Source organism: Cupressus sempervirens, chromosome 4, assembly GCF_028749045.1.
Source record: "Cupressus sempervirens isolate cs-2001-9-10 chromosome 4, ASM2874904v1, whole genome shotgun sequence".
NCBI classification, from domain to species: Eukaryota; Viridiplantae; Streptophyta; class Pinopsida; order Cupressales; family Cupressaceae; genus Cupressus; species Cupressus sempervirens.
Window position 1 is genome coordinate 139,776,126 of NC_143121.1, and position 249,776 is coordinate 140,025,901.

Consider the following 249,776-nt stretch of genomic DNA (forward strand, 5'->3'; position numbering starts at 1 on the left):
CTAAGAGATAATAGGGGCATGTTACCAATGTGTTGAATATCAAATGAATCAACAAATATGTCTTCAATATCATGCAATACTTTCCTTTATTGTTTCTCTCTTCACATTTCCTCTTGTCTTTTATTTCTTACCAAAATTTCTTGTAAGATGACTATTTTCCCAAACATGAGATTCTTCAAATCCCAATCTAGAAACTCAATGATTTCATCCAAGGTAAAATATTTACCTAGAGAACTTATCTTCTTCTTTTTCCCTTTTCTCTTTTTAGGATTTTTTTTCCTTGACACAGATGAGGCTAGAGTGGGTGTAGGATTTTCACCACTCAGTCTATCTTACACATCAGTGATAGAGAAAACAATAGTAGCACATGGTATTATTTTTGTTTTAGGGTCTTTCACCTATTGTGCATATGTGGGATCTGACATAGCTGGGGATGGAGTGTGAACTTGTACACTAGGCTCTATCTATAAAACATAATTCTTATTTTCATGTGGAGTGTGAACTTGCTCACTAGGCTCTATCTGTAAAACATCATTCTTATTTTCATCTTTCACCTTTTCTTTCAACTTAGTCTCTTTTTTTTCCTCTACTATAGGTCCTAAGACTTATGATCCTTCCTGACCTATAGTAGATTGATCTTCTTTTAGTTAATTACCTTGCTCTATTTGTTCAACTAAATCCTTAGTTGCTTCTTTGTCCTTTGTTAGCTCCTCAACACCTATTAGAGTCCATGTAATAGGCTTTACATCTAGAGCTTGAGTTTATCCTATCTTAGGATAGTCCTTTATTTACTTAGTCATGAGAGTGTTAGGCATGGTTGAACAAATAGGGGATAAATTACCTTATTCATGTGAGCTTGACACACCTGTGTCTTCCTCATCACTCTGTGCATCTTCAATAGTTATAGTATCATTTCCACTCTCTTGTACCTCTTGTCTAATAGCTTCCTCTAGTGTATCAAGGTCATTATATACATTTTTTTTAGTGACTATTGGATTGCCTTACATTTATCATTCTTATTAGTATCTTTAGCAACTATTAGTCCAAAAATGCTTTTCCACAATAATTCACCTTTTTTTTAAACATCTTCAATTTTATGTTGCAACACCATAAATTCTCTTTACTTATGTACAATTATATTCTTATATTTCTCCAAAATAAAACTATCAGTTCAAGCTTGATATTAGCTAATGCTCCTTCCCTTATCTACCTCTCAATCTTTATTACATGTTTTCATTTGGCATCAATTATGTTATACAATTCATTATGAATATTATTTCATATCTCTGTAGGTGTCATTTTGGATTTATACATCATATCTAACATGGCTTCTTCAACCTTTGACTTATCAGCTACACTCAATGTACCATACTTTATGAATTTAGAACCTAATAAACCTATAGAGTTTCTAATGTTGTCATATACCTCATCAATATTTTTAGTCTTTATATGTACAGTTACTTGGCAATGACCTTCTTCATCAAAGTCTATTTCCTTTGCATCTTCTTTTTCATCATCCTTCTAGGTTATCATTTTTCTTCTCCTTGGTTGACCTTTAGTAGTTGTAAATTTTCTCTTTGTTACACTTGTGCCACTAGAAACTTCACTTGGTTTGATAATCCTTGCAACACCCTTTTTCAATGATGGCTTAGCACTAGCTATTTTTTCTACCTTGGTTCTCAGTCTGTGTGGTGCAGGGGGAGAGATGAGCTTAGGTATTACCCTTTTAACAATCTTCTTTACCTTAGGTTCTATGATTATGACTTTCTTGGCCTTCTTTACTAGTGGTGAGACAAGTGCTAAGGCTTTACCCTATTTTTCTACACTTTCTTCCTCTTCATCATCATTATTATCATCACTTTCTTTATCTTCTTGAAGACCTTGTGTGGTTATTAAATGTCCTTCACCTTCATTCTATGTGCCTAGCTTCTCTTCTAGGTCTTTAATCATCTTCTTTCTTTTCTTGTCAATTAAAGCAATCTTAATATCCATTATTATTCTTTCTTTTTCTTCTTCATACTTACCAAAGAGCTTCACCTTTGGATTAATTTATTCAATAAGTAGTGTAGTGATTGTTGCACTCACATCATCAATGTCAATCTCATAACCAAATGGTTTAAGCCTACAAACAATCCTAAACTTAACTGCATGTACATATGTGTCATCAGTATGTGTGTGTGTGTGTGTGTGTGTGTGTGTGTGTGTGTGTGTGTGTGTATTTATTTATTTATTACAGATAAAAAACCACATGCACATGCACACGGATATATATATTCTTTTATTTTATTTATCTTTCTTCCTTTTTTTCTCTTTTAGTTCTGCTTCTTTAATCTTCTCTTTTTATTTAATTTTAAGATTTATTTATTTTATGTTGTTGGTATTTTTATTGCATGATTTTTCTTTTCTTTACTATCTTTTCTCTTTTTTAATCTATGTAGTTTGACTTTTCTCTTTCTTTTGTTGTGTGCCCCCTATCTAAGCCTCTTCTTTTATCTCTTGAGTAAGCTTTGGTCTATATCTTATTTTTCCTAGTCTCTTCCACTCTCCTTCATCTTGATGATGGATAACTATTTGTGATCTGAAACATTGATGATAAAAAAATCTACAAAATTAATTACAGGAAAATTATTTGGCGTAAAAAATTATAATCTGATTCTTTGGATGAAGTAGATGTCAAAAGACATTGTTATTGAATTTTTAGAACTTATTATCATCTACTGTTATTTTTGCCCCACTTTTTACCATATTCAAATTTTGCAAAGTGGAGAGTGAACTAATGTCATGTTATATCAGGTCAGTTCAATAGGTCTTTCTTCTTTAGGCACTAAGTTTCTCCATTAGGTTTTCATCTTTTCCCTTCTCCCGTATCACATTTAGCCTGGGTGGGTATTTCTTGGTTGTCATGAGTCTTAGGGGTAGTTTAGAGCCATCCTCGATGGAGATTCTTGATTTTTGCTACATCTTTTGATTTCCATGTAGCTCATTTGATCTAGAGTTAAAAAAAATTGAATCGGCAAAAAATCAAGTTTCGGCTTCTCCTCGACGGGTTTTCGCACCTCGAAGGAAAATTTTTGCAAAGACTGGCAAATGCTATTTGTAAGCTTCCTTGAAGTAAAGTAAATCATGTTAAGAAAAGATCATTCAAGTGATATCATGATCTCACAATGAGAACCATTTTAAAGCTTGAAAAATGATCGGGATAAGCATCGATGAAAAACCAGAAAAGAGCTTCTCTGTGGCAGACTTCAAAGTCAGTAATCAATTTTCTAAAAAGGTATATGTAAAGGAATTAAGAAAGCCAATGGGCTCCACCCCTCACTTTCGAAGTCAGTTTTGTGTTTTTTGGTGGCTTAAAATAAAGTGAATAAGGCAGAGGAAGTAAAACAATGAGTATTGGCAGAAAAACAAGTTTCTTCTTCTCCATTGTAGGTTTTCGCACCCAGAAGGTAAAACTTCACAGAGATCCATAGCTGCTACTGGTAGGCTGAAACAAGGGTATGTAAGCCACATAAAGGTTAGATCATTCAAATATCATCAAGTTTTAATAGCATAAATTACTCAAAACTCATTAAGATGAGTGGGATAAGCATTGATGAAAAATTCAGAAGTAGCTTCTACTCTGGCAGATTTTGAACCAAGAGTTAAATTTTCGGCAAAGGCCCAAATAGAGAAGTTACTAAGCAGGCCCCATTTTTCACTCACGAAGTCTCTTTTATATTTCCCAAAAGTTTTTAGTAAAGTTCTTAGGGTTGAAAGGTAAAAGCAAAAGCTTAAGGGGAGAATCAAAAATCTGCTTCTCCACTGCGGGTTTTCTACCCTCGAAGGCCATTTTTTTGCATTTTAGAGAAAGTCATTCCTGTAAGCATGGTAAGTATGTGATTTGGTTGTAGATTATTTTGGGCGAGTAAACAGAAGAAAATCAGTGGATTGATTAGGTTTTTGCAAGTAGAATTGACCTAAGCAGATTTTGCCCAAGGAAGTACTCCGTTCGTGTTTTTCTAAAAGATGAATGAAATGGGAAGTAAATCAGTAATTAATGAGAGTTACCATTAAGCCAACGAAAACAATGAAAAGACAAAGATAAATCTATTAGAACCTTTACATCCACCAATCCAATGGATTTACCCTTAATTTCGCTCATGTGGCGTGATTTATGAAATTTGACAGGCAAATCTAAGGTTATTTTATAAAAAGGGAAGTAACAAATTTTCAAACTCCCATTTCACTGTTATATTGTTGTACTAAATAGTGCTTTCAAGTAATTTTTGAGTTACAAAGTTTGCTCCTTGTATCAATTGCAATTTTTTGAACTATTGCTATCATACATCAAATAAAATGGCAACAAGATTCGCAAGTTTTGATGGATTGGGTGGAATTAAGTCAACGTGGTCGACTATCACAGATACTTCACTCTGTTACTATGATATGCAAGATTTTCAAAGGAGACTGAGAGTAGAGCCAATCCATCCCATAATAGAGAAACTTTAGGGAAGTGGATTAGTGGAAGCAGTTGGGTTTCTTGTACCAGTACAAGCCCTAGAGTTGAATTTGGAATGCATCAATCATTACAACCTAGATACAAAGCAAATTCTATTGTCTGATCAAACGGTGTTGATTTCAATTGATCGTCAAGCCATTGTAAATTGCATGTGCATTCTAGAATAGGAGGACTTCTTTGATTTGATGATGAGTGGAGCCATGTCTGAGTACTCTTTGAAGAAGATGGTTTGGAGGAGGGAGATCATGCAATCTTGGTTTCAGAAGCCAGGGGGAGCTACGAGTAAAGTCCCTAGAACTCTTTTTAGCACGGACCTTAAACCATAAATTGTTGACATTTTGGTTCTGTTGCATTGACTCAAAGGTGAGGTAGAAGCTTTTAATTTTGTAGAGCAGTACTTCTTTTTGGTGCAAGTTATTTTCTCAAACACATAGTATATTGACTAGGCATATGAGGTCAGTGAGCATCTTTCTAGGGCTCTCAGTGCAGCCAAGTTTTATAATTCATTTTATATGTCCTCTTTCTTGATATACATGTTGGCTTCTCTTCAATTGTGGTCGGGACTCCCTAGAATTGAGAATTTTCTTGATAATGTAAAAAGTTATGAGTTTTACCCATGCTTGCAATTACAGAATAGTTATGCAGAATACATTTGAGTAAATGATGCATTCACCATGAGGATTTGTAGGGAGCTCCAAGGGTGTCTAGAACAGAGATTCAGTCCAGAAGCGATGGCAACCGTCGATCAATTTGGTAGTTATTTTATTTAATTTTCATCATTTTCTTATTTGCGTCTTGTAGCGTTTGATGGATTCCCACTGAAGCTACCTAGGTATCCAAATGATATGATCGTGCTTGTGGAGATCGTGAGGCAAGTAGTACAAGTGAACATGTTGAGTGCTAGCCTAAAGAAGAAAGGGTATGAATTCCCTATAAAAGTTGGAGCATACAGTTGCGAAACCAGATCAAATGCAAAGAATATACTCAAAGCATTTGAGAGTAAATACAAATTGGAAGAGTATGAAGCAGTAAGGCCCTTGTTTGATCCTAATGGATATGCCATAGATGTGCTCCAAGTTGGAAGCATAATCAAACATGTGACAACCATGGAAGATTATTGGGCAGATTGTAAGAATGAACTGGAGAGTCAAGATCGTGCCTTTGCCAGATTTACAATTGATCAAGTAAAGACATATGGTATAAATTTAGACGTGGAGGGATTGGAAGATGATGGTCAAAATATGTACAGCAATACATATTTGACTAAGTTGAGGAATACTCCCATTAGTTTCGAACCATATGTTGACATAGAAGAAGATTTCAATGTCATGATGGCAAGAATAATCAAAAGGACTGGGAAGTGGGTTGAATGGACAGCTAAGAAAGGCCAGAGTAGGAGTAAAACTACTCAAGCTTCCACAACCCATAGCTACCACAGCTTCCTCTCAGATTGTCATTCCTGGTGCTACTGCCAGAGCTGCTCAAGATATAGCTCAATCTGTAGGCAAAGGTGATCAACCCCCAGAGAGGAATGTTCCAATAACCCCAAATGACAAGCTAAAGCTGAAAAAGAAATGGAGGAATAGCAAGATGGATCTCTCACTCCAGTCTCACCTCCACATGTTGCTCTTCCCCCATCTCCTCAACCTTCTCCAACTCCATCTCTTCATGTTGCCCCTATCTTATCCCCCTATTGTAGCCCTGCTCCATCTGTAAGCGCTCCTATTCTTAAGCTTGTTGGTTCTCCTATTTAGATAGTAGAGATTAGAGATGATAAAAGTAGTAGTAGCGAATCCACTAAGTCTGATGAAGCTGCCAAGAAAGCTCAAGAAGAAGAGAAAGCTCTAGGTTCATCTCAGCTCCTTTCTCAAGATCGAAAGACCCCCTTTTCTGTAGCTATAGCAACAACGACTCCAATAAAGAAGAAAATGTTCAGCATTGAATCACTTAGAATAGCCTCCAAAGTGATTAATATAGAGTCTTGGCTTGAGGATACTTTGGAGAAGAAGAGGAAAAGAAAAGATGAAAATTTCCCTTCAAAGGATGTTGTATCTCAAGTAGTTCACTCAGGATTTTCCTTAGTAAAAACTAAAAAGTAGAAGACCTTGTCAATATTGGGACAAGATCTAGAAACAAGGCACCTAACTATGGAGGTAGCAAAACAAAACAAGGTAGGGAGAATTGAAGATATGACACCAGAGGACTTCACTCTGCACTCAATTGATCTTGGAGAAGCTAGACAGGATACAAAAGTAGGCCTATGGAAATCGAGTAATGAGGTGATAGAAGAGCAACTGGAGGATCTCAAGTCATTGAAGGTCAGAATGAAAGCAGAAATAAAGGAGTTGAAAAGATTCATTCGGCAATTAGTTGTTCCATTGCTAACTATCACTGGTGTACCTGCCACTAAAAATCCTTTAGCAGAAGAGGTACAAGCCTTCATATCACAGCTCCAGAAAGATAGGCATTTTGGTTAGATTGGAAAAGAATGGATTGAGAAGCTCAGTACAGATGGAGCTATTCTGATTGATCAAATTGAGAATGTTATCCTTCAGTTAGAAATTGAGAAGGATAACATCACTTCTAATCACAACACTTTGGCCACAGAAAAGTCAAGGTGTGATGAATGCATTTCTCTCCTAAATATGATCATCCAAATGAAGGCAAAAGAGGTAGTTGAAGCAAAAATTTTGAAGGGAACTGAGCCTCTATTCGAATGGCTTCAAAACATGCAATTCAAGTAGGAGATGATTCAAGAGGTAGAGGAAGGACTCAAAGAAACAAAGGAAAAGGTGAAGAAGATCCAAGACAGAGCATTTGAGCTCATGCAAGGATTACACACTGACTCACAAAGAAGTGGGCAAGGAAAGGCTCCCATTGAGACAGAAGTAATGAAGAATAACTTCTCCACATACTTGAGTAACCTATCTGGAATGACTTCAAGTAGTCAAAATAGAGTGGTAGAGTTGCAGACACTGAGTGGATGCATGCATGTGGCAACTAGAGAGTTAACAAGTCAGTTGGGTGTAGTAAAGGAGTTAGCTCGGGAGCATTCAAAGTGGCTCTTAAGATTCACCAATGTACATGTGCCTAGTCATGAGGAGATGATCCTAATTATAGTGGCTGCCAGAACATATAGGGAAAAAATTGAAAAGGGAAAGAAGTCTAAATGACTTATTTAACACTCCTTTTCTGTTCTTTGATGTAAATGTTGCAATTTTTTGTAAATTTTGAAATTCGACAAACTGGCTTGCCATTTGTCATATTCAGAAGATGAACCAACTAAAATTCCCATTGTAACGGTCATCTCTCAAATCCTATATGTATGAAATTCAATGATTAATCAAAGGTCAGAAAATTTTGGTGTGAAGTAATATCTGTTGCAGAGACAATTGAATGACACTTTGTTTCAATCATTTTTCATTCCAGTAGGTATTGTAATTTGTTAGTATTTCCTTTCTGCATTACAGAGAACTAAGAAAGAACAGAGTTTCTTTTCCCTTGTTTTCTAGAATTCAAATGGATGTGATAAGTATTATTATATTTCATTTGACAAAAGGATTCTGTTAGTTTTCTCGATTTATTAGTTGTAGTTTAGATTTAGATTTCAACTTATCTTAGCCTTGCACAGATAGATTTATGAATTCATAAGAAGTGTGGATACATAAATCTATTTTGATATTGAAAAAATTTCCCTTGCCTAAATTAAGTTCTAGTTAGGCTTAATTTGGTTTGCCTCTCCTACTCTCGAGTTAAGAGCATACCCCGAATTAGATAAGTAGGAACAAACATTATTCATTGAAGATTATTCATACAAGGAGCTATACCTATCAATTCAGAGAAAAACCAATAACCAAAAAATGGATTTTCAACTATTGAGAATAGATATTGTTCATAATTCGGGCATTAAGAGTCATATTCCCATAGAAAATAAAAAGAACAAATCTGTTTACCAATAATTATATAACACAAGTATAATAAATATGTCTAATAATCTAGTATTACATTCAAAGACTAAGACTATTGCAATTTAATATTATTTCCTAAGGGGAAAGATAGAAAGGAAAGAGATTAAATTGGAGTATGTTAGCACAAAAGAGAAGATAGAAAAAAATTTCAAAAAATATTTGGGTAAGTATATTTTTGAGTACTTGTGAAGTGTGCTTGGGGTTATGCCCAAATCTTCTTTAGAGTAAATGATGTAGGATTGCATCATTCTAGTATATTTAGAGTGTATTCTTACATCTAGACCATGTGATGGTGATGCTTCCTTGGGGTGTAGTCACTTTTGGGTAGAGTTACTAAGAACTCTTGAGCATTATTTAATAATGTCTTTTGACACCTAGTGAGATTTTCTAGATTGTATTGGAGATGATATAACTTTGAGAGTTTGCATAATAACACCTTTTTTATTGATGTCAATGGGGGGGAGATATATGTGAAAAAAATTATTTATCCATGGGGGAGATTCAAACTTGAAAAAATCTTAACAACATATATATATATATATATATATATATATATATATATATATATATATATATATATATATCAGGAGAGATATTCTTATGAAGAGAGAAGTATTTATACATTCATGGAGCAACATGAGTGGGTGAGTAAAGGAAGATGAGGAAAAAATATATTTTGGTATTTTTGGAACTTTGATGTTTTTCATCATATGTAGCTACTAATGCCAAAGGGGGAGATTGCTAGTATGAATGTCTTATAGGTATTTGTATTATGCCTTGGGAGATGATTGAGTTATTATGTGTTACATTCATGACTTGGTTTTTCATTGATGTCGACATATCAATTTTATGGATAGTTCTAGCAGAGTAGCAAAGACAATTTTATTCGATGAGATTTCTAGTTATTAATTTGATTTTAGTGGGGCTAGTGGTATGTTTATGGATGTGTATAGATTTTATTTCTATGTTCATGGAAAGAATTATGAATTTTTACGTGAGTTATAGAGGTTTTGTTGAAGACTAGTTGTAGGATAGTTTTCAAGAAACTGTATGATAATGTTTGTATTGTATGTTTTTGGTGAAGTTAAAGCTTGTTCAACAGGCTTGGATCAAGGTTGGCCAAATCCTAACAAGGTTGGAATCTTTTAATAGTGATTCAAATTCTCCTGAAAAGGATTCACATGTGTTGATTTTATTTATTTGACTCCTAATAAGGTCATGTCCTTTCACAAGGAATAGTCATATTAGTACATCATCTTGTGGGCATCATTCCCACCAAGGGTTTCCCTCTGATCAAGGGTTTCTCTAGTTAGCATAGCTTGTGTCACATTTTATAGTTTTAATCTTGTGATTGGTATATATTTTGATTAGATGTTTTATATTTGTTAAAGTTGATAAAATGTATTTAAATAATATAACTAATTCACTTCCCTCCTCTCAATTATATTGGCGGACTTATCATTCTAACATAGTTGTAGGAGAATTATACACAATGGGTGCTAAAAACCCATTAATATTGCACCAACTAACATGTAATATCAAAAGACAGTGCCCATATTCACCTAAATAGGAAACATCAAGAGAAAGAACAAATAAAGAAACAAAATGATACAAGATAGTGAAAAACATTAGATGCTCCTACATCAAACACCTATAGCTGATAAAAACTAATATCCACATTAAGAACTGTGTCTAACATGAGTAAAACCAAAATGATTCAACTCAGAGTGATTAATATAATAACTATCTTCAATTGGTCCATGCTCTGATTTAATAGAGCACTTCATGTAATCCTTTTCTATAGTTCTCTTCCTAATTCTACTATCCAAAATCCTTTCAACCTCATTGATGCAGAGATCAACAACAAAAGGTAAGTGAGTCCACAATCTTCAATTATTTAAGGTGCTTCTACCTTATCCTCTCTTCCTAGAGTCCACAATGAATCCTTTAAACAATCTACCAAATAGTCACAAGGTTCTACACAACCTTCTACACTTCAAGACAAATTTTCAATCAAGTTATTCTATGGATCAACCTTGGATAATGGGCATGCTGGGACTCAAAATCACCTTCCTGATTTGAGTACCATTCTAAAATCAAGCCCTATAAGTGTTTTTTAATGCATTTGTACCTAGCTATCCATTTGAGGCCTAAGATGTGTTTATTGTTTCTAACACCTTGCATTCATTATATCCACTCATACCATGAATATAAATTTCCATTCCAAGTCATTCTATGAAGTTCTATTTTGAGCAATGTCCAAATCTGCATTTTTGCATGTGTCAAACAATGATAGGAGGCCTAGTTTGCAATTGGATATCTTGCACCCAGTTATGTTTCATGACTCACCACTTTGGGATTATTTAGTATCCATATTAGAAAATTTATGTTTCAAATTTAAAGTCATTTTGACATGTTTTGTCTAGGTTTTGAATCCCTCAAAGTCGGTCATTTATTGTTGTCATGCTGATGCAAATTGTTTAGAATTCTGGGAGGCCCTGCTTGACTTGTTATAATTTTAACCTAGTTGACCAAAATGAGAATTTTCCTCTTGAATTTCATTTTATAGGACAAAGACTTTCTATTTTCTAATTTTTAGCTTATGATAAATCCATTTGATCAATTTTTGAATGTGATTCCATTTGCAATTTATAAAGTTTTGCTGGTGTCAAAAGGTGCATATTGGTCGGTACCCCTGTTTGGGATGTCATAACTCTAAATTTGTGAAAGATGAGATTAGATGGATTGTACCATTGCATTCTACTCTAAAAATTATTTAAGTGTACTAGTTTTCAAATCTTGACGAATTCATCAGCACACTTTCCTAGGTCCATTATGTTTGTGAAAACCACCTTTCTACTAGTGTTTCTAGCTCTGCAAATCTAAGTAGCCCACTTTGACCGCTCACTATTTTTTCCCTATTATTAATCATGAGCCCTAATTGCATATTTATACTCTCCTCATGATAGTGAACTAATTCCCCAGTTCTTGTGCCCCAAGTGTCAGTTTGCCCTGTTTTCAAAGCCAAATCCAAATACATTTTGTGGTTTTCTGACATGTTTTCTTGCAAGCAGTTCTGAGAAGGAAAATTTGACAGTCAATATATTTGAATAACGATTCATCATGATACAAGATTCAATAGGGTAATATAACATGGAGTAAAGATTCTACATGTTAGATTATGCAGTTCAGTCAAGAGTTTTGGTCAGTTTTTAAAGCAAGTCAAAGGACCTGCTAGCACAAAATTGACAAGTTGCAAAAAAAGGTTGAAGATCAGTTTAAAATGATGCAACAGTGATTGAATTTTGATCAAATCAATATCAAATGATTAATGGATCAATTTTAGAATTCATATGTTTCAAAACAAAACAAAAAAATTAGTCAGACCCAATTTGGGGGCTGACTAGTTTCAGCATATTGATAAGATTTTTGGTTTTAGTAAAGCGATGTTATAATGGTTCTAAATCATTTAGGGTGCATGACCATAACAAAAAAATGGTGTATAAAAGAGTATACCTAATGATAAGTAGAAGTGTTGGACATACTAAATCTTTCAAGTTTCACATGATGAGGGTTATTTCAAAATGTGGCCAGCTCATCAAAACTATTGTCAAAGAGTCATCCCATGAAGCAAATAGCTGTATTTATTTTTGCCATTAAGGTAAAAATAAATCAAGAAGGTAATCCATATTTTCTTTCATGGTGATTATGACCAAAGATGATGTTATCCATTATTATTTTTTGCACATTATATTAGACAAGTGGATTGTCTTGCTATCATTTTGGAAAGATTTCATCATTTTAACTATGAGAACATCTTATTGACTCTCCATATACTTATTATAAGAATAATGACACTGAAGGAATGCAAAGCATCCACAATGATTGAAAAGGGAGTATGTAGGGCTTCATATGCAAGGAAGAGGTAGAGAATAGTAGGTTGAAGGGTGGTAATGTTGATCATAGAGATCCATAGCTAAAAGGGACACTTAGGAAGGCTTCCCAAGTTAGAGGACATGTTGAGTTGAATGATGTGAGGGACGTAGCGATTTCTTATGCAACTTTCTTAGTGAAAGGTAATTCCAAAGGGCAAATACTAGACTTTATCATGCCACAAAAAGTTCACCAAAGTATGACTCTTCCTATTTTCGATTGCACTTCATGAACCACTACAAGTGTGTAGGAGGTGGTTGAAAAAGAGAAAGTAAGGAGTTATGTGGTGCTGATGAATCCTAGCAATGAGTTGGCAAATAAGTGTAGAATGCATCAGCTCATAGTGCATAAGTATAATCTACATCTTCTTCATGTTTCTTTATTTAAGCTCTTCAGTCCTACAAACACCACTATTTGAAGAGGGTGATTGATCGAGTTCCATGATGAGAGAAAATTTTCCCTCTACACCTAAGTGAGTAGTATCCTAGTGAGGGATGAATGGATTTGCAAGGGAGATAAAAGGGAAGAAACCACAGAGTTTTTTTTTGTTTTCAAAGAGGGAAAAGACTATCCACTAGCCATAAGGTTCTTACTCAAGCAATGGCATGTGAAGGAGAAAGCTTTCCTCAAGTATCCTATTGGTTCAATCCCTTAGCATTGATTAGATGTGATGTGAAAATCTGTAGATAATTCTTGAACTTACGACTCCAACTATGATAGATTTGTGTATGAAATGGAGATGATAGTGTTTGTGATAGGCAAGAAAAATGTAGTGTTTATTCTCTTTTGTTCCACATTGTAGAGGGAGTGTTTCCCAATTGTGTTTAAATATACCACTGCACCATGTTAAAGTATCATAAAGACTAAGGTTTTTGTGAAGCCACATTAGCTTTTTGTGGGGCCCAAGACCATTGACAACTACAATCAGATTTTGAACAAACCTAATGACATGAGCAATGACATTAGTAGTTACATGGCATATGATGATGTGGACCATTGAGATGAACTAGAACATGACATGTGGTACTACTTGGGTGATTAGCAAGGTGACATGTTGCAAGGATGACCCAACATAGCACAGATTCTGAGGTACCAATGTGGTCCAGTATGGCACATGTTGCAAGGGTGCATTCCCACATGTGACGTGGTGAGTATTGACTATGCATGTGGGAATCCACCTAGCCGAAACGTGGCACTGGGTCCTAGGTCAATGATGACATGGAAGGTATAGTTAGAAGGTGATGTGGAGATGATAGGAAAGTTAAGAAGCCAATGAGATATTGACATGTGGCAGTGACGTATGGACTAGCAAGAGGGTGTCGCATGGCACTCGAGTGGAAGGTGATGTGGTAGACATCGACCAATGGTGTGTTGCCATGTGGCACAAAAACTCAAACTTAGTTGACCCAATTGCATAATAGGAGGGAAAATTAAATTCATAAAATAATAATTTTTATTTTTTTCCTCAAATTCACCTGTAAAACTAAAAGGTATATAAGATAAAGTTTCAAATTTAGAAAATTTTAAATTTTTGCATAAGATTTAAAATACAAAATGTAGACTAGAGAATTTTAATTAGAGCCTATTTTTCATTTTTATCCCGTGGGCATTTTTTATAAGTGAGTATAGCACTATTATATATCACTGAAATTGGGAGAGAATGAACTTTCCATTTTTGGAGTTTTTTTTTCACACAAGAAGCCATCAACTTAGAATATACAAGTTTTTGTCCCAGATACTCAATTTGCAACCACATTTAGGTATTGAAGTTTAGATTTCATTTCTAGAAAGGTGATGAACTGAATGTGTGTAAAAGGCAACAAAAATGTAGTTAGGGTCAAGTTTTGTCATCTCCAAGTCAATTAGATGAAGATATTATCAACCTTTCAAATATTTTGGCAATAGAAGGGTTTTTATCATTGAAGATGAGATATTTTGGGTTTATTACATAACAATGATGAAAATCATATTAGATTTGATGGGTAGAAAGATGAGAGATGTTTTACAATAGCAAGGAATGAAGTTCGAAGTGGACACATGTCACTTTCAGATCAAATCTAGGATTTCATTCTTCTCCTATATCTCTCTCTTTCTGATTCATTGTAAGGGTTCCAATTTTGGATAAAATTTCTCACTGTTGTGATACTGTGTTGGTAGTTTTCACTGTGAGACCAGGGCTCCTATTTTGAACATATTTCACTACTGTGATACTACATTCTTCAACATATTTCTCTTGTATGAATAGTATTAGTTAAGCTAATATAGATAGTTCCAATCTATTTTAGTGGTTTTATGAATTATTTTACATGCATCTAAATGTATAGTTTCAAAGAAATGAATACAATGAGCAAGAATTTCCTTAGTTTCATTCTGATTCTCATCTTCTATCTCTATAATCTACAATATTATGTGGTTTAGGGATAGATAACTAAGACCCATTTGCATCTCCTTAAGGTTGTATGTGTGATATATTTTTTTATTGGAACAAAGGGCCAAGTAAATGCTTGATGTATTTGATAGGTTTCTTGGTTATTTGAGAAGGATACTTCATAAGAAAGAGGTCTTTATAAACACCAATGTTTGATTCACAAAGTGATAAGATAGATCTGATATCTTGATGTATGAAATATTTCAATGGTATCATAGATGTATGTGTGTGATTTATGGAATTTCCCAATAGATAAGGAACTGATCAATTACAGGATCAACTTCTTCTTACTGCTACATATTTGGGGTTTTGTTGAAATCAACATTATTAATCAAATGTCCTTCCCTTTAATGTTGAAGGAGATGAAAATAATTTCCCTCACTTATCTTATCAATTTCTTAGGCCATGTTATTAGCTATTCCATGTCTAAGATCTTTGCATAAGTTTTAGAAGATTAAGGGTTTTATCTACTTTGTTTAGATGAAGTCTTTTCTTTGAATATTGGTACCATATAAAGAATCTAATAGGTCCACCTCCCTAGGTTTTATAGAGGCTAAAGTAGAAGAAGGGTCTAGCCTTATAGTTCACCCAGTGTCTAAAAGGTTATATTGAGGATGGGAAGTATCTACCCCTAGACGTGTCTTGTTCTCATCAGGGTAATTTGAAACCGTGATGTTTCAAAACACTAATAAGGCACAAACAAGGAAATGGTCACTATTCTCCTTCTTGAACCTAACCAAAACTTAGAAAATTTCAACAGACCTTCTTGTATCATATTTCCATAGAGGTTTGGCTTCCTCAACTTTTTGTAAGAATTTTCCTTAGGAAAAAATTCACCCAAGACCAAGAAGCACAATAACTAGCACAAAAGACCAATAGAGTATGATCAGAATAACAATATGATATTCAATTCCATGTATAGTACACTAGAGGTGCTAGTATATAAAGGCCTCTATGATGCATCTAGAATGCCTAGGAGTTAGCAACATGATGAGTCTTATAACCAAGCACATGTCCACCAACTGTGGGTTATCCTCCATTAAGCATAGGAGTTAGTGAGAGGATAAGCCTACAAAGGTGTAGCATGTACAATTATGTTGTAGACACCATGTGCTAAAATAATAGTGTGAACAACTGTGTTCTCTACATGATGACTCAGTTGTTTATGCAAAATCTAGGGTTGTAGACACCATGTGCTAAATTGGATTTGCTTACTCTAGTGTTGTCAACATGACAACTCAAATGAGTATGAAAACTCCTAGGTGTCTAACCTAAGAAATAATTAAATAATGCATTTATCCTAAGTAAACTTAAGTAAAGTGTAAATATTAATTATTTACACTAACACGCCCCCCTTAAGTGAAACTTAGGGGAATTCACTAAAGTTCACAAAAGATATGATAATATGTATAATGGGTCCTGACTACTAGGCCATGTTAGGTACCCAAGTACAATGCAATTTTGAAATGCAATGAAATCTCTTTGCAAATGAAGAAAGAGGGAAACCCTCATGGGAAAAACCCTCCCCCAAAAAGAGAGATATGTAAAATATAGAAGAGAAGGATAATGTGACCCCCCTAGTGAAAAATCCCTCACCCCAAAAAGATCTTACAAATGAATATACTTGATGTCCATGAAGGGCTTGGTGAAGATGTTGGCTACCTACTACTCAGTAGGACAATATTGCAGTGCAATGACCTGCTCATGAATCAACTCTCTGATGTAGTGCATATGAACCTCAATATGTTTGGTGCACTGATATTGCACTGGATCTTTCAAGATTTTAATAGCACTTTGGTTATCACAATGGATGATTGTGGGTCTGGGTAGATCAAATCAAAACTCCTTTAGAATTTGTTGTAGCCAAATAACCTCTGTCACTGCACTCACAACTCCTTGATACTCAACCTCAGTCAATGAAAGAGAAATGTTGTTTTGCTTTTACTCTGCCAAAAAATGGAGTTGAAACAAAGATGAAACACATATCTTGATGTAGACTTGCAAGAATCAATGTCCCCTGCATAGTTAGAGTTTGCGTAACCCACTAACTGAAGACCTATACCAGCTACATAGTGTATCTAATGTGTATGTGTACCCTAGATGTAATGTAGGATCTATTTAGATGCCTTCTAATGAAGTTCATGTGGCTCTTGCATGAAACAAGAAACTATGCCAACTACAAATGAGATGTTAGGGCATGTATGTGTCAAGTAGATAAGGCTTCCAACCAACTGTCTATATAAAGTTGCATCAACAAGTGGAGTGGAACACTTTGTGTCTAACTTAACATCTGAAAGCAATGGGGCGGATGCATCCTTGCAATCACTCATGTGAAACCAGGCTAGAAGATCAAGAGCATACTTGGGCTATGATAGTGTTATCCCTGATGAAGACTAATGTATCTCTATACCAAGGAAATAGTGTAGTAGTCCCAATTCTATCATTGAAAACCTATTCTATAAAGTAACCTTAACATTTTTTATGATGGATATAGTACTTCCTATAATGATCAAGTCATCCACATAAAGTATAAGGAGAAAATATGAATCATCTTACTAAAGAATGTAGACATTCGAATCATAATGACATCTAGTGAAGCCTATTGTGGTTCCACAATGCATGCCCCATTCCCTACTAGGAATAGGGACCACCTACTTTTTCTTTTTTTTTCTGAATCCCTGGACTCACAATTCAAGAGCTAGAAAATTCAAAGAATCGAAGGAGTCAGAATTTGAAAAATAAAAATAAAACCAAAAAAATTGAAAATTTGAAAAAACCAAAAAACTTGAAAATTTGAAAAAATGCAAAAAATCAAAAAAATGTCAAAAAAAGAAAAAATTTGAAACTTTGAAAAAAAATACACCACAAAGCATGTCACGTGTGCGCCAGACATGCCAAGCACTATGCATGTGCTTCATAAGCACCGTGTGCATGTCAAATTTGTGTTGCACATGTTTCATTCATGTTGTACATGCCAAATTCACGTCATGTGTGCACTTCATTCACACCATGCACCGCGCTAGACACTCCACTCCTCTATGCACTCGTCTACTTCACGCCACGTGCCAACACTTCACATGTGCACCACACCTCCCATTCACCTCCCACATGTCGCACAACTAGTTTTTAGGGTTTTTGTTCTAGTAGGGTGTGTCCTAATTAAGTATTTTTCAACTCTATAGATTAATATTTTCTTCTTTGTGTAGGTAAAAAAGGTATCCTTAACTTTTCAGGGTCATAACTTTTGACTCGAAGCTCAAAATTTAGAACCGTTTACATTGTTGGAAAGAAGAACTAAAGATCTAATTTTAGTCCCTAAAATAGTGCACCTTTGGTTGCCTAATTTTAGGAACCAATGAAGATTTCAACTTGAAATTTTGAGCAGAAGACCTCCGAAAAAGCCATTTAAAAATGCCTAGAAAAACTTGTGAAAAAATATGAAAATGTTTCAAACATTTGATCATTTGGATCGCTTGGTTTCTTGTTGGGAATGATAGGGCAGTTGGACAGAAGACAAAGGTCGAATATATAAAGGTTGGACACTTATGCAGCTATTAATGACAAGATTCAACATAGGTGCCTTGAGATTTTAGATTGAAGAAGCAGAAGGAATTCAAGTTTATAAAAGTGATTGGCTATAAAGAGGGTATAAACCATCAATTAGGGGCAAAGAATGTACACAAAAAGTGATCTAAAACCCTATTTGAGAAAAACCCAAAAACCATTTTCAAAATTGAGAACTTGAATTTTTTGGCAAATTGAGTTTCCAAGGTGTGTAGGTATGCAACTCTTTAGGTGCACAGGTGCGTAGGTCCACAGCTCTACAATTCAGAGGTGCACAGGTGCGCAGGTCTGCAACTCTGCAATTTAGAGGTGTGCCGACAATTAACTGCTAGTTCCAAAAATAGCACTTTCCATGCATGGGAAATGCATTTTGATAGTAGTTTAACTTTGACACATGCCTAGTGAAGGACCAGCTTCTATTTTTGGCACCTCTAGACACTCCTACTTTGACTGAAGGTTTCCTCCTACTTTCTCTCTCATGCTTTCTCTATTTTTGACATGTAAAGGGCTCATGGATCCAAGTAATGAATAAAATATGGTTGGAGTCCCTCTAAGCACCAGATTAACCATTAGATTGTATATATTTAGTTTTTTTTAATGTTGTAAATGAAGAATATCTCTCACTCTCAACACAAATTGAGGAGATGATTTCTTATAAATACCCCATTGTAAAATCTAACAAGGGCCACCATTTTTATGCAATAAAATTATGCTTTTGGTGCTCGCATTTAGAGTGTAGTGATTCTTGCCTGAATGTGTCATATTTTTGTGAATTTTATTCATGAGATTGTGATTGAGCCAAAGGTTTATTGCATTGTTTCTGGTTGTGCAATCTTTTAGTTTTGGTGTTTGCTATAGATTTACCAATTTCACTGACATCATGAGCTGGAGAAGAGATCATCAAATTGTGCCTACATAGCCTTTTGTCTCGCATGAGTGCACTTTTCGTGGCATTGTGATTTGATGAAAGGTGAAATATCATATGATTGTTAAAGTGTCTCACTAATGATTGCATCAATGGATTCTAGGAAGTGTTTCTCCTTTTTTCATTTGTTTCTTACAAATTTCTTTGAAAGTTTAACTTGCAACATGTTATTTTTTCTAGCTTATGTCCATTTACGATTTCAATTTCATGTTATTTTCTTTTAGTTTCATTATTTTCTTTACTAACCCCTTGTCAAAATAGGAACTCATTTTAGTTGCACTGTTAGATTGCATTCATTGAAAAAACTAGAAAATACAAAAATATTGTTCTTTTGTGTGTTATTTTGAAACAATGAATAGATTTACTTCATTCCAAGATCATAGTAGAACCAACAAAGGCCTCCTCATGAACAATCACATTTATCTTCTACTAAGCAGATTTTGGTACGTCACAAGACAAATACTAAACCTTGGAGTTGATTCTGAAATATTAGCTTTTCAAGAGAGGAATTGTGCAATGGATTCGTGTCATTGACCTCATGTAAAATGACCACCTAACAAAGCCTTTGGAGAGAAGGAAGGAATCCATCTTGGCATACCAAGCTTTGGGAGTTTGTTTAAGTCCATAGATAGACTTCTTTAACTTGCAGACCACAGTAGGATCCTATATGAATCCCTATGGTTCCTCCATATATATCTCCTCATATAGATCAACATTCAAAAAATGCACTCTTCACATCCATCTAATGAACAACCCATCTCTGAGCTACTGTAATAACTATTGTCAAATGAATGGAATTCATCTTTTCCATTGGTGCAAAGGTCTTAGTGTAATCAATGTGAGGTACTTGAGAAAAACCTTTTGCAACAAGGCGAGCCTTATGTTTATCAACACTTACATCCGCTGCAAATTTGGTCTGATAGATCCACTTGTATGAAACCAATGTTCTTCCCTTAAGAAGAGAGACTAAGTCCCATGTATCATTTCTCATAAGAGAGTTACTCTTCCTCCATTTCTCTATCCCATTTTGGAATACCTTATGCTTCTTTAAATGATTGTGTATTTGAAGCAACCACAATATAAGCATGTGGGAGTAAGTTGTGTTGTGGTCTTGTCCTCCTATTATCGAAAGGATTCCCTATGAATGGTCCTACAGAATTCAATGTCTTCTTAGCCCATCTAGGTCTAGAAAAAGATGTAGTAGGAGTATCCTCAACTTCAACTGGTTGATACCTCTATGTAGGTCAAGGATGAACATCTTCCAAGTCACTATTTTCACTATCACTCTCTTCAATGATGGAGGAAGAAGAAGGCGTTGAAGAAGAGACGCTTGGAAAACTTTCTTCAAAATGTGCACTCCTCTCATAGAATATTTCATGTGTCTTTGGATCCATTAACTTGTAGACTTTATGTGACTATGTGTATCCAACAAAAATGAAAGGTTTTCTTTGAGCCTATAATGCCTTATGTTTCTATGGAGGAATTCTTGCCCATGCAGGACAACCAAAGAATTTGAAGTTCTTAATTGTAGGTTTCCTATCGATCCATGCTTCAAAAGGAGTTACTCCATCCAAATCTTTGTGAGGACTTCTATTATGAATATAGTTAGTACAATTCATTACTTTTGCCCAAAAGATTTGATCAAGACACTTTTTTTGTAGCATGCAAGTGGTTTTCTCTTTGAGAGTTCTATTTTTCCTTTCAACAACATTATTTTTCTATGGCATATATGGTAGTGAATGCTAAAGGTAAATACCCTCTTGAGTGCAAAATTCTATTAGTCTTGTGTTTACATGCTCCCCCCCATTGTCTAATATAAGAACTTTGATGAATTTCCCTAATTGCTTTTCCACTTGAGCCTTGAAGCTGAGAAAATTTGCATACACTTCACTCTTGTGAGCCATGAAGAAAACCTAGGTAAAATGAGAGTAGTCATCTATGAAGGTGAGTGTGTAGTGTGACTTGCCAAATGATGGCATAGGAAATGGTCCTGCCACATCACTATGAACCAATTCAAGAACACATTGTGCTCTACAAGACTTCCCCTTTTCAAACAAATTTTCTAGATGTTTTCCAAGTGAGCAACCTGAACAAACACCTTCTAAAAAATAAATTTGAGATAGACCATTGACCATTTTCTTATTGCTAAGCTGTTAAAGATATCTATAGTTGAGATCTCCAAATCTCTCATGCCATAGTTTACTTTCTGCATTCGAATGTAATAACAAGGCTTATGCATTTGATGTAGGCATAAAGGAGGAGAAAGTGTAAAGCCTTTAATCATGATTGACTTTGCCTATTATGATTGTTGAGTCATCCTTAATGTTTTTCACTACCATTGAATCTAGAAGAAATTCCACTTTATTTCCACCTCCATAGTGAGTCATTTGGTACATTGAAATAAGGTTGGAGGACCTAATTTTGACTACCCAGTTCCTGCAAAAAAAATTCTTTGCAGGCCCTACTAGCCAAAAAAAATTCCAAAAAATACAGAAATTTGAAAATAATTGCAGAGAAAATCAATTACAGATTTTAAAATAAAATAAATTGTACATCTAATAGATCATACCAGATTTGTAAATCGGGCCTTCGGGTGTCGATTTGCAAAAAAAAATTCCTCAAAATCAACTATGGCCCAACATAGGCAAATTTATAGTCAATTTTCACCAAATCGATACTCTGTATGTAATGGTGAGGTCCACTTTGGCTCTAGATGCTCCTAATATCTATAGATTCTCCATATCTAAGTTGAGGTGTCCTTAGAGAGATAAAGAAAGATCTGTCTCTAATGGTAATGAAATGATGCCTCTATGCTTCTGATACCATGTAAGAATTTTCCTTAGGGAAAAATTCACCCAAGACCAAGAAGCACAATAACTAGCACAAAAGACCAACATAGTATGATCAAAATAACAATATGATATTCAATTCCATGTATAATACACTATAGGTGGCAGTATATAAAGGCCTCTATGATGCATCTAGAATGCCTAGGAGTTAGCAACATGATAAGTCTTACAACCAAGCACATGGCCACTAGGTGTGGGTTATACTCCATTAAGTATAGGAGTTAGTGAGAGGATAAGCCTACAAAGGTCTAGCATGTACAATTATGTTATAGACACCATGTGCTAAATTGGAGTTGCTTACTCTAGTGTTGTCAACATGACAACTCAAATGAGTACGCAAACTCCTAGGTGTCTAACCTAAGAAATAATAAAATAATGCATTTATCCTAAGTAAACTTAAGTAAATAATAATTATTTAGAGTAACACTTTCACTATGGAAAAATGCACTTAAGAGGCCTAAATCTCCTACTAGTACTTTTACTAATTTTAGGACAGCAACTTAAAATTTTCCCACAAAACTTGGCTAAAAGACTAGGGTTTTAGATACCCTTTTGGAAATTACATCGACCACCCAAATGCCAACTCCTCAACCTATTCCTACACCCCTAAACCCACACAAGCCTCAAAGGCCCAATTGGCCAAACTAGGCATGGAACACTTGGCAAAGAAAAAGAATGATGTCATCTCCAGCTTAATTCAACATTAAATGACCCATCATAAAGTTCTATGGCTTCATTTCAAAAACTTCCCTCAAAATCCTCAAATTATTGGCTAAATACATGCAGATATTTAGCCTAGGGCATGTTCATAAGACCCTTAGATCTCCTAAGAAAAATCTATCATTTAGAAATTTTAAATTACATGCCCTAAGCTTGAAAATCCTAGAAGGCCATGAAAAAACAACCGTGGAGATACAAGTTAGGGACCAAACTCCATTGAAACCCTCAATTGTTGACCCAGTCATAGCAAAAAGGTTATAACTTGCTCTAATATTAACCAATCTGAGTAAAATAAAGTGAAATAGAATCAAGACTCAAATACTTATCAATTCATGCCAATGACTTCAGTTTCCAAATCCATACAATTTTGTACAGATAATAAATGCTTAGAAAAATTATTTATTCCTTATGAAAAACTACTTGAACATACACCACATCACACTTATGACTTCCTTGAGGGTGTTATGACCTAAATATCTAATTCCTAATAGTCCCAATCAAAATTTGAATGGTTAAAATTGTTACATATTAATTTGCAACTTTTTAGCAAAAGTTGTCAGCAATAATTGTTGCAAAAAGCAATTTTTTAAATATTTCTTCCTAGGAATTTACTAATTGGATGTTTGTGACTCTTAAGATCCTAATACAATTTAATGACTCACAAAACACACCATGAGTCATCTTATTAGTCCAAACAAAAAAAAAGCAAGATCCTTAGGACTAGGTGAACTTAGGTTTATATGGATAACTTAAGTTCCTTGACCATACACTAGGATCATCCTTATTACAATAAACATATAAAAAAAAATTATTAAATGAGGTGAATTATCACCCTATGTCTTCTACCATATTCCTCCTTCCACCTTGTTATGTCACCTATCAAGTCACCTAGGTGCCCTACACCATGCTCCTCTAGCCAAAAGAGACTCAAGCCCCTTGAGTGGAATGTCTGATAAGTTGACACTAGTCTTCTCAACATCCTCAGGAATCATCCAAGTTGCTTCTTCCAAAGGCTTGTCCTATCATTTAACTAAGTATTCATGATATGTGTGCATCTTAGTCTTTTTTTTTATTGTCTTTCCTAGAATACACTCAATTCCTGGTGGAACTTGTTTTGGTAAATCTTGAAGAACATCTATAGATGGAGAATTAGTAGAGCTAGAAGTCTTAAAAGAATAAATGTCTGATACATTGAATATAGGTGAAAGACCTATGTCAGGAAGTAAATAAATCTTATATGCATTAGGACCACATTGTTTGAGGATTTGAAATGGACCAATCTTCTTCATGTGTAGTTTAGTATACTTTCCCTTGGGAAGAATTTCTTTCTTAAGATGGATTGTGGCCATATCCCCAACCTTTAAATGAATTTATCTTCTCTTTACATCTATTGCATGCTTTTACTTTTTAGAACTCTATTGCAACCTCTCTCTGACCTATTGGTGGATTTCTCACATAACCTCTCAAAAATCATTTGCAAGGGCACTCCTCTTACCAATGTTTCTAGTGCTCTAAGCTCAAATACACCCCTTGGATGAGAGCCATACACAATTTGAAAAGGACTAAGTCTTGTCCTCTTATTTATAGAGTCATTGTAAGAGAACTATGCATGAGGTAGAATGGTATCCTAGACAACACCATAGTCTTTGGTAAGGAACCTAAGAAGTTTACCCTAAAGATCTATTTATGACCTCATTCTACCCATCTAATTGTTGATGATAGGTAGAAGACATAGCAAGACTAGTGCCAAGTCTTTTCCATAGGGTATGCCAAAATAGGCCTACAAACTTAGGGTCTCTATCTTAAAAAATGGTGAAAGGTAGCCCATGGAGTCTTACAATCTCCTTGAATAATAGGCATACAATACTTGAAGCATCATGTTTTGTTTTACAAGGCAGAAAGTGTACCATTTTGGAGAATTTGTCCACAACCACATATACATTGTCATGGCCAAATTTGGTCCTTGGAAGACCCAAATAAAGTCCATGCTAACTAAGTCCCAAGGCTTGGTAGGTATGGGTAATGGTGTATACAATCCCTAGTTGGAACTTGTTCCCTTGCCCGTCTAATAGATCGAGCAAGTCTCCACAAACTTTCTAACATCTATCTATATTCTAGGGTAGAAATAAAATATCTTACCAACTCCAAAGTTTTGTCAAGGCCAAAGTGACCGGCTAGGCTTCAACAATGCTTTTCTTTGATTATATTTTTCCTCATAGAGCACTTAGGTATACATAATTTACACCCTTTAAATAAGAGACCTTCTTGAATGATATAATTTGAAAAATAAATATGATACCTATCTCCTAATTCCAAACAAACTTGATAAGCTTCATTAAAATCTTCATCATTAGGATGTATTCTTTTAAGGCAAAAATACCAACATTCTCCATTTGCATTTCTTGAATACATAAGTTCCTCCTACTAAAGGCATCATCTACCTTGTTAGATTCCCCATTTTGTATTTTATGGAGAAGGTGAATTCTTGTAGGCACTCCATTCATTTGATCTATCTATAATTTAGTTTCTCCTTCCTATTCAAAAAACTTAAAGCCTAGTTGTTAGTGTAAATAATAAATTCCTTAGGTAGTAAATAATGTCTCTATTTCCTAAGGGATTGAACTATTGCATACATTTCTAGATCATAGGTGGATTATGTTTTCTTTGTTACATTAAATTTCTTACTAAAAAAGGCCATAGGTATGCCTTGTTGGCTCAAGACACCACCAATTGCTCTTTTACTAGCATCACTTTCTATAGTGAAAACCTTGTTAAAATTAGGTAAAATTAGTATAGGTTGTTGTGCTACCCTTGTCTTCAGATATTCAAATGATTTTTTTGCATCCTTAGTCCACTTAAATTGACATTTCTTTCCCCTTTTTATATTATTAATCATGGGTGCACTTATTCCACTAAAATTCTTCACAAATTTCCTATAAAAATGAGTAAGGCCATGGAATCTATTTACCTCACCAATAGATTTTTGAGTAGGCTAGTTCAATATGGCTTCAACCTTAGAGGGATTCATCTTTGCGTTGCCCTTGGAGATGAAAAACCCAAGAAATACAAGCTTTTCCTACAAAAATACATACTTGTCCAAATTGATCTTCAATTGTTCCTTGTGTAGCCTCTTTAGGACCATATCAAGATGTGTTAGATGTTCATCCTTATCCTTGCTAAAAATCAAGATATCATCCAAATAAACAACATTGAAAACATTTATAAAAGGCTTAAGGACTTCATTCATTAACCTTATAAAGTTACTTGGAGCATTGGGCATCACAACCCATTCAAAAAATCCTTCATTGGTCTTGAAAGAAAGTTTTCCACTCATCCCCATCTCGAACTTTTATTTGGTGGTATCCACTCTTCTAGTCAATCTTGGAATAATATCTTGCATTGCCAAAACAAACTATAAGATCCTCCATTCTAGGCATTGGGAACATGTATCTAATGGTTATCGTATTGATAGCTCTAGATTTAGTACATAACCTCCATGTACCTTCCTTCTTAGGAGCTAGTACTACTAGAACAACACAAGGGCTGATACTCTTTCTTATGAAGCCTTTTTCTAATAAACCTTGGATTTTCCTTACAACTTTAGCATTTTGTTCAGAGGTCAGTTTGTAGGCAGCCTTGTTGGGTAATGTGGAGCTAGGAATAAGGTCTTTGTAGTGGCTAATCTCAATCTTAGGTTGTAAGGTATAGGTGCTCTCATCTACAACTATTCCCTTACACTTGTCTAGAAAGTCTACAACTTCTTTTGGGACAAATTTTCTCAAGGTTTATTGTTTTTTTTTCTCCTTCCTAGGCAAGTTCTCCTTAGGCTTCATCACAATAGAAAAACATGGTACTCTATCCTCTTTTAGTCCTTTCAAGAACTAATTTTCACCTACTAATTAATATGATAGTACTAGGTGTACTTCTATCCTTAAGCTCTCCTACCAATGGTGTCATAGTGAAAGTTTCCCCATCCTTGATTAGAATATATACATTAGTCTCCCCCTCATATTGGGAATTTGTATCATTTTTCCAAGGCCTAACTAGAAGGAGATGGAAAGCATCCATGTCTACAATTTCACACATTACCATATCCCTATACTCTCCAATTTAAAACTCAACACAACATTGTTCATTTACTAAGGTTTTTTGTTTCTTACTTAGCCATGAAACTTTATCAAGATTTGGATCTAGGATTCTCTTTAGGCATATTTTATTTACCATCTCCGTAGAGGCTAAATTTTTAGTATAACTTGAATCAACAATCACCTTGCATACTTTTCCTTTCACCTTGTATGTTTTTTTGAAGATGGATTTCCTTTGAGGAGGTTCCTTGTTGATTGGCATCAAGAGTGACCTATTGAACATTAGACTTTCTCCACTTTTTGGGCCTACATGTTTTTAAGAAGATGTAGCAATATGGAATGAAGTTGTGTTTTGGCAATCTTCATCTTGGATTATTTGGTTCCTTCTTTCTCCTTGATTAGCTACACCTATCTTCTCTAGACACTTGAAGGACTAATGCCCAACCTAATTGCAAGAGAAACATCTTCCAATGAATACACTGGTTCCCCTTCCTCCAAATCTTCCTCATGAACTTGGTCTTCTACCTTTGAAGGAACCTCTACTACTATTATCATTTTCTTCCCCTTGACTACTTCTAGCCTCTCCTTGATGTCCTGGGTAGGTAACTCTTTCATTAAATCTTCCTCTTCCCCTAAAAGGTTTTCCTCTTCCTCTATTGTTTTGTTCATCTTTCCTCTTTTTCTTTTCCTCAATCCTGAGGGAAAGTTGATAGCAGTTATGGACTAATTCCACTAACACCAAGGTTAGTTCATCTTTTAATTTATATCTAAGACCATTGATGTACCGTGCAAGCTTTTTCTTTTCATTTTTATAAAGTTTAGACCTTACAGTCAAGGTATGAAATTCTTGGGTATAGGTATTTACATCCATGTCCTTATGCTTCTGATCATGAAACCACTTGTAGAGAATTACTTCATAATCCTCTGGGACAAATTGCTTCATGATTTCTACCATCAATCTCTTCCATGTAGAAATGGGTTGTTTCACTTCTTTGACCCTTTCATTTTGGAGGAAATTCCACCAACTTAAGACTAACCCTTCCAACTTGGATTTTTCCATTCTCACCCTTTGATTTACATGTGTCTCATCAGCTTCAAAATAGTTTTCAAGGACCTCTAACCATTCCATATACTCTTTTGGTTCCAACTTCCCATCAAACATGGGTAAGTTCCCTTTATCTTTCCTTCCTACCCTCTAGAGGGATACTACCATGATCCTTTGATCTTCAAGAATCTCAGGCAAGTCATCTTTATCTTCTACTTCTTCTCCCTCAAACTCCTCATTGTCTCCTTTTCGCACTTGCCCCTTCAACTTTTCAATTTCTCTCCTCATGGCTCTATTCTCCTCTCTAACTGCCCTTCTCTCAACTAGTTTCTTCTTCACTATTTTTTCCCAATTCAATATTGGTTATCCACAAAGGGATATATTCTCCTTCCACCATCTTGCTTTCCCCAACAGATTCTTAGTGGCTCTGGTACCACTTGATGCAGAGAACAACAACAAAAGGTAAGTGAGTCCACAATCTTCAATTCTTTAAGGTGCTTCTACCTTATCCTCTCTTCCTATAGTCCACAATGACTCCTTTGAACAATATACCAAATAGTCACAAGGTTCTACACAACCTTCTACACTTCAAGATAGCTCTTCAATCAAGTCATTCTAAGGATCAACCTTGGATAATGGGCACAAACAAGGAAATGGTCACTATTCTACGCCTTGAATCTAACCAGCACTTGGAAAATTTCAATGGACTTTTAAGGATCAAATTTATAAAAAGTTTGGCTTCCTAACTTTCACTATGCAAAAATGCACTTAAGAGGCCCAAATCTTCTAGTAGTACTTTTACTGGTTTTAGGACAACAACTCAAAATTTTCCCACAGAACTTGGGTAACAAACTAGGATTTCAGATATCCTTTTGGAAATTACTATGCATGGAACACTTGGAAAAGAATAAGAATGGGTACCTATGTCTTGTATTTTGGTTTGTAATGTCTTCTCCAACTTAATTCAACATGAAATGACGCTCTACCAAGTTCTATGGCTTCATTTCGAGTCCTGCCCTCAAAATACTCAAATTACAGTTGAATACATGAAGATATTCAATCTAGGGCACATTCATAGGACCCTTAGATCTCATAATAAAAATATATCATTTATAAATCTTAAATTAAATGTTGTAAGCTTGCAAATCCTAGAAGGCCATGAAAAACCAGTCATGAAGATGCAAGTTAGGGACCAGACTCCATTGAAACCCTTAATTTCAAGGTTTGTTGACCCAGCCATAGAAAAAAGGTTATAACCTGCTTCAAAATTAACCAATAAACATAAAATAAAGTGAAATAGAACTAGTAATTAGAGACCTATCAATTCATGACAATAGATTCAGCCTAGTAATCCGTACAGTTCCTTACAAACAATAAATGCTCAAAAAAGTTGTTTATTCCTTATGAAAAACTACTTGAACATATAGCGCATCACACCTCTAACTTCCTCAATGGTTTTAGTACCTAAATACCTCATTAATAATAGTCCCAACCTAAATTTTAATGGTTAGAACCATTACATAGCAAGTTGCAAGTTTTTAGCAAACGTTGTCAAAAAATTGTCCGCAATAATTGTTGCAAAAAGCAATTTTTCAAATATTGCTTCCTAGGACTTTACTAATTGGATGTTTTCCACTCTTAAGATCCTAATAGGATTTAATGACTAATAGAATACACCAAGATTCATCTTATTAGTATAAACAAGAAAAATGAAAGATCCTTAGGACTAAGTGAACCTAGGTTTATATGGATACATTAAGTTCCTTGATCATATGATAGGACCATCCTTATTACAATAAACATAAACCAACATTATTAAATGAGGTGAATCATCACCATATTTCTTACACCACATGTATCCTTCAACCTTTTTATTTCACCTATCAAGTCACATCAAGTCACTTAGGTTCCCTGCACTACTCATCCATTATCTTCTTAGGTTAACCTTGTTTCATAACTGTGTTAGGAATTGAGGACCTTGTTGGTGCTTGGATGAGTTAAAAAGGATATGTATTCATGACAAGAATTATCATTGATGATGGTATATGTTCTTATCTTCATGACATACACAGATTATATATATTGCAAATTAATTATTAGTTAAGAGAAATTAGTGTTTGATAGAATTATGTATGAGATCTTACATGTGAGCATTATAATGAGTATAGATATCACATATATGTTCACTATTATTTATGTGATGATTTGGTTAAGTTATAGATTATTTTGTGAATAATGGTAGAAAACCAATGTACAAGAGATGATGATAGAGGTAGTTGTAAATATTTTGGTTATATCCTATTGGAAAACAAGAATTAACCCTAGCCAACTTAAAAGGTGATAAAACACATTTTCATGCATGTATGTTCAAAATTGAGAAAAAATTAGATTATTCTAATAAGGTAGATAGTGTGTGACATGTGGTGTATTTTAGTAGTAGTCAACAATGTTGGAAAAGTGTGTGATTCAGCATTGGAAAATGTGATATCTTTGTCATAGTGTGTGGAAAACTTAATGCAATGATTGTACTGATGCTTATGAAATAATTTATGCCTTAGCATGGTCCTATATAATTAATTTTGCATTGGAGAACCTCAAAAATTTCAAGATAAATAATAATTTGTAGAGGTTATAAAGGAAAGTTTTTTTCCATGGTTTGTATGAGTTTTATTGGGATGAATCATATGTCTTGATACATATGATGTGAGACTTAACACTAAATTATTAGAGTATAATAGAGACATTGTAGATTGAATGATGTGGACTTCAAAGGAACTATTTTGGCAAGTAAGTTATAGATCAATCAATTCATATTATTTGGATATGTTATCCTAAAAGTATTATCTTTCACATTTGTTGGAGCACTTAGATAATGGTTCTACTTGTTCTTATTGGCTTTTAATAAGGTCAAAACCTTTTAACAAGGATTAAAGGTCCCCTAAAAAGGATATATCCTTTAATGGGGACAATTGTACTAAATATTCTATATTTGACTCCTAACAAGGCCACTTTCTTTCATAAGGAATTTAAATATTAGTACATTATCTTTTCAGACATACGGGTCTAATTTATACTTGGATATGCTAATGATGTGTTATATGTATGATAGGTTTTTCATTGATGGAAAAATATATGTTTCACTTCATGAAAAATAGGGATTCTATACACTATAGAGGTTTATTGAGTCAATAAAGTTGATACAGAAAGAGTGAAGCTATGCAATCTCAGGATTATGTCCATGGATGAGTGTAGATAATACATCTATGTTCTCTTACATTTTTGCTAATTATTGGATTAATCATAGTTAATTTTTTGAAGAATAGCAGACAAGTATGTCAGAAATAATGTTACTAGTAGTAATTGGTATATTGATTGTATCTTATCTAAAAAGTTTAATTGAGGTTAGCAAGCTTGGATCATAGTTGAAGACATGTTCATGATAGCATATCTCAGAGATTATTCTAGAGAGGTTGTGAAATTAAAATGAGTGATATGTTATATTGGTAGTTAAGTATGTCATGGAAATATCATCTTAATAATTACATTGATGCTTAAGAAGGCGTGTATGCCTTAGTGTAGTCCTATGCAATCATTGTATATTGGGAAAGTCTTAATAGGGTGACATAATTAGATATTTGGATAGGGTATAAAGGAAAGTTATTTTCCTTGGATGTATTTGTGGTGATTGTGTGATTTTTATTATATGGTTATGAACAAAAGATGTGAACTTGATCATAGAAGAGAATAGATAGAGTTGCATATTAGATTTTGACTTCAAACGAACTATATTGGAAATTGAGTTATAGTACTGGTTAGTTCAGCTACTAGATTAATTATCCTAGAGATCTACTCTTCATTTTTTATTGAAACAATTTGGGAAATTGGTTTAGCTATCTTCCTACAAGCCTTTCATAGATCTTGAACTTTCTAATAAGGGTTCTATGTCTCCTACCAGGGATCTATCCTTTAAAAAGGATGGTTGTACTAATTGCCTTGTATTTGACTCCTAATAGAGTTACATCCTTTCACAAGGAAAATTTATATTAGTACACTATAATTTAGGTTTCATTTCTACCAAGGTTTTCCCTCTAATTAAGGGTTTCCTTCATGAACAAATCATTTTGTCACTATGTATGATTTATCTCTTCTTATGAGTCATTGTTCTAGTTTTGTTCTAGTTATTGAAGTTATATTTAATAAGTTGGATATAGGTTTAATTTTCTCACAACTTATTTATCCCTAAGTCCTTTGACCCCCTCCCCCCAATTGTGTAGGAGGAATTTATTTTCTAACATATCATGTGGGTGTCATCCCCATCGAAAATTTCCCTATGATCAAGGATTTCCCTAGTAAATAAATTATTGTACTATGGTGTATGGTTTCTTGTTGTTTTTCATCATTGTTTTAATTATTTGGGACAAAATTTATAAGTTTGTATTTAATTATATATATCCATAATTTATTCACCCCACCCCCTCGAAGTTGTGTGTGGACTTTACTTATTGATAACTACTATCAGAGCTTTAGGTTCTCTTTGATAAGAAATCTTAATATCTTGAGGAGATGTACTATGGATTATAAGAAGCATATTCCTAAATTTGATGGTGATAACTATGACAACTAGAAGAACAAGATGTGAACACATTTGATCTACATGAGAATTGGTTAATAGTTAATTACAAGGGATAATGTTGGTGTCAAGACTAAAATTGGTATGTCTTCATGCACTGATGAGGATAAGAAGATATTCTAGCACAACATGATTGAAAGGGAAGAATTGATAAGTGCCTTATCTAAATCACAATTTATTGAGGTAAAGGAACTTGACCTAGCACATGATATTTGCACTAAATTATAGAAATTATATGAAGCTGATGAATATAAAAGAAAGCAAAGTTATATAGTTGGAAAAATAAATTAGATAATTCTAAAATCCAAGAAGATGAGACTATTAGATCATATTTATATAGGATTACTAAAATTGTAATAGGGGTAAATAGCACAAGAGGAACTATAAAAAAAGATGAGGTTGTTTAGAAAATTCTCATATCTTTAACACCAGCTTATGAGAACAAGGTAAATGCAATTGAATAATGAATTTCTCTTATCAAATATTTTAATAGATAGTAATTGGAAAGCTTGTACAAGATTTTGAAATTATAATATTGAAATATTCTTTGCCTATATAAGGATGAAACAGTACTAACCAAGAGTGAAAGAACCAATAGTAGAACTCTCAGGGAATATAAAAGTCAATGGGTTGAATTTCAAGAAGAAGAAATAAAGATTAATGAACCTTAAGCCTTGATTTCAAAAGGAGATAAAGGAGGTACAATAATCTTCAAAGGTACATGATGTGTAAGGAATGTAAACATTAACTACTTAAGATAAGTTAGAGATTTTACACACACATTCATGTGGACCTAAAAAGACAAAAACATTCTATGATGAGGGATATTTTGTTCTTTTCATTGATAATTTCACTACAATAATGTGAGTTTCTTTCTTGATAGTGAAATATAAGGCATTTGATAAGTTTAAGAGCTTTAAGGAAAATTTTGAGAATGAATTAGGATTAAGGAAAGAAAAATTAAGATTTGATAGAGGTGGCAAATTTACATCTAATAAGTTCAACGAATATTGTGAGAATAATGGAATTTGTAGATAAACTTCAATACCTAAATGGTGTAGGACATGAACATCTCCCATGGAATTATGGGGCATTATTAGCATGTTTTTATGTCATATTATCTTAGAGATTTAGTCATTCCATTTCATATTATTAGGTGTTCAAATTAAGGTCATGTTGACCAATTTCATGTTTTAAGTATTATGAGTCATAGTGAGTAAAAAGTGAGAAAACACCATGAAAAGGAATAAATGAAATATACAATAGTGTTAAGATGCCATAAGATGATGATAAACCTTTTAAGGTGCCTAGGAAAGTATGTTAGAACTTAAAATGCAAAATGTGGAAAAAGTGTAAAAATTGCCAAGAAATATTGTCAGCATTTTCTTTGAAAAATTTTGACAAAGTATAGAAGGTGAACAATCATTCTTATTGTTCAAACTTCTTAGGGAGGTAAAGAGTCATGCTATGCTATAAAGAAATGTAATATCATATCAAGAGAAGATAGAGAGGGAGTTGAAATGTGGAGAAGAGAAATGAATGGATAGTGTTTGGAATTAAATAAGAAATTAGTTATTTGGGAAGTTTTGCAGAATACTAGTATTTGAATTTTAGTCCTCGTATCTCCTTTCATTATTTCATGGCTGTGATGGTCTTTGAGATTCCATATATATGTTTGGTATTAAATAAGAAATCAGTTATTTGGAGAGTTTTGCAGACATACTAGTATTCAAATTTTAGTCCTCATATCTCCTTTCATTATTTCATGGTTGTGATGGACTTTGAGATTCCATATCCTTAGGGAGGTAAAGATTCATGATATGCTATAAAGAAATATAATCTCATATCAAGAGAAGATAGAGAGGGAGTTGAAATGTGGAGAAGAGAAATGAATGGATAGTGTTTGGTATTAATTAAGAAATCAATTATTTGGGAAGTTCTACAAACATACTAGTATTTGAATCCATCACAACCATGAAATAATGAAAGGATATATGAGGACTAAAATTTGAATACCAGTATGTCTGCAGAACTTCCCAAATAACTGATTTCTTATTTAATACCAAACACTATCATTCATTTCTCTTCTACATATTTCAAGTCCTCTATCTTCTCTTGATATGAGATTATATTTCTTTATAGCATATCATGACTCTTTACCTCCCTAAGGAGTTTGAACAATATGAATGATTTTTCACCTTCTATACTTTGTCAAAAAAATTCAAATAAAATGCTAACAACATTTCTTGGAAATTTTTACACACTTTCTCCACATTTTGCATTTTAAGTTCTAACATACTTTCCTAGGAACCTTAAAAGGTCTATCATAATCTTATGACATCTTAACATTATCATATACTCCATTTATGCTTTTGCATGATGTTCTCCCACTTTTTACTCACTATAACTCATAATACTTAAAACATGAAATTGGTCAACATGGCCTTAATTTGAACACCTAATAATATGAAATGAAATGAATAAATCCCTAAGATAATATGACATAAAAATTTACTAATAATGACTCATAATTCCATGGGAGATGGTTAGGTACCTTGCACCACTAAAATACCATTGTAAAATGGAGTGGCAGAGAGAAGAACCATAAGAATTTGTGAGGCATCAAGAGTGATGTTTTGAAGGAAAAGTATCACATGTACATTGGAGATAAGAAGTAAATACCACAATATAGACCATGAATAGAGTTTAGAGTAGAAAATATTATATTGGTTTGGTCATAAACTTGTAGTTAAGTATTTACAAATCTTTGAAAGAAAATATTGTATCAAAATAGATGATGAAATAAGGAATTTAGATCTAAGAAGAGAGGAAGGTATATTTATCAAATGCTCAACTAAGATTAAGGCTTATAGATGTTATAACTTCAAGATTAAAAAAATTGTTGAAAGTGAAAATGTAAGAATTGATGAAAGATTTAAGGTACAAGAGATAATGTTGAGCATGGCTCAAATGATGATATCAATCAAGAAAGTACAAGTTAGAGATCAATTCAAAATTAGAATGCAAAATAGGAGTTATTCTCTGGGGTTGATAATGGCATTCACATTCAACTTGATGAAACTAGAGAAGAATAGAAAACACCAAAGTATGTTTCTAAAATTCATCTTGAAAAATAGTTCATTGGTAGTGGAGTAATGAAAAAAGGAAGAAGAAATAAGATTTGTTTAATTTCACAAATTAAACCTAAGAATATTGATAAAGTGTACAAATATGAATCTTAAATTAATGCTATGAAGGAAGAACTTCAATAGGTTGAAAAGAAAAATACAGTGGAATTAGTCCCTAGATCTAAAGACAAAAAGTGTTATTGGAACGAAGTGGGTATTCAGAAACAAAATGAATGAGCAAGGAGAAGCGGTAAGAAAAAAAAAAGTAAGATTGATATGTAAAGATTAGTCACAACAAGAAGACATTGATTTTAAAGAAAAGTTTGCCCCAGTAGCAAGATTAGAAGTAGTAAGATTGTTTTTGGTAGATGTTTCTAAAGATAATTCTACTATATCAAATGGATGTCAAATAAGATTTCTTGAATGGAGAGAAAAAATTAGTTTACATTGACCAATGTGATGGATTACTATTGATAGAACAAGAAGATATGATAAATAAGTTAATGAAAGCACTTTGTGGATTGAAGCAAACACCTAGAGCTTGGTATGTAAGGTTAGAAAAACACCTTCTAAACTTATAATTTAATAAGTGAATTTCAATTAATAATATGTTCCTAAGAATTAGTTCAGATGGACTACTCATTATTTTGAAGCATTTGTGGATGGCATCATTTTTGGAGGAAATGATAAAGTAACTAATAATATTTTAGATGAAATGAAATGATAATTTGAGGTGTCTATGATAGATGAAATTAAATATTTTTTGGGCTTAAAAATAACTCAAGAAAAAGATGACATTTTTATATCTCAAACCAAGTACCTTAAGGAACTGTTATTTAAGATTTGGTATAAAAAATTATAAACCAGTCAGAACACCTATGGCTATAGGATATAAATTAACTAATAATGATGATTCCCCTAGCACATTTCAAACAAGATATAAATCTATAAGTGGTGTTTTATAGTATTTGACTCTTTCTAGGCCTGATGTAGCTATTGTAGTTAGCATTGTGGAAAGCCGTCAGATAGATCCTAAGGAATCATATTAGAAGAAGTAAAAATAATATTCAGATATTTGAAAAGAACCTTGGAATTTGGTGTGTGATATGAAAGATCAAATGACTTTATTGTTAACTCCTAAAAGTGCATCTAATTACTAAGATACTTAAAACCTAGTAGTTTTGAAGAATATGGAAACAAGCTCAAGCTTGTGCACAAACTACTTGAATGGTTGAACATCCAGGTTATAGGATAGCTCCTAAAAGATATTTTTCCTAATCTAACTAAAACTTATAAAACTGGTGAGAAAAAGGAGAGGAAACTACTAACAATTTAAATTTTCATAAAAAGGTAAGTTGATGCACCAATTTAAATAAGTAAAATTGATATCTCTTTAAAAAACAGTGTGAGAACCTACAACAACCTCAATCAAATAGAATCTTAAATTGGATTGCTATGCAAATAAGTATTTCATAGGGAAACTTTAAAATGAAAAATGTTTAAGGAATCTAATTCACAAATAAGTTTTTCAAAATAAGTTTTATAGCCTATGACCTATGAACAATACGTAACAATCTTAAAGATGTGGTATGAGACATAAATTTCAACGCTTTTAGAAAATAAACATCAATCATAAAAATGTATACATAAAAGACTCCAAGATATATCCCAAATTTATTGTATTATTCTCTCAAATGATCAAAAATATCTTACTCCAATCTAATATAGTCATGGGAAAAAACAAGAACAATGCTCCAACATTATCACATAAGCTCTGTCAAAACTTTAAAAAAAACTAAGTATCAGAAGTTATCATATATCACTTCACCACCCTCAACTTCTCCTCTAAATATGGAAATTAGTGTCAAATAGAAACAAAAATCCCTAAAAATAGGCCCTCTAATTACTTTGAAATGTGTCCATTTATGCCTCAAACTCTTGCTCAACAAAGCCCATATGATGACAAGTCAAGAAGACTCAAAAAATCACCGTAGAATGACTAAAAAGTATCCAACTAAAATAAAAATTCCAAATAGGACTCTTAACTAATGGTGGAAATAAGAAACCATCACTCCTTGTATCAGGAATTCAAAAAAATGATGACTCCTTCTTTCCTCAAATGCAGCTCTGCTCGGTATTGATTACACCCTCAACTATACACATGGCATAATTAAGGTGTCTTATCTTCATTAAAATCTAAGTTATAACTCCCTCCATCAATTAACACCACTAATCTTGCATTTTAAATTTCAATATTACTTATATCAGTACTCTTGGTTACAAAGTAATAGACATGCAAATATAAACTAAGTTTAACTAACATAAAAATACATTACGTTACATGTGATTACGTAATATGTTTGCTTGCTACTTACACTTGGTAAGTTCTATATGAGTCAAATAACTCACTAACCAATGGCACATTATGAGTTGATAGTAAGTTACAAAACACCCTAAAATATTTTTATTGAATTTTATTTTCTTTTGAAGGATCTAGAATAATACAGAGAAATGAACAATTAGCTCCTTAGGGCTTTTTATGAAACATTGATGCCTTGGCCGCCATTTCTTCTACAAGATTTTGATGAATATATCCACATTTTAATAGGTATTGGATCTTTTTTCTCCATGTGAGCTATAATATCATTTTCCATACAATTTAATGATGGTTTTTATAGATCTACTTCATTTTCTTTGAAGGGTTTTGGAATATGCATCATTTGGTAATCCTTTACAGATTCTTGAAGATATTTTTCTACTATTATTTCCCTAGTGACCACATATTTTCTTTATAACACAACCCAAAAATGGGTTTTCCTTCCTTCTCTAAAATTTCTTAAACCTTTCTATCATTTTTTATGTATGTTTGATCTAAAATCTTCCTATAGCAAAGCACATTTGGGCTTTTCATTGAAGGGGTTGATTTATTTGTAGATGTATAAATCTCAAAGTGTAGAGATTTTAACAAAATAAGCTGTGGATTTGAATAAAATTCCTTTATATCTTGACCCCTATTGAATTTTGAAGATGAAACCTCCTTTACTAGTCATTTCATGAGGGTTTTCATGGAGCATTAGTCATAGTTCTCCTTGCATGATGCCCTTTTATTGCTCATTTGATTCAAAAAGCTAGATTGTATTACTTATTTTCCAATTCATTTGTAGAAGGTTCATACCTTTTAAAGTACATTGGATCATATTTGGATCTATGTATTACTTATTTGATATTATTGTAGAAAGATATTGGGTGTATGCATTAAAACCCTCCTATATATTTTTTTCATATTTGATCGATTAAGGTGAATATAATCATTCTTTTTTTGGTGTTCAAATATTCCCTTTTTATCTAGTATTTATTCATTTTTTTCATGCAATGCCAAAAGAAAAATGGGTTTTCATTAGCCATAAGCATTTGTTAACTTAGACATGCTCTAGTAATGTGGCTTCCTTTGACAAATTGGCTGCTCAAAATCCCTCATGTTACCCTCTATTCAAATCTACCTAGTGCTAAATATGCTTGATGTTATTCTTTATTGAAATTTTTTTAACATCATAGTTTCTCTCTATACATACCTATTTTGGATAAATTTCATTTTCATCTTGAAAGTTCATAATTTTCTAAAAATATATCTAGGTTTTGAACAACTTCTCGTGAGTTTTTGCTATATAATCTCCATTACCAAACTCAAGCTTCATTTTTGTTATTTTGAATGAATTACATAATATTTTAATAACCATTTTCTTGCCTTACAACTCTATATTTCAAATACTTATTGAGAAAAACTTACTGTAATCAGCATTGATGACTCTTTTAATAAATTTACTCTATATAGCTTTGCATTATTTTTTTGCATATATGGTTTGTGACAATATACATAAGTTTTTTTTACTTTTTTCATTCTATCACTGAGTTAGAACAGCCCACAAAATTTCTTGTAGTGTATCATTTATTACATTATATGACCATTGTTTCCATATTTATAGCCACTAATATTTATGGTTTTGTTGCTTTTTGAGAATCTGCACTTGCACCTATTGGTTGTACCACTTTCTTCTCCTCCTATTTTATTTTACTCTTTCATCCACATTTAATTTATGAGCATGAAGGGTGTTCCCTTTCATACCAAAAACACACAACAAAAATAGAGAAATGACATATTTTTTACAAGAACACAAAATGGCCTTCTTAATATCTCCACACGTATGGAATAATGAATTTTCAGAAATACAATATGAAAAGTCACATGGGTGATTTCTTTACAATATTCTTCAAAATAGAGCCCCAAATTGCCACCCCAAGATCTACATGAAATGTCCCTTTACTAGTTTTGTATGATATTTCCAACCTCTAATCAGATCTTTAAGATCAAACAACCAATATTTCAAAGATCCACCAATTTCTCAATAAACCCCAAATTGGGTATGCCAGAAATAGTGCCAAAAGCTTCACAACTTCACCTATTATTAATAAATCTGAAAGTAGAAATTTTTACAAAAATTTGAGCAGAATAACAGCCTATAAAATGACATTTCCAGATCTATATAACATTCACAGAATAGCTCCCAAATGGAGGACAAAAACAATGCTCATCGGGCTCCCGAAAATAGCACAAAATAGCCCAGAATCACCACAAAAACTTAATAATCTATCACAGAAGTATAATCATATCCAAATACATATTTTCAGCTCTATTTTAACATTTAAAAGTCTGATATACAGTAGCAACCCAAACTGATATGAAATACTCAACCAGAAACACCAAACTCTTACAAAAAATACACCTGAAAACTCACAAATCTGCATTGTTCAGCACAAAGGCAAACTCTGCATGAGCATGCACATGGAATGGCTTCAAACTCCCATCCTTAGCCTTCCTAGAAACCTACAAACTCCCATTCTTGGGTCTCCCTGGAAACCTGCAAACTCTCGTTCTTGGGTCTCCTTCTCCACAGGTTTGGCAGCCTCTGAAGAATAACAAAGAAATGAGCAAAAATCAAGTTCTGGAATCAGCCCAAAATGCCTCCAAACTCCTTAAAAGATGGTATAACCCTAACTCACATCCAAGAGGGGTTAATAAAACATATTTTAATAATAATTTTCATTTATTAGTCCATTAGCTTCCAAAGATCATCCCCTTTTTTATGAAACTTCACCTTTTTGGGCCTGCCTGCCTTAGAAAAGATTATTATTTTTAATTATTTGAAAAGGGGACATGACAAGTCCTCCCCTCCCAAATATTTCTTGTCCTCAAGCAACAGCTAAATAATAAACCAATCAATCCACCTAGATCCCAAATGTAGTCATGAACTATACTACTACCAATTAACACAGGCTCCTGCAATATCCTTTGCAATATGAACAAGAGGAATCCATAATCAAACTGATAATTACAGCTCAACCAAACTCCAAAATCACCACTACCACAGTCAAAAACCCATGAGACACAAACTCTTAGAACATCAAAACCCAAGTAAAGTGGACAAATCAAACTACCAACACAGTAAATAGCATCAACGCATCCCACTGGCCTATACGGAATGTACAATCTAACTCTGCAACAATGGTGAATGCTCTCGAATGAAACTGTACCAAGTATGGAGAATCCACACACTGTACAGCTCCTGCAGTCAACACAACTCTGCAAATCACCGACCACTATCTCATAACCATAACTCCCATGCACTGCTGATGGTGAAAAGACATTACAAGATAAAGAGTAAGAAATGGAACCCAAACCAAATTTTCCTACCATTAACTCCTCAACACAAGGATCAAATGCTAACTGATGTACATACCTTGCAATAGAATGTTGATAAAAAAAACCAACCTCAGTCAACAACTCACCATGAACAAGTGATACAACCCACTAATCACCAGCTAAGTCAAGAGATGTCATAGCCAAAGGAGTAGAATCAATAAAAACACCCACTGAAGCATCACTCCAAAACTCCTACTCTAAGTCATGTATTATCAAGCTGTCAACTGTAGAACCTATCGCCATGTCGTGCCCATCACAACTCTCATCCCGAGGCATCAAACTATCCCATAACTGATGATAAGCACTAGGAACCAAAGTACATCTCTGTATCATCATCTCATCAACATGGTCATCAAAGGTAAATTGATGAGCATACCTCACAATGTAATGCTAATAGAATGCACCAATCTCAGTCAATGGCTCAGACTGTAATCCAGATGTACTAACTGCAATCGATCACTAACCAAGTTGAAACTGTCTACTACCTCTAAAGACATCGCCAAGGGAGTAGTATTACTAGCAGGAACCATGCCAATTGTTGGCTCACCAATATCACACATGGTCTTTGATACAGCATCTCTAGTCTTTGTGCCATTAGTGCTAGAGGTCACCACCATGTCAGGTATACCACAATAATCTGCTACAACACCCAACTCAACTGAACTTGACTCTAGTGGGGATGAACCCGATATGCCAATGTTAGTATCAAGGATGGATGCATCCCCATCTCCACTATCTTTGACAATCTCAACCATGGACATCCTCAGATCATCAAACACCATAGCTTGTGACTGTACAGAATCTAGTAAAGACTGTAGTTGCTCTAACTCCATGGTCACCTTAGCCAAATGAAATTGTGACTCCTTGAAAGCCAACTGTGTACTCTCAAGAATCTCAGAAGTCACCTCAAGCTACTGAGTAAGCTCACTCACCTCATCTTCCTTGGCCAACAATGCATCATATGATGTACTGCCCCACTCCATAAGATAATCTCTATCGGCTACCAACTGCATATAATCTTGTCTTAGAATCTGGATAGCCTCCCATAAAGAGTGGAACTCTGTCAAGGAAAGATAACTACCTCCCTACTCATCACTAGTAGGAGAACCCCATCCAGAAACGGCTAACAACTGACGAGCAGCATCAAAATGCTGGCAAGCGATAGCAATGTCTCGCTCACTAACTCTCAACTGATTAGACACATTATGGCACTGGCTAGACTGTCTCCTACAAACCTCCTTTGATGCACTGTCTAAAGGAGTATCCTCAAATTTACTAGTCTCTAGATTATTACCATCCATATCCTGTGAATCAATTCCAAAGCTCATATGATCAACATATGGAGTATCAAAAACTGTATCACTGATATCTAACTCCTCTGTACCAAAAGAAACTGCCAAGGAAACTAAGTCTTCAAAACTGCCCACTACATCCTCCTGGATGTCATCAATGCCAATATGATCCTGGGACTCATTGGTACACACTACCAAATATGAAAGATCATCAACACATTCCAGCTAGTATGGTCAACTAGATATATGAACAAAGCCCAACACCGATGTATAAAAACTAATACCAACATCGGACAAGCTACTAGCACAAGAAAAGACAACACCATGCAATCTGCTAATCAAATCCATGATAGCACCCAAACAAACACTGCTACCAAAATGTGTTAAAGATCTCCAGTCAACTGAATCCCAAATGCCAATATAATAATCTCAATTCCATATCTGTAAACTAGAATCAGCTGGTAACTCAAGCAAAATCCTCACTTGAGTAATATGACCAATACCAACTAACTCCACATACCTATCATGATGAGATAATGAAGTCACAATATTGTCTTTGTTCACTTTCAGCTGGCTAGACAAATCGTGTGAAGTACTACCAGCCTTAACCTCATGTGATGAAGCGTCTAACTGTGCCTGGTACTCTTTCTCAAAAAATTCATGAATGCTCAATGTCTACTCATCTCTACCAGGTATCTCACCATCATGCACAACAACATCCTCATAATCATCATTTGAACCCACTATGTTGTAGTCACTACCTATTGTAACTATACCATCCTGAATACCTGTGATATCACCCTTTAACAACCTATATATAATTGTCTCAATTTGAGTAGCAAGTTGACCATTACTATCAATCTACGTAATATCCTTTCTCACTACCTCCTATGGTGGATTAGAATCTGAGACCTCTGCTTGGCTATAAGCTAGTTTCTCAAACTCCCCATGCAAGTTCTTGGTAATTGTGTCATCTGCCCTGTGAGAAAATCTGCCAAATAGAAATCCAGTCAACTTATCCACCTTAGTTGGGTTGGACAACATGTCATTCATTATACGGTGGTGCTCAACCAACTATTTAGACATGTCATGGCTTATTTTCCTAAGTTTATCTCGAATGTCTAAATAACCATCCTTTCTACTGTTTTGACTTTGGATATCAATTGTCCAAGATCGTGTCCTCTGAGACTCTGTACTATACCTGTCCATTTTGAATAAAGTAGAGTGTAACCCCAAAAGCTTATAACTTCTTCAAACACCAAGAACTAACATGCAAATGATTAGAAGTAGCATGCAACCATAGATTTTGACATGCAGCTGATTAGAAGCAACATGCAACCACCAAATTCACCAAGAACTAACATGCAAATTATTAGAAGTAGCATGTAACCATAAATTTTGACATGTAGCTGATTAGAAGCAACATTCAACCATAAATTATGACATGCAAGATCTGGGTAGTTGTCAAAACTGACATGCAAGATCTGGGTAGTTGTCAAAACTGACATGCAAGATCAGGGTAGTTGTCTAAACTGACATGCAAACTTCTACAAACCCTCAGGCTGGCAAGATCATGGCTCTAATACCATTGAAATTTTCCTTTACTAGTTTTTTATGATATTTCCAACCTTTAAACAAATCTTTAAGATCAAACAACCAATATTTCAAAGATACACCAATTTCTCAATAAACCCCAAATCGGGTATGCCAGAAATAGTGCCAAAAGCTTCACAGCTTCACCTATTATTAATAAATCTGAAAGTGGAAATTTTTACAAAAATTTGAGCAGCATAACAGCCTATAAAATGACATTTCCAGATCTGTATAACATGTACACAATAGCTCCCAAATGGAGGACAAAAACAATGCTCATCGGGCTCCCGAAAATAGCACAAAATAGCCTGGAATCACCATAAAAACTTAATAATCTATCACAGAAGTATAATCATATCCAAATACATATTTTCAGCTCTATTTTAACATTTAAGATTCTGATATACAGTAGCAATCCAAACTGATATGAAATACTCAACCGGAAACACCAAACTCTTACAAAAAATACACCCGAAAACTCACAAATCTGCACTGTTCAGCACAAAGGTAAACTCTGCATGAGCATGCACATGGAATGGCTTCAAACTCCCATCCTTAGCCTTCCTAGAAACCTCCAAACTCCCATTCTTGGGTCTCCTTGGAAACCTACAAACTCCCGTTCTTGGGTCTCCTTCTCCACAAGTTTGGCAGCCTCTGAAGAATAACAAAGAAATGAGCAAAAATCAAGTTCTGAAATCAGCCCAAAATGCCTCCAATCTCCTTAAAAGAGGGCATAACCCTAACTCACGTCCAAGAGTGGTTAATAAAACATATTTTAATAATAATTTTCATTTATTAGTCCATTAGCTTCCAAAGATCATCCCCTTTTTCTGAAACTTCACCTTTTTGGGCCTGCCTGCCTTAGAAAAGATTATTATTTTTAATTATTTGAAAAGGGTACATGAAACTACTCTTGACAAAACTATAGGCCTTCCTTATATACACATTTTTTTCCATTTCCTGAGAAGGTTCTACACATCTATTTGTAACCCTTGAGTTTTTTGACCCCCAAATAATTATTATTTTCATATTTATTACATAAGGTTGGCTCACAATAATTAAAAATTATACTTCTAGCTAGCCCAACTTTTGGAGACCATAACTTGCAAATCATAGCTTCAATAGAAACTATAAGAACATTTTAAAAATGGTAGTTTCTAAACTACAATGGTTGATTGCACAAGCATCCACCAACTAAAGTTTGACCTAATTTCAAATCCATTTAAATATTTTTTTCCATAATCATTAATAACCTCTACAAGACATGTCGTATGGAAATAAAACTCCATTGGCAAGATGATATAACTAAGATGAACCTCCACCTATGAAATCATAACATTTTGAGCTTGTATAACCAACTTACTAATCATAATAAGTTTCCATAAATAGTAACTCTACAATAAAATAACCTTTATTAAAAAGATAGAAATAGAAATATTTTTTGGGTGATGCAAGATTTCCCTTATACACAAGATTCTCCTACATTAGACACCTAAGTAATTTGAGAAGTGACCTTATCACATCTCAAGTGTTTAGAGGAAAACCAAAATGGTTAACCTCCTCCTTTTTCATCCATGATGAATCTTCTATACACCTCCCTTTTCCATTTGACCATATATTCTTCATATGTCGTATTCCTTTTGCTTTTGCCAACACAACTGTCCAATGTACCTTCAATCTCCTTTGTATCTTGATTAGTTTTTAGTATACTTCACACACCTCTATGAACTTGCCTTCAAAAACTCTTTCAGATGCTTTTTAAAATCCAAAATGTTAAATACTGGTGGAATATTCAATTCAATGAATAGCTCAACTTCATAGGTATTTCTTCAATTGTGCTTCTTCGATATATTTCATGGTCCAAACTTCTTCATTTTCAAATTTTTTATATACCTATTAGAAATAGCTCCTTCCTCAAATGAACCATGACTTCACCTTTAACTATAAATTCCTTATTCCTCCTTTTCTTATCTTCCTAATCTTTGTGTTATGAATTCATCCCATTAATATTCTTCCTTACCTTTTCATGGATGTTCTTGAAATGTTCTACAAAATCCTCAACACTACTTAACTCTTTGTTATCTAAATTTCACAATTTAGAAGCATTTTTGGGACTACTCTCATATAAAGATTTTTAATGGTAATTTACCAATACTCTTTTTGATAGAATTGTTATATGAAAATTCTACCTATGGTAAAATCAAGTCTCATCATTTTGGCTTATATCTGACCAAACATCTCAGTAGGTTCTCCAAACTCCTATTCACAACCTCATTATGCCCATCACTATGTACATCCAGTTGTGGATGATGTGATTAGCTGAACTTCAAGTATTTAACTATTTCCAAAATATGTACCAGAGATACCCAACAAACATAGTGTCTCAATCTGAAATTATTATTTATGTAGATCATGTAGTCTCACCACTTCTCTCAAAAAAAAAATTACAACATGAACAACATCACTATTCTTTTTGTGGGGAATCAAATGTGTCATCTTTGAAAACCTATCAACCACTACAAAAATTGAATCTTGCCCACATTGAGTTCTTGGCAAGCCAAGAACAAAATCCATGATGATGTCCTCCCAAGGCTTCTCTGCTACAAGTAATGGTTGATGCAACCATGTATTATTCTTCACTCCTTTATCCATCTAACATACTCTTCAAATATACAAAATTCTTGACACCTTTCTATAATTATGGCCATTAATAATTTTCACTAACTAGAGTAATGGTTTTATCTCTGCCACAATGTTCATTCAATCCTCCACTCTACTTCATTTTCACTAGATTCTCCCTCATGGGTCTTTTTGGAATGCACAAATTAATTTCTCTCAATAGCATACCATATTAGATTATAAAATCCAACAACTTTTCTATATCAAGTGTAAGAGGTTATGTACAAGCCTTCCAAGCTTTACCAAAATCAAGATCCTCTAGATACAAACTCTTCAGTTCCTTTAACTGGTCCACTTCAATCTACATCTTTATCAGTAAAATTTGTCTCCTATTAAGAGCATTTGTAATCATGTTATACTTCTCACTTTTATGTTTCAAAATTAATGTGTAACTCTACAAAAGCTTAACCCATTTCAAATGCCTCTAAATCAACTTTCCTTGACTATTCAAATATTTCCAAGTTTGATAATTACTATATAAAATAAAATCCTGAGGAAGAACATAGTGTATCCACTTCTTTAATTTTTTAATCATAGCATAGAATTCTTAATCATAAATAGATATTTTCTTCTAGCATCATTCAAATCATCACTAAAATAGGCAATAGGTCTATCTTCTTGGCTCAAAATAGCTCCTATTGTAGTACCACTAGCATCACACTCTACTTGAAACACCTTATTAAAATATGGAAGTGCTAAAATAGGTTGTTCCAATAACTTTATATTTAAAAAAATTAAAACTCTTATCTTCTCATGTAGTCCACTTAAACTCTTTCATATCCCCTCTCATTATTTTAGTCAAGGATCCATGGACACTATTAAAATTACTGATAACCTTTCTATAAAGGCTATCCAATCCATGAAAATATCTTACCTTAGTAGAACTCCTTGGAGTAGGTCATTTAAGGATAGACTTCACTTTCTTAGGGTCCATTTGAGACCTTCCACTGAAACTACAAATCCTAGGTACACTAGCTCCTTCTTCACAAAACTACACTTCTTCAGATTAGGAAGTAACTTTTATTCCCTCAATTTTTGAAACACTCTATTAATATACATTATATACTCCTCCAATGTCTTAATAAATATCAAAATACCATCTAGGTGAACAATGAAAAACTTACCTACAAATTCCTTTAGCACCTCATTCATGAGTTGCATGAAAGTGTTTTGTGCATTGGTTAGCCAAACAGGCATGACCAACCACTTATATAGTCCTTCCTTTGTCTTGAAGGTACTCTTCCATTCATCTCCTTCTCTGATATGAATATGATGATATCCACTCTTTAGGTTTATCTTTGTGAAATTTATAGCTCCTCTCAAATAATCCATAATATCATCTAGCCTTGGTAATGAAGACTTGTACTTGACTGTGATCTTGTTCATAGACCAAGAATCTATATACATCCTACATTCTTCATCCTTATTTTGTGCTAATATTTTTGGTATAAGACATGGACTCTTACTCTCTCAAATCAACCTCTTGTGTAACAACTCTTCAATTTCTATTGGTGTTATTTTTTATGCTACCTTATTTTAAAAACTAGCTCCTACAATCAACTCCATCTGATGACTAATCTTCCTTACTGGTGAGAATCCATTAGACACATAATCAGATACAATATCCTAAAATTTATTTAACAAACCAACAACTTTTTTAGGTTCATCTTCTACTTCTTCTTTACCTTATTTTGGAATAATATAAAAATACACATTATCATTCCATATATCTTCTAGGAACTTCCTTCCACCAATAAAACATTTTATGGAAGTACTACATACTTTTTCTTCTATGTCCTTCAATAGAAATCACTTATTTCTCACACCATCCTTTGTTAGGGATTAGGTATTCGCACAACCATATTGTACAACATGTATATTAAACTGCTACAACCTACCCAACAACATATGAAATGCATCCATAGGCATGATATCACAAAGTTTCTCATCATGGTAACCCCAGATTTTGAATTTCAATAGGCATTAATTATTGACCATGACCTTGTCATCATCCCACACCCAAATAATCTAGTATGGATGTGGGTTTTTCTGCCTCTTGAGCTTTGACTTCATAACCATCTCTTCTAACACCAAATTTTTAGTTCTTCCATTTTTTATAATCACACCACAAAACTTTTCTTCACATGTGCACCTAGTGAATAATAATATCCTCCTTTGATCAAGGTTCATTCTCACCACTCAGGCGAACTCTTTTATTAACTAGGAATTCTCCTCTTTTAGCATCTTCAAAATTTGATGATTTGGCATCTTCATCTACATGTGTATCTCTATCCTGGCCTTTTTCTCCTATCTATATTTCCTTGGCACTGGGGATATTCAAATGCCCTATGTCATTCTCCACAATGAAAACATTTTCCATAAAAGCCCCCTCTTACATATCCTTGTCATCTTCCTCTTCCTCTTTGATCCCTATTATTATGATCATGTAAGTGATTGAAATTGTTTCCCCTCTAATTATGACTTTTACTTATGGCCTCATCCTTCTTCTTATGATCTTCATTTTAGCCTTCATAAAACCATCCACCAAATCTTCCACCACAACCTCTTCTACTTTGTCTACTTTTGACCTTATTGCTTATCTTTTCCTCTACCCTTAGGCAAAATTGGTATGCCTTTTCAGTACTATTCCTTTGCACCCAACTCAACTCCTCCTGAATACTTGGCCTCAACTATTTAAGTTAATGAGAAACTTTCTCCTTGTAATATTTTGCAGTGCCTATTTGTTAGATAACTAAGAGGGGGGTTAGAGGGGGTGAATCATTTATGTCCAATTATCATATAGTCCCTTCAAAAAAATTCAATACCAACAAGACATCATAAACATTATCAACAATTACTCAGTGTCACCATTCAACTTAACACATAATTTTTTCATTTACTTCTTTTCAAATTGGTAACTCGTTGTTTGTTGCATTATCAAGTAGTAGTAAATTTTCTAGTTATTATTTAGTTATCATTGAGTTTCACTAAACTATAAAACATGTAAAACAACTTGCAACACAAATAACATTTACACATTTGATACCATGATTTCACATGGAAATTCTATGGAGAAAAAATCAGCTGGGACTAGTAACCCAAAAGTTTTCCCTTTTTTGAAGTGAGCTCTAGTAGGATCCAACATTATTAAAGGTTACATACACATTTTTAATGTGGCCTTGTTAGAGGATTTCACCAAAAGATCATCTAGACCTTATCACTCCTTATTTCAAACTAAAGTGTGGCCTAGTTTGAGGCACTTAAAAACACAGCTAATTGATTTTACCATATAGGATTTCAAAGAATTATTAGGTCTGCTCAATTATCTTGATATTTTCTACTACAATGGTTAAATAGTAATAGTATAAATGATCTATTAAGAATAACAATTACCTTTTCTTATTCAGATATATGTTCCATTTTTCTAATCTCTATATGATCTCTCTCCTGGATCTCCTTTCACTCTGTACTTTTGACTTGTCTGATTAACACCTTCTCTTTCTCCTTCAACTTCTTGGTTCACCTAGTTCAAATATCTTCTTTCACTTTCTTTAACTTTTCACTTTAATCTCCTCTCTTGCATTTCATCAACAACTCCAATATAATCATCTACTAACTAGATTCCTTCCATCTTTTGTCACTTAATCACAGTCATCAATCTTAGGTTCATACCACATTTCTAGATTCAAAACTTCATAGAAGAATTTAGACACTCTAAAATAAAACTTGTGTAGAACTTTTTTCACATCCTTATCCTCATTCAATCTCCACCAACAAATCCTTCTTGAATTTTTCTCAATCATTGATCTTGTAAAAAACTTTGAATCATGTCTTAGACTGTCTCAAACTTTCCAAATTTCCATCAAAAGTCAGCCTCAAATTCTAATTCTCCAATATTATTCATCCACTTGTTACTTATTAAACACAATATTTACTCAAGTATTATAGAACTTGACTAATATTTACTTTCTCAGTCAACACAATTTTTCTATTTTTCTTTGCCAATCACTCAAGCAATATTATAGTCACTCAGTGAATGCAATCTCCCATCATTAACCTTGTCACTTAGTTAATCTTGTGTTCTTCAATACTTTGCAACAATACATTATTGTAAAATAATACATTATCTATTGGAAATGTAATAATAGATAGGTACTAAGAGGGGGGGTGAATTAGGAACCACTTAAAAAATTTCACTTAGATTCCTTTTTCCTTTCTTTATTAGATTGTCTAATCTATTTTCAAGCATGAAACATAAAGTGATTTAAAGATATCAATACCATAACACTTTGACAAAATATTTGGTAACCTAGAAACCCTCCAAGGTGAAGGTGAAATTGGGGTGGGGATTACACCCACAATGCTTCACTACTACAGCAATAAAGTTGGCCTATTAGGGCTTACAATTGATCACTTTAAATGATCTATTGTATTAGGAGTATAAAGCACTATTATGTCCATCTTGTGAAAAGGATTTTGCAATACAATTAATTATGTACTCTATTAGGAGATTTTACAAAGGACTACTAGGTCAACCTTGTTAGAGGATTTTACTTGATGCAATTGTTAGGATGTAATTAGCAATGTGGTCCTTTTTTTACAACTTCATTTTCTAATACAGATCTTCTATTGAAGTTTGAAATCACTTGACTATGATAGATCTATCTCTTCTATGCCCTTCTATACTCCTTGGTAGCCACAAGACTTAACTACCAATCAATTAGTTATTCTTTGCATTTCCTTTTCTTCTATTTCATTCCATGTTCCTTTTTCTCTTTCATGCACACATTTTGACAAAACATTACATTTTTCTTATATAACTATTTAATTATTATTTTCATTCCAAGTCAGCTTCAATGGAAATGGTGTCTTTTCAATAATCAAATTACATCTTTAAGTTGACTAATTTTGATGCTTAGGTCAAATTGTGTACTCAAGTGATATGTTGATGCTCGGGTGATGCAGTGTACTTGAGTAATACTCTGGTACTTGGGTAACACTGGATAGTTGGGTAATACTATGCACTCGAGTGACACTTATTTCCTTGTTTGCACTAGATTCTTGATTCATGTTGAGCAATTGGAAAATTTTGCTAGCTCAGTTCATATTGTGATGCTTGTTCCATATGGTGGTACTTCGTTAGCACAAGATCTTCTCAATCTTCTCAGGCTACACTAAAAACATGTTGACTAAAGGAAATCTCATTTGTTGTATTAACTGACCTTCTTGAATAATGATTAAATGTTTTGGAACTAGTTAACAATATGTCTTGCCATAGGCTCAACAATATCCCCCTTTGGAATTAGTGACAAAAACACTTATCATGTGTAGTTTTTTCTTTAATCCAATATTTTCTGTTAAAACTCCCTTTTTCCATATACTTGGATCTACAACTTGGTTTGAGGCTCGGTTACAACTAAATTGAGTTTTGATTTTTTTTCAAAAATATTTTTGTTCAACTGTACATCTATTTTATATATTTCCCCTTTGTTTACTTGCTATGTACACACATATTGTCCTCTATACATTTCCCCCCTTGTTTTTGTTACAAATGCCAAAAAGATGACTTTCCAAGTTTATACCAAAATGATGAAGGAAATCATGATGCACTTTCAAAATTATAGACATTGCTTTATCCCAAAATTCTCACAATACCTTCAATATGTGTAGTTCAATCTAAAGATCTACTTATAACTCCATCAAGTGATCTGCAACTAATAAATTTGTTTCATGAACCAATGTCTTAGCATGCGCAAGTTGTTTCTTCATTACATTCATGTGGAGAAGTGTCATACTCTGAATATCTATTAATGATGCCCTAATCCTAGCTTCATCCCTTAGTAATTTAGCCTATAAATCTGTCAAAAATCTAACCTTCACAAAATGATTAGTGTTGGTACTTAGGTCAAGTGCTAAGTGATTAGAACTTTTCTTCAAGTCCTCATCAATCTTGGCTAGTTGATATTTTATTTCCTTTTTGAAATTTGATATATCACACAATTTTGTGAATAAGGTTATTGTTTTCACAAAATTTTGCACCCTTGCCTAAATTTTTTAGCTAAAGGCAACCTTGTAAGACATGGAAAAAACCTCCAAGTTGTGGGACTTGAAAAATGAGATTGAGTACCCAAAGAAGGTCAATTTCCTTTGCTATCAGGGTGCACCCTAAACTATACTTGGAGAGAAAAAGGGGAGAAAGCATGCATAGAACACTACCCTAATCCATCCTAAGGAGGTGATGCACCAAAATAGAGTACTCAAACAAATCTTTGCCCATGCATGCACACTTGAACTATTATGACATCAAAGGTATACACATTTAGACTTGTTTAAATCCAACAAGCACATGTAGATCAAAAAACCAAAATGAATGACATAAGGAAGAAAAGAGTTCACTTATATATCATTCATAGGTCAAAAGAGATACAATCATGCAAATTGAAAATAGCCACAAAACATTGAAGAAAGGAAAATGGATCTTGTGTAGTCATCAATGGATGAAGGAGATAAGGTAGAATTTCATTAGGTCCAAAGAAAAAGGGGATTTACAGTGAGCTTGCAAAGCAATATCAGAGAAAATAGAGAAGAGTCAACCCTAACAAAGAATTACAACTTTTATTTTATAGTCCAAGCATAACTAAGATATTTTTGACTGAAAGTTACTCCCCAACCACTATCATTAAGTTCTTATAGAACAACCAAGGTGATCCAAACAATAGATCTGATCTGGTATACTTGTAGAGACATGAAAATCATGGAAACCCTAACTGGAGTAACCCTAAAGTGATAGAAATAGTTCTAATCAATGCTAGAATCCCTCAAAATAGACAATCTAGTGGTCAAAGGAATCTTTATGTATTGTTCCTAGTGTAGAAATAACTCTAGAGTATTTGGGATTGATCAGAAAGATCAATTTTTGTGAGAAAACACTTACGTCTCTCATTCCTAGCTTGAAAAATCAGCAAAGTCAATAGGTCAATCCAATCAATCAACCAAGATGAGCCATGTGGACCAACCATGTTATTTCTTTTCACCACCTCGTTAGGTTTCCACAAGTTAGACTACTTCATTATATTACCCTCGCCACCCTCTTTCTCTAGCTAACTTTTATATTCACCATGGTCAGAAAAAACTTAATTGTAACCATCAACGTCTCATCCTTATTGTTTGTGGCTAACTCTCTGTGAACTGTGGGTTATCTATACATGTGGCAAAATGTCACTTCCCCACATTCTCTATCTATTGAGCAATTCCATAATGTGGGAAAGTGGCATCCATCAATCTCCACAAGATCGATGGTCACACAAGATCTATATTATGACCTAGTCCATTCACCAACTTCACCCAATGACATGATACCAAATTGTCAACATGCCCTACCATGTCCATGCTAGTCTGACAAGCTCAACCTTTACGAAACACAAGGGGTAATGACATCATGAAGTCCACATGTCACAATGTCACTTTGTCACTTTCCATAGAAACCATGCAACTTCATAAAGTGACAAAGCAATGGTCATAGTTCCTCTTTCATCTGATGGCCTAGATGAATGAAACCAACCTGTGAACCCCTATCAGCACTATGGCCAATGAGAAATGACCCATATGCCAATACAACCTAACAACCTTTCTATGTGCAGCCCACAATGAGAACAAGCCCCACTTGTCCACATGGAAATCTCTTACTTTCTCCCATTTTTTAAAGTTCATGCATCTTCAGAATGCAAAAAAGTGGCAGCCCTCAATCCTTCTGGATTTGACAGTAGATAAATATGGGCCCACAAAGATATAAAAAAATGTGTAGTCACTTAGGAAAAGATATAACCTAAGGTCATAAAAATATGCTTATCATGCCCTAATGTTTGGATATTCAAATGTATGTGACTGTTAACTATGTTTAAATTCAAATATTTCTATTTTTTTAGAAGGTAAAAATTAGCCAAGAGTTACAACATTATTTACAACCCCTTCTAATGTAGCAATGAGAGTGGACAATTCTACTTGATCAATAGAAATCTGCTTAGCTACATTTTCCAAAAATTTATTCTCAAACTTCATTTCTTCTCTTCATAGATGTTTTTACTAACCATCTATGTCTTTATTAAACTTTTGTATAATATCAATTAATTTCTCTACAATATTGGCTTTATTGTTTACCTCTATTTGCATTGCATCGAAGAATATGTCCTTTCAATGTCTTCAAGAACCTTTCATCTATCTCTTTCTGCCTTGATTTCTTGTTGTTGAGCCATTTTTCTCTAGAGTTCATGCATAATTTCCTTTTGTTCAATAGAGAGATTTTATTGATCCCAATTTGGAATCACAATCTCTTTGTCAAGATCAATTTCTTCTTTTGTCTTTCCTTTTTCTTTGACCTTGGCACTTGGTGAAAGTATGAATTATTTTCCTTTTCCTTCATCCTCCTTTTCCTCACTTAATTGAATCTTGTCTTCTCCTTTGTTTTCTTTGGCAATCATGTTTACATCCTTATTGGTTTCTTGATCAGTTAAGCTTGGCCTAGAGGTAGTTTGAATCTATTGCTCGGTTCCTACTTGGGTGGATATAAAATTGTCCTTTTCCTTCTCTATATTTTGTTCCTTCTATGTACTTGATGAAACAATAGCTATGTTTGGAGAAGTGGGTAGGGAAGTTATTACCTCAACTAGAAAAATCTCAAAGCTAGATTCTACACTTGGTGTTGAATCCTCATCTCCTTTATCATTTACCTCAAAAATAGTTTTCCATATATTTGTTGTGGAATGTACAACTTCTATTTTATTTAACAAAATTTGGAAATATTTTAATCTAGGAATCTGCATGCTTTCATGATTGGTCATAGCCTTCTTGACTTCTTCTTTAGTAAAGTGTGGCATAATATGTAGTGCCTCCCATGTTTTCATTTTGTACCTTGTATATTTTGATTTTGAGAGATACTTTGACACTCATGTCAGATGACATTCAAGATGACTTGATGGTCAGATACTATATTTTGATTACCAGTATCATAGAGGTTAGATACTGTGTTGTTTAGTTTGATCATATCTACATGATGATGTGTATTGATGTGACATGATGCTTTATGATGATATATGGTTATTTGCATTTAGACATATACTTTTTTTATGTTTATATGGTAGACTTATCAGATTTTGGATACTTAGATTTGATGCTATGGTTATTTATTTCATTCTTTCTTTGTGATGCTTTATGTAAAAGTGAGTGATGTAAATGGATTATTTTAGTATAATTAAATAAATGGTTATTTAATAAGATCTAATGAATTATCGCTTCAACTATATTATTATATGCAATTTTACTTGATCGTGTTGTTTAGTGTGCAAGATTTATGTCTTTGGTGGTGGTACATGGAGTTAGTGATTCAGTTTTTCATATTTAACCAATGTCATCCATGTATGTTTGACATATCCTATTTAATTGTTTAAATTAAACCCTCTGGTGACTTAATAAATATGGAATCATTTGAATTATGTGATTCAATCCATGAGTGTGTATGTGCATTTAGAGGTTTGCATTTATCACAAAACTTATTAAGGAAATTATGTGATTTTGGTTTAAGGGAATTTTGGGCTTTATCTTATTTTATTTTATTTCCCGATAGCTTTGTTGTAGTTGAATTCCAATTACTTGGAATAGCCTATTTTCATTTGGGTTGATTTAGGGATTAACTAGGTGACCTAATTAATTACTCTAATCCTCTATTCACTCAAAAAGTGAATAAATATCCAAAAAGGAATTGTATTCCTTGCTTCTCACTTTTGGAAATAGAAATTTGAGAGCAAATTTCCAATTCCTCTTTTGTAGGATTGTGTTTCTATTCTCTATAGGAGCTACAGTCATGGGATCATTGTGAGATTGGTTTCATTGGATCCAGCTCAAGGATACCTTGGATTTTCATGATTTTTGATAACTTTTGTGGGATTTTTATTTTATTGTTTAGATTCTTGTGTTTTCCCTTTTGGTTGTTAGGTAGGGTTCTCCTATTTTTCTATTTAAGCTATGTTTCTTCTTTCATTTTTGGTAGTTGTACATTAAGAGGTTGAGAACTAGTGTTCCCCTTCATTTCTAATTGCTAGCTCTACCTGGTTGGTCGGGTATGAGCACTTCCCTATATTTTGGGATAGGGATTTGAGGTTTTACATTGCTATAATGGGCATTTTTTCATACAAGGTTCAAACCCAATTTTTATTGGATTTGTGTGGCTCATTTACTCAAGGGTAGAATGGGTTTTATTTTTGTTGATTTTTTTCAACATTTGGAGGTTTTCAACTCAATTTGTGTGCCACCCAATTTTCTCAAGTTTTCTTGGCATGGTGTTGGTTGTAAGTGTAGATTATTCATAGGATGTCAATCCAACCACTATTTCATTTTTATGTTGCATTGGTATGCATTATGCATCCATACTCTCGATCTTGTATTCAATTGAGTGTTGTTATTCTTTTATTCTCATCTAGCCCTTGTTTGTTATGATCTCCATGGAGTTGGTGTGCCCACACATGAAAATGTGTGTATGTATTTGTGGATTCTTGTGAGACTTGAACTCCCAAGTAATTTTGGTAGAGTTATATTCATTAGGGTTTGGTTGGGAATATGCATTTCTTATGTACACTCATCATGTGATGAACATTGGTATGTAGGGTAGACAGTGGAGGGGCTTCTCTCACAACCTTAGTGCTCATTTCCAAATTGGTTGGTGTCACGAAGTTTCTAAGTAAGTGATAGCTAAAGAAATAAAGTGGGTAATAAAACTAAGATAATCAAAATGTGATGCATGTATGGTTTATCCAAGGGTGAGTGACTTGTGGTTTGATTCTAAGGACACTAGATGATGGCCGCCAAGGGAGTACCTTGAGAGAGTTTTTATACTAGGTTTAGCTTGGGAGTACCAAGCATATTACTCTCTACTATAGTCCCTACATAGTTGACCCATAGAGTGTCTGACCAAGACTTGCTATAATTCCATGGTCTCATGATCTTGGTTTTAGTCCTCTTTACTATCTAGCATGAATGTTAGCCATGGGCAATTGTTTTATGTGTGTTTATGGTTGGATCATTATCTCCATTAGCATTGCAGGAATGGGCCTATGGGTTCCACATGGTTGGGAGGTGTAGGTACATATACCATTGCTAGGGACCGGTATGTTGATCTCATATTGGTTTTGACAATTGAGTGTCAACACACTTAAGATATTTACTAAGTTCATGTCGAGCTAGTAAGACATGTCAACTATAATATGTGTAGATGCCAAGTTGAAATGAATGCTGACTCACTTATGTGTCGAGTCACTTGAGTGCTGAGAAAATAGACCATGTTGAGTGATTCAAGTGTCAAGTAAGTAGTGATGCCGAGAAATTCAAGTGCCGAGCCAAAAAAAAAACTATAGAATGTATTGAGCATCAGTATTATCAAGTGTTAAGTAACACAGATTAGATCTAGTTGTTTGTAATGGCATAAACAACTATGTAAACCATTTTTATGCTAACTTATGGATAAATCTTGAAGCTTTGAAGATAAGGATGAATCTATTTAAATTCCCTATGCAATCAACCTACAATTAATCAAAAAATTGGAAGGGATTAAGCAGCAAAATGAATGAATCTCAGTTGTAGATTCATACCTAACCCTAAGCCACTAAAGTCTTTATAAGAAAGACAAAGCCTCATAATTCAACATGCATGAGAGCGAAGAGTAGAAGGAAGAGAAGGGGTGAATTGATCAGAAAGAATTCAAGGTGCCTTAGCCAAGTGAAAGAATCACAAAATTGGTCTATAGAATTGAGGATCAAAGACTCCACATTGGAAAATCAAATCAGAAAGGATTAAGAAGGACAAAATAGTGATCTAAAACTAGCAAGTTAAAGTTGTAAGTCATCCGATCAAACATTCTACTGTTACTTTGTAACAATTGTATCAGTAGAGTGAAATCCTTTGGACTAAGATTGACATAGCAATCATTGTAAAATCCTTTAACAAGGTGACATTCCAAGTGAATGTTCTAAAAGTTCTTTAACTAGGCATACTTCTAATAGGGTGAGATTTAATAGTCTCTTGTAAGCCTTTAACAGGGAAGGCCTTTTGAAGGGCAACTCATTTTTTATGGCCAACTTATTGTAACCTTAACAAGTGACACTTTATTGTTGTAGTAGTGAAGAACTGTGGGTGTCATCCCCACCCCAATTTTACCTTCTCATTTGGATGGTTTCTATGTAATCATATCAAGTGTCAAGTGTGTATATGCTTATATGTTTTGATGCATTTGCTTTACATTTCATTTCAGTTTATTACATGCATCTAATGAATGGTATAAGAGTTTTAAGGGCTGAAGTTTGAACTTTTGATTCAACCCCCCCTCCAGAAGTGTATGTTTCCCATTTTTAATTCCAACAATTCATATCAAAGTTGAGTTCTTAGGAGGAGAAGCTTTATATCTTGGAGATCTTGAAATGGAAGTTTACAAGTTTTGAAAGACCATTGAAAACTAGGAGATTGAGATACATCTCATACTACATCAACAAAATGAAGCTAGAGATTCTTTGAAGAGTTCCTCAAAAAGAAGGAAAGAAATTTCTATAGAAAAAAATGACACACAATACAAAGAGATTAACACCTCAAAGTTATTTGCAAATGGTAACTCTAGTGCATTCAATGCAACAATTGTAGATCTAATGGAAAAGAATAGAGCACAAGCTGAAGAGATCATAAATCTCAACTTGGAACAAGAATCACAAGCTATAATGTTGTGTGAGGTGACTGAACAAAACAAGAAAGCTATAGAAGACAAGGTCATGATTGAAGAAGACAAAAGAATTTTGGCAAACAGATTGGAGAAAAATTTAACAGAGCTATCCAGGATCTCAAACATGCCATTGGACACCTTAAGCCAAATAATGAATGCTCATCATGAGTTGAATGTCAAGGACATTGAAATAACCACTTTGAAGCTGCAAAATGAATAGTTGTAGAATGACCTGAAAAGAGAAAAGGAATTTTTTGAAAGTTTCAACAAGCCAAATGAAGCCATCAAGTACTTTGAGAAACTACTAAAATCCCCTATATCTAATAGAGATACATTAGGATTGGGTTACATAAGCACTAAAGAAGGAGAATCATCCAAAGTTGTTAAGGAAAGGAACAATAAAGGTAAGAACTCTAAACCTACTTGTCATCATTGTGGTAAGAAAGGACATACAGCTAATGTTTGCAGGAATAAGAATGCAAGTTAGAATGCTAAGCCAAAGAACATGACTCATTGTCACAAGTACAATAAACAAGGTCATCAGGCACATAAATGCAAAACCAAAACCATGCATGCACCAAAACTTGAAGGACACTGCTACAATTGCCAAAAGTATGGACACAAAGCCTTTGAATGCAGATCCAAGTCCACATGGTCATCAAGCAAGCCAACAAAGGTAAGAAGCTATGAAAACTCCTATAACTAGAATTACAATACAAGATACAGCTATCACTATTGTCAGAATATGGACATGTCCCTAAGAATTGTATAAGAACACACTTAGTGGCAACTACAAGAGATGGTTGAGTCCACCCACATGTTTTCCTTATCATAAGATTGGCCACATTAGCAAGATTTTTCCAACTAGGTCCAAGGCACCAAGTTCTAAATTTGACAAAGGTAAAGGCAAGATAGATGTTGAGCACATCGAGAACAAAATGATCAAGACATGGAAGAAGAAAGATGTTGGAAGTACATCAAATGGAGAAGGGATCACTTCACCCAATGGGTCAAGTGGTCACACTTCATCAAACTAAGAAAAAGGAGGTATGTGGAATCGATATTTAAAATGTTTTACCATACATCAATTCCAAGAAATATTAGTACTAAAAAAGATAGATTAGCATGAATAAATATGCAAGATAATGAGGAAATTCCAAGGTCAAAACTTCAAGTTCTCTCACATTTCTACCAAGTATGAAAGGTCCACTTCAAATGTCAAGTAAATACTAGTGTGTGTTGAGCTCACAGTCAAAGTTAGTTGGAGCCAAGTCAGCAATAGCTGACAAGTGAAATAGAAATCACACTGAAGCTAAGTTTCACTATTGTACACAACTAAGCATTAATTGTAGAGTTTTGAAGGGTATATGGTTGATTTTCACTCTTTTTTTGTCATTACAAACTCAAAGGAAGAATGAGCAGAGAAAAGAAGTGATCTACAAACCAATTTGAAGCATTTGCATAGATCATAGAAAATATCAAGCACTAGTACATCAATTTTAAAGGTATTCTTTATCTATTGAGCTATGCAATTTTATACATGTGAGACCCTAGTTTTACGATATAGTGTCTAGTTCAAAAATTGTGGAGAAAGAAACTTTTGAAGTTCAATTAGTCAACAATGAGGTTAAACAACCAGATTTCAAAGCTATTCTAGAAGTTGCCTATAAAAATGACCCAGTAGGAACGTTATCCATGATCTTGCCTAAGGTTATAATGGTACAAGATGTAAGAAAGTGCTATAACTACAAAGTAGGAGCCATAGGAGACATGGAAATAAGATAGGTGTATGAAAAATTATGTGAAAATGGAGTCCTAAATGAAGAATTCAAGATCATGGAGAGAAAGGGTTTGACCCATGCCCTAGATTTTCCAATGGTTTTTAAGACAAAGTGGATTAAATAGTTTTGATTAGAATACATGATGGATTTCTATGGTTAGAGGGTGGACCCATTAAAATTTCAAAGAGAATTTTCCATAGGGTTACTAGTTATCCAACCCTAGATCAGCCCAAGACAAGAGGCAATAGAGAAAAATATAGGCGCAAAGTGGAACAAGCATGGTATGACCATTGACACCATTATAGACCCTTTGCTTGATTTTGTTGTTAGAGTTATTTCCCACAAATTCTATCAATCAAGCAGGTTAGATAGTGTGCCCTACATAGCAGTGGATGTTGGATATAAGATTATGAAGAAAGATCACACCTATGATCTTGCAGAACAACAACTTCAATAGATAGATGAGAATCTTGGAGCTACTAAAAGGTCAAAGAGTGCTCAATGAAAGTTTGGATCAATACTTGTATGTATATTTTTATATCTACAAAATGAGTTTCCATCTTTTGGAAAAGTAGGATGGAAGACAAATAGGTCAATTGTTGTTCAAATTAATGAATATATTGAGCAAATGGGAGACAATTTTGAGCCAATTATGATAAGCTATTTTGAAGACTTTAAGAAGTCTATGAAGCAAAGGTTAAGGATTCTTGCTTCCCTAGTTGAGCAATATGACAATGACATTTGTTTCCTTGTAGATATTTATTACACTTACATCTAGGCTATAGTACCTAGGATTAGATGGCTAAGGCCCCTAGGCTATGAAATAAATGTTGATGAAGCCTCAACTGCCTTCACTACACTCCTTGCTGAAGAAATTGATAAAAGTGCCAAGATATTTGGCAATTATGATGTTGTAAAGTCAAAGGTTGAGATGGAACTAAAGAAATCCTCTACTTTAAAAAGGAAGGATAAAATGGTAAGGAAACTAAAGGCCAAGTTTGGAGAAGGTGCAAGTGATGAAGAAGAAGAAGATGATGACAAAGATGAAGAGGAAGAAGAGGTGAAAGGTCAAGAACCTTTAGCTTTAACCCAAGGCATGGGTGAAGACCAAGAAAAAGAAGTTGTAGAGGAAGAAGAACCTGAGGAAGCACCAATAGAGCCAGAACCTAAAAAGAGAAAGGCTAAGGCACAACCTATAGCCAAACCTATAGTAAAGAGGGCTACCAAGCCAAGCTAGCTACTCCAAAAACAAGGGCTAGTACAAGGGCCACTACTCAAAAGGCCAAAGAGCAGGAAAAGGAGGAAAAAAAAAAGTAACTAAATAGAAGGGCCCAGTATAGAAGAAAAAAAGGAGAAAGTATGTTACACAACCTGAAACAGATGATGAAAAGATAGAATCAGAAGATACAAGTCAGTTTAGGGTGGTAAGTCATGCACCTAAATTCAATCTTGAGAATATCTATGATAATGTTAAAGATAATGTAGATATGACAAGATTAAAGAACATTAATTTTGGGAAATTTTATAGAGAAGATAAAAATAAGGTAGAAGAGTCAGTGTATGACATGACGTCTAAGTTCAAGAATACTCCACTTTAATTAGACAACATAATGCCCAAGGAGCTATTAACCCTTGTAGAAAAAAAGTGGCGTTATTTCTTAAACCTTGAAAAGAAAATAAGGGAATCAACCCTTGCCCAAGTGATGCCTGACCTAATAAAGGGGCAAATTATCAAGGCAAATAAGAAGTATGGCAGAAAATTTGCACCCAAATTCAGGGCATTTAGCATACTCCAGAACAACATTGAAGATGTTGTAAAGAAATCCACTCAAATGTGGAAATTGATATATGGGTTAACAACTATCAAAGTAAGAGAAGAGGATCCCTTTGAGGAAAGAAATAATGGAGAAGGAGAGGAAGAAAAGGAAGAGGAGACAAAAAAAGAAAAAGATACCAATCTAGAGGAGACACAAAAGAAGAAAGATGAAATGGCCACAGTTGAAATGCAACAAAAAGAATAGAATGTGGAAGACACAAAAATGCCAGTCATGAGCCCTCCACATGATACAAGCACACCTAAAAAAACCATAACAATAAAAAATGTTCTTGATAACTCACCTCAGAACATCAACCCATTAACTGTAGAGGACTTGAAGAAAATCCTTGACCAATCCACACTGCAAGCCAAATTGTGCTAGAATCTTGTATTGGTCAGTGTTGAAGAGCTTCAGAAGGTAGTAGCTAATATAACAAGGGATAAGGTGAATCCACAAGAACCACCTTCTATCATCCCTTCAACTACTAGTGCTCAACCTCTAGTGCAAACATCAGCTAATACATCTGCAAAGGGTAACACTACTATAAAAGTTGACATGGTTGAACAACAAATTGAAGCTTCTCAAGAAGAGAAGGCTCCAAAAGCACAAATAGGATAGATAGAGGTATCTGTACCTAAAATAAAAGCACAAGGAGTAGGTTTGATATTAATGATTTATCAAGACAAAAATGAAGAAAAGGACATACCAAAGGAGAAGGAGCAAGAGGCCATACAAACATTGGTAAATTTACCAACATCTAGCACTACAACAAAAGTCCTTCAGAGACCAAGCATTGATGCAATACCACTTCAAATTTTAGCACTAGGCTCCAACTCATCCAAGGTTGCCAAATTATTTCACTATGGAGATGTAATTTTAGATGAAGAAATAGTGATACCAAAATATGACTATGAAACCATGACACTAGAGAAAATAAGCATAATACAAGAACCTTAGAAAAGAAGAAATAATAGGAAATACTCAAAAAAGAGTACAAATAAAAGAAAGCATTACAAGATATTAAAGACATCATTTTAGATGCATTTAGCTTCCAAACACCTAATGAATCTAAGGAAATATTAGAACAATTATTAGAAATTGTGGAACATGTGAATAATGAAGACCAGGAAGCCAATGTCACACTTATGGAATGGTTTGAAATAAAATTTCAAGGGAAGGTCAATGAGAAAATATTAGGTGATATAGCACTCTCACAAGTTAAATTGGCCACAAAAATTGAGGAAGTGAAGAAGGTACTTGAGAACATATTCTCATTGTACACAAAATTGTGTGATCCCACACTCTTCACATAGGAAATAGGCCAAAAATATTTGAGTCTAGAGAAAAATTTGAAACTATCAGGTATCCAATTACTTAAGAATCTAGCTCAAATTGAGAAGCATTTTCATTCATTGCTTCAAACAAAAAGTCAACTAGTTGTGTTAACAGCAGAAGAGGCTAATATAAGAGCCAAGTTGACTAACATTCAAGCCTCCCTTAGCCCTCATATGGAGATACTCCACAAGGAACTAGGATATGTAGAGACATTGATGAAGAAAGATCCAAATCTTTCAACATTAGATGTTCTAGTTCACCTTGCAGTAGAGATAGCCATCCAAATAAAATCATTAGATGTTTCATTAGATAACTGGGATGTTGCTCTGGAGATTACAATGGAAGTCCACAAGAACTTTTTGGAAAAATACACAATTAGTGTATAGACCCTTTGACATAAGTGTCAAAAAGAGGGAGATAAATATAAAAGGGGAGATAAATATGCAAGGGAGAGATAAACAAAATAGGGAGATAAACCAAAGGGGGAGCAAACAGAAAAAGAGTAGAAACAAAGTATATATCAAATAAAGAGTATCAATATTTTTCAAGCAAAAGAGTATCAGGAAAAGATAAAACTATGGAGAATAGATTTTGGATACAGAACAGGCACATTAACTCAAGGGGAGTTACAAAATTTTGAGGTATATAAGTCTATTACAGAATTTTGAGAAATTTTGAAATTTTATGTATATGTTGAGCTGTGAATGTATTATACTCGAGGAGATTAGATCTGTTATATATAGTTAAGTGTTTTTGACACTCATGTCAAAGAGGGAGATTGTTGATCTCATATTGGTTTCGAAAATTGAGTGTCAATAAAATTAAGATATTTACTAAGTTCATGTCAAGCTAGTAATACATGATGAGTATAATATGTATAGATGTCGAGTTGAAATGAGTGTCAAATCACTTATGTGCCAAGTCACTCAAGTACTGAGTAGATAGACCATGCCGAGTGATTCAAGTGTCAAGTAAGTAGTTGATGTCGATCAATTTAGGTGCTGAGCCAAAATCAAAACTATAGTATGTGTTGAGCATCAATATTATCAAATGTTGAGTAACATAGATTAGATCTAGTTGTTTGTAATGGCACAAACAACAATATAAACCATTTTTATTCTGACTTATGGATAAATCTTGAAGCTTTGAAGATAAGGATGAATCTATTTGGATTCCCTATGCAATCAACATACAACTGATTAGAAAATTAGAAGGGATTAAGTGAAAAAATGAAATAATATCAGCCATATATTCATACCTAACCCTAAGCCACAAAATTCTTTATAAGAAATATGAAGCCCCATAATTTAACATGCATGCGAGCGAAGAGTAGAAGTAAGAGAAGGAGTAAATTGATCAAAAATCATTCAAGGTGACTTAGCAAAGTGAAAGAATCATAGAATCAATTTACAAAATAGAGGATCAAAGACTCAGCATTGGGAAATTAGATCAGAAAGGATTAAGGATAGAATGGTGATCTAAAACCAGCAAGTTAAATTTGTAAGTCATCATATCAAACATTCTACTTTTGCTTTCTAACAACTATATCAGTAAAGTGAAACCCTTTGGACTAAGATTGACTTAACAGTCATTGTAAAATACTTTAACAGGGTGACATTCCAAGTGAATGTTCTAAAATTCCTTTAACTATGCACACTTCTAACAGGGTGTTAAAATCCTTTAACAGGGTGAGATTTAATAGTCTCTTATAAGCCTTTAACAGGGTAGGCCTTTCATAGGGCAGATCATGTTTTATAGTCAACTTATTGTAACCTTAATAGGTGACACTTTATTGCTGCAGTAGTGAAGAATTGTGGGTGTCATCCCCACCCCAGTTTTACCTTCTCTTTTGGAGGGTTTTTGGTTAATCATATCAGGTTTCAAGTGTGTGTATGCTTATATGTTTTGATGCATTTTCTTTACATTTTATTTCAATTTATTACATGCATCTAATGAATGGTGTAAGAGTTTTAAGTGCTAAAGTTTGAACTTCTGATTCACCCCCCCCGCCCCCCCCCCCCCCCCCCCCCTCTCAAAAGTGCATGTTTCCCATTTGTAAGTCCAACACGATATACAGAGACAGTCTAATTCTAGTTGAGACCAATGCTTGATGTTCAATTGGTATATTCGAGTTTTCAAATAATGTTTCCTTGTGAGTTATGCTTTAATTAGAATTCTTGGATATCATGTTTAGATAATGTTAGTTTCATTGATGCATTCCTTTATTATGATGTTTTACCATATGGTCAGATGATGTGATTCACTTTTAGTTGGAGTATCTATGCTTTGTTGGATTAGCATGTTAGATCTTCATGTTTTTATGTTGTTATTGTGTTGTAGTACTAACACCCTCATAAGACAGCTTCGACTATCTAGTTTTTAGTTTGGGATGTTATGCTTGTGGGATAAATAGGGCCCTTGAGGTCTCTTGATGCTATTACAGTTGGGAGGAACCAAGTACAATTTTTAGTTGCTTTGGTACTTAGTTTTTTATGTTTTCTTCATATGTTGTTCAGTTTATGAACCATGTATGTACACTATGATGTTGCTTTTTGCATGTCCCTACATATGTTTTTCTAGATTAGATGGTTAGATGGTTTCTACTTCATGTTGCATGGTTTCTTGTATTTCATGCCTTTGAGTGATGTTTCCTCAACTACAGTGGTTCTAGCACTCCTTGATGTGAAGTTTATTACCTTTTTTACCTTCTAAACATGTTGTCTTTCCTTTTGGTTTTGAACCTAGATGATATTTGTACAACACTAGGTGATGCCAAAAAAGTATCGCACCATAGTAGTGAAAAATATTGTACGACACTTGTAAAGTGTCATCTAGCCATAGTAAGAAGTATCACCTAGCCATAGTAGAAAGTATCACCTGGCTATAGTGAAAAGTATTGCCTAAACAAAAAGTATCATCTAGCTATAGTGAAAAGTATTGCCTCACTATAGTTAAAAGTATCACTTGGTTGTAATAAAGCGTCACCTAGGTTTGTGAGTAAACCTACTCGAGTGATTAGTGAGCACCTTTTGACTTGACTAGAACTTTTTGAGAGGTGATTTGGCTACTCTTTATGGAGTTCTTGAACTCTATAGTTTGATATTTTGAATTTGGGATCTTTCATATTTGAATGTGGTTTGTGACCTCTATAGCATTGTCATTTTGGTTTTAGTGTCACTTGGAGATTCATTGGTTGCCTAAATTGGTTGGTTAAGTCTTTCATTGTGATCTTATGATCAATTGCATGTTGATTTTATTTAATTCCATGCTTGAAAAAAAAATTCTCTTATTGATCCTTGTTCCAAGGATCTTCGAGCAGGGCATTACATAACACTTTTCAATACTTGATCTCTAATGTCTCTTTCAATATTTACAACATTTTCCATTTATGTGTCACTTCATTAAGTAGGGCATCTAGAGCTTGAATTTTTTATTTCTTTATATCATATTTCCATTTGGTCATCTTCTCAACCAAATCATCTTCTATTTGATGCTTCTCCTTCTTGCTTCAAGATTCATATCCCGAAGTATTTGAATCCATCCATGTCACTTCCCTCCCTTATTATTTTCAATTCTTTATCAAAGGATGGTGGGGGATTCTTCTTCCTCATCATCATCATCCTAAAGCTTTATCTTTCTCCTTATCTGTGTAGGCTTGGTAGTGGTGATCACAACAGTAGTTGCCTTCGGAGGTGCAGTCTTCTTCAATAGTGCCTTGATCATTACTTTCCCTTTCTTCTTTGGAGGTTCTTCTTCCTCCTCATTGGACTTGCACATAGAAATATAAACATACCAATAAAGAGCCAAAATTATAACCATTCTTATTTGATTCTCGGATGCTCTCCATGTTCTTGTTTAATTGAATCAGTTGTAACTTGGCTAGGTCATATGATAGATTATTCTTCACAATATTGAATGCCAGGTCAACTACCTCACAGGATATGTTGTTGGGTTTGCTTGAGTTTTAGATTTTATGGGCAATGATATGGATGTAAAACTTGATTTCAATGTTTTTAACATTATTCAATTACATTCCTCTATCATCCCACTCTGCTAAGGTTTTCTTTGCAAGCTCTCCTCAAGCTACGGTTTTGGTAGTTCTTGGTCTATCCAACATAGGGTAACCCTAACTTGATGGATCATTTTCTTTGTGATCTTCACTTGTTTTTCAATCCAAAAAGACATATCATGAACCTTACTCAAAATATGTTTGATCCACTTAATTTGAAAGTTTTATGGCATATGTAGTGCATAAGTCAAACCCCTAACTTCCAAATGGCTATGCTTAGTTTCAATAGTTCATTCTCACACAATACACCAAATGCTTCATTCATCTTGAATGTACCTATTCCTAAATTGTGCAATGGTAAAATGACCTAATATTGTGAATTAATAGTACCTTTGGAGGGATGATCAAGTGAGCTCCCATGGGATCTTTCTCCATAGCTACCATAGTATATATCTTGAACTTGGGTGCATCACAAACCTCACTCTTCACCCATATTTCAAAACCCTTATTTTCCTTTGAATCAAAGATGGATGTCATTTCACTCAATTAATGAAGACTTTCAATGAAAAATCACCTTGCCAAATATTACTCCTTCAAAAACACTATAATTTCTTCTCTAAATTTTCTAGGGGCTCAAAATTGCTCTACTCAAATTGATCTCTTAATTCATGGTGAAAGGAATAAACTCTCAATTTCCCTTTTTTATAATTTTCAAATCTAGGGCCTAAGAAATTCTTTGTAATTGGTAAGTGAGATAACTCAGCAAGAACTATTCATCATGAAGCTCAGTTAGAATTAGTTCCCAACTCGGATTGACTTGGTTATGCTTGATAGTTTGGCTATAACTGAGATTCTTCAACTTGATTGAACTTAGTTTCCTTCACTTGTATTTGTGAATCTTAGTATGTATATTTGGATTATTCTTCCGTGTATGTCTAGAACTAATGTAGGTTGTTCTTTTGATTCATAGTTGCAACCATCTCTTTGTATGCTTAGTTGGAGGTGGTTGCTTCACCTAACTCATTAGTTTGGATGACAATAGTTTCACTATCTTTCCTTGTGTTTTCCTCTAATTTCCTTACCCATTTTTTATTCATCTAAGTTTTGATCTCTTCAACCTTTTTCTTCCCTTTATTTTCTTCACCAAAATTTGTTGTATCTTGGTTCATACAATTTCTTCCCAAATGACCAACCTTTTTTCATACATAACATCTCATATTAGTATATCTTTTCCTAAAGTGATTTCCTACACAAATTTCTCTAATATCACCATATTGTCTACATATATAGCATCTTCTCCATGTTTTTTAGTCCCAACCAATAATTGTTCCTTGTTTGGTTCCATTGTACTGATTATCTAGATTCCACTATCTTGATCTACACTCAAAATATCTGTGACCATACTTCTAACATGTGTAGCAATTTCCTTCAAATTTTGGTCTAGTTCTACATTTATTTTCCTTGCATCCATTCCTATTACAATTATAGAAATATCCATTAAACTTGGGCTTTAGAGTATTACTCCAGAAAACCTTTGATCTATGTCTTATTTTTCCACAATTGTTACATGTAGGATTTATGTTCTTTTGTGTTTCTTGTTTTGATGATTCTCCTTATTTAGTTTCTAAAGTTTCAATAAACCCTAATAGTTCCTTTGTGTCTTTTCTAATTTTTTTATACAATTGATTCACACTTCATTGTGACCTCAAATTTCTTTTATTAAGTTCCTTTTCAATTATTAGATCATTCTTGAGTCTGTCATTCTCTGTTCATAGATTGATAATTTTATGATTTGTATTATTTAGTTGATTTTTCATGTCTACTTGATGTTGTGAAAGCTATTGGATTTCATTCTTTTATTCTAACATTGATGCAACAAAATTTTTATCTTCTTCTTCCATTTCTTTGTCAATTACTGCTTTGTTCTTTTATTCTAGACTTCACATAGCCTGGTCAAGTGACTTTCCCATTCTCTTTTCAATTTTCTTTCTTCTTCTTCTAGAATGGTATTCCTTCCTAGTAGATCTTTTATGGTTGCATATGCTTCTTCTAAACTTATTTCTCTTTAGAGGTCTTCTATTCTTTCTTCTATGTATAGATTTTCATTCATCTACATTTCTAACTATTTTCTTCTTTCCATATAGCGAGTGATTTGTTATTTGAGTTTCTTGATTTGTTCCATAGCCATATGAAGATCTAGTTTTTCATTGTCAATGGATTTTTCTAACTTATACACTTATATTTCCTTAGATCTTTACTCTCAAGCTACTAAGCCTCTACTAGGAGAACCTTCTCTGATACCAATTGTTGGAAATATAATAATAGATAGGCAACTGAGAGGGAGTGAATCAAGAACCACTTAAAAAATTCACTTAGATTGCTTTTGCCTTTCTTTATTAGATTGTCTAATCTATTTTCATTCAAGCAATAAATAAATTAACATCATAACCCTTTGACACAATATTTGGTAATCTAGAAACCCTCCAAGATGAAGGTAAAACTAGAGTGGGGATGACACCCACAATGCTTAACTACTGCAATAATAAAGTTGGCCTATTAGGGCTTACAATTGATCACTTGTGGTGATCTACTTTGTTAGGAGCATAAAGGACTACTAGGTCCACCTTGTGAAAAGGATTTTACAATACAATGAAGTATGTACTCTATTAGGAGATTTTACAAAGGACTATTAGGTCCACCATGTTAGAGGATTTCACCTAATGCAAATGTTAGATGCAATCAACAACGTGATCCTTTGTTTGCAACTTTATTTTTTGGTATAGATCTTCTATTGAAGTTTATAATCACCTAAAAGTGATAGATGTGTCTCTTCTCTACCCTTCTATACTACTTGGTAGCCACAAGACTTAACAACCAATCAATCTTCTATTCTTTGTACTTCCTTGTCTTCCATTATATTCCATCTTCCTTTTTCTTTTTCATACACACATGTTGACAAAAAATTACATCTTTTATATATATATATATCCAATTAATATTTTCATTCTAGGTTATCTTCAAATGAATAGGTACCTTTTCAATAATTAAATTATATCTTCAAGTCAGCAGATGTTGATGCTTAGATCAAACTATGTACTCAAGTGATATGTTGATGCTTGATCAATATAGTGTACTCAAGTAATACTCTAGCACTTGGGTAACACTAGATGCTTGGTTGATACTATGCACTTAGGTGACATTGCTTTTCTTTCCTGGACTGGATGCTCAATTCATGTTGAACACTCGACAAACATTGCTAGCTAGGTTGTAGTATTAATTGATCTTCTTGAATAATGACTAAGTGTTTTGGTACTAATTGAAAATATGTCTTGCCATAGGGTCAACATTATAATTGTTTGGCTCATTCAAGTACCCATTGTATACATTACATATCACTTATGTCATTGTCATACTTTCTTCAAATCCTCTTCATCAATCTAATGATATTATATTCTACTGAGTTAGCATAATGTTTAGCCAACTAATACTTGATATCAATGATAATATAAAAACTAGTATGACTCTCTTACATAAATTCATAGCATTATTAGAAATAACAAGTTCTTCCATATTTCTCCCTTTTAGGTTATGATCTCTTATTGCAGGTGGAGTCTTTAATCTCATCGTCATCTCTATTCAGTATGTTTTCTCCCTCATTTGATATACATCCTTTTCAATGTTTCTCTTCTTCACTCCCCCTTTGATTATCTTTTATTATTCTCATACTTCTCCCTTTTGGGTATATTCTCCCTCTTTGATAGAAATGCCAAAGATCATTATAAATTTCAACATGAAACTTATAAAACCTTTTACTTATATTTGTACCTTTCATTTTTCAATGCATTTAACTTCACAACCTCACAAATTATTCCTAAAGTGTGAACACTTATGAATCAACTCCAAAAAGATATTATAATTTGTCCATGAATTGATGTAGCATGCCTTTTTGTCTAGTGAATTTTGGATTAGAGTAGTACTTGTAGTTTACCTCTTAGATAATTACAAGAATCCTTAGGTAATGGATTAGTAAATATGTCAGAAACTTTTTCCTTATACTTCACATAATCAAGCCTTATTTCTCTTTAACTTTCTCCCTCAAATAATGATATTTGATTGATATGTGTTTTTTTTTTTGCATGCAACACCGGATTCTTTGAAATATTTATGACACTATTGTTATCACAATAAATAGTAATAGGCTCAGTTACCTCTTCTTGGTTTCCTTCCAATAGTTTCTTAATCCATAAAATATTTGAATAATTGACTATAGAAGCAACATATTTAACTTCAACGGTAGATTATAAAATGCAACTTTATTTCTTGCTTATCAATGTAATCAACCTTTCTCTTAAAAATAAAGCTCCGCCACTTATGCTTTTTATGTTATCAATATTACCACTTCAATTAGCATCTATGTGGACTTTAAGATTAAATTCATCCTCTTGTTTATAACATAGGCCATAATCTTCAATTCCTTTAAGATATCTTAATGTCCTTTTCACAGAAGTTGTATGAGTCTCCTTTATGGAGTAGATAAAAACTTTACAAAAATTGCAACATCTAGTGCAATGTCTAGTCTACTATGTACAACATACTATAATTTTCTAATCATGGATTTTTATTGAGTTCATTTACCTCACTAGTAGAGTCTTCTTTTGATTATTTTACTCCAATCACCATAAGGTGTACCAACTGGCTTAGACTCATCCATCCCAAATGTCGTAAAGATTTATTTCACATATTTAGAGTGAGTTACATATATGCCTTTCTTTGGTTGGTAGACTTGTAATCCAATGAAAAAAATTATCTCACCAAACATTGACATCTCAAATTTAGTATTCATTTAATTAGCAACTGTATTACTTAACGTGTTATTTCCTCCAAATATTATGTCATCAACAAATATTTCAGCATTCAAAACCATATCTTTAGAATCATTTTTCAAATATAGGTTACTATTTTCACTTATTCTAGAAAATCCAATCTTGATCAAATAAGAGTGTAATCTTTCATACTATACTCTAGGAGATTACTTGAACCCATACAATACTTTGTTCAACTTGCAAACCATGTTCTTCTTTTTGGGTTCAATGAATCCTTTAGGTTATTCAATATATACTTACTCTTCAAGTATTTCATTCATAAATGAAAATTAAACATCCAATTGATATCCTTTAAATTTCTTGTATGTAGCATAGGCTAGTAGTGTCCTTACTTCTTCCAATCTTGCTATAGGTGCAAAACTTTCACCACAATCAATTCCTTCTTCTTGTGCACATCCTTTGCAAACGAGTCTTGCCTTATTTCTTACCACTTCTCCATTCTCATTCTGCCTATTTCTAAAAAGCCATTTGGTTCCAATCACATATTTATTGAATTAGGTCTCAATATTATAATACCCCTAAATTGGCACATAGGTGTGTTGAACCAATTTCAGTCTATCAATCTTATTTACAGTCCTATTGTACTAGGCAATTTTGATTTTGATAATCTCTACTTGACCTAAGTGTCAAATGAATAAAATTCCTAATTTTTATTAATTTCATAATTTATTTAATTCCTAAATATTAATTAAATTAGCTAAATGAAACCTATTAATTCAATTAATTTAATTATAAGTCCTAGTACTTTCATTAAATTAAATTCACCCCTTTAGCTAATATACATGAGGAATTAAATGTATTTTATTTAATTAAATACCCTCATTCTAATTATTGAATTTAATCATTCAATTAATTAGGCTATTCAATTATGAGGTCATATTTAACCTTTTTAAATCAGATATCTTCTCCAATATTCTCTCTTCAATTTAGAATTGGAAAAATTGACTGGACTAAAACCAAAAAAGAAATTAAATTGGTTAACTCCTTATTCCACCCAAAAGAAATCAATTAACTTCATTGATCTTAATAGTTGATCAAATTTCAGGATTCTATATAAGAAACCTACAATCTCTCATTTTAGGGAATGCACATGAATAGTATCAAATTAATGCCAATTTTATTACTCAATTATCTTGCATTCAAACTTTCTATTGCTCTCATATGTTAGTCATTTACCTTAAAATTCATTCATCTAATTCTTACTTTCAATTGTTCTTAGATTAGTTTCATTTCCATTTAGATTAGATTGCATTTGCATTTCTTTCAAAATCCTTTGTACTAGTTGGTGTGGTTGTTGACCTCTCAATTCTGAGAGTGAATAACAAAATCTTGTCTAGTTAGAAGGCAAAATATCACTTTGATGGGTCATACCAAATGGACAATCCCATGTTCATTTTGGGATGTTTCTAGCATGTAAAGATTATGTTCAAGTGTGTGTGGATTTATAGGCCCATAATCAACACATAAAAGTATTAGTGTCCAAGTATTATTCTTCTCAATATGATCAATCTCTTTATTCATAGAATTGACCCAATATTCATCATCCAAAGCAACTTTTATTTTTCTTGGTTCAAAATCATCTATTAAACATGTACCCTCTCTTAGCATGCTTCTTGTTTGTACTCCAACACTTCTATCTCCAATTATATATTCAAGTGAATGATTCTTCCTTACATATTTGGCTAACATATGTTTAGTTCTTTGGTTTTTAACATTTCCTTCACTTACTAGAGGTTTGGATTCCTTCTCAAGTTGAATTGTCTAATGCTCAAGTATAGTTGTCTTTAAATAAGGTATCCTTATCTCGATCTTGGTAGCTTTATGTTGTAACTTGGGTAAAGTATCAAGTGCCCCTTCATAGGCATAAACAAATGTGTTGTAATCTTAAAGTTCCTTCTTTCTTTCCATGTCATTCCTCTCTAAAAACTCATCAAATATTACATTTTCACTTTCAATCATCTTGTTAGAAGCTTTATTCAAATATTTATAAGTTCTACTCTTTGATGAATAACCAAGGAATATACCTCCATCTCCTTTAGCATCAAGTTTACCATTCCTAGAATCCTTGTGAATGTAACACCTACTTCCCAAAAAACTAAAACAAATTACATTTAGTGTGTGACCATACAAAATTTCATAGGGAGATTTGTTTGTTCCTTTCTTCAATTGTACTCGATTGAGAGTATAAACAACAATACTAACTACTTCTCTCTAGAATATCTAAGAAACCTCCTTGATCATCAGTGTCCTTGCATAATTCATGATTGACCTATTTCTTCTTTCAACAATACCATTTTTTTGTGGTGTCCTTGGTATAGATATTTGTCTTTTAACACCATTCTTAGTGCAAAATTTAGTGAATTTAGTAGATGTCAACTCACCACCTCTATCAGATCTTAAACATTTCAAAGACTTGTCAGTTTCATTTTTGACTCTTGATTTATATCACTTGAACATATCAAAAGAATTTGATTTCACCTTCATAAACATTGAAATCATCATCCTTTAACAACCATCAACAAACAATATGAAATATATATCCTCATAGTAACTATCAACACCAATTGGACCACATAGATCATTATGCACCAGTTCTAAAATATCATTTGAAGTATGTTTCTTACTAGGAAAACTAGACTTTTTCATCTTACTGAGCTAGCATTCTTTGCACATGGAATTCTTTGGTTTTTTCAAATTTGGTAAGCCTCTTACTCATTTATTTCTACTAATTTTTACCATATTCTCAAAATTTTACATGACACCACCTTTTACGTGATAACCATACATCCTCAATTCTAGCAAATAAGCATGTTTGAACTATAGGATCAAGCTACAATAGGTTACCTTTTTATATATTCTTGTTCCAATCATGTTTCCCTTGTCATCAAAGATATTGATCTTCTTTTTCTCAAATTCCATCTTATAACCCAAGTTATTTAGTTGTGAAATGCTTAAGAGATTATGATTAAGTCCTTGAACCCAATATGCATCATCATATTTGATCTTATCATTCAAAATTAGTGATCCTTTACTTTTCACAAACTATGAAGCATCATTAAAAAACTTTACATTTCCACCATCATCAATTTCTTTAAATTTATCAAACTTACTTAGATCACTAGTCATGTAATGTGAGTAGTCGCTATCAATAACCCATGAGTCATTCTTACTAACATAGGAAATCAAGGCATTTTCATTCTCATAAATTTCACAATTTGGATCTTCCTTGATTACAACATAAGCCATTTCAACTACTTCCTTATCATCATCAAAATTAGACTCAGCATGATCTTCTTCAGTAATGTAGCATGATTTCTATCATTTGTCTTTGTAATCCCTATTCTTCTTGTACTTTAAATCTTTCTTATCATTTCTATTAGACTTAATTCTATTAGGAAATTCAGTAAAAAAGTGATGAACCTCATTACATTTGAAATAGGTCAAGGGTACTTTAGCTTTACCTCTTGATAACCTTCTTGCAAGAAATGCTTCAAGATCATCCAAATCATCTTCAGTTTCTAACTGACTTTCCCTTTACTTTACTTCTCTTTCTTTGATTACTAATGGTTGGTGAAGACTTAAATGCATTTTCCATTGTAACCATGCTATTTTTATAATTTCTTAGCTCAAATGCAGTCACTCGATCGACTAACTATCATGTGTCAAATCATTTCTAGGCATAGCTCTTACTTCTTAAATATAGAAACTTGAATAGTATAAATAGGTACAAGAGTTCTAAGAACCTTGCTTACAATTTTAGAATCCATGATAGTTCCTCCAAAAGCTTCGATTGCACTTACAACATCCTTTATTCTATTTTCATATTGTGCAACATTATTACCTTCTTTCATTCACATATCATCATACTTACCTCTCAAGAATTCAATTTTGACTCTTCTTACATTATCATATCCTCTGTGTACTAGTTTTAGTTTATCCCACATTTTTTTAGCATTAGAAGAATTTTTTATATCATCAAACTCATAACCATTGAGAGAAGATTTAATCTCAATCATCTAACTATTGTGATTCCTTTTCTCATTCATTTTTTCCATATTCATTATCCAACCAATGTGTGACATTATCTCAAATGCCAAATAGATGTAGCTTCATTTGGTCTTTCCATGATGAAAATTTCTCCTTTTTTATCTTTGGTACCTCTCTCTTATACATATTTGATCTTTAGCTCAAGTTCATTTAAACTTCTTTCTCTAATCACTCTACTTTGATACCAATTGTTAGATAACTAAGAGGGCTAGGAGGGGGGTGTGAATAAGTTATGTCTAGTTATCATATAGTCCCTTCAAACAATTTTAGTGCCAAAAAAACATCATAAAACATTATCAACAATCACTCGATGTACTCACTCAACACTTAACTCTTTCATCTACTTCTTTGCAAATGATTAACTCATTGTACCTTGTGTTATTGAGTATCAATAAAATTTCTAGTTAGTGTGTAGTTATTACTTAGTTATTACTGAAGTGCAATGAATTGTAAAATGTATAAAACAACTTGCAACCCAAATAAAAATCACATGTTTGATACCATGATTTAACATGGAAATCCTATGAAGGAAAAAACCTCCTAGGATCGGCAACAATAAAAATTTCACTCTTCTAAAGTGAGCTCTGCTAGGAGCCAACCTTGTTACAAGTTACATATATATAGAAAATATGACCTTGTTAGATGATTTCACCAAAATATCATCTAGACCTTATCTCTCCTTCTTCTAGACTAAAAAGTGGACTGATTTAAAGGACATACAAACACCACTAATCGATGTTACCATATAGGATTTTGTAGACATTATCTCCATTCGATTCTTCCAAGATTTTCTGCTATAATGGTTAAATAGTAATAGTAGAAATGATATATTAAGAATAGAAACTACCTTTTCTTGTTTAAATATTTTTTCCTTACTCTTGTCTCTATCTAATCTCTCTCTTGGATCTCCTCTCACTCTATACTTTTGACTTTTCTTACTAACACTATATCTTTCTCCTTCCACTGCTCAGTTCACATGGCTCAACTATCTTTTTTCACCTTCTTTGACTTTGCACTTTGATCTTGTCTCTTGTATTTAATTAGCAACTCCAGCATAATCACCATCTAACTAGTAACCTAAAAATATCTTGACTTCCTCCTTAAATAGTCATCTTCAAGCTTCCAAATCCTTCCATATTTTGTCACTTACTCATAGTCGTTGATCTTAGGTTCATACCATATTTCCAGATTCAAAACTTCATACAATGAATTTAAACACTCAAAAAATATATCTTGCATAGAACTTTGTGAACATCCTTATCGTTACTCAATCTCCTTCATCAAATACTTCGTACATTTTATCAATCATTGATCTTATAAAAAAACTTTGATGCATACCTTAGACCATCTCAAACTTTTCAAATTTTCATCAAAAGTTGGCCTCATATCCCAACTCTCCAACCTTGTTTATCCAGCTATTACTTGATTAATATAGAATTTAGTTAATACTGAATTTCTCAGGAAACATTATGTTTCTATTTCTTTGACAATCACTCAGTGAATACAAACTCCCTTCATTAACATTATCACTCGATTAAGCTTGTGCTCTTAAATACTTTGCGATAATACATGAATTTAAAAAAATTAAATTGATAATGCATTATCATTGTTTAGTTCATTCAAGTACACATTGAATACCTTACATCTCACTTATGTCTTTGTCATACTTTCTTCAAATCCTCTTCATCAATCTAAAGATATGGTTCTTTGTTGACTTAGCATAATGTCTAGCCAACTAAAATTTGACATTAATGACAATTTAACAAATGATATGACTCTCTTACATATGTTCATAACATTATCAACTAAAATTCTCACACTATTAATTGCATTATCAATTGGGACTAACACTATTATGATGAGGAATTGGTAGAACTCTTTTGTATATTACTGAACAGGTCTCCTTGTTTGCTTCAACCCTTGCATTTTCTTTAGCAGATCAAGCTCATAACCAATGAGAATAAATTATTTTCTTCAATTTAGCTATCATCTAATCCCATCGTGTGATTTTCTCTATCTAGCTTCTATTTCATTCCAATTGAATCTCCTACCACTAGATCTTCACATGCCCCTTTAATCTAGCCTTTACAAACTTCACCCTATTAGGACCCTCAATATCTTCATTATAAAAATATTCTCCCAATTCATTGATATAGATGATCAACTTCTTCGAGTTAAGACTTCCCAAAAATGTGAGAACCTCAATCTTAGGTATTTTTCAAATCTTGGAAATGGTCCTAAAAATCATTTCTTCCTCTGGGTTTAGAAATTTCTCTTCTCCTTCCTAATCAAAATTTCCTTCTTTTTTATCTTCACTTTCATCTCTTACAACAAAATTCATCTCTCTACGAATATGTACTTACAATTTTCAAATTTCTTTAGAGGACTCTAACCTTAGGTAACTGCATAACTCTAGTTCTTATGCCACATTCCCTTTGTGGAGGCATTTTCATGATTATCATTAAAACCCTAGTGCAAATTGCCACACAATCGATTATTTGTCTACCCACTCAGCTTAAACCATGGTCTTGGTGCAAACTACCTCACAATTGGTGATGTGTCTATACACTCAAGAATCTTGCTCAAATTCCACTTGATAAAGGGTTCTCCCATTAATAATGCAAAAATAAATAAAGAAACAAAAAAACTTTTGCAAGAATAGAAAAAGGGTTTCTTATTATCTCCACATTAGGATTAACCACATACAAAAATAATAGTTACATGCAAATATAACCAATATCAAAAAATAATAAATCGCATAAAAGAGAATACAAAACACAATGATTTAACATGGTTCACCCAATCCCTAGGCTATGTCCACCAACAACAAGTCCAATATTATTATTATCCAGTGAGTACAATCCATAATCCCTTACAACTCAATACTACCACAAGAAGCTACAATATCACCATACACTATGAAACCCCCTAATCCTAAGCTATTTTATACAAGCTTTTGTCACTTATAAAATAAGGGCTAGAATAAGTCGTCCAATAGAAAAATAGTAGTTGATGCCCTTTGCAATAGAAGAGTCATTTTTGGCTTCAGCAGCACTACCCCCAAAACCTCCACTAGGGAATTTCCCCTCAACCCCACGATGTATTGTGATAGGGAGCACACCTAGGGTTCTACCTTGGGACCCCTCAAGGGGTGTTACCTCCAAACCCCCATAGAAATAATCTATGGGGAAATTGCATTGAAGAAACCTTTGAGTTTGATTAACCTCCACATCACAAAAATCTCTCACTTGGAGACTAATCATAGCATCGCTAAACTTGTAGCTCCCATTGGAAAATCAAACCACCCTAGACTTTGTGGTCCTTTTATGTTGTTCAATCTACAAGATCATACAAAGTTGAAGAGGAGGTTAGCTTCTCCCTTGTTACTACCTTGGTAAAAAATATCCACTGGATTATCATTTTCATCTATCTTCTCTAGCTTTAACTATCCATCATCCAAAATTGACTAAATGAAATGGTACAACAACTATATGTGTTTTGTCTTTGAATGTAAAGCAGAATTCGTTGCAAGATGAATGGCACTCTAGCTATGTGTGAAAAATAATTATCCCTCTGTGGGTTTCTTAATTCTTCCATGAATAAATGAAGCCATATCATCTCCTTGGCTGCCTCTATAGAAGCAACATTCTCTTGGACTTTGTAGTAGATAAAGAATTCACCTTTTGTAACCAAGAAACCCAGCTCACTATTGTCCAACCAACAAAAAATACATAACTTGTAGTACTCTGCATGGTATCAATATTTCCTGCCAAATCTAAGTCAACATAACCCTATAAATCAATATTAGAGCCCCCAAAATGTAAACACTTACTGGATGTTCCTTTCAAATATCTAAGAATCTATTTAATTGTATTCCAATGCTCAATCCCTAGATGACTCATATACCTGCTAACAACTCCCACTACATATGCAATATCTCACCTAGTACATACCATAGCATACACCAAGCTTCCTATATCTGAAGCATAAGGTACCTTGGACATCTTATCCTCCTCTTCTTGTGTCATTGGGCACAGCTCCTTAATCAATGTCAAATGACCAAGTAAAGATGTGCTAACAACTTTAGCATTCTCCATAGAGAAATGTTGCAACACCTATGTAATATAATCAGCCTAAGATAAAGTTAATTTTCTATTTTTCTTATCTCTAAAAATCTTTGTACCAAGGATTTATTCTAGTTCTCCCAAATCCTTCATAGAAAATGAATGTGCTAATTGTTCTTTTATCCCCTTAATGTGATCCATGTTAGACCAAGCTACAAGAATATCATCAACATATAAACATAAAATAATGTAGTTTTCATCCTCTAACCTCTTAAAACAAATACAATGATCTAAATGACACCTACTATATCCATGTTGATGCATGAAACTGTCAAATTTTAGATACCATTGCCGAGGTGCTTGCTTTATGCCATAAAAACTTTTATGCAATCTACACACTAGATCCTCCTTACCCTGGACCTCAAAACCCTATGGCTATGCCATATATATCTCTACATCCAAATCACCATGAAGAAAAGTTGTTTTAACATCAAGCTGCTCCAAATGAAAATCTTCAATAGCCACAATACTTAAAACAATATGAATAGAAGTCATTTTATCAATATTAAAAAATATCTCATTGAAATCAATGCCCTTTTCTATGCAAATCCTTTTACTACTAACCTTCCTTTAAATCTTTTCTTACCTCCATCATCTTCTTTCAACTTGTAAACCCATTTATTCTATAAATCCCTTTTACCTACAAGCAACTTGCATAAATCCCACATCTGATTTTTTAGCAAGGGGTACATTTATTCTTTCATTGTAGACTCTCACTGAATCTTAGTATCAACCTACATAGCTTCATCATAACATTGAGGTTCACAAACATCAATTAGTAACATAGAGTAAAAAGAGGGAGAAAATCCTTCTGGATATTTATTTATCCTTGTTGATCATGTAATATTCACTAGGCTGTGTGGTATTTTTTGTTGTGATTTCTTACAATTTTATGATTTTTAAACTTCCAAAACTATAACCCAATTCATCAATGTTATATCCAAAAAATACACATTTCTTTGACTTAGCTTCTAGCTTGGTCCTATTTTCATAATCAATATGTGCAAATGCTTCACAACTAAAGGTTTTGAGAAAATAATAACTCACCTTCTTCCCAGTCCATGTTTCCTCTAGAATACCATATCCCAAAGGAGTAGAGGGACGTTTATTAATCAAATATACAATAGTATTAATAGCTTTCACCCATATGTTTAAGGGCATCCCAGCATGCAACCTCATGCTCCTTGTACACTCCATTAGTCTCATGTTCATGTGTTTAGCCACTCCATTTCTCTATGGAGTCCTTGGAATAGTTTGATGTCTACAAAAACCATTAGAGGAACAATAATCTTCAAATTCTTTGTTGCAATACTCACCATCATTATTAGATCTGAGACATTTTAGCTTTTTACTAGTCTCATTTTCAACCAAGCATTTCCATTTCTTAAAATTTTGAAATACATCAGATTTCTATCTAAGGAAATAAACTCATACTTTTCTAATTGCATCATCAATAAATATAACATAATAATGAGAGCCACCAAGGGAAGATACCTAAGTTGGTCCCCATACATTTTTATACACAAGCTCTAATTTCTCATTTTCCTTTTTCTTACCACTCTTCACAATACTCTCTCTCTCTTTTTTTTCATACACAACTTTTATAGAAATCCATATTGACACATTTCACACCTGGTAAAACTTTCTTTGACTGGAGTAATTCTAATTGAAAAGATCATTATTAAAGAAAGAAAATTGTTTCCAAAGAAGGAGATTATTGATAAAGAATATTTTCAATCATTTTTTTGTCACTAATGTCAAACCTGCCATTTGTTGGAATGATTCTTGTAAGATCCAAGTGTAGACACCTAAAAACCTTTAGAAAATAAAGTATTTTTATTTTTTGAAAAAGTCCTGATGACATCATCATTTATTAATTTATTTATTTATTTATTTATTTATTTTTATGCCATTAAATCCCTTTATCTTAATTAAAAATATTTAATTAAGGAATCCCTCCCAAACATGTTTAAATCTTATTTAAACATTATTTCCTTATTTATTAATTATTTAATTAATAAATTGACCAAAAAACCCAAAATAAATAAAAAAATTATTTTTTGCCCAAAACTTGGCCAATTTCCTTAAGACCACTAACCTCTTCCAAAATCTTCTAATCCTTCTTTAATTTTGATTAAAGGCTAATCCCATCATTTCCTACCCCTAATCCCAACTCAAAATATTTAATTAAGATTAAAAATTAATCCTCATGTTTATTAAAAAAGTTTTAATAAATATCTCCTCAACCCAAACCCTTGAAATAAATAAAACTTTATTTATTTCCTAAAAATCTAATTTATCCTCATCCTAAGAAGTTCTAGACTCTTCTAGAAAGTCTTCATCCTCATCCTAAGAAATTCTAGACTATTCTAGAAAGTCTTTATCCTCATCCAAAGTCTAGACTCTTCTCGAAGATGTCTTTAAACCTAATCCTAATCCCCTCCTAACCTTGTCACATTCCCTAAAAATGGGTTAAGACTTACTAACCCAAGCCAAAGTTAACAAATATCTCCTCCTTCACCCACTTGCCTATCCCTAAGCTAATCCTAAACCATCCTAATCCATCCTCTAATCATTTGCACAATCCTAAGCAAGCTTAAAACCTTCCTAATCAAGCCCAAGTTGAAATTGCTCTCATCTCCCTCAAAACATCTCAACCACAAAACTTTATGAAGTCCACTTGGCCATAAATGACTCTTCCAAGCCCTTTTATTTCTCTTACAAGCCATTATGAGGGTCTTTATGAAGATTTTATCCCTTGAGCCTCTTTTGTTGACTCATCCTTTCCCTTTCCTCCATCCTCTCACCTTGTGACATGTGTCACTCCTTGATTGGCTATAAGGAAGCACAATCCATGTGCTCTCCTCATGCAATCTGAGCCCTCCATGAGCTTTTTTCCATCCTTGCATCTTAGCCCTCAATCCCTCAAGCCTCTTGCCTATAAATTGGATACTTCTCCTTTGCAAAATAACACAATCCATGAAGTAAAGTCATAATGCCATTGAAGAAGCCATTTTACATCAAAACCATACACTCACACCCAAATTCCAACTCCATTTGAAGCATAAGCTTGAGCATACATCCTATCTATTTAGACAAAGCCACTCAACAAGAGAGCTTCTTATTGAGAGAGTCCATTAATGGCTCATATTCTCAATTGAGAGCTCATCTTAGTCTATCTTGAAGTTTATGAATTTTGTTTAGTTTGTAGAAGATTTATTTAAATTTGGTTTCTATTAGCATACTAACATTGCTCATATACATTTTGGCACGCCCGGTGGGACCCCGCATGGGTCATCTTCATTAGCTTTTTTAGTCAAGTTTTGTATGTCATTTGCTAATTTTGGCTAATTTTGCTTGTTTTTGTGATTGGTAGGATTGTATAAATTGGTTTTGTAGGTCCACATGAGCATGAAGAAGACAAAGGAACTCATAGTCTATCTCATAGTATTTGCAGATTTTTCAAGCTTATAGGTGGACAAAGCACTTGGAATTCTTCTTCCTCTTCTTGTCTATATTCTTCTTATTCCATCTACTTCTTCTTCTTCTTCTTGTGGGAGATCTTGGCCATTTTTTTTTAAGGAAGCAAAATCATACACACTTCTTTTTAGTGCTTAAAATGAACCCCCAAATCATACTTAAATCCATTTAAAAACTAAAAATTTGCCAAAAAAAAAAAGAAATCTTTTAACAAGTGAAACTAAACCAATCCAATCATTTGCATCCTTGCAACATCAAGGTTTTAGATGCATTCATGCAAAGTTAGGAACACTTCATTTTTGGAAATTTAAAAAGAACTTCAAGTTTCCATTTCAAAAGGTTCAAAATCAACATTAAGTGCACACTAAAATCTAAATCAAACTCAAAGCATCAATCAAGGATAAAATGAACCTCATTTGCAAATATTTTAAAGTTCTTTTAAAAATCTCATGAAAACTAAGAGTCCTAAATGGTTGCCAAAATTGTCCTAAAAGCTTTGTTATTTGTTCCAAACAAATGTCTTGTTACAAAATCTTGAATGTTTATTAGGTTTTTCATGCATCAAAACAACTTAGGAATATCATTTTTGGGCTTAAAATATGCAAACTAGAACACAAATTCTTGAATGAAGACCAAAGTTCAAAGAGTCATTTTCACTTTTGAGTCCAAAAAAATCTTGAATGATCTAAGGTTAAAACAAAGCACTTCAAAGTTTTTAAAACAACACAAAAAATCTCAATCTTGAATGCTCAAAGGAAAAAACTTGAATGTTTAATCACTTGTCTTTGAATGCATGTTGCTAAAATCACTCTTGAGTGCCATGGATTAAAATCAAATTTTTTTTTATTTTTATGAATGCATGATTAAAACAACAAATCCAATCTTGAATGCCATAGATCAAATAATCATCTTTTGGGGCATAAAAAGAATCCACATTTTTGAAATCTTCTAAGTTATAAAAACTAATAAAGACACTTTGAGTAAGTTTGTAGTTGGACTCACCCTCTTTAATCACCCATCAATTTAACCATTGGTTGTAATCTCAACACCATCTATGGGGATGGGTCTACCTAAGAGGGTGTTAAGTGCTCCACAAAGATCAAACTCCACTCACTTGGGTCTTTAGTGGTTTTTCTAAGTTAGAAAATTCCTTGAATGCGCATTAATCTTGCTCACACTTCATTTGGGCATAAAAATTGGACAAATCTTGATGTGGAGGGCCTCCGGGCACGCGCTTGGAAATCAAATTTCACACATCTTTGTTTTGGGCTTAAAACACTCTAACACAATCTTGAATGCCTAACAATCAATGAACATTGCATGGTTTTGATGCATTTCAATGACACTCACATTTCTTACGCTGACGAATTCTTGATTTCCATTATGTTGACGACGTTGTCAAGTTGGAATGAACATTGTATGCCCTAATCACAAGTGTCTTCAATCATAGCTTACAAAATCTAAATCATCAATTGGAAAAGAACTCTACTTTTTAGCCCAAGGTCATCTGAATCTTCTCTCCCCTTGTCACCTTTGCAGGCCATCTTGGGTGCATAAGACTAGGGTCCAAAACCTTGTTTTTTAGTTTTAGGAGGCCTGCTTGGGGATTTCATCACCCTTTGGATGACCTCAACTCCAGCGTTTCGGCAGAGTATAAAAATTGGGAGGTGAATCCAAAGACACCTCTCTTGGAATCAAGATTTTGTCACTCGGGCTAAGCCTCAAGGAACTTTATACCCTTGAGAAGTGAAAGAGGAGAAGTGGGTTACCGCTCCTCTCGGCTATGTGACATCTTTTTGTTTTCATCTACGGATTTGGGCCTCACGTACCTTGCGTATATCGAGGACTCTCTAGCTATAACAAATTTCATCCTTGTAGAAAGCTTCCTAGGATGTTGGTGTGTTTGACGTGCTTGCTCCAAAAAAAATTCTGCTTGTTTGTTCATAGCTTTTGAATGAATGTTTGCCAACTTTGGTCAAAATCCCAAAAAATCAAAAATCTCCCAGCTCAAGGCATACTTAGCGTAGTCACTGCCTCATCAGAAAATCATCCAAGCTCCCTCATTGCAACCGAATCTATCTAATTCCTTGCTTTAGAACAATCCCAAATCCAAAGTCTCTCCAAATCATCCCCCCCAGCTAGCTAGCAACCCAATCCAAAATCACACCCAAGCCTTTAGAGAGTTGTTGTCATTCTGCTAGAATTTTCTATCCAATCAATCTAACCAATCCACCAGCCTCACCAAGGTTATCCCTTTGACAGAGCTTTGTCTAGGGTAATCTAGCTTTGTCACTTGTTATCCCTCATCACCTTGAGTTAAAGGTTGGGATCCATAAGTGGTCAATCTCGTGTCATGCCCATAGGATCATTAGTCTATCCTTAAGTTGACACAATCTTCACCAATCCAGCGCATAGGAAAGCAAAACTCACTTTTTGACAGCATGCCCTTGAAGTCTTCCATCCACAGGAAAGCCAAAAATCTCCAGCCAATCCTCCTTAGGTCTATCATACAGCTTTGACTCTCCCTAGGAAATCCTTCATCATCCAATCCAAAATCTGCGCTTAATCCAAATCCAACCATGAGCTTCCATGTTCATCCATATGCAAGACCCCATCCCCATCTGAATCATCATCAAAACATGAAATCCAAAATCTATCATGATGTGTTCGGTTGTATTGTCCTTGCTCCCGCCACCTCCTATTCCAATGATGATGAAAATCTTGTTGACTATGACGGGTATATTGAAAGCCTTAGAAACATTCCCCCAAGCATCCCCCAAAATCCAAGAGTTATTCCAAACTATCTAGTCATGCCATCTGATATCCCAGCTTCTCCTCCATCACCCAATCAACCAAGCTTCCAATCTTCCACCCTCATCACACCAGCTATTCCTATCAATCCACCACCTCCACCTTCAACATACGAGTCTCCAACGAATCTCCTAGAGGAAATACAAGAAAAGCCACCTCCAACAGTCGATAAGCCATGTCATCTAATCCAACTATGTGAAGTAGTCAGTGATGAAGCTTCCCCATCTATAATATCACCCCCATCTCCCATAGCTATCATCCCCATACCATCCATCAAATTGCTTAAAATCCTTCCACTTCCTGCAAGCATCAAATTCCCACCATCCATTGAATCGCTCCAAATCCCATCCACATCTCCTTCTCTAAGCATTATCCAAATCCCGTATAATGAACCTCATGCATCCACTCCCATCCATTCCTGTCAAGATCTTATCCAAAAGAATGTTGAAATATCCTCCGATAGAATAGTAGATCTCGCCATCCCACTTATTCCCCTACATGATCCACTTTTACCATCCCCTCCATATCTAAATCCTACCATCTTACTTACTCCATCTCAAGATCCCTTTCCCTCATCCCACCCAACTCAAGATCCTATCCTCCCATCTCCTCTACTTCATGATCATACATCTCCCATAATCCATGATGATAGATCCATTGAAGAAGAACTAATTATCATATCCGAAGCTCCAACTCCTTCAGCTAGTCATGGACTCACATCTTTTGTTCCAAATAATGAAAATCATATTGAAAAAAGAAATGAAAATGTATTTCTAGATGTTGGTATCCCCGCTATTCCTGCATGGTCCCAAGTCCTTCTATCTCCACCTCAAATTTCCCATCCATCTTATTCCGCATCTATTTTGGGCCCTCATCCTACTCCTTATCTCCAACCCTCCATTTTGGGTCCACATATCCCTTATCTAAATCCCACACCCTTTCCATCCATTTTGGGTCCTTACATACCTAATATGAATCCTTTATCCCCTCCATCTATTTTGGGACCTACACCTTCCCCGTTTCCATCTATTTTGGGCCCATATCCTTCCTTCCCTCCATCCATTTTGGGCAATTATATCCATCCATATCCTATGTTCCAATCTATCCTTCCATCCCCTCAAATCCACCAGCTAGATCATCAAAGGCACTCACCCTTGAATCCCTTCCAACCTTTAAACCCTATCACTCCATCAATTATCCCTCCATCTCCTCCATGCTCTTGTTCCCATACCATGGCTAATAGAAGCATATTGGATGCCAAAATACAAAAGCATAAATCCAAAAATCCACAAAAATCCAAGTCTCAACATGTCCCTTCTAAAATACATGTTCAAAACAAGAAACATTTAATCCCAATCAAAGAAAATGTCAAGAGGCCACAAAAGCCCAAGCTAAAAAAGTCAAAAATCATGTGGATACCCAAGATGCTCATAAAAGAAATGCATCTCAAAGAAAAATCTCAATTGGCATCCATTCATGCTACTCAAAAAGCCTCATACATCCATCCTTCATCCAAATCCCCATATAAGCATCCTTCATCCCCCCAATCCACTTTTAGTCCATATGCTTCTTATCCTAAATTTCCCATCCTCCATCTTCCAACTCTACTTTTAGTCCTTATCTTTCTCTTCCTCCATTTTCTCCTCAACCTCGCTCAAAACCATCTTTCCCACTACTTTATCACCTCTCAAGGTGTGTGCCAATGATGATCTTTCCATTTTCCTCATCCATTTACCCACAAGCCTTATGTCTTTGCATCCATTATCTGTCAAACTCCCACCCACCATTCCACTTGTTCAATCCAATCCTTTTTCATCCATCCTACCAACATCTATGAGCCAAAATAGCTGAAGAAAGCCAAAATCATTCAAGCTAAGTCCAAAGTCAAAAAGTCAAAAAAATTTTAAAAATAAAGAAAAATAAAGCGTCTACTGGTGAAAACTTGGCAATTCAAGCGCCTTGGACAAGTACCATGATGAAAACTTGGCAAACAAGCATCATGCATAGTCCCGCCATCCCCAACTTAGCCTATCACCCTCATGCTTTTGGTCGTCTCTTGACATCCAACTCTATCTTCCAATCTATCCTCCTATCCTCGACCCTCCATCTTCCATCTCACACCATCCACTTATCTCCTGCAGCTTTAGCCAACCATCCCAGCTATCATCCATCTCCCTAGCCCCTTCAGCTTTTTCCATCCTAGCTTCAATCCTATCACATCCATCATAAGACCTCCTTCTGCATGTTATCTTCTGATTGGGGGCACTATATTCCTCGAAGATCTTGTCTTGTCCATCCTCCCTTGTCATTGGTGTTTGGCTCTAGGCTATCCTCATGCAAACCCAATGTCATCTCTTTATATTCATCATAATCCTAGCTATCTACCATCCTATCTAGCCATCTCATCCTGCTCCTCTAGTTATCCTTGGTCACAAAATCTCTCATCATCATTGGATGCATTCTACCAAATCCATATCTTTCGCTATCACCCCACCCTTAGCTTTTTCATCTTGTACAACATCGAACCATCCTACTATCCTATCATCCTGAGCTTTTGCCTACTTGTAACTATCTTAGTCAGCTTCAGCTTGTAAATATCTTGGTCCATCAGCTTGTACATCCTCTTTAGCTTAGTACCATTGTATCTATCTAGCTTTCATGTCAGTTCCTCCTTGATTAGCATCTTGCACCCATCGCACATCTTGGTTAGCTATTCCAATGCATCCTTTAGCTAGATTTCATGTCACCAAAGTGTTATCTTTCTTAGTTCAGCTTGCTAGACGCATCACTCATCCAAATCCACGGGCTTAGGTGCTCTCCGATAGGTCCTTGCAGGATATAGCTTTTCTCATGTCTGATCTTGGTCCGTTAGTACCTCGTCCTACCCATCTCGTTGACAAACGGTTCTCTTTTGGATTTTCACTTTCTTTTGATTTGGACTCTTCCCTGTTGGGTCTTGAAGTATCTTTTCCAAGAAATCTCCTTGTTCCCTCCTCAAGGTTGCCACGATCTTCCATATCATGGTATACTGCGAATGGGGCAATCAGAGTGTAAGATCTTGATCGTGTCTTTTGCTTGTTTTCTTTTCTGCTTGTGGGTTACCCAGTGTCATTTCCACACTACTTCCTCTGGGATTCATGTGTGATGCTGGGGCAATCCTTGTGTGTTTGTTTTGAGTCAGTTCGTCAGTCCTTTGGACAGTTGGTGAAAAGGCCTTGATGTTCTTGGTAACCTTGGCAATTAACCAATAGTCCTATAGCAAATCTAGTGCTCAACTACATGGCAGTACTTCTCTTTGAAGTATCCCCCCGCTCAAAAAGCTTCAATGGTTTTCCTTCATCTCCATTATCCCCCATCCATATCCAGCATCTGTCTCTCCTACCCCAGCTTATGCATCAGTATCTCTTTGAATCACTCCTCACCTTTAGCTTTAGGGATCCACAATCCTAGTCTTAGGGATCCACCAATCCAAATCAATCCACCAAGCCTCATCTTTCGAGATCCACAATCCTAGTCCTAGGGATCTCCAAAACCCATCTTTCACCAATCTGACTCTTTGAAATCCTGTTGCATCAGCTTTTTAATCCCCTCATCGATCTCACCATCCTAGATTCCTTTTATAGCGCTCTACTTCTTCATCCTCTGCAATCCCTGAGATCTTAAGCTTGCTTCCTCTTGTGCCTCTGATTCTCCCTTTATCATTCTCCTGTAGTGAGAGTTTGAGCTAACTAAACCTCTCCTCTTAATCCAATCTAAGTCTTCTTGCTCATCTCGAATTCTTGTACTTTTCAAGAAGCCATCGAGCCTCGCTTTCTCTCTCCGCTGCCTTCTTGAGGGGGCATCTCACAGCCCATTCTCTCCTCTTCTGCTCTAGCCTTAGGCATCTTATTTTCTTATCTTTGATGCCATGCCACTTGTGGCATCACATCCAAGAGGAGCAAAATGTAGACACCTAAAAACCTTTAGAAAATAAAGTATTTTTATTTTCTGAAAAAGTACTGATGACATTATCATTTATTAATTTATTTATTTATTTATTTATTTATTTCTTTTTATGCCATTAAATCCTTTTATCTTAATTAAAAATATTTAATTAAGGAATCCCTCCCAAAAATGTGTAAATCTTATTTAAACATTATTTCTTTATTTATTAATTATTTAATTAATAAATTGACCAAAAAACCCAAAATAAATTAAAAATTTATTTTTTGCCCAAAACTTGGCCAATTTCCTTAAGACCACTAACCTCTTCCAAAATCTTCTAATCCTTCTTTAATTTTGATTAAAGGCTAATCCCATCATTTCCTACCCCTAATCCCAACTCAAAATATTTAATTAAGATTAAATATTAATCCTCATGTTTATTAAAAAAGTTTTAATAAATATCTCCTCAACCCAAACCCTTGAAATAAATAAAACTTTATTTATTTCCTAAAAATCTAATTTATCCTCATCCTAAGAAGTTCTAGACTCTTCTAGAAAGTCTTCATCCTCATCCTAGGAAATTCTAGACTATTCTAGAAAGTCTTTATCCTCATCCAAAGTCTAGACTCTTCTAGAAGATGTCTTTAAACCTAATCCTAATCCCCTCCTAACCTTGTCACATTTCCTAAAAATGGGTTAAGACTTACTAACCCAAGCCAAAGTTAACAAATATCTCCTCCTTCACCCACTTTCCTATCCCTAAGCTAATCCTAAACCATCCTAATCCATCCTCTAATCATTTGCACAATCCTAAGCAAGCTTAAAACCTTCCTAATCAAGCCCAATTCGAAATTGCTCTCATCTCCCTCAAAATATCTCAACCACAAAACTTTATGAAGTCCACTAGGCCATAAATGACTCTTCCAAGCCCTTTTATTGCTCTTACAAGCCATTATGAGGGTCTTTATGAAGATTTTATCCCTTGAGCCTCCTTTGTTGACTCATCCTTCCCCTTTCCTCCATCCTCTCACCTTGTGACATGTGTCACTCCTTGATTGGCTGTAAGGAAGCACAATCCATGTGTTCTCCTCTCATGCAATCTGAGCCCTCCATGATCTTTTTTCCATCCTTGCATCTTAGCCCTCAATCCCTCAAGCCTCTTGCCTATAAATTGGATCCTTCCCCTTTGAAAAATAACACAATCCATGAAGTAAAGTCATAATGCCATTTTAATAAGCCATTTTACATCAAAACCATACACTCACACCCAAATTCCAACTCCATTTGAAGCATAAGCTTGAGCATACATCCTATCTATTTAGACAAAGCCACTCAACAAGAGAGCTTCTTATTGAGAGAGTCCATTAATGGCTCATATTCTCAATTGAGAGCTCATCTTATTCTATCTTGAAGTTTATGAATTTTGTTTAGTTTGTAGAAGCTTTATTTAAATTTGGTTTCTATTAGCATACTAACATTGCTCATATACACCAAGTACTATCACTTAGTTGATTGATGAAGAGGATTTAATCAATGAGATGTAATAAAAGTACCTAAGGGAAAGGTTGAGTTATGGTTTTGTAATGAAGTGTAAGGATCAGTCAAGACAATGCTAAAATGATGAATTGACAATATACTTGAAGATACAGATGTTGGCTACACTTAGAAACTCTAGAAGAATAAGTTGTAACAAAGTTGTTTGCAAAGCTTGACTAAATTCATTAATGGGTAGTGAGCAAGCTAGTTTATGCCAAGAAAATTTTTAGTAAGTGTCAAGCAAATGCAAAATCTAGTGTGTGTCGAGTGAAATAGAAGGAGCCAAGAAATTTTAGGTGTTGAGTATGCAATAGGTGCCAAGCATTAGAAAAATTTAGTTGATGTTGAGTGAATTCATAGTTGATGTTGAGCATCAGTAAAATGTAGTTGTTGCTGAGTAATACAGTATGTGTTGAGCATCAAAATTTTAATAGTGCCAAGCTACTACATTATTTGGAAAGTCAAAGATTTGCTAAATCTGAGCTGACAAATTTATTATCTTGAATTTTGTGAACCAGATGGAGGATAAGGATGATGAGCTGGTGGCACAAAATTTTAGGTAAACTATTTTTGAGCAAATTTAGGAGAATTCTTCATGATGTGTCTAGAGGAAACAAGATAAGGGGTAGATTCATTGAATCTTACCTAATCCATTCAACCTAAAAGAAAGATCGAGAAGATTCGATCAAGAAAAGTTGTCCAGACTTCTATTTAAGGAGTCACAGGTCAAGAAGCAAGATTTTTTAAGCCGCCAAGTTGTTGAAGTGGTTAAAGAATGTCAAGGTGAAGGTAATCAAGAGAGAGGAAGAACAAAGTATAGAGACTCTGCTTTGATAGGTGACCATAGAGGAGATTGCACTGGTATATTGAGCATGAAGACTCAAGGAGACAAAGCTTGAAAGGAGTACAAGTTGTCAGAGCTGCAGAGACTGAAAACTAGGCAAATGTGTGAGCTAAATTGAGATTTAAAATTTGCAAGTTAAGCTGTGAGTTGTATCAGGTCAAAAGCCCTTGTTGTTACTCTCTAATAAATGTATCAATTAGGGTAAAATCCTATGTACTTAGGTTGGTTTAAAAGCCATTTTTAAATCCTTTAACAGGGTGGTATTCTAAGTGAATGTTCTAAAGTCCTCTAACTAGTCCCACTTCAACAGGGTGGTTGAAATCCTTTAACCAGGTCACATTTAACAATGTGTTGTAGTATTTAACAGGGTAGGACTTTCATAGGGCATCACTTTAGAAGAGTCAGAATTGAGTAGCATGTTACTGGTGGTTTTTCCCAAATTGGGTTTCCACATAAATCATTGTGTTACATGTTAATTCTTCATGTGTTATTCTTACATGTTGATTTTACAGTAATTTGCTAAGTAGGAAAGTTTAAGCTTGGATGCATGATTAGTTAAATGGGCTCACTATATTTGGTGAAAAAAAAATTATTTGGACATTTGGACCTTGAATAATTGATTCATACCCCCCCGCCCCTCAGTTATTCTAAACTATTTCTAACAATTGGTATTAGAGCCATCTACTGATTTGGTTTAAAGGTACTAGAAGTAGGAAGATCAAGATGTCCAAGAGAGACGTTCCTAAGCTCAATAGAGATAACTTCACTGCATGGCCAAGGTTAATGAAGTTGCACCTTGGATCAATAAGTGATCATGCACAAACCTCAATTGAAGTAGAACATGTTGATCCAACTATACCCACTATAGAAGATATGAAGAAAAAGGAGCATAATTAGGCAATGCTAGAGATTTCCTCTACCCTCAATTATGTTGAATTTGATGGCATCAAGGGATGTGACTCTACATTCAAGATGTAGAAAGCCTTAACTAATATTTACGAAGGATATCAGAATGTTCAAAGAGCAAAAAGAGAAAACCTCAGAGGAAAGTTTGATGACATGAAAATGGAGGAAGGTGAGAATGTTGCTCAATATGCCTCTAGAATAAAAGAAGTAATAAGTGCAATAAGAATCTTGGGTGGTCATTTAGATGATGACACTATTAATAGAAAATTATTAAGAACCTTTCTCCCTGTCTATGCTATTAGAGTTTCAGCCATACAAGAATTAGGATGTGTACCAGGAAACTAGTTAACACTTGAAGGTATAGTGGGAAGAATCACTACATTTGAGTTATCCAACTTTGATAACTACAAACCTAAGAATCTTGAATCTACTTTCAAGGCCAAACTATCAATGAAAGATACTAAGGAGGTGAAACCAAAGAAGAAGAAGAAAAATGTAAAGTATGCATCCAGTGATAGTAGCACAGATGAAGAAAATGTGGAACAATTGGAGGCACTACTAGCCAAAAGATTTCATAGAGGTAAAGAAAAATTCAAAGTTAAGTTGCCCATCATATGTTTTAATTGCAATGAAGTAGGACATATTGCTACAAGATGCACACAAAAAAAGAACTTCAGAGAAGGTAACAAGAACAAGAATAGAAGAGAAGATGATAGCAGAGATTACAAAGACAAAGGCAAAAAGTGCTACATTGTTGAAGAAGAGGATGCTGATGAAAATGATGATGAGGTAGTCTATGTAGATATGAAGGATGAGTCAGATAAAGATGAGGCAATAGCACTAGTAAACTGTGTGAACAAGAATGACAAATGGATCCTAGACAGTGGATGCTCACATCACATGATAGGAGACAAAAGTAAGTTTATTTCCTTTACTTAGTATGATGGAAATAGTGTTAGATTTGGAAATAATGCTCCATGTATAATAAAAGGAAAAGTTTCCATTAAACTTACAAAGAAAATTTCATGTGATAATGCATACTATGTTGAAGGATTGAACTACAATCTACTGAGTGTGTCACAATTAGGCAATATAGATTTCAAAGTAGAATTTGGAAACAAAACTGCCAAAATCTATAATACTGATGGAAATCTAATAGGAAAAGGAGAACAAACTAGGAGTAATCTTTTTTACCTAGATATGGAAGATGCATCTTGTTTTGTTGTTAGATTTGATGGTGTGTGGCGATGGCATAAAAGGTTATGTCATGTCAACTTTGACAATTTGATTAGCATCAACAAAATGAAGAACGTTAGAGGTTTGCCTAAGCTGAAGAAGCCTAAAAATACAATGTGCAAACAATGTCAACTAGGAAAGATGACCAAGTCAAGTTTCAAAAGAAAAACTTACACTTCCAAAGAAGTACTAGTGTTAGTGCATACTAATTTATGTGGCCCAATAGAAGTGCTAAGCTACAAAGGAGATAGATATATAATGTTGTTTGTTGATGACTACTCCAAGATGATGACTGTCATGTTCTTAAAGAAAAAATCTAATGCATTTCAAATGTTTAAGTGGTATTTGGCTAGGGTTGAGAAGGAAACAAGGAAGAATATAAAATGCCTAAGAAAGGTACAAATGCAACACCTTTTGAATTATGGTATGGTCACTCACCCAATGTAAAACATTTCAAAGTATTTGGTTGTAGATGCTATATTCTTAAATATTTTAGAAATGGAAAGTTTGATGCAATGAGTGATGAAGACATATTCCTTGGATACTCCACTAGAAGTAAAGCATATAAGTGTTTGAATACTAACACTAACAAGATTATGGAGAGTGCAAATGTAAAGCTTGATGAGCATGCAGAAGTTCAAGATGATGAAATCAAGAAACCAAAAGATACAAATCCTTTGTATACTTCTATGAAGGAATGCTTTCTAAAGATGAAGCTGACAATCAAGTTGGGAATTAGTAACAAGTTCTAGTATTAGCCAAGTCACAATTAGTGAATGTTGAGCTACATTCAGAAGTTGAGTCGCAGAATCAAGATAATGCACATTCTGATTCAAGAATTAGTACACATGGAAGAGATGAAGAAATACCTAAAAAAGATGTGCATGGTGACTCTGAAGCTGAAAGACCAAACTTGGAAATGAGGAAAGAACCAAGATTGTCCAAGTATGTAAGAAAACATCACCCTACAAAAAAAATCATTGGTGACAAGGAAGCTAGACCAATTACAAGGAATAGACTAAGAAATGAATCATGTCTGCTGACCAAGATTGAACCCAAAATAGTGAAAGATGCACTACAAGATGATAATTGGCATAAAGCTATAGAAGAAGAGATAGATTAGATAGAGAAGAAAAAAATCTGGACCTTAGTTCCAAGACCAGCTAATAAAAATGTGATTGGTACCAAGCGGGTGTTTAGGAACAAGCTAGATGAGAATGGTGAGATCAAAAGAAATAAGGCCAGACTAGTCTGCAAAGGTTATGCACAAGAAGAAGGACTAGGCTATGGGGAAACATTTGTCCCCATTGCAAGAATGGAAGGAGTAAGAACACTACTTGCATATGTTGCCTACAAAATTTTTAAGTCTACCAAATGGATGTAAAGTCTACTTTTTTAAATGGTATATTGTAAGAGGAAGTCTACATAGAACAACCAAAGGGATTTGTTGATAACAACAACAAAGATATGTTTTGAAAACTACATAAAGCACTCTATGGTTTGAAGTAAGAACCTAGAGCATGGTATGAGAGATTGCACAAATATCTTGTGAAGATAGGATTTGAGAAAACAGATGACAATAGCAACCTGTATATCAAGGCAGAAAAAGGTAAAGACATTCTAATTTCTAAAATCTTTGTTGATGATATAATATTTGGAGGAAAAGATGCCCAATGCAAAGAATTTTCTGATCAAATAAAACATGAGTTTGAGATGTCAATATTTGGGGAAATCAAATTCGTTATTGGATTACAAGTACATCAACTAAAACATGGCATATTTGTGACTCAATCAAAATATATCAAGGAGATACTCAAGACATTTGGCTTAGAAGATTCAAAATCAGTCAGTACACCAATGGTAACAAGCCATAAGTTATCCAAGAATGATGAGTCAGCTGAGGTTAATTAGACAATGTACAAATCAATGATTGGAAAGTTACAGTATGTTGTACATAGTAGACCAAAAAATTTATTAGTTGTTGGAATAGTGGCAAGATTTTCTACAAACCCAAGAGAAAATCATCTTATGACAATAAAAAGAATATTGAGGTACTTAAAAGGAACTGATGACTTTGGATTATACTATAAAAGGAGTGAAAATTTTGAATTGAAAGCCTAAATTTATGCAGATTGGGGAGGTAATATTGATGATAGAAAAAGCACCAGTGGAGGAGCACTTTTCTTAGGTAAAAGACTAGTCACTTGGACTAGCAAAAAGCAAAGTTGTACCTTACAGTCCATAGTAGAAGCTGAGTATGTTGCTGCTACTATTAATACACCAATATTTTATGGATCAAGCACCTGTTGCAAGGTATGAAGGAAGAGGTAACTGAACCTATGATATTGTATTATGATAACACAAGTTCCATCAACATATCAAAGAATCCTATGATACATGCCAAAACAAAGCACACTGCAAAAAAGTATCACTATGTAAGAGAATTGGTGGAAGACAAGCAAGTGAGGATGGAATATGTCAATTCAAAAGAACAAATTGTTGACATCTTCACAAAAGCATTACCTAAAGATGCATTTGAGTATCTTAGAGGTAAGTTAGGGATGATACCCCTATCCAAGGTTGTTTGAGCAACAACAAGACTGCCCTATATCAAATGAGTTGATTGTTGAAATGTTACAAATTGATGTAGAGGATACTTACTTTAGGTTTTTTGTTAAAGTAATCAAAGTATTGAAATACCAAATAAGTCACAAGCAAGGTGATAAATTAGAGTTCTTACAAATGCTACACTTGCATGATAAGATGCTGAAATAGTATGTCTTTGGCATTGATGTCAAAGAGGGAGAAATAGCAGAAACTGATCAAATCTACAAAATCAAAATGGATAAAGGGAGAAGGAGCTAAACTGATCAAAAGTGATCAAATCTACAAAATCAAAATGGATAAAGGGAGAAGGAGCTATACTGATTAAAAGAAACAGATGATACCAAAATAGCAAAAACTGACCAATACATGCAAAGGGAGAAACAATGCATAGAGGGAGAAGTATCAAGTTTAAAGGATCAAAACGTAAGAGGGAGAAATAGCAGAACAATGGCAGAAAGGAAGGAGAAAAGAAAATAGCAGCTCAGAGGGAGAAAATAGTGCAGACAACCATCAAGTAGAGAGAGAGCAGAACAAGGAGGAGAAGACAATGTATCAGCAAAGAGGTATATACGAAAGCTAATGAAAATAGAAATGATAACAAAATTTCTTTTTGGCATTTAATTTACTATTTTAACCTAGTTAGCATTTTGATAACTTGGTTGATCAGTTTGGTTTTCCATCAATACCAAAGAGGGAGATTGTTGAAAATTTGATTGAAAAGATCATTATTGAAGAAAGAAAATTGTTTGCAAAGGAGATTAAAGAATATTTCCAATCATTGTTTTGTCATTGATGTCAAACTTGCTATTTGCTGGAATGATAATTGCTTATAAGATCCAAGTACTATCACTTAGTTGATTGATGAAGAGGACTTAATCAATGAGATGTAACAAAAGTACCTAAGGGAAATGTTGAGTTATGGTTTTTTAATGAAGTGCAAGTATCAGTTAAGACAATGATAAAATGATGAATTGATAGTATACTTGAAGATACATATGTTGGCTACACTTAAAAACTCTAGAAGAATAAGTTGTAACAAAGCTATCTACAAAGCTTGACTACGTTCATTAGTGGGTGCCAAGCAAGCTAGTTCATGTCAAGCAAATTTTTAATAAGTGCTAAGAAAATGCAAAATCTAGTGTATGCCAAGCGAAATAGAAGGAGCTGAACAAGTTTAGGTGTCGAGCACGCAATAGGTGTCGAGCATCATAAAAACTTAGTTGATGTCGAGCATTAGTAAAATATAGTTGGTGCTGAGTAACACAGTATGTGCCAAGCATCAAAATTTCAATAGTGTCGAGTTTTTGCATTATTTGAAAAGTCAAATATTTGCCAGCTCTGAGCCTACAAATTTGTTATCTTGAATTTTGTGAACTAGATGGAGGATAAGGATAATGAACTGGTGGCACATAATTTTATATAAATCATTTTTGAGCAAATTTAGGAGGATTCTTCATGATGTTTTTAGAAGAAACAAGATAAGGAGTAGATTCATTGAATCTTACCTAATCCATTTGACCTAAAAGAAAGAGTGGGAAGATTTGAGTGGGACAAGTTTTCCAGACTTCTATTTAAAGAGTCATAGGTCAAGAAGCAAGAGTTGCTAAGTCACCAAGTTGTTGAAGTGGTTGAAGAATGTTAAGGTGAAGGCAATTGAGAGAGAGGAAGAATAGAGTATAGAGACGCTGCTTTGAAAGGTGACCACAAAGGAGATTGCACTGGTACATTGAGCATGAAGAATCAAGGAGACAAAGCTTGAAAGGAGGACAAGTTGTCAGAGATGCAGAGACTGAAAATCAGGAAAATGTGTGAGCTAAATCGAGATCTAAAATTTGCAAGTTAAGTTGTGAGTTGTATCAGCTCAAAAGCCCTTCTTGTTACTTTCTAATAATTGTATCATTTAGGGTAAAATCCTATGGACTTAGGTTGGTTTTATGGCCATTTGTAAATTCTTTAATAGGGTGGCATTCCAAGTGAATGTTCTAAAGTCCTCTAACCAGACACACTTCTAATAGAGTGGTTAAAATCTTTTAACCAGGTCACATTTAATAGTGTGTTGTAGCCTTTAATAGGGTAGGGCTTTCACAAGGCATCACTTTAGAAGAGTGAGAATTGAGTAGCATGTTACTGATGGTTTTTCCCAAGTTGGGTTTCCATGTAAATCACTGTGTTATGTGTTGATTCTTCATGTGTTATTCTTGCATGTTGATTTTACAATAACTTGCTAAGTAGGAAAGTTTAAGTTTGGATGCATGATTAGTTAAATGGGCTTACCATATTTGGTATAAAAAAAAATATTTGGACATTTGGACCTTGAATAACTAATTCATCCCCCCTCTTAGTTATTCTAAAGCATTTCTAACACTTTCTCACAGATGTTCCCAAGTTTTTTGTGTCATGGCATTGTATCAAAATCTATAGCAATTATTTTCTCTCCCTGCTCAACTATAGCAATTATTCCTGAACATTCATTTTTCTCTAAAATAATTAAAGTAGAAGGAACAATATGACATGTACAAAGATATAAGGTGCCTACTTTTGCACATTTTGCTACTACAAGGGAACCTTTTGTAACCTTCTAATTTTTATCATTAAAAGTAACTATGCAATTCTCATCACCGAGTTTCCCTGCTAAAATTAAATTTCTACTCAACCTTGAAACATGTCTTACCTCATGTAGTAGCCAATGATTCACATTTTGCAACTTAATCTTAAAGTTTTCCTTTCAAACAATCTGACAAGGTTCACTATACCTCAAATAAACAAGCCCAAAATCCCCATGGACATAATCAATTAAATAACCTCTATGGAGTGTAGCATGAAATGAAGCCTCATAATATAAAACCCAAGAATCATCAACACTTTCTAAAGAAAGAAGCAAAGCATCCTCTTCGATTGCCTCCTTGTTCCCTTTTGGTTTATCTCCTTCATTGTTCTTTTGAGTCCATCAATCTTTCTTCTTATGCCCTATTTTTCCATAATACCAACAATCTCTTAGTCCTCTAGATTGAGACCTCTCCCCCTTTGATTTTCCTCTTGATTTCCTATAATTTCTAGAATTATTTCCTCTTTCAGTCATTTTGCCTCTACTTTGTACATTCAAAGAACTTCCTGATGCAGATCCGCCTAAGGTATTCCTATGAGTTTCCTCACTCAAAATAACACCAATCACATTATCAACTATTAGATCCAAAAATAGAATTACTTGTAGTCATTACCAAGTCATTCTAGCTTTAAGGCAAAGAACACAAAATCAAGAGAGCCCTAATTTCTTTATCAAAATTTACATTCATAGAAGATAACTAACTAGTAACTATATTAAATTCATTTAAATGATCTTCAATAGACTCATCTTTTTCCATCTTCATATTAAATAAACACTCCATGAGAAATACCTTGTTTGAAGTGGAGGGATTTTCATAAAATTTTGCTAGGGTTTGTATTAGCTCTTATGTCATCTTCACTTTAGTAATGTTAAATGTCACTAATGGTTCCAAGCATAATCAAATCATGCAAATGTCATTGATGGTGTTGCCTCTTGACCCTATCTTGGGGGTACTGCCCCCAAACCCCCATAGAATAATCTGGGGGGAAACCATGTCAAATAAGCCTCTGAGTTTGATTAGGCTCCACATCACAACACTCCACAAGTATGAAATTACAATTTTTTTAAGAAAACAATATACAAAGCCATGCATCACTTTCTTTACAATATTCTTCAAGACAGAGCCACGAGTTGCCACCCCCAGAACTACTCTAGACAACTACAGGCCTTCCTTATATAGGAGTATTTTCCAACACCCGGGAAGCTTCTAAACATTTATCCCTAATCCTTGAGGTAGACCAACCCTAAAATAATTATTATATTCATATTTATTATATAATGTTAGCTGATAAAAATTACAAATTATACTTTTAGGTAGCCCAACTTCTAGAGGTTGTAACTTTTAAACCATATCTCTAATTGGCAACTAAAACTACTTTTCAAAAATAAAATCTCTTGATCTATAGTGGCAACTTGTGCAAGCATCCATAAGTCAAGGTGTTATCTTGTTTCAAATCCATCTAGAACTTCAAACTTGAACTTAAATATTGTGTACCAAAACATCAATAACATTTACAATGCATATGGTATAAAAATGATGCTCCACTAACAGGATGGTATAACTAGGATGAGCTACCACCTATAAAATTAGAATATTCTGAGCTTGTATGACCAAGTTACTAAAACTACTAAGTTTCCACAAATAATAATTTTGCACTTAAATAAACTTTATTGAAAATACATAAATAGAAATATTTTTGGGTGATGCAATATTTTCCTTACACCTACAATGCTCCTAAATTTGAGAAAATGCTCCTACTCACCTAGCTTACATATTTGGTTTGTATCTCAATTCAATATATCTATAGATTGTACCAAAAAATTTATGAATAGATCACAACTTCTTAGAATGGCTAAACTTTAGCATTCTTGGAGGAAATATAAATGGCACTCTAATTGTGATGACATCAAAATTGCTCAATCCATTGACCACACAATTCTAGACACTAAATGTATAAGGCCTCTCTATCACCTTGTAAATGACCATGTTATGATGTCCCCCTTTATTGTGCTTCATGTAACAGTCATCTTTCTATAATAGAAATTATTAAGCTTTTTCATCTTGTAATACAAAAATAAGCTTGATTTTGTTAAGCATGTAGTTGCTCTATTGTTATCTTATTTCCCTCGTATTCGCACACTTATGCCTTAAAGTACTTATCCACCTTCTTGACCTAGTAGCATACTTCTCTATGTGAAATAAACTATAGATTTGAACTAAAAACAAATTTGAAAGCTTCTTGCACTCTATTGAGAAAATATCCATGGCATAGAAAAACATGTGTGTCTATGGAGCCTAAATGATGATGATAATTTTTTGTAAAGAAACTATAAAACATACTTCATATCAATCATTTGAAAATTCCTTGATGGAACATAGTCTTTCATACATAGTAAAGGTTCATGTTGATCTATACGTAGGTTGAAATCTCAATTTCAATACTATTATTTTTTTTTCAACTACTAACTATACACATCTCTGCCATGTGCTCTCTTCATGATGCACTTTGCATATTTTTTATGTTTGTTGTAATTTCTCTCATCACTAATTCTATTGGAACAAAAATTTTCAAAAAAAATGTATTATGTCCCTTTACTGCTTCATAATATATCATGGAGAGCATTGTACAGCTATCATGAATGACATATTTTCAAATAAGTTCCTCTTATCTAGTTAAGTGACAAAGATGACCTTACAAGAATGAGGCCATGTGTGTTTCATTTAACCTAAATAAGAGAGCACTTGGGAAGTTCAATGCATCCCTTTCTATAGCACCACTCTATCATATGGTAATCAAGAATAAAAGGTTTCATATGAGGTTCATGTCCCTTTATTAATTATATTCAGTTAGTACTTTTCAAATTGTATTGATTTACCTGCAACCATACTTCTCAAGGATGTGCTACACTTGAATCTTTTTGGGAGCCCATTTACATCCACATATTAGTGAGAAGCAATATTATCTTCACATGAAGAAAATGCATTAGAAAAATATAATGTTGATGTAGCCCATAATGTTTCTAACTTTATGTTGATTTTTTCTCATATTTTATGCAAACGTTAAACATGCTAGTAGAGTAGGGTGTGTATGAAGTGAGGTATTCCCAACATTTCTAGGATATGTTATATATATTTTTATTTTCTTTATGTGTGTAGGATGAAAAAGGAGATGGACATGGATGATGCATGACTCAACACACTTAATAGGAAAACACAACCATGATAGAACAACTCGGCTACTCATCACAGACAATGACCGCTTTCCCTTGACCTCTTCATATACGTTTTATTTTCCTTTTGTGCTTTTCATTTGTGTCAAATAGAAAATATCAGTATAGTAGAGGTTACTCTCAAACATTGTGGGAGAGATACATTCATATTCAGCAAATTATTTCATTTTTTATCAATTGTATAAATAGATGGCAATATTATTTTAATGTCTAATACAAAAGGCATTGGCTTTTATTTTTGTATATAATGAAGATAATTTACAAACTATTAACTAAATATAAATGGTAAAGCGATGTGTACGTTGGATGAAATATGATACAATGCTCAAACTAAATTAGAACATGCGTAAAAATTTAGTAAAAAATACTTCATATGCTTGTATTAATATTGAATGGGAAAAAAATGTTGATAACAAAAAAGGTACTAGTGGAGGAGCATTTCTTCCAATTTTAAAGTGATATGAATAAATTTAATAAGCATGACTAGGCATACAAAGAAAAAGGGTGGTATGAATAAACATAATAAGCGTAACTACACATACAAAAAAATTGGCATGAATGACATTATTGTTTGTGAGGTTTATTTTCTAAAGCATTAGGGAAAGCTTGACAGATGAGCATTGAAATAGAAAACTAGTCTTGTTTCCCAAAAAAAATATTGTGTAGGGTTTCTTTGTTATCCATGTTGTTTTTGTTTGTTTTTGTTGTAAATTTGTTTTCTAGTTGTAATTCTTTGAATAAATGTTCAAAGAAATTGTCATTCTTTAGGGTATGATGAAAAATATTTCACGCTTCATAAATATTTTTATTAAGTTTTATGCATAATTTATGTTTTATTCATTTTCTTGTTAGACCCTCCATTGTTTGTCTTCATGTTCTCTTCACCTTTACTTGTGATTGTACCAAATCATCTTCTCACCTACCTTTATTAAAATAATAAACGCATTCCTACATCTCTCATATGTTTATAATTATTTTATTTTTATCCTAAAGTATTCCACTATATGATATATCTTTATGGCTTATTAACCACTCCTACATTGTAGAAGTTGATGAAACAACCTGATGAAGGGTACTCACCCCAATAACACAAACACATAAAAGAAATAAAGAAATAAAAAGAAGTTACAAGAAAAGAAATTTGGCTTCTTATTATATCCAAAAGTATGAAATTGTGAACCTTGTAAATACAACATGCAAAGCCACATGGGCATTTTCGTTACAATAGTTTGTCAGCCAAAGCCACAACCAACAACCTCGAACTACCCTACACAATGTTGCAGGCCTTCTTTATATAAGAAATTTTCCACTTCCCAAGAAGGTTTGCAAAATGTAACACTCTCCCCTAACGTTGACCAGCCCTAGATTATTATAATTATTCATATTTTATTACATTGGAGTCAGCACAAATAATTTCATCCAACTTCAGGAAGCCATAATTCATCAATCGTTGCATAACTTGATCTACAATTCCTAACAAGTGAAAGTGTTAGTCAATTAGGGTTTGACCCCTTTTTGAAGCATCTAAGGCCTTCAAAACTGCATTCAAAGTTTTTGTACCAAAATTTTTCAATAACTTCACAAATACACTTGGTATTACAATGAAACTTTATTAGAAGGTTCATATATCTAGAATGAACCTCCATGTATGAAATCAAAACATTCTGAGCTCAAAAAACCAACTTACTAAAAATAGTAAGCTTCCAAAAATTACAACTCTTCACTAGAAAAACTCTTATTGAAAATAGACAACAAAAATATTTTGGGGGGATGCAAGATTTCCCTTACACCTAGGATGCTCCTACATTACAACCATGGAAAGCAACATGTCTATTACACAAAAGAGATAAATAAAATATATTATTCTATACAAAAACCCTAAATTTTTGTATTTATTAAAAAATAGTATTAGATAAATATAATTACAATGAATAAATATTTTTCTTTATAGAAAGGAAGAGATGCCCTAATTGTAAATTTGGGAGAACCAAATAAATGAAAAATAGGATATAAAATAATGATTTGAGATGAAATTTTTATAATTATTTGGCTTTTTAATTGATTGATCAAATTTTGATATTATGTGGTGCAATTGATTGCAATACTTTATCTTGCATCTACCAATGTCATAGTTGTTTTAGATGTTATTTTATTGTTGGGTATTGTTTGACCATATATGCACGGTGATGCTTCATGGTGATATTTGATGCATTGTGTATGAAGAAAGTTGGATTATATTATTGTAATGATTTGATTTACATTTTAAATTTTTACATTATGTAGCTAGCAGTATATTCAAAGGATTTATTTTATTTTTAAAAATATGGATTAGATTAAGGATGATATTATTAGTGATTGTATGAAGATGAAGAAATTTTGAGTTACTCATGTGAAACTACATAATCTCATTTATTCTTCACTGTCTATTATTACTTGTCATATGTGTGTATGATTTGATTGTTTATACTGTGAGAAGGTGCACTTGATGTTTGCATGCTTCAATAAATAAGCATTGAACATTGATCCACTTGAGTTGTAGGTTTGAATGTGTCTTTATCCCTAGTAGTGGCACATGAGATAGTTTAATTAGTGCTCATTATTAATCCAATATTATCCCTATATATGTTATGTATCCATGACTACTATATTATCCCTCATGTGCATGTTGGTAAGTCCATATTTCATATACATTTTGTGATAGACTATTTGTGTCTCTATGTCTTTAGACTTCCTACAACTATCACAATTAATTTAGAATTAATGTTATTTTAATTTTTTGGAGGGATTTAATTGTATTTGTCAGCTAATTAGCCACAATTGAACTCTATGTTATTAGAATCAATTTAATTTACATTGGAAACCCCTATATTTTCTTAGTTATATAAATGAATTTTTTTTCAATTGTCCTTTTGGCATTTAAGGAAAATTTTGTTTGTTTTTTTGAGGAAAAGAGTTCATTTACTTACTTGGCTTGTTGAGAACTCCAATTGCATTGGAGAAAATCAATATTTTACTCATTATGATCGATCTCCTTGGAATTATGTTGCATTTTCTCTTGGTTCTATGAATCCATTTATAGTTTCATGAAGAATTTATTTTATTCTACCCATTTCCATACATGTAGCTTGGTGAGAGGTAGAGCTTCTTTGGCTTTAATCATTTCTCAGTTATTTCAATAAATTCTTATCTAAAATTGTATTATGGTAATGTTTATTAGTATTTTCTGCATATTTCCTTATGCATATATTTCCTTTTTGGGATTGCATGAGTTATGAGGTTTTTATTAGAAACTTTCTATTGTGAGGCTATTTTTTTTCTCCCATAGAGTCAGAATTAACATGTTTGGGGATTTTCATTTAATTGATCCTTAAGGTAAAACGTGTTTTAATTTTTGTAGCTAGATTTTTTTATTCCTTACATGTATTTAATGCTTATTCTCCTTAGATTATTTTCCTTTATGTTTTATGCAATTATTTCTATCAATTAAATATGGCTTCAATATTTGTATCAGATAATCCTTGGTGTGGAGTAAGTTGTGTATCTTAGTCGTACATTAGTGTCTGGAAGGCCTGTCTAGTCTTTAGACTAAGTAACCCTTTTAGATTAGTTTTTATTCAATTTGTATAATTCAAGGATAGAATAGTCCATAGGCTCTCTATTCTAGAGCATCTTTTAGTTATTTTAGTGCATGTAAGGAATAGATTATCACAATGCAACTCATCCTAGAACATACATTAACCAAACTAGCACATTTTTTTACTATTTTATAGTATACATTTTAGAACATGTATGAAATTGAGAACTTTTTAAGGCTATGATCAAATGGTAATTTTATATCTGGATACTCTTTACCACATTGATGGTTTTTAGGTATTCAGTCCATCTTTTAAATCTTTATGATATAATCATATTCAATTTTCCAATTTTTATGCTTAAAATGAATTAATTTAATAAAGCTCCTATCCAAATTTTAGTTACACCACCATTATCATATTCTCTTGAATCTATAATTGCTACATAATCAGACTCTACTATAAGAACCTATTCTAATGAGTACAATTGTAAACTATCTAAGACATAATTATCTTAACATTAAAAATAAAAATAAACTATCAAAAGGGATGATCATAAAAGAACTGAAGTTTGAGAAATACTCTATGAAATCTAATTCACCATTAGCTATAAATGAATCAAAATTTTAATCTAGATATGGAACTTGCAAAAGTGAAAATATCTAACATAAGATGACCTCTCTTTGGTCAAGAAAGCCTTGATTTTTCTCTTGAGCGATCATTGACAAGTAGTAAATCAAATCAACTTTTACCTTGTATTTCAAGTTGGCCCCAATTGGTGAGAAAAATAGAGTTTGAAATTACAAATTATTGGAATAAAAAATATTGATAAGGAGGACTACTGACAACTAACTTTAATGGCCTAAGAACACATTGATATATAGGGATATCCTCATTTGAAATTTGAAATTTGAACTAAAATGTTACCCATCCAGAAGGATAATGACCAAAAATAAAACTACTAGAATTAAGTTTTCTATAACAAATATTTATTTCATGTCCACTAAAATTGGAAATTTCATATTTAGTAGGTAAAGCTAAACTAAAGATAATAAATGTATGCAATAGCTAGAGTAATCAAGAGCTCTATGTCACTATATCAAATTTCCCATGATTCCACACCACAAAACAACTTTTCAAATTCTAAAACAAAATCCATAAGAATATAGCAACAAGAACTATAGAAAAGGATAATTTACTCACCCATTTGATTTTTAAACTCATGCATTTAGAATTAAATTTCATTTCTTATATTTATTCTAATTAGATAAATGTATTGGCAAAATAATTAAGTCTAAAAGTATATTATCAATGTAACAACATTAATTAACAAAATATTTACAAACTTTGTAAGCGTAGTTTAACTATTTAAATTGTTACAAAATTTATTCAACACCCCCCTTAAGATAACCTTAAGAAGAAGTTAAAAAGATCATTATGAATGAAAAATATATTCATGCATGAATTCTACAAATGAAGGCCATATTAGATAGTCATTTTAAATGAATGCAAAGAAATGAAACTATCACCAATGAGTTCTCTCTAAATATAAAAGAAAGGAGAAAACCCACATGGGATAAAATACCTCTCCAAAAGTGACAGATGTACAAGAAAAAGCTTACTACATGTAACTAAGATAAGGACTCTAAGTATCCCTCAAATACAGAATTGGTTACAAAAGTACAATAAATATCCTCCCTGTGAGGGAGAGAATAGTATATAATGTATTCCCCTTAAGAGAGTTCAACTCTACTGCCGAAGATGAAAGATTCAAAGATCCAATAGAAAGAAACCACTTTCTTCCCCTTAAGAATTAAAAAATCAATTACGACTACATAAAATGGAAAGGAAGGAAATGTCTCATAATGTGTATGATTGAAGATTTATCACCTATCCAATTATTTGATCCAAAAGATACTATATCAACCTTTTTAGCTATGGAATATGGGATGACATAAAAGCTCAAACTATCATCAAGGGGGAATAAAATGTACTCAATAACATCCCAGTATGTAGATTTTGTAGTGTATTAAATATTGTTGTATTGTTTGAATTAAGTGATGTACCACAAAATTTTGCAATATATGGCAAGTACAAATCTCATTCTTACAAAAGTAGACGGAGAAAATATCATTCTAAACTAAACCAACCTATGAATAAGTAAGAGGTGGAGGAGGATCAAAACAATATGAAGAACTAGTATGGATGATTGAAGAAAATATACGTTCGAGTGAACAAACATATCCTTAGATACCTAATCTACTCTTGATGCATGAGAGGCACAACCAGACAACGGAACTCCAAGCTCAATGGGAGCAAAATGAGAGAACATGTAGATTCATGATTCATGATCAACTCTACCAACTTAAACAATTTCTTGATTGTGTGGATCCTTGATGAGCATTGAATCTAAAGTGAAGTAAACTATTTTACCAATTCTACCATGAGTAATTCAAAGAGATGAAAAGGAGGTTGAAAGATAGTGAAGGGATGTAGAGAACACTATTGTTCATGTGTGAGATCATGATATACCAAAAAGTGGCAATGTGGAAAAAAATGCATTTTCCACGCATCCCAAAATGCATGTTGAATATTTAGTAGGTCTAGGTGTCAATACACAAAACTAATATTAGGTATTTGTTAAATATAAGGATTCGATACATATTGGATACCCAATAACAATCAAATAACCAATAAGAACAATATTGGATACACACACAACATAAGGTTTATTTGAGAATTTCAAAAAATCCAAAGGAAGCACCAAAGCAAAAAGAATATTAGGTATTTGTTAGATGTAAGGTATTCAATACGTATTGGATACCCAATGGCAATCAGATAACATATAAAAAATTACAATATTAGACACACACACATGCACAAACAACAAAAGATTTTTGTAAGAATTCCACAATGGAAGCATCAAGTACTTCAAGAAAAAGGAAACCAAAAAAGAGTGTTGAATCTAGAAGCAAGAAGTCAAATTAGAAGGGGGTCCTCCTGCCAAAAAACTCAACCAAAATGTAATTGATCAATTGGCCCCGGGCCCTAACTCTAGGATGTCAAAACAACATTTTCTTGAAAGGGGTCAATTAAAAAAATGAGAGAGACATTTGGATGAGGGTTAGAGGTTATGAACTATTCTTGTTTCATTATCTTTCGAGAAATAAGGAGATGCCTCTATCAACCCCTAAGAATTTAACTTGGGTGATCTTTTCATCCCAAATTTTTTCTTGAATTTGAAAGTGTTAGAGCTTACTGTGAGAAATTATAAATCATGCATTCATGAATTGGAAGGGAATGTGTTCATCAATTTCTTTATAGAAACTCTTGACAAGATTTTTAGTTTGGACCTAAGGTGTGATAAGCCTATGTCATTTCTTGAATTGAAGAATGAATGTTATAGAATGGATACCACATACACTGGATAGAAATTAGCAATTCACAAAAATGTACACAAGAAACTCATAAAAAAAGATGGTTATTTGTTCAATGTAAATTTTTTTTGACATTACATGAAGATAACACACATTTCATGTGGGAAATTTGGTGGGATTAAAGTTCCTAAATTAGTGACTAAAGGACCCATGGAGTTAGCAACAAATGTTTATATGTATGAGCTAAGACCATTTGATTATGTATCTTATTGGGCTAAAAGATGCACTAAAGATTCTTAAATTTAAGGGACACTGAATACCCATCTTTTAGGCATTGTTCATTACTCATGCATCTAGTTTTGTTTTATGGACAAAGAAAAGGCATGTGGTTGGATGAATTAAAATTGAATCTTAAAAGCAAAGAGGGTGAGCATCAACCAGTACATTTATGGACACTTCTTTATGGGATTCAAGGTTTCCTTGGTCCAATTATGTCAAATTTGAAGAATGGGTTGTCAAACACCTATATCAAATGCTTAGTTATGCTTGTGATAAATATGTTTCAGATGAGATTAAAGTTTTTTGAAGGCCTAAAGACTTTGACAATAGCAAGTTCATAAACCACAACTAGGGTGATTGGTATGTTTATTGTGGACTTGAAGAATCCTCATATATGCTTCCTAAAATTGTACTTGACATACTTTCTTATTTGGAGATTGTAAGGTATCTCATTGTTTCAAGCACAAGGCATTTCGGGGGTAGCTCACACAAATAAACCTTCTTGCATGGAACTCTCAATTGTGGAGATTTTACAATTATTTTCTCGAAGGTTTATGAGGTGATTAATAAGAAGTTGAAAGAGTAATATAATCTATTTACCCATACTCCAAGAAGAAACTATGATTCAGAGGGCTACATTCATTCATGTAGAAAAGGGAAAAGCCTTGGTGATTATATAAATGAGGCCATAGATGTAAAGGATTTATTTAGAAACCTTGAAGATGATGAATCTCAAACAATCATTGATGAGTACAATGAGAAGTTTAGGGAAAATGTACATTTTTTAGAGAAAATGGAATCTGAGGATAAAACCATAGAAACTAAACCTATTGTGAAGATGCTAAGTCACAAAAATTGAGGGAGGATATGACAATGAGGAGGAGATCATTTTTAAGCTTGAAATTCATAAGGATGTAAAATTAGATGAGCATGCAGCATTTGTAAATGATGATGTGTTTGTCAAGTCAAAGGAATTCAAACTTTCTTGTCCAATTTCAAAGATAAAAGGCTCAAGAAATCCATCTCAAATGTGACACCCAAAAATGAAGTTGAATTGCTTAGAAAGTTGAAAGAAAACATTGATGTTAAAACTACATCTATGACCCCACAAGAGGAGAGGAAATTGTTGACTAGGGTAGGAGTAATCATGTTTCTTGGATGGGACATGAGTGCATCTTTCATTTTTTATACATTTTTGCAATCAACAAACAACGAATTAAAATTGCACATACAAGTTGTGAATGATGTGTTTATTCATTTGAGGTTTAATCAAGATGGGGAGACTTTATTTTTATGGGTATTCTATCCACCCAACAAAAGGCCAAAAATAATTTATGTGAATAAAGCCTTTGGACATATGATGAAGCTTAAAGTAGGAGAGATTGATCCTATGGTAGCAGCTGAGTTAGGGGTTAATGTTTCCACAGTAAATAGGTCTCATACATCAAGGTTGGTAAGGGAGAGGGATCATTATAAAGCACTCTATGAAGAAACCCTTAGGAGTGGTCAACCTATGTCATTGTTACCATTAGTTGACAATACAAAGGTGTAAAAGAAATATGAAAATCTCTTAAGGGAAAACATAAAATTAAACCATCAAATGAAAATTGTACGAATTGGTATTGTTTCTTTCTTATTGAATAAAAGGATTGAAAAGTTGCAAGGTCATTTTAATAATCTTTCAAAGGCATATAGAATAAACCTGGACAATACCATTTCACATAATATATTTAAGAACAAGTTAAAGAGGTTAAAACATGATATGAAACTTGAAAGTGCTATTCCCAAGAAGATTGAAGAGTTCAAGAAATTGACTAGAAAACACAATAGTTTTGGTGAAGAATGTACAGCTGAATTTGAAGAATTCAGAGATCTGATAAAGTTGGGATTGCCATCATTCCTCGATCAAAAGAGGGAGCTTAAGGACAAATAAAAATAGATCAAAGAATGTTAGAATATGCTTAGTGTTGCCCTTAATAATGCTCGAACAGACAATTTGGGATTGACATAAACTATTGTTCGAAAGTTGGCTAATGTGAATGGATAGATATTGTCATTTATAGCAAGATTGTTATCAAATATGGTTTCTTATTTTAAGGATAAAATTTTGCTATAATATAATGAAGAAATTGTCTATAACAGGGGAAAATTGTTGGTAATCATACAATTTTAGTCAATGAGCTTCACTAGATGTAGACATATGGCCACAATTTTGGTATATGGAATAATAGTGAGTATAAATGATACATCTATGTTCGCTAATATTAGTATGTCAATTCGAGTGAGTTTTGGGTGAATAACATGAAGATAGTCCATTATCAAAAATCCATAATATATGGTAAAGAACAGAGAATTGGGTTAAGGAATTGAATTGTCTTAACAATTCAAGAACTTAGTAATGTGGGGATGACATCCTAGATGATATGCTCATTACTCTGCAATTTATTTATTTATGTAAATATATGGATAATTGTTGAAATCCAAAGTTAGGAAAAAAATATTAAGGCATGTGAAGATAATTAAAGGTATGTAAGGCATCAATGATTTTTAATCTCAATTTGTAGGCATTAATTCATGAATTTGGATGTTCGTTGCAAGTTTAAGTATGCTTTGCGACTGTATCAGCTTTATGCACTTTCACAAAATACATTTATGACAAAAGTAGTTTATTGAATATTTCAAGGGGGGAAATGAGTTAAATGTCATTATTCAAGCTGCTTAAGACCGTAGAAATCTTAGAGTGAAGGAGCCAAGTGATATTTCAAAACATTTGTGAAGAATTTGGTGGATGTCATAGAGAAATGGATATGAGGTATTTACATCATTGTGAAGTTGATTTAAGTTCTTAATTACAATTGCTCTTGAAGCTAGTTGATCATGGATGACCCACAATTGTATAATGTTAAGAAAAGACCATGATATCAGTTCAAGAAGCACCCTTTTATTTCCATGGAAGATGGCCCTACTGATCTGCTTTCGCAAACCCATAAGGTGTTTTACATGTTGAGGATATAACGGCCTATGTACATTGCAAAGTAGAGCCAATTGTGAATGAGAGCAATAACATAGACCTACAAAAGATTTATAATCCAAACAAGACCCTAAAACTAGAGTTTGTACACTTAGAGAAATTGAACATTTTGCAATTTATGGAATATGAGGAGTTTGAGGAATCTGAATGGATCAGAATTGTACTTAGTAGGATCCATTACCAAATGTTTTGGTCAGGAGACAAATCAACAATGATAATCAGAGTTAATCCACTTAGTGATTGGTTTGGATAATGTTGGAGTAGTACCTATAGCCTCCAAAACGGTCAAAAAGGAGGTAGAAGCTAACATTGGAACAAAAGAGGTAGGAGAGCCATGACTCTATCTAACATAATGCAAACTAATGTTAGGATCATAGCTAAGATCCTAGATTACAAAATGCACTATAGCCCAAGGCATGATTGTATTTGAACAAGTATAATTCAAATTGCTTATAAGATGGTTGTAGAGAGAGCACTTTGATGTTTGTAAGACCTTGAGGCAACAACTATTTGAAAGCTTGAGGAGAATTATGTGTGATAATTATCAACCTTTTAGGTTTGGGTCACTTATACTACACATCTTCTTTCATTTATGCATAAGTTCCCAAACATACACCTGCATGCTTGGGCTGATGAGAATGTCCAATGGACCTAATTATTGAGCATTACAACATGTAATACTCAGTTATTACTGCAAACTTGTTTGGAATGTTTAAGGGATTCCAAAAGCAGATGAAGCAAAAGTATAGGGTACTTAAATTAGTTGTTGAGAAGTATGCATATATGGTATGTTTCATGGTAGAAATTAATGTAATATGCATGAAAGCAGTAGAACCTAGAGAGAGATTCACTAATCATATGGGCTATGAAGTGAACAAAGAGGTACTTGAGCAATATGCTCATGTGATGTGTGCATCACCTAGAGACAAAGAATGTGAAAGATGGGGTACTTATAAGGAGAAGTCTAGCCAAGTAAGGTAATAGTTGTACAAGGGTACAAGGAAGAAGAAAGTAAAAAAGTTAGTTGAGAGAATTGTTATTCAAGAAGGAATTATCAAGGAAAAATGGGATGAGATTAAAAGATCTATCAAAGTCCCCTCAAATGTCAAGCTAGAAGGTACAAGCAATGAACCTTCAAAAGACATTGGTACAAAGGTAGTAGATGTACAAGATGTACCTGATATTGAGATCACAGCAGTAGAGGTTACACCTCAAACTTCACAATGCACCTAGGAGGTCTATAAGGACTCCTCCACCAGCAAAGTCAAAATAACCAATGAAGAGAAATCCTAAGAGGACTACCAGGCAAAAGGCAAAGGTCCAAGGCCCTAGCCCTAAGAAACCTAAGGTCGTAGAGAACATAATGCTAGAGAAAGACAAGAAAGCAAACAAAGATGAAAAAACAAGAAGAACCTACTACGACAATCACACCTGAGGAACCACCGATAGATATTGAGGCAGAGAAAAAGAAATGGAAACCTAATGTCAAAAGGATAATTAAATGGATGGAACATGATGGCAAGTTGGATCAACCTTATAAATACTATTGGAGATATAATAAAGGTGATCAAGGTATGAATGAGAAATATGTTATCAAATATCTGTTGAATTTTAAGAGAAACTTTGTAGATATCAACAAAAGCATCCTTGATCATGTATTTGACAAGTTAGATGAGAGAAGGTTAAGAGCACTAGAGGAAGATCAAAAAATCAGAGAGAACAAACTATGTGAGCTTTGAACACTCATAACTAGTTCTCTTGGTCAACTTTATAAATGACACCAACTATCCAATTCTAGATAGAGTCGATGTGTACTATCTTCCTCCAATGATCTTAAAGTGTTGTTAGTTCATGTAAAAACTCACAATCCTTACACATTTCTGACTAGGATGGGCATGTCCAAATCACAATAAGAAGGGATTTTGCCCTTCATTACACTCAAGCAAAAATCTCGGATATAGGGATTGCATGTTGTAATTATCTAAAATTGTCATGTTGTCTACATCCTTCTTGTGTCCATCATATTCATTGCAAGTGGGAGGGAGAACAACATCAGTTACCAAAGGACGAGCATGTACAACAGCCATAAGGAATCTCTACAGACATTGACAAGGAAGTTACAACTAGACATGGCCAAAAGGTCATCCCACCATGTTATTCTAAGAACAATCCAATCACCATTGTGACTCGATAAACCTATGTGCACTCATCTACATAGGGCTCATGTAAATATTGTTATCCAAAGTTTAGTTGAGACCTCTACATCATCCTTGGCTCCTACTTGCCTATCTAGATGCATAATAGGCTAGGAGCAACTGTTGACATTCAAGTCGAGTTGGGTGACATGACACTTTGATGTCTACAAGATAGTACAATTTGCATTTAATGTGCTTAATTGGTCAACTATATAAGTTCTAGTGAGGGCTCATTTGCACTCACCAAGTCTTCTAAATGAGCACAAAGCCCTAATGCATCCCCAACATCCAATATTGTGACCTTGTGATCAATTTCAATCTTATGTCAATGGTTATTTTACCTTAGATATACCCTTATTGCCTTGCGAGACGAGTGGTAGGATTCTTTCCCTTCCACCATTTTTTTTTCCTATTTTTAGTTGCCTGTGTTTTGTTTTTGTTTTTTGTAGGTTGATTATTCTTCCTTCTTATGCAACTAAGTATTTCCTCTCAAAATCCCATCGCTAGAGCATGTTGAATATAATTGAAAGCCTAAAATTACCTAGCCAATCTCCAAATACAGTAATGTACCTTTGGGTCATGTCCAAAATGTAGAAATTAGGGCTTTTCAATGTTGTAATTGCATACCCTAGTTCGTAAAAACACACACTTTAGAGGCATGTCCTTAACAAATTTGAAACCTAAGAATTTTATATGAAACTAGTTGAAACCCCAAATTCCCAAGTGGCACAAGCCTTGGAATGGCAAGTTGCTATAAAATAACATGTTAGGGTATCCAAAGCATACGACACATGCCCTAGGCACGAGGATATAGAGTTCTCAAGAACATGACACATCACTCAAAAATCACATACTCTAAAGAGGCCTTTTCTAAATCCTTAAAGGGAGAAGTTTCCAAATGACAAGTTACCTAAGTATCAAATTTATTAAAAATTCAAGATTCTTGAGCCAAATCTAACCCACCTCTATAAGTGCACACTCCAACCCATGTTCCCGTACCCTCTTAAAGCTAAGCAGCAAAGGTTCTTGGTATTTCAAGATTTGAGCTAAGAATCCCCATCAAAGATTTACTAAACATGCAAGCCTTTAAGGGTAAGCTCATGTTAGTGACCTCGAACCTCAAGTCTCAAGATCCCTAATATGAGAAAATAATTCAAGTACTTTGGAACTCTTTGTTTGGGGTTCTGGTTTCTATAATGATAAATTATTAGACATTTTAGGGAATCCAAAGAAACACATTTCAAACTACAAGTTCTAAAACCACACCTTTAAGCACGCAATATTTTATAGTCATCTACTCCAAAATCCTTGTTCAACCAAGTCCTTAATGTGATTCATCTCCAAAATCCCCATGTCCCAAAACATCAACCCAATGCAAGACAAAGTTGGTAATTAGTGCATTTTGGAACTTTGAGTTCGAAATTCCCTCCTCTAGAGTACTCATTAGAAGATATGTTTTGGTAACCCCAAACCCAGATGCTTGTACTCCAATCCCCAAAGAAAAACACTAAACCAACAAGAGACCATTTTAGGACTTTGCTTTTGGGGTTCCAAATAATGCCTTCCTTTTCCTATAGTTAACATTTTTAGTATTCCCAAACCCAACTTTTTGGAACAAAGGGTCACAAAATTAAGTCATTCTTGACATCTTGAGGTTTTGAGGCAGTATAGAATCTGAAAAAGTATGACTAGTGTTTCGTTGAGACTATGATCCGTGTCTTACCTCCGTGCAAGATTCAAATGGTAGCCCTCACACTTGCACCCACAATTGGAAAGAATCCAAAGGCTGAAGTATAATTGGAGAACTTATTTATCACCATGAAATATGAATACCAGCACCAGCTGAGGCCCCTATATCCGGAGCATAGTTCAACATATAACAAACACAGCTAGTTTTCTGAACAGGTTAACACTTGTGGGTTGATACATCTTTCCAAAAGCAATGTGATCCCCGAAGCTTATACTAATTATAACCCACCACTACAACCAAGCAGCGAGGCTTGAAAGCATTGAGCTAGAGTACTTAAACTGTTCATTTCTCGCTATAGTATCTAGACATTATTATCTAACTCTAATACTCATAAAGAACTCAATATTATTAAATTGTCTTCAAATATCAAGACTTGATAGCTCTTTAAAACAAACTATAACCTAGATGACATGAAGCGTAACCAAGAACATGTCTACGCTCTAACATCATGTGGAATCTGGCTGGTTTAGTCTAGAAATGCATGTGGATAAGTGGGAGGTGATACAACTCACGATGCTGAGAGCTATTCAAGCTCACTCCAAAATTTCAGAACTGTATTTCTATGTAATAAACAAAGGTTTTAACTAGAATAAACTTTTGATTTTATTTATGCCTCAATTGTGTTGAATTTTTTTGTAAATTAAAATCTAACCATATCAATTTAGAGTCATCAAATGCACATATAGGCTATTAGATTTTACTCTATGAAACAAACAATACTATACCATGTAATGCTTTTCAATGAACACAAGCAAAGGTTGCAGTGTCACATTTACACTGTTCAACCATTTTGTTTATAGTGTGTTACAATCTGGTTAAGTTTTTCCATTCTTCAAACATCTCTCAAAGATAAATGTCTTTATGTCCCTTTAGCAATTGATGAAAACATTGCCTGCCAATTTTATCACAGATAAGCAAGGCTGCTTAGCTAAGAGGTTCTGTTTTTGGATCGAATTAAATTCTGCTCATAATTTAGACTTTTGGTTTGCTTGAAACAAAGAGCACTTGGTTCATAACTTGTCCAAATCAAACAAAAAGTAAATGAAAAGATAAAACATTGGTCACCAGAGAAGCAGGGCTTAGAGAAGCAAGATGATAAAGGCTGACAAATTAATTGGTTCAATAACCCGAAATGTAAAAGGGTGCATTCAACATGCTAAGCAGAATATGCCATATAAGTTAAAAATAGGTAATGACATAGACCCACTTCTTTGATATTGAGACTCTTTTGGCCCCACTTAGGAAAAAATGGCCAGGCTTACTTTATTTATTACAGTATATCAGTAAGCAATAAAAAGCTGAAAGAACCAGTAGATTTTCACTAATCCATGAGTTTATGTTAATGCAGTTTTTCTGAATTTGATAAAGTATTATTTGCAGTGTGATCCATCATCAGGAAGAAAGAGAGCGTAAGGAAGAAATGATGACAACTTTTAATTAAAAATTGTTCTTTAGGACCATTCAGATCGGTAGATGACCTAATGTTTTAATATTATAGCAATTATATTTACAGTTTCTTCTAGCATATGAGAGCTACAGTCAATGGTCATCGACAATTATGCTTTTAAATAATCCAATATTAGATTTTGATGATAAGAATAACTATGACGACTTTTAATATCTTTTTGACTGAATTGGCACGTCAAAATTCTGAAATGTATTATTTGGTTTTAAAATATAGTTACCAGTCTTGACTTAAATGATTAAAATAGCATAAGAACTATTCTTGTTATATCCATTCCTTAAATCAATTCTCCTTAATATTGCCCTAGTAATTGGTATCACAATGAAACAAGCATTATATAAGCGATGTTTTGTTTCAAAGAGGGAATTTTGTGCTATCTTTAATTTCAATGTATGATAATAGCTCATATGGAAGCATATACCAAGTTTGAGCAACACTAAAGAGACAGTATTACACCTGTAAAATCCACATTGTAACCTAGAATCAATAAAGGTAGCAATCAAGCCAAATACTTGCAGCAACAGCCTAGAGTTCACAATTATTTTAGTGAATTGTGTACAGTAGCTATGTCAAAATTAGTATTATTTCATCTAGGTTCCTCATTTATGACATGAAACACCACTGCTACAAAATGGTCAACCTTTTTTTTAAATGTACACTCAGAATACCAGCCTACCCTTACTGGGTAACGTATCTCGAACCATGCTAAGGAATTTCTGCAAGTATAGTGCAGTATAGAACTGATATGATGGTAAGGGTGAGGAAAATGAAAATCCAAAATTGTAAGGATAATATTAGAAGATACTATTACGAGTTAAATTGCTTGAAAATCTCAAAGTTGAGTCGATTACAGAAGGCTCTGCCATTGCACCATCTCCATAGTCACCGCAAGCCAGATTTTTACTTATACAAGGGATAATTGTTATCTTTAAATCCTTTAGTACACCCAAATGTATCTTGGTAAAAGCACTATTCCACATGAAGGTATTCATAGCAGGAGCAACAAAAACTGGTTTGCTGAAGTCCCATGCTCGCAGTATGCAAGTTAAGAGATTGTCACAGAGGCCACCTGCTATCTGGAAAAAAGTGTGAACTTTGTAAATATAGCTAGTAAAGCCTTTACTGCAAAAGCATGTAGTTAATTTCTAATTTGTTAAAAGCAGCTAGTTCAAAACATTTTAATAATTGTTTTAATATTATATAATGCTAAATAAAAAATTGCTTTCAAATAGATCTGCCAACAGGGAGAAAAAAGAGGACAGCTGATATTAAAATCTACAAGAGACTGCATTAAAAAGAAACATACATGATACTTTCAGCTTAATATAGGTTTTGGATTTTGAAGCCACCAAACCTTGAAAATTTGAGTAATCGTGCTGCTAATTTATAGAAAGATAAGCATCACATAGAAGCTGAAACATAGTTAATTAGTGCTGAAAAAAGAGGCTGAAACGTAGTTAATTAGTGATGGGAAAAGTCCCTTCAGCTTGATACAACTGTTTCTTTCTGCCAGTCTATTCCCTTCCCCTTGATAGAATTGTTCCTTTCTACCAGTTGACTCCCACTAATATGTCATGATTTGAAGAAAATTTACCATCTTTAGCCATAAACAAGTTTCTCGAATTATTTACAGTCAATCTAAAGCAAAGACTACTATTCAACTTCAACTAACAAAAACAGAAACAAGAAACTCTACTTATTGAATGATATATAATTGAGATGTGTGTAATCTAGATAGCATACCTACGATGTTTCACTGTACATTTCACAGCAGTTGACAAATGACAGTCCAAAAGTAGGAGACCACCCACAGTATCAGTCTCTTTGGCACACAGTTGAAATATATAAATCCACTCCCATTGTCCACAGGCACAAAAAAGTTAACCAGAGCATCAGAGATTTTTCCATTACAAACAATGCTAATGGAAAGATAGCTACTATTCGGGAGTTCCTAAAACCTTGGGTTTTCCATCACATGAGTGTCACAAATCATAATAACCAATAAAAGCATGTTGATTGAGACCATGAAACATAATCACATAGGGCCACACCATGTGAAAAATGTTCGAAGACCTCAAAACTAGCACAACTCTCAAAGTCAATATGACAAGAAAAAACAATGTTTTGCACATTTACAAAACAATAATTCCCTTTGAAAAATTGAATTCATGTGCCTTTAGTATTCGATGTGATTGTCAAGAGAGGGACCCTAACAGGCACATCATCCAAAAATGTTGCTCTTGGCGATCAACACCCCAAATATGTTGCTTTGTCGGAGGGTTCTATTGATGCAAGTTTTGTTCCACCATAATGTGCAGAATCCGAATATTCAATGTTTTGAAATAGAACACCAACTACTCATATCCTTGCTTGAATAAGGTCATCTCTCATGCTAAGCTTGCAAAGTAAGATCATGAAATATCTTCAAGGTTACTTCTATTGTGGATACTTTCTCAGTGAAATAATGTGATTTAATGGTAATTACTAAGGGGACTTATGTTATTCATTCAATGGATATCAATTCTTGCACCTATTAAGATTTGGCTTCACAATATCTAATAAAAAAATATTTTTTATTTTCCAAATTTCAGCTTAAACTTAGCTTATACTCCCGATTATGAATGCAAGGAATCATGGATGGACTTGGAGAGTATTAGATGTAGCGTAATCAACGACTTCACCCGCCTAGTGCAAGCTTCTAAGGAATACTCATGGTTTCCAAATCAATGTCTCTTCTTCAATCCCATCAAATGGGTGCAAACTAAAAATTGAATATCAACTGAAGTTTAGTTCTTTCAATAATTGGATAATCAAACAACACACACTTACAATCAGCAAGAGGCTAGTGGCTTTGTTTTGTTCGAGTCAAGCACGTGAACATCCACAATTACTTTCATTTCAACTAAACTACTTCCACATGAAATGAAATCTACTCCAAGTTAAAGATTGAAGAAACCATTCAACCCTTCAACACCATGAAAGCCAACAATGAATTGTCAATCACCTTGATAGCATTATAGCAACAATTTGATCAAGTCTCTCCCTTAGCTAGACCCTACTCTAGTCTACTCTAACTCTCTACTAGCTCTCTAGCTTCTAACTCCTACAAACAAAGGCTTCGACCTTTTATAGGTGTTCAATTACAATGAATAGCCAAGATCAATGGCCTTTCCTTTTAACTAATTAGGGTTGCCAAAGTACCAACCAATTACATTGAAGAACATTGTGGGCAAAAAAAAAAATTACATAACTTTTGATAGTCAATGTGAAAATTGGAGACTTGGCATGATTCAATTGACTGGGCTTAAAATTGGGAATTTCTAATCAGAGAAACAACTAGGTGCCACCTCATCATCTTTATCTTGTAGATTTGATCAATCTTTTTAATGAAGAGAAAATATCTCTTGCTACTCAAAATTATCCAGTCTTCTCACAAGATAGCATACTCCCAAATTGCTTCATCTTCTTTAATCCTCTCCATCTTTTGGAAATTGTTCTCGCTGCTTATCTTGAATTTGCACTTGTGAACTTGATGCATCTTTTGATTCTTCTTGAGGATGTCTTCAAGTATTTGGATTTGTCCTTTTGATACCCTTGATGCTGAATCTTTCTCCTCAGAAATCCTCGACCCTTCACTTGAATTCGCCCGTCATGTACAATCTCCTTGAATGATCACCTTGTAAAACAAGACAGAAGAGGGCATTATGTTTGTAAATTGATAAGCAAAAGAGAGGATATCTGAAAACCATGTTGCATCAACATCAAAGACAAAAAATGAAATTTCATTGCAACAAGATCAAACCTCTTCCTTGCAAATTTTAACTCATTAACTTGGGTAGAAATTCAAGTTAGATATGGTTATACTTCAATCAGTTTTACACCTATAATCCCTTCTTATGTGAATCTAATTTCCTCCCCTAAAGCACCTAACATCCTGGCTTCAAAGAATTAGGAATTTATTTTAGTAATTCAGATCAGTCACTAAGAATTTGGAGAAAATTAAATCTCAGATCACAGATGTTTAGTTTATAACACTTTAAGATTTTCCTCTTTTTCAGAAGTCTGACTCTTGGGAATTAAATTACCCAAAAATGTCACCTCGAAAGATTATTCTCAATCCAACTGATGGATTGTCACCTTCACGATCAATCATCCTCCTCTGTAAATCACTTTGCTGCCGCATCAAAGGAAATTTGCTGGAAATTAGAAGGAAGTTCGATGCCTTGTAATGCAGAGATGGATTCATTTGAGTTGTCATTAAAATGCATTTACTTCCTCTTTCTTTATAGGCAAGGGCGAGCATTGAAAAGTGAACCTCTTCAAGAGGCCTACTTGCTAACCCTTTGGTCAATTAAATAATTAAAATCAAGTTCATTTACCTCCTGCAAGCTGACTTGTATAGTGGTTTTAAAGATTATAAGTAGCCCTTTACGAATCGTTGCTTGCTTACTATCTGGCCGACTCTTGCCATGGGGTGAAAATATATTGAGAAGGATCTATCTTCATGGGAAGGTGCAATCCACCCTCAACTAAGCATATTCTTTTGCCATTTTCGGCTCCTCACACCATTTCTTTCCTTCTCTGTGTTGAATCTCATCGCCATTCATCTCCTATAAGGCGGAATTGGAAGTGGTTCAAGCATAGTTCCGAGAATCACCCTAAAATCGCCAGAATCACCAGCTTGGCGATTCAATTCATGCCTAGTGATTTTTTTGGAGCCGGTGAATGAAATCGAATGAATTGCCAATTTATGCGATTCATGCAAAAAATTGCATGAATCAGCTTGATGAATCGGCACAGGGAGCCAATAGTGAAGATATTTTTTTAATAAAAACACATTTTTTTAATATTTTATTTTGCCTTTCCTCTTTGTTTTAACACTAAAGGGCCTTCTAATTGTTTAGCATAAGTAGAAGAGAGGATCTTCATCTTAAATTCTTATATACATTCATGATTTGATGTCTTATGGATCTTCATCTTAGATTCTTACATACATACGTTTCATGGATCTTCATCTTAGATTCTTACATACATTTATGATTCGATGTCTTTTGGATCTTCATCTTACATACATTCTATGATTTGAATCATTATGATCCTATGATTTCTATTTACTTCAGCTACAGCCTACAATTTACATTTTACGTGTAACATAGTTACGTATGTGATGGATTTATCATTTATATTCCATGTTTATGTATGTTAACTTCTATTTGATGATGTTATAGTGTGTTTAAGTTATATTCAATAAAGTGTGTATGAAATAAGTTTTAAATTGTTAAAACCTCTAAATTTCAAGGGTTTTTTTAATTTGTCGATTTGTGGCCGATTCGCGATTCGATTCAACCTTGCTGATTCCAATCCAATTCCAATTCTCGTTACTTTGGTTTCAAGGATTGTGAATCCTTGGGCAGTCAATAATCCTCCCTCCTCCTATGTAAATTGGATCTCTAAGGCAACCTTTAGGCATCATTATATAGGGGTGGAGATCCTCATGAGAAGAGGATTTTACCCTTGGGGGATGGAGTAATCAGCCATCCCTCAAGGACAAGTTGATTTTACTTAACTTCTCTCAAACTCAATCTCACTCCACTTTAAACGTGTCATTTATGATTCATTCCTTTCGCTTTTCATGCGAACTTGGGGTCCTAATATAAGTTTTGATTATCAATCTTAAGTGCATTTGTACCATTCATCTCTATTGAGCCTCTTTACCTCACGGTGGAGATTAGGCATCCTTGAAGATTTTAATCTTTGATGTTTCGAAATTCTAATCTTGACCATCTTAAAGACATTGAGTTCCTACTTATCAACTATCCTAATGTTGACTATTCTTCTAACTGTGTAAAAGGAAGCCCTTTATCTCAAGGCGGAATTCATGGTCATTCTCGGATTTAATCCTCTCAAGGTGGCAACATCTGCTGCCTCTCCAAGACTGCATGGTCTCATTCAAAACATGTTTCGTTTCCATTTAACTCACCAACAAACTCCATGACTTCACCTCTATATTATCTATCTTCCAACATGCCATTAAAATTTTGAATTGTGTAAGTCTTGGGAGGACAGAAATCTGATGCCTAAGAGGATTATGCTTTTGGGGCGAAGGATTTTCAGTCACCTCTCAATTCCTCACACCTCAATTTTGCATCAATGAAATTCTTTAAAAAAGAGTCTATCCCTACATCAATTTCACCTTAATCCTTTGCTTGGAATGTAAGCCCCATTCATGTTTCACCATCACGTGTGCAAGGCGAGGATTAGGAGTATAAAAGGATAAATAATCCTTGGAGGATGGCAGAATAAATTTGGCTCTTATCAAAACTTCAAATTCTTTCGACCCCCAAGCTGTTGATCTGTCTATCATAACCCCTATTTTAAACAATAATTATGATATTTAATAATAAACAATAATCAAAATAAAATAGATATGAATAATTATTATTATATGTTTATATTTATACCTATACTATAGGGAAAGATAACAAAGGGTAATCATTTGTAAAAGAATTGAAATATATGTTTTAAGGGAGACAATATCAAATAGATTATGTTTATAACTGATAGAAACAATATATTTTACTAAACGAATTGTTCTTCTTTATCTTTATTAATGATTAAAGTAAATATTATAAATTTATTTAATATTAATACTAACAATATTGAATATGTTATTATAAATAAGATTATAAACACAATAAAAATTGTATTTTACCAAGAAGGTAAAAATATATATTTCACATATTAAAAGATGCCATTTTACTAATACAAATAAGAAATTACAATAATAGAATTAAAAATTAATTAATTCTCAATACGCTAATATTAGGAAAGGGCATGAAATACACGTTGTGCCTTTTGGAAAAATATTTAACTTACATGAAATGAATCCTATTATCAAGAAGAAGAATAAGGACACATATTAGAGGTGAATACATTCAAAATCCAACAAATGAGGATACAATCGACTTGAATTGAAGAGTTATGTAGTATTGACATTAATTTATTTTATTAGTTATAGAACTTATCTAGTAGTTTTTCTTTCATATCATTAATTAGAATAAATAATATACTTGTTTTTTATGGAATAAACAATTAATATATTATTTTAGATTATAATAAATTTATAGGATATTAAATATATTTTTTATGATCCAAGTAAAACTTGGTGGACATTTGTTAAGAGTGTCATGGCACGATCCAAGTTATACTTGGTGGAGAGCATTCCTTACTAATGTCATAGTATGATCCAAACTATGTTTCTTGGAGGATATTTTGTATGAATGTCTTAATACGATCCAAGTGCACTTGGTGGAGAATGATCCAATTAAAACTTGGTGGAGGGCATTCATTGTGAATGTCATGGAATGATCCGAGTATAACTTGGTGGAGGGCATTCGTTGTGAATGTCATAGTACAACCCAATAACTTGATGAAGAATATTCATTACAAATGTTAATCATTTCAAATGAGATAGCTTATTAAAGACGTGAAATATTCAATTAGATTTATTATGAACTTACCGATTTCTTGCAGTCATTATGGTCCCAAGCTAACCTAATACTGGGGACATTACACTGCCTTTCGTCTTGTTGTGTAATTTTTAGTAAGCTTGAGCTATGAGTAGAATTTAAGGGTGTCCCAAGATTTTGACGCTAATCTAGGCAGAACTTTGATGCCATAGAGGATTAAAAATCCCAAATTCCTTCAACTCACAAGTATTATTTATTTACCTTAAAAATTCATCTCTTGGATTCTTTAAAGTACATCTGTGTCCCCTCAAGTGTCACTAAGTCCTAGACTTCGAATCTTTTAAGGTGAATGGACAGCTACTAAAATCTGCAATAAGAAGTACTGAAGTGTGATTTTACACTCTGATTTTCATCCTCTCCTTAAGACATTTGCCCCCTCAAGATATGCCAACTAAGCGTCCTCAAGCCGATCAAAGTAAAATGCAAAGGGATGGACTCATCCACTAGTTGAACTTGACCAAGCTAAATGCTGACATCCTCACTTGTCTATCCTTCTCAAACTCAGGCGTAAGAATCTTGACTGATTTTGAACTAAATCTCATTGTGTGACTTCATCAAATTGCTTCTAGGTAGGATCCTAAAACCACCTCCTACTTCTAAAGCAAAAAAAGGGGTCACCATATGGTGCGAAAACTTCACAAGAGGTTCCTTTCCTATTGATTTTGTCTCGTCACCCATATCTCCACCACTTGGTTTAGAGTCATTTGAAAACCAAGATCATGTAACCCATGTTGAACAAGTAGTGAGAGCAAAGTTCCCGAAGATAGCTAAGTCGAAAAATGGATTGGAAGTAGTAGTTCCAAGTGAGCTAATAAATGACACAATAGAAAATCTACAACTTTCTTTTGTAGCTAAGTTTCTTGGCTTCATCCTAATGAAGAATTTTAGACCAACCAAGAAGATGGGCTGATATAGTTTGGAAGCTAAAAGGAAGTGTAAACATAAGTGGTATGCCAAATACTTTGTTTTTACTTTAAGGTGTTGCTAATTATCTTGGCAATTCATTGGCGATTATATTGCATGGATCTAAGTAAATATCGTGGTCAACATCATTTCCCCCACTAGGATAGCCCTAAAATCTAAATATGGAAGATGGATTCAGCCAATAGAGTATAAAAATGTCAACACCTGTTGTCAAAATTGTAATAAGTTTGGGCATCTTAGTGATGTGCACGAGAAAAAACATAATGGAGTCAATAAAATTGTCCTTTAAAACAACAGTGTTCCTTCGATAAAGAAAACAAAAACCCAGATGAAAATAGTGTAAAGGACAATGTAAAACCTTTAAAAGGATAACGATTGTTCGGGAAAAAATAGAAGACTAGAATATAAAATCAAACAAAAAATTGGAAGATCCCAGAAGGGAAAAATAAATCAGAATAGTAGGACACCAAAAGGATCCCTATCTTAAAATTCACACACTAGAGATAGGATGAGATACGATAAATTATTAATGTCCAATAAGAGACCACAAACGGGCCTAAGGGACTGAAAGTACAAACAAAGGCCAGAAGGCAACAAGAACATCAAACGATGTCTGAGAAAAAAAACAAACCAACAAAGAAAGAAGCAAACAAAAAGAAACAACACTAAACAAGAGAGACTATGAAACCACAAAATAACTATCAGTTCATTATTGTCAAAAAGTAGCTCAAAATTGAAGGATAACTATCCGTGGGCGGAGAAGTATGAACCCGTCGTTGGAGAGAGAAGGGTCATTGTCACTGATGGTGCATCTGTGTATGACCTCTACACAATCTCACTGATCTGATGTGAGTAGGAGTGGACGGTCTCCTAGACCTTTTGGTTCCTCTAAGAGATGTAGACGGAATGAAGAAGGAAGTGATAAGATGATGAGGGGACGCATATCCAATGGGGGAGAACTCCCAAACAGTGAGATCTCAAAGATAGAATGCCTCTTGGAGATAGAGTGCAACCTATCACTGATCATCATACCTAAAGGAGGTTAGGGACCTACACTCTCTGAATAAACAATGGAACCTCCCTCGAATCTCATAATAGATCGGACAGTAGAAAACATGGATCTCAGTCTCAACCACACCCATATCACAACATTGACAAATTCGCTCATGTTTGCTAGTGTAGTGATCTATTTGGCTATGGAGCCGATGAGAACCAACTCTTAAAGAGCCTCACTGGATATGTAAGGCATGGGGCAATTGTCGAGAAGAGTAGTAAGATCAAACAATAATAACATCTGGAATGTAAATATATTGCTCCACATAGAAGGCCATATGCAGGTGGAGGCCCACTGGCAGATCGACCCAAGTCGAATGAATAAACCTCATGTAGATGTACATCATGGTAATCTCATTCAACTCTGACTGAGGGGAGAGGAGATGAGTAGGAGCATCTAGGGAATATTGAAAGGGATGAAGGCAGTCAATATCAATACCCATAGAGCTGAGGAGACTGGAGGCCTGAGCATAACAGCGCCAAGCACAACTAGTATGGTTTGAGGCTACAATCGAAGGAGAGGAACAATAGGCCAAGTAGGAATAACGGTATCTGCCATCAACAGAGTCCATGAAGCCCCTAAGTCTATGAAGAAGCCAAACCCGGTCAAAGATCATGCAAAGTTTGAAGGGATGAGCACCAAACTCGTCCAAGATAATATTGGTAGGAGTACTCGACTGACAGCAAATGAGGCATTAAAAAAGAAGAATTTGAACCATCTCTACTAAAGCCCACTCAATGCCTAATAGGGAGGGGCCCCAGACAATCAAGCCATAAAGGGCAGTACATCTAACCAGGCTCCCTAAGATATACATCTTAGATGTGGAATCTTGGTCATGGTGTTTGAAGCACTGTCTCTCAAGTAAAGCAAATTGTTGGGTGGATATTTTGCAACTGACAATTTGGGTAAAATCCAGTCACAAAATAGGTAGACCAGTCATAGCATGTGAGACAGAGTCTCTCCTACCTTGAAGGGAAGGCTCCCCTTCTCACCATTCCTTAGATCAACTCAAGGTAAGCAAGAAATTGAGAGATTTTGAAAGGGTGTTACCAATATTCATTTCCCTTAACTTTTAGAAAAGAATCCACTTAATCATGAAGAAAGTAATGGGCAAGATGAAACCTCTAACTACACTTCTATCTAAAGTTGTAAACGTTGATACCGATAAACCAACACTAATCAAAGGCTAGCTGAAACCGTACCAGTTTGGCTCTAAGTCCGGTCTTAATCTATGCTATAAGAATAACCTTTACTATTGGGGCACAAAGACTTCCAGAAGTAAATAATTTTAACTATTTTTTGTGAATTAAGAAAAAGATACAAGCTACAGTCAAAGCTCTTAATCTATGTACCACCACAACCACTCCTAGTCAAAGCTTCGGCTCTAATTGCTTCTCAACTCTTTATACTTAATTATCAAGAGCGCAAAAACACATGAATCAAAGATAACAAATGCAAATCACAGTCAAAACTTCTGACTTGCACTGATCACAATCGCACTCAATCAAAGTTCAGCTCCAATTGTTTCTTTGTATTCACTTCTCTTTCAAAATAGTACTACACAATCAAAGTTATGCTTGCACATTTTCTCCAGAGCTTTCTTGCATACAATAAAAGATGATTTTTACAATGAGGGGGCACTCCTTTATATAGGCAAAGGAGTTGAGAAAAAGGAGGAAAAAGTGGGAGCAACTCAACCAACTTTGACCTGGTCTAACGAGAGAAATTGTTGGATTACATGTCATAAGGACATGCAAATCATATTACATGTAATCACACAATTTCATGCAATACATCTATTGTGAGGTTCTCACTTCATCGCCTCAAAACATCGGGGACCCCCTTTTTAATTGCCTTGGCAAATTTTTGAGTTGTTCAAAAAATATTGATTCAATTTTTTGAAAATTTTAAATCTTGGACACCTTCAGGGCCAGAAGGGAGAGGGCTAGGTTTATTTTCACCTGGTTTCAACTTGATTTTCCAAAACAACTAATTTTATCCTTAGGCCGGACAAAATTTTCAAAAGAAAACAACACTCGGCAGGATAAAATTGCAAAATTTGTACTTAAGCGATTTCTTTTGAAAATTTGGATATAATTGTATATATTTGGATAATTTTCAAAAAGTGAAATTTTGTTAGATTTGAGTTTTGGAAAGTCTTAAATTTTTCTTTGGTGAGAAAATTTTCTTTTGTGAAGATGAAATCAGATTGCAAAATCGATTTTAGGCTGTAGAGATGATTTTATTTTCGTCAAAAAAACAAAACTAAAATTGCTTTAGCAAAATCGATTTGAATTAAATTGCAAAAACTTGGCTTTTAATGGATTAAAATTGCCTTGAAAATTTTTAAGCCTTTAATGAAATTGGTAATTTAATATTGAAAAATGGCTTTTGGCTAGCCAAAATCTGATTTTAATGACATATTCATTGCTAAGTCATCATTAAATGGAAACATTTAGCATCTCCAAGGCATTATTTACTTTCTTTTTGCAATTTTGGTCTAAGTGGCAATTTAAAAAGTAAATTTCATCTTGACAAAGTTAATATTTGGCTAACCATTTAATTGGGGGCCAATTTTTGTGTTCTAATTAATATTTTCTTACTCCTACAGTCCCAGTCGGCCAACTATGGAAAGTAGGAGAGTTGGGTATAAGAGGAAACAATTTCCTCTTTTCTCCTCACTTCTCATCTTCCTCCTCTTTGGTGTTTGGGGATTTTGACTTGGAGCAACCCTTCCTTGGGCGATTTTTCTTGCAAGCGCAGATTTCTCCTTCCTTTGCCGATTTTCTTCTTTGGGCAGAATTTTCATGCTTGGGCGAATTTGTTTGAGGGCAGAATTTTCCATCCTTGGCACGTTTTTGAGAGGGCAGATCTGATTTTTATGCCCTAAGCGATTTATGGATAGGGTCTGATTTCTTCTAGAGGGACTGCATTTTTTTTTTACTTTAGACCTAAACGATTTTATTTGGATAAGAAATAAATAATGAAGGTCTGATTTTTTTTGGGCAAAAGGTGGACAATTCCAAAAGATTAAAATTCTGATTTGCAAGGAATTTGAAATTCTCAAGTCTGATCCTAAATTCCAAAAGAAAGATCCGGTTATTGGTAGAGGTAACTTTAAATCATTTAGAGTTGAAAGGGGTCCTTAAGCTGATTTCCTTCTTTTGTTCTTGTCTAGATATTGTCTCCCTTAGTTCTTCTTGCATTCATTGTCAACCACTTCACCATCCTCTAATAGGGTGACGATATGGAGGATGGTAGTGCAAGCAAGAATCCAAAAGGAACAAACACTAAGAAAGGCAAAGAGGATATGATGCCCAAAACAACTTCCTTCTCGAAAATGAGGCGAATTACCGATACCAATGTCAGTACAGTAAACATGATACAGGTAAAAGACAAACTAAAGGAAGGACAATCCCCCTTGGCAAAGAAGATATACAGAAGCAGAATTGTACACGCAACAATTTTTCCTCCCACATTGTCGTGTCTAGAATTGGTTATAGAATGTGCATCTGGGTTTGATCTGATCAGTAAATCCATCATCTTTGATGAAGGGAAGAGGGTGTTGGCCAATATTGGCAGTCAAGCAATTGAAGAAACATTTAACATTCCCCAGTACAAGAGCATGACAGTAGTGATGATGGATCAAGCGGCTAAATCATTTCAGGATAACCAGGAGGCCTATTTCACACATCTAAAGCAGGATTGGCTACCCGAGGGAAAGAAAGGTGTAACTAAGTGATCAAAGCTTACAGTAGCAAACTTCAAATCAGAATATGGAGATCTTATTGTGCTTCTCAGCCAGATCATGGGCCTAGCTCAAGGTATGCAATTTGAAAACTGGATGTACTTCTTTATTGATGAAATTGAAAAAGGAAAAAGAAGAATTGATTGGGCTAGGATCATAAGCGAGAACCTAGAGTTGCAACTTAGAACCGTACAAAACCAAAAGCAATTCTATATGGGATCCTGTCTGTTTTACCTAATTGCTAGATTGTATAAGAGTCCGGGACTTAAAGCTTTAAAAGAAGTTGGCAATGGGCCGAGCCAATATTTGGTGCATGAGTGCTATCCATAGCTTCATTTGCACAACAACAAGGATTAAAAAATGTTTTGTGACGCCTTTGCCATGAAGACAGTAAGGGTATTACAAGGGACACTTGCTAAGCGACTTTCACCAAAAGCCAAATCAAAGATAAAGAAGTTTGGGAGTTGGTTCATCCAATTTCCGCAATTCACCTAAATTAGAGTAGCAGGGAGCACAGTTTGTCCCAAAAGGCTTCCAAGATACCCACCTGACAAGGTGGTTTTGATGGAATTGGCTAGGCAACTTGAGCACTATAATAGAATACTGAGAAACGAAGGTAAGACAGGGATTACTTTCTCAATCGGAATTGGCAATGATAGTTGCCCTAATCGGGCCGCCTTTCAGCTGCGGAGAAGGAATTGGAATGGTATCATCTAGGGTGGTACAGAGCAAGGCAAGGATTTGATCCTAATGGTCTTATCAAGGTATCTCATGGAAATGTATTTAGGCATGTTCCCACTATTGAAGACTTTTGGGCCAATGCCAAGGATGACTTTCATGTGAGAAAGCTAGCTTTCTCAAGATTGTTTGTGAACATGATGAGGGATATCAAATGGAGAGGCCTTGATATTCTCGATCCACTGGAAGATGACGATAATGTGTTGAAAGGAGATTATAATATAGTAGATGGAACAAAGTTGAATCCAGTAGATTGGGATGACCATCAGGATCCTTCCTTAAAAGCAGTCACAAGGGCAGTTGATTTGCATATTGAGTCGTGGTATAATGAAAGATTAAGGAAGCTACAAAGTCAAAGGATTCTCCTTACTTATGAGAAGATGAAGCCAAAAGAAGGTCCAACAAAATCAGTCGCACAAAAGGGTGAAAGAAGTAGCCGGCAATAGGAAACAACCAAAGACAAGAAGAGAGCTTTGGAGGTTGAGAAGAGCAAAGGACATCAGGAACCTCCAACCGAGAGAAAGCATAATTGAGGCTAGAAGCCAAGAGGTCAATTCAAGTGATAAAGAGGCCGCAGTAGAGGTGAGCTCTAATTCAAAATCAAGTGGTTACAGTGAGAGCATCGAGTACTCCCCTCTCTCAGAAAACCAACAAGGAGATGATATGGCAGTTAGTAGTGAAGAAGAAGATGGGCCAATTGACATCGAGGCAATAAGTCAAGCACCTCAAGCCGTTGGTGATGCTTTGTTAGTCGAACCAAATCCAAATTTTGGGAGATGCACCGCACCACTATGGTTAAGGCAAATGCTTGTGCCAAGAGGCGAGGTGGTAACTACCCAAACAGTTGAAGACATCCAAGGATTAATAAAAAAAGGTGATAGCGAAAACCAGAAACAAATGGCAAAGATGGTGGCAAAGATAATCAGGAGCGACAATAATGGTTACCGAAAGGTTCAGATTGCTATACCAACCGTCAACAAGGCAGTGGATGAAATTGCGGCCCAAGAATATGAGATAGTGGAACACAACTTGGGAAGAAACATAGATGATATGGAATGTGATGAGGTCCAAGAGGGTATAGCTTCAATTAGAGAAACATTGAGGAAGGCAAATGAAAGGATCATAAAGTTGGAGGCTGAGAACAAATATTGGAGAGATTGACAACCTATCCAACAATTACACCAGGCAACCCTTCCTCAAGACAGTGGGAGCAACCTAGAAGAGATATCAACTCAGCTACATGAAGTCAAAGGTTGGATCCATGATACAATCCAAGATGGGCGAAATTTCTTTCCTTCCTTCATCTCGACATTCCGGTCATTAGTGACTGTTAGAAACAAGTTTAGATTATTTGAAGAAGAGTAGAAGGATTTCCTTCCCATCAAAGATTTAGCTATTCCCAAGCTATAGGAGCTCATTGGGCTACCAAAGGCATATTTGGAGAGGGCCAAGTTGGTTGATTAGAGAGGATTGGGTACAGTTGAATCTTGGTTTGTCGCCTTGACTACCATTTTGAGAACACTCAAAGAGACATAGAAGGCACTTGCATAGCACAGCACAAGCGTCGACACTTCCATTTCAACCATGATGAGTGACGTTGGGATGGCACTCGATTTTGAAGACATCAGAGAAGAGGATATCAATGAGACAAGACTTGGATCAAGATTGGATGAGTTATGAAAGGTTGCTATCAAGAAGAAACATCTGAACACCCTTTCCTCCCTAAATGCTTTTATTGGATTCGCAAAAGAGTATGAGAAGGATCATGAGAAGATACTACAAGCAGCAAATACCATGATGAAATCGGCGGAGCTCAAGATAAAGCACACACCTTGTCCTCCCATGGAAGAAGTCAACAAAAGGCTAGCTAGGTTCATTGCCTTAGCTAAAAGAATGAAAAAAAAAGGGAGAGCTATATTAGAAGATCATTTGATGTAAGCCCAAGTGGCAATTTCTCTTTCTTCTAGAATAGGACAAGTGTCTAATTCTGATTAGCCACCGTTTTGGTGCCTTCTCATTGGTTGCCACTTTTACACTTTTTCCATTGGTCCATTGACAAGGTGGCGTCTTCTCATTGGTCGATGGAATGCCAACACTAATTAGGATTTCTAGGATTCAATCTGGATCATCAGTTTTGCCTCTTTATCTCTATCGTCGGTTGTACATTTCAGCCTCTATATAAGGCCATTTGCTCTCATTTGTAATGGTCGGAGAAAATTGTTGCAAAGATAATGCCAAAATTCGCTATTTCTTTCATATTGTTGTGACTTGCATGGTGATTAAGAGCCTTTGGTATTATTGCATGGTTTCTACTTCCAAATAGTTAGAGTAAAATTTCCTTTCAAGTTGTTAAAGTTGGTTGCATTTCAATTTGTTAAGTAAGAGTAAAATAGATGGATAGTTGTATGGTAGCATTAGTAGATGTTTGATAGGAATCAATACTAGATCACTAGCATCCTAGCAGCTTGTTGGGAAGCCTTGTGTGGCAAACTAGTTCATTTTTCTTTGAATCATTGCATCTATGGAGGTGGAGCCGTTGGTTAACTTTCATTAGATTCGATCCCAATCCATTTGCTAACCTTCCATCCATAGGAGTAGGAGTAGGATAGCAAGTAGTTTAGGACTTGGAATATAGAAGAAGAGAGTTAGAAAGGGACCAGTCTTAAGAGCCATTCACCTACCATCACCATCACTTTCCCACCAACATCATCTAGCATTCACATCGAATCACCATCTCCATCATCCCACCAAAGTCCAAGTCATCCTCAACAATTTGCGTAAGTGACTACCAACAAATCACATCGATAAAACTGAGCGAGTATCCACAAGTGTAAGGATCATTGGAGTTATTCTCATATCCCATGAGCATTAATTTTTCAAGAAAGGAATTGTGTGTTTGATACTCCATATCAAACATTCAATTGCTAATATGTTATGTAGTGGTACAAAAACTCATATCAACAACATCCTCTCTAACTACATGCACAAAAATAAATAAAGAAAAAGATGGAAGTAGAGGGAATAATCCAAAGGATTATTCTAAAGTGCCTTGTTTGTGGCAATGCAGTCATGCATTGTAGGAAGATCAGAGATCTCCATTGATTTTGGTATGCCCTCATTCTTGACTGTATCGGTGTATGTTGATTTACAATCTTGTAATTTGCTGCAATTGAATCTTGTAGATGCTTTGCCACTAATTTATATGTTGCAAATCAATTCATCGTATGTAAGCCAAATTCCTCGTAATCAAGTTCAACATTGACTCTGTGTATTCTGAAGTTATTTCTTTTCTTTAGACCAAATTATCATGTTTGGTGAGAACAATGCATCCCATTGGTTCTAAGTTGCATATAAGATCTACTTCAAATGTTTGACAGTCTTCCAAGGCTTCCCACAACTTGGTCAATAGTTTTGCCAGTGTCTCTTCCTTGTGTCCCATAAGACCCTGGCATCTATAAAACATCTTAGAAGATGAAATGACTTCACATGCCACCATGCCATCCAAATCAATAATGGTTATCTCCTCCTAATCTATAGAAAAGTTCTTTTAGAGTGTTGGCTTCTTGATTCATAGAAATAATCAAGTCGTGTATAATTTCTTCAATTTCTCTAATACGCTCAAGAACTCTGGCCACATCATTGATGGCTTGCACTCCTAAGACAACTTCTCCAAACCATCTCAGATAACCTCATTTAGGCGAGTGACTTCTTCCTTAAGCTGATTTTTCTTTTCCCAAAGCTCATGATTGCTTCCAGACACATTAGCAAGCGCATCTTGAGCATCTTACAAACATCCCAGCCATGTTTTTTTACCAAAACAATCCTGGTGATCTTATAATACGAACAATTCGGTTCCTCAGTTTATCCACTAAGGGCTCTACAACTTCAGCATATTTGGTTTTCTTAGACCCAACCACAATTCCTGAAACAATCTTGTCTTTCAAAGATTTGGATTTGGTCTTCTTGACAGACAGATTATCTTGAGGTGGCACTACTTTCCTTCTCTTCATGGTAATATTTCCCAACCATACAGGCAAACTGAAACCCTCATCAGCTGAAACAGGAACAATAGCTATAGTAGACATTGATCTTGATTGTATTTCAGTTGTAACTGTGCATGCCTCAGTCTATACAGCTAAATCCAGAGGTGCTTGTTGAGATGATTCCATCATGAACATATCAAAACCAGCAACTGAAGTGTCAAGTTGGGAAACTTGTCCTTCTATGAGGGTTGGGAAATCCTCAAAATCATCTCCCAAGTTTTTACATTGTTTTTCCGTGAGAATGGGAGGAGTTGCGGAAGAGATAGGGAAAGCTGACATGTTCACCTATGAGGTAGATGTAAAGACAGTGGAGAATGAATCCATGTTGTTGTCTATACTATGAAAGGGGGGTTCCTCCTGAGTAAGCAGTTTTTGAGAATTTGGTAGCCTTGGAGGAGAAATTATCATGATTTTTCCTTCTTCCTCTTCATCGGATTCTTCTTCGAATGTAGTTTCTTCTCCAGCTTCTTCTTCCTCAATTGTTGCTTGAGGGGGCTCCTATGATGACTTCGACCCTTTTCCAACTTTAAGCTTAATATTGAGAGACTTCTCAAGTGTTGAAGAAGATGCACCATCTTGGCTTATAATCTCCATCTTAGACGTCCTTCCAACCGGTCTAGAATTGTTACAATCTAACCCGAGCTTAGGAATATACCTTGTTGAGGCTGTTATTCTTTAGCCATTTGTTGGTATTTTCCAAGATGGACTGGAATCTATCAAAAATAGAAACATGTTCCTTGTGTTGCCAATTGATGGGAAATAGACAACGATTGTCAAAGCCTGCCTAATGGTATTCGGAATATAATATACTATCATTGTCTCTTGCCCGAAAATTGGGTGTAATCTCAACCATGTTGACATCAATGATCTGCTACAAGGTGAGCCAACAGTAATCCATCTTCATAATATCTAGCTCCGTGTGCATATCAATCCATACATCCTCCATGCAATGAACATGAGTGAATGCTCTCTTGATTTTTGAATTCAAACCTTAGTAATCAAAATCATACATAGCCTTGAACTTCTTCATAGTACTCAATTGAAGTTTTGTCTCCAAGTCTTTTGCCTTGTATACTAAGTTGAGCATTTATTGCCCAATCACCAAAGGTTTAGCAATAGTAATGCCAAAACTTGGCTTATGTAAAGTATTCTTATATGATTGTACCTCCATAAGTTGCCTGGCTAACTCCATCAGAATGATTGTGTTAGTCAGATAACTTGCTAGTGTATATGGCTCTCCTTTGAAGTATCCAACCCTTAAATAATTGAAAGTTGGAAATTGTAGAAAGATGCAACCAAACTGATTCAACTTGTTCCAATCTTCATCTAATACCCTCCTAGTCACCAACTCCTTATCAAATTGACATTTGAAATGTCCAAAGAATGCATCTTGGACTCTCCTATAATGTACCTCACTCTGTGTCAATGTGACTTGTTCATAGTGATTCCAAATGGGAACCAGAGCGCGATCTCCCTTGGTGGATAAGACTGAAAAAGATCCCATAGCTGCAACTATGTAAACTAGGTATGAATTCATATAGAATGGTTCTAAGGTTTCGATGTTAAGCAATTGTTCACACAAAGTTCTACTAATGAGCTCTCCCCAGAAGATGGGTTCTTCATTATCAAAGATTTGGAAAATGAATTTGAACATCCATGGTTTAAATTCGCCAAATTCCTTAAGGCCACACACCCTACTAAGAAGGGTAATCAAGTCCTTACAATCTGGCTTAAAGTCAAATCTGTGTAAAGTCTTTGGCCATGTAAAAAAGATGTTTCCTTAACAATCAAGTAATATGCATTCATATACATTGGTACTCTAGCTTTTCCTAGTTCCATAAGTAGAGAATTGTATGCTTCGATAAGACTACACATTCTGCACTTTGAGGGACCCTGAAAATCTTTTCAATCACCTCTGGATCCAAACTGATCATAACTTTTTTTAATGTATTTTTTATCGTTTTGGATTTAGGACTAAAATGGTGTGTGCATCCTAAGACGAACTTAGGTTCCCAGGCTACCATAGGGAAAGTAGATACAAGGTAGAAGTTACTTTTCTTTATGTGCCTCATCTCTTTGCTTCAAGGATTTTCGACCCTTTGTAGGAATTCAGCAATTTTCACATGTCCAATCACTATATCAGAAACATTATCGAAGATAGAAGAAACCTTAGATGCGGTTGCATGTGCCAACTCCTTGTCATATTAATACTTCACCTTTCTTTTTCACTTAGAAGACAAGGGCGTCTTGTGCTACAACATGAAAATTCCAAAGTGTGAACACGTCATCAAAAGATATGGATATTGACTCCATGAGGATATTGACAAAGACGGATCTTGAGAAAAAATGAATTCGAAGTATAAATTAGATACTCAATGGAAGTATGCAATTGTAATGTCCCCATTTTTAGCAGGTTCCTGCAGTTGGCTAGGTCAATTCACCATTGCAACCCTCGTAAGCTGGCAGTAGGATTTGAAGGTCTCAGTTATGTGGTTATAGGCTTTACAGCAGCCTATGGTGTGTTCTGGCTCTATTTGAGAGACTTACTATTTATAGTAAGTCAGGGTGTTGGTTCTGATGAGCTCAGTTGAGTTAGAGGAGTTGTGCGATGATCTCGGTTTTTATTTCAGGCTCCAAGAATCTTGGAGGGAGGGTCTCTTTATAGTAAGTCACCCCATCAAGTTCATTTGTCGTCTTTTATCATCAGGATCACTTCGGTGCTGTCAGATTTCAATTTTGATGCTTCAATTATTTTCACAAGACAGGTGAATTATTATTATTCATTGAGGTTGTTGTTTTTGTTGGTGTTGTCGATTGGTCACCTCAATATCATAGCTCATTGAAACCGGGACAAAAAGTTTTAAATCATGGGAACAAAAAACAGTGGCCTTGAGTGTCAAAATATTAAGTTATGGTAGAAAAGGTCATTTTTGGAGGCAAAAGCAATTAATTAATTATATTAATTGTACTTTATTATATTTTAACGTGGTGTAAGTGGAGTTCTTTTGGGAAGCTAGTGCCATTTGGAGATTATAAATATGAGGACATTTGATGAGAAAAGCATCCAATTATTTGATAATCTTATTTTGCTTTGTCGTATTTGTGACGTTTCTAAAGTTCTGATTTTTTTGTGCACTTGCTAGAGCATAAAGGTTTGGGATCTATAGCTGAAGTATTGTAGATTCAATTCTAGAAATTATTTCGAAATCTCTTAGCAATTTTTGCTCAGATATACAATTTGTCATTTCTCCTAATGTATTAAGTGTTGCTAAGGAGAAGTTTAACTTTTGTTGATGTTGGAGGTTGGTCTCGAATTTGTGAAGGGATTCGCTTGAATTGTTATATCAAATTATTTGCTAGTCAATTTGGAGTTGGTGGATTGTCATTTACATCTGTTGTTGGGCATTATTTTCTATATGCACTTTGGGAACAACATATCCATAGTTGCATTTATTTGTTGGAGAATTCTTATGCTATTGTTAGTCTTCATTTCAGAGGGTTTTGAAGGCATGTCTACATGTAAGTTCATGGACTGTAACTTCTAATTTTTCTAAGTATTGTTGATTTAGATAATAGGGGATATTTTATCAACTGGGTTGTTGATATTTTGTGAAAATATTTAGCATTTAAATTGATATTAAAATCTGGAATTTCCAATTGTATATTCCCTATGTAATTTCCAAATATTTGAATTCAAATTATTATTGCAATATCTTTTGTTTTGCGGCTATATTGTTGTCTCAAAAATTGGAAAACATCAAAAACAAAGAAATCATTACTTCATCACAAATTGTTTGAGAGCCAGTAGGGCTCATTACAGTGGTATCAAGGCTTGCTTGCAAAATATTTGACGAATAGTCAAACAACTGAAGTATAAAAGAATTTGGCGTTTGTTAAAGTTATAACTGGTTGGGGTTATTACAGCAATGAGTTGGATGTGATATGGAAAGTATATGCAGAGCGTTATTGTAAAGACCCAAAGTAACCTCTAACTAAAATGCTGATGAATACAGATTGGTTTTTGTATTTTCAATTGTTATGGGCTTTTTTTCGTTTTTCTTCAAATATAAAATGAAGTACTCACACACTAGTAGAAATTAACAAACTATACTCTAAACTGCTAACAAAGATATAATTTCAAACAACTTAGAATTTAGAATGCAAATTCAAATTAACGAAAGTATACATTGGAACCTGGCAGCTACTTGTGATCAAAAAATCACATTGAAGATGCCTCGGAAACAATGGTTCGCAGATATTCAATGAATGCATCCCCTTCAATATCAAAAACGGCCTTCAATGATGTGAATTATACCTGCTACAGCAAATGCAGGTCTCCCAAAAGTTGCCACTGATTAGATAATGGAATTGCAGCTACGATATGGGTTGATATAGGTTGATGACTTGCCCAAGATTCAGCCGCTAGACTCTCAGCCTGCTCGATACCCTTTAATTTGTGATTGTAAGCCCAATTTCTAATTGCTACCCAACCTCTAAGGTGACAATTCGGCTCAGATTTTGCCAAATGTGCATTCAACCAATAAATTGATGCCTTCCAAATATGAATCAGCAGCCAATGAAGCCACAATTCACACCCAATTCAATGCCCCAGAAAATTGACGTTAATTTATCAATAAATTATTTTTCCAAATCCACATAACACTTCCAGCAAATTAATCTCCTTAGTCACTGTTGTTGGTAAAATGTAGAGTGTAGCCGACGGGTAGAATAGTATCCCAACAGGCTCATGATGCTTGAGTCACCCCTTCGGAAAGGTATATGTACATGTCCGAGATGGACTTTGGAATCATCATTGTACTCATTGTATTCGGATTGTAATCAGTAAATGCATCTATGAATAAAGTATCAATTCTACATTGAATCGTGTTATACTACATGTGTTAAGTTTCGTACCCTATACGGCAAATAGTCACAAATTGAACATTTCGAAAAGATCAGCAAATTATTATACAATAGCAACAATTTGCAATACCACTCAAAGCGATTCTCAGAATTTCACAATCTGCAAAAGAAACCCCCAGCAAATAAGCAATGCAATAATAATATGCAAGATGATCAATTCTCCAAAATGAAGTGATATAAATAATGTTTTTTAATACCAATTAGCTTCTCCATCACACCTTTCACTTAGACATGGCTTTACAATATAAAGTCCAATTATTTTTTAATATAAAGCACAATAATAATTAAAGTGCATTAAATATTCATCAACTCTCAATAAAATGAAAATAAATATGACTTATCCATGTAAAGACTGAGAGCAAAATTGCTTGGCAACCACCTTAGACAGAACTACTCTACTAAAAAAAGTAACTAGCCAAAACTGATACTAAAACTACTAATTCCAAAAATAGAAAATCTGCAATCAAGGACCCTCAAAACCAAACGTCAAATCACGAGGGTTGCAATGATGAGATGACAAACCCAACCTTCAAGAACCTGCTAAATTGGGGACATTACAGTCCTCCCTCCCTACGATTGCTTGTCCTAAAACAATCGCAATCTAGGGTCGTGAAGAATATCCTCAGTTTTCCAAGTAGCACCCTCATCCGGTAAGTCCTACAACTTAACCAAAAACTCTCTGATAGTCCTCCAGAATCGTCTCTCTCTAATATCAAAAATCACCTCCAAAATCAATTCAAATCTACCATCATCATCTAATGGAGGCAACGTAGGAGAGGGCACCACGTGTCTACCCAAAGCCTTCTTGAGGCATGAAACATAAAAAACCATTATGAACCTTGCTATCCTCAAGCAAATCAAACTCATATGCCACCTCACCAACACGTCTCACAATATAGAAAGGAACATAATAACGCGGCTTAAGTTTCTTTGATCCACTCTTACTTAATACAAGACTGTTGATATGGCTACAAAATTAAGTAAACTATGTCACCCACCTGAAAAGTAAGAGTTGTTCTCCGCTGATTGGCATAGTGCTTATGCTGATTTTCTGCTCTGTATGTTGTCCCTCAAAGACCTCACAACATCCTAGCTATTCTGTAAGAAATCCCCTACACTCGGCACTCTGCTATCACTACATAGCAAATCCATAAAGTTGGGTGGATCATATCCATGTAAAGTCCAAAAAGGTGACATCTAAATGGTCATTTGGTGAGTGTAATTGTAACAATACTCACATAGATAAAACCACCTCACCCGAACCCTCTATTGAGAAAAAACATAGTTCCACAGATAACCCTCAACCCATTTGTTCACAATCTATGTTCGACCGTCCCTCTACGAGTTATAACTGATACTAGGAGTCAACTCAGTCCCACGTAATTTAAAAATTTCCTTCCAAAAATGACTCATAAATCTGCTATCACAATCACTCACTATGGTCATGGGTAGAGCGTGTAACCTAAATATCTCCTTGAAAAACAACTCAATTAGTTGCACAGCTAAACAAGTAGTAATAATAGAAAAGAAGTGTGCATACTTCGTAAGTCTGTCCAGTAACATAGAAATGTGGTCTTGGTCTTGAGCTTTAGGCAAGCCCATAATGAAGTCCACAAAAATACTCTCTACACTTCCTTTCAAGAATAGGGAGTGGCTGCAACAAACCCACAGGATAGGTGTGATCATGTTTGTTCTATTGACAAACAAAATACTCTCGAACATAGCATTGAACATCAATATTCAACCCCTTCCAAGTAAATCTCTCCCAAACCTATCTACATGTCTTAAAGAACCCTAGATGACCAGCCATAGGAGAATCATGAAATGCACGTAGGCTAATCACACGCACACCTGACCCTGGAATCAAATATGTCCTCCCCTTGTAGATGATCAACTCATTCACAAGTGAATAACTACCATCCTAAATACTGTCATCCAAAATACCTAAAGCCCATTGATCCCTAGCATACTCAACTATAATCAAGTGTCTCCAGTCATTTGAATTCTCACTAACTACACATAGATGAGGCCTCCTTGAAAGATCATCTACAACAACATTCTGAGCCACCTTAACATAGGAGATCTCAAAATCATGATTGTAACTTGTTAACCCATTTTTGTTGCCTCTTGTTCAAGTCCCTCTGTCCAAGAAAATGTCTTAAGCTACTATGGTCAGTCTTAATGCCAACTAGTTCCCCATTAAGTACTGCCTGAACTTGGCCAAAGCATGCATGATGGCCAACATCTCCTTATCATAAACACTGAATGATCTCCCTGGTCCCCACAACTTCCTACTCTCAAATGCTATGAGATGTTGATCTTGGGATAAAATTGTACCAATACCCTCTCTAGAAGCATCACAGTGTAAACCAAAGGGCTAAAAAAAATTTGATAAAGCTAACACTGGGCATGAAGTCATGATGGTCTTAAACCTCTCAAAACACTCTTGTGCCTAAGAAGTCCACTGAAAACACCCTTACGGGTCAAATCTGTAAGGGGAGCCACATATCGAGAGAATCCTGCCACAAATCTAAGGTAAAAAACACAAACCTATGAACCCCCTCAACTGTGTCAATATTTGAGGTGTGGGCCACTCCACAATAACACAAATCTTATTTGCATCCATGTGAACTCCGTCAACACTGATGATATGCCCCAAATAAAGTAACTCTGTCATGCCAAGAGTACACTTGGACTCCTTGGCATACAAGGAAGCCCGATCCAATATACCCAAAACTATATCCAGATGAGCAAAATGATCATCCCAAGTCTTACTATAAATCAAGATCTCATCAAAGAATACCAATACAAATCTCAGGAGCTGATTGTATTCATAGTAGACTAACAAGTAGCAAGAGCATTCGCCCAGCCAAAAGCCATGACCAAAAACTCAAAATGTCCACAGTGACATCTAAATGCAATCTTCTCTATATCTTGCTCACTCAGTCAAATCTGATGGTATCCGGACCTCAAGTCAAACTTTGAAAAATACTTGGCCCCATGCAACTCATCAATAAGCTCATCAATCTGTGGAATCGGATACCTATTCTTAATAGTATATTTATCTAACATCCAATAATCTATACACATCCGTAGGGTACCATCCTTCTTCTTTACCAAAACAACTAAAGAAGCAAATGGGAACTTACTAGGCCTGATATGCCCCATGTCAAGTAGCTCCTGTATAGTCTTCTCAATCTCATCTTTGAGACGCTTCGGATATCAGTAAGGTATAATCATGATGGGCTTAGTGTCATCCTCCAACTCTATGATATGCACAATCCCTCTATCGAGGGGTCTACCAGGAGGTTTGGGGGATAAATCTAGCTCCTCAATACTCTTCAAGGTAGGCATGGTCCTATACTCAACTGTCCAATCTATAACATCCTCATGACGTACCAAATGTTGCATGACTTGGAGTGATATCTTCTTAAGCTTTCAATCATAGATAGCCTTGAGGACTTGTGGCTTCCCATCCTTGAGGAATCTCATCTCCATCCTTTCTGTGCTCTAGTAGATATCCTCAAGTGTATGTAATCATGCCATGCCTAGAACTATATGTGTCCCCCCATGTCTACCACATAAAAATCTGCAGTGAAAGCATGTGTTAACCTCACTAGAAGATTTGTGATCATCTTGTTACACCACAAAGTGTACCCATCAGCCACCTGCACATGTAAACCCTCAAAATCCTCTCTCTACATACCCCTCCTAATCACCAAACGAGCATCAATAAAATTATGAGTAGCTCTGGTATCAAATAATGCAATCACTTGATGTCCAGTTATGAGCCCATGCATTTGAAATGCTCTCTCTTTCCTCATGTTGGAAAGATGAGCTACCTTGAGGTTGGAATCGTCCATCGAAACCTCATCATCAACAACCCTGTGCTCATGCTACTCATTATCCACTAGCTGCCCTGGAGAATCAGCATGGTCATCATCATCAGAAAACCACTCCATCATCATATTTCTACCCTTAGGCTTCATAAGACCATCATGGTCAACATCATATCGACCCCTACAATAGAAACTCAACTTCTTCCTCCTCAAATCATTAATAGTATCCCGATCCAAAGGAGTTGCCATAGGTCACTTAGTCTCAAGTTTCTCCTCTCTCTTGGGAGTTGCCTAGCCATAAGATGAAGTAGAAGGTTTTGAGGCAAATTTGCCCCTAGGTGTAGTAGCATCTAAGTTCTAAGCCTTCTTCATGGCCTCCTAAAGTGAGGGTGGATCTAATGACTTAACCCAACCCTTGAGTAGCTCAGCAAGACCCTCAATAAAAAGCATAATTCTCCTCTCTGATATGTTGTATACCATCACCTACAATCTCTGGAACTCATTGATAAATGCCTCCAAACTAGTTGTCTATCATGATTAGGCCAACTCTCTGAAATAAACCTCAAGGTCCTTATCAAAACACTTTATCAATCTGTCAACGAACTCCTAATATGATGTGATATGATCATGATGGAGAGATATAAGATTGTGGTATCACCAATCATGCGCAACTCCATCAAGGTGTAAGACTGCGAATCTAATGCCGTCGTCCTCAATCATAGGATGCAAAGCCAGGTAGGTGTCAAGCTTGTGAACCCAAGCTCTAGCAGTCACTCTACCACTCCAATCAAAACGTTTCAGTGTCATCTTACTGGCCACTTGTTGAAGCTCAAACTACCTAGGCCATTGTCTATCAGTGACGGTCCTACCTCTGGAATGCTCGCAATTATGTGTCAAGTACCAATGAAAGCTCAAATTATCCTTCAGCGCCTGGGGTAGTGCATCCCACTCATAAAAGTTGTAACAACCTACTTTTCTCAGGTTTTGACTAACAACTAACATATCAAAGAAATACAATTATTACTTCATTTTCATAGGGAGACAGTTATATCAGTTATGTTCATATGAATGAGATTAACGGTTACAATCAGTTAAATGGAAATTTCATAACTAACAATTGACAATACCATCAATGAATTTACTATGGAAATTAAAATCTACATACCATGGAATTTGAAACTGAAATCAATTTAGGGATGCTTCTGCAAACACCCAAGTCCACAAATACCACTTAGGATCAAATGACGATTACCATCCAATACCACTATATCAAAATCAAATGACGTTTACCATCAAATACCACTATATCAATTAGGGCATCGATTACCATAGGATCATTTAGGGCATCACATACCACTGTATCAATTAGGACATCTATTATCATTGGATCATTTAGGGCACCACATACCATTGTGTTAATTAGGGCATCAATTACCGTTGGATCATTTAGGGCATCAGATACCACTATATCATTTGGGGCATCAAATACCACTGTATCATTTAGGGCATCAAATACCACTGTATCATCTAGGACATCAAATACCACTGTATCATTTGGGGCGTCAGATACCTCTGTTTCATTCATTTTCTTCCTATTGCTAACTGTGGCAATAACATAAGATTAGAAGATATGCTCATTATCATTATTCTTATAAATGAAAGACTGAAATAACAGTCCTATAGATATATTCCATATTCAGTTGGAAGGTCAACCAATCTAAATGCTTACCAATTACATTAACAAGAAAGGTTGCTTTCATCAAAGGAAATAACCGAATTCAATGGTATAAATTAATCCATCATAACTTCTACATGTATAAATATCATAAAAGTAAAAATACCTGTTATCAATAAATGTTTGAATGCTCAACTTACTTTTATCTGATGCATGTCCTGACATCTCGTGGAAAGGGGAAACATTGTCAGGAGCTTAACCTCCCAACCACGGACTTTAAACTTATCCTTACACTTTCTCTAATTAGAAAGGCCATCCCTATCCGAAATAGACATGGAACACCTTGTCAACCACTGAGCATTCTGGTACTTAATCACACCACTCGACTTGACAACAAAGAATGAATTGGACATGCATGAGCTATTAAATGATTTCTTTTTTAAAAATAATATATATTTGTTATGTCGCATCTGATTTTGTGTAATGTCCTCAATTTTGTCAACATCAGAGTTTCAGGGATTAGCCTATTATTGTGATCCTCGTAGGTTAATTAGTGTGGATAGAGGGTCTTCCGTGGCGGTGGCTTGGCTTGGGAGGGTCTTATCTTCTCCACATCTTAGTAAGCTACAGGGTGGTCTTCATTTGACTTAAGATCGGACTTCGTTTGGGCTTAGTTTTGTGTACTTACTATTTGTGATAAGTTGGTGTTGATCAAGATGGACCCTTTCTATTTTTGGAAAGTGCATTTGGTCACATGGAAAAATAATAGGTATGACTCCTATTTCAGACGGCATATTTAAATGATGAGTATTTTGGAATTTATTATATTTTTAGTGGCCAAATTATTATTAATTATTAAAAGGCTTATTATAAAGTTATAATTTAACTTTATAATTTCACTTAAGTTGAGAGTTGAGTTATCATTGGAAAGTGTCATTTATTAATTAGTTAAGCCAAGTGAGAGAATCTAGTGCAATATTCTAATTTATGATGTGTGGGGAAGTTTTTTGAGTGAAGTCACATTTTGGTAACAAAAAAGAATCTGGAGGTTATAAATAGAAGCTCATTTCATTGGAAAAAGTGGCTTTCTGAAGTACTCAATTTTGCGCCCTTGCTGAAGTATAAGGGTTTGTAGCTGATTGTGCATTCCACTGCTGAGGTATAGTGGTTTGATTGGAGGTATAGTGGTTTGATTGTCTATTGAAGGGATTCAATGTCTTCTCTTACTGTATCAACTGTGGCTGCGAGGGAAAACCCTTCCTAGAGTCATTTGGTAATTCTTATATTTGTTTGCTGATAATTCAAAATTCATAAATCTGGATATTGATATTTGACAGAGAAATTTATTATCTCTATGGGTGCAAGTCATTGTGAGCATAGAAGATTGATAGCATTTATATTTGCAAATTGAGGGAGTTTGCATGGTCTACCTGGAATTTGTTGTATCATCTATTTGTTATTGTGATGGGAATGTTTGTAGATGTTTGAGGAGCTGGAAATTTAATGAGTCTCAACACCAACTTGGCTTGCTAGTGTGTTGCCTATTTTCTGCCCTTGCAACGTTAATTCCTATTGTTAACGTTGTGTGCTTACAATCTGGAGTGGCATTTCCAGCCTGGTTAACGTGGGGAATATTCAAAACTAATGGTGTCTTGTTGACTAGTTTGGCAGATCAGACAATTAGATTGCATCAGGTTTGGGCGTCCAATCCTATGGACGTGGCTGTTTGGGATTACTTGCTGAAGCACATTTGCTACTATATTTTGAGCATATATAATCAGGGCTGCTGCAACTATGCTATGTGTGATTTATTGTCAGCTTCTTTCTTTTAATTAATAAAACCTTTGCAGCCTTATTGTAATCAAATAGGAATTCAGTATTATCAATTTGAGAATACTTGCAACTCTGAATTTTAAATGGAAAATACACAAGGCAGAATTTATATGTGTTTGCCGTTTGGTATTTATCAAATGCAAATTTCTTGAAGTCTGAGTTATCTGACAATTGTGAGTAGTTCACTACACTTCTTAGTATTGTGTTTAGAATTTATAAAATTGTACATACAATGATATCAAAATGTTTGCCAAGTGTTTGACGAAATGTAAAACCTTTGATTTGTGAAAGAAATTAATGTTTGATTAAGCTATAGCGTGGAACTGAGTTATTACATTTTGTTTCCATGTTACTGCAGAGATTTCTTTCTCACCACTTCTTTGGCCATACAGTCGAGTGAGTCCCAGGTGTTTAAATCTCAAAGTAAACCAACTCATTCTCCCGAAGCTCAGCTGGTGTAAGAATATTACATGCTTCAGTATATCACAACTTCTATGACTTGAGGAAAATAATCTTAAAGCTTGCAAAAATACCATTCAATTCTAACATACAGCAGTAAACTAAAGATGTGTAATTATATCATTAACAGTTTGTCTTGACTCAACATGGGAAATTCTAACTTATTGAGAACCTATCCAATGATATCAAACAAAGATAAAGTACGGCATTTCATGGAAATTTACCTTATTGCTGTAAATACAAATGTAGAAGTAATTGATAAAATAAATTATATTTCAATCGCATATGGGAAGCCAACCACATAACCTAGTAAGTTTTGAAGATAAATGAGCTTTGGCTAAATGCTATCAACCATTTCCTTCACAAGAGTAATTTCGGACGCAAATCTCAAAGTGATTATCAATCACAATTTTCAGCAAAGGAAATAACATGACAAAATTTGCAGAGGTAAATCGTGAGGAAGGAGAATTCAAATCATGTGTTCTCGGTTTCTCACGGCTTTCATAAATAAAAGGCATTCAAAAATACCAAAGGCTTCCAATAAGCCATAACTCTTGAGCAGTTGAAAGATTTGTCTTCTTGAATCACTGATATCATATTCCAAGTGTACATTTTGGCCTCTTATAAAGAAATAAATAAATATGGAAAAGAACTTGAAGGTTATAAATCAAAAGGATAATTTATAAACATATTTATTTACTTGCACGTAAATATATTTTATTAAGATGGTACAATATTAAATGTTTATCCAGAGTCATACCTTTTAAATATGTATATCTAAATACATGTTTCATCTGGAAGATTATTTTATCTTCTTGTACATGCATTTAAATGTACGTATTAAATAGATAAAATTTTGTATACAAATAATACTATAGTGTCACCTTTATTTTTATATCTATGGGCACATACATAAATATGTATTATAATGAGGTGATGGAAATGTCAACCATAATCTAATAAAGGTATGTACTTTAATTAAGTTAAGATCATTAATATTTTTAATGTTTACTAATAGCTCATATGTGTCTAATGTGTGTATCATGTTATGCAGTCGCCAAGTCCTCAACCATAGTGATTTAAGATTCATACCCATTTCTCCAGTGATGGTGATGCTCATGTGCCCAAATCTTTTCTGACAATGCTCCCACCCCTTTGACGTACTCTCTACAAAGAAATTCTCTAGGTTAAAACATATTACCATAACAAGTTATTAATCATAAATGATCATAACGGCTAACCATGTTTTCAATTTCATGAATTCATGATAAATAATCAACTAGCATGTTATCTTCATATGAAATTATAATGACTAACCATCTTACCATTTCGCAGGATTATAACAAATTTAACTGTCAACTGACTTCATGTGAACCTCAATGGCTATATGATCATTTTCAATTGGGTCAAAAATTGGGATATAACAAAAGTGAACTACAACATCATCCATGAAGGGTGCAACCTCATAAGTAGTACTAATTGCATCCAACTCTAGTCTCAAGAAAGTGGGTCTTTGTGGCCTATCATGAGCACCGATATACCCTGTCCTATCACCCTATTATCAATCCTGACACAATCCTCAACCATGTGTCTGTCACCATCCCTAGACCCCTCATCCACTCGTGATCTATGGGAACCAACTGAAACATCACAAGCTCTCTCTCTCTGCTTCGTCCTCGTGGGAGAGCTAACTGTTGCAATGTGTCAGATAACTGCTGCAGTACACCTATCATTTGTTGTTGTTCGGCCGCAAAATTCCTAAATGTCTGCATGGCCTCTCTATCAACCTTAGCATCAATACCTTGGAATCCAACACCACCTGAACCGCCTGGACTACCAACAGAACCAAACTGAATCTCAGGCTCTCTTTCTCTGAGAGAAGTACAAAGTCTACAGGAATAGTGCATACCCAGCACAAACCTCCTATCATCCCCCATGATACTATAACCAAACTCAAATCAAAACTAGAAATAACTCTGATGAGTGATGCACTAATAAATGAGCCCAATTCTTGCAAGTTGGCAAGAAACCACTATGATACCACTATAAAGACCCAAAGTTTATAGACCCAAAGTAGCTTTTAACTAAAATTCTGATGAATACCGATTGGTTTTTCTATTGCCAATTGTTTTTTTCAATTTTTTTATGCTTTTTGGTTTTTCTTGAAATATAAAACAAAGTTCTCAAAGACTACTGGAAATTAACAAATTATACTCTAAACTACTAACAAATATAATTTCAAAGAACTTGGAATTTAGAATGCAAATTCAAATTAATGAAAGTATGCATTGGAACCTAGTGGTTGCCTGTAATCAAAAAATCACATTGAAGATGCCTCAAAAACAACAGTTTGCAAATATCCAATGAATGCAGCCCCTTTAATATCAACAACGGCCCCCAATGAAGTGAATTATACCTACTACAACAAACGCAGGTCTCCCAAAATTTGTCGCTAATCAAATAATGGAATTGTGGCTAGGATATGGGTGACAGCTTGCCCAAGATTCAGCCACTAGACTCTCAAGCCTACTTGATACCCTAACTTGTGATTGTAAGCCCAAAATTTCTAATAGTCGCCCAACCTCTAAGGTGGCGATTTGGCTCAGAGATTGCCAAAGGTGCATTCAACCAATAAATTGTTGCCTTCTAGATATGAATCGGCAACCAATGAGGCCACAATTCGTACCCAATTCAATGCCCCAGCAAATTGACATTAATTTATCAATAAATTTTCTTCCCAAATCCACAAAACACTTCCAGCTAATTGATCTCTTTAGACATAGATTGAACAGTAGGAGAAGATTGGCAAATTGTTATAAAACAAAAACAATTTGGAATACCACTCAAAGCAATTCTCAGAATTTCACAAACTCCAGAAAAAACCCTCAGCCAATAAGCAAAGCAATAATAATATGCAAAACGATCAATTCTCCAAATATTATGTCATATATATAATGTTTTTTTGTGCCAATTAGCTTCACACTTTAAGATGGCTTTATAATATAAAGTCCAATTACTTTATAATATAAAGCACAATAATAATTAATATGCATTGAATAATAATAATTAAATTGCCAAGCAACCACCCTAGCCAAAACTGCCCTATGAAAAAAAAGTAACCAGCCAAAAGTGACTTACTAAAAATATTAAGTCCAAAAATAGCAAATCCACAATCAAGGAACCTCAAAACCAAACATCAACTCACGAGGTTCGCAATGATGAGTTGACAAACCCAACCTCCGGAAACCTGCTAAATTGGGGACATTACAACTAAATAGGACTTAGGAAGTTGAGTAGCATGTAAATGCATGTATGTTTTCATGAAAATGCTCTTTGGATTGCAAGCTAAGTTCCTAGGAATGCGTACAAATGACAAAGCTGATTTTGGTATTTAAAGGGTGGTCTTCTACCAAAATTGGTTCTCTAATTGTAATTACATGTAAAGTAATTTACATGTAATCATGACTTAATCTTATCGTGCAACTAGGGTCGAAATATAAGATTACATGTAAATGCATATGAAGGATGGAGAATGAGATTACATGTAATTACGGATGGAGTGAGATTACATGTAATTGCTCTCAATATGTAATTGCATATGAAAGGAATGGATGCAACGTGCATTGGCATATGTCGGTGAAATGGTGTGATGCACTTGCATGTAAAGTTGGAAAGTGGAATGGTGAAGTATACTTGTGGATTCTTGGGAAAGAACCTTAAGCCCTTTGAAAACCAAAACAGCAACAAGCAACAAACAAAAACTAAGCACAAAACAAAAACATACCTTGGTTTTTGACTCAAACATGGCAAATACCAAGTTACTTTCCTATGCAAATTAGAAATTGGAATCTTGGGAAATTCCAAGCACTTGAAAATGAAGGTTTTCATCTTATTTAAAGAGGATTCGCAAAATACATGGCATATATTTGGATAAATGTGCAAGGATGAACCAAAATATGCATGGAAATAGAACAAAATGGAAAACTTCAACTTACTTGGTGATCAAAGAGCCAAATATGGAAGATTAATAGGTTTGAAGAATGTTTCTCGTCCAAATTCGAGTCTTTAACCAACTATATTGACTTCTTCAACTTTGCAAGTGATGGATACTGATGACCATTGAATGGACGTTTTGGCATGGATATGCCAAAAACGTGGTCTTTTTCCTTAAATACACAAGTCATTTTGATGAAAAACTCCAAGTAGAACCTATTTTTTGTCAAAAACATAGTCTCAATCTGCTATTACATGGATTGGTTTTGCCATTGACTGTCAAAAATATGACCTCTAATAGTAATGGAATGCATCAATACCACAAAACGCCTTCCATATATGCAAAAACGTGATCTCAAAATGCTCAAATCTGGGCATTTTTTACCAAAATGTGCCCTCAAATAGAATTAAAAATAACGGTTTTTGCATGGAGATTCAACGCCTAAAGCATGGATATGCATAGAAATGCAAAAAAGGCCCTTAAGGAATAGATTTCATGCCATGAAATGGGAAGATCTACACTATTTTGGCAAAAATGTGTTCTTCAAGGGCACAAGCATGGACATTTTGTTCTTGGAGACCAAAAACGTGGTCTCAAGATGCAAATGCATGCATTGGAAGTCCAAACGCACTATTGGAGAGGCAATACATGTCTTACAATGCATGTCCTTTTTCCTTTCTATGCAAAATGCACTATCTTAGACAGTTTGCATGTTTTAAATAACATGTAAGAGGCAAAATACACTCTCCAAGCTTCATTACATATTTTAAAACTTGCTTTGGAGTCTAGATGCAAAACGCACTCCTAAAGTACCTTTACATAATTTAAAATTTGTCAAAATGATGCAAGTAGAACAAAAACACAATCTCCAAGACTCTTTGCATATTTCAAAACTTGCATGTAAATGTCAATCCTCCATAAATGCACTCTTGGGAAGGCATTACATATTTTAAAAATATGCAATACGTAACATGTTTTTGACAATTTTGACTTTGGAAAGCCAAAATGTGGACTGAAGATGCAATTACATGGAAAGTGAATTACATTTAAAGGAGGTTTTTATGCAAAATGAACTCTAAGAAGTCTATTACATGCATTTTTAGTACAAAACCCACTCTTGGAGGCCCATTACATGAAAACATGTAACTGGGTTGAAAGTTGCCTTTACAAAACTTAAATGATCAATTAAGCACATGTTTAATTGATTGTTTAAGAAATATTACTTTATTGCAAGGTCACCGGGAGACGGGGAGACTTTGAGGTCTCCGGTACTGGTACTGGTACCGGTACGGCAATTTTTCAAATAGGAGACGGGGGTACTTGGAGACGGCAATTTTTTTTTTTTTTTTTAAATAAAATTTTAATAGTTTAAACTTAAAGAGTCTAATACTAAAAGTAAATACAAAATTTCAAAATTTCAAAATAGTAATACCGTAAGACTAAAAGACTAAAGTAAATAATAAATTAATAATACTAGTGTTGTCACATTAAAAATTAAAATAGATTCATAGAGTCAAACTGTCAAAGATTATAATAATAATAAGCAGTCAGATACAGAAGTACATTACTGAAATAGATTTTAAAACCTGACAAATTGGCATTGCTACAAAAAATTTGTGAAAATTATTGAATTATTCAACATCAATGCATGCATAGAGACACACTTAGGACTTCTATTTTCTAACTAAGAGTTAGGATTGCTTAGTTTAAAAGGGAGTAAATCATTTTGTAATAGTGTTTTTTTTCCAGTTACACAGATTCAACTAACAAAGATTCCTATTTTGGTACTAGGATATTGCCAACAGCAGATAAACAGGTACGAATAACAAATACGACTTATACATCAAACTGAAACATGATATCCTCTTGAAAAAACAGAAATATGGGACCAAATACATTCATGTTAACATACATAAAACCTCTAGTCTATCATTGTTATCGCTGAGTCTTTATCAGCAAATAGATGCTTGGTTTTCATGAGGAATAATACTATTATCAAGCATTTGCATATCAGATTTCTTTAACATACGTAATACTATCTTCTAATGCACTAACAACAGTTTTTGCACCCTAATTCCTCAGCCGCATAAATTTATGTGATTTGGGATCTTTACTGCAATCCTGTACAGCTTCCAATATGTTGTCTTAGACTTGTATTGTGTTCCTGTAGGTCACGTACATCACCAAGCAGTTGTTACGGAATTCATATAGTACCTTAGATTTTTGCATTAAAAACATTTAAATGAGGGCTAAAATATATAAAATTATTTAATATTATATTTTACATTTATATTTTATTAGGAGACTTCGAAGAGACTTCACTTTTTGGATTAGGAGACGGGGAGACTTCAGGAGACTTCGTCATGAAGTCTCCAACCTTTTTTGAGGTCTCCGGAGACGCGAAAAGTCTCTGAGACGCGTCTCGGTCTCCGAGACGCCACTTTTAGGGGGGAGACGGGTCTCCTGGTAACCATGCTTTATTGGGTCAAAATAAAATTTACACTATATAGTTTACTTACTATGTGCAAATATCATTCAAAAAGTAATATTTACTAAGATGTTTTGTAGAATTTGAGCAAAAGCGCACAACAAATCCACGAAGCCCAACAAAACCTGCATGCAAAAAACCTGTCACGGAGAAGAAAAAGACAAGAAGAGGCAAGGGTTTGATCTGAAAAACTCAGACGAAGAAGAAAAAATATTATTCAACGGATTCTTGATAAAAAATACAAAGAGATCAATCCTTATAAAGGAGATCGAAACCCGAAAAGGGTAACCTAAAGCCTAAAAAAGCTAGGTTGCACATTATAATTAATAAAATATTAATTATATGCACCTACAAGATAGCTTAAGAAAACTAGAGTAATAGGCAACTTAATTAATTCAATCAAAGTGATTTAATTAATAAGTGAAAATAACCAATTACTCTAACACCCCCCCTTAAGCGAAGCTCAAGAGGTAAGCTAACCTAGCACAGCTATGAAAGAAAAAATATGGGTCCCGGCAACAAGGCCTGATCAGGTACCCAATCACAACAAAATCTCTATAAAGAGGAGAAATAGAGAAAACCACACGGGGAAAACCCTACTCCAAAAAGAGATAGCAAAGAATGTTCTAGAAGATAGGTACAAAGAGAGATCGTGAAGAGAACCAATGAAGCATGAAAAGCCACAAAACTCTGTCAAAAAGTGATGATCTGAAGAACCTCCACGGAAATAGAAGGCACGAACCAAGCATGTCTATATGGTAGATGATGCATCTCACCGAAATGCATAGGTAGCCAGCCACTGCAATCGCCTAGTATGTAGGACCAGGTATTAAATACATAGCTCACACTAACGAACCATCGAACCAAGGAAGCATTAGAACAAATGAATAACCCCCCTTAATGCAGACAAGGTGAGGTGACACGCAACTGAAAAGATGGGCCAAAAACTTCCTACAACACAGGAACCAAACACATCAAGAGTGAGGTACAGACACCTATAAAGGCACGTGTCATCGACACATCATGAGGCTAATGTCGTGGAAGGGACACTCACTTGATGGAGAAAGAGGGCTTAAATGGCAATCAACTATCCCCCCCATGGCACTTTATAAAATAGTGCGAGTATAACGAATCACAATGATGAAAAGGATCCCGAAATGCAAGAGTGGCACTTATCTCATTGCGTTTGCATAAAGATGCTTACAATGAATATCAACAATGATCAGAAAAAGCATAAGGCTGGTACAACAGAAAGTACAAGCCAAAACAAAGCATCTGAAGCAACAAAATCGATCCTCGGACCTGAAACAGCCAGGATATCCACCAGCATGCAAAAACACAGAAGGCTGAATAAAATGTGCCTAGAGCAGAATCTGGAACAACAACCAGCATCACTGAAAACAGCACAGAAAGAGCTTTCCAGCAATATAAAGAAGTCCAAAATCGGAGATCAGATGCTCAAGATACGCCTCCCGGAGTGCAAAACAGAACATTCGGCTTTGACTGCCAAAACAAGCAACCAAACTGCATCAAAACTCAAAAAAGCCTGCACAAATATCTCCGTCTTGGAACCAGCTTTTTGGCGCATTTTTCGGATCGAAAAAATGTCTATATGCTCAAGTTACAGAGAAAAAATCACCAGGCCCTCTGAAATGCAAGAAAAAAAAAATTAATAAATAAATAATTAAAAACAAAAAAAGGCGCCACCCCGGCACCACCGGCAAAGCGGCGGCCGGGGTGGCAGAGGGCAGCCTAGGGCGGAGCTGCGGTGGGGCCGCTACGGGCCGCTGGCAGGCCGCCAGCGATAACTGCAGCAGTAACCGCTAGCGGTTCCACCGCAGTTTTCTAACCACCACGGCTAAAAACCGCGCAAAAATTAAAAAATTTGCGACTTTTTTAAAATTTTCCGTGCAGAGGCAGTACAACCTTGCGCGGCAAAAAAAATTTGCCTCCCAGATCAACGTTGTCCAAATCGGACAAATTTTATATGGAAACGAGGGTTTTGACACCTTTTGAATCCATCCGTGATGGCCGTTTGGCCTCAAACTGCTCCGAAAATCAGTGACCTCCCTGTTTTCTCAGAAAAAATCCGAAAAAACACCAGATTTGATTCGCCAAACCCTTGTTCTCCCTTTTTCTTGAAACACCGAACAAGCTACAGCAGATCTGCTCTGATACCATGTAGTATTTGAGCAAAACTGCATAACAAATCCACGAAGCCCAAGAAAACCTGCATGCAAAAAACTTGTCATGGAGAAGAAAAAGACAAGAGGCAAGGGTTTGATGTGAAAAACTCAGACGAACAAGAAAAAATATTATTCAACGGATTCTTGATAAAAAATACAAAGAGATCAATCCTTATAAAGCAGATCGAAACCCGAAAAGGGTAACCTAAAGCCTAAAAAAGCTAAGTTGCACATTATAATTAATAAAATATAAATAATATGCACCTACAAGATAGCTTAAGAAAACTAGAGTAATAGGCAACTTAATTAATTAAATCGAAGTGATTTAATTAATAAGTGAAAACAACTAATTACTCTAACATGTTTTAAATTAGAAGAAGTAACTCAAAAATTAAATCAAACTATATAGTTAATAAAATCACTTAAATAAAAAATTTTAAAAACAACTCAACATGAAAATATAACATAAAGTGCACTATAATCACTTAAGTAATAAATTTAAGTGATAAAATAACTTAAAAACATAACATAAAGTCAATTTATGTTATATTTTTCAAAAATTAAATGTCAACATTGAAATATATCATGATATTTTAAAATATGCAATTGCATCTCAAGATAACACTTTTTGGGCACTTAAATTGTCATATATGCAATTGCATCTCGAGGTAACACTTTTTGGGCACTTAAATTTTCATATCTTTTGTTTACCAAGCTCGATTAAGCCCTAAGATATACCAAATTGAAGGGAAAACCAAAAGCAATGGATTGAACAAAAGCAAAAGTCCAAAAGCAAACACACTCAAAAATGTGAAAATTGATGTTTAAGGCTTCAAAAATCAAGCATAGGCTCAACAAACAGAAAAACTAAAAAAACTTGATGAAAGCCTTCAGTAAAAAGAATCTTTATATCAATTGGAGTCGATTGATTGATCAATGTCAGCCAATCAAATAATGAATTAACTCAGAGAAAAATGAAACTAAGTTGAAAAAGTTTTGTACTGCTACCTATATTTTGTGGTGACAAAATGCATGACTACACAAGCGTAGCCAACCCCTTAGCGACCCGCAACATCATGGTCGGTCTTAGACTAAAACGCACCCAAGAGAACCTGTTGCCCAGACAGGTGTAGTTGGAAATCATCTCGATCTTGATCCCTCTAGAAAGGAAGTAGACATGAGATGTTTTCAAGCAGCTAAAAATCATAACCAGGGTCTTGCCTAAGTTAACCACCAGCTATCGAGAATCACAAAACGAGGCCAACCTGTCCAAAAGATGTTGTAACCCATTAGGGGAGGAGGATAAAAGCATCACTTCGTTAGCAAAGAGAAGGATCGAAATCAAGACCTGATGAAGATAACACTCATCCTCGGGAAGCAAGCAGCTCCTCGGAGAGGTCTCAAGATCATCAATGTAAATACCAAATAGTGTACGAGAAAGTGGGCAGCCTTGCTTTACCCCAATAGGACTCTAAATGAAATCGGAGAAGCCTAGAGGAATCCTGATGTGAGCAACAACCCTCTTGTAAAGTTTCATGATGGACACGAGTAGTACCTCGGAAACCCCAATGTCTCAGAGTCTCTGAAATAATGCCAATCAGAGAACAGAATCAAACGCTTTGCGAAAGTCCACAAAGCAACAGCAGACTTTCATTGAGTGGTGTCAAGCCTCCTCAATGATGGCCTTTAGAGTTGATTTGTAGTCTGAAAATCTGCTCTGAAACCAACCTAGCCTCTGGCCCTACAACCTAAGCTGTAAAGTTGCCTTGTGAGGATAATGTACAAAACTGTGGCATAGAGTTTGGCAGAGGTATGTCCAATCATAATGGTATCATAGTTGCTTGGATGAGAGGTTGACCTCACCTTGTGGATTGAGTGAATAATATGGTAAGACTAGGATGGTGGAAAGTCAGTACACGCCACTCTATTGAATAGATCAGCAAGAGAGAAACCAAGAATAGAAATCCCCAACTTGAGGAACTCCACCTAGAACCCTTCCTCATCTGCAACCTTGCTACAACTCATGGCTCTAACAGCCTAGGAAATGGTAGATATGGCAGAGGTGGCAGTGGTGGTGGTGGTAGGGTCGAGGGGATCTTGATCAGCGAGGGTGGAGCAAACAAGATAATGGAAGGACTTGCAGTCGTCATCAAACCAACAGTTTTGGGGACAAGAAGTGGAGTGGGAGGGACGAGCCGTGAGGGGCATGGAAGTGTGGGAAAGAGAGGGCGACAAACTACCGAATTGTCGTAGAGATGAGATCAAAAATGGTGGAGGCATAGGACAAGTTAGTGAAGGGCGCGACCTGCACAGTGTGCCTGAGATGGTTGCTGAAGAGGTCAAGATCGGTGTCAATGAAGGAAAAGGTGGTGCGGGTAGTTGAGGGCAACACAGAGGGGAACGAACCGTTAGACTAAAGAGGGAGTGGTCAGCCAACAGAAGTCGAGAGACGGAGAAGCAACTAATGGAGGAGATGAAGGAGGTGCAAGCAAAGACGTAGTTAATGACACTAGCACCACCGCAATGGGGCCAGCAAGTAAACAACTCAAAGCTAGGGAAACAGGGGAACCTGTTAAGAACGAGAGCAAAAGACTCACAGATATGAAGGAGGTGTTGACCATACCGTGTCAAGGGGCCATCGATGTCATCCAAGGAACGTTGTAAACCAATCGTATTATTGTCTAACTAGGAAGTACATAGGGAGTTTATTCTCAATCGTGATAAGGAGCCTGAATATCTTCGATACAGGCATTGAAGTCCACTAAAATAACCGATTTCCCCAAAGCAGAGAATCTGTCAATCAAGTCATTAAGGTCAACAAAAGGGTCACCCTCAGAGCTGTGAACCACATACAAAGAAGTGATCGACGGGAAATATCAAAAAAAAATGAAAATATCCTTGTCCATTATGCCTTTGATGTCGACCCACATAAATCTAGCCAGGTTGTCTGAATGCATAATATTCGTCATGTTGACGAGGCGATCACAGATGCCCCTGACAACCCCAAAAAACTTGACCTCATCCAAATGAGCAGAAAGCCACTGATACCTAGGAATCTCGACAAGGGGACGGATCAAGCTCTCATGAGGCTCAGTAACAAGAATAACATCTGCAATGCCAATGATATCCATAAAAAGACTAGGCAATGACCAAAGATTGTCATTACTGTTCCAACAATGAACGATAAAGGAGTCACTAGACCTACCCACCCCATCTACACTCTGTGAACATCATTTGGCCAGGGAAGACAACCTGGATTCCCAATCAAGTAGAGGACAATCTCTGATAACTGCCTTAAGGTTGCGGATAACTACCCATTTACCCACAAGGCAGGCTACTACAACTAAAGTTCAGCTATGCTTAAGCTCAGTAACTCGTGACTTGGTGAGATCCTCATCAAGCTAGATTTTAAATGGTAGAGGGAAGAACTTTCTATGGACCCTTAGAGCTCGCAGCCTATCTGATATATTAAGAAATCTGATAAAAAGCATGGAGTCATATCCTATCCATTCTCTATCGATGAGAATTTCAAAGAGCTCTAGTTGGTTGCGAAGCAAGGCATACACCTTATCAACTAGGTCAGTGATGGAGGGTCGGAGGCCACGAACTTTCAAATTAAGTTCCCTAGCCCTCCTTGCTCATTCATCTGAAAGCTTGGACTAAACAAGCTCCTCAACACCAGTCAAAGGAAGTTATTGTTGTCATCATTTGTCATTATTGCAGACTTCTGCCCAAGTTTTTAATTGTCTCTGTGTTGCTTTTCAATGCATTATGCAGTTAAGGTTCTCATCTTACATCTCTTTAATGTCTTTTATCTTTGTAACTTGAATAGAGCTCTCATCAAGATATTGTTTAATGTTTGACGCCTATTCATTAATGATTGAAACCTGAAGTTCGAGTGTTGTGTATTTATGCATGAGAGAAGAGAGATTCCTTGAGTATTTTATTCTCCTCTAGTGTCGATAATTTATCAGCAAAATCCATCTCAAAAGTTCTATGGTATGTTAATTTCAGTTTGGGTATGTGCTCCATACATCGTAAATCCATCCAATAGTGTACTATGAACTGTGTACTGAAAAGTTTGTTCAAATTGTTAAATCTGTAAGGATTAAAATCACACTGACAACCAGTGCACAGGCACCCACGAAGATGACAGGAACAAACCCCAGTCGCAAATAGACCCTAGTGGTAATCAAACCCCAGTGGGGAATATAGGCAGGCTGAGAATGCCCGCAACAATAGTAACACAAAACGTTGGGAAGCCCGACACAGAACCCAAACAAAGCTCATTGCAAAGCAGAGTGAGCAGGAACAACAAGTTACAAAAGCCAAGGAAAAACCAACAGAGGACAAGAGACCAAACCAAAAAACACACCAGAACACTCCTATAGGTGATAGCAACCAAATACAAGGCACTTGGAAGTAGTGACACAACATTTTCTATCGTTGAGTCACAGCGGGAAGCTTAGTCGTGTGGAGCTTCAAATGCGATGAAGCTAAAAGCAAGGTAGAAGACTAGTCACACGAGTAAGATCTCACACAACCGCACACGCAACAAAAGGAAAAGCACTTGACAATCGCAAACCCCAACGTCACATGCAACAGTAGAGAAAAATATGAGAAAAGGATGCACACCAAACCACCACATGAGCATATAACTCCAAACCACAACACCAATGCACTCCTACTAGCAACCATGATCACGATGGCAGCCATAGACAAGACAGTTTGAAGCAATCGCGCGATAATTTTTGTTGTCAGGAGAAACCGCATCAGGAGTCATCGTGCAGTAATGATAAGGAAATACATATATTCATAACAAATTGGAAGGCCTAGATCAATAAGAAAAACCAGAACACAGCTTTGGAGATAGTTGAAACAATAAAATTAAATTTAGAGAATCAGGAGAATGGTTGTTAACACTCAAGAAAATAGCATTCACAACCACATGAGGAGATGGGATGATGTTGTTTATGTCTTATTGTTGTTTGTTTTATGAGTCACCAACAACAAAATACCAAGATATCTTATCTTCTCTTGATAAAGGTTTGTGTATGTTAAGATTGCAAAGAGATCAGTCAAGTAACTCTAAGGTTCCTTTCATGTCAATTCTTGATCGTGGATAAGCTCAATGATTTGTTGCTAATCACGAGGGTCTCTACGTTCATTTCACTTGGATTTATTTCAAGTCATACTAGATGAGAGCTATCAAAAGATATGCAATAGGGTGTTTTTTAGGGTTTTCACAAAATATGTGGAAAGCAAAGAAGGGTTTAATAATTCTACTCCACTTCTAAGGGTAATGACAACAACGAAATACAGCTTTGATGGACAAATTCCCAAAATAATCAAGCTCTACTTCACTATGTTAAACTACAACTATGCAGGAACGTGTACAATCTTCAAGCAATTATGCAAATGATTTTCATACCACAATGGACACCATCAAAACAAACAATGCACATTGAGTAAAAAAAGTAAAACATAGATGGAAATGGGTTCAGCCTAACTCTGAACAACAAAGGCAAGGAGGATGACCAGCCCAACTAAGTAGATTAGGAATATATTTATAAAAAAATGAAATAAAAAACTAAAAATTTAAAAAATTTAAATAATAAAACAATAAAAAATAAAAGAAACCAAAGAAGGAAAAAATAGAGAAATTGTTGATCATACAGTCTCATTGTAACTATGCACACTGATGATGTACATTGTACGATGGGCCTATATGGTAACAGTCGACGGTGGCAAGAACATCATGCGGTGCCAATAAGCATCGTCATGCATAAAACACATCGTATAATGGCAAAAGCCAAAGAATTCAAGTATTGTGCATTCACGATTTATTGTATCTATTACATTTCTTCTATCTGTAGTACGCATTAATTCACTTTACCCGTAGCAAGTAAACATCTACCAGTGTTGGAAACATTTAGCTGTCTATATCTAAAATTAAGCGAAGTAGCATTGTGGTTAATGTTTGAAGAAAATTTATCATTCAATTCTTTGCACACTAGGATAATTCAAGCTATTTTCATGTATCTGTGATTCTTCTATACAGAGTTTGATTTATTCAATGGAATTAATTGAAAGGTATTTGCAGCCACTATGAATTGCAGATTAATACCATTTTTTGTGTTCATTCCTCTAAGAATGTCTTCTAAAATCAAAAGCATATATTTTGATTGGTGTGACTCCTACCTATAATGGCACTTGTTATTCCTAGCATGGTTACTTAGTTTTATAGGTTGTACCCATAACTGTTGATTCTTGGCACATGTCATGGGGGATATAAGTGGTATATCAAGTGTGTGGGAAAGCAAGAGTGTGAAATGTATGCTCAACTGGCACATTCATTTCTATCATAGAAGAGGCGTTTGATGCTTCTTGAATAATATAAAATCGTTTTAATGCCCATTCACAGCACTCAAATCTAGGGACATCAACCACAACACACTCGATCCAATAAAAGCCTTTTATTATGCAAGGCATTGTCATTTACATGCAATTACAACCAACAGATTAAGTCAACCTAGTATTATGCACGAGCATTGTCGACAAGGGCAATTGTCAATTTTCATGCATCATTTAAGGCCTTTATGCAACTAATGACCAAAGGTGCTCTTAAACTACAAATCAAAATGGTATTCTTTGTATTGAGTATGAGCTAAGTAAAACGCCAATAATGAAACTGTCAATTCTACTTTTAAAGGATTTTTTTGCTGTTACAGGATTTTCCTTAATTTGGAGGGCTGTTCTAGTTTTAACGGATTTTGCTTCATTTGGAGGATTTTTCTACTTTTTAAGGATTATCTTTCCATTTGTAGGGTTTTTTTTGCTTTAGGAGGATCATGCTTCATTTGGAGGGTTTTTTTGGCTTTTGAAGGATTTTTCTGCTTTTCAAGAATTTTCCTTCATTTGGAGGATTTTTTAGTTTTGAAGGATTTTTCTTCATTTAAAGAAATTTTGTTCACTAAAGGATTTTCCTTCATTCCATGGAATATATGCTTGGTGTATTTCTTTTATAATTCATTTGCTCTATATATATTTTTTATGATGTTCTTCAAAATTAGCCATTTTTCAGCTGTGGTGCATGCCTTTATTCTTCTGGTTATAACAAGGGTGGCTCCAGACTTAACCATTTTTTGATTGACTATCAGGCTTGCTGATTCTTTTGGATGTAGATCTGGTTACCCTTTTGTCTCTTTATTAGTCATAGCTCACTTATTGCCAAAATAGATTTGCAAAAAATAGACTTTCTAATAATTGTAAGTTGTTCCAAGGTAAAAGTAATATGGCCAATCTGGGAGACAGTATGTTTAAACCATAGTAAATTTCTCATCATTCACACTGACCATCGCGTGATTAGACTCTTTTTGTGTATTGAAGAATAAAGACACAAGTTTAAGGCTTTTTAATAACATTTTTTATGGATTGGTTTAAAAAGTGAAGAACAGCAGCAGAATACAATGGTGAAACAAGATATATACTGTAATAAAAATCAAAAAAGGTATGACAATAGCAGAAATGAGTACCAAAGGGAATTATATTTCTCCATTATCAATAGAGAACAAAAATATGAGTTTAACACCATTATATTCATAATCCTCATCTAATGCGTCCTTTACTTTCATAGAAAAATATAGTGAAAACAAAAATATGAGGTGCCATAAATAAATCCAAGTTGGGCTTAGATATAAATGAGGAACAAATAGTGTGATTCCATTTCAAAGTCAATATTATGCACTTTCTATTTGTATTATAGAAGAATATGCAAAAAAAAATTACTCAAGTTCAAGCAGCCTAACCAAGTCTAAGCTCGTTACATTCATTTTCCCAGTTCCCTGTGTATTTTTATAGTATACTTCATTATAGCCATTAGCCTCTTCTGTCTGGATGTTCATATTCTTTAAGTTGCAATCATCTTTTTCTCATCTTAGTCTTTTTAATTTCACGTATATCTATTGTTCACAGTTTGGGTTCACAATATGCTGACTTATAGGCAAATCCATTGTTATTGAGTAATTTACCGTACAATTCAAAGCTCGTGTTTAATTGTTTACTCTCCAAATGTAGGGTTGTATTGAAAGTCAACATTGCAATATATTATACAACTTATTCCCTTGATTATTAACAATATCTACTAGCAGGTTTGACAGTTATTCAACTATGCTTCTGGTTACCCAGAATACATGATTGGAGGAAATTTTGACTGCTATACAATTTTGAATACATTTATGAAAATATAAAAGTTCAAGCAAACTCGAATTATCATAACTAAAGGCTATTTGGTCATGATGAATAAGTATTCTAAAACAAACGAAAGACTGAGGACATCTGTCAATGACTACAAATTTTCTTAACATTCCAGTTAAAACATTAAATTCAGATTGAATGGCAAATATATATCAAACACTGAGACAAAAATACAAAACTGAAGACATCTTAAGAAACTGTTGTTACCTTGGCAAGTGTATTTGCTGACAGAGGAGCAACTACCATAGCATCTGCCCATTGCCTTAGTTCTATATGCAGCACATTGTCTCCTATCTGTTTCCAGCTAGACCATTCATCATCATCTGTGTATAATTTAACTTCTGCTGGTAATGATGGCTTGTCAATGAAATACAAGGCCGATTTTGTTGCCACCGCTTTAACTTCTGCCCACTCACACAGACAATGTGCAAGAATTCCAAACTTTATCGCTGCAACACTTCCACTTGCAGCAAGAATGATTCGAGGTTTGCGGGATTGTCTATTATTATTTGAAGGTCCTTTCATTTGTGTTTGCACATCAGTCATGTTTTGAACTAGTGAATTTATATTTAAAAGAGTCATGCTAAAGCCTTAACTGTGTAACACAAAGAAAAAATATTTTAGATCCAGTGCAATTGACCAGAATTTTGAGGAAGTAACACAATGTTGTTTTCCTACCTATTTGTTATAATGTTCCCAAAAACAATGGACAGTACTTATAAAGAATACATGTAATAAATTACATTCCGAACATGCAGTTAAAGTGTGGATAACAATTCACACTGAAAACAATTCACAAGCAACATGAGAAAGAAAGCTAATATACAATGGGAAAGAAAGAGAAAATATTTAAGCATAGAAATGACTAGACTAGGTCAATATGACTGTAACATCCCTCACTGACAGGAAAAGAACAAGAAAAAATTTAACTATGATTAACAAGATGCATGCACCCAAATAAAATTAGAACTCGAGATTATGGTTGAGATGAGTATATAAGACGACACCGTCAGAGATGGTCTGCTGTCACAGAAGAACAAGTGAGCCGTTGTTTGTAATATAGAATTAGGTAAGGCCTCGAAGAACAAAGCAGACTTGCAAGATTCAACAGATTTTTAAATTTATCTAGGAACTAAAACACTCAAATGCTGAGTTACACAATGTTAATCTGATAGCTAAAGTAGATGAATGAACAGCATATGAAATATTAAAGATTTGTGAATGACATCAAAGAAAAAATGAAGAGTTGTTAAAGACTAAAGAAAACCAGTTGAGAGAAACACAAGCTAACTAAAGGTTGAACTTGGCTTTGATCTTTCAAAGATATCAGACTTGTCTTAATTAATAATCTCGAGATAAGAAAATTGGACGACATGATTTTTTAGTGTGAACAAAAGAAGGCTTATTGTTCAAACTTCAAATAGAATAAATAAAATAATAAATGGAGCATTTCTCCTTCAATAATACAAAAAGAAAGCGTATAATTAAGCTAGAATAAATAGACGGGTGTGGAAGTCTTTTTTATGTTAAAACAAACGAAACCAGGTAACATGGCAAAAAGACTGACATGTGAAAGCATGCGTAGCACAAAGCCATTGACAATTTAAAATATTAATCCTTTCTGAAAGAGAGTGAGTCTTGATGATAAGAAAAATGACAAAGTAAGATTAAACTTTCAGAATCAGAGAGGATTGCCCCTCTCTTTGTATACAATAAGATTTAATCATTATGGTGTAATGTCTCCTTTTGTAGATGCCCTAGGTTTTTCCCTAAATAATAAATTCCAAATAAAAAAAGTAAAGTAGAACTACAAACATCACATACCTGGTTAATCATTAAAATGTAATCCACAAATAGATCTTCCTTATTAAAGAAATTGAAGTATAGATCATTTCAACTAGGATTAGGAACATTAATTCAATTATAAGATATATTTAATTCATTCATGGATATCAACCATAGGAGGGCTAGGCTTAGGGGCATATTAGGGTGCCTTAAACAATCCTCTACCCTAGGCCCAAGAGCAGATATCATCTCTTGGTCATTATGTGGCTCCTTGCCATGCAGATGAGGCAGTGTACCTAGTGACAAATTTCGTAGCCATTCAGAATACACTACTCTAGGGCGAAAAGCAGATATCATCACTCTTGGCCATCATTTTAATGTCCATTATTGGAACTTTACATGATTTTCCATAAGATTCTTGACTTGCCATAAGATTCTCGATAGGGTTTGAATTGCAGTTGGAAATGGCTATTTACTTAGTCTATGTAATGTACTTTAGTAGGAGGTTGTCAATTTCCAATAACTAATATACATCATTATGCATTTGAATCAGATTAGGTTAAGAAACATTTAATGATTCATAATGCATTTGACAATTAGCATACTTAGGCCATGATTCTTTATCTCCAATATATCAATTCTAAGAAGGATACGGAATACTTGTCATAGGATGCTTAGAGACACTCTACAAACAACCTCCCTCAAGGTTTTTGAAAGACATGTTCATAACCATCTCTGACTCTTCTCTTTGGGCTTCATAAATTCATGTCCTTAACCCATCTTGTGAGATTTACACCTGTCTCTACCTATAGACCAACCAATCCTCTTAAGCAATCATAGCGAGTGATTAAGGAGTAGGCTAGGACTGTACTCACTAAAAATAGATTCGGAATAAATATGAATAATATGTATGTGTGTATGTACACATTTATGTGCATATGTATGCATGCATGTATGTGTGTATGTATAAAATATAACTCATAAATTACAACATACACAATATATATACATATACATATACATATATACTGTGTCACAAGGTTCGCCGAATTTTTGTGTAACATAAGGATTTTTACTAACTAATTTCAGTCTTAAACTAAATGATTTCCGATCCTTATTCACATGATTAAGGTTTCCCAACAGCTATATAAACTGAAATAATTCTATATTAGAATGCTGAATTATCAAGAATACAATTTTAAAACATTTACAACTAATTCAGCTGGAAAGTAAATATTTATCTACCTCTAGTTTTAACCGAAATAAATGGCAGATGATCTTGAAAAGAAATTCAAAATGAAATGAACATTTAACTATCTCAACGTGTTAACTATCTTTAAAATAAACAACTTTCAAACCTGAATAGAAATATTGAACTTACAAGATTTAAAAGATCATACAGATTAATTTGTGAAGCTCCCTCAAATGGTTGTCCAAGCTCTAGCTTTGGTGAGAGGAGAAGCATTCGCATAGGCTTAACCTCCCAGCCGCGGACCATTACTTATCCCCACAGGTTCTAATTTAATAGAACAGCCCTCCCTACCCCGATGTTGGGCTTCAGATGTTCATTGATCCAACCATTAGAGTATCCAGGTGGGTTGAGGTCCCAACAATTATTCGACGAAATAACTAAAGCATCTGGACAACAACAAGATCAATTGTTTCCGGCAAGTCTGCCTAATTCCACCCTGACCAAGGATTTCAAAATGTGGGTTTAAAACCCGATCTCCACCACTCAGCTTGACAGCTTATTTCAGAAGTGGAACTTGCATGAGCAATGTGTTTATTAATTTATTATTTATTATTTTTCTGATATCATTCCTTTATCTTTTACAAGTTCATCTACACCTCCTCACCATAATCAAGCCAACAAGCCGGTGAATCCTTGGTGCCTTCAATTAGCTTATTGATATGCGTCACACCTTCTTCACCATATTCTGGGCTTTAGCTTGGTGAATTCTTTGGTGCTTTGATTACTTATCTCATCTCAGTTATCAACTTTATATCAACTTGCATAATAAATATTATAAGAGAAGATAGACTTTTAAGAAAAGATACAAGAAGTTGCTTATTCAGATATCATAATCAATTAGCATACTTGAGTAGAAAACATGGTTATGGTAATCAACTATTTTCTAACAGGTTATATGTTTTTGAAAAGGAAATATTACAACAGCTTCATTCAAAGTATTACATCTCTGTAAAGAAAAAGGTAAGACTAAAAATAAATATCGCTTGGCTCTAATCACAGATTGATATCACAAAGGAAACTAAATATTTGCCATGATGGATAATGATCATTACATCTACTCACAGGGTTGATTGCATATTTAAAATCAAACAGGGAAGAGATAAACGTTTCTATGAAATATATGAGATGTCTTACATGACTCGGCTTTGTGGCTATGTGGCTCGGTTACTGAAAGAGTTCTCCAACCCGCGGCAATATATTTAGCCATATGCACAATACTTGTTGTCACCTCTACACTTTTATTTGTAAGCTAGCTGATAAAAGTTCGAATGCAAAATAGCTTGGAAAAGCTGAGAGCAGAAATGGACACCAAAGCTAGGAATGGTATATCGAGTTACGCTTGATAGTTTCATATTAAAGATACGAGCCATAACCTTTCGGCTTCCATCAGTTACAAGATCATAATCGAATTCTTTATCAAATCAGCTAAAAAGAAAGAAATAGAAAGGAGGGAAATTCGAAAAGAAAAGAACATGAAGAGTTTTAAATAATTAATATCATTTATATTTGTTTTATCTTCTTGATTAAGTTTATAGGCACATAGTCATAAGCTGGCATCGTTGGATTAATGTTTTTAATGTAATGGTGCCACTTTATTATTATTTACCTATGACCATAGTCAAGAGAATAAAATAATATTTAAATGATATTATTATTGATAATTTCTTAAAGGTAAGGTCTTATGTTTTATTTTGTATTGTTTTTAATATATAGTTTTTACTTACAGCTCATGCAGTTCCACCATGAAATATGTTGCTAAGTCCTAATAACCTTACCAGGATGGTTTTAAGTCAAACCTATCGCTTCTAATGACTGAACCTTATGACCATCCCCTTCCGATGACCTCGTTTCGCAATGCTTCCCCTCTCTCTCCGGTCTTCATCCTGTGATCAATCACAACAACATACTTGCCAAAACATCAATGTAACATCCAATTTTCCCAGGTCTAATTATCATTCAACATACTCAAGGATTAAAGTTACTTCTTCGTTTCATAGGAAGGCAGTTACATCAATCATGTTCATGTGAATATGATTTACTGTTAAAATCAATTAGACAAAATTTCTTCATTAAATACTTGAAATACCATTAAATGAAATTACTTCTGAAATTGAAAATCACATACCTCGGAAAAACTAAGACTGAAAATCAACAAAGGCTGCTTCTGCAACCACCCGAATTAGTCCACAAATACACTATAACAATTTCACAAGTCAATTATCATCTAAAAACTACTATCTCAAAAATTATTTGATGATTACAACTAAATACCACTATAATTTAAATTAAGGCATCACATATCATTTTACCAGTTAGGACATCAATTACCATTGGTTCATTTGGGGGCTTTTGATACCGCTTTACCACTTAGGGCTTTCGTGACCACGGATTCAATTTAGGGCTTCCGCGACGACAAATTTAATCTAGGGCTTCCGCGACCATGGATTCATCTAGGGCTTTCGATACCACGGATTCAATTAGGGCTTCCAATACCACTGTATCATTTAAGGTTTCAGCTATCACACAATCAATTAGGGCTTCGAATTTCTTTTCCTCCCAATTGCTTATCTGTGACAGTTTCTCAAGATTAGATAAATACTTATATTCAATATTCATTTATATGAAAGTAAAATAATGAAATACTTCAATTTAATCTTACCTTCTCATAAACAAAAATGATAATACCTATTTCCGATAAACAATTGAATGCATGGCTTATCTTTGTCTAACGCATATCCAACATCTTGAGAGAGGTGAAACATTGTCAAGGGCTTAACCACCCAACCTCGGACCACAATATATATCCCCACACGATCTCTAACGAGAAAGGCCCTCCCTACCTGGAATTGACAGAGAACATCTTACGATCCACTGTACTTCAAGATATAAACCCGCCATACGTCTTGGCAGCAGGAGATCACCATAATAGGAATTTGCATGAGCTATTAATTAATTCATATTAAACAAAAAATATTGAAATGTCTTAACTGATACTAGTTCAAATTATTATGGATTCCTCTCCTTCACCTCGTCACCCTTTTTCTTGGCTACAAGCCGGGTGGATCCCAGGTGTTAGGAATCCTTAGAACAACCAGTTTGTCAATTAAACATGCATCCAACATTTCATTAACTATGATTACATAATTATTTCTCTAAAGATCTCTAAACTGAAATATGATTTAATTAACTCCACCCTATTGCCTAGTGACTTCCATGGTGTTCGGATTTACGATAACATTTTCATCTTTGTATGGTTTGAATAAAAGTATAACATTCTAAGTCAAATTTAATTGCTCTCAACCTACATTGCATTACTATCTCTTATATGCACGATTGATACACTCTTATGAATAAGTATCATCTATGATTTATGATTAGCTTCCAAGAACTAGAAATCTATTACCGCCCATCATGGTTCAGTCTGTGATTAAATTAGTTCCAATACGTTGGATTTGCTTTATTCTTCACCTTAACATGCATCATTGCTGATGAACTGATGTTCTGATTTTCAAGATCTCCATTGCAAATATATAACTGGATGTACCTAATTCTGAGATGGTTAATTTTTAAATATGTCATGAATTATATCAAGCTACAGAATGAATCTATTTACTATCCCATGAAAGAAAACACATATATCTTGATATGGGTTCATTATCTCAATCTTACTTTTTCAATTTATATTTGATTTACTAGAGTCGATAACATTCTTTAAAAGGGAAATAAATAATTACACATTCGAGCAATATAGGAAAACGCTTGAACTACCATATGTTAATGGCAATGATAATAAAGTAAGCAGACAGCAAACTGGAACATAAGCTCCATAATTAAAGACTGGAATATTCGTACTTCAAGTCAAAGGTATATGGAAAAATTATTTGCTGGTATAAAAATGCAGTATCTTATATTCTATACGGCTTCCTTTCTCATAATAGACTGCCTAAACATTTATCTTTATTAGTATAGCTCGCACCTTCATCTCCTCATTTTGGCCCTAGCCAGGTGATATACTTGGTGCTCTCAAAACTGTTATCAGATATTTCAAATGGATAAAAATAAAGTTTCATGAAGAACTTCAGAAACTATTCATAAATATTGTCTTTCTTGAATGTAATCTATCTTTTGAGACATACGACTAATTCAACAGTATTTACTGGACAGGGAGATTGAGTCTATCTCTGGTTCCTACCTAATTACATGGCACACAAAATGTAAAGGCAGACTCTAAGAAGATTTTAACTGGTCTGAAACATATTGAAGGTGGCATGTTTAAAACAAATCTGGAACATGGAACTTTTAAAAATAACTCACAGTCAGTTCTGTTACGCATGGTAAGAATGGAAGGAAATAAGCATGTCTCCTTACGGGACACACCCACGGTTCTACAGTCGAAGTGCCTTCTCTCATTTCCAGTCATCTCCTTCTGAACTATATACGGCTGCTCTTGGGTCAGAATGCAAAATAATAAATACAAACGGGTGCTATTAGCACCGTAGTAGGGCAGGGATGTATTCAGAAGGGAAGGTAAAACAAAGGAAATTTGGAAACGAGCACGGGTGTCGGATATGACAAAGCTAACATATAACATCTCTGAGTTGACCTTACAGCTTCCTTGTCGTTACAAGATGTCGTTTGAATACCTCAAGGAGAAGTTGAAAAGATCAAACTCAAATTGCAAATGTTTAAATCGATGAATTATGCTAAATATTATCATTAAAGAATATTAAATTAGAAATAATAGAGTTGGAAAGTGAAAATAACTAAAATATTATTATAATTCGAAAATTATTAAAATCTTATAAGTACTTTAAAACATCATTAAATTATTAAAATATAAAGATGCCAAAACATTTTTATATTCAAATGCACATATATAAACTATTATTAAAAAAAAAATAATACGGCAAAAGATAATTTAAAATCCTTTAAGAATACGATTATATTTAAACTTAATTAATTTAAATTAAATTAATTATTAACAACACATGCAGTTCCAGAGATGTGTCATGTTTCAAATCGCTAGGTCTTCTACCTGTCTATCCAATGATGGTGATGCCCTACCTAATTCTTTTCTGACAATGCTTCCACCCTTCAACATGCTCCCTGCAAGGAATTTCTCTGTGATTAAATTATAAATTATACAATCTTAAATAATCATAACAACCATCTTACCATCTCACCAAATTATATGAAATTAAACTGCCAACCAACTTCATGTGAACCAATGTCTATATTTCAAGCTAGGTCAAAATTTGGGATGTAACAATCAATTCAAGATTTATAAATTGTTAATTAAAATCATCAAATGACCGTTAAGATTTTCATCAATATCATAATGACTGACTTATTCATCATATAAGTACAATGGCTACAATTAACTGACTCCATTTCACATGATCATGAATAAATTAATACAACGGCTAGAATTAACTAACTCAATTTCATATGATAATTAAATCGATTCAACGGCTATAATTAACTAATTCAATTTCACATGAGCATGAAGGCATAAGCAACGGCTATATCTGACATGTTATAACAACGGTTATAATAAACTAATTCAATTTCACATGAACATGAAAGATTAAGCAATGGTTATAACTAACATGATATAACAACTGCTATAATAAACTAATTCAATTTCACATGAACTTAAAGAAATAACTTGGTTCAACGGCTATAATCAGTTTAAAATTTTAGGACAAAAATTGGGATGTAACATTTTAGCTCCAAGTTCAAATTCCGTAAAAATTCGTCTTACATTCATTGGCTAGTCAACAGTTGTCGTTTCTGAAAAATGAATGCAAGTATTCCATGTATAGCTTGTAAAATCAGTTGGAATTCTATAAAATAACTAAGACGGGGGTGAATCTATTATCCAAGGTCCAGATGTACAATTAAAACTTTTCACAATTTAGTGAACCCATATCCATAAAACATTTTCATCATGCATGCATCCATTAGGTCATACAATCACTTAAACTTGTAGGATACTGTCAAAACAACTTTGCAGAAATGTAAACATGAAACATAACAAATTCAATAACAAATTTGACACAATGATTTAACATGGAAACCCAATTTGGGAAAAACCACCAGTAACATGCTACTCATTCTCACTCTTCTAAAGTGATGCCCTGTGAAAGGCCAACCCTGTTAAAGGTTACAATGCACATTGTTAAATGTGACCTGTTTAAAGGATTTCAATCACCCTGTTAGGAGTGAACCTTGTTAGAGGACTTTAGATCATTCAGGTCAACCTTAATCCAAAGGATTTACCCTAGACTGGTACAATGATTAGAAAATAACAATAAGGCTTGATCTAATAACAACTTACAACACACTTGTAGATTACAGATCTTTGTTTTCAGTGCTCCATTTTGCTTGGCTTTCACACACTTCAACTCTAATAGCTTGTTCACCCTTCAAGCATCCATACCCTTAAGCCTTCTTGCTTTGCTTGCCAATGTAGTCTCTTCTCTTAGGTCACTAAATGAAGCAATACTCTAAACTCCTTGTCTTCCTTAGGTTCTCACATATGACAACCTTTGCTTCTGACCAGCCATCTCTATAAATAGAAAATTAAGATCTTTTGTCATTCATCCTCCATCGTCCATTTTAGAATTAGGTTAGATTAGGTAGGATTCAATGAATCTACCCATCATTTCATTTCATTCCCTTCTAGAAATTTCTCCTTCAATCTTCTTTGAATTTGCCTCAAAACAGTTCACCATGAATTCTATGCCACAAGCTCATCAAGCTTATCTTCCACAAGATTCACGCAATCCAAGAAATCAAATTTGTCAGCTCATATTCATCAAATTCTCGATCTTTTTCATAATGCTGACACTTGACATTAACTTGCTTTTGATGCTTGGCACATACTGCATTGCTCGACATTCACTATCAAATCACTCGGCACGAACAAAAGTTTACAGGTGCTCGACATCAACTAAACTTTACTCGGCTTACACTGTATCACTCGGCTTACACTGAAATTGACTTTGCTCGGCTCCAACTAATTTTCTACTCGACTTACACTAACTTTGCTCGGCACCTACTGTGTCGATTGTTAAGCTTGGTAGACAAACTTCATTTAACTTGTTCTTCTCAACTTAATCAGTGTATCCATCCTTTGCAACCTTAAGTAGATTATCAATGTACCATAATATCACTGTCTTAACTGATCCTTGTACTCCTTTTCCATATTATAACTCAACCTTCCCTCTAAGTGTTCTTGTTACCTAATTTAATCAAATCCACTTCATCAATCAAATAAATGATAGTACTCAAATCATATAAGCAATTGTCTTACCAGCAAGTAGCAAGTTTGACATCAGTGACAAAACAATGATTGAAACACATATTCATACTTGTATCAATATGTTTTCAACAAGGTCATGGGTTACAAATTCTTCTACAAACCCTAAGAATTATGTCTGCTTGCAACGTCTCTTGAATTCCCTAAATTCGTTGTAAACCCTTCTTTTAGTGTCCAATGAATGCCTTGCAAACAACATTTGCAACAAAATCTCCCGCTCCTACATATCCTGCGAATGACGTCTCCAGGAAACTCGCTTCAATTCCTCTCCGTTGGCATTTTGGGGCATTACTACATTGATTTATAATATTTCGAGTTTATTTAAAGATTAGGTCTCGCTAATAGTTTTAAATTTTTATTAATCTATGTTTAACATTTAAAGATTATTTAATTTTAGGTTTAGTTATTAGTTTTAAATTTTTATTATTCTATGTTTTTTATTATTAATTTAATTATTATCATTATTATTAATTAAATTATTGTTATTAGTTTTATATTATTTATCAAAAATTAAAATTTGTCTATATTATTTTATATTCTTATACAATAAATAGCATATATTTATAAACACGTCAATAATTATATTATTTTATATTATTTATAATTTATTAGAACATATAATAATAAATAGCTTATACTATTTTATATTATTCATCAATTATTACAACACATAACAATAAATAGCTTATATATTTTTTAAATCATATTGGCTGAATTTAATGTCGAATTTTTTTGGATTTTTTTGACTTGTCGAATTTCATCCGAACTTCATAGTCTTTGAACTCGAACTCTAACCTTGTGACTTAGCATATATATGCATATATATATATATATATATATACACATACACATACACATACACATACACATACACATACATACATACATATATATGACCATATATTGAGCCCTTATTTATAATATTATTCTGATATAATATTTTATAAATCAGTATTGATACATAGAACAGTTACAGCAAGCCACTTGCTGTTACAATATACTTGCAGGATATTAAATATGATTTAATTCCTTTTCTGAGAGTTGATGAAATGTATTCCTATGTCATCATTCTTGAAGCATGTAGATAGATTGATTGTGTTTTTATATCTTTCACCAATGGAATGATAAGTTACTTCTTAAGAGTCGTGTTTCATGGGTATTTATCAATGTCTCCCTTCCATTACTGCTTGCACGTATTCACTATCATTGGTTAATAGCCCTCCTAATCACTGTGGGTAATCACATTACTTAATGAGTAAATCTTTCTCACTAGTATCATAATAATTATATTTCCAACTAGTCACTGTTATCATATAACTTGCACTCTTCTTATCTCAAATTGAAGTCTTCTTAATCACTAATTAAACATGTTTTTTATGTTGCTATAATTAAATATTACTAATTACACTTAAGATTACTTAGGATAATGGATTTGCATAAAAGTTGTCATGTAGACATAGAGAAGTTTTCACTTCATTTCAGAACATGGTGTTGAAGAAATACACTTGAGATGAAGTTAGTTGTTATCTCACACCTCTATATTTGTGAGATCCACCTTTTGTGTGCTCATCACATTATCATCTTCTCATTGTTGCACATACTTTGTTGTAAAATGAAGGATGGCTCACCTTTGGTGGACATGTGATTACACCTTGTCTACTTGACAAGTTATCACTTGCATAACTCCTTGTTATCATGCCCTACCTACATATTCAAGTGCATCTATGATGTGTACATCCATTATCATTTGATCATATCATTTTGTCTCTCTTGTTTGTGTTACCTATTGAGCTTCTAGATCTTTCCATTGCACTCATTGCTTAGGCAAAATCTTACTATTTATTATTGTTTCTATGATTAAGGTATGTTTATTGAATCTTATTACCTCAAATTGAATTTATAGCAGTTGTTGAGTTGACTCAGAAAAAAAATCAAGAATTTGACGTGATTGTGTAATCGATATTGCAATTGGTATCACTTTATTCAATTCTAGTAATAATTGGATTTGATATCATCATTCTTTGTTATTACGGTGATTGTTGTCCACGCAATCATTCCGCCTCCAACTATATTGTTTGCTCGGATTTCACCATCATTATGTCATCGCCTCAATATATCTAAGTGTTTCATTGTCGAGGGAAAATAGTAGTTCGATAATGTTGGCATTAATAGTTTGCTTCCCTTCTTGAACATTGGCATTGACTTTCTCTTTCCTCCCTCTGATTGTGTTCAATCATGATACAGCATTACCAATTAATATGGGTTGCTTGGTGACTCGTGATAAACTTCATTAGGAGTCTGCTAAGCATGACTTGCAATCTATGTATGAGTCTTCATAATTCTTGTTTGTTATTAATGTTTCCTCATCTAAATAGCCAAGTTCGATAAATCTTAACTTTCACATTGATTGCAAATTAATTCTTGATATACTTTAACAATTTTGACTCTCCCAAAGATTTCACAAAATTGTAATACTTTATTGATGTAACAAAGATGGGGACATCATGATCATGTGGCTCTTGCTATCAATATGGTGGGTGCACCTAGTGAGGAATTACATAGCTATCTACAATCGTCTACCCAAAACTCAAGAATGGATATCATCCCTTTTTGGCCATTCTATGGCTCCTACCATGTATATAAGAGAGTGTACTTAGTGAAAATTTCATAACCAATCCCCTCTTCCATTGCCACCCTAAGCCTCCTCATAATTAATGTCTTTTAGCATAATGATCAACTAAAGTATAGCCTTAAGGAAATTACAATACGGTGTCTCGAGCATCCTTCCTTTCTAAGCCCAACATTGGAGCACTCCTTGCACCCTCTTGGCCTTGTGAGACAATAAATCATTGTCATGAGGTGTTATACTCAAAAGAGGACCTCATAACATTTTTCCCCTTGCACTCCTTTCCTAACCTACCATGTTTGATTGTTTCTTGACGTGAATAAATAAAATTAAAATTAATTAAGAATCTAGAAAGATTACAATTTGCATAAGTAATATGTTAGAAAACACCTTCATCCTACATAATAAGCATACATCTCATGCATACCACTATTGAAGACGAATGTGGAAATTACAGTGATAACCTCGTTGGGACTATGGACACCTGATTGGCAGCAAGGTAATGTCCAAGATGCTTTTAAAGTATGGATAACTTACATTGTTATCTATGATGGATCTTACGGAGATTTCAATGGCCTTGTTGAGCAAAAATAAATACATTTCCACATTTAGGCAATCGAAGATGAAGGCTTCTAGCTTAATTTACATTTTTCCTTTCATTTTGTGTATGCATCCTAGTTACTTGACAGGTGAAAGTGAATTGATCAAAGATTCTAAGTTCCAAGAAAGATTTTTCCTTGAAGTTCAAGAATATTTCCACAATGGAGTCACCAAATGTTGCAAATATGGACCCCCTTTATCGCTTGTTAGATTAGCAGTTAGATTGGTCTTAGTTTGGGAGCATTTTTTGAAGTCTCGAGTGTTGATCAGGTTTGAAACTTTGGCCATGTAAAGATGCAAACCAACTCCTAGTTTACAACTTAGGATATTCAAGACAGTAAGGAAGTTAAAGGATCAAAACAAAATCCGAGCAAGATGGAGAATTTTCTTAATCTTAGTCAAGTTGTCCTCAAGAGCATGAGATTCTCTATCAAGGTCTTGACTTGTCCTTGTGCAACATTGAGATTAGACTAACGAAAGGAATTTGAGAGTGCAACTCAAAGGGCAATCAAGGAGTTTTACTCCAAGATGAATTTCAACCTCCTTTGTAAGAGCAATTCAAACACTTAGGGGGTTTTGACCTGATTCCCATGTTTTTGTCACAACACTTTAAAAATTTCCAACCAAAGCAAACAAGGTTGGCCCAACAAGTGTTGATTTTTGCACCAATTTGAGCAAAGCAAATTCTCACCAATCATCATAATCTTGCCTAGCATCAAGTGGAATTCCTAAGCAAAGTCTCGCTTCTGAGCTGGGTTTGATACAAATTCCTAAAAAAAGATATATTTGCAGTCTATTTGAGCAATAGAAATCCTAACACAAGGTTAAAATCTGACCTCTGGTTTTATAAAATTCCTAATGCTAGATAAATTTCGAACCAAGCACAAAGCATTTGCCTTGAAAAGGGTAAGAAATTTAATCAGCATGTAATATGAATGATCAAAGCACAAGGTGAAAATTCAATCTCTTCCATGTAGAAAGTCAAGAACTTTGTACATATCTAGGTTGATTTCCCTAAAAATTCCTACCCAAGGAAGTCCAACCTCCTTTGAGCCAAAAGATTCAACAATCTCCTCATCTCTTCCCAAATTAAGCAAGCTTGTCAAACAAACCTTAAATTTCCAGCGTGCATGTAGTGGAAATCCCAAATGTGTACTTTATTTCCAACCTAGATAAGCAAGCTTATACAAACAATGCTATAAACTCTGACCTAATTTCCCTTGCAAATTCAGGATAAACACTTGATATTCGATCCATAGTATCAGCAAAGAAATCTAAATGAACCTTAAAAATCAAATCTTACATTGTCAAAAATCCCAACACTTGATTCTTGACACTCCATACACTCTAAAAATCACTCAATATGAAATTCCTGAGGATCGGGATTCCGACCCGCTATAGGATTCATTTCAAAGACAATCAACAATAAGTATCACCAAAATTGGAGTGAATTCATATTGTTTATGAGGTCATCCAAGCAGATTTAATAAAATTAATTGTTCAAATCACATCAAAAAGCCTCATTAAGGAAAAGAATGGTTGTTGAAACAAATTTACTCACTAAGCTCAACCTCGTTAAGGAATGGATGGTGGTTGAAATACATTTGAAATGCTAAAAGGAGAATAAGAGGCTGCAAAGACAACTGAAGGTTGTAAATGACCTATTGAAGAAATTCAATGGGAGTTCTGCAAAGCTTGGTGAGCAAATCAAGAGTAAAAGAATGCAAGGGGAGACATATGATTTAGCTATACCGGTTATGAATTTGGAGAATCTTCTAGATCCCAGAAGATCAAGCAAGATGCAAAGTCCCCACTACAGTTACCCAAGAGAAGTCTTGGCAAGAAAACCAACAAACTTGTTTGTTTGAATTGTCACAGGACATACTACTAAAGTATGCAAGAATAGCCCTCGAACTCCTACATGCTCTATGTGTCATGAGATGGGACATATTGCTAAGGTTTGCAAAAATAGACCTAATGTTTTTACTGGTCATTGTTATAATTGCAATAAGTATGGACATACAACAAATAAATGCAGGACAAGAGTGATTAATCAAGGATCATTTGCGAACTGGCAAAGTCCTTAAAGAGAATTGGCGCAGATGTTACATGTTCACATTGCCACAACTATGGTCACATGGCCATTAACTGCAAAATGAAGACTAACATAAAAAAATTGTGACCTTGGAGAGCTATTGGGATGGCAAGTTTTCGTTGCCATAAGATTGGGCACATTGCATGGTTCTACAGTTCAAGGAACAATAATGAAAGCCAACCAATTAACAAGGAAATTGATGAGAAAGGCAAGAAGATTGCTACAATGGAAGAGACAAGAAACCAAATGAACCAAGTGTAGGTGAAAGAGGATGAGGGAAAACCATCAAAAGGATATGTATCTCCATCATGTATGGAGAACTCATCAGCAAACTAAACCCGCAATAGCTTAGGAGAAAGTATTGTCAAATCGATTTCCAGACCCTCTAGAGGAATGTGAGATAAGATCTATCTACATATTTAGATGCATAATGGTGTTTGGATATATGTTCAGAAGTTTTATTGGATTGCATGAGGTTTTACTTTACTGGAAGTAAAATCTTAGGTGTTAAGAAGTGCATCATTATGCGCAATCTGCAATGCATTCAATGTTAGTCTGTGAAAGTAGATCAAAAGGTGTTTTGAGCTTCATTTTTCATTCACGCATTCGAAGAGCAATCCAAAAGCAATAGAAGTAATCGACTGAATGATTTAAGGTGATCTAAGTGACCGGAAGAAGCACTTGTTGATTTGGTGAATAGTAGCAAGCAGTGTTAAAGTTTACTCAATGAGAACCCTAGTTTTGCAATTTCAAAGGTATTTATCAGATCTCGAGACTTAGATCTATTATTTTAGCTATGGCTACACCCGCTGTTGTTGATGTAACTAGGAGACCTCGACCGAAGTTGGAGAAACACCCATTTAATTCGACAAAGGTCTCGATCCAACAAGTGTCCTATCTAGCGTACCCTACGAAGTGATGCGTGTTGAGGATGCAAGCACCTATATCCGTTGCAAATTGGAAAAATTGGGGGGGCAATAATGATTTTTGACTAATATAAGGAGTTGTCTGATAATATGGCACTGAAACAAGAGCACAAGGTTATTGCAGATAAGGGTTTCTCAGATGCGATATATTTACTAAAGAATTTTGAAGGTGAACAAGTGAGATATATTCTAAGTCATGTTCATGATCAGTTCATGTGGTTGGATTTTCCCTACAAGAAGGTCATACATGCAATAACTAATTTTTGTGCTACCAGTGAAGTACTAGTGCCAAGAAATGTCCAGCAAGATGAGATCATCTAGTTGACCAAATCAAGGTGGGACAAAAGGGCAATGATGGTGAACGACATTGTTGATCATGTAGTGAAGTTTACACCAATGGTAATAGGTTATAAAGTCCATCATTCCCGTAGAATGAATAGTATTCCAGCCACATCAATTCTCATTGCCTACCAAATGGTAAAGGAGAACGTAAATTTTAATCTTTGTGAAGTTATGTGGGAGCAATTCTATCTCAATATTGAGAAGATCAAGAAGGATAAACGACAAACATTCAAATATAGTTGAGGACTCGTGTGTTTGTTCTTTCATTTTATGAATTTATTTCTAGGTGTTGGAAGTATCACATGGTCAAGGGACACACTGATAGTGGTACAGATAAAAAATTGCACTAGAATGCTCGGAAAAAAACTTCACTAATATGTGTGGGGCTATTTAAGAGTTTTTAGAAAGAGATGCATCACGGATAGAGAATTCCATAGGAAATAGATGAGAATGACAAGAACACAATATGTTTCATGGTTGGTACTGACATTTGCCTCATGGAATCAATAAAGCCAAGAACATCACAAGTTATGCATAAGGGTTATGAGGTTGAAGCAAGCTATTGACAATGTATGTAGAGGATCTGCTACCTAAGCCAAGAGATCCAAGTGTTCTGAAACTAACGTTTGATGAAAAGGATATAGAAGTGTTCAACCAATTAAATCAACTGGTAGTTGAAAAGAAAATCAAGAAAGAAGTGGAACAATTTTCCATAAAGAACGGATTTACTAAAGAACAAAGTATCAAGCACAGCAAGTTGGGACATCAGTTGTTGTACGAAGTAATGAAGAAGTTGAAGTGTTCTCTTGAACAATAGATGGAGCTCCAACCACCAAGAAAACAAGAAGCACAATCGAAAGAAATAGAGAAAATTACTCCACCTGAGAAGTTGTCAATAAAGAGAAAAGATGGTCACTAAGGTTGATAAGCCTGAACATTATAGGGCCAAGATGGCCATTAAATCAATCAAGGCAATCGAAAAGACAAAGAAAGAGAAAAGGATGTTGTTAAGAGTGGGTAAGGAACATAATCAAATGAAGGGTAGAAGGAGATGAAGGCCACCGGAAAGAAGTCTAAGGTAGTCAGTGCACCTACCATGAATATTGTACCACAAGATAGGAGTAAGTTTGTTGAAATTGAAAAGATTGTAAATAAAATTAGAAAATAGGTTGTTTTGGTATATGTCAAGAAATATTATGACAAGTTCAATAAGGATGAGAAAAAGCTAATTGAAGATGTTGTAGTCTTCACTATGAACAAATTAAGTAAAGCTCTGATTGAATTGCAAGGTCAAATCCCTATGTCTTTGTATTACAAGCTAGAATCTAGATGGAAGACCACACTTAAGCAAAGACAAAGACCTTATTGAATATACCTTAGTGCAATTACACCCGAAATTGTCAAAAGAGGAGATCTAGGAGATTCTTGGTAAGACCAGACCGGTATTCAAAGCCAACAAAGATCGGCAATGTTGTTGAATGGTAAATCTCAATCAGTCCAAGATGAGAGTAGGGACTGGTGGAGCTTGAGAAAGAAGTCCATTTAGTTGATGATGAATTGGAACCAAAGAATCTAGAGATCACACATACAGACAAGGGATAGAAGATAGGAGGCGTATAGGTTACAATTGATTATATGCCTATCCTTAATGCTCTCGAGGAACAAATGAAAGTATCGAAAATGACCGGAATTTAATCAAGTAATAGAGGAATTGATGGTTGATAATACTAGAAGAAATGTGTTTATTGGGAAGCAACTAAAGGTATCAGTAATAGATGTTACCGAAGAAGATAAGCACGAGACTAAGCAATCACACAAAAAGGATGTGCTATTGGAAAGTGAGAAGGAAAAGTAAGAACAAGTAGAGAAAGGTCTTGTGAATAAGGAGCAAGAAACAATAGTGCATATCTTAACCTCTCTTAAGAAGAGTGTTGATGAAGATGATGACGAAGACATGCAGACCATCCAAGGGCCTATTGATGCGAATACTTTGATCCCAAATGAGCTAATGGGGATTGCCACAACTATGCAATCTAAGGAAAAGAAGATAATAATAAAGGCACAGAAGAAGAAGACTCAAGTGATCCAATCAGTTAGAGCTGTGATATAAAATTTGACGTTAGAGATTGATTGTGATGAAAGTGCTACACCAATTGCACAATTGGGCAAATTGGTATATGTTGCAAGTGAGAATGCAGAGTTCAGAGGATGCAACTGTGTATTAAGTCCAAAAGGACTAATTAGAAAAGCACAGGAAAGTTGGTTCAATCCATTACATTAGACTAAGTTACTTTGACAGTAGGTGTAAAACAAGTTAAGAAGGCATTGCAGGAAGGTGGAAAATTACTTGCTACCATATTTGACTTTTCAAAATTTGTTCAAGATCTTGAAAAGAAGAGAGCAAAGACAAAAGAAGAATTGAAAAAGTTGGTAGCTAGTTTTGACCCGATAAGCCATTCTTTTGATCTATCAATAGGAATTGTAAATGATAAGTTGAAGACATATAATAATGAGCAAGAGAACAGAATTGCAACATTGCTAGACTTGCAAAGAAACTTGATTCCCAAGATGGACTTGTTACAAAAAGATATAAAGGAAGTCAAGGTAATGCTTTCTTTATCGGATATGTGTCTAGTTGATATATTAAAAGAGTGAGCATATTTGCTACGAGGTTAGCTTGTCATACTAGAAAATCTATTTAAGGACTGGGAGAATGACCTTCAAGTGTTGAAGACCAATTTCACAAATGTTTTCAAGAGAATCTAAGCGCATATTTGTAATCACTTTTGGCATTTTGTAACATTTTACATATTTTTGTCATTGTTGTCAAAGGGGAAGTAGATAGTAATGGTCAATGCAAAATTGCATGATATCCAAAGGGGGAGTTAGTGGTCAGTCATGTTTGTATCAACTAAGTGGGAGAACTTTTGTTTAGGATTAGTCAATTTTTCAGTGTCACCATCGATGCCAAAAGGAGAGATTGTTAGCATAATGATTAAGTGCAAAGAGTTTGTTGGCATCATGCATTATCACTGTAGTATTGTCACCCTATTGGTAAAAAAAGTGTTCTACAGTTGATGGATGGGCCATACTGGCAGAAGAATGGACTAAACAATCAGAATTGTGTTCATTGTACCCAATGACTAGATAGCTAATTCTGGTATTTGTGATGTGCAATGAGGAGTTTAATGTATCAGAGTGTGCAATTGATATGGAATGAATCATCTTAGTCATATCAGTCTATGTTTTGAATCACATCAGTCAGAGTGAAGTACAAACATTGATTTGATGAGTTGAACCACTGCAAGCAATTAGAACAATTTGCCGACAAGGTTAATTGTGTTGAATTGGTAATTTGGTAGTGTCAAAGTCAAAGGATCGATTCTTTTCCTACTGAGTTGTGTTGGGTCGACATCATTTTGCTAACTCCTAATCATTCTAGAGGCCTTTATATACAGGCACTTCTAGTGTACATGTACATCAATTATTGAATGATTTGATATGCAAAGATTCAAACATCAATTCATTCTCATATTGTTATTATGATCATACATCGTTTGGTCCATATTGTGCTTTGTTCTTGAGCTTCTTGATCTTGGCATCATTTTGCCCTAATGCAAATTCTTACACGGTAATAGAGCTATACCAAATTCTTACATGGTATCAAAGCCATAGGAGCATCATTTCATAGCCATTAGAGACCATTTTTTGCTTCACCTCTCGGAGGACCCCAATTCAGATCCAAAGAATTTGCAGCTATTGGGAGCATCTAGAGCCAAAACGGGCCTCACCATTGCGTCTAGAGTGTAGATTCGGTGAATTCTAACTATAAATTTGCCTACCCTAGGCTATAATCAAATTTGAGGCAAAAAAGTTTTGCAAATCGGCACCCGACAACCCAATTTGCGAAATTGGTATGATCTTTCCAGATCTGTGCATTTGATTTTCAGATCTGTATTTATTAATTTGTGTCTCTACAAGTATGTTTTTTCGGATTTTTCAAATATGTATTTTCGAAAAATTTGGCCATCAAGCCTGTAGAGAAGGTTTTTTTTATAGGCTAACCGGGTGGTCAAATCCCGGCGCCTGTAGACTATTCTTTGAAATATTCCCTCTAACCAGCGGCATATTCCTAATAACAACCAACCACACAACATATCGGCAAAGGGCACTACATTTCATTCCACGACATACAAACCGGCAGCTCACCAAGCCACTTTACCTCTCGTGGCCACATAGTTTTAAATAAGAATGTTTGCTTCAACACCGCGGATGTGGGATTAAAACCCCCACCCGCTAACGATTAAAGCTCCCACCGGCTTCAACTTTCCCACCAGCCACCGAACTCCTCAACGCCGCTGGTCACTAAACTTCTCACCAGTCGTTGTCTGTTCTTCTCGTCAACGATAGCTTCAAACCCACCGTCAACCCCGCCACGTCCGCCGATAAAGCCAACCATTCTGAAGCCACCACGCAGAGCCCCATCATCTAACACGTGGTGTCCTCCATACCTGATACGTCCTCTATATAGTCAACCCGCGAAGACACGTCATCTGACAACTTAGCTAACATGTCAGATACACGTTAGCCCCCGTACAATCCCAGTCATCAGCCACGTCAACCGTACAACCTGTTGACGTCATCATCTATATTGCCACATCACCCAGGGGCTCTTTTTTTCGCTAACGCCATCCAAACAATGTCTTAAATTTGACAGTCATTTGACCATCACCAGCAGGCCAAATTACACTGCCGCGATGGCCGTTTGGACGCAAACTTAACCTCGCAATTTACTGAGCAGACCCCTCACCATATGCAATTTTGATTTGACAGTCTAATTTCGAGAGGCCATATCTCAGTCATTCGGACTCCAAATTAGGTGCAAGTTTTTTATTTTGGCTAAAATTTCTTGAATTTTTCAACAGTGCAATTATTTTCTAGTTTTGGTGCACGGATCTGTGAGAAAATTCAATTTTTGCCGACTGTACATGTCCAATCATGCATTTTGCAAATTCAAATGCTCATTACAAGCTCATCTAGATGCATAATCAAGTTCTTTTTTTTGCAAGTGCATAATTTTTCGTCTACTTTCCACATCTGCAATCAAATTATAGGCTTGTGTGGACAGAAATACCACTTTCAAAAATAGGTCGTTTTTTGCATTGCATTGCTTTGATCAAGCTTCAAAATTGTTGTACATCTGAGCTCTAGTGCTTAGTACCAGATTTGAACTCCAAGAGGAGGTTGTAAACAGCAAAATTAGAAGTTCACTAAGGCCTAAATTGGCAAGTGACTATTGTAATCGCATTAAGCATAAAGTGCCAAATCATATATTGGGGGGGATTCATTTGTTATTTTTGCCTTTTGGGGGGGTGCATACTTTTATTGATCTCATGGAGTTTTGTCACAAATGTCAGTTTGGTTTAAGACCAAGGTTGACAAAGAGGAACTATCACAAATGGAGTGCCTTGATGATTGATCATCTATGAGAGCATAAGGGAGCATTTACTTTTCTATATTCCAAAGAATTGTCCTCTTACACTGATCCAACACCTATCAGAATAATTGTGTCAGCCATTTTTTTCAGTATCAATCGTGAATGCTTTGATGTCCTTGCAAAGATCACTGAACCTTATGATCTTTGGATGGCTCTTTCGAAAGCATATGGAGATCCAACAGTACCTCCATTTCCAGAGGACGTTCTACCTCTAGTCACTCCAGTTATTCCAACTCCAGTTGAGATCCTACCTCTTGATGCTCCTATTGCTTCTACCGATCCAATTCCAGCCACAGATGCTCCTGATTCAATGCAACAGGAAACAACATGTCTTCCTATTTCAATTTCATGGGATGGCCTCCTTCTAGACATTGCAGTGTTGTTTGTGGAGTCTTACATTGAAGATGTGGGAGACATCATTGATGACATCCATCTTCTCTTTGTTGAGGAGACTTCTTCTTAACTTGTTGAGAGGGAACACTCTGACCCTCAACCACTTGAGCTTTCTTTCAAGATTGACATGATTGAGGACACTTATTTATAGCAGTTTGAAAAGGATTCTTTTACTTCAGAGGAGACATATCAATCTTTGGAGATTGTATTCCAGTTTCCTCAGACATCGTATCTTCTGAGGATTCTTCCTACTAGTTGGGGAGCATTCTCTACTACACCTATGGCACCATTTCTACCTACAAGGAGGAACATTATTTAGCTTTCATGGTGCAACTTCTTCAATCATCAAGAGCTTCTTTCATGGGTGTGCATTCATCATTGAAGGGAGGCTGCATTGCTTCTCTTCCCATATCTTCCTATCAAGATGCTTCATTGTCTTTGGAGGTTGATTCACTTTCATACATGGACATGCTACCTTGTTTGCCACCTTCTTTTCAGCATCCACCAGATTGGTTTGTGGCATCTACATTCCTCAAGGACTTGTCGACATACGAGCAGACTTCAAAGGCAGCATCCACCACATACTATACATGGATCCCTCTTCCATCTTCCTATCCACAATGGGAAGCATACTTGCACCTATACTTGGTGTATATTCTTCCTAAAGGGAAAAATGTTGTTTTTAGGCATTGGATTCTCTTTTGTCTTCAGGCACTCATCATCAAGAGATCCTTCATTAAGGGGGGGATTTCATGGAGGGATTCTCTATTGTATATGCATGATGTATGTCATAATGGGGGGGTCTTGATTACTCCATCCATACATGCATCTTTCTTTATTGTAATTATCTCTCTTTTGGGGGGAGGGTTTTTCTCATGAGGTTTTCCCTCTTTCCCCGTTTTCAGAAAGATTTCATTGCATTGCATTTCATAGCATTGTACGTAGAACATTGCATTTGTACATGGGTACCTAACATGGCCTAGTAGCCGGGACCCATCATGCATTTTCATCATAGCTATTGTGAGCTTAAGTGCATTCCCCTAAGTTGCACTTAAGGGGGGGTGTTAGTGTAGATAATTAATTTTTATTTACACTTTACTTAAGTTTACTTAGGTTAATGTATTATTTTATTATTTATTAGTTAGACACCTAGGAGTATGGGTACTCATGTGAGTTGTCATGTTGACAACACAAGAGTTAGCAACTCTAATTTAGCACATGGTGTCTACAACATAGGAGTTTGCATAATCAACTGAGTTGTTATGTGGACAACACAATTGATCGCACTCTAATTAAGCACATGTTGTCTACAACATCTTTTTACGTGACACACCTATGTTAGCTTATCCTCTCATCATCGCACAAACTTTTGTGCTCAATGGAGGATAATCCACTCTTGGTAGATGTAATGTCCCCTTCTAATTGACAATGACATATTCGCAGGATTAGCTTATTAACGGCTCTCGTAGGCTAATGAGGCATGGTGTGATTACTTGGCTCAGTTTTTGGTTGAAGTAAGGTTTTCCATCATATATCATTATTGTTTCTATTTATGGAAACCTTATTTTATAATTTGATCTTGAGATGCACTTTATTAATAATATAATATTTTAATATTTTATAAAGTGCAACAATTAAAAATATTGGAATCTTCTAAAAGTCAAAAAAGAAAAAAAAAATATTATTATTTTATTGAGGCCAACCTCTAGAGGAAAAAAGCTTATATAGACCCTTGAGGTCTCACTATCGGGAGGCAGATTTGATGTTGATGATTGATGACTTCTCCTTGAATATTTGTGGAGCCAAGTGGTCTGCAAATAATCAATTTGTCTTTGGGAATGAAAACTCCCATTGATAGCAATTTTGATGGTGTGAAATAACACCTGAATTATTGCAGTTGTGGGAAAGAATACTTCAGTTCTTTCATTTGTGCAAATTGGTGAAGTTTTCTACAAGGGTTTGAAGTTTATTGCTGAAGAACATTTATAGCTGGTTGTGAATCATCCTTCTTTGGCACATGGAATTATATCATTCTTGTTGGGAGAGATTATCAACAAATTATTCAAGGGTTTAAGAGCAGATTGCAAGTTTTTTCATCCGTTGCTACAGTACTCGCGTGAACAGTACCCGCGTGAATAGTGCCGCACTACAGTAACTCGTGAATAGTAAAATCGCTATAATGAAATGCTTGAGTTTCACTCTTTCCCATGTAAAGTCTCTTTTCTGACCTGCATTGGAGTTCTGGGTGTTATTCTCCAATCCTAGCGGATTAAATCAGGTTCTCAACGCACTCTGTTTGCTTACTTCAATTCGTTTCAGACTTGTAATCAATTTGGTAAATGTTCAATGATTGCTGTGTAAGTTCTAAGGATATCATACTATCGAATTAGTGCCATTATTACTAATCATAATGAATGCAAGGTTGAACACCAGTTTGATCATGTTATGGGCGCTTTGTTTCAGGCATTCTGTAGCTTATTTCTGATCTGTTGTAGCTTCTAAATATCATCAGAAATCTTTTATTCTACAATTATAATCTGTTGTTACCACAGAATCACAGTTGGACATCATAAACTGGTATTTACCTTTTGTTACCATGCCTATTATTGACTGAAATAAGTCCAGAATTACTGCTGTGTACATTTGCTGAAAGTGGCTGTCTGTATCAGATTTAAGCATTCACTGTATTGGATGTGGAGAATTAGTAGTTGTTACAAATAATAGTTTTGTATTCAAATCTTGTGTTTGTAAGCCAAGTGTTTGTAAAAATGTCTTGGCTGTAGATGTATCATATTTTCTTAGTATTTTATCTGAATATATTAAAAGGTGAAAGAAAGCATAATATTTCAGCAAGTCACAAGGTTGCACATGAACTGTTTGACAAAATTACAAGTAGCAAATGAGGGCAGTTTGTGATCAGTTTTGAGCAAGGCTCATTACAGTAGACATGTGCTTAGTTGTGAGGCTTATCATATTGCTAACTGAGCTCCTATTCATTTTAGAGGCCTTTATATACAGGCACTTCTAGTGTACATGTACATCAATTATTGAATGATCTAATATCCAAAGATTCAGACATCAATTCATTCTCATATTGTTATTATGATCATACATCGTTTGGTGCATATTGTGTTTTGTTCTTGAGCTTCTTGATCTTCACGTCATTTTGCCCTAAGGCAAATTTTTACATGGTATCAGAGCTATACCAAATTCTTACAAGCTGTAAGTTTAATTTGTGGTAATATTGTTAATGTTGCAGCAGATTGTGATGCTTTAAGGTGTTAGAGCAGAAATGCAATAAGTGTTGTGAAAGCAATTTGGAGTAGAGCAATTCAGCAAAAGTGCATCGGATCGATCAAGCAATGGAGTGCTATTATCATATCACTTTCACTTGTTGATTCTAACAAATTGGTAAGCTAAATCCCTTAACCAAATGACTCCTAACAGGGTGAGCAAGGATCAAATTAGGTCTAGAAAACAAATCCTCTAACAAGGTGACTCTGAAAAGTTTTCAAATCCCTTAACCGGGTAGATCCTAACAGGTCTTTGTAATAGCTTTTAACCAAGCAATAGATACTCTTAATCGAATGTGCCCTCAAGCAAGTGGATGTAATGCTCCTTACAAGGCAAACTAATTACTGCAATAGTGAGTTTTATAGGTACTAATTCCCACTATGGTTTTTCCCTCTAACCACAGGTTTTCCACATTAAATACTTGTCGTTCCTTATGTTGCACATGTCGATGTTTTATTTGGTTTGTTTCTATGCTTTATTTTTCATTACATGTTGGATATTGTTGAAGATATTGGTAAAAGGTTTTAGATTTTTCACATGCAACAAGTTTGATCACAGGGCTAGAGAATGCAGAAGCAATATACATACATCACTTTTTGAATATTACTTCACATATTGGCAGTATGCACATGAATCTAATGAATGCAAATCTGATGTTAGACCTAAGGCAAATGAAATAACCCTACATGCTTTAAATGCAACAACTTTGGTCACTTCAATTGCTTTAAATCAGAATGTTATTTGTTATAAATGCAATAATTGCGGACATATAGCTAAGGATTACAGAAATAACAATATTGCAATGAGAAAGGATGGTTCAATCGTGAAGAACAATGCAAAGAATGACAGTAAAAGTAAAGCATTTGATACTAATGAGGTTAGAAAGGAGATTAACAAGACTTAGGTGATGAAGAGCAAATTGATGCATTTGGACAGATTGCACCAACGTCTAGTGTATATCCCTCATAATTGGCTAATTAGGTCATAGGGTCTATGGGGGACTTTTCATCAGAAAATGGTTTTTACTTTGAAAGTTGTATCAATAGAAGATATGATGGTTACATGAGCTAGAGAATGTTATTTATCATCTATGTTCAGAGCCACAAATGATTGCATGATTATATAATAGATCACGGCCAGAATATGATTCAATGGTTGTATAACCATTTTGAAAGCTAGGGCCCAAAAGTCATTTAATGAGGGTATCTAATTAATTGAGGATAAAAGGGCACGTTATAACTTCATTTGACACTTTGCTATCTTAAGAATGAGCATCTACCTAAGCACAAGGAGATCGAGGCTAACAAAGGAGCTGCTGAGAAAGAAGTTGAGCAGACAAATGCAAGGGCAAAACTGAAGGAAAAGCAAGCATAAGCTTCCATTAGAAAGGGCAAATGGGAGAAACCAAAGTAATCAGAGCACATTTGAACATAGATTGATACATCTTTTGGTAAGACTCAATCATTACTAGAAAGAGATTATTTTGATACATTTAAATTGTCAGATTTGCAAGGACCAATTGATGCAGAAAGTATGGAAGAAGATAAGTTGATGAAAGTTGCAATTTTGGCTCATGCCAAAGCTAAGGCAAAACCATTGAGCAAAAGTGAGAAAGGAAGCAGGCTTCTTTCTAGAGCATTTCATGTGCTTGGCAAGGTAATGCCAAATCTCTGAGTTAGTTAACGTATTGTTGTTCTTAATTAGTTAGAAGTACTTCTAAAGAACTTCGAGACTCACTTTGAAACATTACAGAAGATTGCAAAGGATAAAGTTCAAAAGAAAATTGTTTCAAATAGATTTTTCCACATATGTTATTTAATTACAAAAGATAGAATTTCTTTGAATACTAGAATAAATCAATTAAAAGAAGTTATTGAGGAAGGAAACAAGCTTAGAATGTGTATAGATCCAGTTCATAAGATTTCTGATATTGATAAAATCCTTAAAGAAAGTCAGGAAGCACTATCATATTAAAAAAGCACTTCAATTTATCAAAGGGATTTGTTTTTGATTAGATGGGTGAAGTTGTCAACATTAATAACAAGACCAAAAGTCAAGGATGAATGGAATATTACAAAGTAATTGGTAAAATACTTGCTTATTATTAACAAAGACCGAGAGATCATTATATACAAAAGAATGGAATGATGTTTCCTTAGGTAACGATCGTAAAGAATAGAAACATTCTATTCTAGCTGAAAGAAAGTTAAAAAAGCTACCGCTAACTAAAGCTGACTAAATATATACAATAGATTACCATTAACTAATAATAGACAATTATCTATTATTGTAATACCCTCTCTTAATGGTTAATCTATCTATAACACCAAGTTGTCCTCTGAATTTGACAAACTTATCAAGACCAAGAGGCTTGGTGAGAATGTCTATAGTCTAATCTGTGGTAGGAGCATACTACAAATCTATTGTCCCGTCTTCCGACTGTCGTATGTACTGACAGTGAACATCCACATGCTTGGTTCTTTCATGGAAGACTAGATTTCAGGCTAACTTGATAACGCCTCTGTTATCAACAAACAAAGTAGTCGGTCCTACTAGTGACATCTGCATATCCCCAAGCACTCGACGAAGCATAATAGCTTCACATCATGCCTTGATAATCCCTCTATATTTGACCTTTGTAGAGGAGAGAGAAATTGCCTACTGCTTCTTACTGGTCCATGTGACTACACCGGATCCCAAACTAAACACATATCCAGAAGTTGACTTTTTATCCTTGCCAAAACTTGCCCAATCTGAGTCTGTGAATCCACTGAGTCTAGAATTAAAACTTCAAGATACAAAAGTCCATAATCTGAAGTGCCCTTCACATAACAAAGCAGACGTTTTTTTGTCATCCAATGATCAGCCTTAGGAGCTGTCATAAAGAGTGAGATATAGCTGATTGTGAAGCTCATATGAGGCCTAGTAGCAAAGAGGTAGATGAGGCTGCCTACTAGTTGCATGCATGTAGTATCATCAAACTTTGCGGATAACATGAGACCTTTCTCCATATGTGTAGATGCAGGCTTGCAATCCTGCATACGAAATTTGTCTAATAGGGCCCTAGCGTATTTGGACTAAGAGATGAATATACCATAAGACTATTGCCGAACCTCAACACCTAGGTAATAATGCATGAGCCCAAGGTCAGCCATATCAAAAGACTCGCATAGATTTTGTTTGATTGCCTGAATCAAAGATGTCGAACTGTCAGTTATGATCAAATCATCCACATAAATAACCAGAAGGATGATGTTACTGTCAGTAGTCTTGATGTATAGATTTGAGTCTGAAGAACTCCTCTTTATCACTGAGGTACTTATCAATTTTGATGTACCATTCCCGAGGGGCCTGCTTCAAGCCATAGAGAGCTTTTACCAATCTAAGAACCTAGTGGTCTTTACCAACAACCTTGAAACCAAGAGGCTGCATCATGTAGACCTCTTCATGGAGATCATCATTCAGGAAATCACTCTTGACGTCCATATGATGGACCTTCCAACCAAATTGTGTTGCCATGGCTAGTACTTATCTGATGGTGCTCATCTTTGCAGTAGGAGCAAAGGTCTCCTCATAATCAATACCCTGATGCTGAGAAAATCCCTTTGCAACTAAACGAGCTTTTTACTTATCCAAAGTACCATCAAATTTGTATTTGATTTTGTAAGCCCATTTGCAGCCAATGGGTTTCTTCCCTAGTGGAAGATCAAAAAGGACCCAAGTGTTATTCTTCAGCAAGCTCTAGTGTTCAGATGTCATGGTCTATTCCCACTCTGGCATTCCTTTAGCCTCAAAGTATGTCTGAGATTCAAACAAACTGTGAATGTTGGCCATGAGAACAAAGTTGACAGACTCTGTAGGTTTGCTTCCGAGCAGTTCTCCCATCAATGAGCTCATCGTCACTAAGATCAGCGTCTTAGCCCACCACTTAGGCCAAAGAGGAGAATGACCAACATAAGTATCATGAGATGCTTGGTGATCAGGTTCTTCATCACAAGAATCTGGATCAAACTCAAGTGAAGCATCTACAAAGCGAGGTGATCCTGCAGGAGAAGTTGGAGTTGTCTGTATAGGGATCACTATTATAACTGAAGCTAGAGGAGCTACTGGAGCCCTCCCATCAGATGGACCTAATGGAAGCCTAACTCTCAAATCATAAGCCTTCATGGCTGGTCTGTTGGACCAAGAACCGAAGAAATAGACATGAAAGGTCCTCATTGTTCATCAAAGACTACATCACGATTCTAGATGAGATGAGATGTCTCAACCTCGATCAAGCAATAGGCTTTTTGAAGACTATTGTATGTAGTAAGCATGAGTTTCTAACTCTTGACATCCAACTCAATGCGTCACCCATTAGGGATCCAAACAAAGGCAAGGGAGCCAAAAACCTTCAGATGACTGATTCTGGGCTTGCGACCTGACCAGGCCTCTTCCGAAGTTTTACCTTTGACAGCCACAGTGGGTGACTAGTTCAACAAATAAACTGCAATGTTAACTGCTTCTTCGAAACATGTCTGTGTTCGAGCATGGATCAAGCCATCTCAATGATTGTTCTATTACGGCATTCAACTACACTATTCTATTGTGGTGTGTGGAGTGTTGTTAACTGGCGTTTGATGCCATTAGTATCCGAGAAGCTAGAGAAAGCATTAGAACAAAATCCCCCCTCCCCCATTGTCTGATCTAAGACTAATAATAGATTTCCCAAACTCTTTTTCAACTAAAAGTTTAAACTTTTGAAATACATGAAATGCATCTGATTTCTTTTTAAGGAAATACACCCACATTTTTCTACTGAAATAATCAACAAACAACAGAAAATACCTAGACCGAAGAACAAAAGGAGTGGCCAAAGGACCACAGACATCGGTATGAACAAGCTTAAGTACCTAAGAAGCTCGCCATAAAATGCCACTAGTGAAAGGTGTGCAATGTTACTTCCCAACCTGGAATGCACCATAAACTCCAAGCTGTTGAGTCTGAATCTCTGGCAATCCAAAAAAAAGCTCATCCCAAGCAAGCTGTGAGAGATAATGCACATTTAATTGCCCATGTCGTAGATACCAAAGTGTGCTAACAGAAGACCGCTGAGCAGCCATAGCTAAGTCCCGAGAATCACCAGAATTAATAAATCTGAAAAGACCATGATCCTCAAGACCCACTTCAACAGTAGACTGAGTTGCCCGATCAATGATGGTGCACTAATGTGAACTGAAACGGACATCCAAGTGTGCAAAAAGTCGCAGTCACTGACTGACCAAGAGTAGATTTAGTTCCATCCTTGGAACGTAGTACACATCGAGGAAAATGAGATTCCTCCCAGCAGATTGAATCTGAATGTTGCCTTTGCTGACAATAGTGTACTCTTCTCCACCACCAAAAATAATAGAATATGAATAAGGCCGATAGTCAGTAAACCAGTCTCTACAGTGAGTGAAATGACGAGAGGCACTTGAATCAATGTACCAAGTAGACAACTTCACATGATCTGTAGGTCTTTTAGCCATGAAGGCGTAAAAAGGCAAATTCTGCATGCTCAGTGTGCTCTGCACTGTTCGCTTCGGGCTATGGACCTAATTGCTTAGATTGGACAGCTAAGCGTTTCCGACATTCAACCTTCATGTGCCCAAACTTGTGGCAATAGTTGCATTGAATGTTTTTCTTCTGGGAGCCATTTGAAGCTGGAGCGAAAGACTTCCGCTGAGACAACTGTTGAACCTTGCCTTTATCCTTCTGAAAGGATTTAGCAGCCAAGACTTGCTTTGTAGAGGTGGAGTTGGAGCTGCTACCAAACTGTTGTTTCCACCAATCTTGTTGAAGCAGAAGAGTGCAGAGATCAATGAACTTCAGATCAACACCAAAAGACATGATGTTGAGAGTCGATCAAATGCTCATAGGACTTTGGTAAACTTTGAAGGGTGATAACCACAATGTCCTCTTCCTCCATCTTGCGACCGATGGCAAGCAACTAATCAAAGATTTCTTAAATCCTATTCAGGTGAGCCTGGAGCGAGGTTCACTCATCCATGATAATAGAAAACAGAGTGTTCTTCAAGAAGAAAGCTCTGCATTTGTCAGAAGTCTCATGAAGGCCTTTGAGATGTGCCCATATCTCGGCAGTTGTCATGTCGGAAGGAGTCTGAGAGAGCTGATCATTAGCTACGGATAATTTGAGAAGCATGACCGCCTCTCGATTATTCAAATCCCATGTATCTTGATCAAGACCAAGAGCAGTCGGATGCTTTGTAACACCCAAAACAAGTTGATCAATGTTCCGATATTCAAAAATTGCAATGATCTGTTGCTTCCAAGTGCCATAATTTCAACCATTGAATCTGGAGTTGCGCTAGAGCAAAATGCTTGTCAGAGATGCTATGGCAACTTTTTCAATGAAAAAATGTGAAAATCTGTGAAGGCACATTCTTCGAGGCAAAAAACAGAAGACACAAAAAAATTGGAGTGACCCAAAAGAGAGCTTGAAAAACCCAAAAAGGAATATGTTGTCGTTTTATGGATCCGTTGGCTCAAAAATCGAGACACCTAGACAAATCTGACAACCCAGTTGAGCTCTTGAAAAACCCACCAAAAATCTGAAATCAAGATAATTTTTCGAGCTAAAAAAACTAGGGTTTCGAGCAAAAAATTTGGTCAATGGCCATGGAGGTCAAAAACAGCAAAGAAATGGTGGTCGCAGGCAAAAGAACTATCCGATTTTGTTCAAAATAGGGGCATTTTTTCCTAAGACGGTAAAGGAAATGAAATGTTGGCAAAACGAACCGTGATTTCACCCTAAAAAAAGGCAAACCCGTGACCTCAAAAAAAATCAAGTTGCAAAGCAAAAACATGAGCTTTTCCAAGGTTTGAATGCCACGATTTGCTAAGAAACTTGATGTGCTAAAAAAACCCAAGGATCTAAGTATGCATAGATGATTTCCTCAAAAAACAAAACCCTAAACGGCATTCCGAAATAATTTCTCAAGACAAAAACCCTACACGGGTTGTAGAAGAAAAACTCGGAAATAATTTCAAAATTTTACAGCAGATAATTTTGAAAGAAATTATAAAATTTTCGAAAAAAATTGAAGTATTGGCTCTGATACCATATTACGAAGTAATTGGTAAAATTCTTGCTTATTATTAACAGAGATTGAGAGGTCATTATATGCAAAAGAATGGATCAATGTTTCTTTGGGAAATGATCGTAAAGAATAGAAACATCTTATTCTAGCTGAAAGAAAGCTGAAAAAGCTACAGTTAAATAAAGCTAACTAAATATATACAATAGATTAACATTAACTAATAATAGACGATTATCAATTATCCTAATATGGAAGAGAATGCTTGAAAGGTTTTCTGACTTAAGGAGTCTTATAGTTTCTAAGTTAGATATTCTGCAAAAGAGTTTGAAAGAAGCAAAGAGGCTAAGTGAACTGCCACCACATTAGATATTCTGCAAAGGAGTTTGTTGGAAGTAAAGAGGCTAAGTAAATTTCCACCCCCTTCCCTCCTAGATATCACTCATGTTGAGGAATTAATTTATGCAATATGTGTGCAGATTCAAACTTTGGATGGTCTGAAGAAAACTTGGGATGTTGATTTGTTCACTTTAAAGGCAATTTTTCAAATATTATCGATTTTTTCTATGTATGCTATCATAACTTGTATGTATGCAAACTGTATAGGATTTTGCTAGAAGATTTTGGCTTTTGTCCGCACCTTTGCCATTGATGTCAAAGGAGGAGAAATGTGTGAAAAATGATATAGTTGGAAAGATGTTTACAAGATGTTTACCATAGGGGGAGTTTCTGGATTTTGGAAATTTTTTATGATACTTGGTACTTTTGGATGGACACTTAGGCATTTTCATTAAGTGTCGTCATCAACGTCAAAGGGGGAGATTTTTGGCAAGAGTTACTTGTTTATGCATGGTATGTTGTCATTGATAGCAACTACATTCACCACTCGATGATATTTCAATTTCGTGTAATTACTGAAGGAATTGAAGCATGAAATTGAGTAAGCACTGAAAACAAAGCAGGACATTGTTGGATAAAATAGCTTGGTATTGACAATTCACACTGAGTAAGAAGTTGCAATTGTAAAGCATGAAAGTAGACACTTGTGAGGTTTTCACATCATTGCCCCAAAATTTTGGGGACCCCCTTTTCTTGATTGCCTTTGCAAAATTTTTTGAAGTTGTCCAAAAATTTCTAATCTTAGAAAATTTTACTTCTTGGATGCCTTCAGGCCCGGAGAGAGAAAGGTTTAGGTTTATTTTTCACCTGGTTTTAAGCTTGATTTTCTGGAACGACCAATTTTATCTTTAAGCTTAACAAATTTCAAAGAGAAGATAAAATTGTGAATTTTGTACTTTGATGATTTTTTTATTTTTTTTGAAAATTTGGATATAATTGTATAAACTTGAGTAATTTTCAAAAAATGAAATTTTTGTTAGATTTGGTTTTTTTGGAAAATCTTGATTTTTTTCGGTGAAGAAAATTAATTTTGTGATTGTGAAATCAAATTGGAAAATCGATTTTAGACTCTAGAGAAATGATTTTATTTTTGTTAAAATTTAAATTTAAAATTGCATAGCAAAATCGATTTAGATTATATTGCAAAAAATTGCATTAAATGGATTAAATCTGCCTTGAAGATTTTAAAATATTTTTAAAAATTAGTAATTTAAAATTGAAAAAATCGATTTTGGCTTGCCAAATCCGATTTTTAATGATATATTAATTACTAAATCGTCATTAAATGAAAAGTTTAGCATCTCCAAGGCTTTATTTATTTTATTTTTGCAATTTTGGTCTAACCGGCAATTTAAAAATGCAAATTTCATTGTGGCAAAATTAATTTTTGGATTATCATTTAATTGGGACCAGATTGTGCACTAATTAATGTTTTTTCCTCTCCTAGGTGCAAGTCCACCAGCTAGAGAAGGCATGTGGATTGGGTATAAGAGGGATCTCCTTCCCCTTATCTCCTCATTCACTCCATCCTCCTCTTCCATGCTTAGACGATTTTTTGGCAGAGGACAAATTTTGATGTTTGGCGATTTGTTTCAAGGAGCAGCTCTTCTTCCTTGGCAATTCTTATAAGGCAAATCTGCACTCCATTTTTGGCAATTTTCCTTGCTAGGGCAGCCTTCTTCAAAACTTGGCGATTTTTATTTGCAAAGGAGAACATTTTCCATGCTTAACAAATTGTTGCAAGGACCAAATTTTCCGTGTTTAGTGACTTCCCTAAGGCAGATCTGATCTTTGTGGCCTTAGACGATTTATTATTGAGGTCTGATTTCTTCTAAGAGGCTGCGATTTTCTCCTAGAGATTAGACGATTTTGGCTGGTGAAGAAAACAAGTGATTAAATCTGATTTTTTGACACATGCATGGGCAGTTTCAAATGGACAAAATTCTGATTTCTTCAGCTAGGGCATCAATATTGGCAAGGGGCTTGCACTTTCTAAGGTCTGATCCAAAATTCAAGAGAGTACCAAGCCATTAGTAAAGGTAAATTCAATTCATTTAGAGTTGAAAGCGGCCCTTAAGCAGATTTCGCTCTTTTGTTCTTGTCTAGTTTTGTTTCTCTTGGTTCTTCTTGCATTCATCATCCACCACTTCATCATCCCATCCTAAATTAAAGATTGGAGATTGATAAGGGTAGAATCCATGATAGGACACTTGACGCAGCAGAAATAAGCAAGACCACCCCAGGAATGAAGTTGGGAGATATAAATGTAGTCCATCCTAAGGCACGAAGAGGCAGAAATAAGTGGTAGTCCCACCCCTAAGTTGAAGATTGGAGATTGATAAGTGTAGTGATACGACTTGGCGAGGCAGAAATAAGTTAAAATTCATCGATAGAAAGAAGGTTAGAGATCGATAAAAGTAGTCCATATCACTTAGAACGAAGAGGTAGAAATAAGTGTTTAGGATAGTAGATGTTAGTACAAGCAAGAACCTTAAGGGAACAAACACTAAGAAGGACAAAGAGGATATGATGCACAAAACAATTTTCTTCTTAAAAATGAGGTGAATAACCGATACCAATGTCGATATAGTAAATATGATATAGGTAAAGGACAGACTAAAGGAAGGACAATCCCCCATGGCAAAGTAGATATACAAAAGTGGAATTGTACACGCAGCAACTTTTCCTCCTACCTTGCCTTCTCTAGAATTGGTTATGGAATGTGCATCCAAATTTGATCTGATCAATAAATCCATCATTTTTTATGAAGGGACGAGGACATTGGCCAACATTGGCAGACAAGCGATCGAAGAAGCATTTAACATTCCCCAGTACAAAAGCATGACAGTGGTGATGATGAACCAGACGGCCAAGTCATTTTAGGATGACCAGGAAGTTTATTTCCTGCATCTAAAACAAGATTGGCTATACGAGGGAAAGAAAAGAGTAACCAGATCATCGAGGCTCATGGTGGCGGACATCAAATCAGAATATGGAGACCTCATTGTGTTGCTCAACTGAGTCATGGGCATCTCACAAGGTATGCAATTCGAGAATTGGATGTATTACTTTATTGACGAAATTGTAAATGGAAAGGGCAAATTTGATTGGGCTAAAATTATAAGTGAATCTAGAATTACAACTTAGGGCAGTGCAAAACTAGAAGCAATACCACATGGGGTCCAAGCCCTTCTATTTGATTACAAGCCAACAAAGGTTGAAGTGCAAGCTTTGGTGAAGAATGAAATCAGGTGAAGGGTGAATTTGATTGAAGATTGAGATTCAAGAAGCCCCGCAATTTCAAGAAAGAGCAGATTAGTAGAAGAGATTTGAAAATATTTGAGGCTAGGCAAGGCTTGGCTATTTGTGCAAGCTAGCTTGGTTGGATTTGAATGGCAAGGTTGGAAGACCAGGAAGGTTAAGGAAGGCAAGGATAATGGGGAGGTTAAGTTCGATTTCAAGGTAGTGGCCAAGAGCAAGGCTCTCAAGTTGTAAAGAAGTTCACATCTAGGGAAGCCATCAAGGCTGGCAAGATTACCCTAAGTGCATGAAGACCTCATCCTTTGAAGGTCAGGACATCAAGTACAAGAAAGTTCGAGCGGTGATGAGAAAGTTTCTAAGAACAAGCTCAAGCATCCAAGGCTTCACCTTATCTCAAGGATCGAATAAATTTATAAGATAAGGTTGATGAGGTGGCATTTTCATGTGCATGCAATCAAATCATGCCAAGTGTCCTATGTTCTCATTGGTTGACAAATTATTGTAATTTTCTCATTGGCCCACAAAGTTGGTGCCCTCATGTAATTGGTTGAATAATGATAACCCTAATTAGGGTTTGTAAGATATAATCTTGGCCCTTGATTTTGCCTCTTAATCTCGTCCATTCACTATAATTTGGAGCCTCTATATAAGGCCCCTTTGCTCTCATTTGTGGGGGAGTTTTGTTGGAGAATTGTTGCCAAAATACTATCAAAATTGTTCTCTATTCATTGTTGTGGCTTGCATGGTGGATATACATTATCATTTTGGTGTATTGTGTGGTTTTTCTCATCTCTCAAATTAAAAATAGGATTTCATTTCATGTTGCTAAAGTAGAAGTAGATGGCTAATTGTATGGTGATGTTAGTGAATGTTTGATAGGGAATTATATACTAGGCCACTAGCATCCTAGCGGCTTGTTAGGATGCCTTGTGTCGTAATTTAGTCCAATCACTCCTAAGTTCTACTTGCATATCATCTTTTCGCTTGTACTTCAAGTTGGGTTGGAAGATGGGTATCAGTGTGAAAATCCTAAGAGTATCCCTTAGAATCATCGCACCAATGGAGGTAGCGTCGTTGGCAAGCTTTCATTTGGTTAGATCCCCATCCATTTCCTAATTTCTCCATCCATAGGAGTAGTAGTAGAGCAATAAGCATTTAGTGGTAGGAGTAGTTGAAAGTGAAAGTGATCAAGGAGAAAAGAACAAGTCAAGCAAGTGAAGTACCACCAAGTTATCTTTGAATGAATAACGTAAGCCCGCCTACGTGATTACCAGCAAATCACATCGATAACTGAGTTAGTATCCACAGGTGTAAGGAATATTGGAGTTTTTCTTATGTCTTCATAAGTATTAAATTTTCAAGAGAGGAATTATGTGTTTGATATTTCGTATCAGATATTCAATTGCTATATGTCATGTAGTGGTACAAAACTAACATCAACAACACCCTAATATGTCTAATCCAATCTTTGCAAATTCTAGAGTTTCAATATGTATGAGATACTCATCGATGAATATCAATTTGATAGTATTTTGACAAGAATTGGGGAGCAAGTTCAGTATGATTGTTTGGAATACTTGGTTAATCAGTTTAGAGATTTCGTTTAATCATTTGATTATGTTAGAGCCAACATCAAAGGATATTACATTTTCTTAGCAAGCTTTAATATGATGTTTTGAACAACATTTGGCACGAAGGTTGTATTCAATTTGTTATTCTGTTTTTGGTCGATAGAGTTATGATTTTGAGATTATGATCATATATTTAAGATCGAGATTTTGGATGCGAAGAGGTATGATTGTTAGATGCGAGTGCAAGGATAATATATTGAGAAAAAGATGTTTTGGGATGCAATATTGATTTAGAGCTTCATCAAAACAATATTGGCATAATTGACGCTACTAGTAAGTTAGGTCTTGGACTGTAAGTCCTTTTCCTATGTAAAGTGGCCATTAGCCTAAATGTATTTTGGTCTTCTATTTGAGAAGTGAGCTCTAGGCTATAAGCCTAAAAGAAGGTACATTTCTCACCTTTTCTATATACTTTAAATAGAGTACTTATTGTTGCATTACTGAGATATTTGTGGATATCTCCCCATAAAGCTTTTCCCTTAACAAGGTTTTCCTCAATAACAAACTATGGTATTATTGTTACATCCCATAATTCATGTTAATTTTAAAAACATTTTGAATATAACTTATACCCATTGAGATTTCATGTGAATTTGAAATGGCTGGTTGAATTGGTTATTCGATATGATTTAATGTGAATTGGAAATGGTTGGTCAAATTATTAGTATTGGAATTTATTGGAAATATACCTTCACTACGTTATTTTCTTTGCAGGTGTGTGGCGAAGGGGAGAAGGCATTGATAAAGAGGGATTAGGGTACGAACACCAACCTACCACCAAGTTTGTCACGTATTTGTCTAAAACCATCTTGGCCATGGAAAAGAAAACTACAACAGACTAAGTAATACCGACCTAACTAGGTCATCTCATTTAAAAGATATAAATACATTTATATAAATAATACATAAAATAAAATTGTTACCACTAAATTAGAATTTGGATGTTCTGTATTATCTGATGTCGAATGTATTATTTATAAGTAAATACCCATACTATTTTCTATTATTGTTAATATTAAAACTATATATATACACATATATTAGGAGAAATATTCCTTTAAACGATTTCGAAACAAAATACAAGTCAGTCATAAAGAAAGAGCTGACAAATTAATATGGGGCTCCTCAAAGGACGGGAACTATAAAGTTAAAATAGGATATGCGAAGATAGTTAATTCTCAACAATAAGACAAGATTGAAATCCCCCTCAATCTATGCTACGATCCAACATGTGTACCCAAAGCAAGCATTTTCCTTTGGGCAACCTTACAAAATAGAATCCTCATAGTAGACAAATTTTCCAAGATGGGTTTTGAGGGCCCCCCAAGATGCTCATTATGTGAGAATGACTCTAAGACAATTAATCACTTATTATTCAGCTGCCCTTACGCTAGAAATTGTTGGAATTGGTTATGTTAACAACTAAACTGACAATCTGCCTTTCCCAACACACTCTTAGCTAACTTTAAGAGCTGGCCTAAATATGGCAATTCAAAGGTATATAGCAATTTATGGAAGATATCTCAATCCATACTCTTATGGGAAATATGGAAAGAGAAAAACAAGAGAATATTTTGTAATGAAAAAATGAAGTTAAGCACCCTCTTAAATAAAGTAGAAGCATGCATTATACAAGTGGCAAATAACAATCCTAGAAACAACTTTGAAGAAATTTCCTTTTCAAAATGGGATGCAGAGATGCGGAAGAAATGGTTTAGCTTAATTAATCCGCCAATGATGTATATTCAACATTAAATAAACTTGTCAGGTTGAATGCAAATGGGAACCTCCCCCTACAAGTTGGTTCAAGTTAAACTTTGACAAGGCATCAAGGGGCAATCCAGGACCAGCAGGACTAGGATGCATTATTCATACAAACAAAAGCTCCTGCCTATTAAAACATACTAAACCACTAGGAGTAATGTCAAATAATCTAGCAGAGTTAGAGGCCCTAATTGAAGGATTAATCATGAGCAAGGAAATAAGAATAAGGAAATTGATCATTGAAGGTGACTCAGATTATTTTAAATGCACTTAGGAAAAGGAATACCCCCAATTGAATCCTAAGCTCTAATGGATGAATTCTACGAGATAATTATAAGGAACATACACCGAGAAGGGAATGAAGAAGCTAACAATCTTGGGAACAAAGGTGTGGATGAGGAAAACATTCTATTAAAAACTTAGGTTACTAAAGATGCTAATAAACTCCTAACTAAAAAGAATTAGGAAAAGGATTACAATGTCTCCAAGAGACTTCAAAGGAAAATCAATTCTTCACCACTGCTCAACAATTAAATGATACAGACCTATTATAGGCTGTCTCATAATTACTTATCTTCTTATCCAAGGTTTGTAGCAGGTATGTCTTTGTTTTCAATCTAAATAGGAATTTTTCCATCCTATCTCAAGGTGATCCTGGTTTACTAAAAAGCTCTAGTACTCTCCATGTGAATTGCTTTAGTATGTTGTGCTTGTGTTGTCTTTGTTTTGCCTGGGCTTCTATCTATCACTCTATTTTGTAGTATTGTGCTCAGCTTTGGCTATTCTCAACCTCCATCTATCTCTGCTCTTATTAGACCTTTGTTTGGCTATCACGTGATCCTCAATCTAGTTCTATGTTTGTCTCTTAGTGTACATGATCTTTCAAAACAAAGTATATAAAGGCACTCCATACTTAAAAACAAAGCTAGGATATTCTCATCGCAATCCTTACTTCTCTATATCACTCAAAATAAATATCTATATTTTAATGAGGGTCAAATTCATACTAGTCCATAGCTTCTTCTAATGATTAACATTCATTCAAAAACTGTAATGACCCTGCTCAAATCTGATTTCAAAATGCTGATAAAGGCTCAAGAAATTTCATCAAACACTTTGCATACAAGGGTCATATGACTAATGTAAAATTTCAGTTTGTTTTAATGACTCTTCTTCAATTAGCATCAATGAGAATGTTTACAAATGACTCTAAATTGATTAAACAATGACCTAACATGAATGTGCAACTTATTCTGACAATATTGAATGCATATATGAATTCTAATCATGAAAAAATGATCACCTATAGCCAAACTGGTATTTTGTCAAACAGTTGGTATGCAAACTACTAAGCTGACTACAAATGATATAGAATTGCTCAATGACAACTACAAATAACCAGCAAATTAGTATCTCTTATTATAACACAATGGTCCAATACAATGCTCATCAATAAGCCAAGACTCTAGGCATTTACAAGAATTACAAATATATGATATGCTGGTATGAAAATGCACTCCTACAGCTGTAACTAAAAGTTATGCTTATACAATGAAATGATGGACTATATGCAATGTAACCTGGTTGGATTGAAGCGCCCTTGTGAATAGATGAAGAAGCAACCAAACTCCAATTGAAAATGTGTTCTTCCAAGCCAAATCGAGCTCCCTAAGCCAGCCGCCCCTGTTCTGGTCTGATCTTGAAAATAAAATAATATGCAGCATATAAATTCCGTCTCAAGCACCAAACATCATCTAGAAGATCCAAGGAAATGGGCGACCCAAGCCTTGAATGAAATTGATGCCAAATGTGAGCTCCACAACCAAAATTGCACCTACCAAAGGCGCCCTTTCAAGACTGTAATATCTTATTTTAATATCAGATTTATTCACCAATATAATCTGCTTTCTTCACCAAGGAAAATCGATGCCAAGAATGATGAACCAGCTCCAAAGGATAGCTATAATCTCCAATGCAAATAGCAATCGATATCATGCAAAATTGTGGCCCTAATATGCAGACTGATGTGACTGAAACATCATATCAACAATTCTGGAAATGACGAATGCTGCAAGTAGAACCCTAGCATAGCCAAAGATGACTTTGACCACGAAAATGTCTTTCAACAATTCCTCAAATTGAACCATCCAAAACTTGGCCGAAAGCCACAAGATTTTAAGCAATGAAGCACAAATGAAAGTCTAAAGTAACTTTCTCACAGCTGCAATAATCCAAGTGATATTTCACACCCTCAAAATTGCGTACCAATTGAGAGTTTTCGTTCTCAATGGCCAATTGTGACTACTACAGAAACCCTAAGCTCCACAATGCACATCAACAACAACAAATCTGCTTGGTGAGAATGAAGCCCAAGATGCCTATTTATTCTTTTTTCTCCACTTTCTCCAGAAACTTCTAGAACATTATTTTATTTTATTTATTAAGTGACTTTATAAAATATTTTATAATTCAAGTCACTTTATTAAATTAATTAAATATAAAGTTACCTTTTAATATTTATTTATTTGATAACTTTAATAATAATTAACTTAATACCACTTATTTATTTAATTAGAATAATTAATTAGTCATCCTCATAAAATATTCATTATTTTGGACAACTTAATTAATTAAATTAATTAAATCAAATTACCTCCAAAACGGGGACATTACAAAAACGGACACATATAAGGTGAAAAGGACAAATATTCACATAAGTTCCAACAAAGGATTATGACAAAGGTAGTTAGAACATTAGCAAATTTCTATTCACTAAGATTGATAGGAAATTCTAAGTTAAAATATACCAAAACATAAGAAGATCTTATCTTTGAACCCTCAAATCATGGCTTGCAATATAAGTACGAACAATCCAATCTAATTAATTAAACTTCAAAAATTAGCTAGAATGCCATTATTCTCAAAAGTTAATTTTTGTCTTAATATAATATGTTTGCACTTCAGTTTGGACAAACATAAGCTCACTTGAATTCTATAAACAAGCTAAGTATCTAGCCATATGATTTCAACCTATACTCACTTCCAATTTTCACTAGAATCGTTATTTATCATTTAATCAAATCTCGTATGTTTAAATGTGTCCTTGATTAAGCAATAGATCCCCAACAATATTTATATAGTTCGTATTAAAACAATATTAATTATTATCTGCAATGATTCTCTTTAATCAGCTAGAGGTTTATGGCTTTGATGATCAAACTCATTAAAATCATTATTAACTCCGCCATTTAATACTACTGGTCGATAACATTATTTTCTTCTATATTTGATTTTTGTATCCATCCATTATTTTGATTCTTTGACAGGATTCTCTCCCATTTGTTCTCTCTTGTCTTCCTTTGTCAATATTCGCTGGCCTTGAGTTTTCAGCTCCTATATGAATTCACCTCTATTCTCCCTTTGTTTTCGATTTCTTCTCTCCTTAAAAGTTCGGTTACTTGGTTGATATGGTATGTTTGAAAGCTATGAAGGTTTCCGAACATAACCATATCCCCATAACTTCTATTCTTTTATGTTACCTAGTATTGTCTCCCTCTCTTAGTCTTTCCTCTTTGCTTCTCTATTCATCCTCTTCCTTTAATCTTTGGTTCTCCTTTGCTTTGCTTTGTTGTTTCCTTTTTTGTATCCTTCTTCTCTTAGCTCTCTTTCTCCTACTCTTGTGTTTGTTTTCCCTCCTCTTTTGTTATTGTACTCAAGAGTAACCTAGATCTCTGGTTACAATAACAAGACAGCGTATTCTTCTTCATGATCTTTTGCTTCTCTTTCTCCTTTTCCTTTTTTTTCTCTTAATTGTTTTCTATCGCCTTTCTTTTTGTGTCACCTTATTTTCTTTTATCTTCTTTCTCTGTCTTTTAGTTTGGTAGGCTTCAGTTATATCAAGGAATATCACCAATAGCTTCAGTTCAATATACTAACATAATCAAATTGGTTAATTTTCAGTTAAATGCATAAGCATTTATTATCTTTCCTCAACATTATTAGCTTTGAGCACTTTCTAAATCATGGATGAAATGACAGCCACTCTTCCCCATACAACTCTATATCCCATCACTTGGACATCAACTCCATGTTCCCCAAGCTTTGTCCACTCTCCAACATTTCATTCATTTCATCAAAAACACACAACATTTCTTTAAACAAAGCAAACTAATCATATCACTGTTTTGGAGTCACAGTCTTACCATTTCAGCAACCTTAGAGTTTTCAGCCCTGCTATGGTTTCCAAAACCCTCTTTATGCATTCTCTACATTGTGGACACTCCTTAAGGCCCTCCTCTCAATACCTTGGTCACTTCATGTCTCTGTTAGGATTAACCACGAACAGAAAAAATAATCAATGCAAATATAACAAATATCTAAAAATAATAAATCACACAGAACAGAACACAAGACACCAAGATTTAACGTGGTTCACCTAATCCCTAGGCTACATCCACCATACAATGAATCCATTATTATTACTATCGAGTGATTACAACCTGATTACAATTTTTAATCCCTTACAGCTCAATACTGCCACAAAAAGTAATTATCGCATCACACTTTATGAAATCCCTAACACTAAGCCATTTTATACAAGTATTTTTGCCGCTTCAAGGTTAAAATTAGTTACAACATGTTGGCCCAAAAATGTCAAGAAATTATGGAGTATGTACAATACTTCCCTGATCAGTCACCACAAACTAACAGTCTTGATGTTGGTGGACAAAGCCAATTCATCCAAATTGTTTCTATTAAAACCCTTTTCTATCCTCTTTGATAGACCTATACACAGAGTTCTATATCTTTCAAACCGGGCCTTATTTCTTCAATCCAACCATTGATTTTGGACACAAAAGTACCCCCAACAACATATCCAAAACTCAGCAAGATGTAATGGTGGAATCGGGAGATATGGTCCCCACACTAAGACTGAGAATTTTGGGCTAGTCATTCCTTCAACATGGCTGTTACTAGTTACTTCCTATCTCCAACGAACTACCGACTTGTTTCTTTTCCAAAGATACTTGGCCTCATGCACATTGAAAGCTCAAAATACGTCCTATTTACATTGTCATGTCCAAACTATGGCCTTTATTTCACGTGAGAACAATGCCCATTCTACATTTTATCAAGCTCAGTACCTTAACCAAGGGTTTATAACTGATTGCAATCAGAATGCAATATCTTTCTCATTCTTTAACCAAACAAAATGATACAAAAGCCAAATGGATCTTAACTGAATGATAATATTTCTTTTCAAACAGTAGCAAAGGAACCATCAAAAATCCATGAGACAATGATTGTTCACAGAATGGAAAATAAGCCAATTTTTGCAGGAATCTTAAACTTTTATTGATGGAACTTCCTCCAGCATACCATACCCCATATTTGGGTTTGAATTACAATATATAAACATTCTTTGGTCTTTTAAGACACATAATTAACCACCTAACTGCCCATTCAACTGTTTTGGGGGTTATTTTTTCTTAATACATGTTGTCAAGCTACCGATGAATTGTCAACTTTGATAACTCTTTATCTTTTCTTCCTATTCTTGACTATAACTCCTCATTTACATTTAATTAAGCCCATCCAAGACCTTTACATCACAAAATATAAGGACTGATAACCAAACCCCAATCCCCTACATTAGGCCGTCAAGGCTATTGATGCTTAATGAGCATTATTGGAAACTTAACAACACCTATTACATTCTAAAGGCTCAAAGGCCACAAAATGAATTTCAAATTCATTATTACATTCAAATGACTTTCCTTGATCTTATTGGTATTCAACCTCTCTTAGGGTCCATTGGTTACCCTTAGTGCTCCTCCTTACCATGGTGCCCCTGCACCACGTTGCTAGAGCCAAAGAATTAGTCTTTCTAGAGTTATTAACATCAATTCTTGGTGGACTGGTCTCGATGAGTTTGAAAAACGAAAACTAAAAAAGAACAAGTAGATGGTAGACACAGCAAATGAGATAATTGGCAATATTGTGTAGAATAATTTTTGGGCCCTTTGATTCTGGCAAATATTTGTTTGAGCAGCTGATCTATAGCATAAAGCTTAACTAGTAAGTTTGGTGCAATATATCAATCCAATTCTCAGGGTCTAGAAGTGATGAAGAGCGCTCCCCTTAATAACACAAACACAATAGAAATAGAAAACTAATAGCAAGTTACAAGAACCGAAATTGGCTTCTTATATCTCCAAAAGTATGTAAATACAAATTTCAAAAATAAAACATGCAAAGCCACATGGGCATTTCCTTACAACATTTTGTAAGCCAGAACCACTGTCGTCATCCTTAGAACTATCCTAGAGAACTCTACAGGCGTTCTTCATATAGGCAATTTTTTACCGCACAAGAAGGTTCTAGAAATTTAACCCTGGGCCTTGAAGTTGGTTGTTGTTATGTGGAGCCTCATCAGACTCAAAGGTTAATTTTTTCCCCACTTCATTTAGTGAAACTTCCCTCCCAGAATTTTCTACAAGGGTTTGGGAGCAACACGCCCATGCTCGTCCTAGGACAGCGCCTTAAGCAGGGTCAAGGGGCAATGCCCTTTGTAAGTTCCTGGGGTCAATAGCCCCAGGTAGCCCACAAAGCCAAAAATGAATTTACTATTGTTAAAGGCATCCGGAGTTAATTTTTCCTATTGGACGACTAATTTTGTAAGCGGCAAAAATCTTGTATAAAATGTCTTAGGGTTAGGGAATTTATGATGTATGATGAAAATAGTAGCTTCTTGCAACAGTATTGAGCTGCAAGGGATTGCAAATTGTAACTAGGTTGTAATAATTGGATAATAAGAATATTGGAATCGTTGTTTGGTAGACACAACTCAAGGATTGGGTGAACCACGTTAAATCTTGGTGTCTCGTGTTATCTTTTGTGTGCTTTATTTATTTGTGATATTGGTTATGTTTGCATGTAATTGTTATTTTTGTTTCTTTAATCTTAACAAGTGGTATCAAAGCGAGGTTGCTTCAATTATCCTTTACAGGAAAGTCTCATGGTTGAGTGGAAGTCTCACGATTGAGTGGGAGCAATGGAAGACAGGGGTAAGCTGAAGGTTGAGAAGTTTAATGGACATAACTTTCAGTTATTAAAAATGCAAATGGAGGACTATCTTTATCAAAGTATTTATGGCGGCCATTAGGAGGAAAGACCAAGAAAGATGTAAATATGTCAGATGAGGACTAGGAAATTTTAGACAAAAAGGCACTTAGAAGCATTCATTTATGCTTGGAACATTCGGTGGCATTTAATATTACAAACGTGAAGATGACTATAGAGTTGATGCAAACACTGGCAAAGTTGTGTGAAAAGCCTTCTACTTCAAACAAGGTATTTCTCATGAAGTGTTTATTTACTATGAAGATGGTAAAAGGTGGATCTATTGCTAATCTTTTAAATGAGTTTAACACAATTACCTATCAGATATCTTCTGTAAATGTCAATTTTGATGAAGAAATTAGGGCTCTCTTGATTTTGTGTTCTTTGTCTGAAGTTGGAATGACTTGGTCATGATTGTAACTCAATTTCTAGTTCTAATACCCTAAAATTTGATGATGTGATTGGTGTCATTCTCAAAGAGGAAAGTTGGGAAAAGCTCAAGTGGACCTACATTAGGAAGTGCCTTGAATTCACAAAGCAAAGGCAAAACAAATGAGAGAAAAAATAATTTTGGAAATCGTGGGAAATCAAGAGAAAAATCATAAGGAGGTCTCAATCCAAAGGACCAAGACATTGTTGGCACTATGGGAAACCATGGCATAAGAAGAAAGATTGCTGGTCTCAGAAGAATGATGAAGGAAACAAACAAGATGAAAACAAGGATGCAAATGTGGTGCATTGTAAATCCGAAGACGATATCTTGCTTCTTTCTTTAGAAAATGTTGATGATTCATGGGTTTTAGATTCAACGGCTCCATTTCATGCTACAGCCCATATTTTCTTGATTATGTCCAAAGGGTTTTCGAGCTAGTTTATTTGAGAAATAATGAAACCTGTCAGATTGTTGGAAACGGAAGAATTAAGATTAAGTTGCAGAATGGGAATCATTGCCTGCTACAAGAGGTAGAATGTTTCAAGGCTGAGTAGGAATTTGATTTTAGCAAGGCAACTGGGTGATGAGGGTTGCACAATTACTTTTAATGGTAAAAATTACAAAGTTTCAAAAAGTTTCTTAGTAGTAGTAGTAAAAGATGTGAAAGTCGGCACCTTATATCTTTGTACACGTCATATTGTTCCTTCTACTTTAATTGTTTCAAAAAAATTGTGTTCAGGAACAGTTACTGCAGCTGAGCAAAAAGAACATCAAATAATTGTTGTTGCTCTAAAACAACACTATGGCACAAAAGACTTGGGTCAATGAGTGAAAAAGGTATGAAATTGTTTCATTCAAAGAAAATTTTACCAGGTCTAAAATGTGTCAATATGGATTTCCGTGGAAGTGCAAAAGAGACTTAATTTTGTGAAGAGTGGGAAGGAAAAGAAAAATGAGAAATTAGAGTTTGTGCATACAAATGTATGGGGACCAACTCAAGTATCCTCCTTTGGTGGCTCTCAATATTATGTTACATTCATTGATGATGCAACGAGGAAAGTATGGATTTATTTCCTTAAACAAAAATCTAATGTATTTAAAACTTTTATGAAATGGAAAAGCTTGGCTGAAAGTGAGACTGGTAAAAGACTAAAATATCTCAAATCTGATAATAATGGTAAGTATTGTAGTAAAGGGTTTGCAGATTATTGTTCCTCTAAAAGAATTTGTAGGCAGAAAATTATTCCAAGGACTCCACAAGACAATGGAGTGGTTGAATGCATGAACAAGACAATAATGGAGCATGCAAGGAGTATAAGGTTGCATGTTGCGTTACCCTTAAACATGTCAGCAAAGATTGTCAATATTGTTGTATATTTGATCAATAGAGGTCCCTCTACTCTTTTGAGTTGTGGTATTCCAGAGGAAGCATAGACTACTAAAAAAAGTGAGTTGTTTTTTCTCAGAACCTTTGGTTGTGGAGCATTTCCACATATAGATTCTGAAAATAGAACCAAGGTGAAAGTTAAATCTAAGAAATGTGTATTTGTTGGATACGGCATTGATGAATTCGGCAATAGACTTTTGGATTTTGAAAATCATAAAATTGTAAGAAGCATGGATGTCATATTCAATGAGAAAGTATTGTACAAAGATCTATTGCAACAACATGAGAATAAAGAAAAAGATTATATAGTGTTGGATTATGCTCAAAAGGATGATGTTCAAATAGTCCTTCATGCTCCGCAAGAACAACAACAACAAATACCACCAATCCCAGTGACTATTAGACGGTCAACCAGGTTGAGTAGACCTCCAATACAAATTCTCTCTTTGTACTCTATTTTATTAACAGATGTTGGTGAACCTGAAGGATATGATGAAGTTGTGTAGGTGGATACAAAGGTTCAGTGGAAGTCTACTATGATACAAGAAATGGACTCCTTGCTGAAAAATACAACTTGGAGTTTATGTAAGTTACTTGCAGGTAAAAGGGTTTTATAAAATAAATGGGTTTATAGGCAGAAAGAAGAGAATGGAGGTAAGAAAACATATAAAGTCAAGTTAGTGGTAAAAGGATTTGCACAGAAAAGGGCAATGTTTTTGATGAGATCTTTTCTCCTATTCTTAAAGTGAATTCTATTCGTATTGTTTTAAGTATTGCGACTACTAAAGATTTGTATTGGGAACATTTTGACATTAAAACAAATTGTCTTCATGGTGATTTGGATGAAGAAAAATACATATGGAACAGCCATAGAGATTTGAGGTCAAAGGTAAGAAGAACTTAGTGTGCACATTGAAGAAACAATTATATGGCTTGAAGCAAGCACCTTTGCAATGGTATCTCAAATTTGACAGTTTTATGAATATGCAAAGTTACATTTGATGCCATTCAGACCATTGTGTTTATTTCAAGAGGTTGGATCATGACAACTACATTATTTTATGTTTATATGTTGATGATATGCTTGTAGTTGGGTCTAACATGGATCACATTAAAGGATTGAAACAACAATTAGCACACTCATTTGCTATGAAAGATTTGAGGGCAGCAAAATAAATCCTTGGTATGAACATTTGCAGCAATAGTAAAAGTAGAAAATTGACTCTATCTAAGGCTGATTATATTGAGAAGGTGTTGCAATGTTTCTATATGAAGAATACCAAAGCTGTCAACACACCTTTGCTTGGTCATTTGAAATTGACTAAAAAGATGTGTTGAAAGACATAAGAAGAGGATAAAGTGTCCAAAGTACCTTATGCTTCAAATGTAAGAAGTTTAATGTATGTTATGGTGTGTACTAGACCAAATATTGCACATGCTGCAGGAGTTGTTAACAATTATATGAGTTATCCTGAGATTGAACATTGGAATGCACTCAAATAGATTCTCAGACATCTGAGAGGCAACTGTTTACATTTTGGGGGCTCTAATACTAATTCACAAGGCTATCGTGACTCCGATTTGGCAAGGGATTTAGATACCAAGCAGAGTACTACAAGATATATATTTACTGTCAGTAGGACAGTTGTGAGTTCAATTTCTCAGTTACAAAAGGTGAATGCTTTATCCACCACAGAGGCAAAGTATGCTGCTGCTACAAAGGTAGTCAAGGAGATGATATGGCTTCAATTGTTCATGGAAGATTTTGGGCACCCACAGATGGACAATTATTTGTTTATAGATAGTTGGAGTGTGATTCTGTTAGAATGGGGTTGTCGTTGCACCAAAAGACTAATCTGTCAATGCTCGATACAACCACTCAACTTATAGTACACAAGAGGCGGTTAAGCCCTTGTCCCGAATCCCAAGGGGAGCACTGAACAAATTTCTAATAGATTCATCTTGCAAATAATTATGCCCTACATTCAAAGACAAAACACATACTGTTGCGATACCATTTCATTCGGTCAATTTTTGATGATAAACGGTTAAAGCTAGAAAAGGTACATACAAATGATAATCTAGCAAGTATGTTTACAAAGGCAATGACAAGGGAGAAGTTGAACTCTTCAGCTTCGGTTGGTCTTCTAGACTAAATAGAATAACAAAAAAGCAAAGTCAAGGGTAGTTTACATTCTAGTGGGAGTTACAGGTTTAGTAGTGCTATGATCAGTCTCCAAGTGGGAGATTATTGTTGCGGAGTCTAATCAGTCTCCAAGTGAGAGATTGTTGTTATATAGAGCCTAATCAAAGTCAGAGGTTAATTTTTTCCCACTTCATTCAGCACGATTTCCCCCCAGATTTTTCTATAAGAGCTTGGGAGCAGTGCCCCCATGCTAGGGGTCAAGGGGCAATGCCCCTTGCGAGGCTCTGGGACAGCGCCCCTTGCAGGGTCTTAAGATCAACAACACCATGCACTCTTTGTCGTGATACAAGGCAAGGTCGAGGGGTAAGTCCCCCAAAGCCAAAAATGAATTTCCTAATGTAAAAGGCGTCGAGAGATTATTTTTTCTATTGGATGACATATTCTAGCCCTAATTTTGTAAGCGACAAAAGTCTTGTATAAATAGTTTAGGGTTAGGGATTTTATGATGTATGATGAAAATAGTAGCTTCTTGCGACTGTATTGTGCTTCAAGTGATTGCAGATTGTAATCAATTTGTAATCACTAGATAATTAGAATATTGGACTCACTGTTTGGTGGACATAGCCCAAAGATTGGGTGAACCACGTTAAATATTTGTGTCTTGTGTTCTCTTCTACGTGCTTTATTTATTTCTGATATTGGTTATATATGATGTTATTTCTGTTTCTTTAATCCTAACACTGACCAACCCTAAATTATTATTATTTTTCATATTTTATTACATTAAAATAGGACCCAACAACTTTCGGAACTCGAAAAAAATTTAAGGAATTTCATTTTGCCCATTTCAGGTAGCGCAACCTACAAAGACCATAACTCATAACTAGTTGCTCTAATTGACTATTATGACACCATTTCGAAAATGCCACAAAGCACTCTACAACACTTGACTTACGCAAGCTCCAATCAATCAAGGTTTGACCCCTTTTGAAAGCCTCTAAAGCCTTCAAAACTAAGTTCAAGGTTTTTATACTTTGCTTCCAATATCGAAAGTTTTCAATAACTTCACAAATAGACTTGATATTGCAATAAAACTTTACTGTCGGGCTGATATATCTAAGATGAACTTCCAGGGATGAAATCAGAGCATCCTGAGCTCAAACAACCAACTTACTAAAAATAATAACTTTGCACTAAGATAGCCCTTATTGAAAGACAAATCAAAAATGTTTTTGGGTTATGCAAGGCTAGCCTTACACCCAGGATGTTCCTGCATTAGAAAGTTTCAGGAAGACAAGTGTATAGTTGTATTTTGGGACCAAATATTTATCAATATCAATATAATAGTAATATTATAGTTTGCTAATCAATGGGGATCCAACAAATAGTACGAGTATGGTTTGAAATATTCCAATTTTGCAAGCAATTGTTGAGCACTAAGCATATTAATTTTGGGGCCCATATTATTTGAGGGTTTTGTTTGCCTTAATGGAGTTTATCGGCCTATCTTGAAACTATATACTTCGCAACCATATATATTAGCCATATATGGAAATCGACTAACATTAGTAGTGTATGAAATATTGTGAAGTCGTGTTGGAGGGGTATGTTATAATGTTTTAAACTATCATATCTTGTCATGTCAAACATCTTGGAGGCAGAATAATGTTTGAGACTCTAATATTAAGCCACTGAGGCTTTGAAAACATTTCGATGGAACATATCTCACTGTCCATAAGCCAAAGGAAATATTGTATTGTTTAATATTTTAAAGACTATAGTGCCAAGATCAAATATTAGCCATGCTCCCTTATTGGTGAAAAATTTGCAATAGTTGTTTGAAGCAAGCCGAAAGACATAGGAGGCAAAGCAAAGATGTTTGAGTGGGGAATATAATACACTTGCAGGTTATTGATACCAAGCAAAGAACCAAAACTCAAAATTGGATAGGAATCAACAAGGCTTACTTGAATTGTGAATCACCTATGAATCGGCTACGAATCGGCAAAGTGAAAAAAACCCTTGAAATTTAAAGATTTTAATGATTTAAAACTTATTTCATGCACCCTTTGTTGAATATAACTTAAACACACAACATCATCAAATAGAAGCTAAAGCCTAACATACATAAACAAGGAACATAAACAATAAATCCATCACATAAGTAAAAAAATTGGTGATTTTTGGTGATTTCTTATGAACTTGACAATTTTTAGGCTGACTTTTAACGATTTATGACAAATCGCCAATAGGCAATTCAAGGGATTTTTGCCTCAAAAATTGGAAATCCGGTTTAATGAATCAACGAAAATCGCCCATGCTTCCTTGGATCACTAAATCACCAAAATCGACCAAATCGTGGTGATTCTTGTTAATCTGATACCAAGTTCACATTCCTCTACAAAATGGCTTTGAGTGCAATTTGTAACCAAAGGGATTGACAATACTTTTGTGAGTTCATTGTGGCATATTAATCATTAACTAGCATCAACAAAGGAGATTTAGTTAAAGAGATATTATATGATGAGAATTACCGAAGGGAGCCTTTAATTATTTTTGCCGTGGAAGAAGTCACAAGTGATAGCATACTTAATATTTTTAATATTTGTTGGGAGTAACTTTATTGACCATATGAATATTTACGATGGAAGATTGCAATACATAACGCTCTATATATTGTATTGCTGCAAATTTTAAGGGTAAAGAATAATGTTGGAGTGTTTGATCGAGGAAATGATTTCTTGAATACCCAAGACATGAAAAAAAGATAGGTAAAATTAAGATTTTGGACTCTATTAATCAAGTCATAAAGTTGTGCAAAAAGTTCAAGAGCAACTATGATTAAAATTTGGAGTTCTTTATAAATAACACAAGACGAAGTAATTTGTTTGCACTACAAAACTATAGTTGCTAGAGAATCAATTTTTTATCGAGCTCTATTATTGTCATCACTGAGGTGAACAACTATAGTGTGTTTGTAAATATTTCTCGAGTCAGAAATTGAGTGACAATTGAGAAATGGTTCCAGGTTGATGGTGGTTCAAACTAGACAATGTTTGCATTTGGTAGAATTCTTCATTCTACTTCACATGGTTGAAATTAATTTAAGGGTTATTAGGTAGTGAGAAAAAGACAGCCAACATTGAATAAAAGCATTGAAGAATACAATAGAATATCACTTCTCAAAGGCCTGGCTTACAAGAGTTGTGCCATGTACAATTTGTGAGAATCAACTTTATTGTTTGAATCTCCTCTCTACAGGCTCTCAATTTAAGGAAGAGGTATGGAAAAATGACTATTGTGGACACTAAAGTCTAAAGGGAACAATATTGTCGTGAGTCTACAGTGTTGTGGATAACTTGCATTAGTTGGAGTCATCAACGTGGCAGAGGCAACCACATTCAAGGAGCAATATTCTCAGCCTCATAGTTAAGAAGGGATAATCTAGTGGTATCAAAAACCTCTTGTAACAATGGTTCAACTAGGGAATCCTACACAAATTAGTTTGCAGAAAGAAAAACAAGATAGAATGGAAAATCTGAAACACATTATGTTCTCAAAGGAGTTGAAAGACAAATTCAATGGTAAAAAACTCAGATATTTGCAGAAAAAGGGAAGAGATAGGTAATGGATTATACATCCTTGGTTTGCAACTATAACCTAAAAAAGTTAGGGATATTCTTCTTTCTAAATTGGAGAAAATGGACACAATTAACAAAAATGTAGTCTGATTGGCGGTTGTCAGATTGGGCTTGCAGCCCTCAATGATTACCTTAGTCTAGCACATATTAATGGAGCATTCATATGAGGATATAAGACTTCTTGTTGCCTCTTTCCTTAGTGAAATTACCAAAATTACACCTCCTACTACACCATTTAATAAAAGCATCTTGAAAGTCATGTAATTGATTGTGGGCAAAGTAGAGGGACTCTATGGTGTCAAAAATCCCACCTTTGGTAAGAGGGATAAAATCTTGGAACTTGTCGATGCGAGTTTTGTATCACTTACATAACATATTAGGATTTGAATATTCAATATGGGATATCAAACATGCAACTCCTCTCTTGAAAATTTATTACTCATGAAGACATAAGCAATAGCTCCAATGTTCCTTACACCGTTGGATACTCGCTCAGTTTTATCGATGTGATTTGTTGGTAATCACTTAGGCGGCCTTACGCTATTCATTCGAGGATGACTTGGACTTTGGTGGAATGATGGAGATGATGATGGGTTTGTGATGATGATGGGTTTGTGAAATATGAGAGTGGCAGATAATGTTGATGGTGGTGGTGATGAAGGACGTGTCTGCCAAGGATGATGTTGATGGGAAAGTGATGGTTATGGGAGGTGAATGGATGTGCGCTAATACTTAACTTACTCCTCTAACTTTGACTACCCAACTACTCACTATTCTACTCCTATTCCTATGAATGGAAGAGCAAATGGACGGGGACCGAACCTAATGAGAGCTGACCAACGGCCTCACTTCCACAGGTGCAATGATTCAAAGGAATAATAAACTAGCTTACCACACAAAGCTTCCCAACTAGCCGCTAGGATGCTAGTGGTCTAGTATTGATCCCTATCAAACATTTACCAATGCTACCATACAACTATCCATCTACTTCACTCCTACTTAGCAACTTGAAATGAAACAAACTTTAACAACTTGAAAGGAAATCTAACTAAGTAGGAGTAGAAAACATGCAATAATACCCAATGTTCTTAATCAACATGCAAATCGCAACAATGAAAAAGAGAGCAATTTTGGTATTATCTTCGCAACAATTTTTCCAACCACTTTACAAATGAGAGCAAATGGCCTTTTATAGGGGCCAAAAATACAACAGATGGTGGAGATCAAAACAAGATCAACGATCCAGATTGGATCCTCAAAACCCTAATTAGGGTTGCCACCCCATCGGCCAATGAGAAGCTGCCACCTCATTAATGGACCAATGAAAAAAGTGCAAAAAGTGGCAACCAATGAGAAGGCACCAAAATGGTGGCCAATCAAAAATAGACACTTGTCCTATTCTAGAAGAAAGGGGAAATTTGCCACTTGGGCTTACATCAAATGATCTTCTAATATAACTCTTCCCTTTTCTTTCATTTTCTAAACTAAGGCAATGAACTTAGCTAGCCTTTCATTAACTTCTTCCATAGGAGGACACGGTGTGTGCTTCGCCCTGAGTTCCGCTGACTTCACCATGCTGCTCGCTGCTTGTAGTATCCTTTTGTGATCCTTCTCATATTCCTTCGCAAATCTAATAAAAGCACTGAGAGGAAAGGGTGCCCAAATGCTTCTTTTTGATGGCAACCTTTCCCAACTCATCCAACCTCGATCCAAAATCTGTCTCATTGTCATCCTCTTTGCCAAGGGGGATTATCTTTCCTTTAGTCTATCCTTCATCCGTATCATGTTCACTGTAGCAATATTGGTGTCGGTTATTCTCTTCATTTTCGAGAAAAAGGTCGTTTTAGGCATCATATCCTCTTTGTCTTTCTTAGTGTTTGCCCGCTTGGGATTCTTACTTGCACTAACATCCTCCATGCTCATCGCCCTATTACGGGATGGTAGAGTGGTGGACCAGAAGGCAAGAAGAACCAAGAGGAGCAATCCTTAAGCTAGAACGAAAGAAGGATGTCAGCTTAATGACCCCTTGCAACTCTAGATGATGAAAATTACCTCTACTTATAGCCAAGGGGGATTGTCCTTCCTTTAGTCTGTCCTTCATCTGTATCATGTCCACTGTAGCAATATTGGTGTCGGTTATTCTCTTCATTTTTGAGAAGAAGGGAGTTTTGGGCATCATATCCTCTTTGTCTTTCTTAGTGTTTGCCCGCTTGGGATTCTTACTTACACTAACATCCTCCATGCTCGTCGCCCTATTACGGGATGGTAGAGTGGTGGACCAGAAGGCAAGAAGAACCAAGAGGAGCAATCCTTAGACTAGAACGAAAGATGGATGTCAGCTTAAGGACCCTTTGCAACTCTAGATGATGAAAATTACCTTAACCAATAATCTTACAGCGACTTTTCCGAACCTAGGACAAGACCTCAAGAACTCCAAATCCCTTTACAAATCAGAAATTTATCATGTATTTCACCTCCAAATAAAATTACCCAACCTAAGGCAAAAATCGCAGCCTCTTGAAAAAATCAGAATTTTATCTTTCACAAATTTCGGCTCCCACAAAATTTGGCTTCCACAAATTTCGACTCCCACAAATTTTGGCCCCCACAAAATTCGCCTTCCACAAAATTCGGCCCCCACAAATTTCGGCTCCCACAAATTTCGCCAAGCAAGAAGAGTGCAGATCTGCTCTTGCAAAATCACCAACACCTTGAGAAGGAGAAGTGAGAAGTGAGAAAGAAATGGGAGAGAGGCCTCCTCTTATACCCAACTTTCTTCTTGGACCCTGGGAGAAAGAAAAACAAATAATTAATGCAAAATTATGGCCCAAAATTAAATACTTAACCAAAATTAATTTTGCCATGATGAAAATTAACTTTCTAAATTGCCAATTAGTTCTAAATTGCAAAAAGAAATTAAATAATGCCTTGAGGGTGTTAAATATTTTCATTTAATGGGGGTTTAGTAATTAATACGTCATTAAATTTGGATTTTGGCTAACCAAAAGCCATTTTCTCAAAATATTAAATTACCAATTTCATTAAAAGTAAGAAGTTTTCAAGGCAACTTTAATCTATTAAAACCAATTTTTTTGCAATTTCTCTCCAAATCGATTTAGCTAAGCCAACAAAAAAAAAATTTACAAAAATAAAATAAAATCTCTTCTAGAGCCAAAAATCGATTTTGCAATTTTATTTCACCATCACAAAAATTAATTTTCTTTACCAAAAAAAATAACTAAAATTTTCCAAAAGACCAAATTTAAATAAAATTTCATTTTTTGAAAATTATCCAATTTTATACAATTATATCCAAATTTTCAAAAGAAAATGTCTAAGTACAAAATTTACAATTTTATCCTGCCAAGTGTTGCTCTTTTAAAATTTGTTTGGCCTAAGGATGAAATTGGTGGCTCTAGAAAATAAAGTTGAAACCGGGTGAAAATAAATCTAACCCTCTCCCACTGGCCCTAAAGGTGTCCAAGACGTGAAATTCTCAAAATTGTTGGACAATCCAAAAATTTGCCAAGGCAATCAAAAAAAAAGGGGGGTCCCCAAAATTTTGGGACGATGGTGTGAAAACCTCACAACAGAACTCATGGCAAAATCCAAATTTTATATTGACAAGTTGGATCTTGGGTGTGAAGGAATGATTCTTTAGCTGTTTCATTAGTGTTTGAGTGAGTTTAGAAAGCATCATACAGACAATGTCAGAGCGTGCATTACAATAGTCATGTCTTTAATTCTAGATGAGGATGATGGTGTATGTAAGCAATTACAATCAAAGTTGTTGGCTATATGGAGAAGGTAGAAAGAAACCTCACTTATGGCTTATCAGCTCATGGATGAATTGGTTCAATATAAATTTGATCGGTTCAAGGAATATGACTGAAAATGAGCTAATATTAGCACGGGTACAGATTGCAGAATCTTTGGAAGTGAGAAGAGAATAGATTTATTTTGCATTTCATGAGTCTTGGACACTTGACCATCATAGTGAAGTCAATAAAGGAGAACTAATGTAGTCAAACATCGGTAAGGACATAGATACACGTCAGTAAAGACTTGACTCATTAAACTTTAATTTAAGCATGTAGAGATCAAACAAGATGTAGACTTCCAACGAGTTGAGGATGATATTGTGGAAGAACTCATTGCTACTAATGAGAGGTATTCTAAGATCTTAATTAGTGATTTTTTAATCACAATTGACAAAACTAGTAAAGAAGAAAACTCCTTTGATGAATTTGGATATGAACATAATGTTACTCCATTATCACTTCATGAAAAGTGCATGACACCATCTATAGAAACAATTAAGTATGATGATGATATTGTTCCAGTAGTTGAGAACAAATTAGAGAATTTGATATGTGAAGATGAAAGGAAGCATCTCATTCCCACATCTCCCTCTCCCTACTCAAACGAGACATATTATGCTAATGATGATCAAAAAGACCAGCAAGAAGTTAGGCTCAAGAATTCTAATTCTAACACCAGAAATTATATGCCTTCATAAAACCATGAGGTAACACTTTCTCCACATGAGGATGAAGATGAACCAAGTGATACTAGCTCTGAAATTGTATGTGGTGATAATCATTTCCCCTGTAAAGGTGATGATTCGATTGGTGGCACTTGTGGAGAATCAAAATTTCAAGGGTTGACCTTAATACATAATGAAGGTCTCTACATTTCATCCAGAGGCTTGGCACTAAGTTTCTATGCTATGACAGTTATTTATTTACTAGTTGGTGATTTTATCTTCATGCCTTCTGCAATTATCAGTGGCTGCCTTGCTTGTTCTACCGTTATATTTTCAGAATTGGCATGGTGTACAAGGAGTATTGAGTTGTATGCCGAGTTGTGAAGTCATCTTAACTCGAGGGATATCCCATATGAGATGTTTACCTTTCTAGTTCAATGACACGATGACGACATTGTTGACATTATTGTTGTTGATCCGGTTATGGCAGCAACATTTGGAGATATGATGAGTTAATTTCACGCATATGGGGGATGTGTTTGGCATCCACTTGTTTAGTTGGCTGATTCATGAGGTTGTTGGATTGTCGAACATCTATTCCTACTCCCAAGATCATGCCGATAGGTTGATTTGGGATCCAGGAGTTGACCAGATTGCATTGTATTTTGTGGATTGTGTTGAGTTACTTAACTATTTGAAGCATGGCACACTTTGGTTCAGATTTGTGCAGCAGCAATATCTCTCAGGTTGACTTGAGATCCAAGGATCTTACTGATTGGATGAATTGCATCCTTATTTATGGTTCCGCAAGATGGCACATCATGATTACATAGTTACCAATATGAGCTACAGAGTGGCTTTCCAATGGATATGAGTTCCAAGTATTGGTTTACGAACTCATGATTGCTTGAGGGAAAGCAATCTCAAGGAGGGAGGATTGTAATGTCCCTTCTCGGGACATTAGAGAATTTAAGCCAAATGCATATAATATTTTTGAAGTGGCTTAATTATAGCTTTAGTAGATTATTTAAAGACATTTTAATATTAAAAAGGAGATCACAAGGTGGCAAAAACAAGAAGACGACAAAAGACAAGGGGGGAATGTGAAGAGTCGCCAGGTTGAGCTTAAAGAAGGGAGAGGAGCTCATTTGTAATTATGCTTGGTTTATACTTGGACATTGAGATTGATTCAAGATTTCCTTTGAGGAACATGGAAGCTTGTAGCTTTCAACTTTAAAATCTGTTGACAAAACCCTTCAAGCTTCTTGGGTGAATTGGAAGCACACTTGATTCATCAATGTGGTGAATTCACATCAAAGTTCACATCTAGTATTAGTGGTCCATTTTACAATTTTTCCGATCTGATTGTTCGCACTATTTTACAGATGTTTTATCATGCTATTGTATTGCTGAAATTATAATGCAATAACAATTTCTGAGTATTCCATATGACCATTTGCTGGTTTATCTGCTGGATTTTATTGCATTAATTATTATTTTTATTTCTAAAATATTCTCGAGGAGAATTGGAAAGAATATTTGGGTGGGATTCTACACTTTTGCTCCTATGCCATGCAGGGAAACACAATTGTATTATGTTTCTAAAACATGAAAAGCAAATGAACAAAAGCTAAGTAAATTTTAAGTTATGAGAAGCTTGTGATGATTGTAGATTGTTGATTGATTTCTTCTTGAAAATTATTAAAGCCATTATGAGGAGAAATCAGACCATCTCACGCCATTTGTTTTTGTTGATTTTTGGTGAAGGGACTTCAAACAAGAGTTTGCAGATTTCAGTGTTGGATAATTGATAATTCTTTAAGTTTTCACTGCACTTTGAATTGGTTAAATGTCCATCAAATTGTGCATATGTGATGGACTCATCCAAAGGCCATGAATAGATTCATGGTTGAAGGAATTGCTCTTTAAATGTTTTAGATTTCATTCTGAATTTTTGAATAAGGGGAGTATGATCAATTAACAACAGATTGCAGCCTCTATAGAGGCCTGCATTTTAAGTAATAAGGCAGCCACTGGGTATTTGGAGGTCACAATAGCGCAGGAGTGACATTGGAGGCTCAAAGAGGCACATTTTGACAATTTGGTGCTTCTTCATTGCAATTCCAGCCTTGGCATCAAAGATTAAGTGATAAAAGATAAGGTAAATCTCATATTGGAGATCAATAATACCTGTGATCAGTTCTAGGTTCTTGCATTTTGCATTTAATAAAATTCTAAATGCATGTTATTATCACTTAAATTTTAAATACTTCAATTTGGTGATTAGCAAATAAAGGATTTCCAATGCATAGTTTGTATAGCTAGTTTAAAATTTCAAGCATTGTTATTCTATATTTCCAAGAAAAAAGAATCTATATTGAAAATTTTAAAAAATCAAAACTTAAAACAAAAACATATTTGGTAGACATTTGTGACAGGGGAGAACCAACAAGATTCTTACAGCACATTTGAGGATTTTAGGTAGAAATGCAAATCTTAAGTTGAGTACACTTTAGAGTTTTAGGTGGGAAAGTCAGGTTTGAGGGCAGAATTTCACATTTTAAGTGAAAATAATCAACTTCTTGTATGCATTTTTTAATTTTAGGTAGAAATGATCAACTCCTTGACTGCAAATTCATGATTTTGTTGGAAACTATGAAGAGAAATCAGATCTTAGGCAGAAATGAAGAGAAAATCAAGTTTTCAGACGAAGTGGAAAATTGTGAGGAAATGATTGTGGAAGATCGATTTTAAGCTAAGTTGTCGGTACAAGTGTGGACACGGGTACGGATACGTGGGTACAGTATGTGGATACGCCAATTTTTTGGGAGGGTGTTTTGGGTACATCTGGATACATCCGTACAAAAAAACATATGAAAATCAGTAATATATGTGTATGCATGTATATAGCCTGAAATGTAGAAACAAAAATTAAATTTAGAATAAAAGATAACAATATATTAAACAAAACATAGAATTACCATAAATATATTTAAAAACTTACAATTTAGACTTAAAATGTTATAGAAACTTTAAGAACTTATAACATTATATACACACTACTATTATAAATATATGTAGTATTTTTGAATTTAATACTATTATCATTCTAGTAAAAAAATAATTATTCTAAAGTTCAACAATTATCGTAAAGTTTAATCATGTTTTTACTATTTAAAGTTTAAATATCATCCTAAATAATATTTAAAAACTTACAATTTAGACTTCAAATGTTATAGAAACTTTAAGAACTTATAACATTATATACACACTACTATTATAAATATATGTAGTATTTTTGAATTTAATACTATTATCATTCTAGTAAAAAAATAATTATTTTAAAGTTCAACAATTATCGTAAAGTTTAATCATGTTTTTACTATTTAAAGTTTAAATATCATCCTAAATAATATTCCCGTAACATCTACTTACTAAGTATTTTTAAGTTTAATACTTATTAAATTTTAAAAAATCCTAAGCCAAACTAAATATCCTCGTAACTTGTAGCATTTTAGAACTTCAATAAAAATTTCAATCATAGTTGATGGTCGCAGGTTCCTCCATCAATGTAGGTTGCTATTGCACGCATGTTGAGCCAGTCAGAATTTAGGCGCAAATTTATCTGAACAAAATGTCTACACTTGCAATGGATTCAAAATTGTCGTCTGCAGGCATTTATGTTTCCATTTGGGAGGGTTTGTGTTTGCAGCAGAAAGAAATGAAAGAGGAGAGCCTTTAGTTGAGAGATTTCAGGGTTTTTGAATGTGAAAAGGGGTTTTAAAAACATGTCACCCTCAAACTCGCCCAAAAAAGCAAAGTCATGCCGCCACGTCAACATTCAAATTCGAAATGAAATTGCCAAGTCAGCATTAAATCATTTGGATACTGATTGCAAAACTCACATACATTTTTGGGTTTTAAAAATCAAACCCTATCGGATTCCACAGTGATTTTTCAATGTACCCGATTCTAATACGCATCGTACCAGCATTTGAAGGAAATTTTTGAAGTACCAGTAACTTAGATTTTAAGTTAGAATTCTAAGGATTTTCATCTTGGAATTTTTTATTTTCCAACTAAAGTTTTCAATATTTTTCGAACTTCACCATTGATGCCTTGATTCTCAAACTTTGACAATGTTTTGACATCACCTTGCAATTTTGATGGCATTTCACTTTATTTGATAACTTTTTGTACTTGGTGAAATTTTCATAACTTTGCCTTCCAATCCCAACCCTAACAAAAAAAATTCAACTCCACACTTATCAAAAAAATTATCAATAATCATAATCTCAAGTTAGATAAGGATTAAAGGGGAGCATAAACATAAAGCCCCAAATTTTACAATTGATTTTCAATCTCATTCCACACCTTAACCTAAGAATTCTTGACTTGACCAACCTATTCCCTAAGAGCTAGGAGACTAAGAAACTTGAAAAATGTTTCTAGCCTAGGGACAACTAAGCTAACTAAGCTACTAAGAGAAAAAAGAGGGTGTCCTAATTAGCAATGGGGCATGTGTATTTAGGACACAGCCTACTTCAATTGAATCAAACATTACTTTTCAAGAAAAAAGTGGTTCAAGCTTGTTTTATCTACAAAAGCTAGAAATCTAAATTTTTCTCATTATATTCCTTAGAGAAATCCTTTCAAAAACTTTTGTGTTCTATGGCACCAATATCTAGAACTCAAGTATTAGACCACACTTGTTCCACTAAGGCATTATTACAATTAGTTGATATGGAAAGAACACAATCATCTTTCAAGCAATAGCTTGCAAATTGAGTTGAATTTGAATTATGAGCTTCCTTTTTGCCTTTATTCACCTCCTTTTGTTTTCAATATGCCTCAATGATGCCTTGCATTCATAACTCTTGTGACTCTATTTCTACAACAATTTTTGCAAAAAAATATTTTTTCTCACAATTCTGCCTTGTCCTCTATTGCACCTTCAATCTCCACCCTTTTGTGATTCTCCTTCAAAAAAGCATCACCCAAAAGATTAATAGTCTTCCTTTATGGTTGACATAGGAAACATTTTCTAGAGGTGGCTTGGGCGTACCAACAGCGAGATCTAGTGCTTAAGACCGGCTATTTAGTCCAGAGTTAGTAAGGGCATGGGTTCCCTGGCCATTCTCAAAAGGCAGTGCTTCATGTTAGTTATCAAAACCGCAAATTAGAATCCTACGAGCCTTGCTTGCTCGATGCTAGGATATCTAATCAATTTTGGCCAACTTGACAAGATCAATCAATTTGATTTAGATCCTCTGCATTTTTGGCTCCGCAAAACCAAGGCCTATACACCTAATCCTGGACAACAAAACTTGGATCCAAAACGTTTTATAGCGAATAGATGTAATGCAAAGACAATTTCCTTAAATGACAAGATTTTAAGGAAAACTTTTGGATTATGAATGGTGAATATTATTCTTCGAATTATGATTTAAAATGAATTATTAAAACAAATAGATATTAAACCCTTAACAAAAAAAGATCAAAATATTGCCAACAAACAAATAGAGAAAAATGAGCAATTTAAAGGTCAATGCTGAAATTCAAATGGGCGATAGAGTCAAGACTATATGTTTTCACATACAACTTTATGATATTATGATATTAAATCTATAAATAAATAGATTATTGGGATGCATCAAACTATTTCATTTTATGAGTATTGAAACCAATCTATAATGTTTTAACCTTTAAAAGGACAAATAGATACAAATAAGGAAACAATTAAAATATTCCACAATATTTGTATTTGTTGGGTTTAAATAGCAACAAATAATTTAATCCACTTATCCCAATAATAAATTATTAATAGAAAACAAAAAAGATCATAAAGGACAAACTATATAATATTTAACTCTGAAGCCAATAAAAACCTTACTGATTATACTACAGAAAAATCAATGTTGAAGACACTCAATTGTAGATGCTCCACCCAACACGATTTTACATCACACAATATTGAAAATATGCCCAATAATTTCAATCTCCTAGAGCTTAGTTCAAATTCAGTCTCTTCCAAAAAAGAAATTACAATAATCTATATGCCTCAGGAATGCAGATAATATTTTTGTAATGAATCAGTGGTAATGGTTTGATTTTACATTACATATATTTATAGAGCACTAGGAGATGTTAGTTGCCCAACCAAACATTGCAACCTTTCATAAATAAAAACTAATCAATATTAAATATGATTTAAAAACTGTTTGAATGTAACCCGCACTTGTATCCTTCCTGCAGCTTATAATATTTGCCGCATACTCACAATCCCGTGGTCCCTTCTTCTGAGCAATTCCAACTCCTGAACACCAATCCGCTAGCCATACTTTGAAACATCAACTCACAGCATCCAAACGCACACCAATAGGCCCTATGAAAACCATTGATGCTAAGAATAACAAACCCGGCACATAAATCTGTTGCTAACGTAGAGTTTTCTTGTCCTCGAATCCCTCCGTATATTTTTCTGCTTTCTAATGGCTCCTTTCATCTTCACAGCAATTTCAACCCATCACGGTTTGAACTTTCTGCTCTCTTAAGACTTCTCCATCCTGTAATAAACATAAACAATGTTAGAAACTGACAATATTGCAGATAAATAAATATATCTCTTGCTTAGGAAATCATCTGTCCTTAAAAATTTCATTGGGATGACTTCATTTTGTTGCCCACAAATTGCTTTTAAGAATCGCCCTAGTCAGAGAACATCTCGATATCGTCTCTTTTCCTCTCTATCAATTTCTTTATAAGTACTATGATCGTTATCTCCCCACACATGTCTTCCAAGTTTTCTGGTTATTGGGTTCTAATCATTAGTTATTGGAGGTAACAAGGAACAAGAGATCTAAGAAGAGGATAAATGGTCCTCATCACAACTCAAATCAAGGATTCTTGCATGTAAGTTACTTTCTTCTCCATCATCTAGCCCAGGTCTAACTTCTTTACCTAGAAGCTTCCCTTTACAAATAACAGGTGCCAACACATCTCTCATCAGTTTTCCAGCGGATTCATGTTCAAAAAATACATTTTTGCTCTTCAAAGTGCAAAATGTAGAATGAGTTTCATCATCATAAATATATGGTAAATTAGACATTGTCTTGAGCTTCATTTGTCTTCTATCTAGAATTTCCATTCTTCTATCTGGAAGTTCCATGCCACCTTCAGTAACCTGGTTTTCCAACTCCATTTCCAAGAACCCATTGTTTTCCTCATTTGTTTTACTTTTGATAGCAAATATATCCCTTCGCAACGGAGACATATTTTCATCTTTAGATCCAAGTGGCTTTGGTGGACACCACTGAGTATCGTTGCATGTAATATCTGACGCATTGTCAAAACAAGAAATTGATGATAGAGTAACTTTATTTGTGTTTTGTTCAATCCTTTTGTGCACAGGCATCTGTGAAACTTCACTAAATATTTCTGCTAATACTTCTCTTTGCTTCCTTTTGCAACATGCTTCCCTGTCTAACAAATAATAATCATCCATTGATTTTCTAGCTTCAATCATTCAAGGATATCTATGCGTTGGATTTATATACTGCAACTTTTTTGTTTCTTTATAGTTGATTTTGCGACACATTTATGTGAATCAAATCTTGAAGCTCCGCTGGAAGATTTAGCAGAAGACTTTCCCCAAGTTTGCTGCACCACTTCAATAATAAACGAAATTACATGTGCCCAATCTTGGGATTCCACAATAGATTTTGATACTTCATATGTGATATCATAGCTCAAAAGAGAACAACTTAGATTCAAAACGTATGTTGGATATAGATGCATCTCATAGGAATCTTTAACTGGCTTTTCAATTCCCCTGTCTATTTGATCCAAATCTTCATCTGATGGTACCATATTGCTCTTGATTTTGGTTGACAGTTTGTTCAACAATTTGTGAATGGGAGTTTTTTGAACAAAATGAGAGTTGATGTAAAAGAACTACACCGCCTTTGAAGACACACGATTGGGTGACTTGGACAAAAATCCAGAAAGCCTTAGATTTGCTTTGGAAATATCAAGTTGACGTAAGTTATTAACAAGCTCACTCCCAAAGATGCTACTAAGTATACAAATGGTGGATGTGACAGCACTAGTGTGAATGACTTCCTCTTCCCTATCCACATCTATGACTTTAAATGCCACATGGGGATGAATAAGGGCAATACGGAGAACACGTTCTCTTGCTGATTGCACAACCTTCTTGGGACTGGGTTGAAGCAGTCTCCTTAGAACTGGTTGGCTGTAAAATACATCACAGGCAATAATTATCGTTCCAAGTCCTCAAGTGCCATGGCTAAGTCCGAGTGACAAACATTTACAACCTTTTATAACTTTTGTGTAGGCATTTAGACATCCACGTGCTCTTGTAGTCACTTCAAGCAAAGCAACATCAAAAAGTGAACTCAAAGCCTCTCCATGAAACCTCAGGGTCTTTACCCCAAAATTGAGCTTAGCCAGAGTGTGAAGTTTTGAAGTAGAATTTAGAAAATAATTAGGCACTCTGTACAAATTGATTCTAGAATTTTGGGTTCCATCACTTCAAACATCATTTTAAGTACATTTCATCCAAGTTGCCCCTCTTGAACTCCTTGGTTCAACCGATCGTTCTCTGTGGCTCGATGGTTTGGGGACCTTCTCTTCTTGCTTCAGATTGGGCCTCTATAAAGCGTGTTCAGACGTTGGTTTTACGTCGTATCATTAGATGTCACAAACTCACCCCCACAGCATTGTCTTGGTCGAGTTTGGAGCTCATCCTTTCAAACTTGCGGCCATTTTTTACTTGCTCTGGTTTCTCCATCGGCTTCGAGGCTTTATGGATTCGAATGTCAACTAACACAGATACTCTCACTTGGCATACTATTCTTCTGTTGAAATTATGAGATCCGACACTAGCACTAGATCTTGTTGTTGGTATGCCCAGGTCACCTCTTTGTTGGGTTCGATCGGGATTGAGATTGATCGTCTTCCTCCTTACCAATTCTCGTTGGATGCTCCTGTTTACCTCCTCCCCTCATGTCAGGAGTTGAATGAGTATGTCAGACAAGATATCTATAAATAGTACATTATCACTACCTGGTGTAATCCTCCTGGTGGATTACATCCTACGATGGCCTTTTATGCAGAGCATTTTCTTGAGATTCAAAATGGTATTATCATTCGCCCTGCTTATCTTTATCAGCACTAGAGTCACGCCCTGCAATTCTCCTTGGGCTCCTTCAGAGTTGGCCTACCGTCTTCAGGTTCGAATAGATCACCATATGGATAGAGACGATCAGATTTGTTGACTGTGTACTTTGGTGGAGGTTAAGACTGAGACCCACTTTATATTTCGCTGTCATATCTACTATCAGATCAGAGGGAGATTTTACTCCCTATTCAGAGATTGATTTTCTCTTTCAGCGTTCTTCAGCTATACTAACCAGCGGTGTCTTGCACTTTACCTACAAGAGACCACCCAGCTTCGTGAGCATACCCTGCAGTTACTCATACCTCAAGGCCATATCTCAGACCAGCTCATCACCGCCTTTTTCTCCCCCTTGTCTCTACCACGAGGTGTGAAAAGGCCATCTAGTATCACTCACTCCATATCAGTCAGACACTGCACTAGTCTTTCTAGGCAACGACACTCCTACAGCGATTCTCGACAATGATCTAAGACTTTAGATCATCCACAGTTATATCCCTCTGTGACTGATTTCTTTGTGCCAAAGAAGGATCCATAGTCCTTACCTTGGTTTTTCTGGTTTCGTGTCTTGTTTTGTTTCTTCTCAGTCACCGTTTGGTGCCCTTGCTTTCGCTAGCTCTTTGGTTTGTATGCTCAGTCCCATAAACTCTTGTAGTTTTTTGTTGGACATTAATATTAATATCTTATCTTATCTTATTGTATCTCCCTTATCCTCAATTTCTTTTCCAGGATATTTTTCTCTTAGCCAATTTATCAACAAACTGATTCAAAAGTAAGAACATCAATCAATTGAATGATTGCTATGATTCCAAATGGGTTAAACATGTAGCTTTATTGTATTTATTGCAAGCAATCAACCAGGTCAACCAAAAGGGAAGACAAATTATCACTTAAGTGACACTTTTTGAAGGAGAAGAATCACAATAGCGGTATGTGTCTATGTGTATTTTACTACCCAAATTTCATAAACTAGATTTGTCACATCACCATTTTTCAATTCAAGGCTAAATAATTTCAACTACAATTGTATAAATTCTGGTTTCAGGTGGGAATCATAAAAATACTTCAATTTTTTGAGTGCCTCTACTATGAATCATTGAAAATAAGAGTATTCCAACTAGTCTAGAACATTCTAATATGTTTCCAATTAAAATTTCACCAACAACAAATGCTATCAAATGCATTTTAACTATTCTTTCATACAACCTTCAAAAATGAAATGGTACAGATGTATCAGAGATGACTATTCAAGGTCCATCTCTTTCAACAGTTATGATTCAATTCTAGCCATTTTCAGAATTAGAGGGAGCAAAACTCAAATTTGAAACAGGAAAAAAATCCAAAGAATGAAGAAAATGTTCCTTCGGAGATTCAACTACTTGGCTGGCATAAAATTTGTTCAAATGCTGCAACTTTGGTGATTACCACTTTTACATCTCGGTACAGACTCATTTGCACATTTCAAGCATATCTTGTCTGCTTCGATGATTTTTTTTGAGGCATATTGTTGAAGTGATTGCTGGTGACCTGCCCAAAACTAAGCCCAGCAATATCATCCTTAACTGTTCCTCCAATAAGCAACAGAAATTATTATCTGCAGTTAACTCTCTTCTTCCTCAATTGACATTTCTACTAACACAAAATAAACAAGCATATACATAGAAACCACAAAAATTGTAATGAATGTGGCAATAACGGTTTCAAATAATTAGGATTGAAGGGTGAAAAATTAAAGTTTGTCATAGCTCTAATATCAACCTTAGGCAAGGTCATGGGCTATAAATGACTTTAAAAATATACAAGCGAAACCCAATTCTCATTAACTTTATAAAAAGTTACAAAGTACATATTTATCAACATGAAACGACTGTTCAGTTTATCTTCAAGATGACAGTTTAAACTCTACTATATTTAAGTTAATAACAAAATAAAATACTATTATTACATTCATTACCATAATAGTTCAACCTCTACTATATTTAAGTTAATGATGATATAATATATTATTCTTACATTCATTACCTACACTTAAGATTACGTACAACATTTTTATAATGAGAACCTATAGAAATATTATTAAATATTTAATTACTACAATAGAATATAGGACTGCATTTGGAGTATTGCTTTTGTGCAAAACCCATCTTGTAATTGCTTCTCTTCTGCAGCAAAAAGATTGAGCTCTTTCTATTAACTAATGCCACAAGTAGAATATGCAATTGCATCTAGTGTATTGCTTGTGCAGAACTCACTTTGTGATTGTCTCTTTTCTGCAGCAAAAAGAATGAACTCACTCTCTCTGTCACCTGTTACTCCAGCTTCATTCCCCTATGTTTGGCATCAGGTAAAAAAGCCTGTAAGTTTACCACAAAATTCACAAAACTATCCTATGCTGAAGCAATTCAGACAGATTGAGATTCAAAATGAGGAGAAACTAAGGTTGCATGGGTACACGTTCCCACACCCCTAGGACGCATACTCAAGTACCCAAGTATCGGGTACTCAGTGGCTAGCATTATAGCTAAGGACCATGATTGAGATTTCTGATTTTTGTTACGGTTTTTTGTTTGCATATCAGCTTGTTGTTTATCAAGCTTAATTTAATATATATAGTCAGTTTGAATCTTAGATACAATATTGACTAACAGTAAGCTTTATCATTGTTCAAGTCAGAAGTTTATCATTTACAATATGTTATTGTTGTAATATCCCCATTTTTGCTGGCATCAGAGTTTGAGGGATTAGCCTATTATTGTGATCCTCGTAGACTAATTATTGTGGATAGAGAGTTTTCTAAGGCCAGAGGCTTGACTTTGGGAGGGTCTTGTCTTCTTCACAATTTAGTATGTTCCAGTTTCGTCTTCGTTTGACTCAAATTGGACTTTGCTTGGGCTTAGTTTCATGCACCTACTATTTATGGCAAGTTTGGTGATGATTGAGATGGACTCTTTCTATTTTAGGAAAAAGCATTTGGTTACATGGGGAAATAATAGGTATAGCTCCTATTTCAGACAGCATATTTAAAGGATAAGTGTTTTGGGAGTTATTATTATTTTAGTGGGGAAATAATTATTAAATTCATAAAATGGCTTATTATAAAGTTATACTTTAACTTTATAATTTCACTAAAATTGAGGGTTGAGTCATCATTGAAAGGGGTCATTTATTTAATTAGTTATAAGCCTGAGTCAAGTATTAAATATAAAAGTTCAGAGAGTTGTTATGTTTAAAAGTTGAAGCCTCTTAAGTGAAATGCATCTTCATAAAGCCATGTGCTAAAAAAGTTATTTATTAAAAGAATCTAATGGAAGCTTCTAATTAATGGTGTGTTCGTGAAGCCATGTGGATTATAAAAGGTGGCTTCATGAAGCAAATGAATTATCTAATTGTCTATTGCTTTGTTATTTCTTGGTGAGGGTTTTGACTGGATATTGGTGAATTCAATCCATTGCTGGAGTATAATGGATTTGGCCTAAGATACTGGTATCTTATCATACTGTACCTGTTGTAGATGAGCAGAGAGTATATTTGTGTCTTCCATTACTGTATTTACTGTTTCTAGGAAGGCATTTGGTTTTTAATGGAAGACCTTGCTACTGCTGAAGCTATTGATTGTTTGCATCGGAAATCTGAAGTCAATCATTACTGATTTGAGCATTTAGCATCTGGGCTAATCAGTGTGGGCAATTCTAGAGCAGCGTCTGATATATGAATCATCTTCTGAAGGTTTGAAAGTGGGCGGATAGGCAGATAGCGCAGGCTACAATATCTTCCTGAGGTTTATGCAAGGACCTGTTTTGGCATCACAGCAGCAGCATTACTTAGGCTGCAATTAGAATTTTAAGACAGCATTTCAAATTTTAGGATCATGCTGGGAACGTAATCATCTTTATTCTAGCAATCTGGACTGTGGCATCTCATATTCCTTGCACTGGCGGCCGTATGGAGGTCTAAAGATTCAAACATATTGCATATGATACTGGGTTCTTTAATTAATTCATTTATCGAATATGTGCTCATGCATTGTAAATATTTTGCAATTGAAATTCAAATTGTAAGAATTATGATCTGTTCATAGATAGGAATTGAATTAAGAGGTTGCAAGGTTGCCAATGAACTGTTTGATGAAATGCCAAGCTCTAGTTGTGTATTTCAGTCATCACTAGTATGAATGTCAAGTGTATGTAGAAATGTTTCTTGGCCATAGGTGTAGATTTGCATGTAAGATTCTGATATATACATTTGAAATGATCAAGGGATATTGCCATTACCTCTTGTCCTTCGCTTAGTCATCATTGAATTATTTAGCAAAGCATTTGAACATTATTTCAAACCATTATCAAGCAAGCAAATACAATTTGAAAATAAAGGACAGCAAGATAGAGGATGCATGCAATGTGTTTGACAAAATGTCAAACATCTAAAAGTAAAAAGTGAAGAAAATTAGTGTTTGTCAAAGTTGGAACCAGCAGGGGTTCTTACAATAGTTATATGATTTATCATCTTCTTGTTCATGTTTAAAGTCTACCTTATTTGTTATATTACAAACAAATTGGAAATCTGAAACTGAAAACAATACATTACATCTACAAACTTTATCACTGTTCTTGTTTTGAAAAACCATTGTTATGACTCAATTTTTCAGATTTTCTATCAATATTAAATTATATAAAAATATTGATTTACTCAAGTACCCCCATCCCCTATTTTGAAAAATAGTTGTACCTGTACCCAATGTATCCAAGTACCCCTGTCCCCATGCAACCTTAGGAGAATCCAACATTAAGGACCAGCGAAAAGGAAAAAGAGGGAGAAAAAGTAGGCATCTTGTGAAAATTCAATATGCCTGCAACCATAGCTAGACCAGGTAAATAGTGAATGGAATGTCTAATTATTATGCCATCCATAAGGACTGGGCCAAACTAATTGATGGAACCGAGGTTCGCTAGGAGGTCTGATTCACCAATTATTGATGGCAATCGAGTTCACCAATATTGACTATTCTTAACTCTACATGTCATTTAAAAGGAAATCCATAAAGGGCCAGGGTCAACCTCCTCTGTAACTCATGTGAGGTTTGTTAGGGAGAATGATTACACTATGACTAGGTGTAATCTTGGCATCACCAAGATTGCTTGGCCAATGGTAAACTGGAGGGTATATGTTACTAACAATCTTTGAGCTTAATTGTCTTAAACAAGAATAGGGCAAACACCAAGTCGCCAAGATCGATTAACAAAGGGTAACCAGTGTGTAAAAACCACTGCTGCCTCCAAGTCACCAAGATCATTGGAAAATGGTAACCAGTGTTTAAGCATGTTGCTTGCCAAATGTTATTAGTTTAAAAAACTTGAGTGTAGTAAACGAAATCTTAGCATTTCAACTGTGTTCCTTAACAGTTCAAAACTGTCTTATAAGAAACCTAAACATTTAAAAACCAATACAAACAATTGAAATATGCTAGGATTCCCCAAAAAAGGGGGTCTCGCTCTTTTGGCAAATAATTCCGTTCAAAACTTAAAGTTGGCTCTTGCTTAATGACTTGTATTACTCATCCAGGTAAAACAAGAAACAAAGAAGACTGGGATTTCTGGTATTCCAGTGTCCAGAACCTTTAGACAGCAGTGTCATACACTCACAGGAATGTTTACGGATTGCCGGCACTCAAAATCATTCACATCCCAGGTTAACCAAAATAAATCAGTTGGAAGCCACAGATATCAGAAGTTTTTTAGAGCTTTAATACTATACTGCATTCTGTAAGAAAGGACCAACAAAGCTATGGAGATTTAGAACCACATAAGCAACAAATCCATATTACTTTTAGTTGTGCAATTGTGACTTGACTATACAGATAGTGTACTGCAATAACATTAGGAGAAAAGGATCGCATATTCTTCCATTTGGCACCTAAGCAAAACCACAATAGCCTCCAGCAAACATTTCTGTTTGATTGATAAACACAAGAAAAATCGGAAAATAACACAACATATTCCCAGCGTAAGAAAAAGGCAGCCAAAGCCCCAGAACTGGACATTCAAAGCCACAAAAAGAAGGCCAACATGGGCGCCCAAGTTATTCCACCGATTCGACTGTACCCAGATATAGTTTTTGGGTGACTACCTAATTTTTTAAGAAATGGGTGGCATGAATATATGCGACTGAAATCTATGTGACAGTTATCAAAACTAACGTTACGCGCAACAAGAACAAGTGAAGCATGCATTTGCACAAGTTCTTAGCGTATAAGAATGAGATAATGTCAGTACCTACCTGCCTCCAGGAGGTTCTTGAATGTCGATGTTTATTTCTTTGGGTTAAACGCGGCCTCCAGGAAGTTCTTGAATTCACTTCAGACTACTGTAAATATTCTTTGACTGGCACAACTGAATGGCCTTTAAATAAGGCAAAAGCATATTTGAAATTTTGAAAATGGAGACAGATGTGCCAAGCAAAAAGTGCGTTGTGTTGTCGAATAGAAGGTTTTTAAAATTATATTATTTTAGGTTGTCTTATTAGTACTTGCCGTCGGCAACTTCTGTGACAGTGAAATTTGATTTACAGTGTTTAGTTAGTTATCAATAAATTTTACGTTTATCAATTAAAAATTAAGTATTTTAATAAATTATATATATATATAGATATAGATATATAATGAAAATAATTTTTTCCCTTATATTGATTGGATAATTTGTTTGAAGTTTTATATAGGCTTTTTTTTTTAGGTGATCGTATGAATATTTTTTGAGAGAGTTTTGTTTTGCTAGTTTTTCAAGATAATGAGCTATGTTGACCCCACATAATCTGTTATATTTAGGTTGGCATTAACTTCATTGACTTGTCTATGTCTATTTATGTACAATGTTACATTTATATGATTCTAGAGGCATTTGGTAGTTGGGCATCACCTAATTCCTAATAGACAATTGATTTTACTTTTAATTTTACTAATTTAAAAAACCCTCATGTTATATTGATTTTTGGGACTCTTGACTCTTCATGTTTCATTCACCAAAGCCTTGAACTTGCATGAAATACTCTTCAAATTAGGGTTTCAGTTATGATTGTTACTATGGCTAAGTGCTCATACTTTTCGTACATGCACAACACTAATACTCATGGAGATCATTATGTTTGAGGTTTAACTTCTATATATTCCCTATATTTGTGTACTTCATACCATTATAAATCCTTTCTACTCTGTTGAGTACTATTTTTTTAAAATTTGCTTTGTTTAGGTTTCTAAATAATAATAATAAATGAAAGATAATTTGTTTTGGAAATCCATAATATTACTAAAAATAATTTGCAAAGATAAGCAAATTTGTCACTTATCTTGTTTATCATCTGATTTTTCTTCAAATTCATAGAAACAAAATTAGAATTTAAGATTTTTAAAAAAATCATGATGCTAGTTTGTTTCCTAGATGACATATCTCTCTCTCTCTCTCTCTCTCTCTCTCTCTCTCTCTCTCTCCCCCCCCCCCCCCCGCCCTCACACCCACACACACACACACACAATATTTTTATTGATTTCTAAACCTAGTACAACCCAACACACTAGGGGCACTAGCAAGAAAGAGTTGGGCAAAGCTCTCTCTCTCTCTCTCAAAAAGGTCACAGCTAAATAATTTTATTGATTTCTAAACCTAATACAACCCAACACACTAGGGGCACTCGTAGGAAAGAGTTGGGCAAAGAAAATCTCTAGTCTAGTCCCAAAAGAAATAAGAATCCCTAGTTACAGCTTTTTACAGTCATCATATTTATATTAACGGGGTATTAATGAGGATCTAAACATTCTCCTCTATAATTTTGTGATGGTAGCTTACAGGATATTTCCACTACATAATTACCATTATTATGGTTATAAATTTGTCTTTGCATACACTAGGTTTGATTAAATAATACAATACTTTCTTTGTTACATCTCACTAAGAAATGGTGAATTGTTGCATGTGTGGCTTCCCCTCTTTGACCTTGGACTAGAATAAATAAAATCAAGTAGACCCCTTATGGCTTCCAAAGAGTAGCTCCTACATTAATAATGCAAATATCCTCCACACAACTTTTCACTTATGTAAATTTGTATACAACATATCACCAAATATTTTGATTGGTTCCATACATGTTAGTAATGTACCAATATAAGTGCATTACTCTCATAGAACACATCAAGTAATTTATGAAGGATAAAAGTCAACAATTACGAGTGCATTGTAATTGGAATCTACTTTAATTTGCCTCCATATCCATAAAGGTCTCTAATCTAACCATTGTAACAAATATGAAATAAACCTAGCAGAAATCACAAAATACATCTTTAAAGTGGGTAATAATAATAAAAAGACATAGTAAAATTAATTTTATGCATGTGAATTCATTACTCCACTAGCTCCTCAGAATTTGTGTTCAAAAGGATATCAAACCTTTCTTTACAATTTTCACCAAATCGCAATGATACGTGTAAGTTGTTTTTCATGATAGTGAATAGTGGTAAGCATTATTCCACAAATATCATTTTTCTATGTAATAAGCTTTGTGTGAATTTGCAACATGCAATCATATGCCTATTGTTGAACCACAAAGTATCATTTTTGGTTTCACTTTCTTTCAAGTGAATCAGTGATATGTCTCCATTTCACAACTATTGTATTGGTATGTTGATTTTTATGAAACATCAATTATCATTAAATCACAACTTCTTCTTTTTTATTATGTTTAGTATTTTGCAAAGTGGCAAACTTTATAGGGCACAACTTGTAATCATACATATAATGCAGTCATCGATCTTTGCAAGACCATGTATTAACTGGGATATGAATCTTTGCAAAATAGTGAAAGACTTTCATTACTATGATGCTTAAGGAGATCAAGCTAACAAATCCTAAGAACAAGTAACAATAAAAGTCTCAAACCATGAGGTAACCTAGAAAAGACATTAATAAAATGAGTCATAGAAAATTACAACCAAAGGAAAGATAAAGATTGTGTGTGTGTGTGTGTGTGTGTGTGTGTGTGTGTGTGTGTGTGTGTGTGTGTGTCTATATATAAATATGTCAATGCGAATATAAATTATATATGAATGTACATATGTGGGTAACACCAATATTTAAAATAACAATAAAGATCAATGGTTTGGGGAATACATGACGGAAAAGAGAGAGGGAAAAGGTGTATAAATAAATATTGAACAACGAAAGAGAAAGTGATGATACAAAAAGAAAATTGGAGCGAAAGGAAATACATATGAATAAAATTTAATTAAAGGCTTGAGAAAGCATTGCAATAATCTTCCAATAAAGCATGGATCCTATTCACACAATATCCTTTTTTATTTCTCTACCAACCAATCAGATTGGTGCTATGTAACCATTTCACAACAATTATATATCCTAAGTATATTTAGTTTTCAAAATAGTGACAATTGCTAAATCATAACTTTGTCTTTTTTGTAATGTTTATAAATCTATGAAGTGCCTATCTTTATGGGATCCACATTATAATGTGGTCAAAAATTTGTAAGACCTTGCATTTACTCAGATACAAGTCTTTATGAAATAGAAAAAGACTACAATTATTATGATTAAGGAGATAAAGCTAAGAAAACCTATGAACAAAAACCATGAAAGGTCAAAACCATAAAATGAGTTAAACAAAATAATGGGCAAAAGAAAGGCAAAGATAATATATTTGTGTGTGTATAAATATAGAGAGAGAGAGAGAGAGAGAGAGAGAGAGAGAGAGAGAGAGAGAGAGAGAGAGAGAGAGAGGGAGGGAGAGAGAGAAATATATGTATATATATCACCAAATATAAAAGAACAAAATAAATATATAACCAAGAAATGAATGGAGGAAAATGAAGGGGGTCAAGGAAGCAAGGGTGAATAGAAATAGGTGTTAAAATAGATGTCAAAGTAGGAAAGTGGAATCAATGGTACAAAAGAAAATCAAAGCAAGATGATGTACATATATATGTAACAATGAAGATCCCAAACCAAGGTGAATAAATATGTATTTTTACTGCTAAATGCATCATGTAGTTATGAAGTGTGTATGTTTTTAGTATTTAATTAAAAACTAATTTTATATATATACACACTATAATAAATCCATCGTGATACATATGAATACCCTCTATAGGTTCTTGAATATAGAGATGAGCAGTATTGAAGGAGCACATTGGCATTATGATGGGGAGAATATGGGTGACGCCTAAATTGAGAGGACTACCAAACTGTCTCATCTTTATCCAAACCTCAAATCATCTACAACCCCTTTTTCCATATCCTTGAGTTACTATCAACCCCTTCATTTGTCATTCTATCTACCCCTACATTTCCTTCTCTATTTATATGGTTAAAAGTGCACTTCCTAAATGGTCTAATTTATGATAAAGCTCAAGAAAGCATTGCATTAAGCTTCCAACTAGGTATGGACCCTTTTCTTAGTGCATTCATAATTATGCCTGAGTCTCCCTCTATTTCAATCTTATCCATTCTCTACTCATTGCATATCAACAATCCTTCAACCAATATCACTAGCTCGGTTGTGTTACTAGTTTCTATGTCAATTGGTCTTGCAATATCTTCCACTTCCTTTCCATTTGAATTATGGATGCAACAACCTACACCTATTAGTCCTAGGTTACCATGAGATGCCCCATCAAAGCTAAGCTCTAGTCAACCCTTTTTGGAAGGATTCCACCATAATCTCTTTCTTTTTTTCTTACTTGATTCCTCACCTAACCCTACATAAGGTGGTATCTTTAAACCTATCCATCTACATCACATTTTTTAAATCTCAATAAGTCATCTTGACTTCCTTTTTAGGTTGGGGGAAGAGTCTACTATTAGCAATTTCTATAATGCTAGTCTCTTCTTTTTTTTGTAAATTTTTCCTAGTTATGTTTTTTTATTAATCTTTGAACAAATGTCTATTATGTTTTTTCCATAATTCTCACATGAGTAAGGAAAGTGATATTAGCCACAAGTTACTATATAAACAATTCCTCTTGATGATGGGCCATGATTGGAAAAGACTTGAAGTGGAGTTAGAAAGGGTTGAAACCCAGATCAATTTATCAAATAACCACTTCCAACATTGATTATAAAAGTTACAAATTAATAGGGTGTGATTTTTATTCTCTTCCTCTTTGTCACATAGCGAGCATCTACTAGGACCTTCATAGTCCACTCTCGTAAATATGTAAGTCATCAAAATATTTTTCTACAAGGCTAGCTAGCACAATAGTCCTACCTTGGGCAAGTGATTTTTGTCACAATACAAATTTGGTGCTATCTAAGCTTTTTGGTCTCTGCTATTATTTAATAGTATATTCATACCCTATTTTTGTAGTATTGTATTATCTTGGTTTTGATTTTCCCATTCTAGTGTATCTTCTTTAACTAAAAGGTTATGTTCCTATCTCTTAGGATACTTATGATTGATTTCCTCTATACTTTTAGGATGTTAGTATTATCAAAAGATTTCCATGTCCTATACCTTCCCCATATATCTCAATGTAGTTCCTAACATACTTGCCCCACCGGGCTTTCAAAATATTTTTAGAATTATCAAAGTTAAATAAGCTCTCAATTACATCTCATAAACTCCCCCCCCTCACCCACTGCCGCCAAGAATCTTTCCAAAATAGAGCTCTCTCCTTTACCTAGGTTCCAAGTGAGTCTCTCCATAATGACACTCCTACATTCCATAATGAATTTTCAAATTAGTGATCTTTTTTTTGGGATGGGTGGGGGTGGAGAGAGGCCTAAATATGTTAGTTCAACCACTATTGTTTAGGTATTTATGACAAAAGATCTTTACCCATTTAAGACGGGGGCTCTTATACATTTTCCAAACTAATTTTGGCCCTTGGTCTCTCCCTTATTCCTTAATGTTCTTAATCTCAATGCTTCCCTTCTCTTTTGGTCTACATGCCTTATACCATGCAACTAAAGAGATATTTTTCTTATCTCCCACTCCTTGTTAGAAGAAGGTTCTTAAATGCTTATTTAATTATCCTCTTCTTTCTATAAGTAAATCAATGCATGAAAGTTGATAGATTGGTATGGCTAAGAGTACAAACTTTGACATAGTTGTCCTACCTATAAAGGAGTCATTTCTCTTTCTATGACTCCATTTTTTTCTTAATTTTTGAATAGTGTAGTCCTATTTTTTTTTGTTTCTGCAACCCTCATCTATGGGTGAACCCAAGTATTTGTAGTATATAGTTTTCCATTTTTGAAGTTGAAAGCATTGTAGATTGTACTTTCCACATTCAAATCAATGTTAAAGAAAAATATTTATTATATTTCCTTGTTGATCTCTTATTCAAATTTTTTTTATAGAGCGAAATATCCCTAATTGCCACAACTTCCTATTTTTCCCCTTGACCATATTGTTGTGATGTGGAGCCTAATAAAACTCAGAGGTTAATTTTTTCCACTTTATTTGATGTGATTTCCCCCTAGATTATTTCTATAGGGGTTTGAGGGCAGTGCCCCAAGGCAAATTCAAGGGGCAGAAATGCCCTCGCGGGGTTTTTTGGGGGTAATGCCCCTAAAAGCTCGACTGACTTTATTATTGTAAAAGATGTTGGCTACTATTTTTTCTATTGGAGAATTTATTCTAGCCCTAATTATGAAAGTGGAAAAAAGATTATATAAAATGACATGGGGTTAGGGACTTCATAATGTATGATGAGAT

At 34.7% G+C, this 249,776-nt stretch overlaps 1 protein-coding gene across 7 annotated transcripts; it reads right to left on the reverse strand.

Moving 5' to 3' along the window:
* Window positions 1-121,144: 121,144 nt before the first annotated feature.
* LOC149560339 (putative phosphopantothenoylcysteine decarboxylase) lies at window positions 121,145-243,536 on the reverse strand. 7 transcript variants are annotated; one of them, XM_089824623.1, is made up of 5 exons: window positions 243,339-243,536; window positions 176,485-176,526; window positions 168,591-168,978; window positions 151,336-151,452; window positions 121,145-121,770 (listed from the first exon to the last, which is right to left on the reverse strand). In XM_089824623.1, the coding sequence occupies exons 3-5, from the start codon at window positions 168,963-168,965 to the stop codon at window positions 121,489-121,491; spliced, it is 774 nt and encodes a 257-aa protein (XP_089680749.1). In that variant the 5' UTR covers window positions 168,966-168,978; window positions 176,485-176,526; window positions 243,339-243,536; the 3' UTR covers window positions 121,145-121,488. The 7 variants fall into 7 exon arrangements, with proteins under 7 accessions (XP_089680749.1, XP_089680752.1, XP_089680751.1 ...); XM_089824626.1 differs by having other exon boundaries at window positions 176,456-176,526; XM_089824625.1 differs by having other exon boundaries at window positions 243,335-243,536.
* Window positions 243,537-249,776: the final 6,240 nt, after the last annotated feature.

What these genes read in the sequence shown, in the direction of transcription:
- LOC149560339 (XM_089824622.1), bottom strand. Translation starts at nt 168,965, where the DNA reads ATGACTCTTTTAAATATAAATTCACTAGTTCAAAACATGACTGATGTG. An exon ending in CAGCAAATACACTTGCCAAG is followed by an intron (nt 151,453 to 168,590) that starts GTAACAACAGTT and finishes TTCTTACACCAG; the next exon opens with CTGAGCTTCGGGAGAATGAG. An exon ending in CAGTAACATGGAAACAAAAT is followed by an intron (nt 121,771 to 151,335) that starts GTAATAACTCAG and finishes ACTTTTTTCCAG; the next exon opens with ATAGCAGGTGGCCTCTGTGA.